General features: G+C 38.4%; 11 protein-coding genes and 1 pseudogene across 24 annotated transcripts; 10 read left to right on the top strand and 2 right to left on the bottom strand.

Moving 5' to 3' along the window:
• LOC127449639 (adhesion G-protein coupled receptor G5-like) overlaps window positions 1-534 on the top strand; it is a 3,915-nt pseudogene extending 3,381 nt beyond the window's left edge.
• Window positions 535-9,383: 8,849 nt separating this feature from the next.
• On the top strand, window positions 9,384-42,737 carry LOC127414005 (adhesion G-protein coupled receptor G5-like). Of its 2 annotated transcripts, none has more exons than XM_051651647.1 (14): window positions 9,384-9,723; window positions 23,808-23,893; window positions 24,104-24,550; window positions 25,740-25,788; window positions 29,005-29,119; window positions 29,269-29,400; window positions 29,587-29,703; window positions 35,527-35,569; window positions 35,646-35,749; window positions 38,417-38,535; window positions 38,683-38,939; window positions 40,721-40,820; window positions 40,900-41,174; window positions 41,691-42,737. In XM_051651647.1, exons 2-14 carry the CDS (start codon window positions 23,827-23,829, stop codon window positions 41,813-41,815), a joined length of 1,950 nt encoding a protein of 649 aa, XP_051507607.1. In that variant the 5' UTR covers window positions 9,384-9,723; window positions 23,808-23,826; the 3' UTR covers window positions 41,816-42,737. The 2 variants fall into 2 exon arrangements, with proteins under 2 accessions (XP_051507607.1, XP_051507615.1); XM_051651655.1 differs by lacking the exon at window positions 9,384-9,723 and adding an exon at window positions 23,252-23,344.
• Window positions 42,738-47,667: 4,930 nt separating this feature from the next.
• LOC127414043 (receptor-interacting serine/threonine-protein kinase 2-like) lies at window positions 47,668-57,425 on the top strand. 2 transcript variants are annotated; one of them, XM_051651715.1, is made up of 11 exons: window positions 47,668-47,945; window positions 48,403-48,556; window positions 50,333-50,482; window positions 50,592-50,722; window positions 52,541-52,590; window positions 52,709-52,870; window positions 52,961-53,046; window positions 53,238-53,300; window positions 53,482-53,644; window positions 53,734-53,895; window positions 56,332-57,425. In XM_051651715.1, the coding sequence occupies exons 1-11, from the start codon at window positions 47,803-47,805 to the stop codon at window positions 56,634-56,636; spliced, it is 1,569 nt and encodes a 522-aa protein (XP_051507675.1). In that variant the 5' UTR covers window positions 47,668-47,802; the 3' UTR covers window positions 56,637-57,425. The 2 variants fall into 2 exon arrangements, with proteins under 2 accessions (XP_051507675.1, XP_051507685.1); XM_051651725.1 differs by lacking the exon at window positions 47,668-47,945 and adding an exon at window positions 49,018-49,768 and having other exon boundaries at window positions 48,420-48,556.
• A 725-nt stretch (window positions 57,426-58,150) lies between these two features.
• Window positions 58,151-80,847, top strand: LOC127414052 (Y+L amino acid transporter 2-like). Of its 2 annotated transcripts, none has more exons than XM_051651747.1 (10): window positions 58,151-58,286; window positions 63,926-64,216; window positions 66,407-66,532; window positions 66,752-66,896; window positions 68,050-68,173; window positions 68,267-68,370; window positions 69,019-69,115; window positions 78,867-79,016; window positions 79,351-79,534; window positions 79,629-80,847. In XM_051651747.1, the coding sequence occupies exons 1-10, from the start codon at window positions 58,274-58,276 to the stop codon at window positions 79,694-79,696; spliced, it is 1,302 nt and encodes a 433-aa protein (XP_051507707.1). In that variant the 5' UTR covers window positions 58,151-58,273; the 3' UTR covers window positions 79,697-80,847. The 2 variants fall into 2 exon arrangements, with proteins under 2 accessions (XP_051507707.1, XP_051507700.1); XM_051651740.1 differs by having other exon boundaries at window positions 63,926-64,414.
• Window positions 80,848-80,992: 145 nt separating this feature from the next.
• LOC127414114 (probable RNA polymerase II nuclear localization protein SLC7A6OS) lies at window positions 80,993-95,951 on the bottom strand. Its single transcript, XM_051651883.1, has 5 exons — window positions 95,618-95,951; window positions 94,355-94,666; window positions 92,782-92,988; window positions 92,564-92,696; window positions 80,993-81,423 (listed from the first exon to the last, which is right to left on the bottom strand). The coding sequence occupies exons 1-5, from the start codon at window positions 95,810-95,812 to the stop codon at window positions 81,299-81,301; spliced, it is 972 nt and encodes a 323-aa protein (XP_051507843.1). The 5' UTR covers window positions 95,813-95,951; the 3' UTR covers window positions 80,993-81,298.
• Window positions 95,952-99,127: 3,176 nt separating this feature from the next.
• LOC127413986 (signal peptide, CUB and EGF-like domain-containing protein 2) lies at window positions 99,128-129,683 on the top strand. Its single transcript, XM_051651616.1, has 23 exons — window positions 99,128-99,280; window positions 99,786-99,908; window positions 100,459-100,584; window positions 101,313-101,447; window positions 102,370-102,495; window positions 102,598-102,714; window positions 104,937-105,026; window positions 106,244-106,360; window positions 108,917-109,039; window positions 109,431-109,547; window positions 110,142-110,264; window positions 110,927-111,043; window positions 111,144-111,233; window positions 112,334-112,438; window positions 114,136-114,297; window positions 116,234-116,440; window positions 121,314-121,484; window positions 125,012-125,179; window positions 125,358-125,519; window positions 126,748-126,945; window positions 127,130-127,282; window positions 127,390-127,469; window positions 127,912-129,683. The coding sequence occupies exons 1-23, from the start codon at window positions 99,193-99,195 to the stop codon at window positions 128,056-128,058; spliced, it is 3,045 nt and encodes a 1,014-aa protein (XP_051507576.1). The 5' UTR covers window positions 99,128-99,192; the 3' UTR covers window positions 128,059-129,683.
• On the bottom strand, window positions 116,317-149,819 carry LOC127414139 (uncharacterized). 3 transcript variants are annotated; one of them, XR_007892745.1, is made up of 2 exons: window positions 149,721-149,801; window positions 116,317-116,421 (listed from the first exon to the last, which is right to left on the bottom strand). XR_007892745.1 is itself a non-coding variant. In XM_051651928.1 (2 exons), the coding sequence occupies exon 2, from the start codon at window positions 130,820-130,822 to the stop codon at window positions 130,211-130,213; it is 612 nt and encodes a 203-aa protein (XP_051507888.1). In that variant the 5' UTR covers window positions 130,823-130,900; window positions 149,721-149,819; the 3' UTR covers window positions 129,679-130,210. The 3 variants fall into 3 exon arrangements, 1 of the variants encoding a protein (XP_051507888.1); XM_051651928.1 differs by lacking the exon at window positions 116,317-116,421 and adding an exon at window positions 129,679-130,900 and having other exon boundaries at window positions 149,721-149,819; XR_007892747.1 differs by lacking the exon at window positions 116,317-116,421 and adding an exon at window positions 136,286-137,097 and having other exon boundaries at window positions 149,721-149,781.
• tmem9b (TMEM9 domain family, member B) lies at window positions 131,266-144,454 on the top strand. Of its 2 annotated transcripts, XR_007892748.1 has the most exons (7): window positions 131,266-131,582; window positions 131,898-131,989; window positions 132,073-132,181; window positions 132,295-132,429; window positions 141,129-141,971; window positions 143,214-143,322; window positions 144,048-144,454. XR_007892748.1 is itself a non-coding variant. In XM_051651943.1 (5 exons), the coding sequence occupies exons 1-5, from the start codon at window positions 131,484-131,486 to the stop codon at window positions 141,282-141,284; spliced, it is 591 nt and encodes a 196-aa protein (XP_051507903.1). In that variant the 5' UTR covers window positions 131,266-131,483; the 3' UTR covers window positions 141,285-142,098. The 2 variants fall into 2 exon arrangements, 1 of the variants encoding a protein (XP_051507903.1); XM_051651943.1 differs by lacking the exons at window positions 143,214-143,322; window positions 144,048-144,454 and having other exon boundaries at window positions 141,129-142,098.
• dennd2b (DENN domain containing 2B) lies at window positions 143,215-213,910 on the top strand. 4 transcript variants are annotated; one of them, XM_051651559.1, is made up of 21 exons: window positions 149,994-150,047; window positions 167,997-168,092; window positions 172,585-172,693; window positions 174,435-175,688; window positions 178,687-178,832; window positions 185,441-185,580; window positions 185,917-186,132; window positions 190,574-190,670; window positions 190,786-190,830; window positions 191,876-192,060; window positions 192,767-192,876; window positions 194,757-194,826; window positions 197,032-197,109; window positions 197,629-197,769; window positions 198,942-199,090; window positions 208,924-209,101; window positions 211,246-211,287; window positions 211,503-211,614; window positions 212,001-212,243; window positions 212,514-212,600; window positions 212,726-213,910. In XM_051651559.1, exons 3-21 carry the CDS (start codon window positions 172,689-172,691, stop codon window positions 212,758-212,760), a joined length of 3,333 nt encoding a protein of 1,110 aa, XP_051507519.1. In that variant the 5' UTR covers window positions 149,994-150,047; window positions 167,997-168,092; window positions 172,585-172,688; the 3' UTR covers window positions 212,761-213,910. The 4 variants fall into 4 exon arrangements, 3 of the variants coding, with proteins under 3 accessions (XP_051507510.1, XP_051507501.1, XP_051507519.1); XM_051651550.1 differs by lacking the exons at window positions 149,994-150,047; window positions 172,585-172,693 and adding an exon at window positions 143,215-143,322; XM_051651541.1 differs by lacking the exon at window positions 172,585-172,693 and having other exon boundaries at window positions 149,906-150,047.
• Window positions 213,911-215,466: 1,556 nt separating this feature from the next.
• LOC127413971 (tripartite motif-containing protein 66-like) lies at window positions 215,467-240,329 on the top strand. Of its 4 annotated transcripts, XM_051651573.1 has the most exons (19): window positions 215,467-215,859; window positions 218,080-218,161; window positions 219,241-219,573; window positions 220,109-220,274; window positions 222,834-222,963; window positions 223,336-223,452; window positions 224,104-224,218; window positions 224,468-224,614; window positions 224,886-225,003; window positions 226,109-226,752; window positions 229,907-230,107; window positions 232,876-232,987; window positions 233,370-233,454; window positions 233,540-233,714; window positions 234,614-235,323; window positions 235,411-235,531; window positions 235,737-235,811; window positions 236,198-236,350; window positions 238,424-240,329. In XM_051651573.1, the coding sequence occupies exons 3-19, from the start codon at window positions 219,565-219,567 to the stop codon at window positions 238,664-238,666; spliced, it is 3,321 nt and encodes a 1,106-aa protein (XP_051507533.1). In that variant the 5' UTR covers window positions 215,467-215,859; window positions 218,080-218,161; window positions 219,241-219,564; the 3' UTR covers window positions 238,667-240,329. The 4 variants fall into 4 exon arrangements, with proteins under 4 accessions (XP_051507533.1, XP_051507542.1, XP_051507551.1 ...); XM_051651582.1 differs by lacking the exon at window positions 218,080-218,161; XM_051651591.1 differs by having other exon boundaries at window positions 218,080-219,573; window positions 232,879-232,987.
• Window positions 240,330-243,261: 2,932 nt separating this feature from the next.
• Window positions 243,262-255,703, top strand: LOC127414127 (ras-related and estrogen-regulated growth inhibitor-like protein). Of its 2 annotated transcripts, none has more exons than XM_051651917.1 (5): window positions 243,262-243,442; window positions 244,432-244,485; window positions 246,055-246,128; window positions 246,886-247,034; window positions 252,628-255,703. In XM_051651917.1, exons 1-5 carry the CDS (start codon window positions 243,391-243,393, stop codon window positions 252,905-252,907), a joined length of 609 nt encoding a protein of 202 aa, XP_051507877.1. In that variant the 5' UTR covers window positions 243,262-243,390; the 3' UTR covers window positions 252,908-255,703. The 2 variants fall into 2 exon arrangements, with proteins under 2 accessions (XP_051507877.1, XP_051507871.1); XM_051651911.1 differs by having other exon boundaries at window positions 244,429-244,485.
• A 1,979-nt stretch (window positions 255,704-257,682) lies between these two features.
• Window positions 257,683-281,352, top strand: LOC127414170 (serine/threonine-protein kinase 33-like). Its single transcript, XM_051651976.1, has 13 exons — window positions 257,683-257,810; window positions 267,097-267,210; window positions 268,482-268,595; window positions 268,711-268,815; window positions 269,227-269,365; window positions 272,264-272,349; window positions 275,054-275,141; window positions 275,409-275,484; window positions 276,049-276,161; window positions 277,869-277,954; window positions 278,094-278,321; window positions 279,454-279,552; window positions 279,825-281,352. Exons 2-13 carry the CDS (start codon window positions 267,097-267,099, stop codon window positions 280,044-280,046), a joined length of 1,470 nt encoding a protein of 489 aa, XP_051507936.1. The 5' UTR covers window positions 257,683-257,810; the 3' UTR covers window positions 280,047-281,352.
• Window positions 281,353-288,358: the final 7,006 nt, after the last annotated feature.

The following is a 288,358-nucleotide window of genomic DNA, read 5'->3' as shown; positions in this document are numbered from 1 at the left end:
TTTGGCACAACATGGGGACTGGGTTTCCTCGACTGTTGCCCTCTATCAAAGGCCACCCTCTTCCTCTTCTTCATTATCAATTCCTTACAAGATGAGATTATTCTTGAATACCCTATTGCTACTCAAAGACAAAAATACTAAAGATCAAATATTGGCCTTGCCACTGCTATTGTGTCATATGTAACTTCATATATCAGAAACAGTCAGTTTCTTTAGAGGTATATAAAAGGAATACAGCCTTAAAATGTCCTTGTATAAGCAGTCTATTACATGCTTGCTTCAGAAAGCTTGCGTTTAACTTATTAGGTTCCTGTTAAATAATACATGCCAAAAATGTATGATACTTTAAGAATGCTTGTGAATCACTGATTATAAACTATTAATAATCATTGCTCCTGTGTCCGAAAAGGATTTTTTCTCAATCTGCGATACTGTGCTCTTGAACGGATGACAAAGAGACATTAATTCAGTTCAGATGGGGGCAGTACAGGATCTGTTATGTTACATACATTACAGGCTCATGAAAAGAGATGAAATTCTAGAGATGTCAAGTATTTTCCTATATTTGTTGTGTATATTTTATGTGATACAAATTGGATTTTTAGCAGAGCTTATAGTAAAGTATACAGTTTTGGATAACTATTGGTTTTATTGGCAATAAAAATGTGTTTTAAAGTGGTTGTGCTTAATGTATGTTCTTAGCTCAGTTTTTATGTCATATGTAAACACATGCCAAAATATGTCTTCAATAAACACTCACTGAGCACTTTATAAGAAACAGTATGGTCCTAATAAAGTGTCCGACGTGGTCTTCTGCTGTTGTCGCCCTCAAGGTTTGATGTGTTGTGCATTCTGAGATGCTGTTTTGCTCACTACAATTGTACAGAGTGGTTATCTGAGTTACTGTAGACTTTCTGTCAGCTCGAACCAGTCTGGCCATTCTCCTTTGACCTCTCTCGTCAAAAAGGCGTTTCCGTCCGCAGAACTGCCGCTCACTGGATGTTTTTGGTTTTTGGCACCATTCTGAGTAAATTCTAGAGACTGTTGTGTGTGAAAATCACAGGAGATCAGCAGTTACAGAAATACTCAAACCAGCCCGTCTGGCACCAACAATCATGCCATGGTTAAAATCACTGAGATCACATTTTTTCCTCATTCTGATAGCTGATGCGAACATTAACTGAAGCTCCTGACCCATATCTGCATGATTTTATGCATTTCACTGCTGCCAAATGATTGGCTGATTAGATAATCGCATGAATAAGTAGGTGTGCAAGTGTTCCTAATAAAGTGCTCAGTAAGTGTATATTTTCAAAGTAAATAAGATATTTGACCTGGTTATTTTGTTCAGTTCTTTAACACCTAATTTGCGAAACAGAGCTAAACACAATATGGACTGAAATTGTAGTTTACCTTTTTGTTTATATCTTTTGCACTATTTGTGACTGTGTTTGTGTATTTCAGTGGATAGATAAATGTCTCTGTCTGATTGAGGGAGGTGGAGTGGAATGATTTCCTTAAAAATGTTCTTTATTAAAGCAGATAAATCAGTCAATGTTATCTCTTTATTTGTGTTTCCTTCCTTCTTGCTCAGTATTTGAACAGCACTCCTAAACACAGTTTAAATACATGGGTGGGAGAACTAGAAATTTGATAGTATAGTAGTTACATAACCTTTTAAAGCTGGCAGACATTTTGGCCAAGCAAAATTTGTAGGCTTCAAAATAGAAGTGTAGCTCTGCTTCAGTTCTGTTTTGTCAAATCCAATATGCTGATATGTATACAAACAATAAGAAATTACAATTAATTTCTTTATTGCAGTGGACTTGAGCTTCTTCAATTTTGTGATTCTTCTCAGATTAAGGCAACCCTGGCAACCATTCTCTCAAAACTATAAATAGACCAGAATGATTCATCATTTACAACGCTGGCAGTCCAAGAAATGACCACAGGTCCCTCGGGACCAGCTTTAAACAGCATGTTACTAGTCAATCAAATAACCATAGTGACAGAAGAAAGACCAATTCCCAGACGCAATCACAAGGCGAGTAAATCTGATTCAGTCTTTGAATGAATTTTAATAATGCAGGGGTGAGTGTGTCCAGCTGTTTGCTGGTCAGTTGAAAACCTGAACCCATTGTCAGCTGGCAGATTAACCAACGGCTGACCATAGACCATTACAGACGTTGCAGACATCATGCAATCATTGCAGCAAAGCAGACACCACAATGACACAAAACAATGATGTCAAAACCTCCTGACTTAACACAGCAGAATTAGGGACAGAGAAAAGAAACAAAGCTAGAGTAGGTAAAAGAGAAGTAGAAATGGAATTACGGTTAAAAAGAGACTTAGTACAGCATGACAAACACAATGAGCTTCAAATGATGAGAAAAAAGATTATATGTGTAAGTGAAGTGAACCAGCTCATTTACATAAGTTATTTTATATAAGAACACATAAAGATAAGAAACTATTTATCTATCTTTCTATCTATCTATCTATCTATCTATCTATCTATCTATCTATCTATCTATCGTGTATATACACTCACCGACCACTGTATTAGGAACACCTGCACCTACTTATTCATGCGATTATCTAATCAGCCAATCATGTGGCAGCAGCGCAATGCATAAAATCCTGCAGGTACAGATCAGGACCTTCAGTTAATGTTCACATCAACCATCAGAATGGGGAAAAAATGTGATCTCAGTGATTTGGACTGTGGCATGATTGTTGGAGCCAGACAGGCTGGTTTGAGTATTTCTGTAACTGCTGATCACCTGGGATTTTCACGCACAACAGTCTCTAGAGTTTACTCAGAAAGGTGTTGTGGCAGCGGGGGCGTGGTCAAGCATCTCTCCGGAGAGAGAGAAAGCGGTAAGGGCGCTTACACCTGAGCTAAATTATGTCTAACACCTGTCTCTAATTTCAGTGAGCACGAGGAGGGCGGGGCCGGGCTGGAATGAGACACACCCAGTCCCCGATCAGCCTGATGGGGCGCGCGAGGGATAAAGGCGGCCGGGGACGACAGTTCGAGAGAGAGAGAGAATTGCAGGCAGCTGTACTGTGTGGTTTTGGTTGTGTGTTTGTTTAAGTTGTTTATTAAATTATTATTTAAGATGTCAAGCCGGTTCTTGCCTCCTCCTTTCCACTGAATCCCCTTACACTGGTGCCGAAACCCGGGAAGGAGGAGGGATTCCCGTCGCAGAGTCCTCGACACTGCCGTCCACCCAGGGGAGCGCCGCTGCCGTCTGACGGGGGACGGAGTAGCCCGACCACCCGGACGCGGGGAACGGCCGCCGTACACGAGGCGAGTGGGGACGGGACTCCCCGACCGCCTGGAGTGAGGGAGCCGCTGCCGGGGGCGGAGGAGTGCCCTGCCATCCCCCGGGAACGCGGAGGGGTCAAGAGAAGACCGCCATCCGCGGGGGGAGGAGGGAAGCGACTCCCCGACCACCTGGAGTGGTAGGGCCGCTGCCAGGGGCGGAGGAGTGTCCCCACGGGACGCCGGGAACGCGGAGGGGCATTCTGTCCGCTGGGGGTCGGAGGTCTGACTCCGGTCCGCCCGGAGAGGAGCGGCTGCAGTCCGCCTGAGAGGGTGGAGTAGTGATCAAGGACCACACGATGGTGCATCAGAGAACCGGCTTGACAACTTAAATAATAATTTAATAAACAACTTAAACAAACATACAACCAAAACCACACAGTACAGCTGCCTGCAATTCTCTCTCTCTCTCGAACTGTCGTCCCCGGCCGCCTTTATCCCTCGCGCGCCCCATCAGGCTGATTGGGGACCGGGTGTGTCTCATTCCAGCCCGGCCCCGCCCTCCTCGGCTCTACAGGTGTCAAAAACAAAAATCATCCAGTGAGCAGCAGTTCTGCGGATAGAAACACCTTGTTGATGAGAGAGGTCAACGGAGAATGACCAGACTGGTTCGAGCTGACAGAAAGGCTACGATAACTCTGATAATCACTCTGTACAATTGTAGTGAGCAGAATAGCATTCAGCAAAATATTTTTTTTTTCGCCAATTGGATTTAAATAAGCAGATACTTATGACTGAATCATTATTGCAGTTTCAGCTGGCATCAATTATTTTAATTCTAACTGATGCAGTGTGTAGCTTCTCATTTCTTAAACAATCATGTTGGAAGATGTATCCTGTGTTCGTGGAAAAGATGTTATTGTGTTTCAGAAGGGGCAAATTATTGGCCTGCATCAAGCAAAGAAAACAACTAAGGAGATTGCTGAAATCACTGGAATTGGGTTAAGAACTGTCCAACGCATTATTAAAACCTGGAAGGATAGTGGTGAACCATCAGCTTCGCAGAAGAAATGTTGTTGGAAAAAAATCTTGAATGATCGTGATCGGAGATCAATAAATGAATGAATGAATGAATGAATGTAACATTTATAAAGCACTTTTTCTGACACTACACTCAAAGTGTTTTACATAGTGAACTGGGGACTCTCCTCAACCACCACCAGTGTGCAGCATCCACCTGGATGATGCGACGGCAGCCATAGTGCGCCAGTACGCTCACCACACACCAGCTATTGGTGGAGAGGAGAGAGTAGAGTGATACAGCCAATTCATGGATGGTGATTATTAGGAGGCCATGATTGATAAGGGCTAATGGGGGTAATTTGGCCAGGACACCAGGGTTACACCCTCACTCTTTTCGAGGAGTGTCCTGGGATTTTTAGTGACCACTGAGACTCAGGACCTAAGTTTAACATCTCATCAGATTGACGGTCCCTTTTTACAGTACAGTGTGCCCGTCACTATACTGGGGCATTAGAACCCACACAGACTGCAGGGTGAGCACCCCTTGCTGGCCTCCCTAATTCTTCTTCCTCTAAAATGTTTGGTGAAGTCACATTGTAAATAATCAACAGTAGAACTCAAGGCTATGTTTAATAGTGAAAGTAAGAGCATTTCCATATGCACAACAGCTGTGTGGCCACAACAAAATGTGAAAGAGTAGTTCAGGGAGCATGAGGAATAATTTTCACACATGAATTGGCAACCACAGAGTCCTGACCTTAACCCCATTGAAAGTCTTTGGGATGTGCTGGAGAAGACTTTACGGAGTGGTTCGACTCTCCCATCATCAATACAAGATCTCGGCCAAAAATTAATGCAACTCTGGATGGAAATAAATGTTGTGACATTGCATAAGGTTGTCGAAACAATGCCACGACGAATGTCCGCCATAACCAAAGCTTAAGGCTGGCCAACGAAATATTAGAGTATGCAGTGTATATATACAGTATACACACACACACACACACACACACACCAACTAGGCTACACAGCCTAAAAACATGATTTTATCAATGGTGAATGGATTGGACTGTGAGTCCAAGTACCAGAATGGAGCCAGACCTGAATGTGAGTTTGCACTCAATTGTGGAGGATAATTGGTTAACATTATCAAATTGGACAATAGGGCTATGTGACATCAGCTGAAAAGGAGCTAAAAAATTAACCGTATACTAGAAATGTTGGTTAAGACAGTTAATAGTGTCATTTTACTGTGTAACAGATGTTCGTATTTGGATCAAAAGGAGGAAACAGGACACGGCAAGCTCCAACTCAAAAGGGCTTTATTTCCCACAGCTTCACAGTCTAGATATATATTCCACTTTTCAGTGGTCACACTCAAATTTATGCTTTTCATGATGATTTTCAGCACAATACAAATCGTACTCAGGAATACTCTGCTCCATGCAGGTCTCTCTCTGTGTCTCTTTCGGTGGACTGGGCCGTCTTTTATCTCCCCGAATAGTTACAATTCATCTCAGGTGAATGTCCTTACCGCTTTCTCTCTCCCCAAACGGGCGTTTGGCCACGCCCTCACCTCCACATAATGCCTTACACAGCCTCACTTTCAGAACAGAAACAGATATTTATCAGATCCCACTCTGAATAAATGGTTGGTGTAGTGAATTGGGTTGTGTCTTGCCCTAACTTATCAAACATATTTGTATTATTCAGTTAAATAAGCATGTTTGGGCTAGGTTTGGACCTGTCTTCATGTCTGTGTCTATGTTAATCTATGAGTGGGTAAGACTCTTTCATGGTGGTACTCTTAATCTCTTTTTGTAATCATCAATTTGGAGTTCCCCTGAGATCACTGTAGATTTACACAGTAGGAGTCAGTGCTACTTCACGAAGGCTGAGAGAAGCAATAAAAGAGCAGAGGCACCTTTGTTGGCTGGTTGCATTTTTACTATATGCCATCTGCACTAGCTGCCATCTGTTTTGTGTTGCTTTGGATTAGGGCAAAATAGAAGTGTATAGATAGATAGATTGGCTTGACTTAACAAAAATATGTGTGTTTGTGAGTGCATGAGTTTTACCTGATACTAAATCTCCCACCTTCTTTGAGGTATAACACAGATGCAGAGACATGGCCAGAAAATGCTATATTGAAAAGAGTTCCCTATATGCTGTCGTAAACCAGTTGTCTGTATTGTTGCACTGGTGATGTTGTGGCCTTTAACTCCTATAAAACGGACAACTTTGCAAACAAGATGAGGCATAGTAAGACGTTTAACGAAAAGACCAAAGGTCTGTGAAATGTCTGTCTCTCACTTTTTTTTTTCATCACACATACAAGTTCAGGCATAAGCGGTGCATTAACAATCTGAAACCTCACTGAAAGGAGTTAATGTCCTGTTGGGGAACAAGTTACACATTGCCTATAGCTTAACCATGCATGTTGACAGGCAATAGGGAAATTCTTAGTTCTTATAAGGAAGTGGTGACCAGTCCAGAGCTTTTGGTAATATAAATGAAATGAAAAAATTTAATTAAACACAGGCTTTCTATTACTTTGTACTGATATGGGGTAGATAGGTGAAAATTGTTTAAGATGAGCCACAAAAAAAAAAAAAGAAAAAAAAAAAAACATGACCCTAACCCTACTATGGTAACAAGACTGCTATACATCATATAATTCAATAAGAATAGGAAAGCAAACTGTTAATGTGGTAAATCCAGATTGCATGCAATCAGCTTCATCACCCAGAATTAGTACTGAGCTTGTGAAAATACTTCATTGTAGCAGAAAAAAAAATTCCCTGTAATGTTCTGAGTTAAAGGAATATTCCGGTTTCAATACAAGTTCATTCGACAATATTTGTGGCATAATGTTGATAAATAAAATGTATTTAGAATTGCCCCACCTTTTCTTTAAAAAAAGCTAAAAATCTTGGATACAGTGAGGCACTTACAATGGAAGTGAATGGGGAAAATTTTTGGAGGGTTTAAAGGCAGAAATGTGAAGCTTATAATTTTATAAAAGCACTTACATTAATTCTTCTCTAAAACGTGTGTATTATTTGAGCTGTAAAGTTGTTTAAATCATTGTTTCACGGTTTTAGGGTTTATGGCATTAGCATCATCATGGTGATGAAGTTGTAAAATTGGATATAACTTTACACAGAAAAGGTTCATAAGTAATTTTATCTCACTAAAACCATGTTAATGTCTTGTGGCTTTTGAAACAGTGAGTATTTTGATGTTTACGGATTGGCCATATTCACTTCTATTGTAAGTGCCTCACTGTAACCCAGATGTTTTATTTTTTTAAAGAAAATCATAGAACGGGGCCTGGGTAGCTCAGCGAGTAAAGACGCTGTCAACCACCCAAGGAGTCATGAGTTCAAATCCAGGGTGTGCTGAGTGAGCCAGGTCTCCTAAGCAACCAAATTGGCCCAGTTGCTAGGGAGGGTAGAGTCACATGGGGTAACCTCCTCATGGTCACAATTAGTGGTTCTCACTCTCAATGGGGTGTGTGGTAAATTGTGCGTGGATCGCAGAGAGTAGCATGAGCCTCCACATGCAGAGTCTCCACGGTGTCATGCAAAATGAGCCATGTGATAAGATGTGCAGTTTGATGGTCTCAGAAGCAGAGGCAAATGAGACTGGTCCTCTGCCACCCGGATTGAGGTGAGTAACCACACCACCACAAGGACCTACTAAGTAGTGGGAATTGGGCATTCCAAATTGGGAGAAAAGGGGATAAAAAAATAAATAAGAACAAAGAAAAGGATGGAACAATCAAAATACATTTTTGTGGTAATCAACATTATACCACAATTTCTGTCGATTTTGTTTGACCTGTATTCAGTAGCGGATTTAGGCATGGGCGACATGTGCCGTTGCCCAGGGCAGCATCTTGCATGGGGCAGCACGAGGCACCCACACAGACCACCCCACCCCACCCCCGGTCAACAATTTTGGGGGTGTGTTGAAGTGGTTTCACCCAGGGCGCCATACAAGCTAGAACTGCCGCTGCCTGTATTGAACCCAGAATATTCCTTTAAGTTTTATCAAGACATCTATGAGCTGTGACCTAGATCAGAGAATAGATTACAGTAATGTTTCTTATCACAACACTTTCTTTCTCTATGTGAATAAGAGTACTCCCTCTTACTTTCTTTTATTTGTCAGAACAAAAGTTCAATGTGTATGCCAAGGTTGGATAAATCTTCCAGAAATACATGTACAACCCTTCAAAAAGCACTTGAGTATCATTTAAAGGTTTTCTCATACATTCTGCTTAATGCTATGTCAAAGTGATACCAGTATAATGAGTCACTTTCAACCAGCATGAAATAATCTTATCAAAACATAAACAAGCATACACTCAGTATAACAGCAAGACTCCTTATTTATGGTCTTTCAACAGAAGTCTTGGAGAATCAGACAAGTCTTTGTCAGATCTTGGCCATCATAAAAGCTGTCGAAATAGCAGCTGAGACGCACAGAAAGCCAGGTGTTCTAACCGATCAACAGACAGCACACACACACACACACACACACACACACATACATGTTGGTGTGGCTATCCTTATGACCTAATGATTTTTATACTGTACGAACTATAGATTCTATCTCACAAAAAACGTTTTTTAAATAAAAAAACAAAAAACAAAACATTGTTTAGTATGTTTTTATGCGTTTTGAATTATGGGGACACTAGAAATGTGCTCATGAACCTTATCAGTTTCCAGTATATACTGCTGCATTGTAGGGTTTAATTTGTTACAAATTTCCAGCCATAAAAGAGGTTGCCCTTGAAAAGAACAGACTGTTAATTCTGAGAAACACTCATTGTTTTGCATTAGTTAGTCCCAGTTTTTTTTTCTGATGCAAAAATAAAGCATGTCTATGAAAACTAATGCTCACTGGAGCACAGCCACCTTAGCACACCATTAAATCTCCTCCCATCTCTCCCCTGTACTGCCCCTGGTAGTTTCCAACCGCTCTGTGACGTTTATTGCATACATTAAATCTATAACATAAATAAAAACGTTTTGACAGTCTAGCAGTTCACTATAATCCTGTCTAGCGCTGACATCGGGTCCTTCTGTAGCAGACAGACTGCTGTGGGAGAAAGCTCGAAGTACCCCCGCTTTCCGCATGACTAGATAATAATGTGACAAGAGTGCTGGAGCAATTATTCACACGTGCAGAGACTGAGTCACTGTAAACCGCGCAGTTTGTCCGAGCGCGAGCAAGTGCCAGTCACTCACATTACATCTGTCGCCTTTCGACTAGATTGTCGTGTGTTGACGTACTGTCTCTCCGGGAAAACTACTGTGAAATAAACAGCGAGTCAGCGACAGTAAACGAGGTCTTACCAAGCGAGTATTTTGTCGACGCGAGAAACACAGCAAGTGTCGTACGTTTGTTCAGGAAAGGTAGGAGATTTTCCCGCAATGTTTCCTAATGTGATACAACAAGAGTGCGAATCTCCGATCATTCGATCTCAAGGGATTAATAATGTGATTTCTATTTATTTCTAAATACTGATGACACAGATGAAACATGATGCATGGATGGAAATACATCTCAATTTAAAGAGGTTTTACAGATCTTATATACTTTTCAAGTTTGAATTATTGGACATGGAGATTCGCTTGTTTTATTTATTTATTTATTTATTTATTTTTATTTGGGCCATTTGACAAGTACCTTCGTTAGTTTTGTTTTTAAAGTGATTTCTTAAATATTAACTGAAACACGCTGCTATTCTTTTTTATTGATTTGCTTACTGAAAACTGGATGAGTTTTTTTTTATTATTATTTTATTTTCCCTTACTGTTCTCAGTGTGTTTGTTTCATCAATAGATTGAACCTGGGGCCGTTTGCACCAGCTATACGTATGTTACAACTTAGCCTAGTTGTGGCGTAAATGGGCACTAAGTCACAATTTACACTCTACTAAATATTTGAGCGTTGCACCATTAAATTTAGGTAGGACGTAACCCTACATATAAACAAAATATATACGGACTGATATTTAATGACATGAATAAGTTCATGTTTTGCGTGACATCAATCATTTCAACATACAGTATGATGTTGACATTTACACTCGTTAATATTTACGAGAGAGAGAGAGAGAGAGAGAGAGAGAGAGAGAGAGAGAGAGAGAGAGAGAGAGAGAGAGAGAGAGAGAAAAGTACTTTTAAGCGGCTCTTCAGCATGAAACCGATCTAACCGTGCAGTTTTCAGGATGCGTCGCCCGGTGTCAAGTTTCAACATATACGAAATATATAAAATATTAAAATGAATAAATGTCTATTTTTCCAGCCTGTTGTATTAATATTTATTTATCACCCCTTATTTATTTTAGATACAGTTATTGAATTTTGTTATTTACATAAGCTAAATTGCCTATATCATTAATTAAATCTTGTTTTATTAGGCTACGTATCGTATTTTAATGAGGATATAATTTATTACAGCTGACAGTTACATGAGCAAACAAGGTTTGAACATCAACTGTAACAAGATCAAACTGAAATTCATGGCTTTTTAACACTTCTGTGTACAAATTTGAAGGCTGCATTTAGGATAAATACAGGTAAAGGTCATATGCTGCGTTCCATTTGTCTTGGAAGTCGGAGCTCGGGACTCGGATCGACGTCATATCCGTTAAAAAAAACAAGAAATCCGAGTTGGATGCCTTCGTTTTACACAGAACAGGACAAGGCGGAAAAAAAGATGGACACCTCCAGGAAAGTAATTGTTGCACTAGCTATTTTGGAGTACAGAGAGCTACAAAATAAGTATGCCCTTCACCTAAGAGACCTCGAGGAAGATGACAGAAAGCGGAAAAGGTATGTTAATGTTTCCGTGCATTTGATTGTATCAAAACATGTTAACCATGTTTTAATCGAACCAGCGGTGTAAACAAAGGGCAATGCCCTATGGAAGTACAAACGTATATTTGCAATATAAATTTGGTTTTACGGTTTGTAACGTTAGGCAGTGTTGTTGTAGCAACACTGACCATTGTTCTTGTAGCAGCAGCGACCATTGTTGTTGTTAGCAGCAGCGACCTAGCCAATTTTAGCTGTACCAGCTTATAAACAACACATTACTCAATTCACGCATAACAGGATCGCAGCAACATGCCTATAGGCAACGGTAATACAGTACTGTGTATACGACTTACTAAATTGGACACAAAAAAGACAAAAGTGCAAAAAAAAAACTTTCAACCCACAGCATACCACAGTCAATGCTCTTCGTAGCCATCTTGCTTTCTGAACTCGGGGTCCTCTGAGTTCGTCCGACTTTCGGAGTAGGAATTCCGACATCGGGGGGCGTTCCATTTGTCAGTTCCGCTCTCGGAACTCAGAAAATAACTCGGAGCTCCGACTTCCGAGACAAATGGAACGCAGCAATATTATGCGACTACGCATTACTTTACAGAGAGCTTATCGTGTGTTCTATTTGTCTCGGAAGTCGGAGCTCCGAGGTATTTCCCTGAGTTCCGAGACTGGAACTGACAAATGGAACGACCCCCCCTTCCCCCTCAGAGGACCCCGAGTTCAGAAAGCAAGATGGCTGCGAAGAGCATCGACTGTAGTATGCTGTGGGTTTAAAGTTTTTTTTAGCAGTTTTGTCTTTTTTGTGTCCAATTTAGTAAGTCGTATAAACAATAATGTATTACCGTTGCCTATAGGCATGTTGCTACGATCCTGTTATGCGTGAATTTAGTAATGTGTTGTTTATAAACTGGTACAGCTAAAATTGGCTAGGTCACTGTTGCTAACAACAACAATGGTCGCTGCTGCTACAAGAACAATGGTCAATGTTGCTACAACAACACTGCCTAACATTACAAACCGTAAAACCGTTTACACATAAACCCCATTAGGCAAATTTATATTGCAAATATATGTTTGTACTTCCATAGGGCATTGCCCTTTGTTTACACCGCTGGTTTGATTAAAAGTGGTTAACATGTTTTGATACAATCAAATACGCGGAAACATTAACATACCTTCTCCGCATTCTGTCATCTTCCTCGAGGTCTCTTAGGTGAAGGGCATACTTATTTTGTAGCTCTCTGTACTCCAAAACAGCTAGTGCAACAATTACTTTCCTGGAGGAGTCCATCTTTTTTCCAACTTGTCGTGTTGTGTGTAATGGAACGCATCCAACTCGGATTTCTTGTTTTTTTTAATGGATATGACTTCGATCTGAGTCCTGAGCTCGAAAGTAATTTATAACCATGCAGACGCCTTTTATAGGTTAGATTTGAACTAAATTCACCAAACCCACCTCAGCCTTTTATAAGATAAACATGCAATATTTCTGCTTTCTTTCTTGTCATGCATTGCTCTCTTTCATTTAAATTTTTCACACTCGGTGTTGTAAGTCTTTGAGATCCTTGGGGAAATTGGAGCACAGTTGGAGGAGCAGCAGGAGCATATTTACTCCGAGGCTATGAACAAATCAAAAAGACACTGGGACTGTATGCTGTAGTGAAACTCTCCACAATCCTGTAACCCCCTCAGTCTCTACACCTCAATAGAAAGGAATGCTCCCTTTATCTACCTTTTGTATAACTGACAAAGATGGTTTAGCTCATGCTTAAGACACTAAAAGCAAATCTTTTTCATTTTAGTTTCTCTCTTCATGTCTAGGTGTCTTGGTTCCCTTACGGCTCAGTACACTTGACAATGTATTTATTAACACATATGGGGAGTGCCTTCTTACATGCCCTAGTTGAAAACTCTCTACAATAATGCCAATATTCTAATATTGGCTATGGTGTTTGAGCCCTGCCTGTTTTGGTGTGAAACTGTCAGCTATAAAAACAGGTGCACAAACACCATTTCCTCAGAATTTCTTCCTTCAAGACAGTGATCACCTCTTGTCTAGAAGTCCTCTACCTTCGGCATTGATATACATGAGTCAGTGGGTGGAATCTTCACGGGAAGACTTTCCGCTGCCCTGCAGTGCTCCGGTGAACATCACACTGCCTCGCCGCTTGGCGCATCGCTGGTGAACAGGCCTCAGCATCCTGATTCCCCGCAGCGCTTCGGCAGGGTTTGTGTATACCTAAAAATCAATTGTATATTGTGTATTGTATTTTGTGTGATATAAATCAATATATATTTATTTATATATCTAAAAGAGTCACTTACATGCTTGCGTCTTTTTAAAGATGTCATTCCGTAAGTGTTCCTTGTGCGAGAGACATATCCCACCATCAGATCAGCATGAGAGCTGCATTCACTATCTGGGCCGCATCCACGGAGAGTCAGCTCTCATGGAGACAGACTGCCCTCACTGTGAGGGCATGAGTCTCAAGACGTTTCACTCGCAAATCGCCCTCGTTCTGAGGGACGATTCAGCCTCAAGTGCCCTCCCACCTGCCTCTTCTGTGATACCAGAGGATTCACACGAGGAGGCATGGCGGGGCCACGAGGTCGAGCAGGATGACTTTGAGGTGGTCCTTGTTGCAGCGAACGCCCCGCGAGCACCTCAATCTCTATAAAGCGCATGTTTTCTGATATGCTATGTGTGAGATGAGCTCCGGCCTTCTGGAGGAGTGGGCGCCCTCGTCTCGTTCAGCGGTTCTGATGCTGGGGATAATAATGGTGATGTCATGTCTCTCGCTGCATCAGGCAAGTGGTCAGTGGATGATGCTGCCACCCCTCCCCCCAGTGAGGGCAAGGAATGTGCACGCACCACTGACAGGGACAGCTTCACCTTGAATGGTCTCCCCCAGGGGAACCTGAACAGCCTCGCCTCGATGAATGGTTCCTGCATTCCAGACGCTGTCAAGTGGCCGCATCCTGCAAAGTTGCCCCATTCTTCCCTGAAGTTCATAACAAACTGTCCTGGCGCGTGCCTTTCTCAGCGTGCTTGCGTAGTGACGCCATCCTATCTAATATGGATCACGGGGAAGAAAACGGTTATGCCCAATTACCACCTGTGGAGGAGGCGGTAGCGGCACACCTCTGCCCAGCAAGTAATAGGCTCTGGAAATCACACCCCATACATCCTTCCAAACCGTGTTGACAAACGTCCACACTGGCGGGAAAAGCTTACTCAGCAGCAGGACAAGCTGGATCAGCACTCCACGCAATGTTGGTGCTCCAGTTATTTCAAGCCAAATGGACGAGCGAGGTTTCGAACTAGAGACATTTAAAGAGCTCCACACCACTACAGATTTAGCGCTGCATGCCATGAAATTCGCTATGCAGGCCATCGGCAAGTCCATGGGCAACCTGGCAGTTCTGGATAAACATATATAGCTGTACCTCACAGAAATTAATGTGTGGCAGCGGGGGCGTGGTCGAGAGAGAGTCTGGCACAAGAAAGCCCACGGTGCTCGAGAAGCAGTTGTGTTTACCCTATTGTGTTTGTGAAGCTGGAGCATACCGGATAACGGTAAGTGTCAAGGGAGTTACTCACCAAGCATTGGTGGACATGGGTTGTATCCAAATGTCACACTTTCATATCCCTGTTTCGCAGTTATAAATGAGTGTTTGTATAGGGTGACGCAGGACGCTCAAACAAAGGAAGATATAACCCAGCTCTTAATACCATGGGGCTGTCGGGAAATGGTGTTCCAGGCAGCTCATTATAATCCCATGGCAGGGCATCTAGGGAAAAAAAAAACTGAACCGACTAATAGTCCATTTCTATTGGTCGGGCGTTGGCGGTGATGTTCGCAGGTGGTATGCGGCTTGCCGTGAATGTCAGCTGATGAATCCACCGGCCACCCCAAAAGCGCATTTGTGCCCCCTTCCACTGATTGAAGTCCCCTTCGAGAGAATTGGCATTGACCTTGTCGGGCCATTAGAGCGGTTAGCACGTTGACATCGCTTTGTATTGGTCCTAGTGGACTATGCAACGCGATATCCAGAAGCAGTGCCACTCAGCACGCAGTGTTGTGGAGGCACTCTTCAAAATAATCTCCCGGGTGGGTATTCCGAAAGAAATCCTCACCGATCAGGGCACAACATTTATGTCACGGACGCAACGTGAGCTTTACGAATTATTGGGCATTAAGTCAATTCACACCAGCATTTACCATCCATAAACAGATGGCCTGGTGGAGCAATTTAATAAAACCCTTAAAAATATGATTCGTAAGTTTGTGCACGAGGATGCTAGAAATTGGGACAAATGGCTCAATCCCCTGTTATTCGCAGAACGAGAGGTCCCGCAAGCCTCCACTGGGTTTTCCCCATTCGAGCTGCTGTATGGGCGGTGCCCGCGTGGCATGCTTGACGTCATATGCGAAGCTTGGGAGGAGGGACCTTCAAAGAGTAAGAATGAAATTCAATACGTTCTTGATCTTGGAGCAAAACTCCACACCTTGGGGCAACTAACACAGGAGAATTTTCTCCAAGCTCAAGAACGACAGAGCCGACTGTATAACAGGGGAACTCGGCTACGGGAATTCGCACCGGAAGATAAGGTACTCGTATTACTCCCGACATCGAGCTCCAAATTACTCGCCAAGTGGCAAGGACCCTTTGAGGTCCACGATGAGTGGGGAATCTCAATTATGTGGTAAAGCGAACTGATAGAGGGGGCGCACGTCAAATTTACCACCTCAACCTTCTGAAATTGTGGAGGGAGGCAGCCCCTGTGAAGTTGGCTACGATAGTTCTGGAGAGGGCCGAGCTCGGGCCGGAGGTAAACACAAAACACAGTCACGTCACCCTGGTCACTTACGGAGACCACTTCTCACCATATCAACTCACAGAGGTTGCCAATCTACAACAAGAATTCGCGGATGTATTTTCCCCTCTACCGGGTCGCACGAACGTCATCCAGCACCACATCGAGACCGAACCGGGGGTGGTGGTACGTACCCATCCCTACCTATTGCTCAAACATTAAAAAAAAATAGCCTGGGAAGAATTGGATGCAATGCTCGATATGGGAGTAATAGAGGAATCCCACAGCGACTGGTCCAGCCCGGTTGTTCTGGTGCCTAAGAGCGACGGGTCTGTCTGGTTCTGTGTGGATTCTATATTATAGGAGATTTGTTCCCAACTATTCGGATGTCACCAGTCACCAGTTTAGTGATCTCACTAAAAAGGGAGCTCCAGACCCGGTCCAGTGGATGGAGCAGTGCCAACAGGCGTTTACGCAGGTTAAAGCTGCACTTTGCGGAGGTCGCTTTTACATGCACCTAATTTCTCTCTCCCTTTTGTGTTGTAGATGGACGCTTCAGATAGGGGGCTGGGAGCTGTACTCTTGCAGGTGGTGGAGGGGGAGGAGCGCCCAGTGCTGTACATCAGCCACATGCACTCTTTGAGGGAAACAAAGTACAGCACTGTGGAAAGGAGTGTCTGGCCATCAAGTGGGCGGTCCTCACTCTCTGCTACTACCTGCTGGGGCGGGCCTTCACCCTTTGCTCAGATCACGCCCCATTCCAATGGCTCCACCACATGAAGGATACCAACCAGCTTGGGCCCTGCGTAGCTCAGTGGTAAAAGACGCTGGCTGTCACCCCTGGAGTTCGCTAGTTCAAATCCCAGGGTGTGCTGAGTGACTCCAGCCAGGTCTCCTAAGCAACCAAATTGGCCCGGTTGCTAGGGTGGTTAGAGTCACATGGGGTAACCTCCTCGTGGTCGCTATAATGTGGTTTGTTCTCGGTGGGACGTGTGGTGAGTTGAGCGCGGATGCCACGGTGGATGGCGTGAAGCCTCCACACATGCTATGTCTCTGTGGCAACGCACTCAACAAGCCACGTGATAAGATGCACAGGTTGATGGTCTCAGACGCGGAGGCAACTGGGTTTTATCCTCCGCCACCGGATTGAGGCAAATCACTATGCCACCACGAGGACTTAAAAGCTCACTGGGAATTGGCATTCCAAATTGGGAGAAAAAAAAGAAAAGAAACAAAAAAAGAAAAAAAGTCTTACCTGAGCCTAGAACCCGCTTCCCTGTGTCCTTCTTCCCTTCTGCTATGAAGTCTTGTTACAGAGTGATAAGGAAAAAGCCACTCTGTTGGATGCTCCAGTGTCTCCAGCCGGCCACTTTAGCGGCTCTGTGAATAAGTTTGCTGAGCGTTATGTCGCGATTCAGCAGCTTTCACAGGCTAAGAGACACTTTATGCCCAAACGGAGTACATCACAGCCAATTTGCCCTCGCTCTGTTTCGAGCCAGCGTCCGTCTAAATGCCCCATACCTGCTGCCTCACCGGCACCTGTGTATCAGCATGTGTAGCAAAAGCGCTCCTGATGGGCACAACCCTTTGAAACGGAAAGCAGAGCCCATGGTTCCCTCCAGGTCTGCTCTAAAAAGGCTCGGTTGGAGACACAAAACATTGTTCCCCATCTCCCCACTATTGTTTGCCGGGAAAGGAATATTGTTGTTCACAATATTGTTCAAATTGTTGTTTCTGTGTCTTGCACTCAAATAAATGCAATTAAAAATGCAATAAGCGCAAAAAAGAATACAGCATTCATTGCAAATACACGAGATGCTCACACATTCTCAACAAAGAGCCCTTTCTCCTCTTCAAAGCACACACATTATGTGCAACCGCTTCCCTATCGTGAGTGATGCATTATATCATATGGTAAACAAACTGAATTGCCCTCTGTCCCATTACGCGGACGCGTGGTGAGCCCTAATGGGTATTTCAGAATGGGTGAAAAAAACAATCGAACATGGTTATACGATCCAGTTTGCACACCGGCCACCCTATTTCAATGGCATTCTGTCCCACGGTTTCACCCGTAGTACAAAAAGGTTTTACAGCCGTTATTTTCTTGTTCCAAAGATAGATGGCAGACTTCGGCCGATCCTGGATCTGAGACATTTAAATCACACACTCACAAAGCGCCCATTAAAAATGAATAATCAGATACGGATCTTATCGCATGTATGCCCACATGATTGGTTTGCATCGATAGATCTGAAGGATGCGTACTTTCATATCCAAATTGTACATCACAGGATGTTTCTGAGATTCATGTTCGAGGGAACAGTGCATCAATTCAAAGTCCTGCCCTTTCACAAAGCTGCGTGCGCATCTTAAACTACCTGACAATTGGCTGTTACTGCCGCAATCAGAGGCTCTGTTATGCCAGTACAGAGACTTACTGCTTCAGCATCTAAACAGCTTGGGCCTCAATGTGAACTGGGCGAAGAGCATATTCTCTTCCCCAGCCAAATAATTTCCTTTTTGGGAGTCCTCCTCGACTCCACTGGGGAGAACTCTTCCACTGAAGCTGTTTCAGAAAGCATTGGGATATATGGGGGCGGCATTCCATTAGGTCTCTTACACATGAGACCTCTTCAGTGCTGGCTAAAGCGCCGTGTGCCATGATATGCTTGGCACCAAGGGCGCATTCGCATTACTATATCCTTCCGCTGTATAGTTACTTTAGCACCATGGACAGCTCCTGCGTTTTACCAGCGAGGTGTCGTGCTAGGGCAAGTTGTCACATGGTGCCTAGAGCTATCGGCTATATTTCTAGCCAGTCAGAAATAGCGAACTGTCATGTCCTGGTTCGCTCAGACAACATGAACCTGCATGTGTGGCCCCTGAACGGAGTGCGCTAGACGTGCTGGAACTACGCGTTCAGTCATGAACACCATTTTACAGGCCAGAGTGCCATTCACGAGACACCTCTACACACTAAAATGGATGGTGTTCACTGATTGGTGTCTCTCACATGGCAAAGACCCAGTAAACTGCCCCATACATTAAATTCTCATATTTCTTCAAGAGCAATTAGACGCAGGACTCACCCCGTCAACACTCAAAGTGTATGTGGCCACTATATCTGCATATCTTGCACATGAAGCTGCCACCTCTATAGGCAAGCATGATTTAATCATAAAGTTCCTTAAAGGAGCAAGACGATTAAACGCATCTTGGCCGGCTACAGTCCCGACTTGGGACTTAACTTTAGTCCTAAAAGCTCTCGCAGGGCCCCCCTTCAAACCTTTGGACTCTGTTGATTTGCGCATGACATTAAGACTGCGCTACTGCTGGCTCTGGCCTCAGTAAAACGAATTGGTGACTTACATGCACTATCAATGGACAATTCATGTCTGGAGTTTGGCCCCGGTCTTTCAAGAACGACGGTCAAACCCGGAAAAGGCTATGTGCCTAAGGTCCTAACCACGCCCTTCAGAGTGCAGGTGGTTCACCTTCAGGCCTTCATCCCTCCTCCATTAATTCGGATGAGGAACAATAATTGCATTTTTTATGCCCTGTGCGGTCACTACACGCATATGTTGAGAGTACACGCCAGTTTAGACTGTCTGATCAGCTCTTTGTGTGCTATGGAGGACGCAAAAAAGGAATGTCCATCTCCAAGCAGAGACTTTTTCACTGGATTGTCGATCCAATTGCCCTGGCTTATGAGTAGCATGGTAAGACTTGCCCAATTGGTATTAAAGCACACTCAACTAGAGGCATGGCCTCCTCATGGTCATGGACGAATGGTGTGTCCTTACAGGACATATGTTTTGCAGCAGGGTGGTCCTCTCAAAACACATTCGCAAGGTTTTACAACCTAGACGTAACGTCTCTCTCTTCACAAGTCTTCTCTGTTTAGAGCGCTTGTTATCCATTGGCCAAATATATATACTTATGCTCCTCCCTTTTAGGACGAGCTCTTCATCTTTTACACAACCGCCTGCATTAGGCCGTTGTAATTTACCGTAAATCATAAGCACTTACATTATAAATAAACTCCTTTCCCGACTGGGTTCGTGAAGGAGTTAATTCATACTATATGACTATAGTTCATATATTCATCCTGAGTGCTCCCCTCCTGTGCCAACACGAGGGTCACACTGCGGCATACTCTTGTCGGTCACCGTCCCACGAGACTGCGGCATCATGCTTCCTTTCTGGGAGGTTATGTCATGTAGCATGGCGTGATGGGATTCTGTTCCCCATATGCATTAATAAACGCAATGTCATAAGGGAATGTCTTGGTTACGTATGTAACCTCGGTTCCCTGAGATGAAGGGAACGAGACATTGCGAACGCTAGCTGCACTACAAGACTCAGAGTTCTTGAGGTATGAACAATGTGCTCCTTGTTCTCAGTCAGAAATTCTGAGGAAATGGTGTTTGTGCAGCTGTTTTTATAGTGGACAGTTTCACGCCAAAACAGGCAGGGCTCAAACACCATAGCCAATATTAGAATATTGGTGTTATTGTAGAGAGGTTTCAACTAGGTCTTATAAGGAAGTACTCCCCATATATGTAAATAAACGCAATGTCTCGTTCCCATTGTCTCAGGGAACTGAGGTTACGTACGTAACTGAGACAGTTTCCTGTCTGCACCACAGTGGTTGGTCTTCTACACAACTAAAAATCTACCAGTCTGTTCGCTCTAAACCACTATAGCTCTAGTGTGGCTGCCACTAAATGGTTGAAAGGCCTTTGCCCTCAACCCCTGCTACTTTTCATTTCAGCTCAGAATGAAAGGGACTGAATGGCCTCTCATTTTTTTTTTTTTTTTTTTTGTCTGGCATTGATGTCACAAAGCAAAAGAACAATAGCTTGACCTTGTTCATCTCAAAGTTCACATTCTTGTTCTGTGCAGGTTGTTAGCTTTGTAGACACAACAGCAGCCATGGAAATGCTGCCGCAACTCTGAGTTAGGTTGCATGGGTTGTGTCTTCTGAGACTGGTTGCACAGTGGATAAAGTTGTAATTCAAAACATGAGATTTTATCAGCGGGGGTAAATTCAGATAGCACAGAGAGTGAATTGCAATGAAGACTCAAAAGTTAATAACATTTGAAGTTGTTACATTCTTTAGTCATGGAGTCAGTATATCTAAAAGTGGAAGTGCTAGGCTATACATCATGTGAAGGTAATGTGAGAACAATTTATGTTTGGTTTTAATGCATGGGGGGAGGGGTACAACAAAACATGGCAAGGGCATGAGAATTTTAAAAATTTGTGTAAAAAAAAAAAAGCCTTTATTTGCACTGTTTAAGACTGGCAACTAGTCCCCCTGTGTAAATGGACTTCACCAGCATCCTTTCAATACTGGTGCTTTGAGAGGAGAAAAGGGACATTCTATTACTGCTGGGAGTCCACATAGCTGAACAATGACAGAGAGAGAGAGGGCCAAAAAGGGCGGAGGCACAGGCGCTCCCTTGTCAAACACTGCAGCACAGAGGAACTGGGCACTCTCAGTGTGGTAGTCAGTAGTGTGCTCTGTTATTGTTCTATTTAGCAGTTTCATCGTATTTTTTTTGTTTTTGAGGTTTAAATGCAGCATTTATGCTTTTTTATTGTTCATATTGGATTAGTTTAACTGTAATAGCACTGAATATATTTCAACAGTTGCCCTTTAAAGGGGTAGTTCACCCAAAATGACCCTAATGCTGCCTGAAACTTGTATGACTTTCTTTCTTCTGCCGAACACAAAGATATTTTGAAGGATGTATGATTTGTTTTTATCCATACAATATAAGTCAATTGGGTCCAAAAATTTCAAGCTACAAAAAGGACATAAAGGCAGCATAAAATTAATCCATGCGACTCGAGTGGTTTAATCCATGTCTTCTGAAGTGATACAATCATGAAGTCATAAAATCAAGAATTATATTTTTCTCCATTGACGGTTAGGCTTAGGGTTGGAGTTTGGGACAGGGAGGTGCCAGGGTGGTTGACTTACACTAATCATCCAACAACTGACTTGTAGATTAGTGGGGTTGACTACTAACATCAGTATTATTAGTGGTGATGGTAATGGGAAAGGCATTTCTCAAATTAATTAAGAGATGCAACTTCTTTGAGAGCATTTTTGCATGATGATAACTCATTGTGATTAACAGTGAATAACAGTCAGCACAGTAAAACTCTGCAAGAAGTGTTGTCTTTGTAATGCTTTAGGTTTAGGGCTCTATATTCATGAGTGCGCAAAGCACCATTTTATCACCTTATTTTGATTGCCTTTCAACTTTTTTCTAGAAGTACAAATAAACCATGTCTCAGTTAATATGAGGTCATGGAAACTGCAAGTATGATAATTACTGGGTAACATTTTACAGTAAGATTTGCTTTAGGTATCATTAACAATGTATAATACAATTTTCCAGCATTTATTACTCTTCGCTAATGTCATTTTATAAAAATACAGTTGTTTATTGTTTGTTCGTATTAGTTCATATTATATTAACTAATGTTAACTTATACAACCCGTTAGCGTTACACATTAAAGTTACACAAAATAAGAAAATGCTGTTGTAAATAGTTTTAGATAGTTTTAATAGTATAGGACACTGCTGACAATGCTTGAAATTCCATTTCAACTACCCACATAACTATACGTAAATGTTTATTTAGAGCAACCAAATCACTGAAAAAAAAGTTGCCCAGAATGTGTGCAAAAGTGAATAAAAGTTAAAAAATTACATATTTTAAATAGGGCCTATTAAAACAACACCTCTAAATATATACATCGGGGCCCTAGGCGGCTGCCTGTATCGCCTGTAGGACAGGCTGGCCCTGCATACATTGACAGCTGAATGCTTAAAGATCCATGCACCAGAATAAATGTTTATAGAACAGCACCGTCTACTGTACAGGGGTGAAATAATTTTTCACTTTATTTGCTTCGGTCTTGGTGTGAATAAACCATTCGTCTGCAGTTTGTCTCCCACAAATTTGATGTGAATAAGCTTTTACCTACATTAAGGTTATATTTGTGAAATTATTCTTGTTCACCTACCATGGTCTCTTTGTTAAACCCTCCATCTGCCTTATGATTTGGGGAAAAAAAAAAAATTCCAGTGCATCTAGATATTTTACATTAGAGGAAGTGGTGACAAGACACTTCATGCATGTTTACCCAAAAGTGTTTTTTTTTTTTTTTGGTTTTTTAACTGAGCTGTCATGACTTTCTGGTGTCTGCATAGTCTCTCACCAAAGAAACATCAGCTTTTCACTCCCACTTCAGTAATTTGCAGGAGCCAACAGTGATCTGTTGTGTGTGTCAATCTTCCAGTGCTGACTCAGGCTAGAACACATGCCATTTAATATCTGAGTCATCCACTGCCACGGTCAGTATTTTTATAGTACATTGAGACTGACAATTTATGATTTATTTAATTTCATGTGTTTTAGGACTCATGTATTACTACAAGTGAACAAAACAAAGCAAAGATTGTGATATAAATGTGGCATCATATACGTATCTGCTGGCTGCACTGAATGTGTGTATGTGTATGATTACAATAGTGTCTTTGTTGGAGAAGAAAGTCTGTTCTCATGAATAAGAGATGGCGTACATTTGTTATTATTGATAAGAGTCCCATTCATGTGTTATTATTGATAAGAGTCCAGGAATAGATGTGTTACTGGATGTGTGACCATGATAGCCTCTTGATCTAAAAAATGTTGAATTTGTGAAGAGTGTTGTTTTTACAGATAAAGCATCATTATTATGAAAACATGATTTCGTACTGATATAGGAATAGAGCAGTTTTTCCATCTCTTTACTGAGTTCTTTATTTTGCTTTTCAGGCACCATCTTTAAGCTACAATGAAGCAGAATCCAAAGACTGAAAGAATGTTGATGATCCTCTGTCTCCTTTTCATTTTGGGTCAAGGTAAGTAAGTGTGTTATCATGTAAGAAGCAAAATAATAAGATAGTTGCTTATTGATGATGGATTAATTGACGTTACGGTCTTGTGTAATGAATTTAGTTTTTTAGTAATTGATAAGTCTGATAAATCTTAAATTGATGAAGTTTGCAGCTTAACATCAAACATGTCTTACCATATTGATTAATTTTTAATTTTTTTGCTTTTCCATGTAGCAGCAACAGAGAATGACATAGACTTTAAGACATGTGGAACATGGCGCCATGGCAATGTATCCCGAAATCTGAAATCTGATTTGACAACAGGCTGTAAGGAACTCGTGATTTCAGCAAACAATAACACGCTCTATATTCAGGGCAGTATCACAGCGAAGTGCACACATTCTGGATCCATTCTTCTAGACTCAAGCCCTCAAAAGAATCAAAGTAATTTCTGTGTATTCTGGGAGCCACTCCTGGACATGCTGATAGTGGAGGTGAATGGAAAGAACCGTACTCTGTGTGGCTCAAGTGGCCTTCAAGAAAACTGCTGCACTGACCTCTCACCAGGGTACCAGAAATATGCTGGTCTGTATGGTATTGTGAATGGCAGCGTCAAAGGTGATATCATCCAGCACAATATCATGGAAGTATATGTATTTAATGGGGCTTCAGCCAACTGCAGTAAGAACTATTTCCTATTATCTTATATCAAATAGGACTAGTTCACCCAAAAATTTAAATTCTGTCATTATTTACTGACCATTTTATCATTCTAAAGTAGAAATTTTTAAGAACGAATGCGCTCGTCTTCTCGAAACAACAACAGTTCTGACCACATCTGTCAAGCTCCAAAATGGACACAAACACCATAAAATTATCATAAAAGTTGTATATTCAAACTTCAGAAGTCCTACAACATTTTTGTGTCAGGAACTGATTTTAGTAATTATTTCGTGAAAATCTTCCCCTTTGTCAGATCTCTCAAAATCTCATTCACACTTGTGCACACTTTTCAAACATGCCATCTTTAGATGTATCACATCAGGTTTGACTTCTCTGAAGCAAGATGCCATTGGTTCTCATGTGTCATAATTAAACTGCAGCAAGAAGGAAAATACTTCAAGTGAATAACTACATACATTTAGGTCTGTTCCTTACTCAAAGATATTATTGTCTGACTTTAGAACACTTAGAATATATACTGAAAAGGTGGTAACCTGCAATTATTTCCTAAAATATCTATTTCTACTTGAACTAACCCATAAAAAATACTTTCATTGGTGTAACCTAAATTGTCAAATTGATTTAATCATATTAAAACCTGTTAATGCTCACTGACCCCACCCATGGGCCTGACTTTACTTTGCTTAAATGAGTTCACATTTACTATATAGTGTGCTGTTTAAAATTGTTCATAATGTTGATAAATTATAACTTTTTATTACAACAAAATTATTAACTTATTTATGACTAGGTTATATAGTAAATGTGAACTAATTTAAGCAAAGTGACATCAGTTCTGCATGCACATCAACAGGTTAAATAACATTTTTGACTTGAATTAAACCATTTCATTTAGACGTTGCCAGATGAAGCACATTTTTTAGGTTATCTGACAAAGTATTTTTACAGTGTAGCACCTGAATCATATGAACTACTTCTCTGATACTTGGCAGATTTGGAATGGCATGTGAGTAAATAATAGCCGCTTTTTCATTTATGGGTGAACGTCCTTTCATTTTTGTCTTATCGTTTTGTTTTGTTTTTTTCAAAAAAGTTTGCATAAGTGTAAGTTCCTTATTGACAGACTGAGCTCGCTTTTACTGATAATTATACTGTGGATATATCAAATCTATTGTTCTACTTGCAGAGAAGAAGTTCTGCGATGAGGCAAGCCAGAAGTCCAAGGGAGAAGACATGTGAGCCAATCATCTTGAATTTTGTTTTAGTGTGGTAGTTTCACTATTACTCTAGACGAGTGTTATGAACTAATGTGGTGTCACACATGTCACATTTGTTTGCAAGAGGTGATTCTAAGCATACTTATCAGAATGTAATCATAACATGCTGTAGTGAAAAAAAGAGGTTGAGCTGCAAACAGGAAGCTGAACCCATTATGTATGTAGTTGCTTTCTAACTTACATGGTCATTTTTAATCCATGTACAGTACAATCAAGTGCGTCATTGGATCTTTGATGTTTTGATTACATAATAAACATTTAATTTATTACGTACACTTGCCATTTATCATGCATGCTCATTTAACATTATGAGCCATCTTATGAAATGTTTGAGAATCCTCTAATGCATGTTTTTGCATTTGATGTAGAATGGGTAGAATGGGTGGATGCATGTTGTGTGGTTACAATAGTTAAATGTTTACAGTGGTTTTTATTGTAACCATAAAATAAACACACCCTCCATATCAAAATACTATATATAACCTTGTGAACCTTAGGGCTTCAACTAATGATTATTTTGATAATAGATTAATATAACGATTATTAGAACGATTATTCGACTATTCGCGATTATTGCAACGATTAATCATTAGCTCTTAACCGATTATTCAGCTTGTGCCCCGACTTAAAAGGTTGTATTAAACGTGCTTACTAACAATAAAGAGGACAAAATCATCTTTTAAAAATACCTTTAAATGACATTCACTAAATTAAAGGGAAAAAAATAATTTTTATTAAGTTTTATTTAGTAAAGAAATTCACTGCAAAAAATCCTATTGTTATCAAGTGTTTTTGTCTTGCTTTCCATTTTAAAATGGTCTAAAAATCCTTAAAACAAGATACATTTACTTGAGAAGCAACATATAAGATAGTATTTAGACTTGCTTTAAGAGAATCTTAAATATAAGTGTATTTTGTATATGTGTATTTTTTTCACTTGGTTATACTTCTGCAAGTGCAGTAAAGACAAAATATACTTCTATTCAAGATCTATTCTCTAAATGCAAGTCTAAATATCTTATATGCTGCTTCTCAGGTGAATGCATCTTTTTTTAAAGGATTTTTAGATATTTAAAAATTTTTGTATTTGTAATATTATATTCAACATTCTCAGGTAACAATTTTTTCTTCTGCAGTATAGCTGCTAAAGAAAATATATGTTGTTTTAAAAGAGTTTTAAATAATATTTTTGGAAAACAAGCCAAAACAAAAACAAATAAAAAAACGTATTTTGCAGTGTATATTGGGGTGAAGACTACCCTCTCTCATCTTTTTGTTCACTTCAATCCATCTTTAACTCACAAAAAAAAACTCTCTCTTATTAATAAAGCTGAGTATTGCCAATTTTCTTCAGGATAACAGACACACAGTGTCATATATTATGATACAATAAGTCACGAGCATTATAATCTAGCTGCATTAAGTGTGCGCTCGAGGGACAAGCGTCCCCACGACAGAGTGTGCAACTCATAGAAGAGGCGCTTACCGCACAGAGGAATGCCAGTTTCAGAGTTTGTAGTTATTTACATGGTCTGCTCCCGTATTACTTGAACTTTAATAAAGCTATAACGCATTAAATATAACTGCATTTAAGATGTAATTCTGGGGTTTTTCTTTTAAAGAGCTCCGGCTCCGCTTATTCCGCAAAGAGAGTGCTTCTGAATTTACTTATTTGGTATTTTTGTATATGTGACGAGGAGGAGGGCGTGGCCAGGCCGTGAGGGTGCACGGCCGGCGCTGAATCAGATGATCAACAAGAGAGCGAGATAAAGGGGGGCTGGAGAAGGCAGTTCAAGAGAGAGAGAAATGCTTGCGGCCACGCTGCATGTGTGTGTGTTTGTCTTATCTTTTATGTTGTGTTTTACATTAAACTTTATGTTGACTGTTCAGCCGGTTCCCGCCTCTTCCTTGCCGATCTTTATCTGTTACAGTGGTGCCGAAACCCGGGAGGGAGGAGGGATGCGCTGTCGTGGAGTCCTCACCGCTGCCAGCCGTCAGAAGGAGCAGCTGCGGCCATCTGCCTGGGGACAGAGGGGTCACTGCCGGCCGCTGAGAGCCGGAGGAACCGCTACCATCCACCGAGAAAGGGAGGAGCGGTTCTGTCCACCAGATGTCGGAGGGCTCGCTGCCATCCGCCAGGGGAGGAGCGAGCTGTCGTTCGCCAGAGGGCGGAGGAGCAGTTGAGGACCAGGCGACAGCGTGTCTGGGAACCTCCGAGCAAGTTTTTCTCTCTCGTCTCTCTCTGTGTGTCTCCCGCTCGCCCTTTCCCTCTCCCCACACCTCCCCTCAGCTCTCCCCCAGGTTCCCAGGAGGCGGGGTGGACCACCGGCTGACAGAACGGCCGGAAGGGCAGCGTCTCCCCTCCAGAGATGGGGGGGGGGGTAAGTCAGTCTGGTGGCACCCCGGCCTGAATCGGGCGGGGGAGGAGTGTGACGAGGAGGAGGGCGTGGCTGGCGCTGAATCAGATGATCAGCAGGAGAGTGAGATAAAGGGGGGCCAGAGATGCCAGTTCGAGAGATAGAGAGATGCACGCGGCCGCACTGCGTGTGTGTGTGTTTGTCTTATGTTTTTTGTTGTGTTTTACATTAAACTTTATGTTGAATGTTCAGCCGGTTCCTGCCTCCTCCTTGCCCGACCTTTATCTGTTACAGTATAATTCCCTCATACTTTGCAATCTACATCACCTGAAGCTGTTTGGAAAGTTTAGAGTGCATCTGGACTGTGAGCGGTGTAATTCTTCCTCTCCTCAGTCAGGCACGAACTACAGTGCTGCTCTCACGCGTCATCATTAGAATTTAATGTGATCTCATGTTACGTTAAATGAGATCAAACGACTATTCAACAACGAAAATTTTTGTCGATAACGTCGACTTAACGTTTCAGCCCTAACCTCCGATTGAAAAAAGGTGGTGGCATTGGTGCAATTTGTGTAGCCTATTTACTGTAGTTTAATTTGGTGAATTTGAAAAGTTCTTAATCATACACAAAAACAATGAACTGGAAAAAACGAAACCTTGTACTGTAATAGTAGTTATTGCTTTTGTTTTTAATCAGTTTTTGCTTCATTCACAAGTAAATCACTATAATACGTGTTGCAACACTGGATGTTACATTTGTTATACATCTGTTATTGTGTGATCCTGTCTAAATGTAAATGTTTGTGTGTGTTTGCAGGATAGAGGAAGTGGTGATGAAATCGAATGCAACAGGTCATGTGGATCTACCTTGTGCCCAGAGCACTGTCATTGAAATGGAAGAGGGCTTCATGGGACAGAGTTTTACTCTGCCTGTAAATCCATTTGTATTTTTTGGAAGCAGAAAGTTAAAATATAGACATGTAACCTTTGAGTCACAAGAATGTCATTGCAACCATTAAACATGTGTCTGCTTAGTATGCTCCATTTAATCATATGATTGAATACATGTGTTACATTTCAGACCCCCCGAAGTGTACCGGCAAACACAATACCATCAGTTTATCTTCCCTCCTGCCTGAAACCAGCATCAAGTAAAAAATCAAAAGTGGTTTGTACATACTACAGGAACAGTACATCACTGAAAAGATTTCAGGTAAAATACTTAAATAAGTGTAAAATAAATTATCAGCATTAATTCATCAACACACACATTCACATACAGTATAATTAAAACATATGCAGTACTGTACACACACACACACACACACACACTTATACATACTTAGAGTACACAAACGAACATGTGTGCACAGTGACAAATAGTATTTGTGTTGTGCAGAGGGAATCGTCTGATTTAATCATTCTGGATGACGTAGTTGGAATCTCTGTGGAGAACAAGATCATCACCAACCTCCCAGAACCTGTCAGAATCAGGTTCCATCACTCTACCTTGCCAGTAAGTCTGTCTGAGCATGTTCCTTTGTGTTATGCATATGCTTAGCATGTGCAGAATCACACAACTGAATCTCACACATAATTTTCTACAAAGCAGTCTAGATACATGCCTCCCATTTTTAAACAGTGAACATCATATCAAAAGGCTGATGTGATGAAGCCTGGTCAATTTGATACTGCTGACATTGTTGTTGCCAACTTTTATATTGCAAGAGCCCGATCTGCTTGTTGGATGAAAGTAGAACTTACTTATTATGATAGTCTCCTATTCTATGCGCAGAGCCACTCTGAGCTACTGTGACTATGAATGCATTTATTCCCTATAAAGCATATGGGTTAGAATAGATGGTTGATGATATTTCTAGGCACCCAGATGGACGCCATGCGAGGATCGGACTTGTGAACAGCGAGCTCTGCGCACTTTGCTAGTTTTAATACTTTTTATGACATAAACTGGTGAGATTCGATACACTCTGTCCCATAACTGTTCTAGGAGGACAATATGTCAAAGAATTCAAAATCCTCAGGCTCTGGAGACATTAAAAGACACTAACATGCTCAAGCTGACACCCCTAAGAAGGCCACGGGCCCGGCAGTCGATTTGGTCAGAGAGATGCGGGAAATGCGGCGAGAGATGTTGAACATGTCGGCAATGCTGACGAAGGTCGTTGCTGACTTGGAGAATCTTGCTGTGATACATTGATCGATCACTGCTATGGAGGCAAAATTCACTGATATGGTTACAAGAGTGGGGGATGTTGAGAAATGGATCGATCTGGAGTCATCGGAGAGGGAGTTATCTGCTAATCTGCTAGCAACCAAGGTGGATTTGGAGCATGTCTGGGAGAAGTTGGAGGACATGGAAAACTGTAGCCGGCGGAATAACGTCCGTACTGTTGGAATTCCTGAGGGTGAAGAAGGACAAGATATGGTGAAATTCCTAGATGGGCTCTTTCCGAGTCTGCTCGACATAGCAGGCCATAAGCTCACAGGGTTCCAGTTCGGCGATCCGCGGAAGGAGACTGGCCCCGATCAATTCTGGCTAAATTTCTGTTATCATCCGATAAAGATCTTGTTACATGAGGTGAGGAGTAAAGAAAGGCTTTCTTGGAAGAACCACAGCATTTTCTTGTTCCCAGACATTGTGAACTCGACCAGAGAGAAATGTGATCGATTCAAGGAATGCAAGAAACTTTTACATCAACGGTAGGTCGCTTTTGCACTGATATTCCCGGCCAAATTGAGAATAGATGCTAAGGATGGCCGTAAAACATTCACATTCCTACAGCAAGCGATGTCCTTCATAAAGTCAATGGAGTGAGTAAGTTACCTTGTGGTACTCATGTTGCAACCAAGTGGACCAGCTCACTGAACATTTGCTTTACTGTTTGAAGATTCTGCGTGCTCTTTTTGTGTTGGTTCCACCTAGTGACTGGAGTTTATTTTGTAGAGTAAGTCATTTGCTTGCACTCATGTTGCAGCCGAATGGACCAGCTCACTGAACATTCGTTTGACTGTCTGAAGAATCTGTGCGTTCTTTTTGTGCTGGTTCCGCCTAGCGGCTGGAGTTTATTTTGTGGAATAATACACCTTTAGGACAGTTTTATGGATGAAGCTACACGCTCTTTGTGTTTATTCTGCCTATTGTCTGAAGTTTGTTTTATAAATTATCTTTTGCTGTGTAATTGTCTCTCACAAAAATTTGTATTGAAACACCGGACCTGAGCAATCCGACAGCAAAGTTGTCACGGGGGTTCTCGTAGGCATGCACGGACTGTTTGAGTTTGGAGGGATGGACGCCAGTTGGCGCTGTCATGCATGGGGTTAATGCGCACATTTTTCTTTTTCTGTTTGTTTGGTTCTGGGGAATGTTCAGGGTTTGACTGTTGCACTTATGTTGGAATGTGGTCTTTATAATCTTGTTTTTGATACACAATCTATTTTTTCTTATATGTCAAAATGTAAAATGTTAATATGAGTGGATTGTCTCTCTCCACGTGGAATGTGAATGGGTTGGGGCACCCCATAAAAAGAAGGAAGGTTATTTCTCTTCTTAAGCGTTAGAAATATTATATAGTGTTTCTTCAAGAAACGCACCTTTCCCCACAGGAAGCTGAAAAATTTGGAAAGATATGGGGTGGGCTTTTTTTTATATAGTGCTGGCTTGAGTAAGAGCAGGGGAGTCATTACACTGATAAGTAAACATCTACAATTCAAATGTCTCAAACAGAGTAAAGAAAAATTAGGAAGAGTCATTATTGTTTTTGCTGAAATTCAGGGACAAAGTCTTATTTTGGGGAATATTTATGCACCTAAAATTGATGATCAGGGCTTTTTTATAGATCTTGAAGGGATGTTGCAAGCCGCTGGCACCCCTCATGATATAATATTGGGAGGAGACTTAAATCTTTTGATGGACTCCTAGCCCCCTAGAGCAACATTGATGCTTCACAGGATGTGTAAAAATCTTGGTCTTACAGATATTTGGAGACTGTTGAACCCATCTGGTAGGGACTATAAATTTTTTTCTTCAGTCCATAAGATTTACTCTAGAATAGATTTTTTTTTTTATATCTAAGTCCCTCATTTCATCTGTTGTTGATTGCTCAATTGGAAACATTTTAGTCTCAGATCACGCCCTGGTGTTCCAACAAATGCTAAAGGCTGAAATCAATGTCTATATGGAGACCAACTGGTCCTCAGTATCCTCTGTGGGTGTGGCTTGGGAGGCACTTAAGGCGGTTCTTAGGGGCTGGATCATACAGTATGCCTCATTCACCAAAAAATCCAAAGCACAAGAACTTGTGGAATTGGAAGGGAATATTAAAAGTGCCGAGGCAGATCTGAAGCACTGAATGTCGTCTAATGGCCTCAGAGAATTGACTCGATTGAAAAACAGATATAATACTATTTTGTCATGGAAGATGGAGTTTTGACTATTAAGGGCACTTTGAGTCAGGGGACAAAGCAGGAAAACTTCTGGCTAGATATATAAAACAGAGAGAGTCTTTTTCTACCATTCCCTCTGTGAAATCTGCTGGTGGTGAAATATTTACCTCGGCCATTGATATTAATAATGCTTTTAAAGAATTCTATCTTGATCTTTATAGTTCAATGTCTTCGTCTACTGATGAAGATATTAGAAACTTTGTGGAACCATTAGAACTTCCTAAACTGATGACTGAGCAAAATAATTATTTTGATACTGAGATAACCTTGGAGGAATTGACGAGGTAATTAAGGCCTTGCCTACAAGCAAGGCTCCAGGGCCAGACAGCTTTGCCGCTGAATTTTTTAGATCTTATGCTACAGAACTGGCTCCAATTTTGCTAGAAGTTTATATGGAATCATTAAAGAATGGAAAGTTTCTGCTAACCATGACACAAGCCCGGATCAGTCTGATTCTTAAAAAGGACAAAGATCCAAGCGAGTGTAAGAGTTACAATCCAATTTTCCTGATCAAGCCAGACGTTAAAATATTGTCAAAAATTTTGGCTAACCGATTAAGTAAAGTTATGACATCTCTTATACATATACATCAGGTGGGGTTTATTCAGGGCTGTAGCTCTTCTGATAACATTAGGCATTTCATCAATATCATGTGGTCAGTGGCGAATGATCAGACTCCGGTCGCTGCCATTTTACTTGATGCCGAAAAGGCATTTGATGTGGTAGAATGGGATTATTTTTTTAATATTTTGGAAATATATGGTTTCGGGAATACTTTTATTGGATGGATTAAGTTACTTTATAGACACCCGGTAGCGGCGGTACAAACAAATGGATTAATTTCAGATTATTTTACTCTGGATAGGGGCACCCGGCAGGGTTGCCCTCTTTCCCCATTATTGTTCTGTGTTGCCCTGGAACCATTAGCAGCTGCGATAAGAAAGGAGGATGATTTTTCAGGGGTGGTGGCGGGAGGTATGGCACATAAATTTTTGCTATACGCAGATTATGTTTTATTATTCGTCTCCGACCCTGCTAGATCTATGCCTTGCCTCCACAGAATTATTCATTCCTTTTCTAAATTATCAGGATACAGAGTTAATTGGTCTAAATTCGAAGCTTTGGCTTTGACAGCATACTGCCCAGTAACGGCTTTTCAGCTGGGCACCTTCTAGTGGCCCAAACAGGGCATTAAGTATTTGGGTATTTTATTCCCAGCAAATTTGTTTGATTTAGTTAGAGTTAATTTTGACCCTTTAATAAAAAGGTTTTTGAGCGACGTGGGCAGGTGTGCTTCGTTACATTTATCTATGATTAGGAAGGTTAATGTTATTAAAATGAATTGTATACCAAAATTCAACTACCTGCTACAATCTCTCCCTGTAGATGTCCTCCTCTCTTATTTCAAGCAATTTGATAGTGTAGCAAAGTCCTTCATTTGGAATGGTAAATGTCCCCGATTACATTTCAGTAAATTGCATAGGCCGATTGACAAAGGTAGGCTAGGCCTATCCAAGATTTTGTTTTATTATTATGCATTTGGTCTCAGACATTTGGCTTATTGGTCGCTTCCACCTGAGAGAGCCTCTCCTTGGTTTTGTATTGAACAGGAAGTTCTTGCCCCTATTTTGCCATTGCAAAGCCTTTCTATCAAACTAACCGGAGAAGTTAAATTATACCCCATTATCTCGCATTTGCATGCGGTATGGACAAAAGTGTCCAGAGTGTTTAATTTAGATATTCATTTAAATGTTGCTTCGAGCATATGGCTGAACCCCAAATTATGTATTAATAAGTCCCCTTTCTGCTGGACAGAGTGAATTGTGAGGGAGGTTAATACGCTCGGTTACTGGGTGTTGAGATCCTTTGAAAATATGGTTCAACATTTTGGGATCCCCAGGTCTCAATTCTTTAGGTATTTTCAGCTATGCCACCTGCTTTGTACTATATTTAGGTGTAGCTTACACCCCCCCTAAAGCGGCAGATACTCTGGAAGTGGTGATTACTGCTTTTGGAAAAGGCCATGAGGCATCAGTGTATTACTCCCTGCTTATTCAGAGTCTGGGGGATGGAGCTTCAACTTCTCTCAAGAGATTATGGGAGAAAGATTTAAGCTTGGTATTGGAGGAGGGAGTGTAGAGATGCAAGGGTGCGCCTTATGCAATTTAAGATTTTACATCGATTCTGTTGGACCCCCTCTAGATTGTATAGGCTTGGTCTTAAAGACACACCCACCTGCTGGCGATGCCAATCAGAAGATGGGGACACAACCCTTTTTTTTTTTGGTGGTGTGTTAAGATCCAACATTTTGGTTGAGGGTTCAGAGTTTTATATGTAACGTATTGGACACTCAAATTTCATTTTGCCCCAGACTCTGTATTTTAGGCGATGGGGCGGTCATTAATATAGGGGATAAATACATAAAAAATTGGGTCCTAGCCAGTGTTATGATTGGCAGGCAGGTCATCCTTAGGGGATGGAAGTCAGCTGGAGTGCCCTCATTTCAGGAGTGGTGCATAGAGATGGGCAGGGTGGCGGCATTCGAAGAAATGTCATATAGAAGGCAGGGAAACTTGGAGTTATTTAATAAAAAATGGGGCAGCTATTTGGCATTTATGGAAGGCTCTCGGGGAGGGAAATATATAACATACATATATATATGTTTTGTTTTGTTTTGTTTTGATTTGTGTGTATTTCTCAAGTTGGACCACAGGAATATTTGTTGAGGATCAGGGTGGGGTTGGGGATTGGGAGGGCGAAAGGGAATAATGGGGAGTTAAAAGTCGATTTGGTGTATATATGTTTGCTTTTCTGTTTCATATGTCTGAATCAATAAAATGTGTTAATCAGATGATGTTTCTATTTCATTTCACAGGCTAACCATTCTACAAGATGTGTTTCATGGGACACAAGAAAAGGTGAGACAAGTTCAAGTATAAAAATTTCCCTGCATCTGCTAATGTGAAACTCAATGTTGTTTTCTTTTTTTTTCAGACAATGAAGTGATGTGGAGGTCAGAGGGTTGTCTAACATTTAACATAAATACAACAGAGACAGAGTGCTGTTGTAATCACCTTACATACTTTGCTATTCTTGTGGTTAGTAGAAAGTTTTTTATTATTATTATTATTATTATTGCATACTTTCAAGTGAATGTCATTGGGATGGCGTTTTTAAAGGGGCCATGAAATGCTATTTTTTATAATTTTATGTCTTAACTGATGTCCACTGATAATTTTATTCAAGTTTCTTTGCACCAAAAGTTGGCCTAAGCGCCTCCTTAAAACTTAAATGTAAATGCCCGTGGTTGTGATTGGCTAACATCATGTAGCCCCTTGAATAAAGCACTATTTGAAACTCAATCAGAATACAATGAACAAGCCCCTCAAAATTATAAAACTAAATTTCAGGGTTTAAACATAACACACATCCAACACATTGCATCTGAATATATTTAACTGTTCATCTCTAGCACAACTGTCATCAGTCAGCACCATAAACTATCAAACAGTCATGACATTTGAAATATTCATGAATGAAACAGTTTACTTATGGTTTTGATCGGTTCTAAGTGTTTTTAACTGCTCCATCCTTCAATTGTTGTTTTTGTATTGTTTTTGTATTGTTGTACACTGGAAGCTCCTGTCACCAAGACAAATTCCTTGTATGTGTAAGCATACTTGGCAATAAAGCTCATTCTGATTCTGATTCATAACAGTTCATTTGCAAAGCTTGAATCGTATTGTGACTGGTTCACAAACAATCCATGCTGACATGAGCCGACAAAAATGCACACACATTGTCCACAGCACGCAAACACATAGGCGCACTGAGGCGCACATTGACGGAAACACATAGAAACGGTCAAAGACATCCATCTAGTGTATGCTAACATAAACCAACAATTAAAAATAGTGCAGATGTGTGAAAGACCGTATCCATGATGCGTTTGTGCTCAAAACAACAAGAGGCAGAGCAGCTAAATGAAAGAGAATGGCTTCTCCTCTTAAGAGTTATAACTTGACTCAATGTCTTTTAAAAGCAGTGAGATACATGGCAGCAGTCAAAGAGTCTGTGTAGTACGTTTATATACAAAATTAATTCAAAATAGTCCAGATGGGTCCCCTTTGGTGTGCAGGAATAGTTAGCCACACAAGGCCTGTCTGTCCTGCTCTCTTGAACTGCGCGTCAGTGGGCGGGGCCAAGGGTGCAATGATGCATGTTGTGGGATGTTTAAATATACAGTAAATGAGCAATGTCTTGTGACTTCACGAACACACAGATTTCTGGGGAGGACGTTTTGAATTCTGAAGCTTACAGTATGTTTTTATAATACAATTACCTCTTATACATTACTGGTCAAAACTTTTGAAACACTTGCCTGAAATGTTTCTCATGATCTTAACGATCTTTTTATCTGAAGGCGTATGCTTAAATGTTTGAAATTAGCATTGTAGACAAAAATATAATTGTTCCACCATATTAATTTATTTCATTACAAAACTAAAATGTAATAAAAAAAAAAATAAAAATAAAAAAACGTTTTTGAAATTGATGACTTGGACCAAATAATAAAGAAAAACAGCCAATAAGTGCCCAACATAGATGGGAACTCCTTTAGTACTGTTTAAAAAGCATCCCAGGGTGATACCTCAAGAAGTTGGTTGTGAAAATGTCAAGAGTACATGTCTGCAAATTCTAGGCAAAGGGTGACTACTTTGTAGATGCTAAAATATAACACAGTTTTGAATTATTTTGGATTTTGTTTAGTCACAATATAATTCCCATATTTCCATTTATGTTATTCCATAGTTTTGATGACTTTACTATTATTCTAAAATGTGAAGAAAAAAAATTATAATAAAGAATAAGTGATTCAAAACTTTTGACAGGTAGTGTATGTCTAAATATAAATATCATTAAAAAATGTAATTCTCAATTTCATGACCCTTTTAAAGGAATAGATCATGCAAAAATAAAAGTTCTCTCATCGTTTATTCGCCTTTATGCCATCCCAGATGTGAATGACTTCTTCTGCAAAACACAAACAAATATTTTTAGAAGAATATCTCAAATCTGTAGGTCCATACAATGCAAGTAAATGGTAAGATGGCTCCTAAAAGCACATAAAGGCAGCATACAGGTAATAAGACTCCAGTGGTTTAATCCATGTCTACTGAAGTGATTCAATCGGTTTTGGGTGAGAACAGACCAAAATGTAACTTCTTTTTCACTATAAACCTTGACTTCAGCGATCTCCTTGACGATCATGATTTTAAGCTCGATTACACTTCCTATAGCACCATCTAGCACTCTGCACATGTGTCAAGCACTAGGAAGTGTGATCGAGTTTGAAATCATTATCGTGCCTAGAGACTGCAATGCCAAGATGTACAGTGAAAAAGGAGTTTCGGTCAGCAGGAGAGCGAGATAAAGCAGGCTGGAGAGGGTCTGTTCTCACCCAAAATTAATTTGATCATTTAAGAAGACATGGATTAGACCACCGGAATCATATGAATTACCTTTATGCTGCCTTTATGTTCTTTTTGGAGCTTCAAAATTTTGGCCACCATTCACCTGCATTGTATGGACCTACAGAGCTGAAATATTCCTCTAAAAAATGTTGTTTGTGTTCTGCAGAAGAAAGAAGTCTTACATATCTGGGATGGCATGAAGGTGAGTAAATGATGAGAGACTTTTCATTTTTGGGTGAACTATCCCTTTAATAAATGAAATATAATTTGTCTCCTTCCCCAACTCTTTAGCAAATGGAACAGAGGGCTACAGTTCGCCATCTAGAGGCTCTGACATACATTACTGCTGTGGGCTGCGCTGTTTCCTTAGTGAGCTGCTTAGTTCTCTTCTACTGGCTCTGTAAACAGAGGTAATCATGACTTCATTGACTGACGTGTTTCATTATAATATCATGAAAAAACAATGCTTATTTCATGAAAAGAAGTGTATTGTGAATCAGTCCCTCATGGGTTGTGTCTTTCTCCTCTCTATTGCGGTTCTTTGCATTCCAAAAAAGGAAGAAAAACCAGTCCTCACTGGTGCATCGTGGTCTGGTGGTGGCAATATTTCTTTTGTGTCTGTTCTTCATCCTTACCGGTACAATAGCAAATGTGGAAAACATCACAGTGTGTAAGATAACGGGGACTCTCCTGCATTATGCTTTACTTTGCACACTGAGCTGGATGGCTATGGAAGTGTTTCACACATTCTTATTAGTCCGCAAGGTGTTCAGCTCAACTCTCCAGCCTTGGGTCTTTTACTTGGGGGGCTTTGGTGAGTACAAACATCTATTGTCCTGTTCCAAGAACTTGTTAGACTCCGATGTTAAAGTTTAAACTACAGGTGCATCTCAATAAATTAGAATGTCGTGGAAAAGTTCATTTATTTCAGTAATTCAACTCAAATTGTGAAACTCATGTATTAAATAAATTCAGTGCACACAGACTGAAGTAGTTTAAGTCTTTGGTTCTTTTAATTGTGATGATTTTGGCTCACATTTAACAAAAACCCACCAATTCACTATCTCAAAAAATTAGAATACATCATAAGACCAATAGAAAAACATTTTTAGTGAATTGTTGGCCTTCTGGAAAGTATGTTCATTTACTGTATATGTACTCAATACTTGGTAGGGGCTCATTTTGCTTTAATTACTGCATCAATTCGGCGTGGCATGGAGGTGATCAGTTTGTGGCACTGCTGAGGTGGTATGGAAGCCCAGGTTTCTTTGACAGTGGCCTTCAGCTCATCTGCATTTTTTGGTCTCTTGTTTCTCATTTTCCTCTTGACAATACCCCATAGATTCTCTATGGGGTTCAGGTCTGGTGGGTTTGCTGGCCAGTCAAGCACACCAACACCATGGTCATTTAACCAACTTTTGGTGCTTTTGGCAGTGTGGGCAGGTGCCAAATCCTGCTGGAAAATGAAATCAGCATCTTTAAAAAGCTGGTCAGCAGAAGGAAGCATGAAGTGCTCCAAAATTTCTTGGTAAACGGGTGCAGTGACTTTGGTTTTCAAAAAACACAATGGACCAACACCAGCAGATGACATTGCACCCCAAATCATCACAGACTGTGGAAACTTAACACTGGACTTCAAGCAACTTGGGCTATGAGCTTCTCCACCCTTCCTCCAGACTCTAGGACCTTGGTTTCCAAATGAAATACAAAACTTGCTCTCATCTGAAAAGAGGACTTTGGACCACTGGGCAACAGTCCAGTTCTTCTTCTCCTTAGCCCAGGTAAGACGCCTCTGACGTTGTCTGTGGTTCAGGAGTGGCTTAACAAGAGGAATACGACAACTGTAGCCAAATTCCTTGACATGTCTGTGTGTGGTGGCTCTTGATGCCTCGACCCCAGCCTCAGTCCATTCCTTGTGAAGATCACCCAGGTTCTTGAATCGATTTTGCTTGACAATCCTCATAAGGCTGCGGTTCTCTCGGCTGGTTGTGCATCTTTTTCTTTCACACTTTTTCGTTCCACTCAACTTTCTGTTAACATGCTTGTATATAGCACTCTGTGAACAGCCAGCTTCTTTGGCAATGAATGTTTGTGGCTTACCCTCCTTGTGAAGGTTGTCAATGATTGTCTTCTGGACAACTGTCAGATCAGCAGTCTTCCCCATGATTGTGTAGTCTAGTGAACCAAACTGAGAGACCATTTTGAAGGCTCAGGAAACCTTTGCAGGTGTTTTGAGTTGATTAGCTGATTGGCATGTCACCATATTTTAATTTGTTGAGATAGTGAATTGGTGGGTTTTTGTTAAATGTGAGCCAAAATCATCACAATTAAAAGAACCAAAGACTTAAACTACTTCAGTCTGTGTGCATTGAATTTATTTAATACACGAGTTTCACAATTTGAGTTGAATTACTGAAATAAATGAACTTTTCCACAACATTCTAATTTATTGAGATGCACCTGTATGTTCTCTTCAAGGGTGTTGAAGTAACAAAAAAATTGTTTTTGTGTGTTATATCTTGTTTGGTAAGATTATTCAAATGAATTCATGTGTAGTAATTCAATTTATTTTTACATTTACATTTCCAATTTCAGGTCTCCCAACTCTGCTAGTCTGTATACTACTCCCTATAGATGATATTTATGGCAAAAGAAAGATTGTGCCAAGTGAAGATGTCACCAAACCTTACCATATGTAAGTAGACCTCCTTAGATGTAACCATGCCAGCAGTATTAAAAATTTTAATGATTTTTTTTTTTTATCTGCTCACCAGGTGCTGGATGTTGGATACATACAATAGCAGATTGGCTCATTACATTATTAATATTGGCTTACTGGCTATTGTGGTGAGCTCTGGTGCAGTCATGCTTTTCCTTGTGGTGAAAGAGATATGGAACCGACCTGAGTGGAGGAAAAATCATGTGGCTTTTCTCAGCATCTGGGGCCTCACCTGTCTATTTGGAACAACATGGGGCCTGGGTTTCCTCAACTTTGGCCCTCTCTCAGAGGCCACCCTCTTCCTCTTCTGTATTATAAACTCCTTACAAGGTGAAGTTTTTTGTGAATATACTACTGCTATTCAAAGACATGAAAAAACACGAGGTCAAACACTGGCTAAGCTATTGTGTCAGTGTAAGCTCTGTCCTTTCCTTTAATAATAATTACATGCTTGCTTTTGAAAGATAGCACTTAACTCATAAGGTTCCAGTTTGTAAAACAAAAAAGTGATGAAACCATACAGTGTGTTAATGAACAGTCAGCCTGTCATTATTGCAAAATAAACTCAACAGTTTGATCTGAACTTTTGAAAGCCTGAAGGGGTTTATTTTTTGTTTATTACATGGCTACTTGATAAATAAATAAAAAATATTTGAACTGAAACTATGCAGAGAGACATGAAACAGTTATTTAGGGAAATACGTTGACTGGAACAATGGTCAGTTATACAGTTTTATTGGTCGTTATACAAAAACATTTGACCGTAGAATATCACAATTGATCACAATCAAGTATTACAGAGAGCCCTGTAGTAAAAACTAATTAAATTCCCATGTATCCCAACAGGATTTTTTCTTTTGCTGCGTTACTATGCTCTTGAATGGATGAAAAAGAAGAAAGAGTCCAGTTCAGAAGGGAGCAGTACAGGATCTTCAAAACAACATATGCTACAGACTTATGAAAAGAGTTAAAAGTCTGGTGATGCTAAAACAGTGTTTTTCTGAAATGGCAAAATTTAATCTCTACTTTGAAAAGAAACTATAAAAGGATTATCCACGAGGGCATTTGTAAAGATCCTTTCTCATCCTGTAGGTCAGGATGGTGATTGGTCCTTAGATGACACTGCACTGATATTTAGTCACAGGACATTTGGTAATTCAGCATGAATGCTTTACCTGTCATAAGCTGTATTTCTGTAAATATATTGTTTTTTATGTGCATATAATAATTTTTCTTTTTCAAGCGAGCCTTGCACTTTAGCTTAATTTTTTAAACTACTGTTGTGAGATTCAAATAGGATTTTTATCAAAGCGCTTTTAGTGATGAATGAAAAACATTTCATTTTGTCTTGGTCATACAAATAGTGGTGTTTGATATGAGATTAAGTGGTTGTGTACATTTTCAGCCCGCATCTTTATTGTGTAATAGCCACAAAGAAAACTGCCAGAAGCACATTCCTCAATTGTATTTTTATACTCAATGTGAATGGCAAACTGTATATTTTGTTCAGTTCTTTCTGACATAATTGGCACTTTTATTCATTCTGAGGAGTTTTGTGACGAAGTAGAGTTTAACACAAAGTGGACTGAAATCATATTGTACTTTTATGTCTATTGTATAAGTATTTGTAAAATACCATGTTGTACTTCTTGAATCAGCCTATGCTCACTTTTATCGGAGGCCGATGTGTTATCCATTGTGAAATAATTTATGAGAAGAAACTGTTACTCTATTTTCAACACATATTAACTTTGGAGACTGCTTGAAATTTAGTTTCTTCCCTTTTATTATAATTTGTTTTATTACAAGGAACAATTAAAATAACTTCACATAAATACTTATCTCCAAAAAAATAAAATAAAACACAGTATCTTCCATATCTCTTCTATCCTGATTTTTAAACAAACAAAAATGATACATAATGGAAAATATGAAAGAAAAAAAATTCACACACACAAACATAGATCATACAAACAACATAGCTAAACTAGAGGCATAAACATTACCCAATATATTAATTGTTTCAATCAATAGAAGTTATATATATATTTAGTCCATTTTGCCCATTATTGTTCAAATTGATTTAAAGAATAAATGTATAATTTTTTTTTTTTTTTTTTTTTTTTTTTTTGCATTATAATGTGGAACCATTAAGATTGAACCAAAAAATAATTAATCACCTACTAGAGTTAATTCATTGTAGTGTAAATATTCAGATGCTGAAACAAGAAATGTATATGCATGGAAGTTTATTCCACAGTAACCAGTAAAACCAACACACAAGCTCAAAATCTGCAATTAGGCAACAAATAAAATGTGAAACCTGAGGGCAGAGAAACAACAGGGTATAGGGCTGGGATTAATAACCACAATAGAAAACCAGAGTAAACTGGACTGTTTAGAATTGTGAGCAGTGAGCAACAAGACATAATAATGAGTGTAATCATTTACTAAGTATTTATATAGTTAAAACAGGAACCATGAACTAAGTGTGAATGAAGACAAAAACCAGATTCAACAGGCTGGGGATGATGACATCTGGTGGCTGGCGTTTGTAACTGCAGCCTGAGATCTTACAGACTGGAGCAATTCCAGCTCCGAGTCTCTAACAGTCTTGCTACTGGAATTTTCTTCTTGTAAAAAATGCTTAAATTCTATTCAGATAGGGACTCTTTGTAAAAAGCATTGTTTCATTCATTTCACAGATACTCAAGGGGATTGCGGTCTGGGCTTTGGCATGGCTCTTGATATCTGTTCCGGAACTTCCAGGTCATTGTCCTTTCGGAAGATGATCCGTCATCCAAGTCTCAGTGGTCTTGTGGATTGCAGCATGTTTAACTTTCCATATTTACCTCCATCCATTCTTCATCTATATAAGTTTCCCAGGCCATCTTCCAGACAGATGTCATCAAAGCACAATGCCACTATCACCATGCTTTGCTTGAAAGATATTTTTTGGTGTGATATGATGTGCTTGGATTGTACCACACCTACTTAGTATTAGAGGCCAAAAGTTACATTTTGGACTTCGACTCCCTCCAAACTCAGTCTCTCGCGTTAATGCAAAGTATCTGCAGTTGATTTCGATGTTTTGAGCTGCTTTCTACTTAAGCTACTGTCATTTAAGCCCAATTTAGGAAGTGTGAGTGCTTTTGTTGTTGTATTCACAGTTGTTTAGATTTGCTGTAAGCCTCCCTATAGGGCTACAGGCTCAGCTATGATTCTTGCTTGGAGTGCATTGGAGGACAGTCAGGGCAGATTGACAGTTGTTCCTCCTCCTTTATCTTCAGTGTGTCTTGATACAGATTACATAACTTTTCCATCATGTTTGACCACCTGCTTGAAATGTTCAGTTGTCTTGTAGTGTTTATTTTGAAATTCACTTATGAATTCATGAAATCAACAGTATTATGTACAGCTTACATAGAAAATTGAATTGAAATTGCAAAACATCATGAACATTCTTTAGAGAGACAGCATTTCAAATTGACTTCTCCCTATTGGGTAGTTACAGATGAATTGGCTTTATTAATACAAAGAGGGATGCCCACAACCTGAATGCCTTAAATGCCTAAAATGCCTCAAATGTGGCACCTCAAAAAAGACTTTGAACCAACTCTCTGTGAGGGATTGTAGGACAAAGTTCTGTTTTCTGATTCTTTGGAAAAACTTGGTAATGCTTTTACATAAAAATTGCATTACGTTGAAGTTCCCCATTTCAAGTTGATTTTCATCATCTGAAAATAAATTCACTTGTTCATTGAGTTGCAGCTCAAATGGAAAGTTACATAGAAGGGTTTTTACTGACTCTAAATGGCTCAAAACCCATTATTGACACACACTTGCTTACTCTTAAGAATTGTAATCCTAAAACTGGACGATTCACAAATAATTTATTATAATTACAAATTATAACATTTAGGATATATAATGTCAGTGCCCTAAATAACACAGTTGTCTGATGTAATTTGCTCATTTTAAATGTGATAAATAAGAGTCAGTGACAAGGCTCAATGGGAACAAGACTGGAAACCAGCATGGAAATATAAACATTAAAGGCAGTTGTCGGGGGAATTAAAAAGATCCTGGATTCTAGTTTTAACATTAATTTAATTATTTTCATCCAAGATGACACAAGACAAAAAATTATATTTCAGATAATTTAATTGTGTTTGCATATACAATTGTACTATAGTCAAGGAGTGTTAATATTGATTAATCAATGTCAATTAACCAGTGTCATCCAATTCACTTGTTACCAATTAATGTTATCTACAATTATTCATGATAATTTATAATTGTTTAAAATTCAAAATACCTCTTTTTAAATATTTATTTAGAGGAGTGTAGGTATTAATAACATTTCAATCAAATAATTCTGTATACAGTAACGTAGTAAATAGGTAATAGAGATGAGTGTGAAAATGCTGAATTTCTCATAAGATTCCACCTTCTATTGTACTATAAGTTCAGTCTCTTTGGGCATCCCCTTTTCTGTAAGATGGAAATATCACTTCTCATTCACTAGTCACACTGCTCAGGGATAAGTAAATAAGCCATTTAAATAAATGTGAAGCTTTGCAAAGAAACCCCCTAAATGCGTGTAGGACACATCTTTTTGCAATATTGGCAGACATCTGCAATAAAGGGGAAGTTGCTTTAACTGAGAAAGATGAGCTCAGTGAGTTTGTTCTGCAAAATACCCCTCAGAGCACAGCATAGGTTAGCCATGCTAGCAGACAATTCAGAAATTAAAAATGAATAATAAAAAATGTCAATAAGTGAGCGCTGAGAAGATAATTAACAGCTGCCTGTATTTTCACTCCTTGCATTATTGTTTTCCATTTCCACCTACATTGTGTTAACTATGGTGTTTTAAGTGGTCGTTAATGTCACGAGGAAAAAATGAGGTAATGCATTGTCATTATTTGTTTTATTCAGTAAGAAATAAAAGTCACCAGAGAAGGTGATTTTATGAAGATGACTTTGTAAAGCAGACCAATGTCTCCTAAGCCTGTAAAAAAATTGTCAGGTAACCTAAAAATGTGCTTCATGTGGTAATACTGAAATGAACTGGTTTTATTCAAATTAAAAAATGTATTTATACTAAATCAGCCTTACAAATTAGGTTACATCAGTGAAAGTAATTTTTATGGGTTAGATCAAATAGAAATAGATCCTTGAGGTAACAATTGCAGGTAGCCACTTGTTTGTGTGCCCATTAGATGAAGGGAATGCTAGGGGTCATTGGAAAATTTAACAGACTTTTTTTTTTTTTTTTTTTTTACTGAAATATTTGGTATTATTACTATTTCATTTTGCTTTTTAAAGACTGGTTGGAAACCATTAGATTAATCATGATTTATTTCATTCTATTGACAGCCTTAGTTTTTATCAGTAAAATATACTTTAGGCCTACACAGCTGCCTTTATATTTAGGAAGTGGGTTCTTTGGAAGGGGATCTTCATTTGGGTGACCATCGCAAGGTTTGAAAATCCCTGAATTAAAGCACAATTATTTTCTTCAGGATTAGCTACTATCCTTTGGTCACTTAAATAGTGTCACGGAATTACAAATAGGCTACATACTTTCAAGATAGGCATATATGGGTCTTTAAACATGGTAATACTGTATAAAGCTGCTTTAATATTTTAGGAAATAGGTCCCTTGGAAGGGGATCATTTGAGGGATCTTGGCTTTAAAAGGTTTGAAAGCCCCTGGGGTTTTCTTCCTTTCTTCAGATTAGGCCTACTTTCCTTTTGTCAATAAAGTAATGTCATGGAATTACATCTACAAGTAAGCAAAATAAAGCAATTAAAGGGATAGTTCACCCAAAAATGTAAATTCTCTCATCATTTACTCACCCTCATGCCATCCCAGATGTGTATGACTTTCTTTCTTCTGCTGAACACAAATGAACATTTTTAGAAAATATTTCAGCTCTATAGGTCCATACAATGCAAGTGAATGGTGACCAAAACTTTGAAGGCTCAAAAAGCACATAAAGGCAGCATATACTGTAAGTAATCCATATGACTCCAGTGGTTAAATCCATGTCTTAGAAGTGATTTGACAGATATGGGTGAGAAACTGATGAATATTTAAGTCCTTTTTTTACTATCAATCTCCACATTTACTTTCACATTCTTCTTACTTTGTTTTTGATGATTCACATTCTTCATGCATATCGCCACCTACTGGGCAGGGAGGAGAATTTATAGTAAAAAAGGACTTAAATATTGATCTGTTTCTCACCCACACCTATCATACTGCTTCTGAAGGTGTGGATTTAACCACTGGAGTCATATGGATTACTTTTATGCTGCCTTTATGTGCTTTTTGGACCTTCAAAGGTCTGGTCACCATTCACTTGCATTGTATGGACCTACAGAGCAGAGATATTTTTCTAAAAATCTTTGTTTGTGTACAACCGAACAAAGTGTCATTCACATCTGGGATGGCATGAGGGTGAGTAAATGATGAGAGAATTCTTATTATTGGGTGAACTGTCCCTTTAACAAACTCAAGACAAAATTGTATACAATGAGATGCTGTCAAGTCATATTGCAAAGCGATAAAATCACACTAAACTCAAAACCATTAACACATCACTGTACTTTTGGTTATTTTTCGCGTATCTTCTCGTACATCGGAGTTTATCGTTCTTTTAGACTTGTGCTCAGCTTCTTGCTGCGTTGCTCTAGCATGCACATGAGAATCAATCGTGTTGATGATGGAAATGTTGATGGAAATTGTTTTGCAAGGATTGCATGACTTTGTTAATAATAGTCACGGGGATTTCTGCGAACTCAACACAACAGCCAATAGGACTCGACATAAACACGCTGCGTGTCATCAGCACTGCTCCTTTCATTCTATAATCACGATAACCAATGCATCTAGTCGTGCAGACTCTTAACATCCCACCAGGGTTCCGAAATTGACGGGATTCAGAGAATGGCTCATCCCAGCCATCTGCAGGATATTGATGAAAAGGACTTGCAAGATGTAGTTTGGGTCAAAACGAATGTTGGTGCTTGTATGCGGAGCCGTTTCAAAAGCACGGGACACAAAGTGGCTGTCAAGTTACTCACGGATGGGTAAAGTAACGCATATTTTAACTTATCAAACCTGTGCATGATGATATTGTACATTCTTGTTGCGCATTTGCAAAAAAGACAATGTTAACGATAGTGCGATAGAAATTTAAACAATCAAATATTGCAATGCCTTGTTTGGAGTTAAACCTGCGTAAAAACGTTGTGCGAATACATTAGGGGACGTTCACACCGAATGCGTACTGTAAAAATACGAGAGGATGAAACAAAGTGCGCGAAACACAAAAACGTGTTCGGTGTGAACGTCCCCTTAATCATGTGGATGTATAGCTAAATAACTTGATACAGTGATTTAAACTGAACTCCTAAAGTCATGCATGACCTTTCAAATGAGAAACTATTACAGGGTAGTTCCAAGAAAAACTAAAGCCCTTGTTTTTGTGTTTGTGCTCTCTCTCTCTCTCTCTCTCTCTCTCTCTTTGTCTTTTCATGGTATCAGTAAATGGATTGATAGATTAAGAAAAGTACGGATATTGGAAAAGGTCTGTTCTGAGCAAGTACTAGTCCCATTGGGTGTGTACAAGACTCATTCTTTAGTTGGGCTAGTGTGGGACTGGATGACTGAGGGATCTCTAGATGCAGCACTGCATGAGGTGAGCATAAACTTGGTTATGCAATAGTAGTTTAGTTTGTTTTGGATATACTTTATTTAAAAAATTAAAAAAAAGGCACGTTAATGACTCACAGACAGGTGTTAATGTGCCTGATGAGTCAGTTATCTAAAGAAGGGAGTGTGATAGGTCAGTGGAAATGCCCTGGGCAAGGAAGTATCTAGTAATAACAGTACTAAAAATAGAAAAACCAAACAGTATTTTCGTAGAGCACAATAGCATTCCATTTGAATAAATCAGCTTTTTAGTACCAATTGCTTGTAATAGGGAAAACCAGTGCTAATTTTCACACATGAAAGGTTGTCACAAGGGCTATATTTCAGTTACTATGGCAAGCCAAATTGACTTTTGATCATTCACAGGATATGAATTGTTGATATCAACAATTCAGTTTTCACTTGTTAAAATTCAAATTCTTTTTTTCTTCCCCTTTTTCTCCCCAGTTCTGGAATGCCCAATTCCCAATGTGCTCTAAATCCTCGTGGTGGCGTAGTGATTCGCCTCAATCTGGGTGGCAGAGGACGAATCTCAGTTGCCTCCGCCTCTGAGACCGTCAATCCGCGCATCTTATCACATGGCTTGTTGAGCGCGTTACCACGGAGACATAGCACGTGTGGAGGCTTCACGCTATTCTCTGTGGCATCCACGCACAACTCACCATGCACCCCACCGAGAGCGAACCACATTATAGCGACCACGAGAAGGTTAACCCATGTGACTCTACCCTCCCTAGCAACCGGGCCAATTTGGTTGTTTAGGAGACCTGGCTGGAGACACTCAGCACACCCTGGATTCGAACTCATGACTCCAGGAGTAGTAGTCAGTGTCTTTACTCGCTGAGCTACCCAGGCCCCCCAAAATGCTAATTCTTGATATCTGGAATGTAATTACTACTAGTGAAAATTCGAATTTTAGTAGAATTTCACAACGATATTAAGAATTAGAATTTTAACTAGTGAAAATGTTCGAACATATACGAAATATTAAAAGTCAATTCGGCCATAAGTAACTATAAGGATTTGAGTCAAAAGTTCAAAACCCTCTTAAATTAAAATATTTTTTGTGAATTCAATCCTCCAAACTAAACTAAAACTTTAATATCATACTATTTTTGTAATAGCTTTAGGGTAAACAAGTGAACACAGCTAAACCACACTGGAATGCATTCAAGCAAGGTTCAACTATATAATGAAGGTACATTTTAACCAAAAGTTTGAACTATATTTTAATGGCAAGGATGTATTTAATAAATGTCAGGTTGAAGCAAGTTGACAAATTTTTATTGGGGTACGTTATCACACGTTTTACATGTCTAAATGTTTACAGTTTATCAATTACAGTATTTGTTGGCCAAAACAATGGTTTGATATTTTTGTCTGACTTTTTCCATTTTGTTTTGGTAGTGATGATGGGGTGAAGGTGGGATGTGTCCCCCCCCCAGTGTTCACATGAAACCTATGCCACTAGTGTAATGGCAGGTTTACCTTATTTTTGCCCAGCTAAGGTCGTTGTGTGTTCAGTGAACTATCTTTTGTCCTGGGGAAATGTTCAGTAGCTTTTTTGGAGAAATACAGATATTGACTTTAATAAATAAACCTACCCTGAGAAATATTCACTGGAGTAAAAGTGAATAAGTCAGAATAAGTTAAAATTCTCTCTGTGTATTCTAGCAGTCTTTTTTAATAGGAATCTAAAATATATAAGTTTGTGGAAGAACAAGGTTGCATTACAGTATATTGTATATTTTTCCTTCATTAGACAGACCTGTTCCCAGAGCTTTCAATGGCTCTTTGTCTTCAAATCCTGTTGGATGTTGCTGAAGGTTTAGCTCATCTCCATGCTATTCCGTTGCCTCATGGAGCCCTGAAAGCCACTAATGTTCTTCTCAACCAACACTACCGTGCCAAGGTACTGCCTGGAATTGCTCAAAAATACCTTAAAAATAGGAACATGGACACGCTTTTGCTGCAGTTGCCATATTTCTTACTTTACAGTGTGAATGTATTTGTCATTGCAGTTGTGTGACTGGGGCCAAAATTTGACGATGACCACCTCGAATGGCAATGGGCCATGTTACAGAGACTTGGCATATATGTCGCCTGAAGTCATACTAGGTGCCATTCCTTCTGTGGAGGCTGACATATACAGGTGATTTTTCAATAGAGGGCAAAAGGAGTTTTAGGGGTTATGCTGCAGCCTTGTGCCTATGACCTAATCACAGCCATGCTAATATAGATCGCAACAGTGTCCACTCACATTTTTTTTTTTTAGCCGTTTTGGTTCCAGAAGTATTTCTTCCATTGGCATTTCTAAGCCATGAACCAAACCAACAAGCTCAGAGATAAATCACTACATTTCAGATTTTTTACAAAGTTCGGTTTGAAGCAAAAAATTATATGAAAATCTGACAAAAAACACAAAGGTGAAAGACTGAGTGCTTAATGTCTTAATGAGCAAATTAACTACAATCTCATGAAGCATTGCGAACTATGTATTATAATTAAAAACAATGGAACAATTTTAAACTATTGATTTAAAGTTATCGGTTATAAGCAGGCCCAGATGGAATTTGTGGACTTTTTTTCACATTTTCTGCACTGATTTTTAGGGGAAATCTACGAAATTCTGCGGAAGGGATTTAAACACAGCAAAATGTATTCAATGGACCAGAAAGTACTACACTCTTACTGGCAGCTAAAAGCATCATGAAATTAGCTAAAATATGTCATAAACAAACATACACGGGATGGGGAATGCGTATAACTTTTATGAATGACAGATGTCACAATTCTGCAGATATCTGCAGATTTCGTCTGGGAATGCTTATAAGTATAGAATCAATATAATCAAAGTATTTTGCTAAATATTCATATAAATAAATAAGTAGCATGAGAGTGTAGGGTAGTGATGCTGCGGTGTGAGTTTTTGGCAGTTAGACAAATATAGAATATTTTTGCCCGGTTTAAATAAAAAATGTCACAGTTTTAAACTGTCTAAATTCTTACAGTTAAATTAATTTTAAAATTTTTAATCACAGTTAATAGTGAATTGTAAAATCACGACATACCTAGTTTAAGGAGACATTTGCAGTGCGTCATGGAAGTGGGTGATCCCTGCTGGGCTCTTTTGCCGCAATGGACCCTTTCACATGTCCGGGTTTGGAATGTGAAATTAAACGATAGCAGGGTAAACTTGTATAGAGGTGAATATGAGAATCCACAAATATAATTTTTGCTTTCCTGTTTGCTCCAACAGAAAAAATAAAACACTATTACACTGTGAAGCTTTCCAAAAACAAAAAACAAAAAAAAAAAATAACAGAGAGCAGTATATTACAGCAGTCAAAAGAGAGTAAGATGCCAAATTGTCTGTCCTTTCCTTAGCAACTGTAGTAGAATCCTCATTGCAGCGGTGGTAACTCGTTTTTTAAAACCCTTTCCAGGGTTATAAATTTACACTAAATAATAAAAAATTATTATAATTTTTTTGCTAGATTTACACTGCTAAATAAGGCGGAAACGCGTCATCACAGTCTGTGAAAAGGGTCCATTCTCAGGATTATGGGTAGTATAGTTCTCCACCAGGAATTCCGCTATTAAATAAGATATATATATATATATATATATATATATATATATATATATATATATATATAATTCTTTTTTTTTTTATAATGTGAATTGATGGCTTCTACAGAAGCATATACCATTGATTAACAACCTTAGTGCTCACGGTAGGTCTGTCTTCACAGGTTATTGTTATTAATCAACTCGCCTATGGAAAAAATTTATGGACTTTTTACTGATGGAACCAGACTGTTGCACCTTATTCAGTGCAACAGTACTCTTGCTCGTGTGATATTGCTTTAGTAGAGATTGTTACGTAATATTTTTTTAAAAACATTATAGAAAAATTAATTATACACTGCTCATGTGCACTCATTATGGTTTTGCCATGCTTTCCTAGTTTTGGGGTTCTACTATGGGAAGTGTTGAACAGAAAGCGTCCATGTGAAGGTATGTTGATGTCTCTTAAATGTGTCAGTATTCACGCTATCCTATTCTGTGAATATGAAATGCTCAGTAATCGATTGGCCTAAGCCTATGCATCTCCCCTACAATTGTTTATATACAGGTATTGATCAACTTCAGACCCAGATGCTCTTTACTCAGGATAAGTTGGAGCTTGGTGTGGCGGTTGACTTACTCCCACCAATGACCCCTCAAAACCATGCCCTAACCCAGCTCATGATTACATGCTTGAACTGTGAACCTAATAAACGCCCGTCAGCTGAGGGTTAGTAATGGAACTTTTTATTCTAACATAAATTAAATTGATGTTATCTAATAAGATCTGCTCATCACAACCTCTTTTCTGCTCATACAGAGTGTGCGGTTGTTCTAAGGACAGCGTTGGCAGCATTTGATCCACAGACTTTCAGTGAGGCTGTTCTTCATGTAAAAGCATGCAAGGTACTTGTCTAGTGATTGATGAACGGAAAAGTAGTTGAAATTACAGTTTGTTTGATTGGTTGATTATTCCGTATTCATATGTTATTCTGAATACAAATTACATTTAATACAGTTATAAAGTATTTGACAATTGCCTGACTGTGTTTTGGGTGGGAATGTTTATTTGTCTGTGTTTTTGTCTTTGTCACCAGGAGAGGAAGCAACTGAGCTATAAAACCAGCTGGGAGTTGCCTATTGAGCTACATAACCTAGAAGTAAGGCAACTGATGTAATCTATTTGAGCAGGTTTTACTTGATTTATTGATGTTCTCCCATATGTTGGAGTTGTTGAGCAGGTCCCCATTGGAATACTATATTGTGCTCTATTATGATTTGTGCATGAATATAACACTTACATTTTGTAAATGCTGAACCTTGACTCTCTTTTATGACCAGCTCAACAGTGGATTGAATGGTCCCAAAAATTGGACCTCCAAGGTGATTCCAAGGAGTGAAAATCAGACCATGTCTCCGTCACAGATTCCCAAAGTGCATGCAAAAAGAAAAGTCTCTCTTCCAACAGCAACAAGGGGCTGTCCTCAGGTTGCATGCTGTAGGGGTCAGTCATCTCTCATTTTATAGTATTTTGGAATCATTTTCTCACTTTGCTAGTATGAAATGTCTTATAATTACTTTGTATTTACATAGATACAGGAAAAGATTCAGTCCAATCCGGAAGCACTGGCAGTGGTCATGGTTTGACTCAGAATGTTGCATGTTGTGGAGTGCCCCAGATACAGAGTCCTACATCTTTAAGGCCCCTGTGTGTTTCTCTTACAACACTATTTCAGAGTTCCACGCAGCACAGTGGTGAGAAATTTGTTCTTTCTCCAGAATATCCTAACAGTATAGTGAGTTTTTTGAATCCCTTTAATTCCCTCCATTCCTTTCCTGCACACTTTCAACTTAAGAGTTTGGACCAGGAGCATAAACATGCCATTAATGCTTATTTTAATTCATCTAGAAAGTAAAATCTCTGCTCTCTGTCAGTCTGAATTGCATGATTTTATTTTGATTGCCTGTATTTTAGCTAAATAAATCTGGTGGACTTTGTGTACATATTCTAACATACTGTAAACTAACTGTACACAGTAATAGTTCTTGTTTGTGTTGTGCCTTCACATGTGCGCAGTAAGCAGTTCTGTGGGACTGTGCTCACTCACTTCCTGAATGATTGTCCTACTAATGCCTTATCTGTATCCAGTGTGTTTCCTCCCGAGAGAGTTTTGTTTTTCTCAGAATTAGTCGTGTTTTGTTCATTTAAATACGGTGTTCTGGGGTTCAGAATCACTAGTTGTTGTTGTTAAATCTTTTGTAGTATACAAGGTTTTATACCAGTGAAAAACTGGTTAAGAGTGAAGGCACAATTTTAAAACATATCTTTACTCAGCTATGTGCAATCTTGCTATCATATGTTTAATTACTTTAAACTGCAATGGCAAATTTAAAGCTGAAGTATCTAAATTCTGCGACACTAGTGCCACAGAATGGAATTGCAAAAATAAACATTGTTTTCAAAACAGCTTTCTGAATAAGCCCCTCTGCCTGCCGTTTGTCGAACAAAGATATAGTCCAAAACAAACAGGAATTTTCATAGTACCACAAAGACACAATGTTTACAGTTTTCAAGAAAATTAACATCTGAATGGCTTACTTATATTTGTCTCTTCATATTAAGCTGGGATAGAAGGGTGAAGGGTGACATCACAGTGTTTTGTTTTTTGAGATTTTTCCCCCAATTTGGAATGCCCAATTCCCAATGTGCTTTTTTTAAGTCCTCATGGTTGCGTAGTGATTCGCCTCAGTTGCCTCCGCGTCTGAGACCATCAACAACATCTTATCACGTGGTTTGTTGAGCGCGTTGCCACGGAGACATAGTGCGTGTGGAGGCTTCACGCCATCCACCGCGGCAACCATGCTCAACTCACCACGTGCCCCACCGAGAACGAACCACATTATAGCGACCGCGAGGAGCTTACCCCATGTGACTCTACCCTCCCTAGCAACCGGGCCAATTTGGTTGCTTAGGAGACCTGGCTGGAGTCACTCAGCCCGCCCTGGGATTTGAACTAGCGAGCTAGCGAACTCCAGGGGTGGTAGCCAGTGTATTTTACCACTGAGCTACCAAGTCCCCCCGATGTCGCAGTGTTTAACGTACTGTTCCAGCCACGGAAGTAATGCCAATAATGGAGGTCTTTTTGTGGATCACCGCTTTTAGTGCTGCATCACTTCTTTGCCTTATTAAACTTGTCATGGAGCCCCTTCCACTTTTGGTGACAAGTTATCTGATCTGATTTCTCTGATCTGTCTCCACGCATTTGTCATGGCTATGCTGTCTTCGTGGAGTTTGGTTGTAAATCATATAAAAAACTGCAGGCACGGAGATCTCTAAATGGTGGAGGAATCTCTAAAAGAGGGCTTACACTAGAAGGGGGGTGTGCCAACTCCAAAAGGGGGCGTCACTTCCACACACAGTTAGGGTTAGGTTAGGGGCTGCCAATATCTTTGCTGGCAATTTGGATCTCCCGCTCCTTTTTGGAGCACTACCTACAGCTATATCCTTCTCGCTGACACGTACGATTGTAAATAAAAAAAACTCCACGTCCAAACCACACCCACGATTTAAATAATCAAGAATGCTCTTCAACCAGCCGGGTTCTCCTAGGTAAAGAATATCATTGATGTATGCGAACAGGAGAAATGTAACAAAACAAATACCTAGGCAGAAAAAACTCACTGCATTTAGTTATCTTTTAAGGCGAACTAAAAGAAGCCTGTTCGCCCAATAAATATTAATTAGCCTTTACTCACCCTCAAATCATTCCAAACCCATATGACTTTCTTATGTAGAACACAAAAGGAGATATTTTATTGAATATCCCAGTCTAACTTTTTAGTACAATGGCAGTTGATAGCGGACCCAAAAATGAACCCAAAAGTGTCATAAAAGTAGTCCACGTGACTCCTGTGTCATATTCCAAGTAATCTGAAGGCACATGATACATTTTAGTTAGAAGCAACCCAAAATCTATGTCATTTTTTAAACTGAATCACAATCTATTTCCATTTCTAGGTAAACTATTCCTTTAAGTAACTGAAAACAGAATGAGGCTCAGTTGCTCAGATTCTCTTGATCTGCGCTAAAAAAGTATCTTTATGTTAGCTGCTTACTCTACAATTACACTGTAAAGATGAAAAGATAACTAATGATTTTAACATATACTATAATTTTTACTCTTTCTCCAGTACCATGTCAAATGTCTGCAGGAATGAGCTGTTGTCGACTCTTGCAGGAGAGACGCGAGACCATTGTGCGCTGCATGACCGAAGGACGACTCAACAAAATACTAGACATGTTGCGGGCTCGGCAGGCTGTGACGCGTGAGACATATGAGATCATCACTGCAGCCCTGACCTTGACCGCACGCACTCGCTGTTTACTTGATATCTGTGCGTGCCTCGGTGAGAATGTTGCCATCTTGGTGGCCACAAATTTGGGTCTAGTATCCACTGAAATTACTCAAAGAGCACAAAAGTGGCAGGCTGGTTAACTTGTGCCAAACAGGCCTGCACTATAACATGTCCTTAGTTTTCTAACATGTTGCAGTTTTCATTGTATTCTTGTTTGAGGTGCTCTGAAGCAGAAATTAAGAGAGGTCAGACTCTCTGGAATGGTATGCTGCCATGCAGTTTCTAAAAAAATCTCATCAAATTAACACCCATTATGCAGGGTGTTGCAGATTTCATTGTTTCCCAGTTCACAGACTGGAGGGATTATTCCAGTGCCTTTGAACATGACGATGTTCTGTTGGAGAGGCAATTACTATTTTGATTACATTCTTTTTGTGTTTAAATGTGGAGAGGAAAAATATAACAAAAAAAAAAAAAAAAAATCATTTTAGGAGGAAATGTAAGACTATTTCCCTTAATCATCCATACGTCCATATACTATTTCTCACATGGGGTGTTCATTGTCAGCATTTACTCTCAGTTGCCGTTAATCTTGAAGCAGTTGTTCGAGATGCTAATAACAGATTATAAAGAGTTTACGCTATTCTCTTTTCTAGCCTACTCTTCTTCACTTAGATATTACATTTATTCTTACTCTCACCACATTCATTAAGTGTGAATGTATTTCTTTGTGTACAATGCATTATGATACAATGTTGAATGTAGTATGATGGTAGACTTTAAAATTGTGCATGTTGCACAACAGGCTCAGTAGTTAGCAGTTTCTGATCATAGTGTATCTTGCAACAAGACATTTTTTTAATTGCAATTAATGGAATATTGTATATCCTATGTAAATAGCACACCATATATAAAACAAAAATTGAATAAAAGATTTATGTTAATACAAATATGGTGTCTTCACATCAAGAAACAGCATCTATTAAATGTTAAGCTATTTTAAAGATTTAGCACAGTTTTACAGTATGTGCCGCTTCAGCATTTGACCTAAACTCTGTGTAAGATCCACTTTGTAAAGAATGGTCATTACTTAGGTGAGGTCAATACCATACTACATACCATCTCACAGTCCCTGTCTAATTGCATGGATGGTCTTTACAGTGGTTCAATTTAGAGATCAATGGAAGCCCCTTGCTATTCGGGCCTTTACACAGCTTAATGTGGGAAGTGAAAATGTCCTTGCATATTGTGACAGAGAATCATGGACAATGAGTGACCAAGAATAAAATGATGATTTAGTGATAAAGACCAGTTTAGAATAAAACATTACAATGTCATTGCTTTAATAATAATAACAGAAATCTTAAAGTGAACTTTTCTAAGATATATCAACATGATATTCTTTAAGCTTTGTCCTTTACTATGAAACAACCACACAACATATTTTTGACTCAGCAGACCTTATTCCTCAATATAAAGCTAAATGACTAAAACATAAATAAAGTGTAAACAACATAAACGCATAGCACACACAAAAGCAAACTTTTAAATGGGTCGATTTCTTGCCTTTAGGGTAGCAGGTATACCTGATGGGTCTTGCAGGCGAACGTATTCAGTCGGTCTGTCTGATTTGCAAAAGACACCCACGTGACAACAATGGTTACCGGTATCACGTGACTCTCTTGGCAGCTTGCCCTCCGTGTTTCAGGATCCTTGTTGTAGTTAAAGATGCTGTCCTGTCTGCTCATGTTACCACTTGGACAAAGACGATAAGCAGATGAAACAACAAGGTAAGGATATTATTCTGTTACGCTTAAAGAAGAAGCATGACTGGCCGGGGTTATCTTAGATCCCCGAGAATTAGACACTGTGCTGTTTTAATTCCAATTACTTGGTTATTTCTCATAAATGCATAGAATTTCTCAAAAGTTTATATTCATTGCAAGGCTGAATAGGGAATAATAGTGCGTTAAATGGACGCAGTGATCGTCTCGGATTTTCTGCTTCTCTCTTCGGTAGAAAAACAGGATGTCGCAACTCATCCCATTGATTAGATCTCTTTTATTTATTCCAGTTATTCGCCATGCTAGCTGTCCGAATAATACAACGATTTATAAGAACTATACTACCTCATAACTCTAAAATCTAACCACTAGTTCAGACTGCAGTGAAACGCGTTTTAAAAAAACTAGTCGATAGGGTTGTTTTGATGAACAGCTGAGATCTCTTTGAAGGGATAACCACAACGTTTAAGTATTTGAATACATCGCAAATAGTTTCAGACATTAGTGTTTTATTTACATTTTGTATCAGACGATGCCATGTCATACAATGTTTAATATGTTGCATAGAGACAAACCTTTCATCAGTTTGACGCGCTACTGTCTCGATGACACAAAAAAAAAAAAAAAAAAGGGGTTGCCAAATATCAACTTGTTTTGACGCGGTTGTAAAAGTTAGAATTTTCTAACTGATTTTTGCTTTGTATTTGGATAAACTGACGCTTTTACGTCTCTAATTGAGCAGTTTATTTAGCAAGAATAGCTTACAGTGAAACGAAATACAGAAACGAGGATTATCTAGGCTATTTGTAGCAATTTGTGCTGTCAAATTCAGTTGAATTCTTGAGAACAGCCCACTGTCAGATGCTGAAAGTATGGTTATGTGTCATTAATATTTTCGCTATGGAAAAACACTTAACAAGAAAAAATAAAAAACAACCCTAAAAGTTTGTGAGTTAAACAAGTCCTGCAGGATAAGCCCTTTATTATTTTACACTTATCTATCTGTATCAAACAGATAAGTGCACATTAAAGGAATATTCCGAGTTCATTACAAGTTAAGCTCAGTCGACAGCATTTGTGGGATAATGTTGATTACCACAAAAAATTATTTTCGTTTCTTAAAAAAAAAAGAGCAAAAAGCTGGGTTATGTTGAAACATTTACAATGGAAGTGAATGGGGCCAATTTAAACGTTGAAATACTCACTGTTTCAAAAGTAAAGGCACAAGACATAAACAATATGCGTGTTAACATGATTTTAGTGCGATAAAATCACTTAATAAACTTTTCTGTGTGAAGTTATGTCTAATTTTACAACTTTGTTGCCATGACGATGTAATGTCAACAAACCCTAAAAGGACTGTAAAAATACCACTTTATTTAAACCACTTTACAATTCAAATATGAGTTTTAACAAAATAATTAATGTTAGTGCTTTTGTAAAATTCGTATTCATATTCATATTTCTGCCTTTATACCCTCCAAAAATCGTCCCCATTCACAAATACACAACTTCTCAAGAGCCAGACAGGTTCTCACAACAGGGGAGTTAACAGCTCATCTAAAGTTCAAAAATTAATTAAAATGATGTCAGTGGGTTTCCCTACCACTGTAAACCGATGTGTCATGAGTGCAGATGTTTTTGTCTGTTCAGTTCTGGGAAACATCATCTAGGATGGGAAACAAGCCTCAGGGAAGGAAAGCTCTCTAGGGAGAATTTGGGAAAAAATGCATCTGTGCTTGTTTAACAGTTGCAGACTATATTAAAGCAATATCACACAAGCAAGAGTGCTATATGTCCATCGGCCTCATGTCGCGACTCGCAAGTAATCACAGCCATGCTGATTGCGAGTGTGATATTGCTTTTATACAACAGTTCAGCAAACAATTATATAAATAAGTAGGGAAAAACTAAGGAATGTCCCCAAAAAAAGCTATTTTTTTGGAACTTTCTTACGCAACAGATCTGCTGTTGCTAGTTCAAAAGATGCGCCCAAGCCTTCATTATTAATTCGAAAACTACACTTTAGAACTAGTAATGACAGCTTGGGTTGTTTCTAACAAGTTACTGGAGAAACAAGGACGTGTGTATGAGACAGAGAGAGAGACTGAGCATGTGATTACCTGTGTCTGTTGCAGTGATGCACATTAATGCTGCAGCTTTAAGTTTAACTCTGTAGTTTGATAGAAATCTGATTTGATCATGGAGTGATGCTGCCATATGGAGAAGAATATAACTTAAGGACGAGCTCCAAAAAGGGGCAGGAGTTCCAAACCACCAGCAAATACATAGTTTGCATCTCTATCAACTTCCTAGTTTAGTAGTCAGCGTACTGGTCAGGAAGTCAGCGATTTCTAGGGCTGTCCCAATTGCAGAATCGTTCCAGTGAAACTGAAATGTTCATTCTCTATAAATTCCCAGAATGCACCAAAAAACCAAGGAGCATCGTTGCTCACTATGTTCCCTTACTGGAAATGTCATTAGAGGACAAACGCAAGTGTAAATATACGATGTCAAAGCCTTATTTTCTCTTTAAAGAAGACTGTTCTTACATCCAAAATGTTTATGAAAGGGAAGCAATAGGTTGTTAGAAAGATTAAAAATACACTCCTTTGTATATTTATTTCTTAATTTCTAATAAATTTATCTTTCATAATAACACTGTACGTTTTAATATCTACACCGAAAATGCACGATAGTGTCATTTATACAGCGATGTTGCTAAATAAATACCAGCTGCATTTAAAAGTGTGAGCTCGTAATCGTGTCGAAGGTAATTGTGTCATTAGTGTCCCAATGCTCAGTGGATCAGTGCATAAAGCACCTTAAGTGTAATTATCCCTTAAGATCAACCTAATATTTCCCTTAAACTTAATTGTATTTCAGGAAATAACCCTTAAGTGTTACGTAAGGGTTTTTATGGGTAAAATGTCACAATCCCTTATGATTTCCTTTAAGTATTTGTTGCATAAAGCCACAATAACTGCCATTTTCCTAAGTATTTCCTAAGGTTAGGAAAACTTCACCTTCACCTCTTATAGGTTAAGAGTTTCAAGGTTTATAAAAATGAATAAATAGCTACGTTTATACAACCAACTAAAGAGTATAGTGTGCCAAGGTGAATTTTTCACGTTAGGGAGAACCCAGTTTAGACCATTTAAGCGATGAAAAACTGTTGCAGGAGTTCAGATTTGATGGTCTTGCAATATGATAAATCGCTAACAAGCTGGAGGGCAATCTAATAGGAACACACACAAACCAGAAGTGTTGCCAGTATTATCTGCTCTCTGTATCTTTATAAACTATACAAATGGATGATTTAAAATCATACCACAAGTTCATTTGCAATATATCACTAATTTTTATATATACTACACCCCTGACCACCACTAATATTCTTAATTTGGGATGGCAATCAGTTCTCTGCACAGTTATACAAGCATCTTAACAACTTGCCTCTAATCCAACACTTACCGGGCAGTCTTTCAAAGGTGTCTTTCTCAAAAGGCTGTAAAAGCAGAATCCTCCATTAATTGGTCTGCATGCAAAACTCAGGAAGTTTACACAGGAAAATGTGTACACAAAGTGTTTAAAATTGATTAAATTCAAGGATTGTACCTCTGCTTCAGAAAAGGTCAGACAATAATTTACACATGAAAAATGATACAGAGAAACTTTAATAGTCATTAATATTAAAATAAAATCATAGTGTAAAGTTAAAGTATTTTCTATGTGGTAAAATTGCCCAAGTGTTGGTCGGACATTTCTGATCTTCTGAAAGTTTGCAGAGACATGCTGTGTCCATGGTAACAGTAGAGTTTTATTACGGTAAAACCTCGCTCACTGTAGTAAATCCCTCGTTAAGAGAAGTGTATAAGAGATTATATGCAACACCTTCAAGTCATTCCCTCAGGTAAGTGGAAATCACACTGTAAGTGTTATACTTAAGGGAAAAACTTATGGTGTTTTATGCAACCGGGCACAGTACTTTAACCAGTGCCTGAATTTGTGTTCACGTTGAACAGATTGATGACATAGGGAGCTGATTAAGACACACCAATACAGAGCCTATTACCCTAACCCCTACCATAAGTGGAAGTGGCACCCCCTTTTGGAGTAGGTCCACTTTGGAGATCTTCGGGCTGCAGCAAATCCTACTTGATCTTGCGTATCATATAGGCACCCTGAGTGTGTTGATTACTCCATTTGTCATGACTCTGAACTGTGATTGACAGTAATGCTGAAGCTATTAGTTTAACTCTATTTCTCAGCTGTAGTGTAGTAGTAATTCTTGCGATCATGGAGTGAGAAACAATTCCGGATGACTTCAAAGAAACTGACTGACAACACAGTTTATCAACACAGTTTGTCTCCCTCATAACATTCATAAGACGATCTTTTATCGCCACCTGCTGGCTCAAATCTTTAATGTCATAGGGATGAATAAAAATCACACATCTAGCTGCTCTTACTCATCTGCACTGCTCTTATACGTTGTGGAACACAAACGGAGTTATACAGACAGTAAAGCCTCCCGGTGCTAATGGTCTGAGCTATCAGCACAATTGGAATGCATTTTGTCCAAACAGATTTGAGGACCGGAACTAACTGTTGCATATAATATGTATTAATTTTAACTGTCTGGCTTCAGAAAGACAGGATCAAAGAGGGACTGATGGTTTGCACTTGGTGTAATGGCCATTTTACAAAGATTGATGTTTAAATGAGTGGTGCAAGTCAAATAAACTGAGGAATGTGGTATCAGCTCTCCACAGTTAAAGTAGGACACATTGTGCTTAATCATTCATAGAGTGTTAACAAACAGCAAGTCCCAGGGCAAAACCTGTGATTTCCCTCATTCAGAAACCCATATCGTCCCTGATAAACTTGTAATTAAACTTTTACTTTAAGGTGTGTATATATGTAACATTTTCAGGTTCTGTTTGGATTATGTTCACAACAAAGGGTTATGAAGTCTTTGACCCAAGATATACTTTATTGACAATATCTCAGTGATGCAATCCTCACACAAGCATTTCGTCAATTAGTTAGAGCACATTTTGCACGTATGTAATACTCTTATGACACTGGCATGTACTGATTTCACAGCATCATGAGACACTGGAGGCCTGTTGTGACTTTAAATGTCGGATGTCTTATTGTGCAGTAATGCACATACACTTATTCTAAATGCAACACTTTTTAACATCTTTGTGTTCTTCTAGTCTTAAATTAATAGTTCACCCCCCAAAAAAACTTGGTTATCAAATTGTACTCACCCACAGGTTGTTCCAAACCTGTATTACTTACTTTTTTCTGTGGTACACAAAAGGAGGAATTATATGTCCCATTTGCTGATTTCAGTACAGTGGCAGTTGAAAGTGAGGCAATTTAAAGCTTAAAAAGGACCCAAAAGAGTCATAAAAGAGGACATTTTTTAAGCTTTAAAGTGTGTCACTATCTATTGCCATTGAGTGAAATCAACAGACGAGATATCCTTTAAAATTCCTCCTTTTGTGTTCCGCAGAAGAAAGTCAGTCCTGCGGATTTGGATGATGTCTGAATTTTCCTTTTTGTGTGAACTATTTTTAAACCAAAGATAAAATTGTTCCTTGAATAACATTCATTCTTCTGGTCACTGACAGGTTGGATGGAAAACAACACAGAATCCACTAAATTGAATGGCAAACTGGAGGATTCTGCAGACCCCTCACCCAAAGAGAGCATGCAGCTCAAAAAAGAAATCTCGCTACTGAATGGCGTCAGCCTCATCGTGGGTAACATGATTGGTTCGGGCATCTTTGTGTCGCCCAAGGGTGTTCTCATCTACAGTGCCTCCTACGGACTGTCTTTAGTCATCTGGGCAATTGGTGGCATCTTTTCAGTGGTGGGAGCTCTCTGTTATGCTGAGCTGGGCACAACCATCACTAAGTCAGGTGCCAGCTATGCTTACATCCTGGAGTCATTCGGAGGCTTCATAGCATTTATACGCCTGTGGACATCGCTGCTCATAATTGAACCTACGAGTCAGGCTGTTATTGCCATCACTTTTGCCAACTACTTGGTTCAGCCACTCTTCCCCACCTGCGAGCCCCCCTATTCTGCTTCTCGCCTCATTGCTGCAGCCTGTATATGTGAGGGACATTTTTTTTATAAGTCCTTCTCTTAAAAGTGGAATGTTAGGTTCATTCTGTTGTGCAATATATGGGTAAAAAAGGAAGTTAGATTTTGCTTAAAGTAAAAGAAGCCTTTTTTTACCATTAAGATTATTTGTTGTATTGTGTTATAATTTGTTATAATTTGTGACATAATTTCTATGACAATTGAGCAAATTCCTTTACAAAATTGTATTTAAAAAATACTGTAATATAATTTGATTTAAAGGGATCATGATATGCCTTTTTTAAAATTATTTTAATATGTTCCTTGAGGTTCACTTATAATATTAGTAAAGTTTTTTTGCACAATTATATTTGTTAAACATGATCATTTCCCACCCTCATTCTGACCCTCTGCCAGAAACACTCGGTTTTGGTGCTGCTTGTCCTTTAAAACATGACAGTAAATGCCCACTGTTATGATTGGCTCTCTGCTCTTGACTGACCTGCTCTCACCTTGCCATATCACTGCTCATTGCTGCTGGGTGGGCTACCGAAGTGATAAGTTAAAGTAGGCATTGATGTGTTGTTGTAGAGGCAGTCGGATGCAAATGTCTACCACAGTGTGACATCACAATGTGGAGGAAGTAGAGAATGAGTCGTTTTGGCAGCTTAGTTTCAACAAATGCTCTTTTTGGGGGCCTGGGTAGCTCAGCGAGTATTGACACTGACTACCACCCCTGGAGTCGTGAGTTCGAGTCCAGGGCATGCTGAGTGATTCCAGCCAGGTCTCCTAAGCAACCAAATTGGCCTGGTTGCTAGGGAGGGTAGAGTCACATGGGGTAACCTCCTCGTGGCTGCAATAATGTGGTTCGCTCTCGGTGGGGTGTTTGGTGAGTTGGATGCCGCGGTGGATGGCGTGAAGCCTCCACACGCGCTATGTCTCCGCGGTAACATCTCACAAAAAAAAGAAAATGTCCTGGTCCTATTTTACTCCAAAATCAAAAGAAACAAATAAGAATTTATATTATGCATATAAAAAATGAAGCCTATTTTTAAGGCCATTGTGACATTATTTTCATGACAGTTATGCTCATTTTACCCTCAATTCTTATTACCGCAATGCAAACAAAGATTATCATGTCATAATGATGTTCTCATTACCGCAATGTAAATATACAGGATAAAGTATTAATACATCATAGTATTACTCCCTTTGTACTGCCTTTCATTTTTGCTGATTTCATTAAAAAAATTGTACAACATCTTTTTTACTGTAATGAGAATCAAAATTGAAAACAATGGGAACAGTAGAAGTAAAACATACGGACATGTTACGGTATTGAGAATTGCGGGATAAAATATGCTTGTGTGCTGAAAATAATTTTACAATGCAAACATTTTTAATGGTCCTAAATGTAGGTTTCTTTTTGCGAAACAAAATGTCATATATTTTTTTTATTTTTTATTTTTCTTCATTTTGTATTGATTTGTAATTAAATATGACCAGGACATTTTCTTGATAGGTTTCACGAAAATGTCACCTTCATGTTGCCGTTCCTTCTTTACGCCTCTCTCTATACTTTCTCACCCTGAGATCTGATCAGCTGCTGAAATGCATTCAGGTCTAACTTTAAAAATGTCATGGGGAAGTTAGTGAATAACTTTGGGTTCAGGGAGCCAGTTCTTCTGGTTCTATGGTGCCTCTCCTCTTGTACCTGTTTCACTTGGATACCTTTAGCAACCTCATTCTCTGCTCTATTAGACATGCCACTCTCACAAACGTTGCCATGACTACCATTATAGTTTCACTAATTCCCCACTTATCCCTTTGACTAATAGCTCTTTAATTACTGTTCAATCAAATATCTTTGGGGTGTAACCGATGTTGTGTTTTTGTCAAAAAACAAAATCACAGTGACCTTTGTGTTGTGATTCATTGTGGATTCAATTACTTGCTGATTGTTCAAGTGATTGTCATCTTGTATTTATTCTTATGTTGACATATTACTACTCATGATATTTCAGGCCTTCTGACCTTTATTAATGCCGCTTATGTTAAGTGGGGAACCAGAGTGCAGGATGTGTTCACTTACGCTAAAGTGCTGGCCCTCATCGTCATTATAATCACTGGGATTGTCAAACTGTGCCAAGGTAAGAGCCATGAACATGACATTACACAGTCAGCAATGCCATATATTTTTTCAAACTTGCCAAATGTTGCTACTGCATTTAGAAATTCATGCTAAAAGAGCATTTATCGGATTGAGATCTGAAGCAGCGTGGCTAAGGCTAACATTAATTTTGTAGACTATATTTGGTGTTAAAGAGCTACTGAACATTTCAGTAATTTTTGCAATGTTTCTCACTCAGGTTCCACAATGAACTTTGAGAATTCTTTCCAAGGCTCATCTCGTGACCCAGGAGATATCGCTTTGGCATTGTACTCTGCTCTTTTCTCGTACTCTGGCTGGGACACTCTTAACTTTGTCACGGAAGAGATTAAGAACCCTGAAAGGTACTTGTCAGCTGCTTCGGCACAGTTTACTCCTGATATTAACATCTTTCTTGGGTGATCCAATGAAAGTGGTCTGCTTAGACAGATATTTGTTTACACCTGATGTTAAATTTCGTCTCAAATGTGTCTTCTGTGACCACATGTGATCAGATTTCGTCGAGGGGAGGATCTATGATTTCATGGCCACAGACAGTACATCACTTAAGTCAGGAGTGTAACTGCATGTTGATAAAGCACAAAAAGTTGGCACAGTGTTGCTGCCAAAAATTGTTACATTTGAATGATTTTAATGCTGTCTAGCACTTATTTTTACTAAACTTCAGATGTGCATGCTTCTTATGATTTGTGTCACTGCATGTTGATATCAGGCATACTAAAGAAGGTCCGTAAAGTCTTATGCATGTTTATGTATGGCCTTTTTTTTATTTATTTTTTTCACCCAATTTGGAATGCCCAATTCCCAATGTGCTTTAAGTCCTCGTGGTCGCGTAGCGATTCGCCTCAATCTGGGTGGCGGAGGACGAATCCCAGCTGCCTCCGCGTCTGAGACTGTCAACTCGCGCATCTTATCACGTGGCTTGTTGAGCGCGTTGCCACGGAGACATAGTGCGTGTGGAGGCTTCACGCCATCCACCGTGGCATCCACGCTCAACTCACCATGCACGCCACCAAGAACGAACCACATTATAGCAACCACAAGGAGGTTACTCAATGTGACTCTACCCTCCCTAGCAACCAGGCCAATTTGGTTGTTTAGGAGACCTGGCTAGAGTCACTCAGCACACCCTGGGATTCAAACTAGCGAACTCCAGGGGTGGTAGCCAGTGTCTTTACCACTGTGCTAACCAGTCCCCCAACTATGTATGGCCTTTTTAAAAATGTTACAGTTGGATGGTTATTTTCTTTTAAAGCTGCTCTTAATTGGCAGATTTAGGTAATCCTTTGATGTTGTCAAGATGCATCAAGACACATTAACGATCACACTTTAATTGCAATGTGGTCACATGCGGCTCTGACTTCTCCAAATCACAATTTAATTTATTTTATTTTTTACCATATTTACACCTGTATTTAAAGGTGCACCCAGTAATTTTTCCCCATTAAAAAAGCTTAACTCTTAAAGAAATAAGAAATCCTTTCATGCATTTACCAGGAACCTTCCTCTATCCATTGCAATCTCCATGCCGATTGTTACGATCATCTATATCCTTACAAATGTGGCCTACTACGCTGTGCTTGACATGAGTGTCATCCTCGCCAGCGATGCTGTTGCTGTGGTGAGTTCATAGACCTCTGTTGTCATACCTCCTGAAATGTTTATACAGTTTGTATTGTGCACTAACAGCTAATGTTTCCAAATCTTTCAACAGACATTTGCAGACCACACACTGGGAGTGATGAGCTGGACCATCCCCATTGCGGTTGCTTTGTCATGTTATGGAGGTCTGAATGCTTCCATCATCGCTGCGTCCAGGTCAGTCTGATACTTGACATTTCTGCATATCATTTTGATACAAATAAATTTACTAAACTTAAGTCTTTTCTATAATTTTCCTGTCCAAAGAGACCAATTTGGACCCGTGTTGAAAATGGCCCTTACAATTCCATTGGCTTTATGGTTTTATTATTCTACTGAATTTCTGCTTTGTTCCTCAAGTTTATTCTTATGACTGGTGTTAACCTCCTAAAGAAGGAACAAAGCTTAGTTCAGCTCCTGTGGTTTTTATAGGGAGCTGCTCAATTGCTCACACCATCTGGAGCTGCTTTCTGGTAATGACCCTGTGGGGGATGCCTGTAACTATTCCATGTGTAAAATAATGGGAACTGGGGAATGCTGAGGATTTTTGGGAGTGTTGGGAAAAAATAATGGAATGCAAATGTGAATTCAGATGCTTTGAGTGTTTAATTCCTATTTATGTTTATGGCACTTGTTTATTATGTTCAGTATTTTATGTGTCTTATGATATATGATCTATTAGTATATTTATGAAACATTAAAATACAATTGATATGTATTTATGTCAGCTATGTGCATATGAGTATAAAGCTCATTTGTCAGTGCTTATGGTAGATCCAGGACTGAGATACATTTAGCTAAACGGACAATCTCTCGATGCTGCAGGTTGTTCTTTGTAGGAGCTCGGGAAGGTCAACTCCCAGATGCTTTATCCATGATTCACGTGGAGAGATTCACACCAGTTCCTGCTCTGCTATTTAATGTAAGTTCCTTTTAATTTCCTTACAGTTAACCAAAAATTTAACTCCCCTAACGAATCAAAAAGTGCCTGACGTTCCTGGCTGGGTACTCAGCCTTAAAGGTGCACTCAGGGATTCCTGAGAAACACTGTTGATATTCGAACTCAACTGCCAAAACAAACACACCCCTCCCTTCAGTGCTCCTGTGGAAGCTCCGCCCCCCAAATTCATGCATGCAAATTCATTCCTTTTACCTCTTGGAGGTCTCTCCACCACTGAAAAGCCTCGCCGATGTTGACGCGGCTCCTAGTCCTTGATTTATCATAATCCTTAATTTTTAGTTTATATACGTCTGACCTTTTTCTCTTGGTCTGTTTCTCAGCCATTTGTCCTCCTTGGAGTTTAGAAAGTTCGCATCAGCCAGATTTGCCGTCACTCTAATGAATTTCCCTCTCGTTCTGCCCCCACCCCCCATCCTGTACACGTGCAAGAACCACCCCCTGTTGCTGATTGGCTGGTTAATACATCATGATGGCGCCGCGGATGGCTGCCTCGGTGTGGAGCGCTTCTATTGTTTTGTTGTTTTTGTTTGTTTGTCCTGTGTTTAGTAATCTTTTTCCAGTCAGTTTTACCAGAGACGAACTGCTGAACATTCGACAGCATATACCAGTCAATCTTTTCCCGGATTTTGAATATTCGGACGTTTTGTTTGAAATTTTAATCGGAGGCATGGCTGTGTTGTTTAAATGCGCTATGAGACGCAGGCGAGGGAGACGAGCAGGCGCGCTGGTCAGACTCCATCGGCGGGGTTTTCGAACAACGCTGCCGAGCATTCATCTTGAGAATCTCCGCTGTCTCCTTAACAAAACGGACGAACTACATCTCCTCACCCGCACAAACAAGGACTTTTCAACCTCTGCTGCCTTGTACTTCACAGAAACCTGGCTGAGTGAAGCCATTCCGGACAGCGCGTTACATCTGCCGGGATTTCAGCTGTTCAGAGCGGATCGCATTGCGGAGTTAACAGGGAAAATGAGAGGCAGTGGAACATGCTTTTACATCAATGAAAGATGGTGTACGGATGTAACAACGTTAAAGAATATGTGCTGTCCTAATTTGGAAGCGCTCTTTATTAACTGTAAGCCTTTCTACTCGCCGTGGGAGTTTTCCTCGTTTATTCTGTTGAGTGTGTATATCACGCCAAACGCGTGTTTGAATGCGCCGCTGCAACAGCTGGCTGATCAAATCACAGACACGGAACAACAATACCCGGACTCAGTTATTATTATTCTTGGGGATTTTAACAAAGCAAATCTCACACGTGAACTGCCCAAATACAAACAGCACATCACATGCCCCACCAGAGACAGGAACATACTGGATCATTGCTACACAACAGTAAAGGATGCATATCGCTCTGTCCCTAGAGCAGCTTTGGGACTCTCTGATCACTGTCTGGTTCATCTTCTTCCAACCTACAGGCAGAAATTAAAATCTGCTAAGCCTGTATTAAGGACTGTAAAGAGATGGACCAACGAAGCAGAGCTGGAACTACAAGCCTGCTTTGACTGCACTGATTGGAGTGTTTTTGAGGCTGCAGCCACAGACCTGGACGAGCTCACAGATACTGTTACATCATATATCAGTTTCTGTGAGGATATGTGCATTTCTACTAGGACTTATTTAACATTTAACAATGACAAACCATGGTTTACAGCGGAACTCAGGCAGCTTCGTCAGGCCAAAGAGGATGCTTACAGAGTTGGGGATAAAGTCTTGTACAATCAGGCCAGGAACACACTGAATAAGGGAATCAGAGTGGCTAAAAGAAGATACTCTGAAAAGCTGAAAAACAAGTTTTCGGCTAACGACTCTGCATCAGTGAGGAGTGGCATGAATCAGCTTATGAATTACAGGACTCCTACCCTCAACCCTGTAGGGAACCAACAACTGGCAGACAACCTGAATGTGTTCTACTGTAGATCTGAAAGGCCCAATCTCACACCCCACACCCACTCTGACCTTCACTTCACACAAACACCAACACCTTCTGCAACCCCCCTCCTGCTACTCAACCTGCACTTAAGATCTGTGAAGATGATGTGAGCCGCGTCTTTCGAAAACAAAGGAACGAACAGGGCCCAGATGGTGTTTCACCTGCATGTCTTAGATCCTATGCTAACCATCTGGCCCCCATCTTCACACAGATCTTCAATAGATCACTGGAGCAGTGTGAGGTCCCATGCTGCAGACCAGGGGCATATGCAAGGATCCTTTTTGTGGACTTCAGTTCGGCTTTCAACACCATCATCCTAGCTATTCTCCAGACTAAATTATACCAACTCTCTGTTCCCACGTCTATCTGTCAGTGGATTACCAGCTTTCTGACAGACAGGCAGCAGCTTGTGAGACAGCGGAAATTCACTTCCAGCACCTGTACAATCAGCACTGGTGCCCCCCAGGGATGTGTGCTCTCCCCACTACTCTTCTCCCTCTACACCAACGACTGCATCACCAAGGACCCCTCTGTCAAGCTCCTGAAGTTTGCAGACGACACCAATGTCATCGGTCTCATCCGAAATGACGATGAGTCTGCATACAGAAGGGAGGTTAAACAGCTGGCTGTCTGGTGCAGTCAAAACAACCTGGAGCTGAATACTAGATTTTTTTCAGCCCATCCACAGAACGGACAGCTAGCAGATTGTGAGGAAATATTTGCAGAATTTGACAAAATGTGTATTGGATTAGAATTACTGAGTGCATCTTTAAGCCCTTTTTACACCACAAACGACATTGTCGCTTGGTGTTGCTAGACTCTGCGATCTGTGTCGCTGGTGGCCGTTCCTACAGCTGTCACTTTAATGTTATTGGTGGACTGCATGTCTAGCCTTAGTAGCTTTGGAAATTCTGATTACAGATTGTACTGCCGGTAAAACTAAGATATTATTCTAATCTGACAAGGAATCAGTTAATTGGAGAATGTTTTTATATAACCTGCACTATTGCTTAATGCATCATATCATGAACAAGATGAACGATCCATCAATGTATGGATCAAACTTACTTGGAATGCCGACATGGTTTTCCACACTTTTTATTAGGCTATATCCATGTATGTGGTTAAAAACAAATGATATAGAACAGTGACATCACTCAGAGACTTTTTTTTTTTGATTAAAAAACACTTTAAACATTAAACCCCCACTATATCCCCTCCCCCTACCAAACTCCCACCCCACCCTGACCCCCCCACGAACACTCCTGTGGTCAATAGAATATAGACACACACAGAAAAAAACACAAAATTAAAACAACAACAAAAAATAAAATAAAATACAATAATCAAGTATAATTAAAAAAACACAAAAACACTAAACTCTGAATTACTCCTGCCACCGCCCCTCCTCGAGATTCCCCCAAAAATGCTAAGTAATTGCCCCATTTCTTATTGTAAGTATCCCTAACCCCCATCCTTATGCTCGATCCCTCCTCGAAGGCAGCCACCCTCCCCATCTCTGCGCACCACTCCGGGAACGAGGGTGCTCCATCCGACTTCCAACTCCTCAAAATAACCTGCCAACCAATCATCACACTGGTCAAAACCCAGTCCTTCATGTACTTATCCTCCAAATCCATGACCTCCCTATCTCCCAAAACACAGAGTCTGGGGCAGAACGAGACCTGAGTGCCCAACACATCACACACAAAACTTTGCACCTTCAGCCAAAATTCTTGAATCTTATGACACCCCCAAAAAAACATGGATGGTGTCTCCATCTTCAGAATGGCATCGCCAGCAGATGGGTGTGTCCTTAAGACCAAGCCTATACAATCTAGATGGGGTCCAATAAAATCTATGTATAATCTTAAATTGCATAAGGCAAACCCTTGCATCTCTAGATGCAGACTTGATGTTTTTTAGAATCCTAGCCCACACTCCCTCCTCCAATAACAACTCCAATAATCTTCCTCACTTAATCTTTTGAGAGAATTTAAAGCTCTGTCTTAGCAGGGAGTAATACACTGATGCCTCATAACCCTTCCCAAAAGCAGTAATCACCACTCCCAGAGTATCTGCCACTCTAGGGGGGTGTATGCTACTCCCAAAAACAGAGCAGAGCAGGTGGCGCAGTTGTAAATACTTATAAAATTGAGATCTGGGAATCCCAAAATGTTTAATCAAATTTTCAAAAGATCTCAATACTCCACTCTCATATAGGTCACCAAGTGTATTAACCCCCCTCACAATCCAATCTGACCAACAGAAAGGGGACTTATTAATACATAGTTTAGGGTTCAGCCATATGCTCGAGGCTACGTTTAAATAAATATCAGAATTAAACACTCTGGACACTTTTGTCCATATCGAGTGCAAATGCAAAATAACGGGGTGCGACTTAACCTCTCTGGCTAGTTTAATCGAAAGGCTTTGCAGTGGCGAGATAGGGGCAAGAACTTCCTTTTCAATACAAAACCAGGGAGGGGCTCTCTCAGGTGGAAGCGACCAATGAGCTAAATGTCTAATACCAAATGCATAATAATAAAACAAAATCTTGGGTAGGCCTAACCCGCCTTTGTCAATCGCCATATGTAACTTATTGAAATTTAACCTGGGACGCTTACCATTCCAAATGAAGGACTTCGCTATGCTATCAAAATATTTGAAATAAGAGAGGGTGACATCTACAGGGAGAGACTGTAGCAGGTAGTTGAATTTTGGAATACAATTCATTTTAATAACATTAACCTTCCCAATCATCGATAAGTGTAATGAAGCCCACCTGTCCACATCATTCGAAAACATTTTTATTAAGGGATCAAAATTATCTCTGACTAAATCAGACAAATTTATTGGAAATAAAATTCCCAAATACTTAATTCCCTTTTTGAGCCACTGGAAGGCACCCGGCTGGAAGGCCGTTACGGGACAGTACGCTGTCAAAGCCAAAGCTTCAGATTTAAACCAAGACTTTGGAGAATTTGGAAAAGGAGTTAATAATTTTGTGGAGGCAAGGCATAGATCTAGTAGGGTCGGAGATGAATAATAAAATATCATCTGCGTAAAGCAGAAACTTATCCGCCACATCTCCCGCCGTCACCCCTGGAAAATCATCCTCCTTTCTTATCGCGGCTGCTAATGGTTCCAGGGCAAGACAGAACAATAATGGGGAAATTAACACGTTTGTTTGTACCACTGCTACAGGGTGTCTGTAAAGTAATATATTCCAACCAATAAATGTACTCCCAAACCCATACATTTCCAAAATCTTAAAAAGATAATCCCATTCTACCATATCAAATGCCTTTTGGGCATCAAGTGAGATGGCAGCGACCGGAGATTGATGATTTGCTACTGACCACGTGATATTGATGAGATGCCTAATATTATCAGAAGAGCTACGGCCTCGAATAAACCCCACCTGATCTATATGTATAAGTGATGTCATAACTTTACTTAATCGATTAGCCAGAATTTTGGACAACATTTTTACATCTAACTGGATCAGAGAAATTGGGTGGTAACTTTTACACTCGCTTGGATCTTTGTCCTTTTTAAGAATCAGACTGATCCTGGATTGCGTCATGGTTGGAGGACGCTTTCCATTCTTTAATGATTCCATATAAACTTCTAACAAAAGTGGAGCCAGTTCTGTAGCATAAGATTTGAAAAACTCAGAGGGAAAGCCATCAGGCCCCAGAGCCTTGCCTGTAGGCAAGGTCTTAATTACCTCATCAAGCTCCTCCAAGTTTATCTCAGAATCAAGATCATTTTTTTTTGCTCAGTTGTCAGTTTAGGGATATCTAATGGTTCCACAAAGTTCCTAATATCTTCTTCAGTAGATGAAGATGTGGAACTATAGAGATCAAAATAGAATTCTTTAAAAGCATTATTAATATCAATGGCCGAGGTAAATATTTCACCACCAGCAGATTTCACAGAGGGAATGGTAGAAAAAGACTCTCTCTGTTTTATATATCTAGCCAAAGGTTTTCCTGCTTTGTCCCCTGACTCAAAGTATGACTGTCTTGCCCTGAATAACCAAAACTCCACTTTCGTGACAAAATAGTATTATATCTATATTTCAATCAGGTCAATTCTCTGAGGCCATCAGATGACATACGGCGCTTCAGCTCTGCCTCGGCACTTTTAATATTTCCTTCCAACTCCACAAGTTCTTGTGCTTTGGCTTTTTTGGTGAATGAGGCATACTGTATGATCCGACCCCTAAGAACCACCTTAAGTGCCTCCCAAGCCACGCCCACAGAGGATACTGAGGACCAGTTGGTCTCCATATAAACATTGATTTCAGTTTTTATCATTTGTTGGAAATCAGGATTCTGCTAAAGGGATACATTAAGGCGCCAACTATATGATTTCTTTTTCTCTATATGTGGCAACACCTCTAAACTCACCAGGGCGTGATCCGAAACTAAAATGTTTCCAATTGAGCAATCAACAACAGATGAAATGAGGGATTTGTATATAAAAAAAAAATCTATTCTGGAATAAATCTTATGAACTGATGAAAAAAATGTATAGTCACTACCAGATGGGTTCAAAAGTCTCCAAATATCCGAAAAACCAAGATTTTTACACATCCTGTGAAGCCTCAGTGTTGCTCTAGGGGGTTTCCACACTTTTGCTTCACTGTGATCAAGGACTGAGTCCATCAGAAGGTTAAAGTCTCCTTCCAATATTATCTCATGAGGTGTGCCAGCGGTTAGCAGCATCCCTTCAAGATCTATACAAAAGCCCTGATCATCAGCGTTAGGTGCGTAAATATTAGCCAACATCAACCTTTGCCCTTTAATTTCAGCTAAAACAATAATGACTCTCCCTAATTTATCTTTAGTCTGTTTGAGACATTTGAATTGTAGATGTTTATTAATCAATATAATGACTCCCTTGCTCTTACTTGAGCCAGCACTAAAAAAAAACACGTCCACCCCATATCTTCCCAATTTTTTCAGCTTCCTGTGGGGAGAGATGTGTTTCTTGAAGAAACACTATATCATATTTCTGACATTTAAGAAAAGTAATAACCTTCCTTCTTTTATGGGGTGCCCCAACCCATTTACATTCCATGTGGAGAGAGATAGTACACTCATATTAACATTTGACATTTTGAAATAGTAGAAAAAATAAATTGTGTGTCAAAAACAAAATTATACAGACCACATTCCCCATTAGTGGAACAATTAAACCCCGAACTTCCCCCCGAACAAAACAAACAGAAAAAAGAAAAGCGTGTGCATTAACCCCACGCACGAAAGCGCCAACCAGCGACAATCCCTCTAAACTCAAAAGGTCCATGAACGCCCACGAGCCACCATGACAACTTTGTCATCGGATTGCTCAATTTTGCCTCACAAATTTGTGAGGCAAAATTACATAACAGAAAGTACTTTGTAAAATAAACCCCAGCAAATAGGAAGAATGAACACACAGAATGTGTAGATTCATTCACAAAATTGTCTCAAAGGTGTGATCTTCCACAAAATTCCAGCTGATATAAAACCGTTCAGATTCCTCTGACAGACAAACGAATGTTCAGTGAGCCAGCAGTTATGAGTTCAGCGGATGATGTAATCATTCCAATGTGCCGTAAAAATACTCAACAAAACAAACTACAGCCAGCAGGAGGAATAAGCACGAAGAACGAACAGATTAATCCACAGCTGTTCCAAAGGAGTGTTATTCAACAGAACAAGCTCCAGCCGCTAGGCGGAACCAATACAAAAAGAAACATAACCGGCATCCCAGTTCCGCGGATGGTCGAGTCAATTCACTCGGAGGCCGCATAAAAGTATATACCATGACAATCTTTCATCAATGCAGACATTTCTTTAAGGAAAAGTGTTATTCACAAAACAGGCTCCAGCCGCTCGACGGAGCCAACGCAAAAAGAAAAAAGAAACCAAAATGACGCCCAGCTTCCTCAAAAGCCAGAATAAGTACAGCGAGTTGACCCATTCACATGAGAAACACCCAATGGTTTACTCATCCATTGATTCAATAAAAGACACTGCCTGATTAGGACATGTAAATACTTTGCGACCGTCCTTCGTTTCTGTTCTCAGTTTGGCTGGAAACATCAGAGCAAAAGTGATCTTTCGCTGATGTAAGAGTTTCTTACATTCCTTGAACCGATTGCGTTTCTCTCTTGTCGAACTCGCAAAGTCCGGGAACAAGAAAATATTATGGTTCTTCCAAGAAAGCTTCCCTTTGCTCCTCACCTGGCACAACACAAGATCTTTATTGGGTGATCTCAGAAATCTGGCCAGAATCGATCGGGGCCTGTCTCCCTCAGCAAATCTGTGAGCTGGGACTCTGTGAGCTCGCTCTGGATCTCCTCTCCTGCCGCGCCATCCAAATCGAGTCCCCGGTCTGTAGTCCTGTCGGGGCTTTCATCCTGAAGACGTAAGTGTCTTTTAATGTCTCCAGAGCCTGAGGATTTGACATCTTTGCCATGTTTTGCCTCAAAGAGCAAATGTGTAACTGGGTGTATCAAATTTCACCAGATTATAACATGAAAATAATTAAACATTTAGCAAAGTGCGCAGAGCTCGTCGCTCACACGTCTGCTTCTTGCATGGCGTCATGTGACCCCCGTTCACAGAGACTTTTAGTTTCTCCATCTTGCCTGTATTTGACTCCAGTATCTCACACTCTCACTGGGACGAATGACGTGAGCTCCACTGTCTTCACTCTCATTAGTAGTTGCTCCAGAATGTCGCTCGTCATTTGGATAAAGTTGAAATTTTCTCAGCTTTGTATTGTCGCTCGCCACGCTGACCTCTGTCGCCAACGGTCACTGCAGCTCATGTCACCGGAAGTTGCTCTTCTCTCATTGAAAATTCCACTATGTTTCCAAATGAGGGCATGCTAGTGCTTGTCAGGGCCTGTTGGATTCCCATTGTCACCTTTCGGGGCTCCATCGCAGATCTCGAGATCGCAATTGTATGCGCCGGTGTATTAGCGTGTCATTGGCACCCTCGACTGCCGGAGTGGGTGTGGGGGACAGCTTGGTGTAGGCTTCTGATTTGGCAACCCCCCTCCCATCTGGCCTAGAAATTGCCCTGCTTCATCTTGCCTCCTCGGGGCCAACGGCAAAGTGCATTTGGCCCGCCAATTACCCTTGGGCCAAAGAAGGCCAGCTGGGGATTGAGGCACTATCAGTTCAAAAGCGGAGTTTCGCTGAGTAAGGTCTTGCTTTTCACAGGTAAAGACCAAAATAAGCAAACAAGCAGATGTTGTGTCTCATTTGTAATTCAATTTGGATAAAAGAATCTGCTAAATGATTAAATGTAAATGTGATATTGGCACCAGGGTGGCGTATTACAGGCAACGCTGCAAGCCTTTTGGCCCGATAGTGGGAATGCAGATCGATTTTGGTCTCGCGACTTGAGGTCCGAGGCTATTGGCCCCGTCTGACCAAATGATAGCCCTGGCTCGCACTGGCCCGATAGTGGAAACACTGCTAATGTTGCTGGGTTGGGCTGGTTGGAATGGTCAAATAAACAGAGGAATGTTTTGATAGTGCCACAGTTTTTACACTTATTTGGAAATAAACCTACAAATGGCTAATAGTTGTCTATGCATATTAAGCTTAGTTAAGAAAAAAGTATTTTAACATAATAATAAAAACAAAATACACGCTTCAGCTTTAAGGTGGCAGTATTGTAATGCAAAGGAGGAGGCTCACAGTCTGGGGGGGGTTCTGTCTCCATCTAGTGGACCAAGTAAACTCAAGTTGTAGTTTCTGCCTGCAGTGTGCTATGGCTCTGATCTACCTTGCTGTGGAGGATGTTTTCCAGCTGATTAACTATTACAGCTTCAGTTACTGGTTTTTTGTCGGCCTGTCCATTGCCGGCCAGATCTACCTTCGCTGGAAGGAGCCAGACAGACCCCGACCACTTAAGGTGAGCCAGGCAGTACAGATTATATATTTACTCCACCAAATTAAAAGGTTAGGGTTTATGCAAAACTTTTAAGAATAGAATCTGTGTCTTTAAGGCACATAAAAACCAGTTATATTATTGTGCTAGAAATAACTGTTCAGTTTAGACTGTTTCAGAAATTTAAACAGAGTAACCATCTTTAAGGAGGGGTGGATAAAAACAAAAATTTAAAGATTAGCTTTATTTTGTCAGTACCTTTCCAAAAAGAGTATTCATCTTAAAACCAGGTGCAATCCTAAATGTGCATTGAGAATAATGATTTTTCTTTCTCTTCTCCATTTGTGTGTGTGCGCAGTTGAGTCTGGTTTATCCCATCATTTTCTGCATGTGTGTTGTGTTCCTGGTGGCCGTGCCACTTTATTATGACACACTCAACTCACTCATTGGAATTGCAATTGCCCTCTCTGGAGTACCTGTTTACTTCTTGGGTATCTATCTTCCAGAATCCAAGCGCCCACCCATCATCACTAAACTACTACGTAAGTGACACAGCCTTTATAACTGATACTTCAATTTTATTAGACTGATTCAGAAACCAAATCACCACAAGCAAAAATGTGATTGTTCACACAGGTGCCATCACTCGTTTCACCCAGTTCACCTGTTTTTGTGTGCTCACTGAGATGGACACAAGTGAATAAAACACTGTTCATCAAAACACTTGCACTCTTCTGACCCACAAAACCAAAAGGACTAGTTGGGGGAGAGGAAATCTGGAGATAAGGAGAAAGATCTTCCACACTTTTGACACATGTGCACTCTCATTGTCGTTAACTGGCAGTCACTGCATTGGATTTCTCTTTATCTCTATTATAATAAGGTCTCCGCTGAGGTCATGGTGTGTTATTAAGAATGTAAACTTATGAACCAGTTGGAATGACATTAAGGGCCCACTTAAAATCTTTGGTTAATAATGTCTGTGAATTATGCAGACCACCTGAGCAGGTTGCAGTGGTTTGCATGTACAATTGTGAAGATGTCCAAGAATTAGACTGAATTAGCTCATTAGATATTTATGTAATGTAACATTTTCCTGTTTTTTTTTTTTTTTAAATCTAGTATTTAAAATTCAGCTGTCAGTTTATTTATCCACTTTTTTAAGTGAAGGCATCTTTATTTTATTTATATGTATCTGCTTCTCTTTGTGGTTTAATTTTCATCACAACTGACAATTCTCACAGTGATTGGAGTGTTTTCTGTCTGTTTTCTGATTTGAGTGTTACTAAAGGTTAATGTGCTGTTTAATTGCCACATGCCTTAACTAGTTTTTAGAGGGAAGGTGATTGCACTCACTTGAATGTTTAAATCTGCTGCTATGCCGTTAGCTTGTCATACATTTGGCTGCTCATGTACATGAATTACACGAAGAGGCTAGATAACAAAAGATGAAGAGTACATCAGATGTGCTGGAAACATTTGTCGATGCAATCGGGGAATGCCCTTTTAGTATCTCAATTCTGGGTTTAGACTTCCATTTATTTGTATTTCTTTTAAATCCCAACAAACTTACAGGTATTCCAAAATTTTCATTGTTAAAATTAGAAGAAAAAAATTGTGCCAATGAATTCGTAAAATCAATTGATCCAAAGATTCAATTCATCATGGTATAAATAATGGGAGGGTTGTACTTGCTTGATTTGATTATTGTGGGATGGGGGATTAACTCAGGATGCAGGTCCAGATGAGATTTGAACAGTTCACTCTGATAAATATTATTTTACCTTGTAGCATGTTGAAACACACTGAACAGCTTTAAAACTATTTTTGTTAATTACATGTACAAAGTTTTTTTTTTTTTTTTAATTTATTTATTTAAAGAATATAAATACAACTTTTCCTACTGAGTATAATAATTATTTTTTTTTGTGTATGAATTAAATAATGCATGATTTTGTCAGATTAATTCTTAAGTATTTTTTTTTTTTTATACACATCTACATATTTACAGGTATTTTATTTTTCACCCCTTGGATTGTTCAAACACTACACACATAAACAACACAAAGCACCCCACGCTTACACAAACATTACACCATTTTCTCGCCATCACATCTAACAATCGCAAAATAACCGCAAATAGTCATCACTCCTCTCACTAACACACAATTCAAAACAACCCGCACAAATATACTCACATGGGGCTACCACATACATTCACTTTTGACAAAAGAACATACAAGCTTCACTCAATACACATCAGTAAAAATGGCCTCTCTCATGCTCATGACCACACACAGAGGCACTCAGTCACAATCAGAATACTCTCTTTCCTCATCATCATCATCGTCATTCTCTAGCTCTTCCATCATGTCCCGCTGGTAGTGTTCCCAGTTCCTCCTGCTGTACAGGTGCTCTTCACTCCAGCAACCTGAAAAAATTGTGAAGTTATACTGTAAACACTGACAGATTACAAATGATTAAAGTCGTAGCACTATGAGATTAAAGTCGGAATATTTTGAGAATGAAGTCACAATGACCAGGAACAGCACGTCATTATCACAATGATATCCAGCAGCTTCATCAATGCAAGAAATGGATGTAGACGATTTAGTTAAATCATACTTTAGTTTAGGATTTAGCAACAAAGAAATCCTTTTTCATCTTTGCCACATCAGCACGAAGTTATTATTGGGATCCGGACACTGCAGTGGTTATGAATTGAATTCATTCTGGAGAAAGAACCAGACAGACATGGCATGGGTGATGCTTGGGCTGGGTTTCCCGAAGCTCTAAACTGAACATTAGTAGCAATTGTACTTAATACGGCATGTTTCCTAAAAGTATCATTATCCAAATAGCACGTAAAAATGCTTGTAAATTAACTAGAGCTATGAACAGATCTTAAACCCATTAAGTGCAACTACACATATTGTTCTCGCATCTTTCAGTTTATCAGATACAAAGGGACATTTAATAAATTATATTAATATATTTTGATCAGTGGAAAGCCATTGCACACGGTTTCAAAGGATAAAAATAGTGTTGAAAAAAAATCGCATTGAAATCAATAGGCAGTCTCCGCAGTCTGCACACCATGTGATAGGTGTAAATTAGGTCTAAAGATAGATCTAAATTTACATGACATAATACAGTACTGTATAATGTTTTATTTGGCTTCTCTGATAAGCATAATTGTATTGGCAACAGAAAGATATGTTCTTATTGAACAGACTTGCTTAGAAGACACGTGAGTAATGTGACCCTGCAGTTTAAAACTTAAATAGGCCAAAGTAAATAATTAAAATATGGTTAACAAAGGAGAGTAGGGTGAGAGTGTGCAATGAGTGATTCATTCTTCCTCCCTCCAATGGATGATTCAAATAGTTCTAGTCTGTTTCCATGGCAGTCACAAAGTGCATGCTGCATAATGGCAGTAAGGCTACAAGTGCACAGTAGGGCTGGGCGACATGAAAGAAATATATTAAAAAATATAGCCATATCCGATTACATCATTCTGTCATCTGCTCTTCAAAATATAATAAAGTGTGTTTCTTCAAGCGTGTGTCTTTGTTTCTATAGTTCAGCCTACTGATGTCCATAATTTTTAATCCTGTTCTTTGTGCATCTGTTCAGGTCTCAGCCAAAGAAACAAAACTTTAGGCTATGTGAGAGCCCCTTATGATGCACTTCGTGTACATTCATGTTACATGCATTTTTTTTAATCTCTATGAAGTTGAGAATACATTTGAAACCCCATCTTACTAAAGCCATCATTATTTCTGTAATTAAATTCTGTAATACTTAATACATTTCAGCACCTCGACAACTTCACTATTTGTCAGTATTTCCACGTTATTTTCATTTTGAGAAGACAAACTCCTGGACATATTTTGACCAAAGTTTCAGCACCTTTGGACCGGACAGCTCCCGTAACGAATCACTTTACCTTCTAATTTATAACAAGGGATCTACATGCTGGTTTGGGAGACAGACGTTACTCCATCTTAAAATAACGAGCAACATTCGATAAGATTAAGTTGCAACGTTATCGGGAAACCCAGCCATTGTCATTCCTTTCTGCACAAAGACGCCTCCTTTCTACAGTGCATCCAGAAAGTATTCACAGCGCTTCACTTTTTCCACATTTTGTTATGTTACAGCCTTAATCCAAAATGGATTAAATTCATTATTTTCCTCAAAATTCTACAAACAATACCCCATAATGAAAACATCCCCACAGCATGATGCTGCCACCACCATGCTTCACTGTAGGGATGGTATTGGCCAGGTGATGAGCAGTGCCTGGTTTCCTCCAGACATGATGCTTGCCATTCAGGCCAAAGTGTTCAATCTTTGTTTCTCATGATCTGAGAGTCCTTCAGGTGCCTTTTGGCAAACTCCAGGCAGGCTGTCATGTGCCTTTTACTGAGGAGTGGCTTCCGTCTGGCCACTCTACCATACAGGCCTGATTGGTGGAGTGCTGCAGAGATGGTTGTTCTTCTGGAAGGTTCTCCTCTCTCCACAGAGAAATGCTGGAGCTCTGTCAGAGTGCCCATCGGGTTCTTGGTCACCTCCCTGACTAAGGCCCTTCTCCCCCGATCGCTCAGTTTGGCCAGGCGGCCAGCTCTAGGAAGAGTCCTGGTGGTTCCAAACTTCTTCCATTTATGGATGATGGAGGCCACTGTGCTCATTGGGACCTTCAATGCTGCAGAAATTTTTCTGTACCCTTCCCCAGATCTGTGCCTCGATACAATCCTGTCTTGGAGGTCTACAGACAATTCCTTGGACTTTATGGCTTGGTTTGTGCTCTGACATGCACTGTTAACTGTGGGACCTTATACAGACAGGTGTGTGCCTTTCCAAATCATGTCCAATCAACTGAATTTACCACAGGTGGACTCCAATCGAGTTGTAGAAACATCTCAAGGATGATCAGTGGAAACAGGATGCACCTGAGCTCAATTTTGAGTGTCATGGCAAAGGCTGAGAATACTTATGTACATGTGATTTTTTTCGTTTTTTATTTTTAATAAATTTGCTAAGATTTCAAACAGACTTCTTTCACATTGTCATTATGGGGTATTGTTTGTAGAATTTTGAGGAAAATAATGAATTTTTTTTTTTTTTTTGTTCAAAGTCTTTTTATTAATATTTAACAGTATAATATAGCAGCAATTTCAAAAACTGATTAAAATGAAATCAATTATCTTGCTCCAACAGAGCTCCCCATCCCCACTGCACTATTAAATATATTCTTACAGATTTTTCTGTACCATATTATCATGGCCTCACAGGGTCAGATATAAGAAAAAATAAGGAGGGAAAGAAAGAGAAATAAAAATAAATAAATAAAATTAATAATTCACACAGGAAAAATTACATTTGGATCCATTTGCTGTATGCAAGTCAGCACTGGCTGCCAAATAATGAAAAAAGTTTGACTACAGCCTTTAGTGGAGTATCGAATCTTCTCTAGTGCAAGATGATGAATAAGATCCCTGATCCAATGACTAAAAGTAGGTGGAGATCTGTCCTTCCACTTAAGCAATATAAGACGTCTAGCTAATAAAGTCGAGAAAGCAATCATATTTTTAGCATTATTATCTAAACTGAGTTCTGTAGTTAAACCGAATATTGCAAGAATGGGGGAAGGATTAATAGATAAATGCAGAACTCCTGAAAGAAAATTAAATATTAATTGCCAATAATTAATAAGCTTAGGACATGACCGAAACGTGTGTATGATTAGCTATCTCAACTCTACACCTATCACACAAGGAGTCTATATTTGGTGAAAATTTTGCTAATTTAGCTTTGGTCCTGTGTAGGCGGTAAACTACTTTGAATTGAATAATTGTATGTCGTAAACAGATTGAGGTTGAATGAATCTTATTTATAATATCTTGCCATGCTTCTTCTGAAAATTGCATATCAAGTTCACTTTCCCATTGTTGCTTTGATTTTGTCAAAGATGTTAAATTCTGTGAGGAAATCAAAGAGTATATCAGACCTATATTATTCTTGGAGAGTGGGTTGATTTTCAAAATAATATCAAGTAGAGATTCAGTAGGTAGAGCTGGAAATTAAATAGTGTTAGATGTTATAAAACTGCGAATCTGCAAATATCTGAAGAAATGTGTATTTGGAATATTATATTTTACTCTTATTTGCTGAAACGACATAAAGCTATTATCATTATATAGATCTTTCAATGTGACAAGTCCTTTCTCTTCCCAACAATTAAAAGCAGTGTCTATAATAGAGGGAATAAACATATGATTTCTCATGATAGGGGCATGAAATGAGAGATCAGTAAGCGAAAAAGCTCTTCTAAACTGATTCCAAATTTTAAAAGATGCTCTAACAATTGGGTTTAAAGAAGGTTTAGACAATGACTCAGAAAGAGGTATCTTTGTACAAAGTAGAGCAGGTAATGATGTGGGCCTACAAGAAGCTTTTTCTAACAACAGCCATGTCGGGTTGTCAGAAGGGTTGATCCAATACAACATAAATTTAATATTAGAAGCCCAATAGTAATGCTGAAGATTAGGGAGGGACAGTCCACCACAAGAGCGATGTCTTTGTAGTATATCTTTACGTATCCGAGGGATTTTCCTATTCCAGATGAAGTCAGATATCAGGGTGTCTATATGCATGAAGAAAGATTTTGTTAAAAAAATAGGAAGACTTTGAAACAAATACAAAAATCTAGGCAACACATTCATTTTGACCATGTTAATTCTACCTCCTAAAGATAATAAGAGCAGGTTCCAACGGTCAAGATCCTCTTTTAAATTGTTTATGAGTGGGCAGAAGTTAGCTTTATAGAGTTTATTATATTTATAAGTAATCCAGATACCCAAGTATTTAAACTTTTCTGTACTTATTTTAAATGGAAAAGAGTTAGATAATGTAGAATGAGATGTTAGATTTATAGGCATGAGTTCACTTTTCTGTAGATTAACTTCATATCCAGATATTTTGCCAAAGACATCTAACAGTCCAATCAGTACTGGTAAGCATGTAAGTGGATGAGATAAGTATACAAGCATATCATCTGCGTAGAGAGAAACTTTATGTTCGATACCTCTTCTGTGAATTCCCCTAATAGCAATCTGCTCACGTAAAGCCACAGCTAGTGGTTCAATTACTAACGCAAATAAAAGGGGTGATAAAGGACAACCCTGTCTCGTGCCACGCTGTAGAGAGAAAAAGGGAGATAAGTTATTATTTGTACGTACAGCCGCCACAGGGGATGTATAAAGAACTTTAATCCATTGAGTAAATTTTGAACCAAACCCGAATTTCTTCAAAACATAAAACAGGTAGTCCCACTCCACCCGGTCAAAAGCTTTCTCAGTATCGAGTGATAGTATTACCTCAGGGACATCAGATGGAGTGGGATCATAAAGAATATTTAAGAGCCGACGTATATTAAAAAACAATTGTCGATTTTTGATAAATCCAGTTTGATCACTGGATATTATAGAAGGTAGAACAGTTTCTAACCTACCAGCCAACATTTTAGCCAGGAATTTACTATCCACATTAAGAAGAGAGATGGGGCGATAAGAGCCGCAGTCAAGAGGACCTTTTTTTTTCTTAAGAATGAGCGATATGACTGCTTGTCGCATAGTTTGAGGTAGGGTACCAGAGGAAAAAGATTCCTCAAATACACTTAATAAAAGTGGAGATAATTCATTTTTACATTTTTTATAAAACTCGCTCGGAAACCCATCTGGGCCAGGCGATTTTCCGTTTTGCATTAACATTACTGAGGCGTTAATTTCTTCAACCGAAAAGGGAGTTTCAAGTTCAACTGCTGTCTCTCTGTCAATTGAAGGAATGGTAATCTTATCAAAAAATGAAGAAAACAGCTTCTTATCCTTATGGGATTCAGAAGTATATAATTCTGAATAGAACTCATAAAAACAATGATTGATCTGTGAGTGTTCTGTATACCTAAGGCCTAATTTATCTTTTATTTGGGATATAGTGTGATCCGCCGTCTTTTGTCTCAGTTGATGAGCCAAAACTCTCCCAGCCTTCTCACCATGTTCATATGTTTTATAGCATGTTTTGTTCATCAGATTTTCAATGTGTTTAGTACTTAAAAGATTGTATTCTGTTTGAAGTAATAATCGTTGTTTATATAAATTAGGTGATGATTTCTGGGTCAGGGTTGCATCTATTTTTAGTATAGCATTTTCTAATTTCTCAAGTCTGGCTGTTTGTGCTTTTCTAATGTGGGAACTGTAAGATATTATTTCTCCTCTCAAATATGCTTTCATTGCTTCCCATATAACTGAAAAAGGCATTCCCGGGGTTTGGTTATGTTCAAGAAATGTTTTTATCTTAGACGATATAAGTTTAACAAATGCTTCATCTGAAAGCAACAAAGTGTTTAAGCGCCAGGGACGATATCTGTCATATGTAACTGGTATGCATAATGTCATTGATAGCAGGGCATGATCTGAGATAACAATAGCATGATACTCACAATAACTAATTAAAGGGAGAAGATTCTTGTCTACGAAAAAATAGTCCATGCGCGAATAAGTTTGATGAACAGGTGAGAAAAAAGAATAACTTCTTGACCCATGATTGCGAAAACGCCAGACATCAGATATCCCATATGTGTCAAGAAATAATTTAATGGTATCGGCTGATTTGGATGGAATGGGAGCTTTGATAGAACTATGATCTAACAATGAAGACATTACGCAATTCATATCTCCTCCTAGTATCAAATAGTGTGTGTCCAGTTTTGGTAGTCTAGAAAAAATGTTTGTGAAAAAAAGACTAGCATCATAATTTGGTGCATATATATTAGCTAGGACAACTGGTATGTTGTAAAGTTTACCAACTACTATGACATAGCGACCTGTAGAGTCTGCTACGACCATAGAAACCTTAAATGGGATATTTTTTTCAATAAGAATTGCTGTGCCTCTAGATTTAGAATTAAAATTAGAGTGATATAACTGACCTACCCACTCACACTTCAATCTAAAATGGTCTTTTTTACATAAATGTGTTTCCTGAAGAAAGGCAATCCCCACTTTAAGTTGTTTTAAATGCAGAAGTACTTTTCTACGCTTGACAGGGTGATTTAAGGACTTAACATTCCAGCTAGCAAAATGTATATTGCAGCCTGCTGATCTACTGGCTGTATTAACCATTTTTTATTTAAAAAAAAAACAAAAAAAAACATAACAAAAACAGAATTCAGCCATGACCGCATAGGATCTGAATAAGTATAACAGTAGTCCCTCTAAATTAACAGAAAAAATGCAGATTGAGTAAAGTGCAAAATAAGAATCTGGTGCAGTAAAAACCCACGCCCATTCACCCAAAAGAACAGAGTGAACCCCAAACCCATTGAAAAGACATCCACACATTTAAGTGCTTGTTATGGAGAAATCACAGTGTAGCAGGCGCTCCTAGTCAAAATAAAAATAAAGAGCGTATAACCTATTATCAATATTAGTCTCAAAGGCAATGTGGTCCTTTTACAAAAATAATTTAAAAAAAATATTAATGAATATTAACATGTCCAAAAAACAAACAAACAAAAAAAAAGTCTTAATGCAAAATGTAGTACCATGCCATATATCTTTAAATATTAAACAATATATTCGCAGCAAAGTCATCTACTCACTAACTGGAGAGAGGGAGAAGAAAAAAAAAAGAGAGAAAAAAGAAAACACACGTTAAGTGTGTGTAAATATGTATGCTGTATCTGTCCTCGACAAGTTTATCTGCTATGCAACATTATCTAACACGATGTTTCTCTTCACATATGCCATGGCCTCGACTGGGTCGCAAAACTCCTCCTCGTTGCCATTGTGAGTGATTCGAAGCTTCGCTGGGTGAAAGATGCCGTAGCGTACTCCGTCTCGGCCTCGTAGCAACTTCTTAACATCATTAAACGCAGATCTTGCGCGAGCCACGCTGGGAGGATAGTCTGGGAATATAAAAATTGTGGATCCTTTGAATCGCAGGGGTCCAGCCTCTCTGGCTCTGCGTAGAATCTCGACACAATCCTGGAAATAATGCAATTTGGCCACAATTACCCGAGGTTTACCCCCAGTTTGCCTCAACTGGAGACCGTGATGTGATCTGTCCACAAGCACTTCCCTGTCCATGCCAAGAACATCTTTTAGCAGCTTTGAGACTGAGGCTGGAGAGCTCGAACCTGGCCCCTCTGCCACGTTCAGTATACGGATATTTGACCTCCTCATCCTCCCCTCCATATCAATGCATTTCTCCTGTAGACCCGCAACTGCTGTTTCAAGTTTACTCACAGATGCTTGTAATGAGGTCACATCATCTGAACACGCCGATAACCCGTGTTCTATATCGGTTACCGTCTTTTTCATAGTTTCTAAATCTGAGCGCAACAGCGCGATATTGCCTACAACCTCCGTTTTAACGGCATGTAATTCTGACCTCAAATTGTTGAATTCGTCCACAAGAACAGTCTTCAATTCAGCCCTGAGCAGCGTAGGGATATCATTTCTCATCAGCGACAGAATTTCTGCTTTCATATCCGCCATTTCTGTTTGTTTCTCCGGTGATTTCTGGTCACTGCACGAGGTGCCAGGCCTACTCGCAATACTTTTCCCCGTGTATGTGTACTGTCGCAGACTTTTTGCCATTTATGTACCGCAGTAATTTAAAAAAAAAGTTGTTCAAAAACAAGAGGCGCTACAACAGAATGTTTTAGTGCCAATTTAAAGCAATAAAACGCCCAAAAATATAATGAATTTAACGAAATTTAACGAAATTTAACGGAGCTCATCAAAAACACTACTTACTCCATGCCTGCTCACCAGCGCCCCCCCCCCGGAAAATAATGAATTTAATCCATTTTGGAATAAGGCTGTAACATAGCAAAATGTGGAAAAAGTGAAGCGCTGTGAATACTTTCCAGATGCACTGTATGTAAATTATGCTCATTGTAGATCACGCTTCATTCACAAAAATTGCCTGCCACTGAGGTGCAGTTTAGATCGCGCTATTGCCGCAAATAAAAGTAGAAAGTAGTAAAAATGTATTTTATTTAAAAGAGACTTTTGTGAACTTTTTGCAGGGGCGTTTGCACTGTTGGCTGATCTGCATAATTCCTTTAGTGAATGGGATGCTAAACCAGTGCAGAGAGCGTGTGCCAGTAAATAGGGCATTTACAAGGCACAATTCATGGAGGTTTTTTTACGATCGTTTATGATCATCTTAACGTTTCCCAAACTAGCACAGTAGATCGCTCATTATAAAGTAGAATGTAAGTGCTTCTTTACAGGAGCTGTCCATTCCAAAGGTGCTGAAATTTTGTCTTCTCAAAATGAAAATAATGTGGACATACTGACAAACATGGAAAATGTTTGTAACTTTGTCAAGGCACTGAAATTAATTAACTATTACATAATTTAATTACAGAAATAATGATGGCTTTAGTAAGACAGGGTTTCAAATGTATTAATTCTCAACTTCATAGAGATGAATGAAAGTGACACAAAAAATGCTTGTCACATGAATGTACGCGACATGCATCATAAGGGGCTCTCACGTTGCCTAAAGTTTTGTTTCTTTGGCTGGGACCTGAACAGATGCACAAAGAACAAGATTAAAATGACAGACATCATTAGGCTGAACTACAGACACAAAGACACACACTTGAAGAAACACACTTTATTATATTTTGAAGAACAGACGACGAAAAGCCATCGATGTGTGTCTCTGATGTGCTGTTTGTTCAGAGGAGTGCAGCTGGAGCGTGTCTTGTGGAACACACGTAAAGCGGCAGGTTCACTTTATATAGCAGATGTGTACACATCCTAAACAAGTTCAGCTTGAACCTAAAATGTATTTATATTTTAATTATTAATATCATTATCATTATTATGTTTACATTTATAATTGTCTTCGGATCTTAATTTGTATTAGTAATTTTTCACAGATTGGAGACGGATACTTGTGTGATGATGGCAAAAGGAAGGGTGCTTATATTCACCACTTCATTATTCTTATAGCTTTTTCATTTTATTTGAAGTGTAATTTGAATTTAGAAATATCTTTGGTTTAAGTTTTTCGTGCTTCAAAACAAATTAAATTATCTCGCCCAGCCCTACTGTGCACTTGTAGCCTTACAGCCATTATGCAGATTGCAATTTGTGACTGCCATGTAAACAGACTAGGACTATTTGAATCATCCACTGGAGGGAAGAAGAGGAGGAGGAATGAACTGCTCATTGCACACTCTCACCCTACTCTCCTTTGTAAACCATATTTTAATTATTTATTTTGGCCTATTTAAGTTTTAAACTGCAGGGTCACATTACTCACGTGTCTTCTAAGCAAGTCTGTTCAATAAGAACATATCTTTCTGTTGCCAATACAATTATGCTTATCAGAGAAGCCAAATAAAACATTATACAGTACTGTATTATGTCATGTAAATTTAGATCTATCTTTAGACTTAATTTACACCCATCACGTGGCGTGCACAGACTGCCTAGTGATTTCAATGCGATTTTTTCAAAACTTTTTTTATCCTCTGAAACCGTGTGCAATGGCTTTCCACTGATCAAAATATATTAATATAATTTATTAAATGTCCCTTTGTATCTGATAAACTGAAAGATGCGAGAACAATATGTGTAGTTGCACTTAATGGGTTTAAGATCTGTTCATAGCTCTAGTTAATTTACAAGCATTTTTACGTACTACTTGGATAATGATACTTTTAGGAAACGTGCTGTAGTAAGTACAATTGCTACTAATGTTCAATTTAGAGCTTTGGGAAACCCAGCCCAAGCATCACCCATGCCGAGCGGGACTGCGCGAACATCTGTCTGGTTCTTTCTCCAGAATACATTAAATTCATAACCGCTCCAGTGTCCGGATCCCAATAATAACTTTGTGATGATGTGCCAAAAGATCTATCGTTCTATCGTTGTGATATTGACACGCCATTTCTGGTCATTTTGACATAATTCTCAAAATATTCCGACTTTAATCCCATTTTGACTTTATTCTCAAAATTTTGACTTTATTCACAAAAAAATTACGACTTTAATCTCGTAACGCTGCGACTTTATTCTCGAAATTTTTACTTTATTCTCAAAATCTTAGATTTTTTTTTTTTTTTTAAGTGGCACCAAAACACTGTCATAACAGATATAAAATGCCATTTTAAAAAAAAAATCTCAACAGAGAAAACACCTGTATTCTTTAATGATAAACCATTTGGTTTATCTACAGACTTTAAGAAAGATTCACAAACAAAGCACCAGGCATTAAAGGGATAGCTCACCCAAAAATAAAAATGGTAGTTTACTCAACCTCATGTTGTTTCAAATGTCACCAGCCTTAAGTCACCATTCACTTTCATTGTACGGAAAAAAGATGCAATGAAAGAGAATGGTGACTGAGGCTGACATTCTGCGCAACATCTCCTTTTGTGTTACACACAAGAAAGAAAGCCATAAAAGTTTGGAATGACATGAGGATGAGTAAATGATCACAGCATGTTCAACTATCTCTAATATAATAATAAGATATCTGACCTCCATAACGCTCCTCAGCTTCACTGTCACCCTCACTGATCTCATCTGGGTAGTCATTTCTCCAGTTGCTTTCAGAGTTTTCAACATCCTCATCTTCATTCACTTCTTCCTCCCAGGCCACCTCATTAGGTACCTGTAAAGGAAAAACCAACACCCAATCAAATGAGTTGGTGCAAGTAGAAATGTGTTTGTAAAAGAGAGAGATATCCTCTACTAACCAGCTCTCCCTCTTGTGTGTAAGGTCTGACAGATAGAATGTCTTGTATCCAGCCCGGTGTGGCAGTCTCCTGGTAGTACAAGTCATACACATAGTCATCCTCTTTCTCTCGATGATTAGTACCCAGCCTATCTCCAGACACACTCAGTTTCTCACGAATCATCTTCACGGAATTACACAGGATCGTCTCGGGGTCAGACAACACAGCCTGTGGAAGAGAACATTTGTGAGCTCCTTTATCATTTGTGAGCAAAACAGACAATTTCCACAAAAGTAGAGAAAATAATTAGTCACCTATATTTTTGAAGGAAACTCAACTATAATTTTAGTGCACATTAAAGATGAAGTGTGCAATTTCTGCACCACTAGCTACACCAAATGGAATTGCAAAAAAATTGGGCAGATGCCATTTACACCCCAGTGCAAATAGTGGCAAATATTAGTTGCACCCCAACCCTGGTACAAATAATGGTAGATGCGGTTTGCAACCCTAATTAAATACTAACAGTATTGCGGCATCACTGCAGCATGCTTATTGTGTTTTTTTAGAGTCCCACAGACACACTACTAGTGTTGATACAATCAAATATCGATATATTGCAATACTTTTCTCATGATATTGTATAGATACTTTAGATCCATGTATCGATATTTATATTCAACTATTTGTGTATTCATATCATGTAAACACACAAAGTTGGCACACTTTTACTATGGTTTTACTACAGTAACCACAGTATCACCATGGTATTTTATAGTAAAAGCATAGTAACCACAAAATTAAACGTTTACTATATAAACACATTATTACTGTAGTAATACCATTGTTAACTGCATCAAATATATTGTTTCTGCCAAAAAACATGGTTACTACAATATTACTACAGTAAAACTACCTTTATACTCATTTTTATATATAAGTTGTATTAAGAAAATATTAAGAGATGAGTCGGGAAACAGAATGGAAAAAGAGAGCGACAAACACGGAATCGAACCCGGGTCTCACTAGCATTACACCCCACACCACCGAAGCAACACTCACAATGCAGTTGGTCGTAAATTTCTACATTTCCAATAGACTATTGGGGTGCAAATAGCTGTGCTGTGTATCAGGTGTTATTTACACCCGAGTGCAAATAGTCACTCCGAAAAAATTATCACAGTTTTCAAACAGATTCTAGAAACTCTCTTCGACTTGCACTGGTGGTACAAACAGATAGTCTCACTCCAAATTCACATTGGTTGAGCCAATATTGCTGTGTCGGGCTGGTTGGGATGCTCAAACAAACAGAACAAATTTTTGATAGTGCCACAGAGATTCACTTTTGGGTGAAATCAAACTAAAAATGGTTTATTTATAGTCCTCTCTGGACTTTAAGCTGGGAAATTAGCATTTTAACAGTGAAAAAAAAAAAAAAAAAAAAAAAATCACACACATCTGTTTTAATGTAAATTCCTAACCAAGGAAGATGCAGATATTACAAAGAAAATTTACAAGTGAGGGCTTTCTTAAGATGCATGTGCTATTTTCTAAATTTGTTCATTCCTGACATTCACATGGAATATGGCTTTACCTTGCCAGGTGTCTTCAAATCATCCTCATGCAAAATATCAAACACTTGCACTTCTCCCAAAGGCAAGCCATCATGGCTCTTTGTTTGGCTGTCATCGGTCTCCGCTCCTCCTCTGGTGGGAGTGGGCTCTGTCGGCAGTCCTGCCCGGTGGCTGGAGAGGATCCGGTATCGTTCCTCTCGCCTGGTGCTCCATTTGACACTGCGCAGATCACCTATGATCCTCTGAGTGCTTCCTTGTGATGGACGAAGGGCGTGATGGGCCAGACGCGGGTATGCGAGAGCCTCACGGACATGTGTCTGTACCGGAGCATCCTGTAAATAAAAATGCCATACAAGACTTTGATAGGCAACTAATCTTATATAGATTAAACTACATCAATCATTATGATTGGGAGGACTTGTCTTAACTTTTAGACATGTATACATTCATTCCCTCACGTTTCGAGAGATAACTAGTGCCTCCCAAAGACACATTTCTCCTACTTTTCAAATAGCCTCTATCATCTACCTCCAGAAATGGTGCATAACTTGTACTCTGCAATTTCCCCTCATGTGATTAATAAAGCATCTTTCAATCTCATGGCTGACCACCACTAAGTACTGGATTTTAAGGTTCTTTAATTGTTTTTAAAGCACTTCATGACATTCTGTAGGCATGTGTTGCAAATCGTGTTTTGTGTTCTTCTGATGCTGATTTTTATACTTTATATTCAAAATATCTAGAACTTTCTACCAAATAGACAGGCCCCAAGTGTTTAGATCATAAGACATGTTTTGCCTAAAGACCTTTTTTAAAATAATTTTCACTTCCCTTTTATTAATTGTATCACCTTTTATTGTTTTCATATTTGTTTTTATTGTTTTAATGCAATGCATTTTATTTTCTGACATGTAAAGCATGCATTAAAACTGAATTTGATGAAAAGCTCTATCTATCTATCTATCTATCTATCTGTCTGTCTCTCTCTCTCTCTCTCTCTCCCTCCCTCCCTGTCACCACATACTTGACCTACAATGGGTCACACGCATAAACACGTGTAATAATTGAACTATCATATTTCAATCAATCTACTTAAAGCCACAGATATTTATCTGTGGATTTACTTATATTTTGACAGGCATGTTGCCATGTTCACCCACTATGTTTCGCACGCTGACGTCATTACGTATCATCAATAACCACAAATCAATACAGCATTACAAACCCCATGAGATTATTTATTCTGAACACTGACAGCACAGCAGATGTCATTAACACGTTACCTGTGATGCCACGGTGGCCACTAGTTTGAACACAGAGTTCTCTATCTTGGGCTCCTGTGGTTCTGGTTCGCTCTCATCGCTGGGCTGAGCCGCTGCGGCCTCCGGACGGATCCGCTTACAGGCCAGAAGCAGCGCGTCCGCCGGATCAGTGCCTCTCTTCCTCTTCACCCGCAGAATGGTCGTGCTCGGATCCATTTCGACAGAGATGATCTGCTGTGTCACCAGAGAGAGATTTCAGATGACAGACAAACAAATGCGCGGGCCAGCCAGTGACAACAACAACCTGCGCTATCGCTTTTCTTTCCTCTTCTTCTTCTTTAATGTTTTATGGCGGTTGGCAAACCAGCTTACGGTAAATTTCCGCCACCTACTGGGATGGAGTGTGAAGCATTGCTGTTTAGGGAGACCAAACAACAACAACAAAAACTAAATTCTTAAATCCTCTTCCTCAAGTCTGTATCCTTCAGATATACTAGCAGAACTCTTGAATCCTTATTTAGTAGACTCTGCAGTGAAAGATGAGAAATTCCTAAAGACTTCAGTGCATCTTTCATCTGTAATCTTTCATTCTCATATTCTATACACTTTATCAGGACATGTTCAACTGTTTCAAGAAGGCCACATCTAACACAGTGACCAGCTTCATGTTTGCCTATGATGTAGAGTGACTGATTAAGTGAGGAGTGCCCAATTTTGAGTCAAAATATTATTGTATCTATTGTCGTAATTGTTTCTCTCAAACCCAGCTAATCTTTGGATATTATATAAATGTCACTCCTTTGTCTCGCTGTCCCATTTTCCTTGCCACATCCCATTTACAGCCCCTTTAATGACTCCTTTTACTTCCATTTTACTCATTGGAAGACTAAACTCTATATCGGAGTGTCTTAGTGCCAGTTTAGCTATATGATCCACCTCCTCATTTCCATCTACCCCTAAATACCCATAAAAAAGGAAATTGCAGTTCTTAATTGGTTTGTCCTGAACAGACTTTGAAGTATGTCTAATAAAATGTCCTGCCTAGATGAAGATTTTCCACTCTTTAAACTTGATAATGCTGAGTAGGAGTCGGAACATATCACCGCTTCAAGTGAATGGACCTCTTCAACCCACTGAAGAGCCAATATGATAGCAAGCATTTCTGTGGTGTACACTGAAAGATGATTTGATGTCTTTTTTGATCATCTGTATAGGAAGTATGGTATGTACATTGCTGCAGCTGTTTGACCTGTATCAGGATCTTTAGATTAATCCGTATATATTTGAATTACTGAAACATATTTCTGATCTAAATACTGGCACACTATGGTATCTTCTGAAACTTGACTTTTTTATGATTTACACTGTCTAATACCTGGAGGTCAATCACAAGCATTGGGAAAAGCCATGGAGGGGTTACTGGCATAACTACAGTAGGGCAAACGTTGATGTTACTTATTCCTATTTTTTTGAGCATCCTTATTTGCATTCCACCCAAAGCTATTCAAATTTGCATACTCATACTCCCAACAATCCTCCAATACTCTTTTGACAGGATGGGATTCTAAATGGCCTCTTATAGAAGTCCAATATGCCCATTTCATCTTGAGTCTGCGAATTTCCAAAGGTATCTAACCCATTTCAACTTGTAGTGCTGACACTGGGGATGTTCTAAATCACCACAGCGTATTCTCAATGCGCCCTTCTTTCTGCCCTTTCACTCGTTTTTTTCTGGAGTGGCGTACAAACGGAAAGGCAGCAGCGCCGCTCTGTGGTATGTATGAGGACGGCGTTCATAAAATAGCCTTGCGCACTTTTACACATGATGTTGCAATTAACTGCCTGCAGAGGCCGCGGTTTAATTGGATGTAATTTAAGGTCAACGGGCCACCTGAAATCCTTCTGTTTCATCTCCGAAGTTTTTGTATCAGAATCATGATCAGAATGAACTTCATTGCCAAGTATGCTTACACATACAAGAAATTTGTCTTGGTGACAGGAGCTTCCAGTGCACAAACAATACAACAACAAGACAGAGATAATAATAATAATAATAATAGAATAAAAATAAAAGAGTGAATAGAAAATAAAGTATATATAGAATACACAATAAGACTCTCTCTCTCTCTCTCTCTCTCTCTCTCTCTCTCTCTCTCTATATATATATATACACACACTACCGTTCAAAAGTTTACGGTCACTTACTCATTCTTTCTTTCTTTTTTTTTCACATTTTAGAATAATAGTAAAGTCATCAAAACTATGGAATAACATAAATGGAACAATGGGAATTATGTTGTGACTAAACAAAATCTAAAATAAATCAAAACTGTGTTATATTTTAGCATCTTCAAAGTAGTCACCCTTCGCCTAGAATTTGCAGACATGTACTCTTGACATTTTCTCAACCAACTTCTTGAGGTATCACCCTGGGATGCTTTTTAAACAGTATTGAAGGAGTTCCCTTCTATGTTGGGCACTTATTGGCTGCTTTTCTTTATTATTCGGTCCAAGTCAACAATTTCAACAAAAAAAAAAAAAAAAAATTTTTAATAACATTTTAGTTTTATAATGAAATAAATTAATATGTTGGTACAATTATATTTTTGTCTACAAAACTAATTTCAAACATTTAAGCATACGCCTTCAGATCAAAAGATTTTTAAGATCATGAGAAACATTTCAAGCAAGTGACCCCAAACTTTTGAAAGGTAGTGTGTGTATATATATATTCATCAATTTCAAAAACTTTTTATTATTATTATTATTATTATTAAATTTTAGTGTTATAATGAAATAAATTAATATGGTGGCAAGTATGTACAATATACAAATACAAATCTCTTATATACAGATGCGAGGGAATGTATGGCAGAAGAGGTTGGATATGTTGGATAAATATAAATAGACTAAGCTGTGTATTGCACATAATTATTGCTCAATGGGGCAGTTTTAACTGTTCATGAGAAGGATAGCCTGAAAAAACTGTTCCTGTGCCTGACGGTTCTGGTGCTCTGTAGCACCATCCAGAAGGCTGGGTGAGTGGGGTCCAGAGTGATTTTTCTAGTTTTTGTATAGTATGAACAGTAGATAAAATAGGACTGAATAGCTAAACATCTTATTGAATTAACATAATATTCTCATGGGACATATTCTGAACATTTGTTGTTTAATTATGTCATTTTTAAAGTAGACTACCACAATGGTTTACATTATAAAGTGATGTTAAAGAAGTGATCTAAAGATTACAAATCTATTATTACATGTCGCTATTTGTTGGTTCTATTTATTTATTTATTTTTTATTTTTTATTTTTTTGTGGCATTCAAACCGATTCTGCCCGAAGTACATGGGCTCTTGGAGATCAATAAAAGGAACACTTCTGTGTGAATGCGCTCACACCACCATCCCCCGACACACACACACACACACACACACACACACGCACACACACTCCCTCTCATGCACACATCTTCTTTTGGAGCGCCCACAAGCGCAAATCGCCTGACAAACTGCGGATGAAAATGAGCGGGTCCCTTGTTTTCGAGTAAACGCGTCTTTTTTTGAGTTCGACTCTCAACTCTGAACCGATCACCATGGGAGCTGTTTGGACTGCACGGCTTCTCTGTTTGTTTTTGCTCTTGTTAAATACTCGCCAAAGCGCCGCACTTCCACACAATACTGGTAAGAGGCTTCACTTTGTTACACGCTATTTCAATTTGCACGCTTTTGTGACCTGTTTACCTTCCCTCGTTCTGATACCCTATTTCTTTACATTTGGGTCACAAATAAAACAGGCATAAATTAGAACATGTTGAAGAGCTTATGTGATTGTATTCTGTAACTTCTATATTTACTTGCTTTTCATCTTCAGTTATGTTGACTTACAGGTACATTTTTACATTTTTGCAGTAGGTCTACATTTGTTATTTTAGAGTAACACTTTACATTACAATGTCCATGTTACATATGTTATTAATATAATGAATAACTGTATTCAATGGAAAAACTAAGTTTATTTACAAGCAACTCATTTATTCAACATGAATAATTTCTGTTTAAATTCCAAAGAACAATTGTGTGCCATTAGTGTTGCTAAGTAGGCTACTTACATGCAATTACACCGTAATATAAACACTAAAAAGCATCTTTGCATTATGTTGCTGTTGCATTGTGTTGTGACCCACAGATTCAGATCAGTGCGAAAAGAGAAGTGATGCCTGTCACATTGACGCTATTTGTCAAAATACCCCAACTTCATTCAAGTGCACGTGTAAAACAGGGTTTAAAGGAGACGGGAAACACTGCGAAGGTCATTTTCACATTTTCCTGTCACATACAATAGACAATATCTGTAATATGCAAGAACTCCTTTTTAATTAATGTCAACTGAAAAGACAAATTGAATGTAAATGCTGATACATACTGCATATTACACTGTAAAATATTTTGTTTAACTGAAAATGTGTTTCATGTGGTAACATTGAAATGAACTCAAAATACTTTGTTTAATACTTAACTTAATTAAGTATTATTTAATATGACTCAAATAACCTGACTACATTAACTTGCATAAACAGAAGTCATTTTTATGGGTCATGTCAAATTTTTATTCGAAAAAGGACATATATGAGTAAGCAAATTGAAAATTGTAATTTTTGCCTTTCTTTTGTTTGTATTTTTGGCATGTGAAATTAAAGCTTTATTCAAAAGGCTTCATTTAAATAAGGATTTTGATGTTTACTTTCGTGCAAATGGCTTTTTAACTTAAGATCCCTTTGTTGTTGTCATGGAAGGGCAATGACTCTATAATGCATAAATTGCAAACATTCATCAGCCTTGATTTCTATTCCATTTCCTAGACATTGATGAATGTGATCTGGAATACAGTGGTGGCTGTGTACACGAATGTAACAACATACCCGGCAATTATCGCTGCACTTGCCTTGATGGGTTTCATTTGGAACATGATGGACACAACTGTCTCGGTAAGAGGAAATTCATGAGGAATTAATTTTGTGGTGAAGTAAATATAGCAGAAAAGATTAAGTGAGTACATTGAATAAGTTAAAGCATGGACTTGAAATATTAAGTTAATTCTACATTCAAAATAAATGTTCTAGCTTATAAATAAATATTATTTATGATTGATTGTTATTTTTTACAATGTGTCATCATGTATTAATTCTAAAGTAGAAAACCTTGTCATATTTAATTGCTAATTTGAGTACATTTCGCTGGTAAATAAATAAGTACATTTTACTAAATCTTTTAGAATCTAGTGTATTCAGCATGCACTGGCCTTGAATAACTATTGAGCTTGCATGGTTTCACCGTTTTTATTGTTAACTTTGTAATTATGTTTGGTAACTTCTTGTTATGTGCAGTCTTAAGTTAATTTTTGTTTTGTGCACCAAGTGGTTAGGTATACGTGCGCAGCTCTATATCTTGTTTCTTTCGCCAGTAATGTAATAAAAATAAACGTGAATTAAAATCTGTCAGAGTGTATGAGTTTTACATATGTTTTACATGTTTTATACAATCTGTCTGAATTACTAAATAATTTGTTTGAGTAACCCACGGTACATTTCCCAAATGATGACTCATGTTTTCTTTGTATGTAGGAGTCAAATGACCTTGACAACGTTTATGTGGTACATGGAAATGTGGGTTTTTGTGGTGACATGGTCACAGGTTTGAAATTCTCTGTCTCCAGATGTGGATGAGTGTGTCGTCAACAATGGTGGCTGTCAGCATATATGCGTCAACACCATGGGAAGCTATGAGTGCCGGTGCAAGGAAGGCTTTTTCCTGAGTGACAATCAACACACATGCATCCATCGCTCCGTGGGTGAGCGACTGACTTAAACATACTCTTAATGGCCTAATCTACCATGCTCATCACATGACCTATAGGAACATAGTATTAAACATTTCAGAGGGATGAATTAATCAGTATGTATCAATCTAGTTTGACCATACGTGACACATTCACAACTAAAACATGGACAGTGACCTTTCGTAAAGGTCCTGACATTTTTCTGGGTTAGTTAGTTATAACTGTAGTTTTAAAAGTGAGTCTTGTTTTGTTTGCTGTAGTGTGTATTCGCCAAGGTGACACTGAGACAAATCAGGGCTAAGGGCAAAGGAAAGCCAAGCTAATTTATAAATGTTCTCACATAAGATCATGATTGACTGCAGGGACAGACTGGGAAGAGAAATCGGCCTGGGATTTTACATAGAAACTGGCCCAAAAGTTGTCACTGTCCTTTTTTGCAAATCGCTGCCCCCTTCGGCATATCGCGGCACCATTTTGTGGGCCGTTCTGCATAAAGCAGCGGCCCATTTCAGCTTATCGTGGCCCATTCGGCCTCGTTCCCACTGGGAAAAGGCCAGTCCATACTTTTTCTTGCCACTGTATGTCACTTACTGTTGTATGTTTCTCAAATGTATAGGAATATTTTATATATATATTTAACAATCTGCTTACAGTTTAAGTTGATCTTTGCTCTCACATATTTGCATTAGGCTTTTTCAGTGCTTGCCATTTGTTTACACTACCTGGCATTACTAGCAATATATAACTTTTTGCACCGATTTGTATTGATATGCCATTAATATATTAATATATTTAAACATATAATACCAAAATAATGAAATATTCATGGATAACAGGTAATTGTTTTCATTTCTTTATGGCATTACAACACATCAGCTTATGTTTCTTTTGAGCTGAGTGTTTCAGATTGTTTGACTGTATCTCTTGCTCACAGAAGGCCTGAGCTGCATGAATAAAGAACACGGTTGTGCTCACATCTGTAAGGAAACACCCAAAGGTGGCGTCGCCTGTGAGTGCCGGCCGGGATTTGAGCTGGCCAAGAACCAGCGATGCTGCATCTGTACGTTTGAATCATATTTCTGACCCACCATTAAGCTTAGAAATACCACAGGACAACTCGCTGGAGCTGTTGATGTGACACTATTTATGTTCTGTTGCATAGTGACCTGTAACCATGGCAACGGGGGCTGCCAGCACATCTGTGAGGATACAGAGCAGGGGCCCATCTGCAGGTGTCATGTCAGGTACACGCTGCACGACGATGGCAGAACCTGTGTAGGTAAGGCCACTCTATTGGTTTTAAGGCTTTCGTTGCATTTGAACCTAAAATACACTTTTTTAATCCTCTGGCTAGTTTATGAAGTTCACCTCTTGGCAAGTATTTGGAACTACTTTAAGCCGATCTGTATTTTATCCCCTTCTGTGCAAAGATGGTGATAGAGATCTCTGACAGAGACAAACACACACATACACACACTTTATCAGATAATGTGGAGCCTGCAGGCTGTGTGTGTGAGGTCTGCATTTTTCATCCTCTCTCTCCATTCTTCCAGACTTGTCCATGATTTTCTTTCTGCTTTTCTTAATTGTCCTAAAGCATAAAATGTGAAGATCTTTATTGATCATTGAACACTACAACACAACACCACAGTGGTTATGAAGAAGCAGGCATTTAGGGAGGTCGCTTTGCCTGGCATTGGTTGCCATCAAAGATATATTTTGTTTATGAAGAGGTGAACTTATTGACTATTTAGGTTTGATCAGACTATGATGGTGTGTTGCCAGAGTGGAAAACATTGCAGCACAATGTGATAAAAAGTGTACTGTTGTAGATTGGATTGATAACTGTTCCTGCATTTATTCAGTGTAATATGCTGTACATGTGAATGGAGAGCTCACTGCTGACAGGGAATCATCATATATTATGACTGATTTTGTAATTTCATAAGAGTTCCTAATTGTATAGAATTTTGTTGTAACGATTCTTTTACTTTTTGGGGGGAAAAATGAGAGTTGCTTGTATGTTAAAATATTAGCATCATAGTGTTATAGATGATTGCCAGGGTGTTTCTTTGTGGTTAGTAAAGGTGTTATGAGTGTATATATATATATATATATATATATATATATATATATATATATATATATATATATATATATAAAATTACTGTGTGGTTGTTAGGGTGTTCTGGGTGGTTCCTAAGTGGTTGCTTACTTGCCCATGTCAAAGGAGCTTCTATGATATTCTTGTGCCTAGATTTGGCTAGGATCCCTCCTTCAATGTAAGTCAAAGGGATTTTTTTGCCTGTTTTAATAATAATCATTAATCTGTTTGCTTAGAAATGTAACAGCATGCCTCTTCAACCAGCTGCACAAAAGGGCGTGCTGAGTGACTCCAGCCTGGTCTCCTAAGCAACCAAATTGGCCCGGTTGCTAGGGAGGGTAGAGTCACATGGGGTAACCTCCACGTGGTCTCCATAATGTGGTTCGCTCTCGGTGGGGCACATGGTGAGTTGTACGTGGATGCCGCGGAGAATAGCGTGAAGCCTCTACACGTGCTATGTCTCTGCGGTAATGCACTCAACAAGCCATGTGATAAGATGCGCTGGATTGACAGTCTCAGACACGGGGGCAACTGAGATTTGTCCTCCGCCATCCGAATTGAGGCGAGTGACTACACCACTACGAGGACTTATAGCTTATTGGGAATTGGGCATTCCAAATTGGGGAAAAAATGGAGAGAGAGGAAAAAACTTTATTTATTAATATATTCACAGTAGATCCAAATAATTCAAGATGCACTGTTGAAGTATGTGACAATTATGGTTTATTTAAACTGTAAAGGTGAAACTTGAATGAAATCTATTATACCAGATGTAAAAGGGGAGGAGAATTTATACGTGCGTCAGGTGATTCGACCAAAAATGCTCCTGTGCTTCTTTACTCAAGCATCCTAGGGAAGCTTCCTGCATCCTCGCCTCCTTGCAGTGCATTAAGAGAATTGATACGTCCTTAATGATGGTGGACTTTGAGCGGTTTCTGGGTCACGGGCTTGAGGACAGAGGAGCATGGAAACAAGGATGCACAATTTAAGAAATGAGAAGCATCCCGTAATTTTTTAATATGTCATCTTGGACTTATACTGACACCTAGGGGCATGGATGCAGCACATTTCAAACACAATAGTTTTCACTTATTGATGCCATTATAGAAATTCACTGAAAGGTCATGATTTAATATTTAAAATTACTATTCATTTGTTTAGGAGTAAAGCTTTTTAAATGAAGAAAAAAATTGCTGAGTGTATCTTTACTGCTCTAGTTAGTCCTATAGTCCTAAATATGAGCAACAGTAAGAATCACTTTAAACATTATGGTTATTAATAAACAAATGCTTGTATGAGATTGTTATTTTATTCTGTAATACTAACCAAATATCTCTCTAGTGTAAGTATGGCGATGGTCTATGTTTTTCTCATGTTTTCATTTCTGTCTCTTTCAGAAAGGGATGAAACAGCCCCCACCACCCCTGACCACAATGCCACGTCCTTGGCCGAGGTAGACAAACGAGTCAAGCGTCGACTGCTCATGGGTAAAGTTCTCCCACTAACAATCAATACATTATCAAAGTATGGATACAAAATATTCAGTTTTATTCGAGACATAGGGTTATATACATTGTTATTTGTTGAGAAAACCAGGAACTATCATGTTAGCCTGTAGTGCATATGTTTATAGGATTCTAGCCAGTACAGGCTGGGCATTCCACAGTCTTTTAGGTAAACTGTGAAATGACTGGGAACCCACACTTCACCACCTCTGATTTCTCTCTTGCAAAATATGCCCTGGTGACGGAGTGGTACTTTTCACATGTTTTACTCATGCAGTGAGAGGCAGGGGCTTTGCAGGTTTTCTATACTGTGCTGAGTGTTGTGTTTGTCTCTGCCATCTCATATTTACATAGTGCACTCTTTGTCCTTGGCCATCTATATCTGCATTATAATATAGTATGTAGGAGTAAATCATGAAGAACATGTCTGCGTCATATTGCAACCCAAAATCAAAAGACAAAAATAGTATTTTGCATAAACAAAATGAAAGCCTATTGTTATGACCACTAAGATTTTTTCCATTGTGACATTTTCATGACAATTAAGCACCCCCCTCTCCCCCTCCCAAATTGCCATATCTGTATTACATTCAGATGTTTTACATTTGAGTTGTTTGTAATTCTCATTTTAAATAATGTTTCTCATTAGATTCTCATTACTGTTATACAGTAAAAGAAACATCTTGTCCAAAATCAATTATATTTTAATGAAAATTTGCATGATCAAATACTACCATAACTACTATATCTTGCACAATAAATACTGTACATTTTAAGTAGAATCCTTTTCTTTTCTTTTTTTTTTTATTATTATTATTTTTTTTTGCATTACGCTAATGAGAATACGATTTTTTCCCACATTAAATTAATGAGAATTGGGATTTTGGGGTGGATGCGCTTGAAAATACTGTAATTTCACAATGCAAAAAATCTTAGTGGTCCTAAAAAAGACCTCAAATTCTTTTTCAAAATATTTATTTCAATATTTTATAATATTTTTGTAAATAATATATTTTCTCTTTTGATTTTGGGGTGAAAAATGATCCAGTCATGTTCTTGACAGGCTTCGTAAGATTGACCCACAGGCTTTTCAGCACAGACTAATAATGAACTGACAGATCGTTCAATGACTGATTTACATTTATTTGCCTGATGCTCTCTCTCACACACAGTCCTGCCCTCTTTTATTCTCCCTTCAGAGACATGTGCGCTGAATAATGGAGGCTGTGACAGCACTTGCAAGGACACATCTACAGGTGTTCGCTGCAGCTGCCCGGTGGGATTTACACTCCAACCGGATGGCAAGTCCTGCAAAGGTCTGCATCAACATTTTTCACATTATATGGACCTTAGTCAGGGTAGACGCCATATTTGATGCAAATGAAAATGAGACTGTGAGGGACATTTAATTTGTTCAATGGGTTGCACTGTTGTGTGCCTTTGTGTCTATCGTTCAGCAAACGGAACATTGAAAATTGATCATAATTTTTTTTTAAAATCCAGTGGACAAAAGCTCCGGAAAACATAGATTGAAAAAAATTATACAAGATTTAAAGATATAGATTACCCAAAAATGAAAAATTCTCTTCATGCCATCCCAGATGTGTATGACTTTCTTTCTTCTGCTGAACACAAATGAAGATTTTTAGAAAATATCTCTGCTCTGATGGTCTATACAATGCAAGTAAATGGCTACCAAAACTTTGAATCTCCAAAAGCGCATAAAGGCATTATAAAAGTAATTCATTCGATTTCAGTGGTTTAATCCTTATCTTCAGAAGATATATGATAAGTGTGGGTAAGAAACAGATCAACATTTAAGTCCTTTTTTACTGTCAATTTCCACTTTCACATTCTTCTTTTATTTTTGATAAATCATGTTCTTTGTGCATATCGCCACCTTCTGGGCAGGGAGGAGAATTTATAGAAAGACTTAACTGTTGCTCTGTTTCTCACTCACACCTATCATTTCACTTCTGAAGATATAGATTTAACCACTGGAGTCTTATGGATTACATTTATGCTTACCCATTCCAATTTATTACAATTTATGGTACCCATTCATTTACATTTAGCCATTTAGCAGACGCTTTTATCCAAAGCAACTTACAAATGAGGAACATAGCAAGCAATTTGTCATACAAAGTTCAACAACATCTACAGTGTTGTACTGCCAAGCTCTCAAGGTGGCTGGAGTAGTATAGGTGCTAGCACAGAAGAAAGAGACAGAAAGAGACATTAGTTTTTGTTGTTGTTATTGTTGTTTTTTGTATACAGTAGGTGCAAGTTAAGTTCAATAGTAAGTGCAATTAGTGTGGATTGGTTAAGTGCTCATGGAACAGATGTGTTTTCAGCTGGTTCTTGAATGTTGAGATGGTATCAGCAGATCGTGTGGATGTTGGAAGCTCATTGCACCACAGTGGAACAGAGAAAATGAAAGATCGTGAAATAGACTTTGAGCCTATTTGTGATGGGACCACCAGGCGCCGCTCGTTCATAGGTCACAGAGAGCGAGTTGAAGCATAGACCTGGAGAAGTGAATTGAAGTAAGAGGGTGTGGTTCCATTGACTGTCCTAAAGGCCAGAGTCAAAGCTTTGAATTTGATGTGGGCAGCTACAGGTAGCCAGTGAAGTGTAATCAGGAGTGGGGTGACATGAGCCCTTTTTTGCCTGATTGAAGACCAGATGCACTGCTGCATTCTGGACCATCTGCAGTGGCTTAATTATGTTAGCTGGGAGGCCAGCCAACAAAGCATTACCATAGTCCAGTCTTGAAATGACCAGAGCTTGGACCAGGAGCTGTGCAGCATATTCAGAAAAAGTCTAATTTTCCTGATGTTGTAGAATGCGAATCTGCAAGACCGGGCAGTTGAAGAGATATGGGCAGTAAAAGTAAGCTGGTCATCTACCACCGCTCCCAGGTTCCGAGCTGTTCTTGTTGGTGTCAGTGTAGTTGAACTAAGATGAATAGTGAGGTTGTGGTCAACAGATGGGTTAGTTGGGATCACAAGGAGTTCTGTCTTGGCAAGGTTGAGCTGAAGGTGTTGTTCCTTCATCCAGGCCGAAATGTCCGAGAGGGTCATCAGGCTGGAACGACAGGTAGAGCTGCGTGTCTTCTGCATAGCAGTGGTAGGAAAAGCCATGTGCCTCAATGATCGGTCTGAGTGATGTCGTGTACATCAAGAAGAGGAGGGGTCCAAGCACTGATCCTTGAGGAACACCAGTTGTCAGCTGGTGTGACTTGGACACCTCTCCTCTCTAAGAGACCTTTAAAGATCTTCCAATGAGGTATGATTCAACTTATCCAAGCACAGTTCCTGTGATGCCCAGGTCAGAGAGGGTGGACAGGAGAATCTTGTGGTTCACTGTGTCGAAAGCAGCAGACAAGTCAAGGAGGATGAGGACGGATGATTTGGAGAATTCCAGAATTCCATTCTTTTCTAAACATCTTCATTTGTGTTCAGCAGAAGAAAGAAAGTCATTCACATCTGGGATGGTGTGAGGGTAAATATATGATGAATTTTAATTTTTGGGTGAACTATCCCTTTAAGATAGGGATCTTCAAACTTCCTTTTATTTTTCATGCTAGGGGTCCCCCACCAGGGGATCATCATATTTTGTTATCTATAATATATTAATATATTATGGGGTGCTTGGCTTCAAAAAGTTTGAAAAACCCCTGACCTAAGACATAAGACTGTATAATTGATTTAACAGACTGTACATCTATCCCTCACAGCTTAGTTTTCATTCATGTCAAATTAAATATAGTGTCTGCCCTGACTACAGTTCAATCCCCAGCTCATATTGTTTAATTGCTGATTAGTCCATATATGTTCTGCAGTCTGTTTTGGTCCTTCTTTGTCTCCCAGACATTGACGAGTGTGAACTCCATAACGGTGGCTGTGAACACTACTGCAGGAACACCATTGGCAGCTTTGAGTGTAGCTGTCGGAAGGGCTTCAAGCTGCTAACAGACGAGCGTTCATGCCAGGGTAGGACATTGAGTTCCTCCGCTATAGATCCAACACAACCCAGAACTGTGTGGGGAATTGGTGTTTGTGTTTATGTGTGTGTAGCTAGGCTTGGAGATAAGACATGGTGGGAGTCTCTTGAAAGGTGCCAGTATCGGCTTGCAAGATTCCTTTGAAGATCCTTAATGCAGACGATGAGTATAATGCTCAGCTTTAAGATTACATTTCGGTTAAGAACATAGAAAAGCCCCTCTCCTTGTTACAAGTCTTCTAAGGAATGCACCTCTCCCTGTTATTAATAAAAAAAGATTTCTTTCATATTCAGTATGGGACCTTTGAACAGAAAATGAGAGCATGCTTGATGAAGTAGCTATGTAATTTGGCATTTATTTTCATTTTGGTTTGAATATAGATATTGACGAGTGCTATTTTGAGAGGATGTGTGACCACAGTTGTGTGAACTCACCTGGTAGCTTCCAGTGTGTGTGCAACAAGGGCTTCACTCTATATGGGCTTGCCCATTGTGGAGGTAAGGATATTACTTCATTACTTTATACAGTCAGATGGTGTTCCTTCTTGGCTATAGGCCTGCCGCACCTCCACTTGATTTTTGTTATATTTGATCTCAGTTTTATAAGGTTCAGTCTGGCATTTTGGGTTGAAAATGAGGTCATGTTCACACTAATAAGTTGCTATGTTTATGCCTCTTATCCACACTGGAACTGCGTTTTCCTCCACCCAAAACTGAGACTTTCAAAAATGCTCTCGAGTACCACACACTTTGGAGAAGGAGTCACATGGAGTTTTCAACCGAAAAGTTATTTGTGTGGACATGGCAGATAGACCTATTCAAAACTTTCAAAATTATGAGTCTAATATTTTAAAAATTCAAAAGTTCTATCTATGTCTTCTAGCCAGAGGGGCGAAACTCTAAAGCCCTGTGTCTCAAAACGAGTCCGGAGGCAGATAGAGCATTATAATTCTAAGATCACAAATGGATAAAAATGTGAAGTGATACACTGAATTATTACAGAGGAAGTACTGCTTTCCATAAACCTGAAATCTGCTTGATAGACATCTGTGCTTGTAAAAACCAGGCATTTGTTGATTCCTCTCTTTTCAGATATAAACGAATGTAGTTTGAACAACGGAGGATGTGAGCACACTTGTGATAACACCATGGGAAGTTTTGAGTGCCACTGTCATGCTGGTTATAAGCTGCACTGGAACAAGAAAGACTGCATCGGTAAGATAAGCCTAAGTGAATTTGAATGCTGGACTTCAGTATCTGATGATGTTGGCTTAGATGAAAATCACCTACCCTCGATGTGCCTCAGTTATTTATCCCTAGGAGTTAAAAACAGGAGATACTTGGGCTTTTTTCCTGTTCTCTTTCAGGCTGTCACTTTTTATGCCAATGAGCAACCAGAAATCAAAAGCCGTCCATCTCAAATCTTTGAGAGAAAATGTTCTCCTGCCTTGTTCAGTCATCTTATGATCTTTCAGTGTGATATTTTTCTCTAACTCAGTCCTTCCACCATTCTCTCAGCATGCATACCATATCTCTACCTTTAAAGGGTTAAATCACCCCAAAATGAAAATTCTGTCATCACTCAAAAGTACTCACCTTATGTTGTTCCAAAATCAGATGACTTTCTTCTTCTGTGGAACACAGAAAAAAGATGTTAAGCAGAATGTTAGCCTTAGTCACCATTCACTTTGATTGCATCTTTTCTTTCATTCAATAAAAGTAAATGGTGACTAAAGCTAATATTCTGCCAAATATCTCCTTTTGTGTTCCATGAGAGAGAAACTCATGGGTTTTGAACAACATAAGAGTGAATAAATGATGATAGACTTAATTTTTGGAGGAACTTTCCATTTAAGTATTGTGATTTTCACATTCAGAAGCAGAGGACTCTCCCCTAGTGCCTCCACTTGCCAGACCCACTCTGAACTGCAGTAAGCAGGGAGGGGGTGAGCATTGCTACCTGATCTGCCAGTCTCAGGTTCATATCAGCAATGGTAAGTCATACAAAACTTTGGTTTGCTGGGATTTCTGTTTTTGTATGTCAATGCTGGAGTTTGCTTGAAGCTTCTCTCACACCTTCACATTTATATATAGGGGCTGAAGATTCATACACAGTGACTTGTGGCATGCACCTACCCTGCTTTGCTGGAGGACAGTGGAACAATAATGGGTCATATTGTTCAGGTAAGTGCATGTTGATGTATGCTGGTTTTAGTCCCCATTGTTTAGAAAATAACAGAAATAACATAATATCATTGGTGCACTATCTTTATATGACATGATTAATAAAGTGATATCACAGTGTGATGTAACACATATTATGTAATAATATTTTATGATATTTGGCATATGTACATACTGTATATTGTAATGCCAAAGGACAATGGGTTCTCTGAGAGTGGGGTTCCTCCTAAGATTTTTTTTTCCCTTCATTACTTAAACATCTTATGGATTTTTTTGCTTGTCACAGTCACCTATCATGCTCATTGGGGGCTTTAAAGGGATAGTTCACCCAAAAATTCTCTCATCATTTACTCACCATTTATGCCATCCCAGATGTGTATAACTTTCTTTTTTTCTGCTGAACACAAACAAAGTTTTTAGAGGAATATTATCTCTCTAGGTCCATACAATGCAAGTGAATGGTGGCCTGAACTTTGAAGGTCCAAAAAGCACTTAAAGGCAGCATAACATTAATACTCACGACTCCAGAGGTTCAATCCATATCTTCAGAAGTGATATGATAGGTGTGGGTGAGAAACAGATCAATATGTAAGTCCTTTTTTACTATAAATCTCCACTTCACATTCTTCTTCTTCTTTCATTTTTGGCAATTCACATTCTTTGTGCATATCGCCACCTACTGGCAGGGAGAAGCATTTATAGTAAAAAGGACTTAAATATTGATCTGTTTTCCACACCTATCATATCACTTCTGAAGAAATGGATTTAACCACTGGAGTCATATGGATTACTTTTATGCTGCCTTTATGTGATTTCTGGACCTACAAACTTCTGGCCACCATTCACACTCATTGTATGGACCTACAGAGCTGAGATATTCTTCTAAAAATCGTACACATCCGGGATGGCATGAGGGTTAGTAAATGATGAGAATTTTCATTTTTGGGTAAATTATCCCTTTAATACATAAAGGTGTGATTTTCTGGAAAGCTGCTTTGAAACAATATGTGTTGTGAAAAGCGCTATACAAATAAAGTTTGTGAAATGAAAGTATGCATGTGCTAAGTGTACAGCTCGTGGTGTTATCCTTCCCTCTACAGGTTCAGGGATTAAAACCATTGCAACCTTTAAATCTGGACAGGGGAAATGTAATCTGAAGCGCAGTCAGGAAAATCTCGCACAGAGCTTCAAAGCAGCACTTTCAGGTACTGACCTCTCAGCATTGTAGTTCATACTCAAAGTGTCTCCAAACTGAATTAACAACCAAAGTGGCAATGTTTTTATTTTCTTTAGAGTAGAGGTTTGCTTGGGCATTAGGTTTCAGGGCATTAAGAACCCGGTTCAAAAACAAGACATGTTTACCCAACTCGAAATCAATCTTTGTATTTTCTCTCTGAGCGAGTAGATTCAAATGCACAGATTCAGCAAGCAGTGCTAACAGTTCGTTAAACCCTGATTTAAAGATGGAGTATGTGCACTTTAAATAGAGAACTCAATAAAATGAGTCAATAAAACTAAATACTAAAAATTTTCAGATGACCAAATATAGTGTAAATGTATTCCTATGGATGTCTAAATCTGAGTGGGGTCAGTGTTATGTGATGAGTATGAGGGGGAAGTACAAAATATCTAGATTTTTTAGAATGTCTTGTTGCTACACATTGTCCGGCAGTGTTAGAAGGTTAGATTAAATTAGCCATGGCATGCTTTTCAAAACAGCGCTACACAGGTCATCAGTCACACTGACCTCTGATTAGGCTCATAGTGTGAAAAGTGTCCCACATCCTTCAGTGTCCTCCTTCCTCTTTGAAAGACCAAAAGAGATTTTTCTTTTCTTTTTCTTTTTCTTTTCTCCACTGCTTGATTATTTCTGCATGGTTATCCACAGTAAGAGTAGGATCCACTTTATGTTTTTAAAGGAATATTCTGTGTTCAATACAAGTTAATCTTAATCGACTGCATTTGTGGCATAATGTTGATTACAACAAAAAATTATTTCAACTCGTCACTCTTTTTCTCTAAAAAAAGAAAAGAAAAAAAAAGAAACAAAAACCGAGGTTACAGTGAGTCACTTACAATGGAATTGAAGGGAGACCATTTTTGGAGGGTTTAAAGGCAGAAATGTGAAGCTTATAATTTTATTAAAGCACTTACATTAATTTTTCTGTTAAAACTAATGTATTATTTGAGCTGTAAAGTTGTTTAAATTGTCATTTTTACAGTCATTTTTGGGTTTTAGGGTTTGTTTACATTACATTGTCGTGTCAACAAAGTTGTAAAATGATCTATAACCACAGAAAAGGTTTGTAAGTGATTTTATCACACTGAAATCATGTTAACATGCATATTGTTTATGTCTTGTGGCTATACTTTTAAAACAGTGAGTATTTTAATGTTTTCGGATTGGCCCCCATTCACTTCATTGTTGGTGCCTCACTGTCACTGTGATTTTTGCTGTTTTTAAAGAAAGGGAGGGGCTAATCAAAATAATTTTGTGGTAATAAATATTATGCCACAAATGCTGTCGATTAAGCTTTACTTGAATTGAACCCGGAATATTCCTTTAATACCGGGGTTTTCGCAGTCATGAAAACCCAGGGAATTTTTCAATTGTGAAAAGTCAGGGAAATTTCTGTATACATTCTAGTTATGCACAGTTTTAAAATATTTCAGCAAGACATTTTTCTTTATTAATTCAATCTTTATTAAATCACAAACAACTGGAAAATTCATTGGTCAAAAGGTGTGGGAATCCTGTAATACTAAAAGATAATGATAATAACGTAACATTTGGGTAATTAGAATCCTTTAGTCTTGTAGAGTTCATAGAGACCAGAACTGAGTCTCTGTATTCCATGAAATTCTTCCGTAGATTTAAAGTCTTCAATATGTATTTACTCAGATAAAAGAGCCACCGAGAATGTCCAGTTCAGCTTTGTTAGCCTGCACTGTACCTCTTCAAGCAGACAGCCGCGCAGTCGTCAAGGGCGGAAAGCTGGCGAGGAGGAGGGGTCCTCCATCACTGCCCAGTTTGAGTTGGATTTGAACCTGGAGGAGGTAACAGGTTGGTTTCACTGTACTGCATGTGTATATTTCAGCCCACTGGCTCTCACTGCTTACATGCATCTCACCCCTTTTCTTGCTTCTGCTGCTGTATTACTAAAACAAGCCAACAGGTGAAAGTATCTCCTAGTTAAAAATGGGTGTGAAAGAAAAAATATTTGTCTTGCACATTATTTTTGTGTTGTTTTCCAGTAAAATATCAAAACATCCTTAAAAGAAGACATTTACTTGAGAGGATAATTGCATAAAATATTAAGTCTTATTTTCAGAGAACTCTATCAAAATGTATACATAAAACAAGAAAAATATTAAATCTAATTATCTGACAAAAATATTTTTATTTTAATGATTACTGTATAGTGGCAGGGTTAGGGTTAACCCTAACCCTTCATCTAAGTTACAATAATGAACAAACACAATCTGTTTTAACTAATGAAACAAATTATTCTACATATTGAATACATAATTCACAGTGTAGATTGGAAAAAGTATGTGAACCTTAAGCTAATGACGTCAACAAAAGCTAATTAGAGTCAGGAGTTGGCAAACCTGGCATCCAATTATTGAAACGAGATTAGAGGTGTGGATTAGAGTTTATTTGCTGCACACTCAAATATTTTGAGTTTGTGATTCACAAGAAGCATCTGCTGACGTTGACCACGCCTCGCGAAAAAGAGATTTCCGAAGATCTAAGATCAAGAATTGTTGCTTTGCATAAAACTGGAAAGGATTACAAAGTTATCTCGAAGAGTTTTGATATTCATCTGTCCACAGTTGGCCGTCCAGCCAAGATGACTTAAAGGGCAAACTGCAGAATGTTTAATGAGGTAAAAAAGAACCCTAGAGTGATAGCTAAAGATTTGTAAGAAATCATTGGAACTGGTTAACATCTCTGTTCATGAGTCTACTATACGGAAAAGATTAAACAGGCATGGTGTCAATGGCAGGACACCACGAAGGAAGCCGCTGCTTTCCAAAAAAAAAAAAAGCCAAAGACCACCTTGACACTCCACAATGCTACTGGAAAAATATTTTGTGGACTGACGAAACTAAGGTTAAATTGTTTGGAAAGAACACGTAGCACCAGCTGAAGCTCATTAGATGTTGGGTGATTCAGCAGGACAATGACCCTAAACATCGAAGTAAATCCACTACAGAATGTCTTCAAAAAAAGAAAGTTCACCTTTTGGAGTTTTCCAGTCAGAGCCCCAATAGAGATGCTGTGGAATGATCTCAAGAGAGTCGTTCACACCAGACATCCAAAGAATATGGCTGAGCTGAAGTTGTTCTTTAAGGAAGAATGGTCCAAAATTCCTTCTGAACATTGTGTAGGTCTAATCTGCAGCTACCGGAAACGCTTGGTTGAGGTTATTGCTGTCAAAAGAGGATCGACCAGTTATTAAATCCAAGGGTTCACTTACTTTTTCCACAGCACTATGAATGTTTAATGGGATGTGTTCAATAAAAACATGAAAACTTAAAATTGTTTGTGTGTTGTAGCTTAAGCACATTGTGTTTGTCTATACTTGGGATTTTGATGAAGATGAGATCACATTTTATGACCAATTAATGCAGAAAACCAGCTAATTCCAAAGGGTTCACATATTTTTATTGCCACTGTACTTAAGAAAAACAACTGATTACCAATGGGGTAAGAAAAATAACATTGTTTTCCTTTTGAATTAAGGTTATTTTTCTTATCCCATTAGCAAATCATTTTTTCCTAAACATAAAAATATAATTTTGCTTTTCTTTTAAATGTGTCTTGTTTTAAGGATGTTTAGAAATTTTTACAGAAAAACTAAACAAAATTCAGAGCTATACAATAATTTTTTAATAGTGAAATGTTTGCACATTATGGGAGTTTGTCACATCAGGATCTTTGTGTGTTTATCATGTTGTTGTGGACAAGATATGGTATCCAGTGTTTCTCTTAGCAGAGGGCTGTGACCTGGCATGTGTTCGGCGACGCTATGAAAAGCGACTGAGGAAGACTATCCGCATTCTTCGAAAGTCCATTAACCGGGAGCAGTTCCATCTTCACTTTGCTGGATCGGAGTATGAGCTAGCCAAGAAACTTGTCCGACCCGCTGACCCACCTGAGTACTGCGGCACCGGACAGGTTCTGCTGGACAAGAAATGTGGTTAGTACACTGTTAAAAATATCTGTAAAATTTAAAGTAAAATACTGGCAGCTGTGGTAGCTGAAATTAAAAGTAAGAAGAACTTATCTATTCCCATTAAAAGTAACGAAAATTTAACTAAATGTTATGGGTCAAGCAGAGACTTCTGGGAACGCCTGTTTATTGTTTTTCACCATAATTTTAACAATAGTTTACCATAAAAAGTACATGTATTACCTTAATATACATTTTTACTGTTAATTATATGGTAAAATGATACTTTTTACATATAAAAAGATATATTTTTTAACAAATAAAAAAATATAAAATATTATACATTTTTACCATATACTGTATGTTGGGGTAACTACCCGTTAATCAATTAAAAAAAATTTTGTGTCGCATTTTTTCATTCTTTTACCGTTAAAATTACAGACATTTTTTACAGTGAGTCAGTGATGCTCAGAAGTTGAAAATGCTTTTTACATCAGGGTTTCCACAATTTTAAAATTGTTATTTGCAGGCCTGAAAAATCCATGGGGAAGTCATGGAAATTTCTATAGTACAATATAAATCCTTAAAATATTTCATCACCTAGAATTTGCTCGTTTTGAGTGAAATCTCTGTGAAATTATTTTAAAAATCCATATCCAGTAATCACAAATGAGTGGAAAAGTCATGGAAATTCATTGGTCAAACAGAGTGGGAACACTGTAACATGCTGATTTACACTACATGCTCGTTAGTAACTTGCAATTGCATGAGAGAATTTTTTTTTTTACGTTTCTCATATGCATGACATAATTTACTTTGCATCGCCAAATGTCATTGCCAAATGTTGTGCTCCAGGTTAGTGATTATGTCGAGTTCAAGATTGAAGTTCACATTGTGAAAGTTTAGACAGACAAGACTTCAGATCAACTAAGTACAGTATATTTTCCACATTGAATCCATCTTCTTTCGTTTTTCTCTTGAATAAACAACTCAAAAGGTATGTGAGGCACAACCAAACTCTTTGTCTGGGGTCTCATTGTCTTCAACAGTATCTCATTTACTTTATTGTCTTCAACAGTATCTCATTTACTTTATTGTCTTCAACAAAAGGCATTGGAAACCTCTCATCGATGTCTTTTTAAGGTGACAGGGTTGCAAAGATTGTTTGTTCTCTATAACGGTGGAAAAGTCCATTATCTTTAGAGGCTCAGTATCAGCAGTATTGAAGACCAATCAGACCTTTTATAAGAAAGGGTTTTCAGCTTTTTCAGGGCTTTCAGTCCCTAAAGGCTTCTTTTTCTGCTCACAAGACAGCTAAGACCAGTATGACTATCCATCTTGGTCCAGGCTGGTTTATGTTAGTAAGCACTGGTTTGGCACTGGTGGAAAACATATAACCTGTAAGCTGGTTGACTAAGGATATCTTGCTGGATAAGCTACTTAAAAGAAGCCTGGTGAGGACGCCTACATCCCTTCATCTAACCATCATGCAAAACACAACAAATGCTGGCCTTTTGAGGTTATATCAGGTATCTGAATCTCTGACCAGTTAAAAACAATGAGAGATTAAGTCACTGAAGTTCTTCCTTGTCAGTAAAGCCTAATTTATACAATGGAAGAAGCCAAAGTTTTTTCTCCTGAACGAACTTAAGCACCCTTGGCGAACAAAGCCTGTGTTTATACAACGCGTGATGTCATTTTAAAATTGGTTCATTGAGGAAAATAAGAACATCATGTCCAAACCATACCCACAATACCTTTTAACCAATCATCAATGCTCTTCGTCTAGCCGAGTTCTCGTAGTGCTTTCAGGGATGTGCTCGAACAAAAGAAATATCACCAAATGATCAAACACCATAGCAGAACAAAAACATCAGTGTGTTTCGTCATCATTTTCAGGCAAACCAAAAGAAGTATAAGTATAAATTAACCTTGATGGTGTGTATTGCTGATAGATCTGTCTGGATAATTTGCTTTTTGTCTCTACCTGTCTCTAGTTTGAAGTAGTATAGGGAGTTTGTAGTGGTTCTCTGTCTCTCCTGTTTGCCTTAGGGGGTTGGGTTTTAAGTGTTTGATCCATTATAACTGGAGTTGGTTAATTCTCCACTGAGGAATGAGAATTGAGGGGAATGAAGTGAGAAAACTGGTGACTGGTGACCAGCTCTCTCCTCATTGTTTTACAAATAGCAAGTCCCATGAGTCCAACCAACTAAAAGTAATAAAGCCCCTAACATAAGTTTGGTTGCATAATTTAACGCGTGCAAGCTGTGTTTCTACCGTGTTTTGCAAGGAATGCCAAGTTAAATGTATAGTGTATGCTTGCCAAAAAGTAATTATTTGAAGGTAAACTATGATCCCTGAAGCAGGCATGTGTACGATTGAAGTACACAGACATGCAGTGTCCAAGTGCCATTTTGATTCGAGCATTAACTCCTGCTCTGAAAAGAGCTATATTTTTTCCTCCTTGTTCTGGCCTCCCCCACTGGCTTGCTTCACTAAGTGCAGTTTAGCCTTTTCAGTTTGCCCACTCCATTGTAAATCCCAGTGGGGCTTGTTCTAGCCACTGGAGTGAGTGAGGAAAAATCCCCACTTCAACACTTCCTCACAGATGGAGGAAACCTATGCTTTCTTTTTAACTAAAAGGATTCATCAGAATCCTTATCATGAAACATATTCTACCTAATTAAAGCTGGTCTTTCAAATATATTTAAAAGTTTAATGTCAAAATATACACAGTACTGTTCAAAAGTTTTTGGCACATTAGATATTTCACGAAACAAATTGTCTTAAGATTGTTATTTTATATCGTCTGCCTTAGTGTGTCAATAGGAAATATAAATTTTAGATTTCCGGTAACACTTTACAATAAGGTTCTATTTGTCAATATTAGTTAACAACATTAGTTCACATGAACTAACAATGAACAATACTTTTATAGCATTTATTAATCTTGTTTAATGTTAATGTCAACATATCCTAATACATTTTTAAAATCAAAAGTTGTATATGTTTACATTAGTTAATGTACTATGAACTAACAATGAACATTTGTATTTTTATTAACTAACATTAACAAAGATGAATAAATGCTGTTAAAAATATATTGTTTATTGTTAGTTCATGATACCTAATGCATTAACTAATGTTAACAAATAGAACCTTATTGTAAAGTGTTACTAGATTTCTAAACATTCCTTTTGCAAATAGAAATTAACACAAGTAGAGCAAGGAGTCCAACATCATTGAGTCAGTCAAAAAAAAAAAACAAAAGCTTTAAATACAACAAACAAATCAACAGAAAATATACATCTGGAACACCTGCTTTGATTTTCTCACCTTTTTCACCTCTCATGAGTTTGCATCCCTGTTAATTAAACACACAAACAAATTAACTCCAAATGAACAGCAAAGCAAAACAGTCTCAAAAGGAGTAGTTTGTGTGAGTTTGCCCTCTTGGCTGCCGTTTTCCATTCCTGTCCATAAATGTGCTAAGTTATTGTTTGCTTGTTTGTTTTGTAGGGGGGTATGTTTTAGAGGGCTGTTTATTCAAGCAAACAGTTTAAGTGCCAAATTCCTCCTTAGGCAGGGCCACTCTGTGTGACCCCTGCCAGTAAGCATCTCGAGAGAATTGACTTCAGCAACACCATGGGAATCAATTAGCATCAGCTGTTTGGTCCATGCCCGATAGGCGCAAGGAGCGATTGGGCTCCAATGAATGGGGGGATTCACAATCCTGACCCCTTTTATTGGGTTCAGCTCCTTACCACTGTGATACCATAGTGTTTGCTTATGTCATCAAATAGGCAAAAGCTGGGAGACTTGAATAGAGGTGAAAGGTCCTTTAAACCTCTTTGGGGCCATCAATTGGAGGACTGAATAGAATTGTCACTTTGCATTTGAAAGGCTTCAAGGTTTTCTCTCACTCCATCTCTTACTGTTTTCCTCTCCTCTCTTACTCCGTTGCTCTGTCAAATGACTGGGACAATGTGACGGTGGCTCCTCATGGTCTTTCAGGATTAACAAAAGAGTTAATCTGCTCTTGAGAGAATTACATTTTTTTTTCTTCTCTTGGAAAATCAGGCAATTTGCTGAGGCACACATAATTGCCATGCTGTTTAAGCCTTTGTGGCAATAGCCATCATTGCCATAAATTCTCTGGAGTAGGAGTTTTGTCTAAATTCTCATGAGCATTGTCGGTTGGATGTTTGCACAGAGACACTGAGATGAAAGGAACATTTCTAAATTACCATGCTTACTTGGTTAAAGGACTGAACCATAGAAGTGAGCGGCTTGTTTTAAGCAAAGTGTGTGCTAAACATCACTATAAATCAGAGCAGTTTCACATTTAGCAAGTAAACATTAAAAAGACTTTGTTCTGCTCCCTTTAATCATATGTTTATGTGAGGTAAGAGGCGAATATTCCCTTTGAGCGTGTTCGGTATCTGCTTCAGTAAGGTGAGGGTGCTTATAATAGGATTGTATATGCTTGTGAGGGCTTTTTGATGTTGGGGACCGGGCAGCTGTGCAAAGGCTCCGAGCTCTTATTTGTTTGAATATTTGGCATAGCTGCATCAGTTCGACTTGCAGTGCTCATTTAGCAGCTTAAAGGTTTAGTTTTACTCAATTTCATGTTGTTCCAAACCCATATGACTTTCTATCTTCTGTGGAACACAAAATGAGATTTTAGGCAGAAAATTAGCCTCAGTCACCATTCACTTTCAATGTATGGAAAGGCTAACATTCTGTTAAACATCTCCTTCTGTGTTCCAAAGAAGATAGAAAGTTATACAGCTTTGGAACAACATGAGGTTGAGTAATTGATGAGTACATTTATGAGTGAACTATCAAGTTCCAGATTTAGTTTATGTTTTATCTAATTTCAACATTTTCTCTGTGTTAGTGAAATGCAGCGTTGGCACATACTATGATGGAGAACAGGGAAGATGTTTTCTTTGCCCCCCTGGGACGTACCAAGATGAAGAAGGGCAGGTGTCATGCGATGTTTGCCCAGGTCCGGAAGGCAGGGGAATCCCAAGAACCGCGGGAGCACAAAACATTTCAGAGTGTGGAGGTAAGACTTCACAGAGAGGCTCTCATGAACAAACAAGTCTGTGTAACCTTTTTACCATCACACACATCCTTTGAGGTTGTTGTTTGGCAGACATTTTCAAAAGGATAGTTCACCCAAAAATGAAAATTCTGTATGATTTGTTCTCATATCCTGCATATGGCGCATTGCCATATAATGAAAGTATATGGGGACTGGAGCTCTCAAGCTTTAAAATGACCAAAAGCATATAATATAAAAGTTATATAAAAGCAGTCCTTATGACTTGTGCGCTCTACTAAAGCCATAAAATAGCTATGTGTGGGGGGCCTGGGTAGCTCAGTGGTAAAATACGCTGGCTACCACCCCTGGAGTTCGCTAGTTCGCTAGTTCGAATCCCAGGGCGTGCTGAGTGACTCCAGCCAGGTCTCCTAAGCAACCAAATTGGCCCGGTTGCTAGGGAGGGTAGAGTCACATGGGGTAACCTCCTCGTGGTCGCTATAATGTGGTTTGTTCTCGGTGGGGCGCATGGTGAATTGAGCGTGGTTGCCGAGGTGGATGGTGTGAAGCCTCCACACGCGCTATGTCTCCTTGGCAACGCGCTCAACAAGCCACGTGATAAGATGCTTGACTGTCTCAGACACGGAGGCAACTGGGATTCATCCTCCGCCACTCGGACTGAGGCGAATCACTATGTGACCACAAGGACTTACAGCGCATTGGGAATTGGGCATTCCAAATTAGGAGAAAAAGGGGAAAAATCCCCCCCCAAAAAAAAAAAAAAATAGCTATGTGTGAGGAACAGACTAGGATTGCAAATTGTAAGAAATGTTCTTAATCTACAATTTTTTGAAGAATATATCTCAGCTCTGTAGTGAATGGTGACCAAAATTTTGAAGCTCCAAAAAGCACATAAAGACAGCATAAATGTAATCCACAAAACTCTAGTGGTTTAATCCATGTCTTCTAATCCAGTGGTACCCAACCTTGTTCATGGAGGCCCCCCAACACTTCACATTTTGTACATCTCCCTTTTCTGACACACCCAATTCAGGTCTTGAGAGCTCCACTAACGAGCTGATGAGTTGAATCAGATGTGTTTGATTCGGAAGATATCCAAAATGTGTAGTGCTCTAATCCATGTCGATCTAATAGATTTTGGGTGAGAACAGTTCCTAGTGCTTGACACATGCACAGAGTGCTAGATGGCACTAGGAAGTGTAATCGAGCTTGAAATCATGACCGCCAAGGAGACTGCTGATGTCAAGATTGATCGTAAAAAAGGAGTTACGTAGCTTCTGAAGACATGGATTTAACCTCTGGATTGTATGGATTACTTTTATGCTGCCTTTATGTGCTTTTTGGAACTTCAAAGTTCTGGTCACCATTCACTTGCATTGTATGGACCTACAGACCTGAGATATTCTTCTAAAAATCTTTGTTTGTGTTCAGCAGAAAAAGAAAGTCATACACATTTGGGACAGCATGAGGGTGAGTAAATGATGAGAGAATTTTCATTTTGGGTGAACTTTCTCTTTAACGTTAATGAATGAAAATCAATTACTTATTAACTATAAAAATAATAAAATGTAAGTGGTGAACAGCTTGAAACAAAAAATTACAAGATGCAAATTTTCCTTCAATCAAAGCTTTATTTATACAAAAATTGATTCCTCTGAGAAAAAGTCCTTACTGTAGAAAGAAATGTGAAAACATGAAACAGCCACCGAAGTATGTGCATGTAGCCTACTGTATGAATATCACTGAAATAAATACACTTAAGAAATGCAAGTATTGGTATTTTCCTCTTAGTAAATTTTCAGTTCAGTGTATTTTTTTCAATACATTCAGGCAGTTTTAATTAATTTACATTAATTTACTGTTAATGTATTACTGTTAGCAATAACTTGTATAGAAAATACACATTCGAGTTCATTAAAACTTCACGTTATATATCATGGACCTTACCTTTTTTTTTTGTAATGCCCATTTCCCAGTGCACTCTAAAACCTCGTGGTGGCGTAGTGACTCGCCTCAATCCGGGTGGTTGAGGACGAATCTCAGTTGCCTCCGCATCTGAGACCATCAATCCGCACATCTTATTATGTGGCTTGTTGAGCGCGTTACCGCGGAGACATAGCACATGTGGAGGCCTCACGCCATCCATCGCGGCATCCATGCACATACTCACCACGCGCTCCACTGAGATCGAACCACATTATAGTGACCACGAGGAGGTTACTCCATGTGACTCTACCCTCCCTAGCAGCTGGGCCAATTTGCTTGCTTAGGACACCTGGCTGGAGTCACTCAGCACACCCTGGATCGAATCCAGGGGTGGTAGTCAGCGCCAATACTCACTGAGCTACCCAGGCCCCCTTACCTTTTTTTTTTTTTTTCATTTAGTCAAATAAAACATGCTGTGTGAATACAGTTAATAACATACATCTACACTGGTATCAGTGAGATTTCAGGTGAATGTGCCTCATGCTCTCTCGGCAAGAACTGACATGATTGTCGGTGTGGATGATACTGTACAGGGAGAATGGCGGATCAACACTGCTCGTTAACATGTTGTACTTTTACATTTGTGCAGTAAACGTAATGTTCATCTATAGAGAAATGCTCCATAAATATTTTACCCCCACTTCATCTTTACAAGCTGTTTTTTAATCTGTATTGATGACAGGATGTGCTATTCAGCACACAAGTGGCAGTGCACCCTCTAGCGGCGGATAACTGTATAGTTAAAAAGTACTGGCATGACTACTGAATGCATTTGTGCTGAAAATGATTAATCGATGATCGATACGCTTAATGGATCAAATTATTTACAACAAATAATCTATTATTCATTAGCATTCCTAGAACAGGGCGAAATTAAAGTCATTATTCACTGAAAATCTTGCCCTTCACAGTAGCTATCTAATTAAATATGGCACTGTTACACATCAGATTTAACATCAGTGACGTTTGATCTAGAGATACACGTGTCATTGAATGTGTCTAAAAGTACCATATTTTTCCTTTTAATTTTTGGGTGAGCTATTTCTTTAAGAAATCTCTTTTAATAAAAGATATAATATGAATCACATTCTGTTTTTGTTTACGCAGCCTGCAGGAAGCTTACCTGTATTGATACTAATCTCACAGGCAAATGGCTAGTTGAGCATGAGTGATTGTGTGTTTGTGTGTGTATGTTGGGAGGGGTGATTTCATGCAGTACTGCAAATTTTCAGATGTCTGATTCATTCACATCAACAAAGAATTCCAGATCCAGCAAACAATGTCATCAAAGGCAGCTTGCCATTAAGGCACTGATGCTGTCTTCTGCTTGCTGCTGACAGACACAACAGAAAGGGCTATTAGGGTCTGTCTCAGTGGCAGTTAATTTATTGTGGTCACTCGAGGGAGAAGGGAAGGCCTGCACTGTCTTAGATAATGAACTTGCATGACATCATTGCAGTTTACTTTCTTTTGAAGGCAATAAAGTGCTCTGTGAGAACTCCACCGGTTTGTCTGGCATTGCCTTTACATTTTTCTGATCCTAGGTCAGTGCCGACCTGGTCAGTTCTCCCATGATGGCTTTGTCCCGTGTCTGTCCTGCCCACAAGGCACCTATCAGCCTGAGGTTGGTCGCACATCCTGTTTCCCATGTGGAGGAAACCTCAAAACCAAATATGATAGTGCTGTGTCATTCCAGGATTGTGAGACTAAAGGTATCTTTTGAGCTTTAAAGACAACAAAAGTTCTGTATTTAGATTCACACTTCACAGTAATGAAGACGATTGTTTTTAAAACCTTCAATATATATCTTTGTAAGCATTATTTCTCAATCTTATCAGTGGTGTAGATACAATTCTCATTACAGGACAGTAATACATGTTGTTTCCACAGTCCAGTGCTCCCCAGGACATTACTACAACACTAACACCCATCGCTGTATCCGTTGCCCCATTGGAACATATCAGATGGAATTTGGCCAAAACTACTGCATTGCCTGCCCTGGAAACACTAGCACCGATTTTGATGGATCCACAAACATTATGCAGTGCAAAAGTAAGCAAAGATTAAAAGCTTTTTGTGTTTAACACTTCACAATAAGGTTGTATTTGTTAGGTAAGGGATAATGTACAGCCAGCTGCTTGTTATCGCAAAATAAACCTAGACACTGAAGGGGCTTATTTTGCGATAAAAAATGGTTGACTGTGCATTATCCCACTTATTACACGGCTACAAACCAAATAAATAAATAAATGGACTTAAATTACTGACTTGCATTGAAATTATGTAATTATGTGAGAAGGAAATCGCTGAGCAGCTGAATTCCACCTCTGGTTTGAGTTCTGGTGGTGTTTATTTTGTGAAAATGACCCTCTGACTTCTCATTATCCAGCTTATTACAAGACATCTTGCCAAATAAATAATAAATGGATATGAAACTTTGATTTAAGTTGAAATAATTTTATTAGCTTACTTGTAGAGATCGCACAGTGATCCAAGAAGTAGGAAAGATGACTCGAAATACCCGGATGACTGGTTTGCTATGTCTTAATTCCCGGATGTGCGGTTGTTACTCAGACATATCAGACCACTAGATGGTGCCATTGACCAATCAGAATCGAGTATTCCAGAGAGCTGTGTGATAACATTAGTAAATGCATTAGGTATCATCAACTAACATAGAACAGTGTATTTTTTACAGCATTTATTAATCCTGGTTCATGCTAATTTATAAAAATACAATTGTTCATTGTTAATTCATGTAAGTTCATAATGCTTTAACTACTGTTAATATACAAATCTTCATTAAAAAATAAATAAATGGGTAACACTATTTTACAGTGTCTGTGTTACATGTTATGTATATATCATGTTTCGAAAATCAATTACTTGAAAATTAATCAATGAAAAAAATGTAATAGTTATAGTAATAGCTATAACAAAGTGTATTTACATGCAGATGCATAAAAACAGTATGAACATGTAGTTAATCAATATTACTTGGAACTTATATAGTAACACAGACACTGTCAAATAAAGTGTGACTGTTCAGGGTAACCTATTTAGTAAACTAATCTTAACGAATACAACTTTATTGCAAAGTGTAACCTTTTTGTGAACCTCAAGGGAATGTCTTAAGTAAAATAATTTAAATTTGCTTCATTTTAAAAAAGATGAAAAGAAAAACTTTTATTTCCTGTGAGTCAGTATGCAACATGATCAATTCTCTCTATAAAGTCAAATAATTTTTTATTATTATTATTTGTTTTACACCACCTCACAGACAGGCACTGTGGAGGAGAGCTGGGAGAATTCACTGGTTATATTGAATCCCCCAACTACCCCGGCAACTACCCAGCCAATGTCGAGTGCACCTGGATAATCAACCCTCCTCCCAAGCGCAGAATCCTTGTTGTGGTACCTGAAATCTACCTTCCCATCGAAGACGAGTGTGGGGATTACTTGGTCATGCGGAAGAGTTGTAAGTGTTACAGGGTTGTGATTTAGTGTTAAATCTGTTAGTTTCTGAATGCTTAGCAGGGTGATAATGAATATACATATGAGGAAGTGGGGGAGGAGCTGCATGATGGGCTCATTAGGGCTCTCCTTCATCTCCTGGTGCTCAAATAAACCACTGAATAACGCTTTCTCTACTGTTCTCACAGCTCTGCCTAACTCAGTGACGACCTATGAGACATGCCAGACATATGAGCGGCCTATTGCTTTCACCTCCCGTTCCAAGAAACTTTGGATCCAGTTCCGGTCCAGCGAAGGAAACAGTGGAAAGGGCTTCCAAGTTCCTTATGTCACCTATGATGGTGAGAGTTGAATTGATGATGTTTGTTACCATGCATGTTTGTATTGTGTATGATAAGCATTGTGAGTATGCTGAGCTCTTATATACTGTGTCAAATCTTTCTTTTAGAGGACTACCAGGAGCTAATTGAAGACATTGTTAGGGATGGAAGATTATATGCTTCTGAGAATCATCAAGAAATTTTGAAGGTATGGTGAACAATTTTCAATGTGTGAAAACATTTTTGACTATCTTTCTTTCATGGAACGCAAGTAGGATGCTAGGCAAAATGTTAGGAAATTACAGTTACAGTGTCAGTCACCATTTACTTTCATTGTATGGAAAAAAGTTGAAAGTGGATGGTGACTGAGGCTGTCAATCCTTTACATTTGGCTAAACATCTCCTTTTGTGTTCCATAGAAAAGTGAAAGTAATATGGGTTTGGAACAACATGAGAGTGAGTAAATGATGACAAATTTGTCATTTGTTTTGGGGTGAACTCTGATAAGTAAATAAAAAAGAAATAAGAAAGAAATAGGTCCCAGTGTGAAAAATGAGACAATAGTGCCTCCATGTGGATGATGTATGAAATATATTGTTATGGTGTTTTGTAATTTCCTTAACATGTCATTTTTCAAATTTATTTGACAGGACAAGAAGCTCATGAAGGCTTTATTTGATGTCCTTGCCCATCCACAAAACTTCTTCAACTACACTGCTCAAGAGTCCAGAGAAATGTTTCCCAAATCATTTATCAGATTCCTCCGCTCCAAAGTTTTGAGATTTCTGCGCCCCTAAATTTTGGGAAAGAATCTTTATGGAATTAATATTTGGTGCTTCATTTAAACTTTACCAACCTGGGACAAATATTCCTGAATGTTCTTGGTGGCCTGGCTACATACTCTGTCTGGATTAAAGAATTTCTCTTGGTCCTGATTGAGATAAGAGCTCATGAGAAATGAGAGCACAGACTTTCCTTTCTACTTCATTGGGATGTTTTTCTTCTGAAGAAAATGAACTGTACTTCCAGTGAATAGATAGCTAGCTGCTCTTACAGTTCCAGCATGGAACACCCTTCTTAATTACCTCAGAAGACAAAGGCCCAGCCTTATTTATTCTTATATAGACCAGAAGTCTCTGTGTTGGCCAAACATGTTAATTACTTCCTGGATTATGTCTTCAAAATTAAGAGGCATTTAATAAGAAGAGCAACTGAATTACTGGGTATACAGTATAATGGCGGTTCTAAGATATCTGTCATCTTTTGTGAAAATATGTTGATTAACACATTTTTAAAACTTTAAAGCACTACTAAGGATGTAGTGGAAGTTAAAGCAGTTAAAGTTATTTTTGCGAGTTTTAATGTGTTGTAATTTATGTAAAAAAAAAAAAAAATAGGATCAGCTCACATGTTACTGTATATAAATATTTTTATTTTTATTTTTTTCATTTTTTGCATTGTAGCCTTCTTCATACAAGACATACTGTACATGGCCTTGTATTCTTCATTTGTCCGCAGTATGAATCTTAGACAGTATTTTCAGTGGTACTGGTTAGGTACAATGATAATTTTTGCTTTATCAGTTATTTCTCTTCATTAATTTCTTCAACACATATGTTCAAATTTATCATAAAGTCAGATGTTTGTTTACTTTTAAGATGTAGTAATGTTAATAATTATGTGACTTAAGAATTACATTGGTTTTCAGGCAAAGACACCTCCATCACCCAGACTGTTGTTTTTTTTATTATTAAAAGGCTCTTGATGTAGGATTGAATACCCATTGTTGATGACATGCAGAGTAAATTAAATGTTATATTTTTATGTTTGTACATCTAACTTGTAAATAAACTCAAAACAAATTTGTTGTATCAGTTCAACATGGAAGAAGTGGTCTAAAACGTGACACATGCATCTTGCTGCTTATTGTAGCAAAATGATCAGAAGAAAATATGGTAAAAAGGCATATCCAAAGTACATTTAATTTCCAACTAAATTTTAGATTATGTTTTTTTTTTTTTAGCTTTGATATTTTATTATAAACAGAGGAATCATGGAACAGCTGATTGAATTATGTTATGAGGTGTCCTTTTTGTATTACTGCCAAAGTCATAAAGAAATAAAAACATACACTGAATAACATACATTATGAAAAAAGGAAGAAGGTATAAAAACCAGGTAAAAAATATTAGGCCAGCATGTTACCAAAAATAATTTGATAAGGAGGCATAGGCACTGTCTTGATAGGAGCATTTTGAAGTTACCTGTAAATGGCTTGTACATAGTGCTTGGTTTGATTTTGAAAATAAATAAATAAAGGTTTTTGACTACTGAATTTGCATTCACTGACTATGTAATTTAGCAAGTAACTGCAAAAGAGTAATAATAAAAATGCATTCTCTTTTGATTGACTAAAATTTAAAAAAAGAAAAGAAAAAAGAAACTCACACAGAGCATCCTTGAATGTTTATAAAAATATCCACATGCACATTTTTTATCAAATCAAATCAAATCAAATCACTTTTATTGTCACACAACCATATACACAAGTGCAATAGTGTGTGAAATTCTTGGGTGCAGTTCCGAGCAACATAGCAGTTGTGACAGTGATGAGACAGTACCAATTTACAATAAACATCAGATTTACAACACAGTTTAAAATCTAATATACACATAATTACACACAACAATATACAAATAATAACATACACTGTACAGTACACAATACACACAATATAGAATACACATTATACAATAAAAAAAGTATATATAGTATATATAAAATGTACAGTAGGTTGTATTGTACTGTATTGACATTCAGGCTGTCGGTTGAAAGTAAGTTGTTAAAAGAGAATATAATATAATAATAATATAATTTATGACAGTCCGGTGTGAGATATAAGAGTAAGAGTAATAAAGTGCAGTGCTGATGTATTTGATCGTGGGAGATCAAGAGTTCAAAAGTCTGATTGCTTGGGGGAAGAAGCTATCATAAAGTCGGCTGGTGCGGGTCCTGATGCTGCGATACCGCCTGCCTGATGGTAGCAGTGAGAACAGCCCATGGCTCGGGTGGCTGGAGTCTCTGATGATCCTCCGAGCTTTTTTCACACACCGCCTGGTATATATTTCCTGCAGGGAGGGAAGCTCACCTCCGATGATGTGTCTGGCAGTTCGCACCACCCTTTGCAGGGCTTTGCGGTTGAGGGCGAAGCTGTTGTCATACCAGGCGGTGATGCAGCCAGTCAGGATGCTCTCTACAGTGCAGGTGTAGAACCGTGTGAGGATGTGGCGGTTCATTCCAAACTTCCTCAGCCGTCTCAGGAAGAAGAGGCGCTGATGAGCCTTCTTCACAACAGCTTCAGTGTGGATGGACCATGTGAGTTCCTCAGTGATGTGGACACCCAGGAACTTGAAGCTGCTGACTCTCTCCACTGGTGCTCCATTGATGGTGATGGGACTGTGTTCTCTATGTCTTCTCCTGAAGTCCACCACAAGCTCCTTTGTCTTACTGACGTTGAGGGAGAGGTTGTGCTCCTGACACCAGTGTGGCTGTTTCATCATTGTCAGTGATCAGACCTACCACCGTCGTATCATCAGCAAACTTAATAATGGCATTGGAGCTATGTGATGCCACACAGTCTAATAATAGAACATATAAATAAATAGCACATATGAAATTATGACAAGCCATTGTTCCCCTCTCAAACAAATTATTAAAAAAATAAAGGCCCATATATATATATATATATATATATATATATATATATATATATATATATATATATATATATATATATATATATACACACACACACACACAGTTGCAGTACCACTGAAGGGAGAAATGGATCTTGCAAGGGATCTTAATATTAGAACAATAAAAGAACAGGCCACCTGTTATAAGGTGTCTTGTGTGGAATGACGTTAGTAAGGTATAATGACGTTGTGAGTTCTGCTACTTAGCGTCTTTCATTGGGCGCATTCTAATAGAAGAATGGTTCCAATTCACGTGTTTCTGGTGGGAAGCGGTTATGCGCGGACCGGCTGCTGATGGTCAGCTGATGTGTCAGACAGACCGCAGCCCTTAACCATTATTTTGTTTACGTTCATTTGTACCAAAGGAGTTCTAGCAATTGCATGCGCGCTCGTATTAATACATACTCATTATTCAGACACATCTATCTTCAGTATTTGCCAACATTGCGTAGAGAGTGACCGAAAAATGTCTCCATTGATCTCAACAGCTGCTGTCAATCTGTTGACGTTTTCATCGCTAGTTTGTTTTCTTCTGACATTATCAGCACAAACCTCCGAAGCTAAGGTAAATTATGCTATCTGGCACTGTTTTATAAGACGTCAACGAACTGCTATTATGTAAGATTGGGGTGTTTTCAGCGCACTGTTTTGTTGTTTTAGCTAGCAAAGCTAACTAGCCGTTAGCATGTTTTAGTAATTCTACGAAATAACGGAATAAATACATGAATCAATGAACATATAAACACTCTTCACATCGTACACTAATGTGCAATTGTTATCTAAACAGTATCATGAACTGTGCCAGCTGTCTTCATTTGTATAATATTGTTCATTGGTCATCAAGTTAAGTGTCTAAATATTGTAGTTTTTGCAATTGCAGAATTCAGAAGACATCCGCTGTAAATGTATCTGTCCACCCTACAAGGACATAGATGGACAGATCTACAATCAGAACGTTTCCCTGAAGGACTGGTAAATGATTTACTATACTTTAAATGAGCCTTAGTGACTCAATTCACTGATCCATAACTCATCAAATGTCCTCATTTGCACAGTAATTGCCTCCATGTGGTGGAACCAATGCCAGTTGAAGGCAAGGACGTGGAGGCGTACTGTTTACGCTGTGAATGCAAGTATGAAGAAAGGAGCTCTGGAACTATTAAAGTGAGTGCAGTGTCTTCTGGAGACACTTTATTTCATGGTTTATGGTATGGCCTGATATGCCAACTTCAAATATATTTAAATTAGACCAATAATAGCCTTTCCCTGTTTCACAGGTCACCATTATAATTTATCTGTCTATTCTGGGCCTTTTGCTGTTGTATATGGTCTATCTGACACTGTTGGAGCCTATGCTGAAGAGAAGACTGTTTGGCCATTCACAGCTGATTCAGAGTGATGATGATGTTGGGGTAAGTGGATGATAATTTGCCTTAGTCAGATCTTTGACCAAATAGCAAACAGTGTGGTCCTTATTGTAGCTTATTCTGACCAAGAACCACGCACTTTGGCATGTAAAGCATTAAATCACAGTTAATTTTGTTATAATGTGCCGTTTAGTGGTGGGTTTATCTGAGATAGATTGCTGTGAATTTTTTTTTAAGTAATGCTGCAGAAGATAGGAAAATGTGCAGAGGCTCTTAAAACAGTTAGGGGTGGTCGATATGACCAAAATCTAATATCACGATATTAATAATTTTATATCACGATGTTAATAATTTTATATCACAATATCGATATATATATATATATATATATATATATATATATATATATATATATATATATATATATATCACAATAAAGTATTTTTTCTGGAAACAAAAAAAAAATTGGTATATAGATGAAATAAACATTGTAATGTCTGTTTTTGTAGAATCCAGTCAGTGAATTAATTACTTAAGTTTCTTCCTCTTGTATAATTTTCTCTTTATTTGGAACTTGACAAACATAATCAAATTAAACAAAAAACAAACATTCCATAATGCTACATATTACATTATGCCACATATTAGTCTGATGTGTTGTTGACCAATATTATTATTATTATACATTTTCCTCAAGAAACTGGACATCTTCTAAAAGTAGGGATGGGCGGATCGTTCCTAAAGTATCGATACTTCAGATACTGATGTTGTATCAAAAATATCGATCCTCACACAAAAATATTGATTCTAAATAATGTACTTATTTTTTAAGTAGGGACATTATTATTTGGTTACCACGAACAATAATCATAAGCTTCAAAGTGAAACAAAGCACCCCTGCTAGCTTTTGATGCTCTTTTTTTTTTCTTCTTTTTTTTTTTTTGCCTTTTACTGCTGTTGGTGGTGTCTTTTTCTCGTGATATCAAATAAGTTAAATTTATATTTCTAAGTAGGAAAACAATTTCACTCTACACAGAAAAGCACATTATAGTACACATATAAAACAAATAACCATTAATTCTTATGTAGGCTATATATGGTAATACAAGATAACTTGTTAACGTGAACATTATTACACTCATATGAGCTATACAATGCTTAATAGTTTATTGCGTATTATGAATTAGTTTATTAGTTAGAAATTAGAATAATAATTAAGTATTAACAATTTTCATAGTAGCCTAATAAAAGGAACATTAATGACACCGACTAATTTAAATACATACTTAACATGGTTACCATACCATTGTTCTTAGCAGTGTACTCTACACCATGCCAGCAAGAAACTTACCCTGATATACATATTGTAAGTTTATGTGGGACTATAATTACAGCAGTCCCAATTTTAATTGGAAAAAAAATTCTTACACATTTTACATGAACTGTATATAAATGTAAATTAATTTTAGAGATCGGGTGCATGTGTTTTTCATAAATTCATAGTATGCTCACCTCTTCAGACACTACTACACCACTGCTTCTTGAGTAAATTCATGCTAAAATAACAACATATCTAAAGGTGACATTTCTTATTTCTTATAATTGTGTGTAATTGTTGTTAATATGTAATTAAAAAAATTGTTAACCATGGTTTTACTAAAGTAATATTGTAGTAACCAAAAACCAGTTTTTTTGTTTTTTTTTGGGCTGAACCCATTGTTTTACTACAGTAATATTGTAGTAGTAACTATGGTTAATTGTGTGGTAACTATGGTTTAACTAAATACCATGGTTAAACTATAGTTACTGTAGTGAAATGGTTAATTTTTGTAAGGGTAAACAAAATAGAAGTCTAATAATTTTCTATTTAGGCAAAAAAATTGATGATTTGAATTATGACTAAAATATTATTTTAAATTACCCATTTTATCCCAAGTAATCATAATAAAATAAATTTAATAGAAGTATCGGTATTGGTATTGACGATATTGGACTTTAAATTATTGGTATCGGATCGAAAAGAAAATAAGTGGTATAGCCCATCCCTATCTAAAAGCAATGCAATGAACAAGACAAGAACCATTTTTTCCCTCAGGCTACCCTTGTCATGATGAATTAAAACTGCCCCACTGAGCAATACTTATGTGCAATACACAGCTTAGTCTATTTATTTTTATCCAACATATCCTACCTCTTCTAACATTACATTCCCTCGCATCTGTATATAACAGATTTGGATTTGTACATACAGTTGAAGTCAGACGTTTACATACACCTTAGCCAAATACATTAACATTTTTAAGAATGTGAAATGTCAGAATAATAGTAGAGAGAATGATTTATTTCAGCTTTTATTTCTTTCATCACATTCCCAGTGGGTCAGAAGTTTACATACACTTTGTTAGTATTTGGTAGCATTGCCTTAAATTGTTTAACTTGGGTCAAACGTTTTGGGTAGCCTTCCACAAGCTTCTCACAATAAGTTGCTGGAATTTTGTCCCATTTCTCCAGACAGAACTGGTGTAACTGAGTCAGGTTTGTAGGCCTCCTTGCTCGCACACACTTTTTCAGTTCTGCCCACAAGTTTTCTATTGGATTGAGGTCAGGGCTTTGTGATGGCCACTCCAATACCTTGACTTGGTTGTCCTTAAGCCATTTTGCATCAATTTTGGAGGTATGCCATTTGGAAGACTCATTTGCGACCGAGCTTCATCTTCCTGGCTGATGTCTTGAGATGTGTCTTCAATATATCCAAATAATTTTCCTTCCTCATGATGCCATCTATTTTGTGAAGTGCACCAGTCCCTCCTGCAGTAAAGCACCCCCACAACATGATGCTGCCACCCCCATGCTTCACGGTTGGGATGGTGTTCTTCGGCTTGCAAGCCTCACCCTTTTTCCTCCAAACATAATGATGGTCATTATGACCAAACAGTTCAATTTTTGTTTCATCAGACCTGAGGACATTTCTCCAAAAAGTAAGATCTTTGTCCCCATGTGCACTTGCAAACTGTTGTCTGGCTTTTTTATGGCGGTTTTGGAGCAGTGGCTTCTTCCTTGCTGAGCAGCTTTTCAGGTTATGTCGATATAGGACTCGTTTTACTGTGGATTTAGATACTTGTCTACCTGTTTCCTCCAGCATCTTCACAAGGTCCTTTGCTGTTGTTCTGGGATTGATTTGCACTTTTCGCACCAAACTACGTTCATCTCTAGGAGACAGAATGCATCTCCTTCCTGAACGGTATGATGGCTGCGTGGTCCCATGGTGTTTAAACTTGCGTACTATTGTTTGTACAGATGAACATTGTACCTTCAGGCGTTTGGAAATTGCTCCCAAGGATGAACCAGATTTGTGGAGGTCCACAATTTTTTTTTCTGAGGTTATGGCTGATTTCTTTTGATTTTCCCATGATGTCAAGCAAAGAGGCACTGAGTTTGAAGGTAGGCCTTAAAATATATCCACAGATTCACCTCCAATTCAGTACACCTCCTATCAGATGCTAAAGGCTTGACATCACTTTCTGGAATTTTCCAAGCTGCTTAAAGGCACAGTTAACTTAGTGAATGCAAAATTCTGACCCACTGGAATTGTGATGTAGTCAATTAAAAGTGAAACAATCTGACTGTAAACAATTGTTGGAAAAATTACTCGTGTCATGCACAAAGTAGATGTCCTAAACGACTTGCCAAAACTATAGTTTGCTAATATGAAATCTGTGGAGTGGTTAAAAAAATGAGTTTTAATGACTTCAACCTAAGTGTATGTAAACTTCTGACTTCAACTGTATGTGTGTGTGTGTGTGTGTGTGTGTGATATATATATATATATATATATATATATATATATATATATATATATATATATGAAATATAATATAATATTATTTTTATAAAATTTTTTGTGTTATTGTGTATTTCTATATATACTTATATTTTCTATTCACTTTTTATTTTTATTCTATTTTTTTTTATATATATCTTGTTGTAGTATTGTTTGTGCATTGGAAGCTTCTGTCACCAAGACAAATTCCTTGTATGTGTAAGCATATGTTGGGCCTCATGTATTCAGATCGAAGACAAAGGCAGGCCTAACACAGTCGTAAAACCTAACTCAGGCCCCCACATACCAAGTCATAAATTGTACTGATAAAAATCGCGCCAAAATCAAACAAAGGGAGTCCAAAACAGACTACAAATCCCATGAAGCCTTCCTCACTAAAGGATCGAACTCTCAGTTCCTATTGGATGAGGCACACGACAGAGCGCACCTCAACCATGACATCACCAGGAGTAGAAATACCTCTTAAGTGCTTCCGGGATTTGCTTCCAGCATCTTTGCTTGCCGTGCGTAGACACAGCTCATCGCTGCTCTCAGGTGCAGCCTTGTGGTCCAAGGAAGTAATGTCTGACTTGAAACTGTGGCCATACAATCTCCATCTCGCTGGACGAGTTGAGATTACTCTGTGTTCCACCGAACACTCTAATGGATCTGAAGGAGACTGCCGAGCAATCCGCATCTTCATCCGTTTGCCTGCAGAAGTGAAGAGATAAAAGATTTCTCTTCCATCTTCAATCAAGTCGCCGTACCGCCTGCCGACAGAGCGAGGAAACGGCCTCCCGTCATCACCCGAGCCTCGAGGAACCGAGTCAGAGTTAAAGGATGGATGAACACACATTCTGCATCCTCATGCGATTCAAGTAAGAGGTTTACGTCTGGGCAGAGATAGAATATTATAGTGTGTTATTCTTGTGTATCAAGGTTATTGCTTGTACAGTTTATGGACCGCCATGTCCGCTCATTATTAATACTCAGGGTATTAATTATCACGAATTTGATTTGCTCTATTGTAGTCCAACCACATTGGGCTGTTGTGCATTTCCGCCATTGCGGGTGAGACCGGCAAACTGAGTTTATCCATTAAAGAATTAAAGACCGCGGGACGGTTTACGAGCCGTCCATCGCGTCTCTGAGTGATAAACTAACAGCTGCTTTCTCTCCCACGATCGTGAAATCGGCTTTGTGGCCGTCACTTAATTCTCTCTCTCTCTCTCTCGTACTACACACACACACACACACACACACACACACACACACACACACACACACACACACACACACACACACGACCCCTCACAAACATTCTGGCACACATTATTGGCTAGTAGATAGCTTCGTGATAAAGCTCAGCTTTGTCCCTAAGCTACCATTGACTGGTTTCTCTCCGCCCACATTCGCGGCCATATTCCTTGGCCGGAAGTCTCGCGTGACATACTCTCCACAAGAGTCACGTCCGCCATTTTGTGCGCGTCCCTCCTTACACACACACACACACACACACACACACACACACTCTCACACACACCTTATGTGTTATAGGATTATTTTAGTTTCCATATCTAATCATATCACTGTTTAGTTTGTAGTTGTAAGTCGGAAGTTTATTGACTGCATTGTATTAATTATTAATTGATATTACTGCATAAATAAACTTTGTTATATTACAAAGAGAAGTGTTTTGGTTTGTTTTGCATACACCTGTGTCATGCTGACGGGATGTCAGTGCTCGGATTCAAGCCTTCATTCGTTGTTTTTTTTTTTTTTTTCGGAAATCGATATTCTTCGGATGTCGATTTTCCTAAGAAAACAATCTAATATTGAGACAGTTACACTATCTGGTTATTAGCCCCTGATTCCAGGGTGGTGCCCCGTCAATGTTAATCCTTATTAATATTCTATTGATTTTTGATAATTATTATTATTGTTGATTTTGAAGGATCAATAAGCTAGTGTTAATTTTAATTAATGTAGCACAGATGTTAATGATTGGTGATTATCTTTGATAATTGTTGATTTAAAGGATTAAAAAAGCTAACATTGATTCTCATCAATGTTCTATTGATTTTAATAATTAATAATTATCTTTGATTATCTTTGATAATTATTAATTATTGCTAATAACCAAACCCGCTCCTAAACGAACAATACCCCATAATGACAACGTGAAAGAAGTTTGAAATCTTTGCAAATTTATTAAAAATAAAAAAACGGAAAACAAATCACATGTACATAAGTATTCACAGCCTTTGCTCAATACTTTGTTGAAGCACCAATGGCACCAGTTACAGCCTCAAGTCTTTTTGAGTATGATGCTACAAGCTTGGCACACCTATTTTTGGGCAGTTTCTCCCATTCTTCTTTGCAGGACCTCTCAAGCTCCATCAGGTTAGATGGGGAGCGTCGGTGCACAGCCATTTTCAGATCTCTCCAGAGATGTTCAATCGGGTTCAAGTCTGGGCTCTGTCTGGGCCACTCAAGGACATTCACAGAGTTGTCCCGTAGCCACTCCTTTGTTATCTTGGCTGTGTGCTTAGGGTTGTTGTCCTGTAGGAAGATGAACCTTCGCCCCAGTCTGAGGTCCAGAGCGCTCTGGAGCAGTTTTCATCAAGGATGTCTCTGTACATTGCTGCATTCATCTTTCCCTTGATCCTGACTAGTCTCCCAGTCCTGCCGCTGAAAAACATCCCCACAGCATGATGCTGCCACCACCATGCTTCACTGTAGGGATGGTATTGGCCAGGTGATGAGCGGTGCCTGGTTTCCTCCAGACATGACGCTTGCCATTCAGGCCAAAGAGTTCAATCTTTGTTTCATCAGACCAGAGAATTTTGTTTCTCATGGTCTGAGAGTCCTTCAGATGCCTTTTGGCAAACTCCAGGCAGGCTGTCATGTGCCTTTTGCTTCTGTCTGGCCACTCTACCATACAGGCCTGATTTGTGGAGTGCTGCAGAGATGGTTGTTCTTCTGGAAGGTTCTCCTCTCTCCACAGAGAAACTGGAGCTCTGTCAGAGTGACCATCGGGTTCTTGGTCACCTCCCTGACTAAGGCCCTTCTCCCCAATCGCTCAGTTTGGCTGGGCGGCCAGCTCTAGGAAGAGTCCTGGTGGTTCCAAACTTCTTCCATTTACGGATGATGGAGGCCACTGTGCTCATTGGGACCTTCAATGCTGCAGAAATGTTTCTGTACCCTTCCCCAGATCTGTGCCTCGATACAATCCTGTCTCGGAGGTCTACAGACAATTCCTTGGACTTCATGGCTTGGTTTGTGCTCTGACATGCACTGTTAACTGTGGGACCTTATATAGACAGGTGTGTGCCTTTCCAAATCATGTCCAATCAACTGAATTTACCACAGGTGGACTCCAATCAAGTTGTAGAAACATCTCAAGGACGATCAGTGGAAACAGGATGCACCTGAGCTCAATTTTGAGTGTCATGGCAAAGGCTGTGAATACTTATGTACATGTGATTTTTTTCTTATTATTTATTTATTTATTTATTTTTAATAAATTTGCAAAGATTTCAAACAAACTTCTTTCATGTTGTCATTATGGGGTATTGTTTGTAGAATTTTTAGGAAAATAATGAATTTAATCCATTTTGGATTAAGGCTGTAACATAACAAAATGTGGAAAAAGTGAAGCGCTGTGAATACTTTGCGGATGCACTGTAAGTTAAAAAAAAAATTAAATGAAAATAAACACCAACGCCCTTGATTATTTAAGTCATCTCTATAGAGAATAGATAAAAAATCTTAAGGCAAACATGGCTGGTTTGTTTCCTAATATCTAACATCATTCGAACAGAAATGTAGTAAGGATGATGTTTAGTTTAAAAACCCTTTATTTTGGTTGTGGCTGTTTTCCTTGTCAGTGGTGGATAGAATGTTGGACTGTAGCCGTTTGAGATGTTTCACTTCCTCCATAGCGCCTAAGGTGAAAAAAAAAAAAATAAAAAAAAAAATAAAAAAAATTTGAATGGGTCACGCAAGTTTTGTGGTCGTTGCTGTAATTTTGAGTAGCACGAGTGATCGGCACTGTATGCGTTGTACTGTTTCTGGAGCACAAATATCGGGAAGCCTGCTGGACTCGCGCGCCATTGCATGCTCAACTTATGTGAAACAGATGCGCATGTCAGATGAGAAGCATATTTGGCATTTATGAATTGCTGAATGCAAGATGAATGTCATTGAATTAGCTGATTTTCATTGAAATTTTCAGTGCTGGAAAAAAACTATTCATGTCTCTTATGTGAAGCCCTGCCCACTGATAGATACGCACATGGATATTTACATATTGAGACACACACACACACACACACACACAAAACTCAATCGATTGACACTTTATATCATTGCCTCTATATATATATATATATATATTGTCATATCGCCAGCCCTAAATACAGTACAGTACAGAAAATATCAGACTATTTCACAGACATATACCAAGAAAACAAAGAAGAATATTCAGCTGCCCAGCCAAATGTGGATTATAAAATAATCTCACTCTGTTTTCTATGAATCTGAGCATAGTTGAACCAAACCCACCTGTCACAGGATAGATTTCACTCATAACTCAATATTGACAAAATGCGTAGTTGCTGCTTTTTGCCTTTTGTAGTTCAGTGAGGCTGAGTCTCTTGTCGCCCTATAACTAATCCACCTATCATCCGTTCTATTCTGAGTAGCGATGGTATTATGTGTCCTCAGGTTGATTGTCTTCCTTATATATACATGATTAAATATAAGATTGTAATGTAGGTAGTTTAGATGCATTGTTTTGACTAAATGTATGTAGTCCAAATGTATTGGTTAAGTGTAAATAAATAGATCTGAATATTTTGGCTCGTTGTGTCTTCAAACTACTCCCATGCCCTTACAAAAACATTGAACTCTATTGTTACAGGACCAGCAGCCCTTTGCCAATGCCCATGATGTGCTCTCTCGCTCTCGCTCTCGTTCCAATATGCTTAACAAAGTGGAGCACGCTCAGCAACGCTGGAGGAGGCAGGTCCAAGAACAGCGCAAGTCTGTCTTCGACCGCCATGTGGTGCTCAGCTAAAAGCTCTCTCAGTCTGAAGTGAACTGTTATATATGGGTTCTGGTACTATGCTAAAGGCTGGGTCTTTTCCATGATGTCCAACACACATCAATGGTCTGCCGGTGCCAATGTTTAATATCATTTGTGTGTATGTCTGTTTTTGGTGTGTGTAAATTTCTTGTCTTGATCAATGAGTGAGATGAAACCTTGTTTATTATTCTGATAAAGGCAGTTTGCATTAATTAACTTTTCTTACATTTTGAAATCATGCACTCTAAAATTAGCAAAACAAAGAGAGAAAAAGTTTATTCCTAATGCAGTCCAGTCACACCGAATTTGATGTGGGGATAGAAGTGCCAATTGCCTCCTAAAATTAGGTGATTAATTTAATCTATAACTGTTTTTATATAAATTTCAGAATTGTTTCTCACCCCAAAATATACATTTTCTGTCTTGTAACTAAGTGTAAGTACAGTGTAAAATTTCCTTTTACCACTCTTCTCTTGCTTGCTTTCTTTCTTACCTCGTGGTTTAAGTTATACAGTATGTAAATAGTAATTTGTGGATGCGTTTTTGTCATGATCTCCCATAATATGCTGTTTGATGACTCACTTCTTCTCTAGCTTTTTGTAGATTCAGGTTGAAGCTTCATGATGATTTCATGATGTTCATTTGGTCTTTGAAATCTTGAAGACAGTATTTTCCAAGGTAGATTCATTGAAGATGTCTGAATTATACTCTTTGTCATTAAATACGCTGTGTATATATAATAATTTAAATGTTCAGGTACATGATTTAATGGAGCCTACTTTACAATACAGTTCTGTGAAGTATGTGCACTTTGTTTTGACTTATTCATATTGCTCTTGCCATAACATGATTCACAACTGACACAGAAAGAGTTTTCAAGTAGTAGTAACCTAATAATAGTAATTTTAAAGGTAAAATTTACTCAAAAATGAAAATTCTCTCATCATTTACTCACCCTCATGCCATCGCAGATGTGTATGACTTTCTTTCTTCAGCAGAAAAAACTTTGAAGCTCCAAATGCACATAAAGGCAGCATATAAGTAATCCATATGACTCCAGTGGTTAAATCCATATCTTCAGAAGTGATATGATTGGTGTGGGTAAGAAACAGATCTTATAAATCTCCACTTTCACATCTGAAAGTGGAGATTTATAGTATAATAGGACTTAAATATTGATTTGTTTTTCACCTACACTTATATCGCCTCTGAAGATATGGATTTAACCAATGGAGTCATATGGGTTACTTTTATATGCTTTATGGACCTTCATATTTCTGGTCACCATTCACTTGCATTGAAATGACCAACAGAGCTGAAATATTCTTCTGAAAATCTTCTTTTTGTTCTGCAGAAGAAAGAAAGTCATACACATCTAGAATGGCATGAGGGTGAGTAAATGATGAGAGAATTTTCATTTTTGGGTTGAACTGTTCCTTTAAATCTCTAGGAGGCGCTGTTTCAAACTTTTTATTTATTTATTTATTATATATATATATAGTTTTTTTTTTTTTTGTCATCAGCGTCAAAACACATTAACGCCGACTGTGGGTAAACAGATTAATGCATAATTGTTTAATTGAATTATTTGAAAAAAAAAAAAAATGTTTCGACTGAATTAGGCCTGCAATTAATAGAGGAATTCTCTCTTGTAATAACAACAGGACAACGGTGCATCCTTAACCTATTTGTAAATCTTACACTAACCTACTTTAAACCTAGTAAATACTGTAAACATTTAAAGTATTTTCACTGAGATGTTCAGCGGATTGGTCATTCAGAAAGAGTTCACTCCGATAAACGAACTAAAACAACGTGAAATTCTTTTATACAGACGCATATCACATTTCTCAAATAACGGTTCTCATCATTTCCTGCGCTCTCTCCTCCCTCCTCTTATCTATCCAAAAACACTGACAGAACGAGCAGCGCGCAACCAGAACGCACTCCACTGAACACGCAAACTCACAGAATGGATATGTGAAAAAAAAGTTACCTAAGCAACGGAAGCGTCAATTACCCAGACAAGGTAGGAATGTCATTTTCCGAGTATTCTCAGTGTTCGTTGCTCATGAGACTTGAGCATAACTGTTCTGATTTGTTTGATTTTTAAAATGGATAAAACTCCCTTCAGTTTAAGACATTGGTGGTTAAGAGGATTCATAATTACCTAAATTGCCTGTAGCGAAAGGTATCTTTAGAAATTATACTATTAATAAAAAGTAAAAATACAATTATAAATAATAGAAAGGTTTGTGCGTGTGGATGTTATACAGTCAAAGAGTTGACCGAGCATCAAATGTGTTTTGAAGTGAAAGAAATATATTTCAGCATCAGATATATAACCCAATGCACACATTAATGTGTAGCAGTAGCGACTGTCTGCATTAGGATGTATTGTTTATGTGCTTTGGAGGGTCACGTACTGTAGCAGCTCTTCTCATGTGTTTTACTATGAAGCAGAAACAAGGAGGCGCTCTTAAACCTTCTAAAGTGCCACTGTGAGAAAAAAAAAAATATTTTCCATAATAACTGTTCTCACATTTCTCATTATGACAGTATGAAAATGAAAAAGGTGTAGTTATAAAAATTGTAATAATCAGAATTTAAATAATTATTTTTCTCTACAATGAAGTCTTCCTATTGCTATTAAAATTAAAATTTGAAATTAGGATTCAGTTTTGGAATCAGTCTGACCTTAAGCTAAAAACAGTAATTCACTGTCTCTACACTTTTCCTTATCTCTTCAACCAGGGCTGTCTGTCCCCCAGGGCCACAGAGTAAGGAATGATTAGGCTTTGAGATTGAGACCACAGCTTTTTTTCTGTCTGTGCCTCTGCCTCCCTCCCTCAAGTCTGTTCGTCCTTTCCTCGTGGCTTATCATACCTCCCCAATAGATCTATATTGAATGTTTCTCTTTACCATGTCCTTGTACTTGTTTAAACTGTAATTCTTTCCATTGCAAAGAGTGCTAGAAACTCACTGGTTCATACACTGTAGTTGATACCTGTCACCATTTATCATATCCAAATTGTGCATTAAAATCTAATACAAATTGAGCCATAAAATTATGTATTTTCCATCCAATTATTTCCTGATATGTACACTTTGCCCATGCAAGGCAAACATAAACAGAGGAGAATAAAGAATACATTTCCTCAGCTCATACTCTTAAGCATTGTATCTTTAGATGCCTGAACAGAATGACTGTGACAGGAATAATCTGTGGTGAGTTGTGTGTTGTATAGGATACTGTTGTATTTTAGAGATTTTGTAGGTTTTGCTGAACATGACTGATGGAGCACTTACAAATGTTTTCAAGGAAGGGGAAACCATTTAACAACTCTGGAATAATGTTTAACCTGTGCCTAAACTACTTTAACAGGTGTAAAATGTATGTTTTACACCTGTTATGTAACTTTTACCTTAACAGTGTAATTCATTATAGAGGTATATAAGGAACTATCTTAGCCTAAATAGTTACTGTTCTAATGGCAACATACACTCACTGAGCACTTTATTAGGACCACTACATTCCTAATAAAGTACCCGACATGGCCTTCTGCTGTTGTAGCCCATCTGCCTAAAGGTTCGACATGTTTTGCATTCTGAGATGCTATTCTGCTCACTACAATTGTACAGAGTGGTTATCTGAGTTGCTGTAGTCTTTCTGTCAGCTCTAACCAGTCTGGCCATTCTCCGCTGACCTCTCTCATCAACAAGGCGTTTCTGTCCGCAGAACTGCATGTTTTTGGCACCATTCTGAGTAAACTCTAGAGCAGTGGTTCCCAACCCTGTTCCTGGAGGTCCCCCAACACTGCACATTTTGTATGTCTCCCTTATCTGACACACCCAATTAAGGTTGCAGAGTCTCTACTAATGAGCTAATGTGTTGAATCAGTTGTGTTTGATTAGGGAGATATCCAAAATGTGTAGTGTTGGGGGGCCTCCAGGACCACGGTTGGGAACCACTGCTCTATGTTGTGCGTGAAAATCCCAGGAGATCAGCAGCTACAGAAATACTCAAACCAGCCTGTCTGGCAAAAACAATCATGCCACGGTCGAAATCACTGAGATCACATTTTTTCCCCATTCTGATGGTTGATGTGACCGGTATCTGCATGATTTTATGCGTTGCACTGCTGCCACACAATTGGCTGATTAAATAATCCCATGAATACGTAGGTGTACAGGTGTTGCTCCTAATAAAGTGCTCAGTGTATATTAAATTATTTGTACAGTATATTGGTTAAAAGGCACAAGTGCCCTGTAATTGCTTTGTACGATTAATCCATGTAGTCATTTTTATTTGCAATGTGACCTGCATGAGTCACTTGGTACCAACTGGACTTAGTTGATAGTATTAAAGGAATATTCTGTGTTTAATACAAGTTAATCTCAATCAACAGCATTTGTGGCATAATACTGATTACCTCAAATTATTTTGACTCGTCACTTCTTTTCATAAAAAAATGCAAAAATCGCGGTTAATTGTGGCACTTACAATGGAAGTGAATGGGGCCAGTTTTTTAGATGGTTTAATGGCAGAAATGTGAAGCTTATAATTTTATAAAAGTACATTGATTCTTCTGATAAAACTTGTGTATTATTTGAGCTGTAAAGTTTAAATCATCGTTTTTACAGTCGTTTTAGGGTTGTAGGGTTTACAGCGTTACATTGTCATAGCAACACAGCTGTAAAATTGGATATAACTTTACACAGAAAAGGTTAGTAAGTGATTTTATCACATTAAAGTCATGGTAACGTGCACACTGTTTATGTCTTGTGGCTATACTTTTTATCCCATGAGTATTTTAATGTTTAGGAAGTAGCCCCATTCTCTTCCATTGTAAGTGTCTTTGTAAGTCCGATTTTTGTCTTTTTTTTTTTTTAATAAACAAGAGACAAGTCTATATATACATGTATATACTATAGTAATCATTAGGCCACAAATGCTGTTAATTGAGCTTAACTTGTATTGAACCCGGAAAATTCATTTAACAGTCAAGTACTACTGATGAAGAATATTTGGAAGAACTGATGGATTATGTTTATGTGTTGGACACTGGCATATATACTGGAATTATATATATGGAAATGTACGGAATTCATGTGTTTGTTCTTAGTACTCTTTTTAATGTGGTGCTAAAAGACAAAAACAAAGATCCTGTGAACATGTAGGGGAATTTTGTGATATTAACTTGCACAAACCAACATAAACAAGGTATCTGCTCCACTTTGTGGTTCCCACTGCTGAGCTTTGTTATAGAGACCATATTGAGAATGCATTATGTTTTGATTGGTCAACACTCTGACTGCTTGATTAGAAAAAGGGCTGTTTGGCTTTGAGTTAGTCCATTTCTAGAAAACATATCCAGCCACATATTTTGGTGTCATGATTACCGTAACAGGCATCTTCTGACATGTTTAGTCTGGGCCTTGGTGTCTGCAGTGCTCTTGACAGGGTCTGCTCAAGATCAGGATACAAGGTTAAATAGCGAGTAACATGACAAGCTGGGATTTTACCTCAGCGAAGATGAATCAAATCTCTTTGTTCACCTATCTGCTTCATACAAAATAGTTCTGAAGTGGAGGTTCAGCAAGTTTATTGTACATTTATAAAATTACTAACATGGAAATAGTTATTTTATCAATTATAAGTCTCTCAAGGGTTTACAAGTAAAAAATAAATAAATATATAATAATAAAAATGAACACATTTAATACTGTTCTTACAGTGTCCTGTTACAATTCTGATGATATTCAGACTGATCCAACATTAGTTTCGCTTTTCCTCTTGTGTGCCTTGCATTATTTCTCTCTCAATAAAACCTGGGGTAAATGATGTTTTTGGGAAACTGATGGAGGGATGATCTGAGCCCCAACTATCCCCAAGCTATTATATAAGCAATTTAACACAGATTCCCACGTCATGTTCCAACACCAGAAACCGCACCTCTGCTGAGCTTTTGCTACAATTTGTAAGGGTTCCAGCAAAAGTTATAAGCATCTTGTCATTATTCAGCTTGACCTGGAAATGTATCAGCCTGTTTCCTTAAGTTCTGAAGGCTGCTTGTACAGTATTTACGAACATTTTGATCTAAAAGAGACTGCATTGTTTTTTTGTTTGTTTATTTGGTTACATTTTCTGACTGACTCAGACATCTTGGTCATGATTTAATAGTTTGGTTTTAAACATAGACTATGTATAAATAACTCAACATTTTTTGGTTACAAACATAATTTTTTTTAGTTAGCCTGTAATGTATATAAAAAGTCATTCTAAACCAGATAATTTTATAAAGTGATACATTTGTTTCAACATAGAGAGTTTTGTTTGACAGCTTTTCCCCTTCATGTCTGCTTAACATGCACTCAACAACTGTTGTTATAAAATGTCACAAACCTCTCATACAAAGTCAATGCAATTTTGAGTGTGAAAGTACCCTTGTTTATTCTTTTGCAGCTATATAAACACCCATCAGCGTCTGTTGCTTACAACTCTGTGTTGAATTAGAATGAGTGCAGACTGAGAGTCAAGTGGAAGGTTCTTGTTCAGCCTTCACTCCAATCTGGTCCACACTTTCAAATGATCTTTGTCAGTTTATTCTTGAACTTATGCTTCACATACATGTGATTGCATACCACAGTTTAGACAGCTGTTTGCAATGTGTTATGCTTGTTCTCTGCTCCTGAGAAACTGAAGATGTCTGGAGCATATGTCTTCTGGTAAATCACAGATAGCTCCACACAGTGGACGAGTATGGCAAGCCAAATTGACTTTTAATCATGTGCAGAATATGAATTATTCATAGCTGTAATTCAAATTTCACTAGTTAAAATGGCAAATTATTGATTTCAGCAATGGAATTACTACTAGTAAAAAAATGCTCATTTTTAAGGTCATTATGTTTGCACTAGTAAAAATTTTCATTCTTGATATAAAAAATGATGGCATCACTCACAGAAATACACATTCTTGATCAAAATGAAAAGAAAAAAACTATTAAAAACACAATTATTGATATCGGTAACTGCATTTTCACTAGTAGAATTTAACATTGTTCTGTCATTGACTTCTTTTCAAAACACGATTTCAGATATCTATAATTAATTTCTTACTAGTTGAAATTCCAATTTCACATATCAGCAATGCACTTCATCTTATTAAAAATTACACTTTTTATATCAATAATTACATTGTTACTAGTGCAAATGCCCATTCTTGATATTAATTATTGAACTGCAACTAATGAAAATGTTAATTTCAGATATCTGTAATATGATTGTAACTAGAAGGAAAGCCTTTTATGAAATCTTTAATTACTCTTCAATTTACTGATATATGAAATCCTTTATCTGAAATACCAAATCTAACATGTTGAAATACACTAGCAGGTATCAAAATTGAGCATTTTCACTAGTTGTAACTCAATTGTGATATCAGGGATGAATATTTGCAATAATAACAATGTAATTACTAATATAAAAACTATAATTTTTAGTACACTCAAAAAATATATATTTTAGCCTATTTTTAAGATTTACGCATTTCAATTTCATAAAAAAAATTCCATCAAATTGAATAGTGTAATTTTTAACAAATTTAAATGACTAAAACATAGAATATTAGTTTTATTAATAGTTAAAAAAATATTATTTGATGAAAGATTACTCAATTCAGTTTAACGGAATTTTGTTATGAAATTAAAATGCTTAAATCTTAACATTTGTTGTTTTGAGTGTAAGAAGCACATAGCTTAAATGTGTATTTGAAATTTAAACTAGTAAGAATGAATTATAGATATCTGTCATTGTGTTTTGAACAAGAGTGAATGAAAGATCATTGTGAAATTCTACTATTGAAAGTGCCGTTACAGAGTTCAAGAATTATTTTTTAAATAGTTTTCTTTCCATTTTTGGTGTATTTCTGTGAGTGATGATGACGTCATTTTTAATAAACAAGAATAAACTTTTTTACTAGTGTAAACCTAATGACTGATATAAAAAATGAGCCTTTTTACTACTAGCAGTTATTCCATTGCTGATATCAAGAAAATGCATTTTAACTAGTGAAAATTAAATTACAGATATCTGTAATTCATATCCTGCACATAATTAAAAAATAAATTGCAAGGACTATACAAGGACATCCATTGAACTCTGAACAAGAGATTTTAGTGCAGCCCTGTAATCATATGTTCACTTCCCCAAATAAAACAGAATTAATGAGTATTTTTATATAAAGTTTGTGATGCAAAAAGGCTCGCTCTTAAGAAAGTAGCAGACATCAACTGCATTAGCTGAAATTGCTCTAAATAAGTAATCCGTTACATTTTAGATCCCATTAAAACATTGCAACAAGAACGCAAATAAGTCTCCCAGTTAACAAATATGGTTCACTACGACAAGCATGCTGCACGTTACCTTTAATTTGACATCGCAGAATAGCGTACAGAGTTCAGATCCATGTGGCACTCCTTGTGAGAAGTCAATTCGGCAGGTTTCATGTGGGAGCGCGAGAACGTGGAGGGGCGAGTGGCGGCAAAACAATCCCTCACCATGGAAACTAGCTCAGCCTTCTGCCAGAGAGAGTTCTCAAGGAGGGAGGGATTTACCCCGCTTGAACGAACATGCTTGGAAGTGTAGGGAAAAGTTCCAGGTATTACCGGCAAATCGATGAATTTTACCATCGCTACGTGTGTTTGTGAGCAAATAAACAAAATGGCACGGACAACGGGATGTTTCGCTCAGGTAAAACTATTATTTCTGTTCTAGCGAAGAGTTGCATTTGAGCAAAAGCAGCAGAGTCAATTGCAAACAAAGGCTCTGTGTCAAAACCTTGCGAGCGTTCTACCTAGACAACATTTTAAGGTATCATAGGCGCGAAAATGCTGGGAACTCTGAACGCGCGTGATACCCAAACATGGGTAAAAATATGATGCCCAAATATGCTGTCTATGTAGGCAAATTTCTCAGTAGGTTTCGAGACAAAGCCAAACTTATAGGAGATTTTTGAAAATACATGTCATACGGTAAACATAAGCTATTACCTTATTTGGTGATTTCACAACGCCTATGAATGCATGTTCGTTGTTTATTCAAACATTCAATAACCTAACATTTAAAATAATAATAATAATAATAATAATAATAATGAAAACGTAATCTTATTTGGAGAATAGTTTGGTGCCTCAATGTGAAGTAGTTTACATGTCTCTCTGTTTTTTGGCTTGGAATAGTGACCAAAATATTCAAATTGTTGTTTGCCGTTGAATGAGAAACGATTGATAGAACAGTGAACAGTTGGGTTCTTCCTTAATGGCATGTTAGTTCAGTCCAGCACACTTTCACAAAAAATAATTCAGTATTTGAACACATACATACCAACTGGCATGTACACATGAAGATTGCATGATCACTGCTCAAGTATAAAGTTGCCCCCTGCTTTCAGTTTTGGCAGCTACTGAAGCTGCAAGCCTTTTTTCCTGAACTTTCTGAACAGACTGTCTATTGTGCTTTTGGAACAATAACCCTTCCTTCTCATTGGTTTGGACTGTCAGCTCAATCATGGGAGCTGCTCTGTTCCCTGTCCAGTGCTTGCGCAATATAGATCATGGTGGGATGTCACCAAACCTTGAACAAAACAGATAGTCTTGCCACCACAGTATGTAAAAAACCTTTTCATAGGGTCAGACTTAGTCGATCCGTATCTTGTCATTCCACTGTGAATGTGATTTTGTACACACACTGTGTCAGCTGTAATAACAGTGATGCAAGGACCCTTAGTTCCAAATTCCACCCTCTCTCCCCTGCATCTCATGTGTCAAACAATGTAATACACATCACTCCTATTACAAGAAACATTCATGCATTCATCCTTTTTTCTTCCCAGGCTCTGTCAATATTGATTTATGGTGTAGAGATATTAAGCCATTTTCCTTATGTACTTGTGTTTTGATTTAGCAACTTGATAATAGTGAGTGCTATAATTTGTGGTTACATATCTTTTTTTAATCAAGAAAGAGAGACAAGAGCAAACATGGTATACCAAAAAAAAAAAAAAAAAAAAAAAATATATATATATATATATATATATATATATATATATATATATATATATATATATATATTTAAACTTGTAAAATCATCTTGAATGGGGTACTGTGAATGAACATCAGTGCTCTTCAAATTTTGGCATGTGGTATTCATTGACGCACCTCTAATTTCCAGAAACTATGAAAAGAAAACTAGCTGTGACTTGCTTTAATAGTAAGTCGACTGAACTTCAGATCATTTCATCAGAACAGTTAAAAGTCCCAATGAATTGGCTTGACGAGTGCAGATGCCTTTGCTGTGTTGTAAAGTTGGACCAGGACATACTGCCTTTTAAAAAAAATAGCCAGCAGCCTTTGGCAGGGCTCCAGACTAAAAAAATGACTTAGCTCCTAAACTGAAACATTAAGGAGCCAAATCACAGAATTGCTCGATTTAGTTTGCTGTTCAGAAACAAGATAGAAAGCAGAAGAAAAGGAACTCCGCTGATAACCCATTCATTGGAGGTGAATAAACTGTATATATGGTTGAGAAGATAAGTTTGCATTCCCTTTTGTCTCATAAATGTTCACACCCCTTTTGTAATTTATACAAATATAAGAAATAAAAGATTATTTTTTATTTAGTACTGCTCTTCAGAATCTACTATACAGACATATACATAAAATATAGTATGCATATAGTAGTGTTGCCTTCTTGAGCATCAATGAATGTTTGCACCTTGTGTAATAGTTGTGAACAAGTCCCTCAATTGTCAAAAGCTTGATATATATATAATTTTAATTGTTTTAAAATATTGCCTTAGTCTTTCTTTACTGTTACTGGATGGCATGACACAGAGACTACAAGAATTCCAGATGCAGTTTATTGTGCTACTCCAACCCAATCAATAATTACCAGAAGAAAAAAACCAATACGGAACTTTTAATTATAAAGAAGACTGTAATACACATGGAACTCTTATTTTGAAATGTCTGCACTCCCAGTTGTGAGCTCACTGACGGCTGATTCGCTGAAAAAGTGAATCTGATTCAAACTGGTAACCTGAGCTCCTGAGTTCAAATCCGCAGTTCTTTACGGGTGATTCATGAAAAAGATCCGGTTCAAAAGAGTCATTTGTTCAAACGTTCTTGCGCTGGGTTTGTTGTTGCGTGCGGTGCAGCGATCTCTTCAAAACAGAACGGTGGCATGCGCTCTAAAGATGTATTCAGTAACTCACAAGATATCTGACAAAACCGCATATGAACGCGCACAACCCAACTGTCGCCAGTGGTGGCTAGATTTTAAATTATTGTCGCAATCAGTTATTTTTGGTTGCATTTGTGACCATTTTAGCCACAGTCTGGAGCCCTGTTTGGGTTATTCTCACCTTTCAAGGCAAGTCAGTCCTCTTGGCAGCCATCTTTGGAATGCTCCCGGGCAGCTATTTTCTATGGATACAAGCGGCATAAAAGTACAGCACCTATTTACTTGAATGGGGAAAGACCGAAATCTCCAAATGGTTGGTCAAGATTACGATCAAAGAACATATTTCAAATCAGCAGTAAAATCGGACAATAATAGCCTAGTTTCCATCCACTTTTCGGGCTATTTTGTTATCGACAAATTTTTTTTTGCGAAATTTGCCGTCTTCTGCCTGTTTCCATTCAAATGGCCTTTTATCGATAAAAATTTTGTGTGTGATGACATCATGCCTAAAAAAAACACTTTGTCGCATAAGTTTTGGTTCATCGCAAAAGAAATCTGCCCTTAAGCCGTTTCCATACAGAAATGTGTGTTTATCGCTAATTCACCTCCCAGATGTCCCTAATTTTTTTCCTCCTAAGTTTTGGTAAAATGGGGAGAGTATTGAGAAAATTCATTGAAATTAACCAGCTTACTGTCATTTTAATTTCACAAATAAAAGCAATCAGAAGAGGATGAATTGCAATCAAAAGCGAACAGTTGCCCTTCTGATAGGACTTTAATATTGGTCCTCCTGATGTTGCGCCTACCGGTTCCGACCCGAAAGCGAGTCATCATGGCCCTGTTCAAGCTGGCAACCTGCACCAACTAGTGAGGGAACTTTCGGTCTTAGTATAAGGACCATCCATCGATGTGTATATGCTGTGTGCACAGCTATAAAAGAAAAACTGATGCTGTGTAATTTCAGGGTTTACATATGATACATTCCTGATATTCAATAGGCTATTTTAAACAGTCATCTAATCTAAAGCATTGCTATCACAACTGCATTATGTCCCACAACTTTTAACGACCAACTGAACTTGATTGTCATCTATAATTAATTTTAGCATCATAATTCAATTGACATTTTCTGAAGAAGCTCAGCAAATGCGATCCGAGGTAAAGAGGGTTATATTTAAAATATTTAAATGTTTTAAAATGTTCAAAAGCTGGTTTTCTGAAAGTGAACTCATTGGACAAATAGTTCTGATAGTTTATAGTCTTGAAAAAAGTGTAGAACATTCTGAGAATGTCATTCAGCCGACTTTTTTCGCCTACAGAACAGGATAAGGCTAATTTAAGTTTGTGTAAAGAAAAGGCATATATAGGTCTAAAAATATAATGTTTTTCGTTTCGTAATTTATTTTTTTAATTTAATGCGTTTTCCGTTTGGTAATTTGTTTAATTTAATACAGGGAATTTTGCCAGCATTTTTTCAAAAGTAAGCTAAACAATAATTAAATAGAATTGGGCTATATGTTAGTGTTCCAAAAAAGCACACTGAAGCTTTTCTCATAGTATTGTGTATTTATTTTTAATTTAAAACATCTTTGTGCATAGAAATTATATGTTTTTTGTATTGTGGCCTAATTCCATGACTGCCGTCTATTATTTTAAATGGTGTGGAAAAGCAGCTTTAATAAATAAACGGATGTCTACCGTGATTAATTTAATCACAAACAGTGGCCATTCATTTGTTCTCCGTGCACTTGTCGATGTGCATGATATGAGATATTTGTGTTGGGACTCCTGGAAGTGTCATGACGTGTTTGCAGCATCGGATATTTATGCCGTTAAGATCAATCCATAATCACGTACAATAAATTGGCTTTCAAGGCTGTATACCGTCGTCATGATTAACACAGGCTAATGATTGGGGCAAATTCTGTCATGTGAGACATGTGAGTGTTTCCAAACCAGTTTTTCACGACATTTGAAGTATCGACAGAGTTTATGCGCTAGAGTTAAACGGAAAAATATTATGTCGACACTTGTGAAATTTTTGTGATAATTTGCGTTTCCATCAGCTTTATTTTGATGCGCTAAAACTTTTTTCACAAAAAATCCTTGGATGGAAACGTAGTTAATGGTATCATGAATTTTGCTTCTTTAGCTCAGATCACTCTAAAAACGCTATTTTTCAGGCTGGCCCAGCTAAAGCGCATGCGCGTTTTCGAGTTGACTGACGATGTCTGTGTCTAAAAGGTGATTGGCTCTTTTACCTTTAAGGCGGGACTTCATTTTCTACATCCGCCATATTTGGGCGTTCCAATTTCTCCCATTCATTTTAAAACCAGTGCTCCATCTCTGGCTAAATAGTCTCTGTTCTCCGATACCTGGATCGGTATCGGCTCTGATACTGAAGCTTTAAGACAGATTGGGTATCGGTCCGACGAGCCCGATCCAAATTTGATACTGTGTGTTAGTCATGTTCATTACTGTCAAGCTCCAAAAATGACATAAAAGATCCATAAAAACACCATTAAAGCATTATGACTCATGCATTTTATTCAAAGCCACTTGAAGACGTGCGATAGCTCTGTGAATCACAAAAGGCTGTTTAATAAGTAAATATATAGTATGTGCAGCGCCAGCACGTTAGTGAATGGTGCTGCTCTGTTGACACAAACTCACGCACACGCTGGTGATGCACTTGCCGCTATTTTTAGCCTTTACAGCGGTGCGCAATATTTGAGCGCTACTCAAGAACAGCATCTCAGATGTAGATGCTCAATAGTTCAGTTCACTTATAATATGCATTTAGAACAGCACCGGAGGAGCATTTTACCAGAATTTGAATAAGAAGCGAATTAAACTACTGTGAACTTGCCTACAAACAGACACATAAAGGACTTCCTGGAGAATTTAGAATGTCAAAATAAAAGCGTGAGGGTTTAAAAAGGGCACGATTTAAATATATTACTGTTGTATTTAAAATTAAAATAAAGTCAATAATAATAATAATATTAATAACATGTATTATTATTATTATTATTATTATTATTGTCATCATTAGTATTTGTTTACATTTATAACAATATTTAAGCTGAATGGGTTCCAAAAAATAACTGTGTGAATGAAAAGTGGACTGATGTCTTACAACTAAATTGAACAAAAAAGAGATCTGGATCCTTTAAAGTCCAGATGCAAGTTGAAACATAAAAAAAAAAGAAAGAAAAAAGAAAAAAGGCCAAAATAAAACACTGGTTTCTTTTCTACTGATGACTTATACTGGAAGTACTGTTAATTTTGCTGCTACATTATCCAGTATACTAGTTAACAATAAAGTTTTTCTTAATAAGCTATACATTTATATTGAAATAATGTGTAGTGAGAGGTTTGTGTTTCTTTACATATTAAAGAGTATTCCCAATTAGTTCCACACAATAATGTAAAGATATTCTAAACTGATTATGCAAAAAAACAACACTGGTATCGGCTTGGGATCGGTATCGGCCGATAATGAGATTTCCAATATCGGAATCGGATCGGAAGAGAAAAAGTGGTATCGGTGCATCCCTAGTTAACACCGCTACTGATTTTACCTCCCAACTCTCATTTCCGCATAAAAAAGATGGTCATTATGATATTCTCATTATTGTAATGTGAATTTTTTTTATTTTTATTTAAAATGTAAAGTATCATTATAGTAGTTCTCCCTTGGTACTGCCTTTAATTTTTGCTGATTTCATTTATAAAATCATTGCACAGCTGGATCTTTTTTTACTGTAATGCAGTAAAAAATGACTTATGGTAATGATAATCATCATTAAAAACAGTGGGAATAGTAAAAGTAAAACGTCTGGATGTGTTATGGTAATGAGAATTGGGGGTAAAATGTGTCCTAAAAATAATGTCACAATGCGAGATGTTTCTAAATATAGGCTTCATTTTCATTATAACATAATTTCATAGAGAATCACCACTTTATGTCACAGCCATGAACATGATTTGATAATCAGAGGCAGGTGGTATTAGGGGGAGGGACATTCTTGTTCTAGAAAGCATTTGATTGCACAAAATGAGTGAATGCAGTGTGAGCCATTAATATTTTTGGTCTGTATTCCAGAAGAGAGGGACTTAAGTGTAATGTGTATATCTGTTAAAAGTGAATTTTGTTAACGTTTAGGAGTACACTAGCATAAAGTTTACTTTAAAGCTAAGCTAACAGACATGAACCAAAAGCAACAAAACTTTTTTTGCTCAATGTGTCATTTTTAGGCCATTAAGAAACTACTATCATATAACTACTAATTACCACTATGAGTCTGTTGATCCAGATGTTTCTTTCTACATATGTTTCTGTTTTAAAGTTATTAAACTACAAATCACAGTCCGTAAACTATTTGAAGTTACCTGTTACTGCTATGCTAGCTAGGCAGAATCAACTGTTTATAATTGAACACTGACATTAAAGGGGACCTATTATGCAAAATTCACTTTTACATGGTGTTTGAACATAAATGTGAGTCGGCAGTGTGTGTGCACAACCACCCTACAATGTTAAAAGTCCACCCACTCCTCTTTCTTATAATTCTTAATAAAAAACAGTGTCTCAAAATGACTGGTTTTCGTATCCGCTCTATAGTGACGTCACTTTAGAGCAGGCCACGCCCACGACTGCTGACGGACTCCACCCTATTATCATAGATCATCCCCTGAGTGATCGACACACAGTCTGCCATTTTTTTCCACGCTGGAGCAGCTACAGTGAGAAGAATAATGTCTCAACTTCGTAAGCATCATATTCATGTATTCCCGGCATCAGAGCCACTGAAGACGCAGTCGACAAGTTTTGTTTTTGAAGAAAATGTGCTCCAAAACATACCAAAATTCGTGTATCATTTTACACCGGACTGCTTTGTGAATGAGGGTCAATATAAAGCAGGATTTTCAAAAAAATGGGACTCTCAAGCATGGATCAGTACCAACTGTTCGTGTTCTAGCTTTATATCCTGAAGATGTAAGTATCGCACTTTATATTTTGTGAATGTTTGCAAATCGCCTTTCCGAATGTGCTTGTTAGCTGATTCCACGGCTAATGCAGCTAAAGTTACCATTGTCTCTGATTGTATTCACGGAGTCCAGAGCTATGTCTTTATAGCTTGTTTGCACATGACGTCTCAACACTGCGTTGCTGTGGCGTGAAATGCAGATGGAGGGCAGGAAGTGATTTTCTACATAAGAAGCACTACCATAAACTCAAAATGCCTATGTTTTGCATAGTTTACAGTTGCTCATACATATATGGCTGAACTCCGGTATTTACGGTGTCAGTCATATTGGTTCTGATTTGTTGTTGCTATAGTATCCGAAGCACGAGCTGTAAAGGCACAGCCCTCTTCCGGAAAGGGGGCGGGGAGCAGCAGCTCATTTGCATTTAAAGAGACACACACGAAAACAGTGTGTTTTTGATTCCACCCAAAAAGAGGCATTTACAACATGGTATAATAAATGATCCGTGGGGTATTTTGAGCTTAAACTTCACAGACACATTCTGGGGACATCTGAGACTTATATTACATCTTGTAATAAGGGGCATAATAGGTCTCCTATAAATCAGATCCATTTGATACTTCTTCCCACATTCTAACCATGTCACATCGCAAGCAGCATTCTGAATTTCCTCAATGTGCATACTTTCCTTTCGCTTGTGACTTGGAATAAAGAAAGAACTGTAAACAGCTGAAAGTCAAGGAAGACAGAGACTGAAAAGGGCTTAAAAATTGGTTCCATTTGGCCAGTCCAGTCAGCACTACTGGAGCAAGGAATCGTGGGTATTTTGTGGAGAGTGTGCAGCTGCTGATGAGCTGCAGCTGGCCAAGTTCCACAGTTCATGAAAGACTCAGAAGGAAAGACATTTAGGCAGCTCGACAGGGTACAACAATCCCTCCACTCCACAGCCCCCAACCTAAAGACGGACCCTATGTCATTATTCAAGGGGCACTGCAGACTTGGGATAGAAACCAAGTCGAAAGGAAACAAAGACACCCCTTCGTATGCTCTGCGTTGGATCTGCCTCTTTCTTTTTTACTTCAGGGAGAATTTAATTAGCAGTACCAGAGGGATTCGTCCAGGTGGAAATGTGTTTAAAAACTTCTTATAATACTACAGACACATTGATCATCTTTTCTTGCCTCAATTTAAACAGAACGTACTCTGATGATAACAGCAGCATTAACATGTACCTCATGCAGTATATAAATCTACACTGTAAAAAATGTCTGTAATTTTAATGGTAAAAGAATGTAAAAATGCAAAAGATAATTGATTAACAAGTATTAACTGTAAAATATACAGTAAAATGTTTTAATATATTTTAAAAGACAATACAGTAGTTTTTACAATAAAATGTTGTAAAAATAAAAATTTTTGATGTAAAAAGTATGATTTTCCTGGATAATTAATGGTAAATATTTACATTATGTTTTACGAGAGTACATGTACTTTTTACGGTAAATTATTGTTAAAATTACAGTAAAAAAACAGTAATCGGGCATTCCCACAATTCCCTGCATGACCCATTACATTTCATTATATTTTATGGGAATAGTTATGTTTCTTCTTATTTTTAATATCAGTTATGTACATTGGGGTGTTCTGTGTTATATTTGATGTAGTTTAGTTAATGTTTATTGCATTATTTTAATTTCACATGTGTTTGTGTGAGTGACACTGAGCACTGTCTCTACATGTTTATTGGCCATTGCTCTTGGAAAGCCCACTACTGATGAACTTCATGTTATCATGTGCTCTTCTGTAATTTTTACGGTGATTAACAATACATTATAAAGTAAAAAGCAGATTTTTACAGTTTCAGAAGGTAAATATAAAGTTTATGACGTTTTACTGTAAATGTAACTTTTTTTTAATGTAAATTACAACAATTTTAAACTGTAAAATTAACAGTTTGTTCTGTAAAGTTGTTTACATTTTTACTGTATTTTTTACATAATTATTCTGGCAACCACAGCTGCCATTTTTTTAATTTTTTTAAAAAACAACAGGATTTTTTTACAGTGTAGGCGAGAGCCCAGATGAGGACCATATGATTGCGCGAGCTAAGAGCCTGGAAGGGGGTCCGTCTCTCCAGTGGTATTTATGCTATAATCTAACCCCCATTCTCACACAGTTATGTCTGATTTGGTAATAACAACACAGACTTAGAGTTTACAGGCTACAAGGAAAGAGATGAGGTAGAGAAATTGTCTCTAGTGCAAAATGGTCTCTAGTGAATGCATAAGCCAATTCATTATCTCTCAGAGGTTATGAAGTCCAGGAGGAGTTGAGAATGTGCAGTGGTTTGTGTTCTACCACTTTACCTCTTGTTTTAAAGAGACTGTAGAAGTTTATATGGATAATTTTGGTTGAAATAAGGCCGAATTATTCTTCTGCATCGAAACTTCATTGCCTCTGTGCGGTTGTTTGCGTTTATAGCTCTGCGTTGGTGTGTCTGTGTTCTGCAAGTACAACGGCAAAATGATTGTGAATTTAAAGAAATGCCTTAATTTCTAAAATAATTATACATTTGATAAATTAACAAAAGCAATGTAATTGATGGATTCAAAAGTATTTATTAAATTTAGAGACAAGTTAATCTTAAGTATGTTGAGATTTAGGTACGTTATTAATTTTACATGTTGCCTGCCATGCAGAGAGAAAATAAATCATGCCTATACTGTATGCTTGCTCTTGAGTCTCTTATATAAAAATAAATCAATATTTTACCATATTTTGACCCTCCATGCTGAAAAAAAAAAAAAAATGATTTATTTATAACTACTTGCTTGACCAATACAAAATGAAGCATGACTTAATGTTTCATTACAACAAATTGCACACAGTGCATAATAACAGTTCAAATTAATGCACAGACAAATAGAAAATTATATTCATTGCATACTCTAAAATATTTATCTTTCAGAAAATAGTTTTTTTACTTGCTCATTTGAAATGACTGTCTGCTTTCCTCACCGTGAAAAAAACAACTGATCATTTATATGGATACCTTTAACATCTTCACTGACTCCATATGACTCATGTGATATATTTCATGTTTTCTAAATTCATATGGAAGTTTTGTGTGGGTAACAGACATACAGACTGAAATTGCACATGTTGTCAGCCACTGACTGTGTCTTGTGAGACACAAAGTTTTGTTCCTGCAGGGGGCGCTTGACACTCTGAAAACCGAATCCTCCATGCATCCGCATTTAAATCTTAGAACGTTTTATATCCCTTTGGAGACATTTTACCCTGGATAGCTATTTTTATTAAAAACCAATAATTGCAAAGATTCATACCTGTGAATGGAAATCCACCTTATTTATAAAAGCACTTAAAAAAAATCCTCATCCAGTATAAAAAAAAAGACTGTGATTGGCCCAACCTGGCCAACACTGAGAAAAGTAACAGGTACCACGTGACACTGCCATCTACGCTAGAGGGGGATTGCACGGCAATAGTTGGCTAATACCAACTCGTACAGTGGAGGGGTAACTTCATTTTTTTGTCAGATTATGACAGACATGCAATTGCAAGGAACCTCTTACTAAATTATTTTCAGCGTTGATAAATATATAGACAGATGTATGATTATTGGGGGGGGGGGGGGGGGGGGGGGGTGCACAAATCACCACCTTCACAGTATTGGGGGTTGTATGAGAGAGAATGTATGAGAGACTTGAAGCAAATCAACTTCTGCAATTCAAGTCTAGTCATTGTTTTCATTTTCTGACAGAACTAAATAACTTGTTAAGGTCAATAATCAGCATAATGTGGACAGGTTCAAACCCAATGTTATGTACTCTACACACCTGAGTAACTGAAAAATCTGCTGTCCATCGTGTCATGTTTATTGACATTAAATTAATCTATCCCTTTCAGCTGAAGAATTCCTCCTCTTTCAAAAACTCCAATGTGTAGAATGTGCGGTTTGACGGACGGGACAAATATTAGTGCATTCCTTTAAAAAGAGCACTGCTCCGCTAGCCAATTGACCTGTCGTCACTGACAAGGCCATGGCCCAGTGGTCTCGTCTTGAACCCAGAACATTCCACACTGTGTCACTCACCCGAGGAAGCTGATCAGATAGCATTTGTTTGAACCACCGATAAAGGAGCTTACTTTTTAACTACTCTCTGTTCATGAACATATCAAACAAAGATGCTCTCATTTCTCTGTTGCTGAAATGTGAACTACATTTGGAGTGGTGAGAATAGTTGGAGCTTTTCTAAAAAATCTTTTGGAAAGCAATGGCATTTTAGGAAGCTTAATCAGAATAAAGAGTAACTGACAGGCAAATAAAAATGCCTTCCCAATGTTGGTGTATCACTCAAGGTTGTGTTATATTCCCAATGAAGTGACTGAGAAAATGTTATGTGGATGACTTGTTAAAGTACACATTATAATACAAGAAACGTGATTCAAACTATTTAAGCTTCAGTTTAAATAAACTCAAAGCATTTATTGTCTTTTAATAACCTCTGAACCTATCACAGCATATTCAGTATACATTATTAAGGTTATGTGGTTCCTGTCAGGTTCTCAGAGAGTTGGGTGCAGCTCTTGCTCTTCCTGTTGTAGATCAATATCTGAGTGAAAGAGATGATTGTTCCTCACTGCTCTGAAATGGTACCACTGTGCAGATGAGCAGGCCACATGGACTCTGAGCACGTTAAACATGGAAATTGAAGTAATGAATCATAATGATGAATGTTAATGATGCCAATTTTTAGTAAGAAGGCTAAAACGAACATGACCATTTTTTCATTTGAAAGCAGTGTGTGGAATTTCTTATATTTATGCCTATTTTATGAGTTTATTGCTACGGTAATTATATTTTAATGTTGATACACTTTTGGAACAAATCCTGCTTCTTTGTACTAATTCATGTAGAACTTACTGATGTAGAATGGCATCTTGAATAAGCAGATTGTCAATCACACTCAGCAGGTTAATATTTCCATAAAAATATTCCTTGATATAAGCAGGTTGTACTTGTTCTCATTTGCAAGTCATAGTGTGTACTTACTTTTCTTAACTGTATCAACAATTCTGTATCCAAAACCTTTATTGCTTTAATTGTATTTCCTAATACTGTGTTTTGTCTTTTGATTTTTGGAAAAATATTGATATTGTTTACTTTTTTGGAACAGTCATTTAATTTGGGTTTATAAAGTTAAGCTCAATTTGCTCTGCAGTCTGAATGATAGTGATGCTTCAGTAGTCTAATACATTTCCATGTTCAGCGGACTATTTTTACAGCTGTTCATTTTTCAACAGCTCAGTGAAAATAATCAATCTGATTGGGAGAAAAAAGGTTCTGCAAAACCTTACCCTCCTCACACGTCATAGAAAATTGAGTATTTACATTATATGTTATGTTTAGCCACTGTTTTATCTTTCCTTGCAGCTACAGCATTTTCCATAATAACAACAAGAATTGGGACACTTTCAGCTGGCAATACACTGTGTTTATCACTGCATAGGAAGTTGTCTTAACCTTAGGGCAGCTGCTCTTACTGCAAACAAAGCATGAAAAAATTAAATTGAACTAACCTCTGAAAACATTCTTTATTGCAGTGCCTAAATACAATTTCATTAGTGTTAAAGTATTATTCTGGGTTCAATACAAGTTAAGATCAATCGACAGCATTTGTGGCATTATGTTGATTACCACAAAAATTTATTTAGACTCGTACCTCCTTTTTAAAAAAAAAGCCAAAATCAAGGTTACAGTGCGGCACATACAATGGAAGTGAATGGGACCAATTTTTGGAGGGTAAAGTTGTTTAAATCGTCATTTTTACAGTCGTTTTAGGGATTAAGGGTTTGTTGACATTACATCGTCATGGCAACAAATTTGTAAAATTAGATATCATTTTAAACAGAAAATGCCCCCATTTACTTCCATTGTAAGTGCCTCACTGTAACCCAGATTTTAGCTTTTTGTAAAGAAAAGGAGGGACAAGTCAAAATTAATTTTTGTGGTAATCAGTTTTATTACACAAATGCTGTTGATTGAGCTTAACTTGTATTGAACACAGCATATTCCGTTAAAGGGATAGTTCACCCAAAAATGAAAATTCAGTAATTGTTTACTCACCACTGTGTTGTTATAACCCTATATGACTTTCTCTCTTTTTCTTAACACAAAGGGAGAAATTGTGAAAAAAAATTGGGCTCAGCGATGTCATACAATGGCAGTTTATGTGACTACCTCTTTAAGCTTCAAATGAGTGCTAAAGTATAATTCACAAGTCTAATAAAGTATTGTATGTGACTAATTTCTTGTTCTGAAGGAATACAATAAGGTTTGGTGAGAAACAAACCGAAATCGAATGTATTATTTAGTGAAAATGTTCACTGACCGTTGATCTCCTGAACAGAGAACAGAACTTGCTAAACATGTCTGAAGAGTTTGTAGTTGAAGAATTGATGCATTTCTATGCTCAGCCTCATTTAAAAAAAACGTTTTTGGACTGGTGCCCATTCACAGTGGACGGAGTTACCCGTGCGATGCCGAAAATAGAAAACAAGCGATCGATAGAATGTACCGTCGCTCGTCACTGCTGGGTAGGACAAAAACTCTGATTACCATAGAAAATATACCTTTTATCACATGTTGTTTGCCGTCAGGTTAGGACACGGTGTGTCTGCCTCTAGCCTCCTCTGTGTTTCTGTTTGATTTCAGAGTACTCCATTCAAAAAAAATAAGGCTGGGCATAGAAAACTAAACATTTTTAGTAAGTTCTGTTATCTGTTTTGTGTGCAAATTTGTTGTGTTCTGGTGTCACTATCACTGTGGCAGACCTGTTTTTAGATAAACAAAACAAGTTTTAGCTTAAATGGCCCATATCACGAGGAGGCTGCATGAACTGTTGCTCTTGTGCCCTATTGTGAATGTGCAACGGTCAGTGAACACTTTAACTAAATAATATATTCGATTTCTGTTTGTTTTTCACCAAACCTTATCATATGCATAAAAATGATGAGTTCCATGGAATTATTTATTAGACTTGTGAATTATACTTTTGCGTTCTTTTGAACCTTGAAGAGGCGGTCACTATAAACTGCCATTGTATGACATCACTGAGCACAATATTTTTTCATAATATGTTTGTGTTAAGACTGAAAGTCATATAGGGTTATAACAACACAGGGGTGAGTAAACAATGACTGAATCTCCATTTAATCACTCTAAATACATGCCACATTGCCTCTAATGCCAGTTAGGTAAGTAAAAGTGGTAGTTTAGTACAGCAGAAGGCACCACAAGATACAATAAATAATTCATCAGGAGCAAAAACAAATAATAAATGTAGTAGTCTGAGTAAGAGCTAATAAAAAGTCCTCATAATAGATTGAAAATTAAGATGCATGATCTTTGCAGTCCTCTGAAACAGGAAATGGCTGACAGAAGGAATGCTGTCTCTCCCCTCATCTGTCTCTGTTGGGCTTTGAGCTCTCTTGCTGGTTGGGTGACTACTGCATACAACAGCTTCCTGTAAACAATCCCCCGGTGTACCAACACCCAGCCCTTCTGTATTTGAGTGCATGTAATATTGACCTCCTTATAAACTATACACAAGCATATGAGTGAACCCATGCCAAGACAGGAGGTCTTCCTTTTGAATGTGGAAGACTAATTTTCCCACTTGTGCTCTCTGATGAGGCCCTCTGGTTTGATGGGACGAAGTTGCAAGTGGTGTGCACATGGCACTGTGGTCGTGAGGGTTGGCTGATTAAGATGTCTCTGAGTGTGAAGACAGTTTTTAGTGGTTGTGGTGGTGTGAAGATCTTGTGCTTGAGGTGAAAAGGCAACATCTGAGATCATAGTTATATTCAAAGATTTACGTATATACACTCACTGAGCACTTTATTAGGAACACTATGGTCCTAATAAAGTGCCCGACGTGGTCTTCTGCTGTTGTAGCCCATCCACCTCCAGGTTTGACGTGTTGTGCATTCTGAGATGCTATTCTGTTCACTACAATTTTACAGAGTGGTTATCTGAGTTACTGTAGACTTTCTGTCAGCTTGAACCAGTCTGGCCATTCTCCGTTGATTTCTCTCATCAACAAGGCGTTTTAGTCAGCAGAACTGCCGCTCACTGGATGGTTTTTTTTTTGTTTTTTTTTTGGCACCATTCTGAGTAAACTCTAAAGACAGTTGTTTGTGAAAATCTCAGGAGATCAGCAGCTACAGAAATACTCAAACCAGCCTGTCTGGCACTAACAATCATGCCACGGTCAAAATTACTGAGATCACATTTTTACCCCATTCTGATGGTTGATGTGAACATTAACTAAAGCTCCTGACTCATATTTGCATGATTTTATGTATTGCACTGCTGAAACCATGACTGGCTGATTAGATAATCACACAAATAAGTAGGTGTACCTAATAAAGTGCTCAGTGAGTGTTTATTCATGCTACAGAACTGGTCCAGGGGGAAAATCAAAAATTGTTACTTCAAAGAACTATTTTTTGCATGATCTTACCTTTAAAATTTGTTTTGTTGGTGTAACCTAATGTATTCAGTTTGATTCAGTGATGTTAATATTTTTTAACTGAATCAAAGCAATACATTTAGATGTTACCACATGAAGCACATTTTTCACAACAATAATTTTAGGGACTTGTGCAAAGCATGGCCTTTTAAAGGAATATTCCGGATTCATTACAAGTTAAGCTCAATCGACAGCACTTTTGGCATGACAATGTAATGTCAACAAACCATAAAACCCTAAAATGACTGAAAAAATTCAGATTTAAACAAATGGATAGTTCAAATAATACATGAGTTTTAACAGAAGAATTAATGAAAGTGCTTTAATAAAATTATAAACTTCACATTTCTGCCTTTAAACCCTCCAAAAATTGGCCCCATTCACTTCCATTGTAAGTGCCTCGATTTATTCATTTTTTTTAAAGAAAAGGAGGGAAGAGTCAAAATGTATTTTTGTGGTAATCAACATTAAGCCACAAATGCTGTCGATTGAGCTTAACTTGCATTGAACCCAGAATGTTCCTTTAAATATAATTTACTGCTTATCAAATATTTTCAAGGCTTGTTATGGCTTAGACTGACTAAATGAAAAAGCAGCCAACCTGAGCCCCTGTGTGCTCAAAGCTCCCAAACCACAACTCCCTGACCCAGCTTGTAAAACTAATATCTGCCATTAAACTGGGTTTTTTTAGTCCTTAGGTGCAAATGTTCATGGGAAAAAGCATTCACTCTTTAATGAGCCAAGAGACTACCTTAGCACTGTTAATCTTGGCTCCTCTATTCAAACAAGCAATAATACAATCATACACTCCAAACATTGCTCCATAGTCTTTGGCATGGTTCTCTTATTCTACAAACATATTTTTTAGAACTTCTGTTATACTAAAAGGCCATTTGTGCTGCTGTTCTTCCGACTGCATATTCTGTGATTGTAGAAATCAATTCATAATGTAATTTTGCTATTATTAGTGGTGCTTGCTAATGCAAACATTACTATATTTATTGCTCATACTTAGAGATTTAAACAAACTCCTAAGAGTAAGTATTAAAAGTTGGCGCATAACTTATTCTGTATTGTTTGTGCTATACCCATGAATGATATCTCAAATCTTTTACTTTTCTAAGTGAACTGACATGGGTGAAAACAAATCCTATAGACTTAGACTGAAGAAGGGACCCAAGCCATGTCTATACACCAGAGTATCATAGAGACTTGGGTCAGTAAGCATACACCCTAGCAACCACATAGCAACACCTTGGCTACCATCCGCAATACACTAGACTTCCCTCACATTTTCTTCAAAAAATATAAAAATCAAGTTTTTTTTTTTTAGTTTTTTTTTTTACCGAATGTGGACATCTGTTTTCAAGCTGGCATGTATTTTCTTTTTCTCAATGGGAACTGGTATGATATGTTACTCTTTCATAGCTGAAACTGATTTATTACCTGGATCTAGAACACAAACACACCCCTCTCTCGGAACTTGCTGGGACTGTCTGGGTTTCTCTGAAGGTCAGGAATTTGTTGTTTGCATGACAAGGACGATATGGCTCTTCTTTTGTAGAGATCATGGTCCATATTTGTTTGACTAATATTTGCCAGGCAGGGTTAACCCATTTAGTCCCATGGGCCAAGTATCTATTGCAAATGTTGAGTGCCATGTCTGACCTTTTTGTAGCTTAATCACTAATTAGAACTGATGACTACTATGAGCAGGCTGGAATATATTTCCAAATCAGTTCAAAGTACTAAGTCTTGTTCATGGAGAGATCGTCAACATAAAGGCTGCAGCACAGCAGTGTTCAGTATTTGTATAGTTATCACAGTACATATACATTAATAGTACAAATAAATAAATTTACATAAATGACAGACACTTTCTTAGCAAAGCAACTTTTCTACGCAGGTGAGGGGGTCATCAGAGGGAGATGACTGCCAACAAGAGCTCCAAGGCTGCACCGAGAGCAGGAGGGGCTAAAGGCCCTCAGGAAAACTCAGACAGGTGAGAGACATGATGATGAGTCACCATAATATAGTCTTCATCCATTTGTTTCCTCTGTCTGCTGTTTCTTTCAGCAGTGGTTCCCAAACTTTTCAAAACCATATCACCCATTTATAGTGATTAAGGTGATATAATGTTAACAGCATCCCAACCACTGAAGGCTAAATATATATGCCACTGAACACACTCCTTTATTTAAAAAAACATAATACTATAATATACATATTAACAATTAAAAGTAAATGATTGCATGTTGCCTTTTCAAGGGTTTCTTAAAGGAATAGTTCACCAAAATGTTCATACATAGATACCTCGGCTGGTTTGGATACATCAACTGCAGTACCATCTTAGAACGCTCAACAAGGAGAGCTGTTTTAATCGGTTTGAATGCAAATGAATGGAAGTGATGCCTCAGACCGAATCTATGTATGAATATCTATGCATAGGAGGCTTACGCGCTTACGTCACGTGAGAGGCAGTTTGAACTCCACCCTCGTCAACGAGCTGACCGGAAACTAACATTTTTAGTAAAACAAATAACTAAATATTGATCTATTTCTTACACACACACATAGCGTTTCACATCAGAAGACATTATTTAATCCACTGGAGTGGTATGGATTACTTTTATTATGGCTATATGTGCTTTTTGGAGCTACAAAAATTTGGCACCCATTCACTTGCATTTTAAGTACATACAGAGCTTAGATATTCTTCTAAAAATCTTTGGGTTCTGTTGAAGAAAGACAGTCATACACATCTGGGATGACATGAGAGTGAGTAAATAATGAGAGAATTTTCATTTTTGGGTGAACTGTTCCTTTAAGTAATCTTTGCTTCAAGTTTTTAAAGTAATTATTCAATTTCAAGACAAGTAAACAGTGGTCTTTTATCAGAAACAGCAGTATTCAGTTTACATCCAGAAATACAAAGTTAAAAAGTAATCTAATGCAAAATAAAACAACTCAAATTATTTGCATAGTATTTACTGTATGATTATTAGATATAACACTAAACATTGATACTGAGTCAATGCTGTTAGAGTTTGACTGGCATTTTGAATGGGTATTTTGACCAAGAAGCACAATTGACCTTTCACGCAGCCGTATGGATGGACCAAGTACAGCTGACATTCTGCACAGTGGTGTTCAATTTAGAATGATGGTAAATAATCTAGCTAAATTAGCAATATTATTCCTAATTGAGGAATAGATTAAATAGATAATTTAGTTCAACTGTGCTTCTTAGGCCAAATTGTTGTATACAAAGCTTGATTAGAAAGGAGGCTTTGTTCTATTTGTGGCCATCGCTTAACTACAAAGCTTTACGGTAAGTATCAGATAGTTATTGGATCTGGAACAAGTGAAGAAAGAACATTCCTTGAAGAGTGAGAGGAGTTAATTTTAGAATTACCATGCGCACTCTCTGATGCCAGAGATATTTACCAAAGCAAACTGTGATTCATGTGAATAAGTGCAGGAAAAATGAGTGCATAGTTTCTTCTACCCTCTGAAGAGCCTCTTTTCCCAGACAGGAATATTAAGAATTCAACAGTAAATCACATGCAAAGGAGAATGCTGAAGAAGCAGATTTACGTCAGATGGGGGTGGTGGTAGGTAGGCTTTACACTGAGAGTATGTGCTTTTTATAGCAAAGATAATAGCTGAAAAAATAACTCCATCATATATGAAATATCCACATTTTTGTGGGGGAGAACCCACTGGTTTGGGCTTGACATGTTCCTTTTGATGTGTGTTCCTGGAGCCTCATAGTTTCTCCATCCTGGCATGGCTCTCAAACAGGAAATGGCCTGTGGTTGACATTGCCCTCAAGACTCAGGAAGAGCCAGACCAGCACTGACATCCCACTCTGTCCATGTGTGGTCAGACCAGCTGGCTTCCCCAGAGCTGGGCTTGTTTTTACTGGCCCTGTCCGGGCTCTCAGAGAACCTCCTTAGACCACAGACACAAACTCATGGTGGACTCAATGAAAGAATTCTGAAACTGATGTTTTTCTTTGTGTTAAATGACTTCACATGAGCCTAATATGGCAGTTATAGAAACAATCATTTATAGTTGGTTGAGGGGTGGTCTAGGCAGGCAGGGAGGTAATTTTAGATATACAGTATTATTCCATAGCTTAACAAATGTTCATACAGAGTAAAGGGCTGCGACTCTGATTCAGTGAAATTTCAACATTAACTTTTGGACAGGGTGTGAAAATTCTGAACAGTTCTATGATCCTGTGATTGTAGAAATCTAATTGCGATATAGCAATATCCTCCATCTCCTTTTGACAGCTTTGGCATTGGCCCATCCCCTCCCTTTGTTCCTAATCCAGGGGCCTATTGTAAAAGTTAAGCCTCAAGAATCTGCTTAAACACAGGATATATTTGTCAAACTCAACTGACTTTCATTAAAGCAGTGAGTATTTACTGTACTCACTGTTCTGCTTTAATGCTCCTCTTAATCCGTTCCTTTCTGTATATATTTTTTTTAAGTTTTAGGTTTTAGTTAAAGGCCCCATGAAATCTAAATTAAAGTTTAATGTCTATAAGCTTTAAGTTCATCTTATGATAGTGTACTTCAAAACATTGATAAAATTAGCTTTCAGCAGATATACGCATTTCAAGTTTACTGTCTCTCTCTTCCGGCCCTTGAAAAGACCTTGAAAAATTAATGACGTCACAACACTGCTGAGAAATTGTCCAAACAAATTCTTTCTACAACAAGAACACACTCTCCCCCTACATCTGGCAACTCGCCTGTTTGTGTTCTAACTGGCACTGATGATGCCTTCGCAGGGCACTTTGAAAGGAGAACAATCCATGCTCTAGGGTCGTTCCAAACAGAATTTCCAATAAATATGGCTTAAAAAGTGAGTTGTAAATGACCAGTATCACCTTTCATCCCTCCGAAGCTCTCAAAGTAGAGGATAATTGTCTTCCAAGGGAATAGGGCATAGGGATGATCACTTCTGAAAGGGACTCGGGAATGCAAAGTAAATGACTAGAGTTTAGTCATTTTTAATGCATGCATTTTTCAGAGGTTTCTTGGGATGTACAGCACAAGTAAGTGTTCTTTATCCTTTATATTTAGTGTATTTTGATTAAAAACATGGATATATTGTGATCTTTTACATTCATCTGCATTGGACTTGCACAACGGCTTCTGCCTCGTCATAAGTAAAGGTTGTGATGTGCTGTGTTTGTTTGTGGGCAGGTTATGTAGTAACCTGGTCAGTAAGATCATCATTCGGATCTCAAGTCAGTGGAAAAGTGGTCGGCCTCTGTATTGAGAATGGTTCACAGTTTTCCCGGCTGAACACCGGTTCTGGCATGAGAAGCAGTGTGGTGGTAAAGTGTGTGTATGTGTGGCTTTGCCGGGCTGCAATGTAAACTAAAGCCTATTGGATATTTATAAGAAAAAGGACAAGCCGTTCGACATGTCCCGCCCCTACTTCCTGTTTCAGTTGGAAATGTGTCAACAAGCCAAAGAATACTGCACTCGTCAAGGCAGTTTATGTGGACTTTAAAAAAGTTTATATTTATTCATTAAGAAAACTGCCAATTATGATTGAAGATTTAACACAATTGGGGATACCATAATATAATTTTCAAACCTTATCAGCTTGGCTCATATATATTAATTATGTTATGTAATAATTGCCCAGTAGTTCTACCTGATTTGTTGAAAGGCAGGTAAGTGGATGTTAGCCATTCAGTTGTGTACATGGGTGTCAAATAGTGATGGGAAATCAGATTATTTTCTGCGAACCAGTTCTTTTGGATTGTTCTTTTCAATGGACTGGTTCTAAAGGCCGATTCACCAGTTCTTCTTCGTTATTGCGGAATGACGTCACTGTACATAATGCCAATATGCTGGTGTCATGACATAAATGCTCAAACACATTTAACAAAGCCATATGTAAGCACATATTGCTGATTATTATATTTTATTCAATTAAGTTATAATAATAAGGATGTTTATTGTCATCAGTGTTTCATTCAGTGATCTTACATCTTGGATAAGATTCCTATATTAAAGTTTTGCACCTAAAGCACCCAATATTTACACTCATATACAAATGCAGATGTTCTACATGTCTAAAGCACTAGTCTTAATCAACTCACCCTTTTTACAGAAACCATGATCCAGCTCTTAACAACTTCAAATATAATCTGCATCCACAATACTCAATAGTAAAATTCATTTACATCTCTCGACTGAAACGTTTCGCCTCCTTATTCCAGTCCTTGGTTCACGCATGCTCATCAGCCAATCACTCATCAGTTCTCATTATTTTGAACATGTCTGAAAGAGGCGATTCTCAGTTCAGTGTACTGGTGACTTGAGAAATGTAAGCGTAGTTCTAGCAGGAAGACCTCAGGCATCTCATACAATCACAATGCAGCTCCGCTTTAAAAGCCGGCCAGCTGTCTCTCATTGTTCGCATACTTTCGTGTTTTTATCCCCCATCTCCACCAGTTTAGGTGCTGTCCTGGGTGGGGGTTAGCGCTGCTGTCATCACCTCCGGCAGGATCTGATGTTTCAAGGAGCATCTGAGATCTGAACCGCAGGACAGAGCTTACGCCAAATGATTTAAGTATCTTTATGTTTGTATTAATTCCAATAATCTCGAGTCTTTCTAATAGAACTGCTGTGATCGACTCAATGTACTGTTGACTTGAGAGCTCCTGTCCCTGGATCAATGTACTGAGAGACAGCTGGCCGGCTTGAGAACTGTTGCGATCGGTTCATTATCATAAACTGATAAAACAGTAATACATTCAAGTCATAATCCATTAATTGGCTCTATCACTCCACTCTCTCCTCTCCACCAATAGCTGGTGTGTGGTGAGCGTACTGGCGCACTATGGCTGCCCTCGCATCATCCAGGTGGATGCTGCACACTGGTGGTGGTTGAGGAGAGTCACCTGTTCACTGTATAAAGCGCTTTGAGTGTAGTGTCAGAAAACCGCTATATAAATGTAACGTTCATTCATTCATTCATAATCATATGTCCAATATCTTTTATTTTTTATACTTTCTGCTGTTCAGCAAAATAAATCAGAAACATACATTTCCCTTCCCCCTTAATCACACTCGAAACGTGGACTGTTTCAAACGATTCAGTCCGATTTGGCGAACTGGATCAACTCCTTCACTGAAAAGAACCAGTTCAAAAGAATGATTTGTTCATGAACTGGACATCACTAGTGTCAAACTCATTATAGGACTAGGGGTAATTTGCATTTATTAAGCATTGACTTGCAGTGCATTTGACTTGTAAGTGAAAAGTATAACTGAAACAATTATCATTAAAAGTGTGTACAGACAACCAATATGATGTTTCTATTGTTAATACATGGTGATGATGTATTTTGTGAATACATTACACAAGGGGATGACTGTACAGTAATTTAAACGCAAGAAAGACCTGCAAGGTTTCAGGTGACGTGGTGTGTCCCTCCCCCCTTTCCCGCGTCATGGTGAGATTTTTAGTTGATCTGTCCCAACCTGCACCCTGGATCATACTCCTGGCCTCCTCCCAGCTTGCACTTGTTATTCTAACCACTGCTGTGACATCAGAGCTGCCTGCCTCAATTTCACTGAGGTGTGGGCCAAGTCAAGTTCTAGTTCCTGGAAGCTTATGATTTTAGCTAGATTTTGAGGTGGATGAGAAAGTGTTTGTGTGTCTTAGGAGACTGAAATGAGGTCAGCGTAGTCTTAAATCTTATTGCTCAACAGGGAGCAGTGTCTGTTTGCAGAGTGAACAATGGGCCTGGGAATGATGAGGAGGCGGAGGTTGTCATGTAGGCAAAGAGAACAGTTGGTACAGAGGGCGTACAGCTAAGAAAAACACTGAAGGGTAATGAGGGTAAGTTAGTTTTTCTACTGGATGTCTAATGGTTTCAAATGGCTTTTGTTTGGGAGGTCTGTATACATTTTCTGATCACGTGGAAGAATTCATAAAATGAATTTCTATGACTCTTCTGTGTTTGCGTTGGCTTTATGTAGGGGATTCTGCTCTGCCAAAATCAATGCAGATTTTTGTTGTTCTTTCCCATATTAGACATAACTGGCTGTCCCTTTCATCTGAAATTCGTATCCATGTTTTTAAAGTTTCACCGTTGTGTTTCATGAAGTATTATGATGTGTGCTGTTCATGTTCTTATTAGAACACATTTTGTAACCAGTTTTTCTTAGTGTTTATTCATTTAGCTTGAGAGAATTATAGTCTTTCAGGTTATCTTTTTAGTGAAGACATAAAACCATCCTGTGCCAAACACACTTTATTTCATTTTTTCTTACTCTGTCTTGTCACTTACTCTTGTTTCAGGTGTCAATCTGCTGCCCAACTTCCAATTCTTTCTACTGGAAAAGAGTCATGTTCTTCTCACCACAGTGGGAGTGAGGACGCCAGTCAGCAGGGTAGGTACGCTAAAGCTGACCCTAAAATCTGGACCCAAAAGAACTGGAGCTGTAAGACCGCAAGTCTGCGAAGTGGCTCTTCGCTATACACTGACTTTGAATCCCAAAGCAGGCTCACCAAATCTAGGAGCATTGCCTGTCTGGACAAGAGGCTCACCATCTATAAACCATCAAGTGGAGATAACCAGGAGCAGAAGGAGAACCTGCCAGAGCCGACCCCCCCTGTGGGGGATGGACTAAACACTGAGCCCCTTGGTGTGAGTACCTTTTCCATTGGACCTACTACTAACCTTGGGCACAAGCGGACACTTTCACTCAGCTGTTCTGGGACCTACATTTCATCTGTCACAATACGCAAAAAGATCTCAGAATGGGAGGGTCGGAAGGTGGCTCTGCCTAGGATGAGCCTTTGCCTAGAGAAGAGGGCTGGAGGTGGGAGCGAGGGTTGTCCAAGCCTGCTGTCCTCACCTTGCAGCGAAAAGACCTTTGACTTTAAGGGTGTAAGGAGAATGAGCACAGCATTTTCAGAGTGCTCCTACCCAAAGACTGAGGAAGACGATTGTGTATCGGACAAAGAAACTCCTGTAAGATTCCAGAAGAGGCCTTCAAAGGCTGAGTCCTCAGGGATTTTCCTGCACACTTTCTCTGCACGCAAGGAGACCTCAGCCGTGCTTAGCCGGATACAAAAGATTGAACAGGCCTTGAAGGAAAGTCCCTCTCAGTCCCCACCACAGTATCTTAGCAATTGCTATGGCCTTGATAAGTCCAGACAGAAGTCTTTCACTATAGGTGGGACTGAGGACTTGGACAGCACTTGTGGCAGCAAGCGGAGCAGCATCTGCTCTGTTGCCACTGAGCCTGAAGCTTCTCCAGGGCCTGACAGACTCTCTAAGCTCATGCAGAGGTTCAGTATCAGCTCTACCAGATCTGAGAGCCCAGAGCTCCCTTCTGCACAGGACTCTCCTGGAATCACAGTGAACCCTTTGCCCAAGCCCAAACGAACATTTGAGTATGATGCCAACCGGAACCACAGGGGCTTGTTGACCAACAATGGACTATCTTCCACCACTGAATCTCCCCCTCCACTTCCCTTCACCCCAGCACCAGCTATAATGAGAAATTCCAAAACAGATGATAGCTTGCCTAAGAAGACACAAGAAAGGTGAGAAACATGAGTCTTTTCCACATTATACAAATGGCATGTATTTCAATGTAGTAGTAAGCAGTTGTTTAACAGATGCTTTTGTCCAAAGTGAACAATCTGGAGATAGGTCAAGGGTGCAATTATGATGGCCCACTGGTGATGAGAAATAAACCGGCAACCTTCCAATTACTACCCTTGATCTTTAAAGTGTTAATTCACCCAAAAATTAAAATTCTGTCATCATTTACTCATCTTAATGTGGTTTCAAACCTCAAAATGTTTTAGCCGAATGATGTTGCTACTCTTTTTTTGATAAAATAAAAGTGACCACCAAAAACTATGAAAAAGCTCCATAAATTTAACATAAAATTAGTTATGATATATTCGTTAGTTTTCTGAAGCCATATGATTGCTTTGAATTTTTGGGTGAAATAATCATGTACACACTAGTTAAATTAAATTAAACTCTAAAACATGCAGTTCTGGAAAATAATAATAATAAATAACAAAAAGGAAAACATGATTTGATAAAGAATAAAACAGATTTGAGTAGTGCGCTACTTAAAAACACATAAGCATTGCATCCTTGATTGAGAACACTTGAAGGAAACATGCATTTCTTTTAATTTATTATTTACATTGAAATGTAACTTTTTAAATAGGCTAAACGGGTGTGTTTAATAGCATATTGTCATATTAGTATATTTATGCTGTGGTAGTGAAATTGGTATAGAGAACCGTGAAATTTCACTGGTATCGGTACTGACTACTGAAATTTTGGTACCATGACAACACTAGTACACACTACACCCCACCACCAGTCAGTAATGAGTAATGTTTGTTGTCTACATGTGCTTCATATTGTTGTAGTGCTAACTCTACTATTTGTATTTTGCATATTTCAAAATGTCAGACCCAATTTATTTGAGATTAAAGCTTCCTTTAAAGGAATATTCCGGGTTCAATACAAGCTCAATCGACAGCATTTGTGGCATAATGTTGATTACCACAAAAATACATTTTGACTTGCCCCTCCTTTTTTCTTTTTCTTTTTTTTTCAAATAAGCAAAAATCTAAGTTACAGTGAGGCACTTGCAATTTTTGGAGGGTTTAAAGGCAGAAATGTGAAGCTTATAATTTTATAAAAGCACTTTCATTAATTATTTTGTGAAAACTCATGTATTATTTGAGCTGTACAGTTGGTTAAATCGTTGTTTTTACAGTCGTTTTAGGGTTTCGGGTTTGTTGACATTAAATTGTCATGACTACAAAGTTGTAAAATTGGCTATAACTTTACACAGAAAAGGTTAGTAAGCAATTTTATCACACTAAAATCTTGATAACATATATATTGTTTATGTCTTGTGACTATACTTTTGAAATAGTATTTTAACGTTTACAGATTGGCCCCATTCACTTCCATAAAGAAAAGTTGGGGTAGGTCAAAATAAATTTTTGTGGTAATCAACATTATGCCACAAATGCTGTCGATTGAGGTTAACTTGTACATAAATCTATACTTAAGACTAGACTAATAGATTTGCGTTGTAGAGAGAAGAAACTTGTCATCTGTGGCAAAAATGACTGAGAGGCAATGGATTTGTATACTTCAACTTTGTGAATTCCCCCACAAACAAGAGATCATTTATTTTTATTGGATAATGAGGTATATAAAACTTGTCCCAAGAATGTCGAAAAGGATAAAGACCACAGGCCAAGCATTTGTTTTGTTTATATAGCTCTAGACTTTGAATTATTGTCTTTTGTTTCTGGATACATAGTCTTACACCATGAATTATAGCCTCTACACTATTACAGAATCTTATGTTACAAATCAAGAAGCAAAATACAATTTCCAGTCAGACATTTGATGGCAAGCAGTATCAACTTAGAGATGCTCGTTTTCTCAGGGTTTTGTAATTTTACCATATTTGGTGAATTTGTTGTTTTTATGTCTTAAGCTAGTGTTGTTTCAAATGTTACATAACACTGTCTTGTTCTTTGGAACTTATGTATAGCATTTTCTTCACACTCCCTTCTTTACATTGAGATAGATTCAAGCAGACGTTAACAGCCCGAATAGCCTGAGGCAGTGTTTCATTAATATTAACTCCTCCAAATTTAGTTCTGCGTCCAAAAATAGCACCAGCAATCGCTTCAACAAGACCATAAAACACTTTTGATTCCATTTCAGAGTCCTCACTTCAAAACTGTTTTACTGATTGTTAATCATCAGAATGAGACAGAACAATACAGAAAAAATAAAATTTTTTGGAGGTTTAACAAGCCTAAAGACTTTTCTTCATCGTCTCTCATTAAATTTATATAACACTGCTTCATAGTACTGCTTCTTTAGCTTTTTTTGAGGGCTCTCGTTGTATATAACTTACATTCCTTCTGGCCTTTTGAATGATCTTTGGCACATGAATTGTTTAGCCCAGTTACTGGGTATGGAGAACTGCCAGGTTCTCATGATAGAGAACCTCATGGGCAGGAGAGTTTCAACTTCTTGGCATTTCAGCTCATGTTTGACATTCCTGTGGCTGGTGCAGAGTTGAATGTTTAGAGACTATCGGCAGGCAGTGAGGTTGTGTCATTTTACAGCACTAATTTGGGGTTCTATCCTTCTAGTGGGTTTACAGACATGTTATTGAATGCATGCTTTAATGTCTTGTATTCCTACAAAGACATACAAATATGTAACATTTTGACTTGTTTTTAATAAAAAAGAAATTACGATCCAGTCAAATGCTTTGTTACCTTCACCAAATAAGTATGTTTTTCAGTCAAACATATCGAAGTTTCTCTTTTGCTCTAAAAGAACTGTTGAGGGGTTGTATGTATTTAAGCTCCTGGTATGTAAAAAGCTCCTTTCATCTTCTCAGGTGGTCTTGCCTGATTGTTTTCTTCCAAATGAAAGATGTTTGCCTTGAGCCAAACCAACAGAACTACTCATCACTTGTTTAGCTAGAGTCAGGTCCATAGCTTTGGTTTCTTAATCTCTGTCTCTCTCTAGAGAATCTTGTAAGTCAGAGGATGCTATGAGCCTGCCATCTTCATACCCATCATCACCCACAGAGAATGGCACAGCCTCCACAGAGAACCACAGTCGGCCCAGCTCTAAGAGTACACTTGAGGAGAACGCCTATGAGGACATAGTAGGTAAGAATGGCCAGCATCAATGATAGAGGCTACGTGCACACCTTTAATTGTACACTGTAAAAAGTGGTAACCTGCAATTGTTATATTAAGGAGCTATTTCTACCTGGTCTAACCCTTTTTTGTTGGTATAACCTAATGTAGTCAGGTTGATTCATTAATGTTAAATAATCTTTTTTATTATTTTTGATGTTACCAGATGAAGCACATTTTTTAGCTGTAAATAATTCAATTATTATTCAATTATAACATTGATTTTTATACTAAAATATACATTTTCATTTGACATTTTCATTTGAAATATTTTATTTTCATTCATATTTCATTTAGTATAAATCAATAATCACTTAATATTGTTATTCTAATCTACTTATTGTTACTGCATGTCTACTAATGGTAGTTATTTGAAAATTGTTTTTCCATGTATTTTCACAAGCGTTACACTGAAGTTATTGGATTATTACACCTGAAGCACTAAACAGACATTCCCTGCTGTTGAAAAAAACTGTTAGTGTGAATTCAGCCTTCCCAAGCAAGTTTTTATATTGCCTGCCGATTGCACACTCCTTTCACAAGCACTGGTTAAAGGTGATGAAGTACTGGCATGTGGTGCTGGCCGGTTTTATGTGCTAAATTCCTTACTGGGAGGAAATAGCCTGTGTGCATTAATGTCTGGACTCTGAGGGGCTTGACATGGTTACAGTGTTCATGGGTCTTGCCCTGTAGCCACACTGTAAATCTCTCCGTCTTGCTATTGCTAAAGAAGCTAGGGCGCCAGATGCAGTAAAAAAAGCTTGGCTGAATGAGTGCCCGCTGAAAACAGACATTTTGCTGTATTCCCCTTAAAACAGTGATGAGTCAGCCTTCGTCTCTCTCAGTGCAATTGCACCTGTTACAGAAAATGTGAATACATTTTGGGATTTTGCTCCTCATTTTTTCATTTTGATGGTTTAAAGCTTACTTACTCCTATCCCAGCTTAATATACAGAGACAACTATAAGTAAACCATTAGTTGGTTGATTTCCCCGAAAAGTATAAACACTGTACCTCTGTGGAGTGTTTGTTAAGTAGCCTGGCCAGCCCGACACAGCAACATTAGCCATTTTTCCACTAGCCTCTTTTCCACTATCGGCCAGTGTTAGCCAGGGCTATCAACTGGTCATTTAAATTTACATTTATAGTTATGCATTGGCAGACGCTTTTATCCAAAGCGACTTACAGTGCACTTATTACAGGGACAATCCCCCTGGAGTAACCTGGAGTTAAGTGCCTTGCTCAAGGACACAATGGTGGTGGCTGTGGGGATTGAACCAGCAACCTTACCAGTTATGTGCTGTAGCCCACTACGCCAATAGCCTCGGACCTCGACCTCGATCTGCATCCCCCCATCAGGCCGATAGCCCCGCAGCGTTGCTCTAAAGCCAACTTCACACACCCTGCCCATTTCACAAGCAAGAGGGAAGCTCAAGCTTAGGTATCATACCTTTTATGAGTTTATATAGTTTGTAAACATTAGCTAGCTAGCAAGATAGTTTAGCTTTGACAACTCACCGACTGAATCTGCCAAGGTGTCCCGAGTGGTCTCTTCACTAACAGCGGGACGATGTCCCAGAACACCATCCATGATCTTGAACCATGGAAAGTTCTTTCTTTGGGCACCTCTTTGTCTACTGTGCATTTTTTTTTTTCCTCCCCTTTTCTCCCTAATTTGGAATGTCCAATTCCCAATGTGCTCTAAGTCCTCGTGATGGCGTAGTGACTCGCCTCAATCCGGGTGGCAGAGGATGAATCTCAGTTGCCTCCGCATCTGAGACCGTCAATCGGCGGAGTGGTAGTCAGCGTCAATACTCACTGAGCTACCCAGGACCCCACTGTCCATTGTGCATAACAAATTTGTACTGTGCCTGCAATTCTTTTATTTTTCTCGAACCTGTACTGTTGTGCACTGGATACACAACCTGGCAAGTTCGGCAAAACTCTGCCTTTGATATTGACCCCGCCTCAATCCCCAATTGGCCTTGTTTGGTAATCCAAAAGTAATCCGCTGGCCAAAGGCCATTGGCCCCGAGAAAGCCCAGAGGAAGCATGATGAAGCCCAGGAAATGACAGTGGGAACGCTACTGGCCTCGGCATGGACTAGCATGCCCTTATTTGGCCCAACAGTGAAAACGCAGCTATTGGCTCAGCCAATGGCATGAGTTTGGTCTGGAACCTGTGAATCTGTTTGTTCGACCAATGGCAGATGGAGGGTGTATTCAGAAATCTGTTTGAAAACAATGTTTTGTTTTGGGGGGATTTTTAGTTCCGTTTGGTGACATTAGTATAACAGAAATTATACGTCAGCTTAAATGCAAGGAATATTCCCCATATTTGATGTTCTTAGAAAAAGATAACTAGGCATCTTAGATAAACTCAAGATGGTACATTTTCCACTGAGAAGTTGTTAGAATAGACGTTTTGTATTTGTAGAAGGTTGAATCGCTCACATCCCTAACATCAGCGTAGGTCAGAATGCTGTTTTTACAGTTTCACTTAAAACCATGTAAAGTTGCAGTTCCTATTAAAATTACTGTCCAACTGGTGATTAACTTACTTTATTTACTCACCAAAGACAATTTGTACTAGCATTTGGAGCTTGGTGTGTTAATTTTGGCCCTGTGTATGCATTTTTATGCAACTTTAGTTTTAATCATGTCATGTATGCAAATATTGAACTGTCTCTATGCATAACATACAAATCCACTATTCACTGTGGACAAGCACCCCTTGCTCAGCACCCCTACTTTCTGCGGCCTTAAATGAACTAAAGGAGTTTGTGGATCTTTTCTTGTATGCTTAAAGTTTGTATGTCATTGTATCAGTTCTACATTCAAGAATACACAAGTTCATGCCAGAGAGCCTTTACTGAGTGTTGGTTTAGAGATGATGATGAAAAATGGGTCCAGGTGGTGCATGAGCATCTAGCAGTTGGGAAGCGGGTGACTCTCAGCCTTTTCCCCTGACAAAGGCCCCATTGTTCAAGCGAACACCTCGGGTGTGGGATCAAGCGTTGCGGTTGCACATTTTTAAGAATGCTGATTAGTTCCAGTGAAATATATGGTCTCTGTGTGCCGTCATCAGTGCTCCAGCCGTTGAGCTCGGGATTGGTGTAGCAGGGTCTGTCAACGGGTATATAAGGGGGGTCTCCAGAAGCACCGGGCTGTGATTAGGAGATCAGATGGTCTATTCTATCAGTCGGTCACGGAAATGGAGGATATGCCAACGTTTTGGTCAAAACCTGGTCGCTACTTAAGTGTCACTTAAAGTAAAAAAAAAAAAAAAAAAAAAAAAGGTTATTTATGGTGTGCATATGTTGGCCAAAAACCGTCTCTGTTTAATCTTGTCGTTTCAAGTTGCATTTAGGCACAGATCTAGTCTGGGGTTATAGCAGTTATGACATATCCCCCATATGCTCTGCACATTAGTATAGTGATAAAGGATTGGACAAACATCTCCAGATGGCAGGGTCATATTACATTTACCATGAGTTAATTCACTTGAAGGAAAACCTATACATGTCATGATGATATACAAGCTCTAACAGAGGCCACTTCCCTCCTCCAGTCTTTACTTATAATGTATGTGGCCATCTTAAACAGATTGTTGTGTGTGATTGTCTGCAGACTTTTTGAAAATACTGTCCTATTATTTGTGTGTTCTGGCTTTCATTTATGGCAAAAATGCTTCCACTGCTTGTTCACACTTCTCAGATCTATTTAATCAGAGAGACATTCCTCATCTCACATGGCTTCATGGTGCTGTTGGGAAAAATGCAAACTGGCCATAAAATGGGTTTGTCTGCTTGTTGCTTTTTTAGGTACTTGTTCTGCTCAGTCACTCATCAAGCACTCACTGTCCTTTGTCCCTTTGAAATCCTGCTGTGTAAACAGAGGCACAATCACATTGCATGTGTGTGTTTTGTGGAGGTCCTTTAAGTAGAGAAGTTGATTAGTACCCTCCTGTATGTGAGTGGTCAGGAAGACATATTATTTCTCCAGCATGCTTTCATTACATTGTTTCATTTGGGAGACTCACAGAGCACTCTAGGTAATTGCTGGCCTGCCGTTATGACTCTCAGCCTTAATGGTACTGGAGAAAATCACAGCAGTACACCTCATATGGTCAGGCTCTTGTGTAGTTGGTTACCACTTTGTTTGGTAACTTGTCTTTTGTGAAGCTTTTCATAACAATCCTTGGTTTTCAAAGTTAGGGTATGATTATTATGGTCAACATTTTTTGACAATTCTGTCATGTTTTTCTGTCTTGCCAAAGTGTTCATTTGCACAGCAAATAAAAAACGATTGCACAGAAGGTAATTTTATCATCTACAAAATGCAGCAGAAGATCAACAGATCTTATTGCATTCTGTTGTAAGACACCTGTTGTGTATCTAGTGGAGAGAAACAAAACTGAGAGATATGATATGCCAATGTGTTGTATGGAAACAAACAATAAGGCAATGGTAGAAAACTACAGAGAAGTATGGTTTTGTTTTTGTATGGGTATGGGATTTATACAACGGCTATTACTATATTACTGACACTGGCAGCTTTCAGACCATTAGTTGCATTACAGTGTCTCCACAGCCAAGAATTGGTAACATGGAAGAATTAATTTAATTAGAGGATTTAATAACATTCACCTAACAAAACATGGTGCCAGTAACCAGATGTTTTATGTGCAACACAGGTGCTTACTTCATTTTTTAAGAGTGATGTTGTCACATTGCTTAATTTCACACAGATTGTGGCCTGATTTTAATGTCTTTAGCCTATTGCATTATGTTTTTAAAAATAAATAATATTATCAGATTTTGTAAATTATTTTAGCTTGCTAGAATGATATTTGTTCATGTTGAATATATTCATCATGGAATCACATTTTAACACAGATTAGTGTAATAAAAATTATTTAAACCAAAGTTACGAGCTCAACTCAGTGAAATCAAAAAATGCAAATTAGTGCATAATTCAAATCCTCATTATGTTATATTTGTTTTTCTATTCCAACATTGTATATACTTTTCCAATCTGTGCTCAGATCCATTGAACTATTGATACATCCTATATTCGTCAATATTTTAGGTTTTATAATATTAATGATACACAATTATTAGCCAAAGAATAAACATTGTTAGATTCCTTGAACACCAGCTTGATCTGTTAATGGCTTCAATGAAACCTCTTGCGGCCACAATTCAGGCTCTCTCACACAATCCTCCCTGACTCACAGACATGTTTTCACTCTTGCAGCCCATCAATTGTCTGGTAATTTCATCAGGATCCTTACAAGGAAAAGCCATAACTCCATTTATATCCTCAGGTGTTTAATAAACAAGTGATCCACCATTGTAGATGAGTATGCATGTTAGCATAAAAAAACCCAAGTAAGATGCACTCAAATGAATTGGTGTTTCCTGCCTGTAAAGACTGTTAAGTCCAGCAAAATAATACACTTAATCTAGAAGGATGTTTAATGTGATTCTTACTGCCTTAACATGCTTTCTAGTTAGAGGCGTAGCCTTCGACAGTTTGTAATGCTATACACAATCTTATACAGAGTCTTGACTCCATTCTGGACTGTCTGCATTTTCTTATATTGACTCGTCACTGGCCCTTATTTCTGGAGACAAATGGGGCTTTTCCACTGCACGGTACGGCTCTACTTGACTCGACTCTGCTCGCTTTTTGGGGGTTTTCCACTGTGGATAGTACCTGGTACCTGGTACTTTTTTTAATACCACCTCGGTCGAAGTTCCAAGCGAGCCGAGCCGATACTAAATGTGATGTCAAAACCTTGCAGATCACTGATTGTTCAGAGAAAATCGTCACTACCAGCGTCATTGCTAGATGGCAGGTTAGCTTACCCTTATGCGTCGTGAGCTAACACGGTGATGTCCTCGTCTGCGCTTTGATGTATGATTTCCCAAACTCTCCTTTTTTTTTTTGCAGTATTTTGTCTTGCTGCCGTCAACCTCTTTTGAAACAAAGTTTGTCGTCTTGCTGTGAAAAACAGCCACATGCCGAGAATCAAGAATCCTTTGATATCCTCCATTGCTTCTTTGTTGTGTGTTTGTGTCGCATTTAAGATTATGTCACGACAGTAGAGGTGGTGCAACTATGACGATCAGCCTATAATCCCACCCACGTTGAGGCTGCACTAACCTGCAATGGAAAAGCAAGCTCGGAAAAGTAAAGTGAGCAGAGTCGAGTCAAGTCGAACCGTAACGTGCAGTGGAAAAATGCCAAAAGTGCTGTCCAACAGCTTATGTCTAACAGAAACTGTTTTTGGAGACTTTGCACTTATGTTTCAAGCAGGCCAGCAGTAAACCTCAATGAATAATCCACTCCCAGCACTCAATAGCTGCCCCATTGGGTGCCTCTGGCTCCTTTTCATTATGTTCTTTCACCCCCTCCCATAGCCTTTGCCCAACCTTTCCCTATCTGTCTCTCTCTCCCACTCACTCCTTAAGAAGGCATTTTACCTTGCTACCTTTTAAGTCTGCTCCAAGGCAGCTGGTGTTTGGTTTTAGTCTGAGTCTTGCTTTCTCTCCCCTGCCTCTTTGCAAACAGAGAAAGAGAATCCATATGAAGATGTAGATCCAGTGAGGAGATGTCTGGCCAGAAATTCCCGGCTGTTACCCAAAGGGTCTCGGGACTCACTCAACAGGATATGGACCTCCCAGGACAGGAAGTCCATTACACCTCCCCAGGTAGTTTCCTTTGCTATGCAAGATAGTAATGATAGCATCTGCTTTTCGAAATGACATATATTGAATGCTTCATATCGATGGATAAATTACCATATTGCAGTGGAATCTAGTTATATTGCTGTATGAAGAAGCAGACAATTGTCTGTTGAAGTTGTGAAGTTTGAATTCAGTTAACACTTGTTTGCTAAATACTTTGCAACACATTGAACAGCTTATTTCTGTGCAGACACAACTTCTTAAGTGTACAAATATTGAATATACTCTATGTTAAGTGTCTGCCCTTTTTTTTTAACTTGTGCAAAAAGTTTAATCTCTTATCAACTTTTCTCTCACAAGCTGCCATCTAAACCGAGCAGTCAGTCTCTGAAGCTGCCAGGTCCTGCTGACAGGAAGAGCCAGCGCCCATCCCGCCTCTCTAAGAGGCACAGCCATGATGACATGCTGCTGCTGCCCCAGCTGGGCATGCCTTCCTCCTCTTGTGGCCTATTAGATAACAGCCTGACCTCCGCCACTGATACCTTGGCCTCCCACATGCAGAAACGAGTCCCTAAGGTATACTGGAACAACAAACTCAATGAGGGTAGAATTGAGAGGAGTGGATTGACCATATACTAGTTGAAGATTTCTCTTTAATAAATACTTTTGTAATTTTTATTATTTTTTTTAATTCGTTTTCATTTATTTCTAACATGATGCAACAGAATCTAAAAGTTTTATTTAAATTGAAATATGTCCTCTATGTAACACATTTTCACGTCCACAGAATAAGTAAGAAATACACTTAGACAGTAGTAACCACTGAAGAAATGGATTAATGTTATAACTACTTTATTAACAAATAAAAAACAAATAGACAGCATTCTAATATAATTTTTAAAGAGTTTTGCAGACATTAAGAGTTAATAGTTAGCTCTTCATAACTAGGTGTAGCACACCAGTTTGCCTTCCAGTTTCTTTTTTTAGGCTCCCGGATGTTTTTATAGGGAAAACTCCTCTTATTAAACACCATTTAAATGGCCACAACTAAAAAAAAAAAAAAAAAAACATGGAATACATAGCTTAAGTTCATATAACACTCTCAAAGACTGCCCTGAAGGACTGGAAGTTTTTCCCAAACATTTTACAAGTTGCTATAGAGTGGCCTCAATGGGTTGTAGGGGTTCATTATATACTAAGTTCACTGATAAAATCCATCAATTTCCCATCTGGACACAGCAGCCCCTTTAAATGTTATGTGTGAAACTTAACTCTATAAAGCCTGAGGTATTATATTTGATACATGATTTTCTAAAGCCTCTACATAATCAACATGATCAATACTTTTCTAAAAAAACTAGTTGTATGCAATATTCTACATGTCTACTTTTTATTGGTGAAAGTTTTAATTTACTGAATTGAAGCAACGTATGCTTACATAATATTTCAAACATTATCCATCCATCCATCTTCTGTAGCCGCTTGTTCTATGTAGGGTTGTGGGTAGTGCTGGAGCCCACCTCAGCCATCATTTTATAAAATTGTGTTGATAGTTCATGTCAAATATGATACAATAGGATTCGCTCCTCCCGCAAACTTGTGCATTAATGCACCCCTGCATTGCCACTACAATAAAGAACACAGAGCTTTGAAAAACTGAATTTTATAAGATATATTTAAATTGGGATCTGATAATTATATGTAGGTTTCTAAATGCTGCCTGTCTCATTTATTTACATTACAAGCTATATAATGTCATCTTACTATAACCTCCTGAGACCCTGCAAAGAAAAAAAAGGTTACAATTTCACTTTTCTAACATCAGTATAGTGTTTGGTGCATAAGAAACATATGAAAGTATTTATTTTTGAACAATATATATATATATATATATATATATATATATATATATACAGTTGTGCTCAAAAGTTTACATACCCTGGCAGAAATTGTGAAATTTTGGCATTGATTTTGAAAATATGACTGACCATGCAAAAAAACTGTCTTTTATTTAAGGATAGTGATCATATGAAGCCATTTATTATCACATAGTTGTTTGGCTCCTTTTTAAATCATAATGGTAACAGAAATCACCCAAATGGCCCTGATCAAAAGTTTACATACCCTTGAATGTTTGGCCTTGTTACAGACACACAAGGTGACACCCACAGATTTAAATGGCAATTAAAGTTTAATTTCCCACACCTGTGGCTTTTTAAAAGAACTGCCAGTTATTTTCTGCTCCCCATGGCTCAGTATCTAGCCTGCTCAGTGCATCAACGTGAGAGCTAACAAACTCATTGCCACAGGTGTGGGAAATTAACCTTTAATTGCCATTTAAACCTGTGTGTGTCACCTTGTGTGTCTGTAACAAGGCCAAACATTTAAGGGTATGTAAACTTTTGATCAGGGCCATTTGGGTGATTTCTGTTATCATTATGATTTAAAAAGGAGCCAAACAACTATGTGATAATAAATTGCTTCATATGATCACTATCCTTAAATAAAAGACAGTTCTTTTGCATGATCAGTCATATTTTCAAAATAAATGCCAAAATTTCACAATTTCTGCCAGGGTATGCAAACTTTTGAGCACAACTATATATACAGTACTGTGCAAAAGTCTTGGGCACATAACATATTTCACAAAAGCATTTGTCTTAAGATGTTTATTTATATCTTCAGCTTTAGGGTCACTAGGAAATATAAATGTGAGACTCCCAAACATTAATTTAGCAAATAGAAAATATTAGAATAGAAGAACAGGGAGCCCTGCAACAGATGTCATGGCCCCCACAAAGCCCCCCACTGAACATCGTATCAGTCTGAGATTACATAAAGAGACAGAAGCAATTGAGACAGCCTAAATAGATTGAAGAACTGTGGTGAATTCTCCGAATAAGAAGCTTGGAACATCCTATCTGCTAACAACGAAGAAAAACTGTGTCCAGGTGTACCGAATACTGATTTAGCTTTTTTATGTTTACTGGACTTTGTAAGACATTAAGTGATAAATGAAAACTATTTATGTCATTATTTTTGAAGACATCCTCACTATGCATTATTTTTCACAAGTGCCTAAAACTTTTGCACAGTACTATACATACTGTATATAAAAACATAAACTCACTTAGCACTATGGTCCTAATAAAGTGCCCAACGTGATCTTCTACTGTTGTAGCCCACCCACCTCAAAGGTTCGACATGTTGTGCATTCTGAGATGCTATTCTGCTCACTACAATTGTACAGAGTGGTTATCTGAGTTACAGTAGCCTTTCTATCTGCTAGAACCAGTCTGGACATTCTCCATTGACCACTCTCATCAGCAAGGCGTTTCACCACCTTACATATGGGGGGCATTGCATAACGTCCATTGTTACTAAAACAAATTTTTTTTTTTCTCATTCACATATTTCCAAATATTTTGGCTATTAAATTAATAGCCCACAAAACAAATGCACAGACAAAGTAGATATAGATGACAGCATTTCTCTGGATTTGGAATGAGGAGCTTATAAAAAAATAAAAAACTTAGCAACTCCTTCAAGTCAATTTAATAAAACAATGAACATTAGTCAGAGATATCAAGTGGTTAATGTTCTGTAAAATTATTATTGTATCATTAATAACATTTTATTTAACATCAAGGCTATTTAACACATCCAGATATTAGTTTTGTTAATATTATTATTAACTACATTGTAGCATTTGATCATTTTAGCACATGAGCATGACACCGAACTGATGCGGAGCGTGAGCAACGGAGTGCCTGTCTGTGCGCATTTATGGTGCGAGCATCCGCCACTGACTCGGCACCATCTGCGCAACGGACGGCACGAAACAAATAATGTTCAGCGAAAATTCAAATGAAGATCATGATGGATATATTAATTTGGAAGTATATCAGATCGCAGGGGGATTTTTTTTATTTGCCCAGAGCCCCCGTTAATTTCTGACCCTGGATGGAACTAGAGATGGAGATGAGAGATGTAACAGGTGTTTAAGTGTCTCTCTTCATCATGCAGCTGGTACATTTCACAAAGTATTTTTGCTATTTCTGCCTTTCTTGCAAATGTTCTGCATTATGAAAAATTAGGGACCTCCAAGATATGAAAGGCACATGCACTTGTAATGTTAACAGCTTTGTTGATTATAAACAGGAACAATATTGTTTTATCGCATTGCTCGCTTACGGAGACGTGGTATAACACCATTTGCATGTCGAATTAACAGGTTTAGAAAGATTTATACATCTGTAACATCTTAAGTTCAGTATCTATGCGACAAAGCACTTTCTCACTGACACTGCTGACAGCTGCACGAGAGAGAAAGAGACAGAGCAGATTTACTCGCACAGCTTCTGGAATTACAGTTTGATACAAAAACAAGTTTATTGATTTGATTTGTTCATCTGTATCTATTGGTTTACTAATATAGAGACTAATTTGCAATTGCACTGTAAAGTGAATAAAAGTGTGCAGAAATGTCCCATGTTATGAACGTGGAAATTGCGGGAATTATTAAAATTGTGCGCAATAGCCGCAATCCTGTGCCGAATTTCAGGCTCTGCAAACTGTTTTATATTAAAATATTAAAGTTGCCCTGGTTCCCCTCCTTTATAATTTCATTATACAAAAAACAAAAAAAAAACAAAAAAAAAAAACAGTACTCTGCAATCTGCTAAATTAATGCAATGAAAAGCTGCATCAATAGCATTTTTTTTTTTCTCTCTTGTCATATACTTCAAGATGGGCCAAATCTATGGGATGTATAAGCTAAGACAAATGTCTCAGGAGGATAATGACCTTTAAAACCTGATGTTTCTTTTTTTTTTTTTTTTTTTGTCTGTTGTCTATTTGGTTCAATAAACAGTCCCATTTAAAAAATAAATCAGACTGTTATGTCAGATGTTTGGTGTTAAAGGGTTAATAACAAATCCAGGGTGAGTTTATGGGGCAAATTGAAAATAATTTTCAATTATTTGTTGTAATACATTTTTACCCCTTTTCCTATCAGGTGGTGCAAAGAATAAACTCAATCTATTGTACAAAAAGAGGCAAGAAGAGACTAAAGAAGCTTTCACTTTTAAATATCGAAACAGCATCTCTAAGAGGTAAAGGTTTTAAGCTTGTAAGCCCCTTAGAATGTTCCCCAGGTGTCAATGTTCGGTTCAAACATTTTTGTCAGTTGACCCTTTGATATCAAACAAACCTTTTCTTTGTTTATAGATGACAACAGCGAGAGCGAAAGTGACTCTGATGACAGGTTCAAAGGTGAGGGATCAGCACATATGGCTGGGTAACAGTCCCTGGTGGTCAGTGTGTTTGAGTGGAGTGTTTTTCATAGTGCTGCTTAAAGTCTCTGTTCTTTGAGCAAACAAGCCCACATGACCTTGTGATTTGTCACAAGTAAATGTCAGGCCTGTGCATTTGGAGAGAATGAGCTTCACACAGTTTCTGTTACATCAAAAATTCATCTTATGAATGATGCTAAAACCATACATGTTTTACATGAATATCATATGATACATATGATTTAGAATGACAATATACACACAATATACAAACGCACTGCACCATAGCTTACAATCAACAAGGGAGGAAATTCTCATATGAATACTTTGGTGATAGACCTTTGTTACAGGGATAGTTTACTCAAAAATGAAAATTTGGTCATCATTTATTCATCCTCTTGATGTTCCAAACTGGTATGACTTTCTTTCTTCAGCATAACACAAATAGAGATGTGTGACAAGTCTCTTGCTCTGTTGTGAAGGAGGAAGCGGAAGCCGGTCAAATATTTCAAAGTAAATCTTTATTTTTAATACTTTTCAGTATCCTCACACACTGTTTGCGTTTCATTATAATGCAACTGAATTCACACATCAAAACTGCTGCGTGCATCTCGCTCTCTCCCCTCTGGAGGTTTGGACTGCCCTTTTATCCCCCTCCAGCACTCACTGCAAAACAAAACAGCTGTTAGAGGTGATTTTCCCACTAGCTGTTCACAGACGTCGCTCGGCCACGCCCACATCACCACAAGATGTAAGGCAGAATGTTAGCCTCAGTCACTACTCACTTTCATAGTATGGAAAAAAGATGCAATTAAATTGAATGGTAACTGAGGCAAACATTCTGTGTAACATCTCCTTTTGTGTAACACTGGAAAAACATATGCGTCAACAACATGAGGGTGTGTAAATGATGACAGAATTTTCCTTTTTGGGTGAACTAGATCTGACTAGTTTTTGCATTTTATTGAAGTGTTGTTGAACACATGTATGTTGATGATATTATAATAAACTGTATTTTTTTGCAGCCCACACTCAGAGGCTACTGAAGCTGCAATCCATGCTGCGAAGTGCACCCAGTTACAGGACACTGGAGCTGCAGTTGATCGAGTGGCAGGAAAGGGAGCTTTTCGAGTACTTTGTGGTGGTCTCACTGAAGAAAAAACCCACCAAAAACTCTTATACTCCAGAAGTCACCTACCAGTTCCCCAAGGTGACTATTCTCTGTAAATTAGGGTAGATACTGTTTTTGAGTTACATTTAAGATGCTGCACAACATCTGATGTCTACAGCTTTACAGCAGAAACCCTGTCACTTTTGGCCTCACTAAAGGTCATTATCCGCAGGGCTGCTGTCAAAGAAACAATTTTCTTAATGTTTGACTGTTAATAATCCTTTCTGCTATCTGAATGTCATTTTAATTGCGTGACTTCTTTTCAGATAGTGTGCTATACAGTTATTTGGATACTGAGGAACAGATTTGTTTCAGTCCATTAAATATGCCATTTTGTGCATTAGGAAAGCCTGCAAATACAGATGCTTTTAGAGCTTTTATTGTTTGGATTTATTGACAGTAAGTGGCGTAAGCAGGAAACCGTTGCCATAGCAATCACATGTTTAGTTACAGAGAGATAGTTCTTTAATTAGCTTAGATCTGCTTCAGTGATTGTGTCCCCACGAGAGGCTGAAATATGTTGGCACTGTGCCCAACAGAGGGTCAAGCCCTGTGACATTGTACTTCTAAAATGGAACACAGAGCCGTTGGTGACATGGGGGGTGGGGGATTGACCCCTTATGGGGAGGGGGGATATTCTGGACATACTTCACATAGTAATAAAAGTCTAAAGGGACACTGTAAAGAGGTTGTGCAAATATATTAGAAGGGTTTCATACCAGGTCTTCTTGTCAAACCCTCACAGTTGGAAAGACTCACCAAGCAGATGAGAGAAGCTGAGCAGAGACTCAAAGCTATCCCACAGTTCTGCTTTCCAGATGCCAAAGACTGGAGCCCTGTTTCTGAATACAACAGGTAACATTGTGTCCCTGTATTACCAGCATCTTTAAAAAAATACATAGACTGAGCTTGTAACAAATAATATTATACTCAAAATTTTAAAATATACATCTACTCACTGTCCTCCAACAATACAAGCATGCAGCTTTAAATGACGTTGTGAGGTTTCGATCTTCTATTAGTCACGCATCTTCTCTTCATCTGAATTAGCAGGAGAGAGTTCATCAAGCTTGAACTTTGGTATTCAGCGGAATGCAAAATTTCTTTGCAGCTTATGTTTTCGGTCTCCCGCGTTTGGAAGCGTATGAATGGGAAATGTAGTGCGACCGCCGGTACAACAGTCATCTCACAATACATGAAACTAAACTGAATTTGTATTTTATTTTACAATTTACATTTTAAACCTACAGAAGTTTTCATTCCAAAACAAAAATCAAACACTCCATTTAATACACTCTCAGTAATTTGTGCTAAGGAAAGCATTACTTTTATTATTGTTAATACTGCAATTGTGGTTAGGGATTTGAAAAAAAAAAAACTTACCCTATCTTTTTAAATGCGCATAACTCCTCAAATTGCACAGCTTGTTGTGGAAAATAGTGCTGATGTTATGATTTTCTAGAGACATACGTTTACTTGGTCACCAGAAAGTGGCTTATTGCGAGAAAGCGGCGTACTGTGAGAAGGTAGCTTTCCCGTTTACATACATGTGTAAGCGGCATACTTTTCCGTATACCTGCGGCTCAGTCAGTAAGCAGCTTTCTCCACAGTAACGTAATTTCCCTGCGACACCCATTTAAATAACAAACCTGGTATCTGAGGAAGATTTCACAATTTTTATTCTCCGTTGCTACGCTTTATTTCCAGATATTCCAGAGTTGTTGCTGTGTTTGTTTCCTTAACTTTGCATCGCGGCCTGCAGCGAAATTGTGTTGAAATAGTAGGGTTTCCCTCTTATGTAAAACTCTGGGATTCCCCCAAAGTATGAGGGCATATACGTGAACATGAGGGACCATCTAAATTTTACATTGGTGTGAATAAATGGTTAGTTTTAGTGTACTGACTTTACTCACCGTACTCCCAGAGATGTTTAATTCTTTCCGCTGTGTTAACTTGTTGTTGGGATCCATCGAGAAGGAAATAGCTGCAGGGAGAGCTCCAAAAACCACCAGCAAAGATATAGGGAGCCCCTAACCTAACCATTTCCCTAACCCTAACCGTGAGTGAAAGTGACGCCCCCTTTTGAAGTTGGCGCAACCACCTTGTGGAGTAACCCCGCCCTCTTTTGTAGATTCCGTTCCCATTTGGAGATCTCTGGCCTGCAGCTATACCTACTTGTATCCTATGACATTTGTTATCCGGTCTGTTCACGCACATATACACTCTTCAGAAACCTGTAACAATGCCGCTTATGTGTTGACATGTCATATTTCATTTACATTATGTGTTACATAAGCCTCGTTTTTCTGGAGAAACCTGGGTGTATTAAACCGCTTTCTCTCAATCCCGTTCTTGGAAAATCGGCGTTCTTGTTTACATGACTTTTCAGAACGCTGCCTACTGAAAAAACCCTGGAATAAACCGTTTTCTTAAGTTCATGTAAACGTGGTCATTAATATAATGACGTTCTCTTTTGACTGAGACTCGTAAGCAACCATTTGAGCAACACTCTCACATTTATTTCAAAAAATATTATTTCAGTTAGTTTTTCTCGGGTTTAATTGCATACATATTGGCTGCCTGATAAAATCTCACCGCAGTGATTATGCCTCTGGGCCAAGTTATCAGTCTCAAGAGCATTACATCTCAAGTAGTTTTGACCACTTTTTCATCTTATCACCTTATCTGCATGGGGGTTTGAGGACTAATGGTGGCTTGTCTGTGATTTGCTGTAGTGAGACCTTCTCTTTCATGCTCACTGGAGAAGATGGCAGTAGACGCTTTGGGTATTGCAGGCGGCTTCTGGTGAGTCTCATTTGTTTTTGTTAGTATAACCCTACATATACTGTATATTGCATCATACATTGTAATTGAAGAGCAAGCATATGGATGGCGTTTTAATGACGATTGATCAGCCACTTGAGTAAGTGTTTGGTTTGCTCTTTTTTTTTCTCAAAGAGAAGCAGATTTTCATAAACATGTCTCCTCTGGTTTAATGAGAGTTTCTCAGGAGAAGAATGGTAATGCGGACCATCAAAAGCTTGTCATTGTTGAGTAAGATTTGGTCGTATGTTTGTGTGCTTTGGAGTTGTTGTGATGTTGTGAATAAACTGCATGTTTCTAATGACCAGAATTTTTTTCCCCGTGCTTCGTGTATTGTGTTGAACGCTTTGCATTAAAGTGCATGTTACTGATCAGTGGTTTGAGAATAACAATGTTAAAGCATTCCATACATTTAAAATGTTTCTTTTGGATATAAAAAAACAAGTATGTAGTTGTATTTGATACACTCTAATAGTTGTAAATATCCCTGCAGTTGCTTGTGCAGAACTTGCTTTTATAGTTATGGCCCTGTGTGGTGTTTAGTTTTAGATTTGGAGTGATTCTTTATTGACTTATGGGATTTCTTTAGTTTCTATTCTTTCTCAGCTCCTGTATTTTTGAGTGTCTGAATGGCCCAGTGGAGAGAAGTTTTGACTGTCTTTCCTGCAGGGAGGAAGTCCAGGGGCTGGCATGAAGGCAGCATTCCTGAGGAATTTAACCCAGCTCCACATGCTTGAATTAATCATCCATTTGTAAAAAGGCAGCAGAGGAGAATTGCATACCTAATATGGACAAGAGGAATGGGAATTCTTTGTGTCAATGTTTTGAGAGACACCAAACCTAGTTGGTTTCTTAGAAAATGGGCTTTTGATTGTTTAGTGGATTGTGTGTGACAGCTCAGTCATTTTGTGGGACTGCACCTGTGATATTTACATTTGATCTTGCATCTATTTTAACTTTTCGTTTAGCCTGATAACATATACTTATGCTTATATTTAATGGGATGACAGTGTTTAAAAGAGGTAATTATTTTAATGATTCTGTCCCCACATTTAAAAACCCATTTAAACAGCATGAAACTATGACTCTCATTCTAACTCACCTAAATCCCTTTGATGTGGTCTTCAAGCTGCAATTTAGAGAGCAACAGGAGATTAGAGTTTCTCTCTCTCTCTCTCTCTCTCTCTCTCTCTTTCTGTCTATTACTTTTTCTTATACTTAACTCCTGTAAAACTTTGCTATGTTACTTATCCTTCAACGTTTGTGCAACAGCAGCATATTGAGGAGAGGTACTTTTCTAAGCAATCAGACTTATGATTTTCACCTGGTGGACAATAAAAACAGGTGGAAAATCCCTAAGATTTACATTGAAGGAGGGACCAGAAAAGTCCCTGGGGTGGGCTCTTTTGACTTCAGCTAGTAAGCAACCAACTCAGAACACCCTAGCAACCACATAGCAACACACTGACAACCACTAGGAACACAATAGTGCCAATATGGCATTAACCATATAGTAACCATATAGCAACTGGCAACCACCCAAAACATCCTAGCATCATGTTGGTGACTTTTGCCAGAGACTGTTTAGACCAAGACAGAGCACTTGTGTTAAAATGACTGGGAGAAATTGGAGCATCCAATATGGCGAATGTAAAAAAGGAAGTTCCGCCTTACAGGTAAAAGAGCCAATCACCTTTCAGATACAGACAGTAACCTCATGCATGTGCATTAGCTTAACCAGCCTGAAAAATAGCATGTTTTTTAGTGGGATCAGAGCTAAAGAAGCACCATTTATGATACCATTGTTGTCAGATTTTCCTGTTGATTTGAAATATGTTCTTTGATCATAATCTTGACCAGCCATTTTGGATATTTCGGTCTTTCCCCATTGAAGAAGATAGGAGCTGTGCTTTTATACTGCTTGTATCCATAGAAAACTAGATTGGACTGACTTGCCTTGAAAGAGACTTTGCTTTTAAACAGCCAAGCACCTCTGTGCTCAAGCTTTCTTCAGAGAATGTAAAAATTTGGTCTCTTCTCCATTTTGACCTGTCCCAGATGTAGTACAATAACATCTATAGACTATGTTTTGAAACCTAATGAATGCTTTCATCTTTTGTTACGTACCCCCCAGTTAATTCATGTTTGTGATTTAATTGCTTGTGCAATCTTTCTCTGAACCTGCAGCCAAGTGGGAAAGGGCCTCGCCTTCCTGAAGTGTATTGTGTCATCAGCCGACTGGGCTGTTTCAACCTGTTCTCCAAGGTGAGCTCAGGCTTGCTCATACACACACCTCCACCAGGCATCCACACAGTTACTCACAGTCTCTCTGGCTGTCAGATATGGGCACAGCTGGAGCAAGTCTTGTGTTGGCATTTAGGAACATCCGGCTTAGTATAAACATTTCTTTCTCTCTTTTTGCCCTGTTAAACCACTTATTCCCTCACATCCACTTTCCACCCATGTGAAAGTGAGGAGAAAGTGTAAAACCATACTGCATCCAACCTCAGTTGTCATAATATTCAATGGAAACATAAGCTACTTTGAGAGAATGTTTTTGTCACTTTTGTCTAATCTTTTTCAAAGCCTCATAAAGCAGATGAAAACCATGGCTTGGTAGTGACAGGTTGATTTCCAGAGACGTCCACCCTCATATCTGAGACAAAACAGCCCATATGAAATTGATCACAATCTGAAGCGTATAAAGCCAGTAGCAGTGCCGCATTCTCCACGTTCCTGTTAGTGCTGGTTTGTTCTCCATCAGCTCATTTATCTTTCTTTCAGATTCTTGATGAAGTGGAGAGGAGGAGAGGGATCTCAGCTGCTCTGGTGTATCCTTTCATGAGGAGTGTGATGGAATCTCCTTTTCCAGCACCAGGCAAAACCATAAAAGTCAAAACCTTCCTGCCTGGAGCAGGAAATGAGGTTTGATCCTTCCCTCATATAAATAGACTGCTGTGTTATCCTTTATATATTAGTACAAGTTTACTCAACATTTACTGAAACAAATGCATAAAACCTCTAGATCTGAGGCGAAAACACTTAAAAAACAACATTTGACATATTTACTTTCTTTTAAAGTGTCCATGGTCTAATTGTGCACAATTTATCAGTGCATGTTATTTTACAACATTTTTGTTGTCATCAAAATGCGTTTATGTGGAATATGTGGTTGCTTGGAAAGGGAAAAATAATGTTAAAGCCTTACTTTTCAAAATCCAATTAAATCCTGATGGTTAAACCGCGTCCCATCCTACATTGTTTCCCACTGGATATTCTGTATGTCACATTACAGAAGTTAAATGTGTAACTGATGCCATTTCATGTTGTCTTTAACATTTAACTTAAAGGGATAGTTCACCTAAAAATTCTGTCATCATTTACATCCTCATGTTGTTCCAAACACGAATGACTTTCATTCCTCCATGGAACGCAAAGAAGTTGTTATGCAGAATGTTAGCCTCACACCCTGTCTGCACCGGGCTTGAGGCTGTCTGCAATGGAGGCGTTGACACGAAGGTTCTAAACTAGGGATGGGCTTTTTGAGTAATTTTGTAATCAGGTACTGTAAGCCACTAAAAACAAGTACCCGATTACTCGTAAATTAAAATGCACATTAAAAATAACAAGTACGACACGTATGTGAAATTTATCATTTGTTTTATTCACAAACATTATCAAGAACAGTTTCAAAATAAGATAACTTCAACAAACTATGCTTTTCTTTTGGGGAAAAAAATTAAATGAACAATATGCATGAATAAAAATGGAAAACAAAAGAGATTCAGAGGGAAACTGCTTCCGTCCGGTGTAGACAGGGGGTATCAGTCACCATTCATTTACATTGTGTGAAAAATAGATGCAATGAAAGTAAGAAAGTGAATGATGACTGGGGCTAACATTCTGCCTAACATCTCATTTTGTGTTCCACAAAAAATAAAATAAAATAAATAAATACAGGTTTGAAACAACACCCTCCTTAGGATTTAGAGGGTGAGAGTGAATGATGACTAAACTATTCTTTTAATGCAAAAAAGAATGATCTGTTTTCACACTAATTATTACATCTTGGTTAAATATTATTATATTTTCCTCAGGTGATTGAGTTAAGGAGACCAATGGACTCCAGACTAGAGCACGTGGACTTTGAAAGTCTGTTTAAGTGTCTGAGCGTACGACAGGTGGTACGTGTCTTTGCCTCCCTGTTGCTGGAACGTAGGGTCATCTTTGTGGCTGACAAGCTCAGGTGAGTCACCCATGAGTGTTAGCTCGTTTTACTCATTAGCTTGTCAGTTGAAGTGTCTTGAGTGTTGTCATCGTGTGAGTACAGCTTTTGAACAGAGGAAAATAAACCGTGAAGGCAGCATATCATCTCATATATAACACACTCTTTATTCCCATGAGAAAGTTCTTGCTTTTTCAGACCAAACATGGTCAAGCAGTCCTCCCAAACTGTGCATGCTCACCACTGTGACAACAGCAGTCTTGAGTGTGGGCTTACAGCAGATGTTCTCAATAACTTTTTTCTTCACTGATGTGCAATGTCACTTTAATTTTTCCATCTGCTCATTCAGAGCCCGTAGAATAACATCTGCTCCAAATAAAAAAAGATTTTTATCTCGTTGGGTCATGTCTTTCTCATCCTAATGGTGTTTTTGTTTTTGTAGTCTTTGTTTTTTAGATGTATTCCTTTCTTGTCATGAAGTAAAATTCTCAAGCTATAAACTCAAGCTCAGTGATCATCAAAGTATAGGATCACAAAGTATAGGAGTATTTGTCAGTGACCATTGGGAGTCTGAATGGAATACCAATCATAGTATCAGTCCAAATACTCCAGCCAAGCTGTTTTGGCAAAGCTAGGTAGAAAATAGCCATTTTCAGACCCAGTCCAGTTTTGTCTGTGTGTTCAACCAGCGCATCTGTTAAATAGCAGCCTTCCACTGTGGTTTTAGGCAACGGTCACCCAATGGCTGCTCCATGGAGGCCACTGGCAAATTAATCAGGGGAGGCATATTTGACCACACCCTCTAACACTGGGCTGAACTCACAGGAGTCCCTGCTGTTCTAAATTCAGAAGTGGGTCAGGCCAGAGACAGGGCTTTGGTAGGCCTCTGGATGTTGTTTAGGGGCAGATGAGATAGACGTTATGGTCCCCTGAGGCTTTTCCACCCCCCATCTAAGCATTCGTGCTTGGTCACGGAATCTTGTGGCCTGGCATTGGGGGGTAATTAGGGAGTAGGTTATTTGTGAAAGCATAATCTCTACAAATCATCAGCCAGTTTAACAAACAGCAGCGGGGTATGTGGGGTGGGCAGTTACTAAGGGGAAGGAATGCATTTCCTGTGTGAATGACTGTGTATATTTCTCTGCTCTTATTGGTGGCCGTATTGTCACTGGGTGACAGATGAAGTCATTTGCAATTGCTCTGGATCAGAACATGCTTATTTGTAGATGAGAAAATACAGAGCGGAGTCTTACAACACACAACCCTACTAAAAAAGACCAGGATAGGGTCACCAGCAAATTTGTTTTTGGTCACTGGCCCTCATCATGGGATGCTGGTGTCCATCCCATGTAGGCTTAGGAACCGAACAAATGACTCTTATGAATCAAAACACTTCTACATCAGTCAGAGCAGTTACTGAATTAATCTCAAACTGATGCGCAAGTTATTAATCTCCAAATCTAAATGAAATAAGAACTGTTGAAGTCTTAAAAGCCTGAAGAACAACATTAGGCTACATAACAATGTCCCTGCGTCTGTATTTGGCGTACTGTCACAGTATGCACTGTATTTGATAAAGGACGCACTTCTTGGCCGGTAAAACAGTACGTTCTTTAGGTATGTATGTGATTAGTTTGAATAGATTCAAGACAAACTTCATGCGGAAACGTGGGTATTGACCTGTGTCCCGAATATATAACGTAATCACAACCACGAAAATAGTTTAAACGGTTTTGTTAAACAAACACAATTTAAGCACAAGGAACAACTTTCTTTGTATATTTATATTACTTACAGTTGAAAAGAGGCGTCCGACTTGCAGTTCACCGCTGTTCTTCAAAATCCAGCATTTTTCCTCAGCTACCGAGGGATTATGGGATTGTAAAGTGTCCAGTACAGTCGATCCGCACTTCAGAATCTTGCCAGAAATTGTACAATAGGTCTCCGGGAATTTCTATCAGAAAGACTCGCTGACTTTAAGGTGCTGTAAGCAATTTTAACCATTCTAACTTTCACTAGACTGAGCTGTTGATTTTGCCATGCCCCCTCTTTCCAAAACACAGCACCGATACCATTGAAACCAACACAAAGCATGTTCCCACGGTTATCAAACACAACAGTAGCGAAACAGCACCCTCAACTGACAAATTATAAATCAGACTATGGAATTAAGCTTCAATAATTCGCTGCTACGACAAGATTAGAAAGCGTCAGAGACCACGGCCCGCTGACACATTTTTGTTTGCTGTTTACAGAGTCTTGAGCGGTCACAGAGACAGGTGACATATCTCATGACACTTATTTCAGTGATATCTTTTAGAGAGTAGGACATTTTGTTGCAATCCTTTCCATGAAAAAATAGCTTACAGCACCTTTCAGTAAAGTTGGTATGGCATTTATTTGATGAATAATAATGAAACACAACAATGTAATGTCTCTTTTTGGCATAAGCCCCATCTGGCATCCGATGAAATTGCTGGTCGATCCATCAGATCCTGCCAGAGATAGGAGGCAGGGGGCGAGGAGCCTACTCTCATGCAGGACTGGACTCAACTGGTGGCAGTGGGGAGGTGAAGGTTGCCGTGTCGGCACGCTGAAACAGCAAGGTGATAGATTGTAAGCAGACTTTAAAAGCAAGGGCTGATATATGATTGGCTAGGAGCTACCTAGATAATGGCGTGATGATGATGTACAGCTGCGAGGCTTTCCCGCTAGAACTACACTTACGCTTACTTTTCTTGTTTACTGTTTATGAATACTACTACTCTGTTGGAATCCTGTTTTGGCACACTACATAGAAGGGAATTATGGATATTCAGACACATCATGTCTGTCTCTGGAACTGTTACTGTTATGTTATGTTGTATTTCAGACCTGTGAGATTTCAACCAGGCAGTGCAGTTACTGACTGGTTGTTTATATGATAATGTGTAGTTATAGATACCCATGTGTTTTGATGTAATCTGTGGAATTTGATAAAATAATAAGTGAATGAATAAACTATGTTTTACACATCTCGTTTGTTTAGATTTTTTTAATTAATATATAGTTAGGATCAATTATTGGATTCCATCTATGCCTTTAAAAATGTATGAAATCATGCCTTTTACAAGAAATGCATTACATTTATTTCTGATTTGTTATCTGTATAAATCTGAAATGAGCTCATAATTTGGCTGAGGGCAGTAAATGCCATAAGAATTGCATTTCTTATTTCCAAATAATTCTTCCTCAAAAGTACTGAAAGAATTGTCAGGAGAAATCGGAATTGGAACCAGAATCGTTAAATTCCTAGTACCAGGCTTCTTAATTAGTTTAACCAGCAAGATTTCCTTGGTCAACCAGCCTCACCAGAAATATCTCACTTGTCAGCCAGCTTCACCAACCAAAGCTTTGTCTGAAATGGCACTACACTACTTTGCACTCTGTCATCTACTGTAGTGAATACATTTTCAAAGTGTAGTTCCATCCCTAATGGAATACTAACCATTGTTTACTACAATGAAGCATTCGCTGTTTTTCAGCTGATGGAAGTGACATTTCGGCGTGTGTTGTGGCAAGCCACGAATGAATGCGTAAAGTGTCCATCATTCTACACTCCATTTATTAGTTTGAAGTACATTATCTGGGGAACTTATAGTACTCTTCTTCTTGTTGCATTTTTCAGTGTGAACACACTACTCAAACTACTTAAACTGCAAAATGGTGTAGAATAGTGCAGAATTATGTGATTTGGGACACAGCTTAAGTTTTGCTGGTTAACAGAAATGCTATTCTGTTCTTTACAGCAGGGGTCTTTCTTAGGACAACTCTGTGATTAGTACAGACAGTCTTGTCTGATTTCATCAGTGCAATAAGAGTGTTTGTAAATCAATAATAGCTTAATGTTTGAAATATTTCCTTAGATCTGTGGTTCTTTAAGCTTGGTGCACCAATGGTTTGATTCGCTCAAGAATATTTGGCTCAAAATGACAAAACAACATTTTCCTATTATTAAAAGGAACAAAAGTAGTATGTTCTCTTTTGTTGCTGAAAGTACCCTTTTCAAAGCCCGCTCTTTGCGAATGGGATTGAATAGACTTGCTGTATTGCAAGAACTCACACCCATTATCATAATAGACAGATCTCTAGTTACAATATATTATCCTTATTAAGCTAAGTATTGTCATTCTATGGGTTGGCTCAGTTAAAAACAGGATAGGTGGATTTATGGGATTTGGTCCAGGCCTAAGTATGTTGCTCAGTAACCTGGATTATGGACAGTGCTAGACAAAGCTAGAAAACTCTCCTTTCTTCCACATCAAGGACATAGCTGCAGCTCTCTTCCACATCAAGGACATAGCTGCAGCTCTCTTGGGAAAGGACACTGCAAACAATTTCCAAACGTCACTGCCAACAGTGCATGATGTATGCTTCTATTGCCTGTAATGTATAACTACTGCTTAGGATCTGACAGAAAGAAAACTCACTCCATGATTTTTTTAACCCTTTCCACGCTCCATAGGGTTCCCCATTATGCGAACTTCAAGTATGCCGTTTTTTGTGGTATAGAAAGGTTTTTTGGTAGTTGTTCTCGAGTCACAAACTTTTCATTAGCCGTATAATCCTCTAGTAAGTGAACGTTTGTTGTTGAATCAGTACAGAGAGCGACAGGTGGACAAATGTTTTATGTTTCAGAAATGATAAAAAGAAAAAAACAGAATGCCTTTAGGCAAATGTAAGATAATATTCCCAAATTGGAAATAAGACTTTTTGTGTATAGTTTCTGTAATAAACAAGCCAAAATCCATAAGATTGATAAGCAAAAAGATTGACTACAAAGTTTTGTTTAGATGAATTGTGCATTATGCAACATACAGTATATGCTGTAAGTCTTATGTCCTAACTGAATGTTTCAGCTGGTTTTACCTTTATTTATTTTCTACCCCTCATTCTAATTCATATGCCTGTTATTTTATTTTCTCACAAATATGTAGAGACACATGTAGGAGCTCTCTTTAAAAATCAAAACTAACTTTTAAGTCTCTTTAGCCAAAAGCTAGTCAGCCAACATTCCCATTAAAGTAATGAAAGGTGCAATACTACCCATGAGAATGTACCCTGTTCATTATGGGAGTTAAATGAGGGAATATGTTTTTAGGCACAGAGCTGATTCCTGTATTTCACCTTGAGCTGCTTCTGTTACAAAATTCTTTTTTTTTTCTTTTTTTTTTTTCTCATCAAATCACCAAATCAAGTCTTAGACTTGAATCTGAATAGGGTTAGATCTACCACTGACTTATTCTTGTGGATAAGATGAGAGTCCATTTGAGCAATACAGGGCTTGACATTAGTGCTTTCCCAGAACAAGCACAACAGTATTTGGACAACTGATATGTCAACTGAGGTAAAGCCGTCTTTACACTGCAAAAGTGGCACAGAAGCCACATGTGGGCTTTCTGCACATTGGTTGTATCTCCTTACATTGCTTTGGTGAGCAGAAGGATTTCAGAAATTAATAATATTTAAAACAAAAATACTGCTGTACTATCATTTTTTACCCAAAGAAATAATAATAACATTATTATGTGTCACCTTTAATTTTTGAATTTTAATTCAGAAATTCATTACATGTATTAATTGTATTTATAATTTTTTTTTTTTTTTTAAAGATTGGGACAAAAAATTAGCATTGTGTCATTGACCTATACACATAAAAAATGTATAGTACTTTTGGTAAATATGTAATAAAATGAGTACACTCACAAGATGAAGACTCCAGTCGTACAGTTTCAGAAGTCTGATAAAAGCTGTTTTATTTACATGAAATGGGTTGCCATATGGGGGCCAACATATTGAAATCATACGAACAGCTAAATACTACTCGCTTTATTTTGGTAAACCCCCTGTTATGGGTCACGGAATATCATTCATGGAATAAATTAATCATGGCCAAGCCCAGGTGGAATCTGCTGACATTTTCTGTGTTAATTCCTGTGGAATTTTGCAGTTGGAATTTAAAAATAGTAAAATGTATTAAATGGAGCTGAGAGTACTACACTCTTATTCGTGTCAGAAAGCACAGTGAGCTTTGTCAAAATATTTAATACACAAACATGCAAGGGGTGGGGAACTTTAATGAATGGCAGATGTGAGGAAATCGGCTGAGTTTTCTCCAAAGTTCTGCACCCACAAGTTCCATCTTGGCCCGATCATGGCTGACTGCAAATAGGGTATTTCGGTAATTGGACTATAACTGAAAACTTTTGCAAGACATCTGCCTTTTCGGCCAGTGCAACATTTATTTATTTTTTATTAATTATTTAATTTATTTATTTAGATTTTCTTCCCAATTTGGAATGCCCAATTCCCAATGCGCTCTAAGTCCTCGTGGTGGCGTAGTGACTCGCCTCAATCTGGGTGGCGGAGGACGAATCTCAGCTGCCTCCGCGTCTGGGACCATCAATCCGCACATCTTATCACGTGGCTTGTTGAGCGCGTTACCGCGGAGACATAGTGCGTGTGGAGGCCCATGCTATTCTCTGCGGCATCCACGCACAACTCACCACGCGCCCCACCGAGAGCGAGAACCACACATTATAGCGACCACAAGGAGGTTACCCCATGTGACTCTACCCTCCCTAGCAACTGGGCCAATTTTGTTGCTTAGGAAACCTGGCTGGAGTCATCAGCACACCCTGGATTCGAACACACGACTCCAGGGGTGGTAGTCAACATCAATACTCGCTGATCTACCCAGGCCCCCCGGCCAGTGCAACATTAACAAATAAATAATGTGTGCTCCTTTGACTTTCTGCTAAATTACTAAATTCAGGCAAGAAAATCTACATGATGCAAGCTTATACTGTATGTTCTTTGAACTTGTTATCTGTTAGCCAATTAGCTCGCTCACATGTGAAATGTCAAGCCAGTCAGCTCACATGGTGTAAGATGATGGGTCCTTTGACATGTAATCGGGTAGCCAATCAACTTGCATACTTTCTCTTTGCCTAACATTTAAATTTGCTCAGTTTGGAAATAAGCTGGTTTCACTGCAGCACACTGCAAGTGCTTTCTCTGAAACCCTCCACTTCCCCAGCCCCACATGTCTATATCTGCTAAATGGGTATTGCATTTATGTCTAATTGTGCAGCAGTATGTCATACATGCTTGTACATCATGTCTTGTACATTTCTAACTGTGCAGCAGCATGTCCATATGTTTAACTCAGCATTTCTGTTAGGTTTCTAGTAGTAGCAAGTCTCTGTACATGCTCTGCAACAGCAGAAGCAGCGTAGTGGATCTAGTCCACCAAGACCTCTATCCTATCAATATGTCACACCCACATTAGCATGCTAAAGCCTTCGGAGAGTTGTCATGACTGAACTTACTATTTTATGTAGACTCTTTTTCACACACATTAAAAGCTGCATACCAAGTCTGCATGATGGTCCAGGCTAGAGTCAGTCACAGTAGCTAGCAGCAGTTTTTAACCCAACCCTCCATCCACGTTATTTGGTTTTTGGAGGATGCAGGCCGTGTCAAGCGGTGTTTGGACTGGTCTAATATTCCATCTTCATATTTTCCCATTAGTACAGGCCCCTGAGGCCTCAGTTATGCTGACATTCCAGGTATCAGCTATCAGAATCTGCCTGACTCGCCTGTGGCTAGGTTTTTCAAATCTATTCTGCTCCATTCCCAGTATGAACATGCCAGAAAGCAGGATGCAGGCTCACACTCACATTAATTCAGACACCCACCTAGAGTTTAAGTACAGGCAATAAAAATTGAATGTTTTGATTTGAGAAATATGTTTTGCTAGCCGCTAATCGCATATGCTAAATTAGCACAAAAACAGGATTTTAAAAGAATTGCCAAACTTGATTTCAACTTGCGCTTTAGTTGGTCCCTTAGTTGGTCTCTTAGAAATAGCTAAAAGTAGTACTTTTGAACATATCATTTGTCTCTCTCCTCAAAACACAAATGAGATATACCCTCCCTTTTATGCTCAACAGAAGTATTTGAGCTGCATTTGTCTTTTGTTTACTGTCAGCATACCACATTTTATCACTGGCCTCAGTCCTGATCTTCTGTAATTCATAGCTGGAGTCAGTGCATTTTAGTGCATTTCTGATGGTTTATTTTTACTTCTCTGCATACGTGGTCTTGTGTAGTGGATGAGAAAGAGGAGAAAGGAGGGTCAGCCACTGTCAACAAGCTTGGGACCGTGAGAAGGGCAGTGTGCTATTTGTTACTATATGCACTCAGTCCTAGCTGTAAGATTTCACGGCTAATCTAACGTCAGAGTAATTTAAAGCTCTAAGAAATGTGATCTGCATGGGGGCCTGGGTAGCTCAGCGAGTATTGACGCTGACTACCAACCCTGGAGTCGCGAGTTCGAATCCAGGGTGTGCTGAGTGACTCCAGCCAGGCCTCCTAAGCACCCAAATTGGCCCGGTTACTAGGGAGGGTAGAGTCACATGGGTTAACCTCCTCGTGGTCGCGATTAGTGGTTCTCGCTCTCAGTGGGGCGCGTGGTAAGTTGTGCATGGATCGCGGAGAATAGCATGAGCCTCCACATGCGGAGTCTCTGCATTGTCATGCACAGCGAGCCACGTGATAAGATACATGGATTGACTGTCTCAGAAGCGGAGGCAACTGAGACTTGTCCTTCGCCACCTGGATTGAGGTGAGTAACCGCGACACCATGAAGACCTAATAAGTAGTGGGAATTGGGCATTCCAAATTGGGAGAAAAAAGGGGATCAAAATAAAAAAATTAAAAAAATAAACGTGATCTGCAAGCGAGTTAAGTGAGAACGGTTATGTGTGGTTTGATGTGGTAGCCACACGTGATATAATCTGTACCATATTTGCTTGAAGATACAGTATGAAGACTTGAAAACAGGCTGTTCAACTTACATTGGGCAAAGTGGTAGTGTGGAGGAACCATTTGACTACAAGCCACACAAAAAAAAACTAATTAACTGGCTGATTGTCATGTGGGAACATTTTTCCATTTGTGTTGAACTGTCAGCTAGTGATTTACTATGTTTTTTTTATTTTTATTTGCTTTATAAGAGAAAGTACATCATATAACAAATAAATTACCCATTCTAAATATAGGAATATTCTGAAGGTTAAATGCAAGTTAGTATCAACAGAACCGGTGACATGCTGTTGATGACAAGAGAAATAAAATCTCAGTTTGTAAAAACAATCAAGAAAATTGTTAGAATGCAAGTCTTGGGGGGAAAACATACAGTGGTCCATTGCAAGATAATTTCTACATAGTTTTGTTTTGGCTTGTTTTGTTTTGTTTTGGGTTTGGTTTGGTCTACAAACTGACATTAGATAAATTATTTTCTGTGGTAAATTGTTTTCATTCCACACATGCTATCGATACAGCTTCAATTGTATTTCAGTCGAAATATTCCTTGAAGGTGAACTTGAAAAGAACATATTGTATTGATTTAGAGAGCATTTCTCTATTTCATAACCATTCAGATATGAAAATGATCGTACAGATGGTCCTTGTGACCTTTCATCGTGTTGTGTTTTACCGCTCCAAGCTGTAATTATCTGCACAAGGTTTTATGTACTTTATGTGCATGTCCTGAATGCCACTTTCACTATGTAAATAATATCATAGTAGATATCATTTGAGTAGCACTGTTCTGTGGATTCTAATGAATGCCACTGGCTATTTTCTTGAGTGCTCTCATAATCACAAATTCCATTGTCCCCTCAGTAATGCCAGAATAAACTGGAAAATCTGGGCTCAATATATTTTTTTGCTAAAAAGGTGTTCATGACTTGGTGTAAATTTGTATTAAAGGCAGGTGATTGATTATGTGTTTTTCTCTTTCTCTGCAGTACTCTTTCCAGCTGTGTTCATGCAGTGGTGGCTTTGCTCTACCCGTTCTCCTGGCAGCATACCTTCATTCCTGTACTTCCCACGTCCATGGTGGACATTGTCTGCTGCCCCACGCCTTTCCTAGTGGGTATTCTGTCCAGTTCACTGCCCAAACTGAAGGAGCTACCAGTGGAAGAGGTAAGCACATCAACTCTCGCTCTGGATGTCTCCCAGCATCTCTCCCTCACAAACATTGCAACTTCCAGCTATGGTGAAGTCACCCTTCTTGTTTACTGTAATAGGACACTTTGTCAAGTATGTACAGTGTCTCCTTGGCTGTGTACTAGCCTTAATGACACTAGTTGTCTGATAAACTGTCATTTGATTCAGGAAGTGAAGACAGTTTCAACACCTCTGGAGCTCTCTTCACACTATATAAATAGCATATGTGCTCAAATACTGTACTTATAAATGCATATACAGCAATTTTTTATTTATTTTTATTAAATGAAAAGATCCAAGCTTTTTCATGTATGACAAGGTATTTGAAGGTGTTATTAATGGGGCTTTTAAAGGCAAGCATCACTATTATTATTACTCATAATTAGGGTAATTGTTTTGAACAAACCCCTTAACCTAATATTAAATGAATATTCTGGGTTCAATGCAAGTTAAGCTCTATCGACAGCATTTGTGGCATTATATTGATTACCACAAACATTCATGTTGGCTTATCCCTCCTTTCCTTTAAAAAAGGGAAAATCTGGGTTCCAGTTAGAAAGTAAATGGGGCCATTTCTTAAATGTTAAAATACTCAATGTTTCAAAAGTGTAGCCACAAGACATAAATAATATGCATGTTAACATGAGTTTAGTGTGATAAAATAGCTTACTAAACTTTTCTGTGTAAAGTTATATCCAGTTTTACAACATGACAATGTAATGTCAACAAACCCTAAAAGGACTGTAAAAATGACGATTAAAACAACTTTACAGCTCAAATAACATGAGTTTAACAGCAGAATTAATGAAAGTGCTTTTATAAAATTATAAGCTTCACATTCCTGCCTACAAAAATTGGCCCCATTCACTTCCAGTATAAGTGCCTCAATGTAACCTCGTTTTTGCTTTTTTTAAAGAAAAGGAGGATTATTTTATGTGGTAATCAACATTATGCCACAAATGCTGTCGATTGAGCTTAACTTGTATTGAACCCACAATATTCCTTTAAACTTTGGCACATGACTTGTCCCGCACAATTTATTATAAGGACATGAATGATACCTCAAATCATGTAGCTTGTTGAGGATAGATGTGCTATTACTTTTCCAAGTGATTAAACTTTAGATTTTTGCCCAGCGGCGATAAAATGTGCAAAAATAAAATAAAATTTGAAATTGAAATTGAAGGAGGGTCAAGCCATGTCTAGGGACCAGAATATCATAGATTATGGGGTGACATTTTTTACGTGAGCCATAAGCAACCACCCAGAACACCCTAGGAACTGCATAGCAACACTGTAAAAGCCACTCAGAGCACCTTAGCAACCACATAGCAATGCCCAAGCAACCATCTAGAACACCCTAGCATCATGGCTGTGGGTTTTGCACAGGCAAGTACCATTCACATTTTCACCAGAAAGTGTAAAATTCTAGTTTTGTGTAGTTCTCCTGATCATGACATTGAATTCCATCGAATATGGTCATGTCTCTTTAACTGTTCAATTACTGTATGTAACCCTTTTGTTGTTCCCTCATCAAATAAAATGGGGAGTCATTTTCTTAGGTTTAAGAAGTTGCTGGAATGAGCAAAAAATTGTGCAATAACACGCCTGGAGCATGGGCCAAACGCCTGTGTACTGTCTTTAACGTGGCGTCAGCTTCATAAGCCCAGCTCAGCATTCCTGGCCAGGCTGTTACCTTCTCCCCTCTAAAATTTCCCCCTCCGTCTTGGGAGAGAGTTGCTCCCAGCTGCCCATAGGACAGGGCCAGCTTGGCCAGAGGGTTTATGTTTGGTCCCTACTGAATCTTTGGCATTCAGTGCATTTGGCTGAAGGAGTCATCACTACTTTTTTCAATTTGCTCTTTGGACATAGGTGCGCTTATAATGGCAATAAGGGTGACCCTCTGCAGTAAATAAAACTAATTTGTGATGCTTGTCATTTTTAACACTGCAGTTTTAATTGGTTGTCAGCCTCCCACTATTGTGGATCAACTTCTGGAAATGTAGTGACATACAAAGCCCCCACAACAACTGAGAAGTGTGATTTAAGGACTCAATGCTTATAAACTGCAGTAATCAAGGCAAATAGTGGAAATATAATATTCCTCTTTATGTGTTTAGGCTTTGATGGTGGATCTAGGCACAGACCGCTTCATCCGACAGGTTTGTCCATACATAGATCTCTCCACACAAATTTTTGACAAACTATCCCATAGCTTTTGTGCCAACTATAACAGAATTGTGCTATCTGAATGTGTGTGGTCAGTAAAATCTGAGAGCCACCACAGTACAAACAAGTGGGCTTGTCATGTTCAGAGTCACAACAAAAATGTTGTTACAACATTGTGAGTTTATCTCAATGCTATGCCTGTATACAGATGGATGACGAGGCCTCTTTATTACCACGCAAGCTGCAAGCTGCTCTGGAGCAAGCTCTCGAACAGAGGAATGACATCATCGATCAAGACTCTGACAGCGAATCGGATGAAGGTGAAAAGACTGACATGGTGTTGCATAGGTTTACAGTGGGCTCACTAGCTATTTGCATGCATGTACACCATGAAACATGTGTGGCCTGATTGTAGCCTGCACACTCAAAGCAGTTAACATAAAGCAGTGCGGTCTGCTGTGACATGAATAACAACAGCTGGCTTCTGTGTATTTCATTTCCCATTGAAAGTCTTTGATTTGTAATCCACCATGAGTACGAACCAAATCTAATCTTATTCTATGCAGATAAATACTCTGTGTTATGATGAACTTTATATGTTTAGTGTTTATACTGAAACAGATTCTGGTTTTGATCTAGCATTCCATTATTCCAAGGATATTGAATAATGAAACCTTTTTGATATCATCTTGTCCCCATTTCACAGAGTGCACTACCACTTTAAACAGTGTGGTATCAGAGGCATTCATCCGCTTCTTCCTGGAGACCATTGGCCACTATTCGTTGTTCCTTACCCAGGGCGATAGGGGAGAGCGCATCTTCCAGCGCGAAGCCTTCCGTAAGTCGGTGGCTTCTAAAAGCATCCGTCGCTTCCTGGGTGTCTTCATGGAGTCCCAAATGTTTGCTGGATTCATCCAGGACAGAGAGATGAGGAAATGCAGGGCCAAAGGTAAATATTGCTTGCTCAAAAGCAAATTTCCATACAGCTTCCCCTCACACATGATGTCCGATTAGCCTTAGGCCATTATAACTGTAAACTGAGACCCATAACCAGTATAATCATAAAAACTGCTTGTGCGGGTCTTTCTGAAGGGGTGTGGGGGCAACTAGTCTGTTAAAAGTCAGATCTTTACTGCCACCTCCTGGTCAACAGAAATAATTATTTTGACTGGAGATGATAATAATGGATCATTCTTTTTCTAATGGGTCATCTGAACAGGTCTGTTTGAGCAGAGGGTGGAGCAGTATCTGGAAGAGTTGCCGGACACTGAGCAGAGTGGAGTCAACAAATTCCTGAAGGGTTTAGGTGAGTACAGCACAGCAGATATGAAAAGAACATGTGTACCAACTATCACATTTGTTTCATAAAACAGTCATATCATACATACATACATATCATCTGATGCATAACCAATTCTTTATCTTTTCCAGGAAATAAAATGAAGTTCCTTCATAAAAAGAACTAAAATTGTGAAACCAAAAACTGCGGACATTTTCTACAATTGCTATATCTTAAAACCTACAGTAACACAGTCATGTATGTTAAAGGGATAGTCCACCAAAAAATTACAGTTCTCTCATGATTTGCTCACCCTCATGCCATCCCAGATGTTTATGATTATCTTCTGCAGAACACAAAATAAAGATTTTTAGAAAAATATCTCCGCTCTGTCGGTCCATACAGTGCAAGTGAATGGTGGCCAGAACTTTGAAGCTCCAAAAAGCATATAAAGGCAGTATTCCAAACAACTCCAGTGTTTAAATACATATATTTAAAGTAATTTGATAGGTGTGGGTCAGAAACAGATCAATATTTAAGTCCTTTTTTACTAAAAATCTCCACTTTCACATTCTTTTTCTTTTGTTTTTGGCAATTCGCATTCTTTGTGCAGATCGCCACCTACTAGACAGGGAGGAGAATGTATAGTAAAAAAACAGGAAAAAAAACTTAAATATTGATCTGTTTCTCACCCACACCTATCATATAGCTTTTGAAGACATAGATTTAACCTTTGGAGTTGTTTGGATTACTTTTATGCTGCCTTTATGTGCATTTGGACCTTCAAAGTTCTGGCCACCATTCACTTACATTGTATGGACCTACAGAGCTGAGATATTCTTCTAAAAATCTTAGTTTGTGTTCAGCAGAAGAAAGCCATCTGGGATGGCATGAGTGTGAGTAAATGATGAGAGAATTTTCATTTTTGGGTGAACTATCCTTTAAAGAAGTGCCGGTTATGTTGTCTCTGACGTTCACATTTTTTGTACATATTTATGAAAGCTGTGCCATTAATTTCACATGTAGCTCTGTTTTTAGCTTCCCTGGTACCTTCTGTATGACACTAGAGTAATAATAGGATGGTACTGAGAGTGTGAATGGTTATGTTGCAGTATAACCTCCACCATAGAAATAACTGTGTTGAGCTGGATGAGATGTACTGTATGAATGGGTACTTACTGCATGAGAGGAGGTGGATGTACAGTGGCTGTGTAGTATTTAATGCAAGAATTTCTCTATGAATTCTATTTTGTACATTTATTAACACATGAAGAGTATAATTACCTTATTTACAGTGTTTTATAAAAAAAAATCAATAAAGCTTTTCTGTTAATTTCTCAAGTTTGTTGATATCCTTAAATATTAAAATTGTATTCATGGACCAAAATGGAGGAAGGGAGTGTAGGGGAGTTACCGTAGAAGCAGCCCCTTGCTTGCTGTGGCTACTTATTCAATAGAGGTATTACTTTCCTTTAAGTCTGGCCTTTTGGTGTTTAAAATAGTAAGCCACAATTAATCATACACTGGGTATGTTCTGATACTTGACACATTTTTGGTCAAATGTGTATTTCAGTTGCAAACTGGAGAAATATTAGTATTGTCTGGAAAAGACAGTCAATGAGAAGAATAAAGAGTTTTATGATATTTGTTAGAATAACATGAACTTAAACTGTTTTTATTTTAGAGAAAGCTATACTGTACATGACAACATATGGACAGGTCATTTCCTTTTTCACTATATGAAATTATTTATGCTATTAATGCACACACATTCAATATCCAGCTTTGTTGGATGTAATAAAATTTGAATTCAGTTTGAAGACTTAAGTCCTTGGAAACAACATTTGCTGCGCAGAAAGTCCTCAAGCTGCCATTAGGTTTCCCTCTGTCATGGAAAACCCGGAAACACCAGGGAATTAAAAATTGGTATTTCTAGGCCTGAAGACTTCTTGGAAATATCTATAGTCAATATCTTTTTTTTCTTCAGAAAGGATGACAAAAGCACTGCAGAAGTAGTTCAGATGACGTGTTATATACACACATACACACACACACAAGTCATCTATAGCCATATGATAGCTTTGTGTGACGAACAGTCCTAAATGTAAGTTGTTATTCACTGAAAATCGTAACATTTAGAGAGCCTAGCTCTCCTTTGTGAACAAATAATTTTTTGAGTCAGAACCTTTTCAATGAATCAGTTGTTCAGCTTCACAAAGGCAATCTGAATGATTCGTTCACAAATCAGACTGATGTGGTTCTGACTCAGTGATCCGGTCTCAGCTGTTAAAAGTTTATTAGTGAATAACTACTTAAATTCGGTTCGTTACACAAATGACTTACAAATGGCCCATTGCAAACACAGAATTTGTCTGTAATGGGTTCTGTAACATCATGAATGTGAGTAAATGATGACACAGTTAAAAAAAAATAAATTGGGGTGAACTATCCCTTTAAGTCACAGTCTCAAACATTTCCATCAAAGCCACTGAGAGCAAGCGCAGAATGGACTTTACCACTAGAATCAATGACCATATCTTGCTCCACAAATGACACAGGGTGCCACAATGTTTCCTATTAAAAAACTTTTTATTTTCTTATTACAGTCCATTTAAATAAACTTATTAACCAAGTTTTTTTTTTATTGCGTGCTGTGCAACTTTCTTCCTTCCTTTCTTTCTTTTCCTATATATCTTTTATAGTTTCTTTTAACCCTATATATGTGAACATTTCGTTTAAACCTAGTGCTTGTAGCTCAAATGATACCGAGAGAGAGAGACTGCGATGGCAGATTGGGAAGTCTCGCGTTTTTCCTCGGTATTTCCTCACCTGTAATAAAAGAAAACTGAGGCAAAGGCGACATCTGCTGGACTGGATGTTGGTGATATTTTAAGGTAAAGAACTTTAGTGCGCCACGCAGGGTGCGCATCACCAAAAATACTGGTGGCGGAGGACAAGATCGATAATGCGAATTGTTCCGTTATAACTTTGATTACGTGTAGTATTCCGTTATTTTCCACATATGTGCTGGAGACTGCACTCTGAAAGTTGTGCATTTTGGCTATAGATGTTACTCGGCTATGCACGAATTTGCGTTTGACAGTTGCAGTGCAAGAAGGGAATAAAATCATATGAATACCGTTTCTTTGGATGGACGGACTTTTTCATTAAGGATGTGATCATATTAGGCCGTTTAGACGCCGTAGCATTCCTTAAATCGCAATAATCTTCCATTCGCCGAGGAGGAGGAGGATTTTTGGATTTGTGCCTCTTCAAGAGAAGCAAGGTGCGGTTCAAACTATCATAACAGTATGTGTGTGCATGTGTTCATTAAAATTTCCCTTTTACATCGTTAGTGTGATTATGCATAGTTACGCTTTATATTGCAGTATTAATCGCAGATGTTGCCACGTATATGAGCAATTGCGCAGGATTTTGTCCCATCTCCCCTGTGGGGTGGGCGAAATGATTCTCCCAAAAACGGTCTAGTGCGTATTTCTGTCATTGGCATATTACAACTTACAGTATGCTTGTTAATGTATTTCATATCATGACGTTAAAGCTTATGAGCACAGTATTAAAATGAAAAGTACTTCGGGTGAGTACTACAAAGTAAAGAATAAGACATAAGATGAAAATTAATTAAATAAAATTAGTTCGTAAATAGAAAAATAGCTGTGTGTTAAAAAGTCTATAGAATCTCTTGACATGTCTGAAGAGTTTTGACATTTGAAACAGAATTATTTGACTCCCACTTTATAATTTAGGAGGACAATTTAGGCTACAAGTTGGAATGGGACATTGATATGGGACATTCTATATAAAGTTCCTTATTTAATGCAAATATATAATGAAAAGGCTGCTAAAACGCAAAAAAAAAAAAAAAAAAAAAAAAAAAATATATATATATATATATATATATATATATATATATATATATATATATATATATATATATAATAATACATACATGCTCTTTTTTGGGGGGTGCTTTCAGTCTTTCTTGTCAATTAAAAGGGTTCATTTTTTAGTATACCAGCAACTGTTTTGGCCTTCCAATTGTGCAGAAGAAAACCTCTAAAGTGTGTGCTTGCAGAACTTCTTGCATTTTTAATTGGATATTACATCATTGTGATAAACCACAATTAAATGTTTTGTGTCTCATTTACATTACATTTATTCATTTAGCTGAGGCTTTTATTCAAAGCGACTTACAAAATGAGAAAGGATACAACATAAGCGGTTCATCTTAAGAAGACAGTAACAAGAAAAGTGCTGCATTTTCAAAGTTTCAGTTGCATTAGAAAAATACTGATGCTGACTACCACCCCTGGAGTAGCGAGTTTGAATTCAGGGTGTGCTGAGTGACTCCAGCCAGGTCTCCTAAGCAATCAAATTGGCCCAGTTGCTAGGGAGGGTAGAATCACATGGGGTAAGCTCCCTGTGGTCGTGATTAGTGGTTCTCGCTCTCAACGTGGCACGTGGTAAGTTGTGCGTGGATCGCGGAGAATAGCATGAGCCTCCACATGCTGTGAGTCTCCGTGGTGTCATGCACAGCGAGCCATGTGATAAGATGCGCGGATTGATGGTCTCATAAGTAGAGGCAACTGAGACATCCTCCGCCACCCAGATTGAGGTGAGTAACCGCGCCACCATGAGGACCTACTAAGTAGTGGGAATTGGGCATTCCAAATTGGGAGAAAAGAGGATAATAATAATAATAAAAAAATATTAGCCAAGACAGAGGTAAGAGTGCAACAAATATTATTATTATTTTCTATATTTGTTAATTTTTTTCTCTCATTTTCTCCCCAATTTGGAGTGCCAATCCCCAATGCGCTCTAAGTCCTCGTGGTGGTGTAGTGACTCGCCTCAATCCGGGTGGCAGAGGACGAATCTCAGTTGCCTTCGCATCTGAGACCGTCAATCCACCCATCTTATCACGTGGCTTGTTGAGCGTGTTACCGCAGAGAAATAGCACGTGTGGAGGCTTCACGCTATCCTCCGCGGCATCCACGCACAACTCCCTACGTGCCCCACCAAGAGTGAGAACCACATTATAGCGACCACGAGGAGGTTACCCCATGTGTCTTAACCCTCCCTAGCAACCAGGCCAATTTGGTTGCTTAGGAGACCTGGCTGTAGTCACTCAGCACACCCTAGATTCAAACTCGTGACTCCAGGGCTGGTAGTCAGCGTCTTTACTCGCTGAGCTTCCCAAGCTATATATATATATATATATATATATATATATATATATATATATATAATTATTATTATTATTATTTATTTTTATTTTTTTACTAATTTTTTATTTGAGTGTATGGTCAAGTGCTCATCAGACAAATTGCCTTTTTGTATTTACACATCAAAAGAAATGAACAATCTCAGTGGCAAAACTGCAATTTGGGCATTCGATTAAGTTTGCTCATATAAAAGTTATGACTGACAGTATTTATTCTTGCCATTTTGATAGTATTTATTCTTTCATTTCAAATTTGTACAGGTGTCATACCAGCAAGGACACTTACCAAACAGCAAATACATCAATCTACAAGATAATTGGCTGATACAAATATTCACTTAGAGTAAGTGGAGACATAATGAATTGAACAATCTGTGGTGAGACATTACCATCTGCTATGAGCCAATCTGCCATTCCCTTGTCATGATCTCATAACCATGATGTTAATGGATGTTATTAAGGTATTCTTCTATGGGAGGAACCTCCTCTCAAGTTTCTATTAATGTACTTTCTCTGGAGATGGCTATGCTTGCTCAGGCAGAAAGATACTCATGCTAAATTCACTTAGCAGGGAAGAGGAGCCATCCCTGGCAGTGGGAAGAAAGAGAGAGAGAGAGAGAAAGAGAGAAAGAGCATGTGCGTTTTGTTTTAAAAGCTAAATGGAATGGCATGGAAGGCAAGGCAAGGCAGCAAGAAGCGTGGAGATGCAGGCATGCCTGTCTGCCCAGAGAACAAGAGCTAGACTAATTGTGTTTTAAAGTGGGTCTGTGGGTACACAATGGGGAATCAGAGGGTTTTAAGATCCCCTGAGCAGCTCTAGAGGAAGAGAGATTTGTCAGATTTGTAGGTCAGGCTGCAGGGGTTGTTGTCAGGCAGACTCACAGCGGTAGAGGTGCTTTCATAATGGGGCTTTTGCACGACACTGATGAGTGATATTTCAGTTTGGGTTACATACAGTTTAATTCATTTGCATCCATCCCTTTGCATCCATCTCCTACCTGGAGAAAAAAGATTTTGAAGAGCCCCTGGCTCAATATTCTTTCTCGAAGAGCAAGTGTGATAAGACCGTAATTGATTTCACGCTTTACAGGGCATTGTGCGAGCACATCTTCATTCCCATCTGGCCTTTGGAGAAGGCTGACCCGGTTTCAGTGTGTTATGTGCGAGAGGTCCAGTCCGGAGGGACCTGTCCCTTACTGGTGCTGATCTAAGGATGTGAGGAATGAGGGAACAAACGTGTTCCCTCGTCCCCAATCCATCTTACACCCTTCACATGTGCTCTTCCAGTGCAATTCTCTTAAATATTGTAGGTCATCTGGCACCTCTTCCATTTTTGGAAAAAAGGGCTGCCGGGGATATTTTGTCCCAGAAAAAAATAATAATAATTATCATCCCTCCCTAATGCCCAATTATTACGAACAGGATTTATTTAAGACGAAAGATCATGGTGGCTGTCAGAGGGGAGGACTTTTGATCGAAGAAGCTACAGGAAGCCAATAAGGAGAACTACACACTGGCCACGGCTGAGGGCATACAAGGAGGAGCGCACAGGAGTCTGCTCTGCTGGTGTTAAAGTGTGCAGTGTGCACTACTTCCTGCCTTAGGTAGATCTGTCACAGTGTGGTGTGGAGCTGTAGCTTTGTCAGAGGCTTTCTGTGTCCTTGCCTCACTGCTACGAGAGCTGCTCGGCTGGATATCGCAATCTATTTCTCACTCGCATTGAGGAATCTGCATCCTGCCACCACCATGGAGAAGGTGAGACGATCCTGCACTGATTTTTCCCTGCTCTGTTGGGGATTTGTCACATAATTGATTCTATTTTCTGCATGTTTAAAGTTTATTAATTGCCTTTGGACTGAGAGTTAGGTATGTAGCAAAACTGTGGCTTCTTATGATGCACGATGTGTTATTGTTATGCTCTTTTGCCATTTTTGTGTAGTTTTGGAATGTAAATGAGAATATTTTTGGCATCCTTTGAACGTGCAGCACACTGCACTAATTAAGCCGCAGCTATAGCAGCATGCAGAATAAATACTTTATTTTGTTTTTTAATGTTAGTTGTGCTTTGACAACACTGCTTGAGCTTGAAAATATTAAATCCTGGCTCAAGTGGTATAAAAACATGAAAGATGCATCTTCACTCGCGACTGTTAAAATATGCTCGATCAGATGTTGTGGCAAACTCGTATGACACCCACTCATGTGTGACTGACAGATATGTCAACAAATCCAGTTCTATCTGAATGCAAAATATATTCATGTATTTGAAATGCATCTGCTTGTGCTTTAGTGCTGTTCGGAGTGTTCAGAGCCAAGGATGGCGCAAAGCCTGTGCACCTTCTGCAACAAGTGGCTGTGTTTCCAGTGCACAGACCTGCACCAGCACGAAAGAGACTCCACTCAACCCTCTGACCTGCAGGACCAGCAGAGAGACCTTCCATCACCGTCTGAAATAGGCAAGACTCTTTGTAATTACTTTCCTCTTTTAGTTCCAGCTTTGCTGTTTGCTTGCACAATCTTTGCTCTTAGCCACTGGACATTATCAGTCGTGAACCATATTTCTCTAACTTCCTCTTTTCCTCTCCTTTAACACAATGAATAATGCATTTTATAATAAGTGTGAATAATTATCCTGTGATGTATTGTAGTGTTGTATTTTTCATGTGACCCAGTTTCTAGAACTGATTCTCTCTTGGCAAACGCAACACAGATTTGGCCAGTTGGTTCAAGCCTACCTTCCTTTTATTGAGACTCCTGGGCTTTCAGTCAAGACAATCTGAAATCCACTGAACGTATGATAATGACACCACAGGTCCTCACGGAAAACAAGACAGGCAGTGATAAAAGTGACAGAGAGATAGAAAGAAGAGAAGAGAAGAGAAGAGAAGAGAGAGAGAGAGAGAGAGAGAGGACGAATGGTAGAGTGTGAGAGAAACAGGAGTGTGGGTGTGAAGCAGGATGTGGTCGGTCACCAGTATGCATTGAGGCTGCTCTTCAGTGTTGGAGCCTGTGGACTCATACTTTAACACCCTCTCTCTCTTCCAGTGCAATGTGTCAGTGTACCTCTGTCTAGCCTACACTGTCAAAGCATCAGTCAAGGCAAGCCCCACTGATGGACAGACTATATATCCAGTGTGACAGGTGTTGTCGGTTGAAGTCCTTCATTTCTAATGGAGTTCTGCATTCTGCCTGACTAACTCGCTCTCATTGCTTGCTTATGCACAGAGACAATCAAAGTAATAATGTATTATTAAGACTAGGATTGTTGGTACAATGGAATGGAAATGAAAATATATTATTTATTTGTTTAATCATTTAAATTCAAGCCAAAGTTCACGTAGCTATTAGTATTCAAATAAATTTGCGGATTTAAATTTTGAAGCTGAAGCAAGCAGGTGCATCCAAAACAAAACAGAGGGTTACGTTTTAAGCCTGGCCTATAATAACATGCGTATAGTACGATTAAAATAAATCCATTACAATAATCATTATTGAAGTATAGATTCATCAGTGCTGGGTAGTAGCAGATTACATGTAATATGGATTACAAATCAGATGACAAAAATCAAGTACTTGTAATCAGATTCAATTACATTTTAAAATACTCATAATCAGATTACAGTTACTTTTTTAAGGATTACGTGATTACACATTAACCAACAAATGGCATTAAATTGTTCATAATTTATGGATTCCCCTATTTCTCCATTTTTAAAAAATATTTTTAATTTTTATGCTGATACACGTTAGACCATGCCTTCTCATGACGAATAATTCTTAATAACTAAAAACTGCTGATGAATAGCTGTGAAATACTATGTCTGCATCATATCCAGTGACCTTCACTTGTTGTTGATTCTGGAAGTATAGAAAAAAAATTCAAACCTGACAAACAATAGTTTACAAAAAAATCCTCTTCTAAATAAGAAGAATTCACATCTTTCAGTAGTGAATAAAACACAAATAATCAGAAAAATTTTCACATTTTAATTCATTATGTAAGTTTTCTTAAATGCATACAAGCAATATGATGTCAAAATAGTATAGATTATCCTGCTCAAATGCATCAAGTCAGGTCAGAGGTAATCTAAAAGTAATCCAAAAATAATTAGATTAGATTACCTAAAAAATATAATTCAAGAGACTGCCTTACTGATTGCAATTTTAGTCATGTAATTTGTAATCAGTATCAGAATGGAATCCTGAAGTAATCTTCCCAGCGTCATATACTTGAACTTAAAACATTTTCATTTGGGTGGGACAATGAAACATTTAGGTGAAGTTTTGCTTCTTAACTCTAGCTTTGTAGTTGAAGTTAATATTGTATTTTTGTTTAACATAATTTTCCAAAAATTGGTTTGAGATCAAATAATAATTGGCTGAACTTGGATCCTCTAGGGGTCACAGACCCCAGCTGAAGACCCTTGAAATAAAATAAGAGAGTTGAACATCATTTTAAACCCTGTCTGTATAGGTTGCACAGTCATTAAACTTGATAGAATGCGAACCTTATGGTTTTTGAACACCCAGTGCTGGTTTTGTTTCAGAAATGTGGGCCATGTACATGTAAAACAGTATCTGTTACTTTGTTTGGCTCTTCAAATGCCTAGTTTTATTCCTCATATTGGCAGGGCTTTTAAGACATTAACTGATTGATCAAAGTTCTGCTGTGCTCCATTTTTGCCTGTTTTTCTTTTTCTGGAAAAATTATGCATTTATTAGTCCAGAAATATTTATAGCTTTTGATGTGCTGCATTTTCCCACAAAAAATAAATGATGATCGCATAGAGAGTGACTCATGGAGGCCAACAAGGTCAAATTGAGTTTAACACACTTAAATCCTCATTAAACCCCCTGACTTCACAGATTCCATATTAACACATTTGTTTTGACTGTATGTTCGTAATATTTTTATTTTTTTAGATTTGTGATTCTTGATTACGGATGATGTGTTCTTAATGGCCGTCAGCTAATTATCCCTAATTTCCTCTCCTCTGTTGTGTTGCATGCCTCAGGAGCCGGTTTCTGTGGGCATGCTGTTGTCATGTGTCCTCTTCATAAACAGGAGCCTCTGGAGCTGCTCTGTGAAACGTGTGACCTCATGGCCTGCAGCATCTGTCACCTATCCACCCACAAAGACCATCGGTATGTGTGGAGGACACATACCCACTGACATGCATGCATTCACAAACGCACTTACACGTACACGCAAGCATATGCAGACACTCTCTCACGTTAACAACCAAAGCACTCTTTTTAAACTCATGCAACACAAAAGTCAAAGGTATTTGCCTTGTTGTTGGTTGCCCTGCTGGACAGATCAACGTAGACCAGTATGAATTTCCAAGCTGACCCAGCATTGTTTTTCTGGTTCGTGCTGGTCTGGTCCCAGTCTTTCTCATGATAGTGGTTGAACAAGGAAGTCTGGTTAACCTAGTTAAGAGGCCTGCTGGGAACACCAGCATCCAAAACACAACATATTGTATGTAGGGATGACTTTGAGTTCTTTGTCTTTAGGCTGGTGCATGTTGGGAAAGCTCTGCAAGACCAGCGCTGGCTCCTGCAGAACCTCATGGCTCGAGTTGAGGAGAAGAGGTCAGCTGTGGAGAGTACTGCTAAACAGGTCCAGGGCAGGTAGGATTTCCTCCGTCCTCCTTATCTAGTACAGTACTATTGACATCCCACCCATGCGTCTCTTTCCTTGTCAGAAAATGAAAATTCTGTCATTATTTACTCACCCTCATGTCATTCCAAACCCCTATGAATATGACTTTTGTTCTTCCTTAGATCTCAAAAGAATATGCTAGGCAGAATGTTAGTCTCAGTCACCATTACCTTTCATTGCATCCTTTTTTTTCATGCAATGAAAGTGAATGGTGACCAAGGCTGTCATTGTGTCCATCTCCTTTTGTGTTCCACAGAAGAATGAAAGTCATACAATGGTGTGTAAATGATGACAGAATTTTAATTTTTTGGGTGAACTATCCCTTAAATGGTACATCCTCTCCGTGATGCTGCTAATGTGAACGGTAAAAATAGTTAAGCGAAGAGTGTCCATTACATATTGCAAATGTGAACAGCTGGGGTTCTTAAATCAATAAACATAGCTTATATGAAGCATAATGACATGAACAAGATCCATCACTTCCTTTGAATGATTTCAACAGATGTTCAAGCATCCAGATGAACCACAGTCTATCCATGTCCTGTCGGTATGTTTATACTCCCTCAGACATCTCCATCAATAATCAACATACTTCTTAATTTTTCTTCCCATTTGTCCAGGCTCCATGGTATTAAGATCACACAGAGGAAGGCAGAGAACCAGATAAAAATGGCAAAGATGATTATAATGAACGAGCTTAACAAACGGGCCATCCTATTAATAGAACAACTGGAGGTAATAATTTTTTCCCCTCCTTTCCCTCTCTGTCTCTTTGTGCCATTCCAAATGTATTCATCTCCAAACATCCAGCTGACTGTGGCTGTGCTGTTGATGGAGCGTGCAGAACAGAATGTCTTCAGACTGAATCGTGCAAAATTGCCAAGAGACTGCCAAGTAGCAACATATCCAAACAGATGGGGATCTAAGGAAAAGTGGTGAGGAGTGGATTGATATCAGTGTTGTTGTTGTCGTTTTCCTGTGCAGAGTATCTCCAGTGATTTCAAGCAGCGTCTGGAGGACCAGCTGCAGGGGGCCATAGAGGTGTGCAGCCAGCTGGAGCACGTGCAGAACTTCATTACCTGGGCTACAGCCCACCACAGGCTCAATCCACTACTTTTCAGCAAAGAGCTGGTAGGTTTTTTTCGAAGTCCAAGTGGGCCATAGAAGATTCCTGGCAGCTTTTAAGTTTCTGGCAGGTTTCAAAACATGTCAGCACATTTTAAAAGAGCATCACCTATTATTGGGACAGCATTTAGGTATTTTACTGTTGACGTTAATCATTTCCTTGCAAACTTCTAAATAGAGACAGAAACAGTTTCAGTTTCACTGACATAATTGCATGCAATATTTATAACCCAGTGTCTGTGTATTCATGAGGTTTGATCTATAATTCATTTGTCAGATTGCTCTTCAGATGCAGCAATTACTGGAGCCACTGATGCTCTCAGATTCCTGGGCCCCTTTGAAAATCAAGTTTAACTGGGATGCCAGCTTCTGGACCAAGCAGATGTCCACTTTAGGTACACAGAACTATTAGAGCTTGACTCAGACCTTAGTCGAGTCTGAGTCAAGACAAACTGCTTAAAGGGATAGTTCACCCAAAAATGAAAATTCTCTCATCATTTACTTATCCTCATGCCATCCCAGATGTGAATGACTTTCTTTCTTCTGCAGAACACAATCAAAGATTTTTAGAAGAATATTTCAGCTCTGTAGGTCCATGTTAATGGTGATCAAACCTTTCAAGCTCCAAAAAGCACATAAAGGCAGCATAAAAGTAATCCATATGACTCCAGTGGTTGAATCCATGTCTTCAGAAGCGATATAATAGGTGTGGGTGAGACACAGATAAATATTTACTATAAATATTTACTATAAATCTCCACTTTCACATTCTTTCACATTCTGAAAGTGAAAATGGAGATTTATAGTAAAAAAGGATTGAACTATTGATTTGTTTCTCAGCCAAAGTGATTCCATCACTTCAGAAGACATAGATTCAACCACTGGAGTCTTATGGATTATTTTTATGCTGCCTTTATGTGATTTTTGAAGCTTCAAAGGTCTGGCCACCATTCACTTGCATTGAAAGGACCAACAGAGCTGAGATAAAAAAAAAAAATAAAAAAAAATTGTGTTCAGCAGAAGAAAGTCATACACATCTGGGATGGCATGAAAGTGAGTAAATGATGAGAAAATTTTAATTTTTGGGTGAACTATCCCTTTAAGAAAACCCTTAGTGACAATACACTTACAATAATAATTAAGGATTTTCTTTACGTAAGGGGTTTCTTGCAACAGTGCCTTGGTTGTTAACCATTTAAGTTCGAGTCAAATTAGAGTCCATAATGGCACAGTACGTAGTTGAGACCGGAAAGTAAATCTGTTAATGAATCTGTGAATCTAATGAAACTTTTAACTTAACACTAAGCCATTACATCAGTATTTTTAGCTTATTTTTAACTTAAGTTTAACTTTAACTTATGGATATAGTTGGGCTTGAGACCATTCTCAAGTCCGACTCTAACTTTGAGTCAGGGTCTGGACACTAACACTTGGTGGTTAGTTAGCTTTAAAGCACTCTGCCATTTAAGGACACACTCTAATGATTTCTCTGTGCTGTAGGTCAGCTGGTTGTTGAGGGTGGAAGTCGTCCGTACTCTGAGGTTGTCAGTCACCCCAGTATCCTGCGACCCCAGCCTGTCCCTTGTATGGCCATGCCCCCTCTGTGCCATGCATTGCGGGAACCTGGCTGCACCTACCAGACTTTCTGCCAGTCCCAGCTCTGCTGTCTTCACTGCAGACCTACCCAGTCCATCACTTTGGACAAGTATTCAGTACCCCTGGACAAATACCTTGCCCAGTGTCCTCAGGCCACCAGCCGGAGCTCCCCTCCGTCCCTTCACAGCTGCTGGGAGGCTGATGCTACACAGCAGTCCACCTCTAACCCCGGGTCTGATCTTGTCCAGCATGGAACCAGGGCTGCTCTTCCTAGGCAGCCTGCCGGATCCAACAACCACCCGTTGCCCGAGCCACCCCCTGCTAATCCCAACCAGACCGCTGTGGATGGGAGAAAAACCGTATCAAGCCAGCACCCCCATGGGAGAGGACAAACATCTTCACCCGAGGCAGCAACAGGACCAGAGCATTCACCAGACGGAGAGCTGCCACAGACCCAAAATCAGGCTCAAGTGCATCGGGCCACAGACGTCAGCAACCAACCCATGGTTGAGCTGCAGCCTATCATTGCTCGTATCGGTGATGGCAGGGTGAGTTTCATTAATTTATTTTGCAAAGTAAGGCCTTTGCTCTCAAAACTGACCACAGCCCTCAGGGCTGGTTTTCCACAGTGCTTACAAAGGTTGCAACTCTGCCACACTGTTAACTGATTCACACCACAAGTCCTAGTGTGCTGAGACAAAAAGGAAGGAGTGTGGGGTCCTTACCATATTTGACCTTCTCAAACATTTTGAGTCACCAGTTAATAACCGGTTAATTTTGTTTCGATAATATTTTTAATGAAACCAAAGTCTAAATGGTTTATTACAGTAAATGTTCAGAATCACACCACTTCCTGTTGCCCAAAAAATGAGGCTTCTCTTTTTTTTAGTTGAACATGATAACATTTACATTTATTCCTTTAGCTTACAAAATGAGATTTTGAAGGAAACCACTGCATCACACATTTCTTTGCCTTAATGCACGTTGTGGATGTAACCTTCTGTGGCATTCTGAAGATTTTTTGACAGCTATATATAATTACGTATAAATGCATGATTAATCCAGATTCAAGGAAAAATATTGAGGTAAAAGGTACATTTCACAGTTGTTTCCAAGTCTTCTCTGAATTATTGTTAGAAATAATGCTTTAATACAGATTTGATGCTGCCAGGTTTGGAGTGGGAAGCAGATATGTAATTAAAAAAATAAAATAAATAATGATTACATGCTTAAAATAAAATCATTTGGCCCGTGTAAGATGATGTTTAGTCCAAACATACCCAGTCGTGTGTACATGCCTGCAGGAGAGAGATATTTTGGCTATTCATTGATTTTAGATGTATTGGCCAGATGTGTTTTTAAAATATTGGAAATATTTTTGGGGATATATTTAATATTAAGAATACATTTATTAAAAATACGTTATTTAATATAGGCTACTGTATACTTTGTTTTTTATGATCGCTATGCTGATAATTCCCTCACATTTTTCCAGACCAGGTCGCTTTTTTTTCTTGAGAGTTTTGGTAACACTGCAACTGGTACATCACCCACCCTTAGCACAGAGTACTGTCATTTAAAAAAAAAAAAAAGATTGTTATTAACCATTCTTTAATTTCGTTCTAACCGGTTACCAATAGGAAAGAAGGCAGCGGAACAGTGTTACCAGAACGAAAAATAGTTTCTGCTCAGAACGAAATGAAAAACATTAAATTTTTAGTCCCTGGTGGAAACATAATACTTATATAGTACGAAAGCATAGACTTTCCTTCTTACTGTAGTGCATAAAACTAAACATTTATTTCTGGGTCAAAGTGACTCAAAATGATGGAGCAGGTACTGAATTTCAGTTGGGCAGTTACAAATAGAATGGGCATGGATTGTTTTTTTTTATTTTGTTTTTTCAAAATCAATATTTTATATTAAAAGTTATATGAATGTACAAGGAAAAGTGTCTGTTTTTGGTGCTGTAACGTTATTTCTTTTACGTTTTTCACCATTTTGAATTACCTTGAAGCTTTTTGCAGTTCACTTCGATAGTTTTTCAAATTGAATTTTTAAAAGTACAAATATTCCATGTTGTCTCTTATTCCACATTCAATGCAAGTTAAGCTCAATTGACAGCATTTGTGGCATAATGTTGATTATCACAAAAATAAATCTTGACTCATCCCTCCTTTTCTCTAAAAAAAAGCACAAATTTAGGTTAAAGTGAGGCACTTATAATGGCCAATTTTTAGAGGGTTTAAAGGCAGAAATGTGAAGCTTATCATTTTATAAAAGCACTTACACTAAAGCACTAAGTTGCAAGGTATTGTGCTGCTCATCTTCTGGTTGTGCTTTTTAGTGTATTTGGAGTGGAAGGACAGGGTGGAGCTGTGAACTCTGCATCACAATAGGCTCCCACCACTCTTAATATTAATTTAGAAAGAGGAAATCGAATCATTCTAGGCAGCATCTCTATTTATGCGGGTGTAATGTATTTTGATCTTGACAGCTGCTGACAGCATCTCTGCAAGCAGATGGTGAGACATAAGTGAGGACAACTGTGGTGTTAGCTCAGAAACAATTAAGACCACACAATAACACACACACACACACACACACACATCTATTTACAGCCACACACGCACATACACATTCACTCTGCTCAGCAACCGCCCAGTCCTCAAGCTGTAAAATTGGATGAAAACAAAATTAGGCAATTGAAGTTATTATTAGATCTCTTGATGTCAGTATTTTGATACATTTCCTAGGACAAACACCAATCAAAATCAGCTTCCCTGTAAGACTCAAGAGGCAAATTAGTGTAATTTTCTTTTTGTGTGTGTGTATCATCTTCAGCACATAACTGTGACATGATTAAAGGGAGGGAAAAAAGCACTTGGGTGCAACCACATATTTACTTAACCTGGTATTAATGAGAAGCTATGGGAATTGATGGAGCTGGCTGTTGGATTTTTCTTCGTCTTTCTGTAGAGCCCACACAATTACCTCTAAAGTCTATGAGACCTCCTACCTTCTCTCTGCACCCACACACGCTCACAACACACATACTGTATACTCTCCACCGCTTGATTCATTCCACCCTCTCCTCCAGGGCTTCAATCAGGTGAGTGTTTTTAATCCAGAGGTAATTATGAGCGAAAGGAGAAAAGGAGAGATAGCGAGATGGAAAAAAAAAAAAAACTGAGAGAGAGGGGTAAAACGACAGAGAGAGGATGGGCTATATGGAGCACATGGGCTACTGCCTCCAACTCTGACATTTGTCGTGTTAGTGAAGGATGCAGTCGCTTGGGCTTTTCGACAAACTTCTCGCATTAGTGAATTTATGACAAGAGAAGAAGAGGGCCATGGAGGAGAGAAAGTTTAATCTCTGATGTCTTAATGCTGCTTATTCAAAGAAGCCTTCCGTGCCCCAGTTGTGGGATTTACATAGGATAATTGGTCCTGTTACTAAGTCAAATATTATCAGGAGAATTATTTTAGTGTTCTGAGTTGCAGCAGTTGTCTCGTTTTCTCTCACTCTGGGCTAGATGTGGGCTTGTCCTTCGTTTTCTCCAAACTGTGTCAGACTAGCTCTAGCGCATGGTCACTCTCAAGGTTGTTGTTCTTCACCTCCATGTCTTCTGTTGTCACTGTTGCTATGGTTCCAACATGGTGTATACGCTTTCATGTTCACTTTTTGGTTCTCTCCCAAAGAGATCCTCAGCATTGGATATGTATGCAGTGGCTCAAGGCCGGGAAGGTAATAGCCAGAGCCGTTCAAAGAGAAGGACCAGGTCTCAGGACACCCCAGCAGGACCCGGAGGAGCTCATAAGAGGCCCTCTAAAGACAGGCTGAACAGGGCTGCCCACAGCCTGGCAACAGAGGCTGGGGACCAGGGATGCACAATGCCGCAGGTAAACCTTCTATATACTGTATGTGGAGTGGAAGACAACGACATGTAATGGAGATCTAATCAGATGGTTATGGATTGTCCCAGAACTCAACGTTTCAATGGGATCTCAAATGACTGATATTTGTCAAACATTTCCAGAAAGGTTTTATGGTCATGGTTATTGTCAATACAGGGTAAAAACACAAAAAATGTATAATGATAATTATTAGTGGTGGTATTATTAGTGATGAAATCATCACCATTTAAAAATCCCTAGCAGAGTTTTTGCAAGAAACCCATTAGTTAAACCTGCTGTTATGTTTTGGTTATATTTGACCTGCTTAAGAGTTAAAAACAGTGAAAAACTAATCGTAATGTTGTATTTGGTAAAAATGCCTTTAGATTCTCTACAACAATGAATAAATTAATAAGTAAAAAATGTATTACATTTTTATGGTACTTGTTGTTTATATTTATGCAATGTCAGGGTGTTTTGGGTGTGTACTAGTGCGTTGCTAGGGGGTTGCTAGGTGGTTGTTAGGACATTTTTAAATGGTTGCTAGATGGTTGCTCACTGACCTAAGTCAAATAAGACCATCCCCAAGTCTCTGTGTTAACCTAATCCCTATATAATTGTGGGGACCTTTTTACTGGAAGTCTATGGGAGTTTTTCCCACCTCTTTGTTTTAAAGAGGTTTAAATGTGTAAGTATTCCAATTATCTGCCATTTGTTTTACTCAAAATAAAGGATTTACTGTACATAAAGGTGGCACACTTTCCAGATGAAATGCTACTATAAAAGCTTGTGTTCAGTGTGAAAAAACAATGTCAATGTTCCTGTTTATATTAAAAGGGAGATGTGCTGAATATCTACTGTACTGTACTCTACCAGGTCCTTTTTGACCCGAACAGAAAAGTTGTTAGGAATTTCTTCACAAAACAGAAGGTTTAAGAATTTACGAAAGCCCTTAGTGACAATAGCCTTACAATTATGAGGGTTACAATTAATAAGGGTTTTCTTAAATTAAAGGTGCACTCAGTAATTTTTTTAATATGTCATCTTAGACTGACAGTGACACCTAGCGGAGTGGATGCAGCATCTTTCAGAGACCATAGTTTTCAGTTATCGATGTCATTGTAGAAATTCGCAATTCACAGTCAGCCAGGATTAATTTAATCCCTGAGTGAAAGTGTCTAATAACAGGGCAGTTACTGAGATTATGCGAGTCGTATTCAGCTGGTCATGTGATTGTAAAAGGGCAGCCACCATAAGGGGACCCTCTTCATGTAAAAATAAAACAGCTTTTATAAGGTTACTGATGACACTGGAGTCTTCATCTTATGTGAGTGCTTATGATTTTATACATGTTTTTCAAAATTACAATTGATTTCTTTGGAAGTAAATCTTTTAAAATTAGGTAAAAATTACTGAGTGCACATTTAAGGGGTTTCTTGCGACTGGGCCCTAAATAGTAAACTAAAACTAATTCGGCAACATTTGTGCTACGGACATGAATGATGCCTCAAATCCTTCAGCTTGTTCAGAAGAGGTGTGCTATTACTTTTTTAAGCGATCCGATTTTCAACTGTTTTACTTAAATTGAAGGAGGGACCTGAGCCACATCTAGGTACCAGAACATTGAGACTTGTGTGTTGGCTGTTTGGTCATGGATCAGTAGCCAAAAACTCAGAATACCCTAGCAACCACCCAGCACACCCTAGCAATCACCTAGCAATGCCCTTGCAACCACCCAGAACACCCAACAACCACGTAGCAACACCCTATCAACCACCCAGAACACCCTAACAACTTCATAGCAATGTGCAAAAAGCTTTGAGTAACACTTTAGCAACTGCATAGCGATACCCTGACTAGTGATGGGTAAACTACTTTAAAATAGTAATCCACTACAAATGACTAATTATTTATCTAAAATTTTAATCAGATTACTTTACTAAATACTATATTGGAAAAGTAATCACATTACTAATTACTTTTAAGTTTCTTTATAAAACACTTTTCCGCTCAAATTTAAAATGTCTATATTTCTTCCTTGTTCATTGTTACAAACAAGTCATACACTGAGCATTCACCTCACATTTCTCTTTCATAATGACTCATTACAGGGCTATAATTCATGTATTCTACATAAATAATAGATTAGAAATAAGCATAACCCTATAATGTATTTAAAAGTAAAAAAATTATTTGAAAGTCAATAACTGTAATCTAATTACAAGAATTGCATTACACTTACATTACATTTTTAGATTACAGTAACTAATTACTTTGTAATTGGATTACACCCAACACTGGCCCTGACAACCACGCACAACATCCTTGCATTGTGGCGGTGAATTTGGCATGCATCACTCACATTGTCTCCAGAAAATCATCTAGCTCGCTACGTATATTAATATTAATAATAATTGATAAAATGCTCTTTCCCTGAGGTTGTTCTCATTACGATTCCTTTTTAGATCCATTTCAAACATCCAGCCTCTGTCACACCAAAACACCTTTGTTCTAATGCACTCCCCTGTATTACTTGCCTTTTAAGGATAAACCAAGTAATTAACATCAAAAGAGATAACTGTTGTCTTGGAAACAGATCCTCTTTCTGTTTCGAGAACAAATAAGATGCAGCAGCCCACATAACTGATTGTATTCAGTTTAACAAGTTTACTGTTCACTCTTATTCATATTCACTGATTCAGTCTGCATTTCAAACCTGTCAGCACTGTAATATTTCATAACCTTGACTTTATCGTTTGGTTTCTGTATCCCAGCAGGTCTGTCCACGGCTCAGAGAGACAGAGGAGGCTTCTGAGGTCAACCCTGGACCTCAATGGACAAGCAGTCATAATGTGTCTTCTCTGGCCACCTACAAATCTGAGCCAGGTACAGAGGCCAATCATTTTACCCAACAAACTTCTGGGTAACACTTTTCAATAAGGTTCTATTCGTTAGCATTAGTCAATGCATTACTGTAGGTATCATGAACTAACAAACGTAATATTTCTATCAGCATTTATTAATCCTGGTTAATGTATAATGCATTTACTAATGTTAACGTATACAACGTTTAATTTTAAAATGTTTTAGTATATGTTAAAATTAACATTAAACAAGATTAAGTGCTGTAAAAGGATTGCTCATTCTTAGTTCATGTTAAAAAATTTAGTAAACTAATGTAAACTTATTAAGTGTTACCAACTTCTGTCTTGTTGAGCATGTAACGTGAGATGACTGATCAATATTAATCGCATTTTACTATTTTCAGATAATGTTTATGCGTATGCCTATGAAAACAGAAAACTGAAAACAAGAAAGAAAAAGAGACCATCAAGACTTGATGTGGACACCAGGTAAAATGGTTTGACTTATGTAAATATTAAAATAATATTATTAATGTATCTTAGAAACTGTGAAATACTTGTTTGTTTTCCTTAGTGACAAAGAAGCCGCTGATGGTTCTAAGGTTCCAGTTGTGTGTCTTGAGCGACTCAAAATCCTGGTATCACGGCATCCACCGCAGAACCATCAGAGCACAGATCTCACCTGTGAGACTCGAATGAAACCTGAAAGAACTGTCTTAAGGGTGTTAGAGAGAGAAGCAACTTCTCAGGTATAATTTTTATACTAGCAGCCTTTCAAGACTACTGATATGTTTAATGCTAAATAATCTATTGATCAAAAGCTCACCTTTAAAGGTGAAGTGTGTGATTTTTTTTTTCCTGTTTTTTCTCTATCCCAGATTAAAAAGCTGGGACAACTAAAAGCAAGACATTCATAGGTTGATTTCCCCCAAAAAGTGTAAACACTGTGGCTCTGCGGGGCTTTCAACATTGCTCTGCTTGTTTGATCATCCCAAGCAGCAGTTTTGAGTGTAATCTGATTACAAAGTAATTAGTTACTTTAATCTAATTTCTTTAAAGTCAAAAGTGTAACCCATTACATTTTAAATTCTTATACAGTTATTAACTTTTAATAAGTTAATATTTATAATATATAATTATAATATAATAATTGTTAACTGTTATTAACAATTAAATTAATTACTTTTAAGTACATTACTTGAGTTATGCATATTCCTTAAATAATGTTTTATTGAATACATTTAAAGCATGAATAATGTTCATATGCACTCCCTAACAAGTCGCTGTGAGGGAGACATGTGGGACTGAGTGTATGACTTACAAACTACATTAAACAAGGAGGAAATCTACACATTATTTTGAATTCATTAAGTGTTAAAAGGGTTTTAAAAAATGTTACTTAAATGTTCTGTAATTAGTAATATGATTACTTTTTTTATTAAGTAATAAGTAAAGTAGTCTGATTACAATTTTTAGATAAGTGTTAAGTAATTTGTAGTGGACCAGCCCGATACAGAAACATTAGCACAACCAATTTGATGGGGATATTTTTGCAATTCTATTTGGGGTCACTGGTGGTGCAGAAATTACACACTTCTCCTTTAAGCCTTTATAGCTTACATTTCTGAATGTATTTATGTTTTTAAAGGGAACATTGAGTGAGGAGTCAGTTCAAACAGGGGACAGTTTGCCGCCTACTGAGCAGCCATCATCAGAACACCTGCATAGCAGTGGATCTCCTGGCTTCCTTGAGGTTTCTCAGCCTCCTATTCAAGAAGTATCTAACATGAACCAAGAGTCCAGTGTGCTAGCCAGTTCCAGTGATCCAGATCCTCTCTTACAACCGGACACAGAAGAAATACACTCTGAACACGATTGCCCATCTGAACCTAGATCTGTGCCAGGTTCTGATTTTCAAACTGAATTCACAAGAGAGGCTGATCTGGGCTCAGATGCAGATGTAGAATCAGAGCTGCGGACGGAATCAGATCCAAGTGCTGAATCTGAACTGCAAATTGAATCAGAATCAGACGTGGCTTCAGAGCAACCTCTTGAATCGGCACTCCTTGCATCTGTACAGGAATTCGAATCAGATCCAGGTTCCACAGCTGAAGTGACTCTGAATCTTGATCCAGAATCTGAATGGGAGGCGGAACAGCCAGCGCTCCCTCCTGACACCAGCCTTGAGATAGTATCAGACCCTGCTGCTGAGCACCAGCCTACAGAGGAAAGACCTGAGTTCGAGAATGAGGACTTCTGTGCAGTTTGTCTCATTGGAGGAGACCTGCTGTGCTGTGACCGTTGCCCCAAGGTCTTTCACCTGTCTTGCCATGTACCTCCTCTCCATAGTTTCCCCACGTAAGCCATTCTCCATCCCTCTTGCCAAATTTGCCTGTGTATTTACTCACTGCTGAAACTAACCTTTATTATCATGGACTTCTACAGAGGCGACTGGATTTGTACCCTGTGCAGGGATGTGGAGCAGCCAGAGGTGGAATATGACTGTGAGAATGTCCAGATGTGCACAGGCACAGTGCCATATGGACTGTTGGCATGTGACCAGAGAGTAAGTGAAGGGGATGCTGAGTCTCATCTGGTCCAGCTCTGATTAATTCTCTGACCTCAGAGATCTTGGAGTTAAAATCCAAAAAGTAGAAAGTGCCTACCTTAAGAGATTTACAGATAAACTGTCTAACAAAAGTGAAATATCTGCTATCAACAATACATGTAAGAATGATTTTTAATGATATTACTTATTTGTTTGTGGGCAGAAATGTGAGAAGTTGACCCTGCTGATCCTCAGTAACATTCTCAGCACTCCGTTCCATGAGCCTGTCAGCCCTCTGGTAATTTCAACATTAAACTTTTAAAGGGATAGTTCACCCAAAAAGGAAATTCTGTCATCGTTTACTCATCCTCATATTATTCCACATCCATATGACTTACTTTTTTCCATGGAACATAAAAGTTTGATAAATTGTTAGGGAGTAAAAGCCTCAGTCACCATTTATTATTTTCATTGTATATTTTTCCATGCAATGAAAGTGAATGGTGACTGAGGCTGTCATTCTGCCTAACATCTCATTTGGAAGTCATACAGATTTGGAACAAGAGGGTGAGCAAATAAATAATGTCATTTTTTATTTTCAACTATCTCTTTAAAAATTAGTTGGAGATCAGTGTTGAGTGCATAAATGTACAGTTTTTTTTATCTGTTTTTATCTCTTTTCAGGCCCGTCACTATTATCAGATCATCAAGAAACCCATGGACTTGTCTGTCATTCGGAACAGGCTCATCAGAAACAGCAACACACACTACCAGTCCCCTCATGAGTTTGTGGCCGATGTTCTGCTTATGTTCAAAAACTGTGCCAAGTTCAACTACGTGAGTAAAATGCATTATCTTGTTCACTTACCTCATTCTAGTAATTAGTGGTGAATATTTAATTTCATAATTGATTCACATTCAAAACATGTGCTGATGCGATGATTATGTATTACTTTTTTCTATCTATCTATCTATCTATCTATCTATCTATCTATCTGTCGTCTGTCCGTCCGTCTGTCTGTCCATCTATCTACAGTTGAAGTCAAAAGTTTACATACACCTTAGCCAAATACATTTAAACTCAGTTTTTCACAATTCCTGACATTTAACTGTAGAAAACATCTTGGTTACTTTCGTAACCTCTGTTCCCTGATGGAGGGAATGAGACGTTGTGTTGATGTAGTGACACTAGGGGTCACTCTTGGGAGCCCCAAACACTTCTGATCTTTGAGAAAAGGCCAATGGGAATTGGCGAGTGGAATTTGCATGCCACTCCCCCGGACATACGGATATAAAAGGAGCTGGCTCGCAACCACTCATTCAGGTTTTGTGCTGAGAAGCTGAGACAGGGTCCCGGCCATTTCAGCAAGTAGTACAGCGTTGTGGCAAGAGGGACACGACGTCTCGTTCCCAACATCTCATTCCCTCACGAAAGTAACCAAGACGTTCCCTATCTGTCACTCACTCGACATTGTGTCGATGTAGTGACACTAGGGGTCCCTATACAAAATGCCACAATAAGTTGAACTGTGTTACGTGGACTGCTGGTGCGAGACGGGCAGACTGCTGTGTGCCTCGTAGTCAGCGCACCTGGCCATCACGTAACCTCCCCCAGCGCTCCTACAAGAGCCGAACGGTCCCCTGCACCTCGGGGACAATTCGACTGCCCAAAAAAATGGGGACAGGCTAGCCCAACCATGGCCTCTTCTCCTCTTTTTTTCTCCCCAAAAAGAGTGGAAATCGTTTACCAACTAGGGGCCATAAGTGTCCACATCGGGGGGGTGTCACTCTCAAGGGGAAGACACCGCAGAGACCACACCCTGCCCGAAGGGAGGGTAGTGAGTGGAAATATGTCACATGGTCTTACCGAGTCATTCTGGCAGTGTCACATGCAAAGAGGTCCCCGTGGTAGGTCCTAACCAGGGGGGGAGGAGCTCTACAAACACGGCGACCGGGGGGCAGAGGGGCCTCTGCCCAAGGAAGACGTGGGTTCACCAACGGGGGAACCGTCTCGCGGAAGATACATCACACAGGGTTACATATGGGCAACCAGCGCATGTGGAGCACCTACCTCATTATAGGGCCAAGTTAGCACATTTACTGGGCTGGCAACGAGTTTCTTCGCAAACTCACCTGCCGCAGGGCTAAGGAGGAAGGACATCCAGGGTTCACGACTTCGTGAACATGACTGGTAAAAAGCGCACGTCTTTGCCTCCAGGAGGGGAAAGGCGCTATACACCCGGTCAGCTGTCCCACAACTTACCTGCTCGTACCTGACAACACACGGGATGAGACTGGCTCAACCCAGAGATTGTAAAACCTTGCGAAGGCCCAGCCCGCTGCTCTGCAGATGTCTGCTAAAGAGGCACCATTGGTCAGAGCCCAGGAGGCCGCTACACTCCTAGTAGAGTGTGCTTGTAGCCCCGGGTGGGGGGCACGTCCTGGGCATGATATGCCAAAGCAATTGCGTCAATGACCCAGGCTATACATTTTGTTAGTTTGTGTGTTCCCTGGGAATCGATCCCATGATCTTGGCATTGCCAGCACCATGCTCTACCAGTTGAGCTACAGAAAACCTAAGCATAGTTGAGCCAAACCCACCTGTCACAGGACAGTTCATAGTCTAAGAGACCTGAATCTTTCATAATTCTTTTTGACAAAATGTGTAGTTACTGTGTTTTGTCTTTGCAGAGCAGAATGCATCTTGTCAATTATTTTGTATCATGAAGGTCTGAGAACATTTTTGGCTTGCAGAAGTTCATGCATCAGCTGAAATATATTCATATCAATTAAATACAATGAAATATATATAGTAAAAGACTAAGATTCTGTATATGATTGTCTTTAGATCTTACAAGTAAACAGGGCAGATAGATTTTGAAGAACTGATTTTGTAAATCCTCTCACCAGTCAGACTCAGAAGTGGCTCAGGCAGGCCGCAGTCTGCAATCTTTCTTCACCACGAAGCTGAGGGAGGTGTTCCCAGATCTGAGCTGCCCTGTCCAGGAGGAGGAGGAGGACACAGACAGTGAGGATTACGAGGAGTTGGAGAGAGCTGCTGTGACTGGATTCCCCTGGCCAGAGAAAAAGGAGCAGAGCCAAAGGAAGAGGAAGAGGAGGCACTCCCTCAACTGGAGGAGAAATCACTATTAGTTGTGCCTCTTATTTACATGTACAGAGACATTAAAGGCAATTTGATCCACTTTTCTTTTTTTTTTTTAAAGATTCATGTTGAAATGCAGTATATGCTTTATTCTGAGGACTTCACATAATAACCAGTTCTGATTCATGTGTTATGCTTTTATCTATCTTATCTAGCTGTGGGTAGGTGTTGGCATTAATCCTATACTGTATCTCCAGATTTTGCCTTAGGTCTTGCACTAGTATGTCTGTATTCTATTGCTTAAATTGTACATTCAGTTTGATAGCTGACTGGTTGCTGGCAACTGCTACTTAGTAAATATAGATAAGCAATGTTAATTGGTAATATTATATATTATAATAAATTTGTTTTAGATATCTGTTTAGATATCTGTATCTGTTTAGATATCTTTTTTATCCAAATTTCCCATGTACGGAGGGACTTACAGTATTCCAGCTCCATTTGAACTGTGATGATGTTAACGACCTGTAGAGGGAGTACTTCATATAGCCTATGGCAGCACATTAGTTCATATTGGACTTTTTAGTGGCAGAGAGGGGTATGTAATGTGACTAAAACCCCCTCCTAGAAAATAAGGGGGTAATATTAGGCTGTTGCTATATTTCCATAAAGCTTTAGATTGATCTGTTAAATTTTCATTGACTAATGATAAAGAAATATCCAGTCTTTTCACATGTGTACCTAATGGATGAAGTCCAGTTTGTTCCTCCATGTGATTCATTAACAGGTTTGATATAAATATGTCTTCTGACTTTTGTAAAACTGGTCTTAATTGCTGAAATTGCTGTGCAGAATATGTTAAGTCCTCCTCTAATGCTATGTGCTATCTTTAGCTGAATTGTATTTAGCCTGAAATATATTGGTGTAAATATGGAATCCAAACCAATCACAGATTTATGTTATCTTTAAGACAAAAGTAAGGTAAATTGAGGAAATTTGGCATTAGCTCAGGTAGACAAACTTGTGACAAGATGAAGTATAAATATACAGTATATACTAATCAATAATACAAAAAAAAATTTGGTTTTTAATATATATATATATATATATATATATATATATATATATATATATATATATATATATATATATATAGGCCATAAATATTATATATATTGCAAAACAAAAAAAGTGTATTATTGATTTTTATATGTTAGATGGGTTAACAGACTAAAACCTGCCTGAGACCCTAGATAGAACCCATACCCATTTATGACTAATTTTGCTTTAAGACCATCATGTCAACTTTAAAAGTGTTACTTATCGAAAAATTGTTCTAGAGGTATGAGAAGAACAGAACTGCAGTGTTTGTGTTGGCAAAAGTGGCACATGTGACTCATTGGCTTCCTTTGTGAGCATGAATGCTGTAATAAATATTGTGAGGGCTTTTTCTGAAGAGCTGAGACTCAGTAGATCTCCCTGAGATTCTTGCGGCAGTATTGTGCATGTGGAGTTCTGACAGATTAATAAAGTCTGGCCATCCACCAGCACAGAGGCCATGAGCCAAGAAGAGGGCCCTGGATAATTTCATTACAAGTGATAAACATTCGGTTGACATCTCAGCCGGCTACGCTAAATCACTTTTTCCACTTTCTGTTTGATATTTGAAAACAAAACCCTTTCCTCTGCCTCTATGTCTTCTGTACTTGGGTGTGCATACTATATATATATATATATATATATATATATATATATATATATATATATATGTATATGTATATATATATATATATATGTATATTTGCATGATAAAGTTTCACCTATAGCTGCAATCAAGGCTGTTGCTTAGTGTGATATTAAAAATCAGACTGATTTATGACTACTTTATTGCTTTCTCAAGAGATAAACAATACTTTGCAAACCAAGAAAGAAACATCAGTAATCCGATTTCTTAAAATTTTGTTTAGTGGATAGAGGAAACTTCAAATAACACTAAGTAACAAAATAAATTTCCAATGATATGACACTGAAAAAGGTTATGTCTAAATTTGTTTTTTTTATTTTTTATTTTATTTTTTTTTGTAATTCAAAGCCATAAATGCAAGTAAAGCATCTAATAATTCAGGGAACTGCATATATAATAAGACAGTTTACAATGTGCCATATTAAGCAAAAATTCCCAGAGTGAGGATGAATAATTATTCCTCCTAAAATCTCACAGGCCCTTATATTGGCCATTCTTCCACCAACCATTTCTTAAGTTAAAAAGATATTAAGTGAGCTTTGATGCCATCTAAAAGGGTGATAATCTTTCTTCTGAGATATCTTGACCTTGACAAATTGAGTTTGCTTGAAAAGGTACTGTAAATCTTAACCCCACCAGACACTTCCTGGCTCATCTTAACTGACAGCTTCCTGATCACATAAATCAGATCAGTGCCTTGTCTGGGTCTCTGAGAATTCCCCCTATACCTGCAGGATTACACCCCTGATTGCCTTCTTAAAGATGGGGATAAGAGCAGAGCCCCCACAAGACTGCAAAACTCGACATGATGCAATCACTCAACTGCCAGCTGTTAAATCCCCTTTTCCTCTTCTTATCATGGGATACAGCTGGCCTAATTTTTACCCCCTTCAGCTTTGAGTAGTCATTTATAAAGATTCTTAAAGGAGGTCATGTATTCTTGCAATTTAATGGGCAAATTTTGCCCATTCTTTTGTGTATGTGTGTGTGCCTATGTAAATACCTTGAGCACTTGATGCTGATTATACATGCAACTACATTTGAAATATGTAGATAATTACCCCAATCCATACAGAAAGTGAAAACATGGCATAATTAATAACATTGGGCAGTCTATTAAGGGTTCATAAATAAAGCCAATCGTGTGGCAGCAATTCATTGCATAAAATCATGCAGGTATGGGTCAGGAGCTTCAGTTAATTACATCAGTCATAAGAATGGGGAAAAAATGTGATCTCAGTGATTTCAACCGAGGCATTATTGTTGGTGCCAGATGGGCTGGTTTGAGTATTTCTGTAACTGCTGATCTCCTGGGATTTTTATGCAAAACAGTCTCTTGAGTTTACTCAGAATGGTGCCAAAAACAAAAAACATCCAGTTATTGGCAGTTCTGTGGATGGAATCACCTTGTTGATGAAAGAGGTCAACGGAGAATGGCCAGACTGATTCGAGCTGACAGAGAGGCTATGGTAACTCAGATAACCGCTCTGTACAATTGTAGTGAGCAGAATAGCATCTCAGAATACATAACACATCAAACCTTGACACGTATGGGCTACAACAGCAGAAGACCAGAAGTCTGGTACTTTATTAGGACCATAGTGTTCCTAATAAAGTGCTTAATGAGTATAGCCCTAACAAATGCATCTCAAAGACCTTTTAGAGCAGATAACAGAAAATATTGTGTTTGAGATGGAGCCGTATCATGTCAGATCTTCTCTGCCCTTCATCAACCTGCCTTGTCTCTGCTGGCTTCACATCTGCATGCTGTTTTGCCAGTGCAGTGCATCTCTTCGATATGCAATATCAGACAATGCAGTTTTGTATTTGGATGAAGATACACTGACACTACATTCATCAGTTTTTTTGTTGTTTTTCTCTTTTGAGTTATTGCTTGTTGATGAGTTCTTTGTAAATAAATTAAGTAACATGATATTTTATGTTTTCAAGGCCCTCCGAATCCACAGCATTTGTTTATAGCTGTAATTTAATAAAATTCCACCCTGTCCAAAGCTATATACTCAGTAGCAGACCAGTCTAAGCCTGATATGTGCCACATATTTTTGGTGCCGGGCACATTTTGAGCCTTTGTATTTCAAAAGTGTCTGCGAGTCCTCAGCTGACAAAAATCAAATGAAACATAACAGAATAATAATGGGACACCGCGGTGAACTCAGCTGAAGAATGAAAAGAGTGAGAAAGAAAAAAAGTCTGTGGAAAAAAAGACTCCCTGACCAGTTTAGCAGCCCATGAAATTAAAGTTTGGATGGCTGAACGTCTTTCATTTTTTAGAACTGTTCTGGAAAAGAGGGAAAACTGATTGCTGCTCTCCACTTTAAAAAGAATTTATCCTGGCAATCAAAATACTGGACATTTTTGGCCCGAATAGTATGTTGGCACAGAGAACTTTGCTGTTGGGGCTAACATTTTAGACCTGATAACTACAGCATCAACTGTACTTGATGCTAGACAGCCTTGCCAAACACTCCAAACAGTATCCAAATCTAAATACCTGACCCAAAACTTCAATTCCAGTATAAGGTTGGAGATGTATCGATGCACAGAGTATTGTTCTGGAATCTAAAAGAAATGCTCAGAAAAAGAATTCTGGTTATATTTAACTTTTGTGCCATTAAAAATAAGCTAAAATGATTCTAAATTGAGATGATTTAATCTTTAAGATAAATTCGAATCTAAAGAAGAGGTGACAATAACACATAATTTACAAGATCACAGAGCACTGGTTTAATTCACTCTCCACTTAGCTGCACAACATGAACTATCAAAGGGAATCCCATCTGTGTTCAATGGTGAAATGACCTTATGGCAGCTCAACACTCTTTGTAGTGGGAGGGAAGACAGAGGAGAGGAATGTTTGTGAGTGTAACAGAAAGAAAGAAAGTTAGAGACAGAGATAGAGGGAGAGCGTGGCACACATTTTCTGAGCAGAGTAAATAGTATAGTAGTGGCTGGAACTGTCTAACCATTTGGACACAGAGAAACAGCAAACAAAGGACTAAATCTACAACCATGAATTACATCAAATTGGCCCTGCTGGGCAGTGAGGGAGCAGGCAAATCTGGTGAGTGTTCAGACCTTTAAGTCGATCACTTACATGTACTGTACATGTGAATTTGTGTTTTTCAAACTAACAGTGATTTTCAGGCTTTACAACATGTTTCCAATTGTACAATAGAAGTGTTTTTACTCATGTGGCTGCTGCATGGTCCTCACAATGAGTTGGAAATCATCCATGTTTGAATTGTTACAGTGTGGTTGTACAGTGATGTGTGTGAGTGTTTTTACATTGCACTGAGGCATTATGTCTGAGCTCTACAAACACTGTGAAAGCACTTTGTATATTGGAACAGATCACAGGAGTGAGGTCATTGTTAAACAAATCATCCAAGTGGGAAATTAAAATGGATGCTTGTGGAATGCAAGTAATTGCTGAAACTGGTGAGAGATTATTTTTTGTTCCACTACAGGGACATTTAGCCCTTCAGGCTGCACACCTGTACTAATGACTATTAAGTAGTCGGGAAATGATGATGCTATGTCCCCTGAGATCGAAACACTAGAGGTAGTGGGGGAATCCTCGGTCAGGGTTCTGATCCAAGCGACCAGGGTGAAGGCAGAACAGAACGTCAAGGAAGGTCTATTGTTGCAGATTTGATTGGGTATGTGAGGAAAATGGATAAGATCCTAACAGCTTTATGGGTCTTATTTGGTGGGATTGAAAGCAACTTTCACGAGGCTGCCACAATGTGTATTTATGCATGGAAACTCAAGCCCTGACTTCAATGACTCAATGAGCCAGCATAGCTTCATGGCTCAAATATTTAATATAGACCAGGTAGTGTGCTCATGGAGGAACAAAAATCCATAAATGTAACTGTTTTTCCTGAGCTAAATATGTACCAGCACTCACTATAGAGTGGCCAAGTCTTTGATGAGGAGCTGGACTTTGACCTCTTGCCCTCTTTTACTATTTCAAGCAACCAGTCATCTCAGGATCATCACCCTCAATAACTAGATACTCAATCATCTCTCCTTTCTTGTCCTCAGCAGTTTTGGTGAGATTCTTGACCAAGCGATTCATTGGCGAATATGCATCAAATGCTAGTAAGTATAGTCTCACATGCCAAAGCTTTTCGTTACACAGATGATTGTGTTTTATCTGCCTCATCATAAAACCTGGCTTAATGTTATACACTAGTTGGCAGCACAAAGCTATATTTTTCTTTCAATACATGAAGAACATTACTACAAGCTTATGTAAGAGGACTTTCATTTTGTACAATAAGAAAAAATGAAGATGCAGATTTATTGAAAATTGAAAGCAAAAAATGAATCAAGGCACTAAAGTAAACATTATTTTCAAAGAAGAGAGAGAAGGCCCTATGAGTATTTCTTTAAAACAAAGAAGTCTACAAGACAACTTAAAGAAGTTCAACAAACATAAATAAATTATAATAAATGATCATTCATAGATAAAATTGAATAATTTACATTTCAGACAAAAATTGGACAGTTAGTTTGTGCACTTCTCCACCAGCCAAAATAGTTCCAAAGAAGCCAAAGCATCAAGCACATCACTCTCTGCACTTTTCTCATACGTGGTTTCAAAGTAGCGGTGTTTAGTTCAAAAATGAATCAGTGTTTTTGAATGAATCTATTAAGTGAATCATTTTCATTCGCTTCCATTGTTTTGGTCGTGAATGACTCAGTGTTGTTTAATGAATCACCTCAATGATTCAATGAGTCAATGATTCAATGACTTACTCACTACACAAAATATGCTTGTTTGTTGCCACCTGCTTTCAGAAAGACGTAATCTATATAAATGGTCACTGAACGAATCAGTGAATGAAATCAGAAATAAATATGAATCAAAATCCTTACTAATATTTGGAAAGCTGCAAAAAAAGACAAGCGGAGTGATACAAATAGTGAATGCCACTGAGTGGCGCCATAATGATTCTGATAGCCACTGGACTGTTTTCTATAAGAAGGTCTCTATACGATGCAATGTAAAAACTACCAATCCAGCCAGAGAACAACAACCATTTTAAGTGTTAGTTGGAGTAAAAATGAGTTCAGACTCAACTTATGCAGTTGTTCGCTGACATAACAACTCAAAGTAGTTAATATATATCAACTTATCTAACCTCGGGCCATCACTTAATGCCATTTACCCACTCCTTAAACTTTGAAAAGTGAGACTGTAATGTATTGGCACTATGGAGCCACAATATTTTTTTATAAGGCAGTTTTTATTATCACATTATCCGCTAAAAACAAATGCCGTGAAAACACTGGAGACCAGAAAACATAAACAGACACTTGGCCAATCAGATTAGAGGACCAGAACTAACTGTTAATATACTTGAAAAGGCCTGTCTCTATGCACAATCTTGGCTGCTGTATAATTTCCTATCGTCTAATTCCTTAAAATGTAACCTCTTCGCACTAGTCGTGCAATCATAACAAAGGATTTCTGAGGCTTTCAGTATTCACTGCACCTCCGATACAATTACATGTGTATCAAGTCACATGGCCTCAGTCTTTGCTTTGATGCCATTGAATTTTATATAAACATCTAACAATCCCGCTTCAGTTCAGGGGTCAGATTTTTATTATGCGCACATTTGTTGTAATCACAAGGATTTTATCCAACATTGTTTGTTGCAGACTCCTTATACCATAAAAGGCTCTCCATTGATGGAAGACAGTTGAACTTGGAAGTCTTTGATCCATGCTCGCAGGTATGTGTTTATTCTTTCATAACAGCTACTCTGAGCTCATGGCTAGCATTCATACAAACATTGCCATGGGGCAGCATGCTCTGATATACTTGGCTCATATGGAAAAATGTATGTTGTGTTCTGATGGGATTTATGACCCTTCCCCAAAGCACAGTATACAGTGAGCTGCCTGAGCCTCACAGCTTACAACTGCTGCATCTGGGACATTTTATTTCAGCAGTTGTTGTTGTACTTTGATTTCCAAAACCCAAGTCATGACATGGGCACCCTTCTGCCCTGTAACTAAGAGTTCATGTACACAGTCGGCATTGGCAGTCAGTCACTGTGTTCAAAACAAAGACTTCTGGTAGAACAAAAAAAAATACATTAACAGGTTTCAGATCCAGGAGTACTGAGCCTTAGACAATGCCAGAGATTATTGCTGCATACTTCTCCCTTTGCTCTCCGATACTACACTCAGGGCCATAGCTAGTGGGGTGAAAGGTGGTAATGATTCTAGAGGCCCAAAGGTCCAGGGGGCCCCACAACAAATTTGAAACTGTATTTTTAATAGGAAAGGGTCCCAGAGCAAGATACAGCCAGGGGGCCCTGATTACCTTGCTACGGCCCTGACTACACTTTCCCTTGAGGGGTTCAACTGTAATTATCTCAGAACCAGGTCTCTGTCCTTATGTCCGGTTTTCCATTTGGTTAAACAGGATTTTAGATGAGCTTGTTGTTTTTGACTGGACCCCTTTGCGCCCCCTTTCCCTGGCAGAGTGGAGAAAGCAGATGTATCCTGGAGGAACCGGTGGACTGGGCTGATGGCTTTGTGGTGGTGTACACCATCAGCGATCGTGCGTCCTTTCTTAATGCCAAAAACATCCTGGCGCAGATCAAAGAGAGCCGTCGAGAGACTTGTAAAGGGTAAGTCAGATTCTCTCCTGGAACCTTTTGTCCTCTTTCCTGATGCTGGTTGGGACAGAAGGATGGAGTTTTAATGAATTAATGAGGGCCATTTGCAGAACAGGGGAGTGGAGGTTTCCTGCTTGGATCGGTGCACATCTGTAAAGGACAGACTGGCTAATATCGAATTTTGTAGATGATTAGAACATGAAGATAGTACAAAGAGTACATAGTTCATTAAAAGGCTGTCTTTGTTGATTACATTTCCAATGGTTTTGAAAATTGTGCCATGACTCAGCTGCGCACAATGCTTTCCATTTTAGTCCACGACATTTACTTAAAAAAGTCTGAATGGTTTAGACTTTCACTGGTTTTAAAGTCTTTTAAAACAATAGTAATTGAGAGCATGAAACTGGGCATCTGGAGCCCATTAGGTCTCTGAACCAAAGCAATGAAATCAATCATGGGTGGTCAGAATCCAACATGTTCCTCAAAAATTGGCTTAAAAGCTTTGACACTTCACAAAAATGGCAACAAGCTGTTATAGACGTTGTAGTAGAGTTTAAGCTTGGTCTCCCAACACAAGCCTTTTGTACATTTTCCAACCATTAGTTTCTAAATTGAAGTGATCCTTTATGTTTGAGCTCACACTTTTTAATGACCCTTTGGCACCTTCTCGTGCATAACAGTTCCACTTGCTCTGGTGTTCATGACCATAGCCATTGTTCCAATTAGGAATCAGACCGTTAAAAATAAACTCAATGTCTGAACATATTTAGAATCAATATAGATATCATTGTTTAAAGCCACGCTGTTGTTGTAGCATTTTTAGTCTGAAAGTAGAGGCAATTACTAACAAATATTTTGCATCCAGTCATAATACAATTCACTTACAGTAATAGACCATTTCAAGGGCTATTTGTCGGTGTAAGGAAGTGACACCTTTGTTCCTTGAACATTTCTGTCTATTTGTCAAACTCATTCAAAACAACAGCGGGAGGCGCTTCATTCATGAACTACGTTTCCATCCAAGGATTTTTTGCGGAAAATGTATTAGCGCATCAAAATAAAGCTGATGGAAACGCAAATTATCGCTAAAATTTCACAAGTGTCGACATAATATTTTTCCGTTTAACTCTAGCGCATAAACTCTGTCAATACTTCAAATATCGCGAAAAACTGGTTTGGAAACACTTTTTGTAGAGAAAATCGGCATTAACGCAAAAATGTAGTCTCACATGACAGAATTTGCCCCAATCATTAGCCTGTGTTAATCATGACGACGGTATACAGCCTTGAAAGCCAATTTATTGTACGTGATTATGGATTGATCTTAACGGCATAAAGATCCGATGCTGCAAACACGTCATGACACTTCCAGGAGTCCCAACACAAATATCTCATATCATGCACATCGACAAGTGCACGGAGAACAAATGAAATATTCACATTTAAAATAATAGACGGCAGTCACGGAATTATCCCACAATACAAAAAACATATCATTTCTATGCACAAAGATGTTTTAAATTAAAAATAAATACACAATACTATGAGAAAAGCTTCAGTGTGCTTTTTTGGAACACTAACATATAGCCCAATTCTATTTAATTATTGTTTAGCTTACTTTTGAAAAAATGCCGGCAAAATTCCCTGTATTAAATTAAACAAATTACCAAACGGAAAACGCATTAAATTAAAAAAAATAAATTACGAAACGAAAAACATTATATTTTTAGACCTATATATGCCTTTTTCTTAACACGAACTTAAATTAGCCTTATCCTGTTCTGTAGGCGAAAAAAGTCGGTTGAATGACATTTTCTACACTTCAAGACTATAAACTATCAGAACTATTTGTCCAGTGAGTTCACTTTCAGAAAACCAGTTTTTTAACCTTTTAAAACTTTTAAATATTTTAAATCTAACCCTCTTTACATTTCGCATTTGCTGAGCTTCTTCAGATATGCGGGACATAATGCAGTTGTGATAGCAATGCTTTAGATTAGATGACTGTTTAAAATAGCCTATTGAATATCAGGAATGTATCATATGTAAACCCTGAAATTACACAGCATCAGTTTTTCTTTTATAGCTGTGCACACAGCATATACACATCGATGGATGGTCCTTATACTAAGACCGAAAGTTCCCTCACTAGTTGGTGCAGGTTGCCAGCTTGAACAGGGCCATGATGACTCGCTTTCGGGTCGGAACCGGTAGGCGCAACATCAGGACCAATATTATCATCACCATCAGAAGGGCAACTGTTCGCTTTTGATTGCAATTCATCCTCTTCTGATTGCTTTTATTTGTGAAATTAAAATGACAAGCTGGTTAATTTCATGAATTGTCTCAATACTCTCCCCATTTTATCAAAATTTCGGAGGAAAAAAATTAGGGACATCTGGGAGGTGAATTGGCGATAAACACACATTTCTGTATGGAAACGGCTTAAGGGCAGATTTATTTTGCGATGAACCAAAACTTATGCGATAAAGTGTTTTTTTTTAGGCATGACGTCATCACGCACACTATTATTTATTTGTTTTATTATCATAAAGGCCATTTGAATGGAAACAGGCAGAAGACGCCTAATTTCGCAAAAAATTGTTTTACGTATTTTCAATTTGTCGATAACAAAATAGCGCGAAAAGTGGATGGAAACTAGGCTATAGTGACTTTAACACGATTAACGCTAATAACGCTGATATGATTGTAAAATAATGTCATTATTAAAATGTGAACCATGTTGTTCGGTGGCTGGATGCTCCCTAGATGCCTGGAACTAAAGGAAATTAAAGTGTTTAGATTTCTGAAAAGCAACCACAAATGGACGCATAAACCGCTGTTGTGAAGCGAAACGTCTGGATGCAGTCCTAACAACTGTAACACACATTTTATCTCTGGTAGGTGAACTATATTTTTTTCCAACTAATAATAAGTTTGTTAGGTAGAGTTTAGCTAGCTGACAAAAGATCACTCATCGCTCCCATAATGATGAACGAAGCTGCGCAAGTCATTTACGTTTGCAGTCATTTAGCAGACGCTTTTATCAAATGCGACTTACAAATGACTTAAAAACAAGCAATTTGCCTTACAAAAGTCAACAATATCTGCAGTATTGCACTGCCAAGTTCTTAGTAGCTGGAGTAGCTCTGGCAGAACAAAGAGACACACAAGGAAAGTGTTGGGGATTGCCCCACTGAATGCCAGTTTTAAGGTGTTAACCACTTTAGTCGTCAGATATCTTCCCCACAGGTATTTGTCGTCAATAACTTTAACCTGCACTTAAGGATGCTGCACATGAGTGGAAATACTACCAGTGGCGTATCCAGGACATTTTTAGTGGGGTGGCCAAGATGGGGCACAGACCTAGTGTGGGGTGGCGTTACCGGGAGAACCTTTATGAATGGCACATGATCAAAATGTGTAAATATCGCATTGCTTTGCTTCAACATCTACACATGTAGAATAAATGAATTCTTAAACTCATGTTAGCATTCACTGAATTGTTTGTATTCAATATCAGACTGTTGTTTTGACATTTGACAGTTTTCTATTCCTGTTCTATTTCAACCTATTACAGTTTCTGGGAATCTCTGGTTATTTTAACATAACATCCATTTTTAAATCAGTAATTGTTTAGGAAAATTCAGTTACACATTTTTAAGAGCTATTCTCACTGTAGAGAATTAATCTGCGTATAACATCAGGTATAGTGTATAATCATAAAAAGATACAAGTACAGGTGATAATTGATTGAGGCGCAATTCAATCAATCATTCAATCAATTATTCATTCATTTATTAGCTATAACTGCACTGTCCAGCAGAAATATTGTTAAATTGGGTTATAGGTGTCTGTCTGGAAACCCCAAAATTGCAGATTGAGCTCTGAATACAGTAAAAAACAAAACTCTATTTACAGTGTCTACTCAGGTTTATTTTCCACATGTTCTGATAGCTTCAATTACTTTGAATATTACCAAATAAAATAGTTAGTCAAATCATTTGCGGCATTTAAGTGCAATTTGCCCTGCCTCTGCATATTTAAAATGTCAAATAAGGTATAAAAACCTTGAAGATTTTATTGGTCTGACTGACCAATAATACACATAAAGAGCTCATAAACAACTCATGTAAAGATTTAAAGTACAGTCACAGCACAAACCCTTCCATTTCACACACAGGTTAGCCATATATATAACTTTAGCTATTGAACATATACATCTGTAAAACGCTTTACACACCTCCGTCATTAAATCAGAAAACATGGCATTTCATATTTCATGTCAATATAAAGATAACATGCTGAATGTGGTGTAGGGTCTAGCTTACTCTTTAACCTAGCTACTGTAACAATAAAAAAATGTTTTCACATTCACATGGAAATTCGGGATAAATTAAACGTTAGATTAAATGAACATACCTCTCAAATAACAGCTTTCTTTTTGGCCACAAATCGACGTCGTCAACTCATTGGAAGTTGGAGGTAGACACTAGCTCGTGTCAGCTTCGTTCTTCTGACCGACCATTATACTCCAGACCTGGTGCCCACTGCCCGCGACCTGCGGCACCTGCCTGGCCACCTGCGGCCTGCCCCTCCCCCCACTGATCAAAGATCAGCTCACACAGCTTCAGTTCCACCACTACTATAATGGTCAGAAATATAAAACTGACCCTGGGTCAGTGTGGCTCTAAATCAACAAATGATCTGAGATGTCATCTTTGATTGACAGGTGTTTCTATTGGTTCTTCGTTCTTGTGTTGATGAACATGATGAACTACCAATCAGTTCTGGGGTGGCTACAGGGTGGCCAATGAGATTTCAGGGGTGGCCCAGGCCACCACAGGCCACCCCCTAAAATCGCCACTGAATACTACAAACTCCAGTTGCGCCTCTTGCGTAATAGAGAATACGTCACTTACGCTAGAATCATATCTGCGTCAAACTGTATAATGCGTGTTTTCCGGAACCCAAGACATTAACGAGAAGTTACGGACAATAAGACATAAAGCATAAATAATTTATAACAGAAAGTTGTTTTTATAATTATAAAGAAACCCTTACATTGCAATTCACTGGATTACAGCATTAACAACTTCACTGATTATAACAAGAGTGATCCAATATTCCTGACCTTGCCACTGAGGAAATAATTGTGAGCATATAAAGTAATCTTGTTAGGTTCCTCATACACTTTCAACTCCTCTCTCGTGTAGACTTGCTCAGTATCAACAACACGTCTGAATAAGTCACTTCAGGTAAACATATGATGTTCTTTGAGAAAATTTGTTGACTCAGAGTCTTATTTAAAGGATCCAGTAATGACACCTCATTGTTTATTTTCAGTTTTCACAAATATCTCGATTGTTCTGCTTTAGCTAGACTCTAGAAGTACGCACTAGTCATTTTATTTGGATAGTTCTAGGTTATAAAAATGCTGCTACCGGAAATGCTTCAAGGCCAGACATATGCAGTAGCGTTCTAATTCCTTTGTTATTGTTTACATCCTTGAAATAGTCTATTCATTGTTTTATGTGGCTATGTTCTCGTCATAAAGCAATTTTCCCTTGAAGATAAACAGTCTGATTTGATTTTGTATAAATAGGGAGGTGCCGATCTGCCTTGTGGGTAACAAGCAAGACCTATGCCACAGTCGTCAAGTGAGTGAGGAGGAGGGCTGCTCTCTGGCCCAGGAAAACAACTGCCTCTTCCAGGAGGTGTCAGCAGCTGAGAACTACTTGGAGATTGGCAACCTCTTCACAAAGCTTATTCGCCATGTGATGGAACAGCTTAAGCACAGAGGTGACCGGAGGAGATACAGTGGCTCAAAGTCCATGGCCAAGCTCATTAATAATGTCTTCGGCAAGAGGAGAAAGTCTGTTTGACTGCAGAATATCAACAGAGTCAATCTCCGTTGAATCTGTTATGGAGACACAGTATGTCCTTGTTTATCCTAATGTTCTTGGAATATTTTGTGTGAATGAATAGAATTATGCTAGGATACATAGTGCAAAATCACACAGGTACCTCTATGAGAAACCCACTTTACCCAAGAACATCTTATAGAGTGTCATTTGTCAAGGCAAAGATTTGATAATGATACAAAAGTTATACAGTTCAGTGCTGGTTCCAGACAAATAAAAACTCAATCAACTCAACAAATCAATTGGGGTTACTGTATTAGCCTGTTACCCATCACGTTCACGTCACAAATATTTGACACCACCATCCTGTGCAGTTATTTGCTTATTGTTCAAGAGATACACATTTTTTGTGGAGACAGTGAACTATAAAAATGTAAACTATAAGTTAGTTTTTCTTTGGTAGTGAGAAAAAGCTTTGCCTTTTATGTTTCTTTGAGATTATTTTTATACTTTTTTGTCATCATCTGAAGTGTCTGTAAAGTAGAAAACCCAAAGCAACTAAAGCTTTAAAATTCGGAATTTTGCTTTAATACATGTAGGCTTACATGTGCTATTTTGAATATTGTTGAGAAGGATGGAGAATGTTTGCAAACCCTTGAAGCTTTTGATTTTCAAAGAGCAGCACACATTCTTTATCTCCCTCTCTGAAATGTTTTAATGCCACGAAGCTGAGTTTGCATCATGGAATGCACAACAATGACTGATTTAATTTAATCTACAGTACCTAGGCGCTGTGATGAGGTGCAAATTGCAGGTGAATTACTATTTTAACAAAACACCATGGCAGTGGGCCTCAAATAAATGGCTGCATTCTTTCCACTACATTCTTATGCTCTCATTTTGTTTAAAATTACATTTGAGAGAACAAAAAGAAACAACTGGACTGCAGCCTTTCCTTATGTACAGTTCCAAGAAAAGATTGTCAGACCCTTTGGAAATACCTGGATTTCTGCATCAATTACTCATTCAGTGTGGGCTGCTCTTAGGCCAAGTAACAATAGCAGAATCTGTTTAAGTTAATAACACAAACAACTGCACCTCTTTTTGCCAATAGTACTGATGAGTTAGTAAATGTATCAGCTTCTCCAATGACTTCTCCAAAGGCTAATTAAAGGTGTTCCAATCAATTAGAAATGATTGGTGGCATAATGTGTTGCCAACAATTTTGTTATTTTCATATCAACCAAGAAAGACCACGGCTTGGTAACAAGAAATGTTTAAAGAGGAATTATAGACATGCATGAAAATGGACAAGGCTGCCAAAGCATTTCTAAATGCACGAGAATTTGTAAATCTAAAGTTTTAAATCTTCAGTCAAATTGTTTACAAACAGAGGAATTCAGTACTGTTGCTACTCTCCCTAGGAGTGGCCAAATAAGTGTCCTGAATAGTGATAGATGATATATCGTCTGATATCTGGCCATTTTGTGAATATTGACATTGGCCGATAACGGTGTTCGCTTGACAGATTAACAGAAGTGTAATCTTCCCTTGTGTCCGTTCCAGAATCTACCAATAAATTTGTCAATGGATAGTTAACACTTGTTTTCAATGTTTTTTCTTGTACAATTTATGCAAATTTCAGTAAATATTGCATACAAATAAGTGTTTCACTTGAGAAATTTTGTGTACACCTGATTTGCTGTTGTTAAATTGTATTATGTTTATCGGCATTTATATCAGCCACTGAAAAACCCAAATCGGTTGACCATTAGTCCTGAACACATAACCCCCTCCCAGCTATGGAGCATTTTGTGTGTTGAAGCATTTTACAGGAGAAAGTCAGGAGTAGCATTCCATAACCAGAAAATAGAATCTGGTTGATGACCCAGAGCACAACAACAGAATGGCTTTAACAGTTTAATTATAAAAAAAAAATAAAATAAAAAAAGCAGCTCTGGAATGGCCAGATTAGAGTCTAGACTTAATGAAACTCAACTGAGAATTGACCAATTGAGATACCTGTAAGTAACTGTTAATGCAAAGAACAGAGGATTCAACCAGTGACTAATACAATATTCCTGTCACAAGTTGTGGTAGTGAAGAGGTGATGGATCTATTTGCAGGCTTTAGTGAAAAAGATGTATAACAGTGTAGCGTGCCATAAACTAGATAAACAAACTATCTAGAGCTTTACACAGACAAGAACTGACAAACAATGAACAAAACTGTAAGGTATTTATACACAAAGGAACTAATGAGGGGATGAAAGACAGGTGAGGATGATGAGGAACAGCTGGTAGTGATGAGGGTAGTGCACTATGGGAAATGGTGTCCAGGGGGAAACTTCAAAATAAGAGTCCATGGAAACAGGATGGAGACAGAACGTGACAATTCCACTTTTGAAGCCTGCATTATTTTATGTTTATTTTTCAGCATGGCCGGGTCTAGATTTTCCTTGTAAGTATTTAATGGAGAAATCCTCATAACTAATTTTCATATATAAATGTTCTTACAACTGCATAGCTGAAGTTGAATGTGTATATTGATTTTTTTTCCTCCAATTTACAAAGCAATATAATGTTCAGTATCCTTCTAATAAAATGTTCCTTTGTGCATTTTTTACTATAATTCCAAACTTCTATTAACTGTTAATTAATTATTTAGCTTAACACTGTTTAATAACCTGATATGTTTATTAAACATCAATGAAATTGTCTCAAAATGTTGATTACAAGTTTTACGATTTCAATCAAATCTCATTTCTGTTTTCATATTTGTGGAACTCTTGTTTACATTGCTTGTGACAAAGCAATGAAGAAACTGACAACATTTATTTATTTATTTATTTTTTTTACTCTTGGTTTAAAATCCATAGCTTTTGTTCCTCAAGCAAATAAAACTAACTGGCAGCTAAGTCCAATGGTCATTGTCATGAGTCTGCCTAAAGTAAAAGACTATCATGCAACTCTGTGTGTCATGGCTATCTATCTATCTATCTATCTATCTATCTATCTATCTATCTATCTATCTATCTATCTATCTGTCTATCTATATATATACAGTACTGTGCAAAAGCCTTATGCACATAAGATGTTTCACAAAAACATTTGTCTTAAGATAGTTATATATATATATCTTCAGCTTTAGTGTCAATAGGAAATATACATTTTAAACTCCCAATCATTCCTTTTGCAAATAGAATAGAATAGAATAGAAGAACAGGGAGCCCTGCAACAGATGTCTTGGCCCCCACAGAGCCCCCCACTGAACATAGATTCATTCTGAGATTACATAAAGAGACAGAAGCAATTGAGACAGCCTAAACAGATAGAAGAACTGTGGCGAATTCTCCGAATAAGAAGCTTGGAACATCCTATCTGCCAACAACCAAGAAAAACTGTGTCTAGGAGAATTGGTGCTGTTTTAAAGGCAAAGGAGGTCACACCAAATATTGATTTAGCTTTTTTTATGTTTACTGGACTTTGTATGATGTTAATTGATAAATGAAAACTTTTTATGCCATTATTTTTGAAGACATCCTCACTATGCAACATTTTTCACAAGTGCCTAAAACTTTTGCACAGTACTGTATATATATATATATATATATATATATATATATATATATATATATATATATGTATATATATATATATATACTACCATTCAAAAGTTTAGGGTCACTTTTTTTTCCCCCCACATTTTAGAATAATAGTAAAATCATCACAACTATAGAAATGGAAATATGGGATTTATGTTGTGATAAAAAAGAAATAAAAAAATAATAAATAAAAACTATGTTATATTTTAGCATCTTCAAAGTGGCCACACTTTGCCTAGATTTTGCAGAAATGTACTCTTGGCATTTTCTCAACCAACTTCTTGAGGTATCACCCTGGGATGCTTTTTAAACAGTATTGAAGGAGTTCCCATCTATATGCTGGGCACTTAGTGGCTACTTTTCTTAATTATTCGGTCCAAGTCATCCATTTCAAAAACGTTTTTTTTTTTTTTACATTTTAGTTTCGTAATTAAATTAATATGTTGGTACAATTATATTTTTGTCTACAAAACTAATTTCAAATATTTAAGCATACGCCTTCAGATCAAAAGATTTTTAAGATCATGAGAAACATTTCAGGCAAGTGACCCCAAACTTCTGAACGGCAGTGTATATTCAGTATTAAAAAAAAATTATATCACATAATAAAAATATGTGTGCCACTGTAAAGGAAACAAAATGCATGAACCTTATAGTATCACATGATCCAGTAGATGGAGACAAACACCTACTCAAATGCATACAAACTCTTCTAATATATGTGATATGATACACGACTATACCAAAAACGAAAAGCACAAGAGGAAGTGAAACACTTTGTGACTAATTAATATCTAGCCACTAGACCTTTACTGTCTAATTCAGGTATAGCAACAGGGTTTATATGCAATAATATTGGTACATCATTTTAAAAAGATCAAATTAATCCAAAAGCATATTTAAGAGTGTTGCAAGGAACTAATTTGTCCAACTGTCTAGTCGTGTCAATAATAAACTTAGGACATGTACAAACGCCATTTCGGTGCTACGTAGTGCTGGATATTTCCAATGGAGTTGAGTTTGCTCCTCACATACTGCGATCTGCAATTGTCTCTCGCATAGACGCGCATATATATATATATATATATATATATATATATATATATATATATATATATATATATATATATATGTCTATGGGCTCTCGTACTGTGATGTCCCTCACACCACACCGTACTTCACCCACCCCCCGCCCCCCTTGAAAGTTTGGAGAATTCGCAAGTGTCACAGCTGAAATGATTTTGCATTAGGGATTTCAATGACCGGTAAGAGCTATTACAGAGGAAAACGCCTTCTCAAACACAATAGCTACGCGGAAAGGTAAGTGAGCTTTACTTTAAAGCGCATTCTATTAGTGTCCCGTAAGCTTTCGTTGAGGAGGAAGCGCGAGCTGTTGTCATGGCAACGCGGTCTGGAGCGGTACATCAAAAAAAAAAAAAACAAAAAAAAAAAACAGCTCGACTATTTCCCGCTGAAAATAAAATAAAACTGTCGCTATAATGTGCAAAGACGCATGATATGAGCAGAAGGTGTGACGGTTTTTGTTATGTTACTTTAATGGGATGAGCCGTTTGCAACACGACCAACAAGTTCCGAGGAATTTTACTTGGCTGCTCATATTAGGTGAGAAATAAGAACATTAATAAGAAAAAGAAAAGAAAGAAAGAAAGAAAGAAAGAAAGAACAGCTCCACTTCTGCTATCTATTATATGAGTATTTCATTCTATGAATAAAAAAATTTGCTCAAACAAAATTACATTGATTTTACATCAAAATTACAGCACACCTAGCCACTTCATGCCTAACCATAGTGGGTGTTTTGAAACACAAGGGAGCAATAAAACTTCTGTTATTATTATGCAGGTTCTACGCCAGATAATTATATTTAGCTGGAACAGGTCACAGGTTAATTGCTACGTGCACGATATTTAAATAATTATGTGCTTTAAGCTACTGAATATTGGTTGCCATTGCTGTGCCAGATTTCATGTTGCCCTGCAAAGTAGCTTTAATTGTTGTAAGTCTATATTTTAGATGAACACAAAATAGAGTAGATTATCTGAACCAAAATTCGACAGTATGATTGATTATATGAAAAAAAAAAAAAAAAAAAAACTTGGCAAAATGTACTAGATAGAAAAGAAGCCTGGTTTTTTTTTTTTGTTTTTTTTTTGTTTTTTTAAACTTGATGACTTTTGGTTGGCATTATAAACTGATCTGGCCAGACCAGGGTCAGAAATTAAAAAGACAGTTCACTCAGAAATGAAAATTCTCTCATCATTTACTCACCCTCATGCCATCCCAGAGACTTTCTTCTTCTGCTGAATGCAAGCGAAGATTTTTAGAAGAATATCTCAGCTCTGTAGGTCCTCACAATGCAAGTGAATGGCGACAAAATGTTAGCTCCAACAATGGACATGATAGGTGTGGGTGAAAAAAAGAGCAATATATATGTCCTTTTTTTCTAAATATCTCCAGTTTCACTTTCACATTCTTCTTTTATTTTTGGTGATTTGCATTCTTCATGCATATTGTCACCTACTGGACAGGGATGACAATTTATAGTAAAAAAGGACTTAAATATTGATCTGTTTCTCACCCACACCTATCGTATCGCTTTTTAAAACTTGGATTTAAACACTGGAGTCTTATGGATTACTTTTACGCTCCATTTATGTGCTTTTTGGAGCTAACAAATTTTAGTCACTATTTACTTGCATTGTCAGGACCAACAGAACTGAAATATTTTTCTAAAAATCTTCATTTGTGTTCAGCAGAAGAAAGAAATTCAATCTGGAATGGCATGAGGGTGAGTATATGATGAGAAAGTTCAACCGAAAAATTAAATTATCCATTAACTTCTGATTTTTAGGGGCATTTTTTACCTTAATGTTGACATTTTAAGAAAAAAAAAACTGTCATCTTTTATGTAGCCTAAAATATTTGAATTTCATCAGTTTATTAATATAAGTTCAAAATTCTTTCAGTAAGGCTGTTACCTATAAATTTAAATCAGCATCAACTCATATTCGGTGATATTATGTATCAGTCTTAGCATTAAATATTAGAAAACATATCAGATGTAAAAAAAAAATTAAGAGGTTATTCATTACAGCCATGGGCATTTTTTGCCCCTACATTCTGTCATTTTCGGGGGCATTTTGTCCCAAGCCCTCTATAATTTCTGACCCTGGGTCAGACACATTTATGTCTAGTCTTACGACTGTTTTCTATTCTTACTGCTCAGCCTTCTTCTGTAATTCAAGCATATATAGAATATTACTATTATAAAGACATGTACACCCCGTTCTACATTTGGGAGATTAAAGGTGCTGTAAGTGATTTTAGCCATTCTGGAACTGCCAAGAGACTGAGCTGTTGAATTAGACACGCCCCCCTTTCCAAAACCCAGCTCTACAAAGATAGCATTGAGACCGTCACCTTCTCATGGTTGTCAAACACAAGCAAAATAGCATCCTCAGCTGACAACTGTTTTGAATCTGAATATGACATTAAACCTAAATGATCCTCTTCAACTACTACACTATGAGAACACGCAAAATGATTGACAGGCAGAAAGCACATCAAAATCTTCTGACTGGCTGACAATATAATGTGTCCTTGGCTCGCAGTCACCTTTTTGTTTGCTGTATACAGAGTCTAGAGCTGTCACAGAGACCGGTGTGATATGTCAGGACACTTATTTCAATGATATCTTTCAGGAAGAACGAGCATTTTCTGCATACCATTCCGTTAAAAAATAGCTTACAGCACCTTTAAACAGTAATTCATACTAAGTATCACATAGCCTAAAGCATTTCCCTCAAGTCCCTTCAGTTTTTCCACTTCTCTGCCTGCTGTTGTTCTCACAATGCAATGCCAAGCGTAACCTGAGTGCCCGGTGGTAGACACTGCTTGAGTCTGGCCTGTAAGCGGAGAGGTCTTTCTCAGACGGTTTTAGTTGCTGAGGCCCTCACTGATCTTCCTCCTCAGCAGGCAATTGCACTAGGCCTATGTGATGAGGAGGAGGGCGTGGCCGGGCCGTGATGGTGCACGGCTGGCGCTGAAGCAGCTGATTAGTGGGAGAGCGATATAAATGGGAGACAGAGACGCCAGTTAGAGAGAGAGAGGGAGACGCACGCGGCTGCGTTGCATGTGTGTCTGTTTTAAGTTAAATTTGACATTAAGACTTTATGTTTACTGTTCAGCCGGTTCCCGCCTCCTCCTTGCCCATCCTTGAACTGTTACAGTGGTGCCGAAACCCGGGAGGGAGGAGGGATGCGCTGTCGCGGAGTCCTCACGACTGTCATCCGCCAGGGGAGCAGCCGGGGTCGTCTGCCTGGGGACGGAGGGGTCGCTGCTGGCCGCCGAGAGCCGGAGGACTCGCTGCCATCCGCCAGGGGAGGAGTGAGCTGGCATCCGCCAGGGGGCGGAGGAGCGGTTGAGGACAGGGCGACAGTGCGTTCGGCTCTCTCTCTCTCTCTCTCTCTCTCTCTCTCTCTCTCTCTCTCTGTGTCTCTGCTCACCCAGTGGTGTAGCCCTGGCCTGAATCGGGCAGGGTAGGACTGTGACGAGGAGGAGGGCATGTCTGGGCCGTGATGGTGCACGGCCGGAGCTGAATCAGCTGATCAGCGGGAGAGCAAGATAAAGGGGAGCCGGAGGCGCCAGTTCAAGAGAGAGAGACGCCCGCGGCCATGTTGCATGTGTGTCTGTGTTTTGTTTATGTTTGATTTAAGTTAAGTTTGGCATAAAAACTTTGTTTACTGTTCAGCCGGTTCCCGCCTGCTCCTTGCCCATCCTTGAACTGTTACAGCCTATAAGATGGAGGTTTCTCCTGAGTGTGCCCTGCTGTCACATACTGATAAAGTAAGATCAAATAGGGATTTTCTGTCTGAAGGAAACACTGCACCCTGTACCTTGGTGTCAGTGATCCACACACATTATACTCTGGCACCAATCTGGTGAGGTCTCCAGCCAAATGTCTCCAAATCAAGCTGCTTCCTGTCCATCCACCTCTACTAATTTTTCTTGTGCTTGACAGTCCTCACTCCTCTGCTCTGTAATGCTGGATCCAGTGCAGCTGGAAAGGTAGGTAGAATGGTGCAGAGGTGATGCCTTATCAACGATTATGTAGGACTGTATCTGTTACTCTAGAGTTATTTTTTCAGCAAGTAACACTTTATACAGATCAGCTGCTTTTTATTGGTTTAGACTGCTCAGTCTGAATATCTTGTCAACTGAGAACAGACACCATTTTCTTTCAACTTCCATCAATTCCTTGAAATACCTGTCACTTGTTGGCAGGTTGTCAGTCACCGTATCCACAATCTGTATATGCTTATATCCCCTTATTCAGACATCGTCATCCTAGCTTTTTTCAGTCTTCACAGTTATCCAAGCTATGAGTTCTTGAGATCATAATCCACATTGTTAATCTTTAAATTCTTGGTGGTTGCAGACAGTACCTGAAAGTTGTCCACCAATAAACTTGCAATTGATTTGTACTTTCCAGGACTGCATGGGCCCAAGAGATTTTCTTAAGATCTTTCCAATACGAGAACATTTTTCGAGATTGCAGATGACTCCATCCAGACAATCTGACACTTCTATAACCATCCAGTTTAGAAGGTGTTTCATGAATCTTTGCAGAAGGAAGGAACAAAACTTTTAAAAGCTCTTGAAATGTTCTACCAGACCAGGATAGTGAAAACTTTAAAGTTGGGGTGATATTGTTCTGACTACCTTCAAATTATTTTTCCCTATGAGACAATGATGCATGCCACCCATCAGCGCACTTTCCACAATGTCACAGTAGAAAGTTTCACAAAGGTGTGTTTGCACATTTTTCAAGCACTGCAAATAATTTAAGTGTTTGTTGTCCAGGTGAGGTCTTCAGATATTTGCAGTCCAAAGAAGCATTGTTAATGATTGCAACAGGTGAGTCATTAATGCAGATTGATGTGTGAGTTGACATTTGTTTTCTTAAGTTCATAAGTTCATTTGTTTCACTGGCACTCAAGACTACATGGCTGTTATACGTACATTAACGCCATTTGTCTAGGTTTCTCTCCCGCAGAGGGTACTCCATGTATGTGCATTTGTCATCATCACTGATTAACCCAATAATGGTGTTGTCGTCAGGAAATTTGATGATGCTGCTGTACTGATGGAGTGAACAGTTGAATAGAGAGTATAATTAGTGCTGAGGCAAAAGCTCTGTGAAGTGCTGCTGTTAATTATTTTCATGGATGAGGGGATGTTTCCCATCTTAACCACCTTCGTTCTGCTGGTTAAAAAGTCTAGTTCTCAACAACCGAATATTTTAATTCTTGGAAGAAAGAATTTGTCTGCATTCTAATCAAACACGAAGTGATCACCTTCTCTCGCACTGTAGTATAGGCAACATATTATCCACAATTAATTTCTTAGTTCAGAAATTTATTTTGAGAGGGGAACTTGAGATTCTCTCCAGACAGGTGATGAGTATGACATCTTAGATTACATTTTCAAGGAAAAATGTATTTATATGCAATCAATCATTTATAATAGCTTTACATATGTGCTTCTGTAGCATTTTCCTAAATGGTTAGACCACATCAAGTGGCAGTCCATTACAGACCTATACTTCGTGTTAAACGGGAAAATATGTTGTAAGGCGAGGTGAAGCACTCAGGTAAATTATGATTATGAGGTTAAATGACTCCAATATTTTAAGCAGTCTAGACAAGCAAAAGCACTTTATCACTTGGTAATGTAATTCCAAGCTTCATTAAGACTTTGAAGTTTATAATTTTTCAAAGGCATCTGTCAATGAATAATAAAGCCACAGGTGAAAAGAGTAAAATCTTTAGAGTAGGGGGTCACTGCATCATGCAACATTTGATTTCAGTTTGGTTTTGGGTAGTTTAGATTTGTCCATTTAAACTAACAATCACTAACGGCCAACATGTGCGATGAAACTATGGCATCCTTCTAGCATAGCATTAAGGAATAGTTCACCTCAAAACGAAATTCTGTCATCATGTACTCATCCACAAGTTGTTCCAAACCCATATGACTATTACAATGGCAGTGGATAGTGACTTGGAAAATGACGCATGTGTACAACTTTTACAGGGCTCCTGACTGCGAACCTGCTCTGTGTTTGCGCCACGCTGCCCAGTAGTAAACAGCACGAGCCTCAACATATTTGACACAGATTTACCAGTTTTACACCAGTATGAAAAGGGAACCCCAAAGGCTCCGTGCTGAAGCTAGCTGAAACCATGTTAAACAAACCCAACATTGTAAAAAGCAGTGACGAGGTAACGGAAACATCGTGCCATGCACAACGTTAATTACAAGGCTTTTTAATCCACACATCTCTTCATTTATAGAAATATACGTTGCAGTTACAGTAGTAACACCAACTTTAGAAATTATGGTGTTTTTGCAGACATGTATTTAAAATAGGCCTTAATGTTACTTTTATTATTGTATAGTTAAATATTGTATATTAGGGGAATATATTGTAAGTCACTTTTATGGCAGTTGATTTTATAGTTTCTACAAGTGTTTAGGATACTGATTTTTCTATACCAATTCCATAGATTTTAGACAGATTTTAGAAACAATATAGTGATTACATATTTTTAATGAGAAGCCTGTTTTACCTGTGATTACCATAATCTTACTAATACTACAGTTAAACTCCAGATACTATGCAAGATCTATGGTCAATTTTCATAAGGGCAAGTACAAAGGAGAATTTAAAAAAGGGCTTTAAAGCCAGGACCCCCTATTAATTAAGGATGAAGCTATGACTTTTTGCTCTGTAAATATGTACAGTTATAATGAACTTTAATTGAAGAAAAAAGTTAATTCAATAATTAAGAACCTGATACAATATCATTTATTAGGTCCTACTAACAAAATATTTGAACAAAGCCCTACATAAATACATAAAGATTTTATTGTTGTTAATATCAGTAAATTCACATCTGCATCCCAACTCAAAATCAGTGCTTTACTGTCAGATGTGCATTTCTAAGTGACAAAATATATGCAATATTAATATTGTTAACTACATTTGTGATACAAAAATAACATCACTCTTATTATCTGTCCTTTTATTTTTTTTTAAACCCACCGGTGCTACCAAATTGGGTGCTGGTGCCACCATCTTTGGTGCTCTCAAATGTTAGTGGAGCCCTGTTTTATAATACTTCCTTTTTGAAACTTGAAAGCGGAGTCACTATCCACTGCCATAGATTTAAAAAGAGGGACCAGGACATTCTTCAAAAGTTATCCTTTTGTTTTCCCCAGAAGAAAGAAAGGGGTTTGACACAATTCAGACAAGAAGTAAGAAAGAGTGGAGGAACAATTACATGGGTAGTGTGAAGGAGGGAAGTAAGAAGAGAAGGAGAGAGAAACTGCATGTAAGGCAGAGTGATGGAGAGAAAAGTGGAGGAGAGAACTCTATCCAGGCCCCGAATTATCTTTGTGTGTTCAGGCATCATACCGTTGTCACATTTAATTTGGGCTCAAGCCAGAGACATAGCATCTCCCTCAGTCAGTAAAAAACAATGCACATTTTAATCCATAAACAATCAGTAAACAAGCACTAATGGGGCTTTTACAGTTATAGCCAAGAAATAAAAATGCAAGGGAACAGACATTCTGTCTGCCATAATTACTTTGCTGAGTGCTTCCAGAAGTCTTAGGGGCATGTGGATTGGTTCTTGGCTAGTGGTCTATTCCTTGAAGCAGCTAAAAAATGACTGTGTGTCTTATTACCCTCTTGCTTGTATGTTTGCTAGGGTACTTTGTGCTTGCTTCTGATATTATCATAAGATTTACTTTATTTTAGTATATCATTGAAAATCTGTGCTCATATGAAGATGTTTTGGTCCTGTCTTTGCTAGCATATATGCTGAATTCTGTTAGTATAGCTTAAAGATTAGAAACTTCCATTGGAGACATGGCCTGGCAGGTAGTACATGTTCATTGACACGTTGCACGGTAGAACTTAAAGTACAGTATGTGCGGCCGCCCTTCTCCCTATCATTTCACCTCTCCACTGTCATATTCATTTAAAAGCAAAAACCCATAAAGTAATAATAATAATATAAAGGTGGTCTAAAAGTGCAGGATGAGAAGTTAATGTATGTTATCTATTCAGAAATCAGCAACTTGGTAAGCACATATCCTTTCATTCCATTCAGCCTAATGGCACCTTCCGATACGAGCACAAGCAAATCTTAGTGTGTAATGTTGACCCACGAGAGTTGAGAGCCCTCTAATCTAAGGGCTTTGTAGATGTGGCTGTTATGCCATTTATGGCTCAATCTTGGGGTTGGCCCACTCAGCTATTGTTATTCAGTTTATCTGTTTTAAGTTTCACAGTTGTTTCACCTGATTTAAATCAGTGAAATTCTGATGAGCCTTTTCATCATTGCCACTGTGTGGTCACACTAGACACGTTGTGCACACAAAATTATTCCGGACAGTACAACAGATAGGATATGATGTCACGTGAGGGCTTCTTGTTTTGATAATACTGTACTCACTTTCCTGGAACAAAAAAAACCTTGCAGCTTTGAAAGGTTTGAATTCAGCAAGAGGTCAGCGTGTGATGTTTTGATCTTCTATTGGTCGCCAGCCTTCTTGTCATCCAGATTCACATGTGAGAGTTCACTAAACTTGAACTTTCCTCCACAGAGTGGACTACGATTTTCCTTGCTTGAGCTTGCAAGTGATGTGTTTGAATGGGAGTAAATTAAGCCAAAGTGTAGTGGGAGTTTTGTGGAGTTTGCAGTTTCTCTGTACTAACAAAACACAGGTTAAGTCTCATGACCACAGCCTCTTCAAACCACTCTTTGACACGTAACATTTTTATGGAAAATAAATCTTTCTCTTGACTTTGCAAAAGCAAATAAGTGACAGCAACCTTTTATGAGATCAAACATGACCCTAACCCTGACCACTTTTTCCCCATTTCCTAGACCTGTTTAGAGTATTGCCCAGTGTGATAGACCCAGATGTCTATCACGCAACTCTGACTGAGCTGATATGGGTTACCAGAACGTCACAATTTTCTTTAGCAGTTAGATGGTCAGTAATAGGAAAGACAGAGCTGTTATGAGAGGACCTGTCAGCAGGACTTGATAATGCAGCTGAGAGAGGAGAGGTTAAAGACACTGTTTCCTCATTAATATTTAATTGTCTGTGTGGCAGATCCACTTCGCTGCTCCCACTCATCACGCCATAATTGCTTTACATTTAATTTGGCTCTGGAGAACGTTTTTAAGCTGAGTAAATTGTGCTTAATGTTAGTGTGGAGACTTTAGACACTTGGTTTCATTTAAAGTGAGAAGTGAATTGGAGAGGAACAGGTGAAGCCTAGCTAATAAGGGGTTACAGTTGAGACTTAAGAATCAAGGATAGGTGTATGTGATGAGAATCTTGCGCCTTCCTGAATAGTTAATGAGATTTTATTTCAAAATTTACAATTCAATGTTTAATATATAAATGAAAGAATGTGTCAGAATTTATGTTTCCATATTTAAGATTATGTTGTTGTTCTATATGTGCAAATTACAAAAAAATGTACTGATCTCACCCTCAGATGACACATACAAATATTTCTGGAGCAGACAAGATAATGGCTTCCCAGTGGACTCGGGCAAACAGTGCAGAGAAGGTGCCCCACACTCGAATAGAGGATGAATCCAGCATACAGGTATAACTCTTTCCAATCAAGATGCAGTGCATGCAGTATAGATCCCTGCACTAACTACTTTATTGGCACACAAATGCTTCTGACCAAAATTTTCTCTAATTCTTTCTGAGCAAAGCCTACTTCTGTTGGGAAAACCCTTGGACCAATTCAGCAGAAACAACCATGTATTGACCCATGCATGGTGCCATTCTTTTCTAAGAAATACTAAAGTTATCTAATTTAAAACCATCTAATGTAGAACAGTTAATTTCTTATTTAGTTGGTAAGTTAGGCCATCTAAAGGCCAGGCATTACTGTTATTTTTTTATTTTGTTTTCTTGAGATAACTAAAGAAAAACATAAGATAACTTCTGTTACAATAACTTTTTTTTTTATGAAGAAATCTAAAACAAATAGTGATCTCAAGAAAATGAAGGAAAAATGGCCTCTGTGGCTTTCATTATGTTATGTTTGGAAACTGTTTGGTGTAACTATGAACTTGAAATCTCTCTACTTTTCTACGATACAGTCCATGTCTCGTGCAAGAGTTCTCACAGCATCAAGTCCATACTATAAACCAGTGGATATGTGGATGGGCTCCAGTTGAAACATTGTCCGTTAATTTAGCTCTGATTAAAGAAATCTCTAGCTTTCCCCCCACATATTCTGCTGCAAAAACATCTGAAGTGCGCAGCCATGCAAGCATGCAGCTTAGCAGGGGGAACATTGCTCTCAACCATAATCATCATATTATAAGAAAGACTGCTAAAAAGATTTCAGATCAGTTATAAGAGGCAACTTCTCATTTACACTAGTCATGACTCATGGCCTTGCTCTCCAATTTCTGACTTCCCTCTGATTTGGTTGCACCCACATCAGGCCTGGGTGGAAATTACACCTCTTTATGCTGTTGATTGACCTCCCACTCTCTGGAGGTTTCTGACTGCTGTCTTTGCCAAATCCGCAGCAGGCAGTGCTCAGCCTTGCATGCGCAGTGATAATGATCAAGTTAATTAGACCTGAGATTGAATGAACTGCGGCAGCAACTTAATCATTTGTAACTTGATTAGAAATACTATATTCTCCCAAACTCCAGAGACTGGCAAACTTGAAAATTAAGTTCCACTTTAAGGATTCAGGTCTCAACTTAATGGAGTATGGAGGAGCTGAAAAACAAACCCACCCTCATTCTGTCCCCATTAGTCAGAGCTGGAGCATTGTTTACTGTCACTGTAGGAGAAGGAGGGGTGTAATACTTCACCTAATGTTACCTGCTTTATGTGGATCCCCAGAAAATCTATTCCTTTGGGAGGATATTAGGTCAAGGCAACTTTGGGGTCGTCTGCGAAGCCACTCACATCGAGACGCAGAGGAAGTGGGCAATTAAGAAAGTGAACAAAGAGAAGGTAAGTGTTTGGTCATCATGTTTCACCTGTTGACTGAGGTGATGGATGGAGAGCCATTGTTGTGGTTGCCAAGGATTGGTTTATTTCCCTTATTCAGTACTATGTATCCATGCAGGCTGGCACTTCTGGTGTGAAACGTCTGGAAAGAGAAGTGAGCATATTGAAACAAGTGAAACATGAACATATTATACATCTGGAGGAAGTCTTTGAGACACCGAAGGTGAGAATAAAAAACATGAAACATTACTGGTGGGGAACTCGGGAAGGTGTAAACAATCAGTAATGTTTCTATTCTCTTTTACTCAAGTTCATTCAGGTATTGGTGTGCTGTTAACTGAATCATGTCAGTTGTGTAGTAGGTGCTTTGTTTTCTAAAGTGTATGCTGCTGCACTGTTTTACAACAGTAGCCAGTGTGTGGGTGATTTTGATGTGAGAAATTAAGAGCAGTTCACCCAAAAATGAAAATGATGTTGTTCCAAACCTTTATGACTTTCATTCTTACAAAAGGGAAAAATTGTAATGGATATCCCGGTCTGTCTATTCAACACAATGGCAGTTGATAGTCTTTCACTTCCTTTAATAATTTTCAATTTCAAAATTTTCATTTTATGTGTATTTGTTATTCTTCAGAGGATGTACCTTGTGACTGAGCTTTGTGAGGGAGGTGATCTGAAGGATCTCCTGCAGAAGAACAAGCGTTTCACTGAGGAGGAGACCAGACATATCATCAGAAGCTTATCTGAAGCAATTGTTTATCTGCACAAAATAGGTGAAGCTCATAAAAGCCACCACACTCCCCTTGATATTCATCTGTGTATATTTCTCATGAGTTGATTTTAACCCTTGAATTAAAGCTGTTAAAAACTTTAAAAGAGATTAGCTGTTTGGGAAATTTTCCTGACAAATTATACAGTACATTAAAATTTGTTGATGGTTCCTTTCCCAGCAGACAAATCATTTGGTTATTATTGTGGAATTATTTCAGTAGCATTACCTTGAGAGAAATGTGTAATCTTAGTTAAGTCATATACAGCGGCCTGGATTGCTTTGTTCCCACCGATATGCAATCATCACTGGGATGATTGCATCCACATTAAGTTCCTCTGTCATCACGGAGGATTGGCCTTATTTTAATAATGGGATAATAATGAACAACTGTCAGAGAAAATATCAGCCCATTTTAATTGAGTCTGAGGGGTTTATTTAAAGATTTGTGTTTTTTCTCTTTTTCTCGCTGCCTTGTGAAATCTGCAGTTAGAGGTAATTTAGGACGTTGCTTGGCAATGAGACACCATTACATGGGGCTAATGAGTCATTAACAACGAGCAGGGGAGGAATACTGATTAATAGGTGTATTTTTCAACAGTCCCTGAGTGGTTGTGTGTCTCACATCTAGAGGAGCTAATGATGCCACTCGCAATGTGTATACAGGACTAGAGAGTGTTTTACGAGATTGCAGTGTATTGGCCACACACGCTGGTTATAATTTCATTATTTTCACTATCATATTTAAGTACATGCAGTAAATGTGTAAAACAATAATGAAGAATCATAAGTGATACATAGATTGGAAGTGGTAAAAAAATGTTGGCCCTGTGGGCCTGATTCATATACATTTTACCAGTCACTTGGTAAGTGCAAAGAAATTAAAGGAGCTTTTGAACAGACTGTAGCTATGTGTTTCTGCCTTATTTAGCAGTATAAATCTAGCAGACTTAAAAAAAAAAAAAAAAAAAAAAAGTGTAAATTTATAACAATTTTCTTTGTGTTATATTACCCTGGCATTAATTAAAACAAACTGCCGACATAGCTGCTGTTGGGTGTCAGATATAGTTGCTGAGAGAGTGGCAGTAAATTGGGTATCTTTTTCTTTTCTGCCTACTGCTATAATCCACTGCCCTCTGATTTTCTCCTCTTTTGGAAAGTCGTGGAAAGGTAATGCATGGGAATTTCACCAAACACTCTTATATATTCAGGTCTTTAGAGACCCGGCACTTATTTCTATCACAAACGGATCTACAAAATGCCCAGATAGTGTCAAATTTTCACAATATTTTCAAGACAATTAGAAAATAATAGAATAAAATATATTTTGATATATTTGGATGTTTTATTTTTCATATATCAAAGAGAAAATGCAACAAATCAGGACAAATCTATAACAGGATTCATTACTTTCACACTGAAATATCCTGAGACGCAACTGGCTGTCAAACACATAATGAGCTACACATAACACATTAGATACACATGAGATACTCATAAGTATTTTCTCAGGCACTTTTTGAGTCTAAATAGAGGCACAACATACATAATTTCAGTAGTACACCCAAATGACAATAGTCATATCATACTGGCCACATACACACTACGCATTTAAATGCGGGAGTGAATTCTCAAAATGTTCTTTCCATGTGTGTACGGTACAGGACTGACTCCCGCAGTTGAGATGATTGACGTGATAACCATAGCAATGCTGCAGCATCTCTCATCTGTGAAACATTAATGCCACCATTTTAACCCATTTTGTGTTAGCTATTTTTGAACAAAGATATTATCCCCCACAGATATATGATCATCCAACAATGTTTCGTTTGCTGCTGTAGACAGAATCGCCGTGTTTTGTTTATGCACGTCTAAGCGGCTGTTGTTAAACAGCGTGCTAATCTGGACTGTAATGTGCCGGTTACCCAGAGACCGCGGGGCTGATGAGAGAAACTATAGTGAATAGAGAGAGACTGAAATATATGAATGAATGAAGACACATACCTCTGTAAGTGTTATTTGCACCAAGAGAAGATGGACACATCTTGCACACACCATTAATCACGTCATTAACAACTAGTTGTTCAGTTTGGTTCCATGCACACTGCGTGGAATTCACTACCTGAATTTTTCTAGAGTTAATTTGGTTGTAGAATGCGGTTGTCACTCCTGTATTTTATTGAACTGTGTGTACAGAACAGAATTAAACACTAAAAGGTGAACTGACAACCGAATTTAGTTGCAGTGTGTACATGGCCATTGTTCATGTGTTGTACTTGCTAAAGTTTACTTTACAGTGTCACTTTGAGTTAGAAATAACAAGTATAATATGTATGTGTACATGCATATGGAATACTGATAAATCACCATTGTTGATAATTCATTGTTGCACAGAAAATCAACATGATATAGTGTTTATTTGTATGAATATAGTACTCATCCCTCTCGTAATAAAAAAAAATAGATATCCTGTGATAGTAAACTTACAGTATATAGATATGAAATAATCATAAAAATATAATTTATGTACGTTAGTGCAAAAAACAAACAAACAAACAAAAAAAACACCCAGGATCCCTAATGACCCTCTACACTTTTGTTACTTAAACCATTAAAATATTTTTGTGTTATACTATTTATAAAAGAGAGATTGAGGAATGCTAAATACTGTGTGGGCACAACTCCAAAAATAGATGAGGTACAGGATGTGGAATGAGGTCCCGTGTCACTAAAGACACGAGATATGCATTTAAGGGTTAATCCCTATAGAAGTTTACCCTGGTCATCAACCTGGCATATTCTAACAACATTACCTTTCCAATGCAATGCACTCTTCTCATTTCTTTTAGTGATGATAACCCATCTCTCCCCTGCTCTCCATCTCTTTCCCTCTCTTTTTCAGACATTGTTCATCGTGACCTCAAACTGGAAAACATTCTTGTGAAGAGTTGTCACCAAGGCAACGATAACGATATGGTCAATATCAAGGTGAGAGAGACTGTAAAATTGCCAGCGGAGGCATGTGGTGCGTCATTCAAACACGGCAGGACCTCTGGACTTTCTCCTCTGTTGTTTAGTTCTCCCGTCGTCCTCTTTGCCCGAATCTTTTAACTGCTTTTTAAATACTGTCTCATTACACCAGACCTCCTGCCTGACTCCTTTCATATCACATTCTCAAAGAAAATGAATCACAAGTGCCTTTTCGGAGACAAATTACCAACTGGGCCTCAGCATGCAGCAGAAAAGAGCATTGACGGGAGCTGACTGAAACCGCTACCTGGAGTGGAGTGTTGAATCAGGGCAGGGGTATAAATCAGAGTAGGGCCCAAAGACAGCGCTGTCCTGGCACTGTATTAAAAGCTTTTATCTGGCAGAAGGTGGTCATCTCTCCTGGATATTAATCTTGCCTGCCCCTGATGCATCAATGAAACTATATACTCTCCTCATATATATTATTCATATGGCCCAAGAGCACATAGGCAAGTCTTTGTGTTATTCTGTGGGTACTGCCAGCTCCTTTGAAGTGTGTTTTGGCTGTACATATATTAGAGGGAATCAAATATTTCTTGATCTTTTGACACAGATAAGTTCAGTGTACTATAAAACATACTATACATTTCAAAGCCCAAAACTTCATCCCTCATCCAAAAAGAGCATTTATTGAACCAAGCTGCAAAAATTCTACTCCTTCTCATTCCCTACTTTTGCAATTTTGTTATGTCAAAGGATGAATGTATCGATGCATGACTGCCTCTACAGCAAAACATCAATGCCTACTTTAAAGGGAGAGTTCACTCAAAAATGGAAATTCAATCTTCATTTACTCACCCTCATGTGTTTCCAAACCTATATGAGCTTTGTTCCTTCTGTGCTCCAATTTGGAACAAGGAAGTACTGTAACATGTTAACATTTAGTTAAACAAGCACCATTTAAGCACAAGGAACAATTATCTTGGTATATATTGCACTTAAAGTTGAGAAGAGCTGTCCGATTCTGGGTTCACTGCCGTTCTGTAAATACAGCATACTGAATGTGACATCACCTCAGCTCCCGAGGGATTATGAGAAGGTGAAGTCTCCAGTTGATCCGCTCTTAAAAATCTGTCCGGAAATAGTAGGTCATCCGGGTATTTCTCACTTACTGCTTCATGAGTACTGTGGATTCGGACATACTACTCCAGAGGCATACTGTTTTTGACAAAATATAAACTCAGCAAAAAAGAAACGTCCTCTCACTTTCAACTGCTTTTATTTTCAGCAAACTTAATGTGTAAATATTTGTATGAACATAAAAAGATTCAACAACTAAGACATAAACTGAACAAGTTTCACAGACATGTGACTAACAGAAATGGAATGATGTGTTCCTGAACAAAGGGGGGTCAAAATCAAAAGTAACTGTCAGTATCTGGTGTGGTCACCAGCTGCATTAAGGACTGCAGTGCATCTCCTCCTCATGGACTGCACCAGATTTGCCAGTTCTTGCTGTGAGATGTTACCCCACTCTTCCACCAAGGCACTTGCAAGTTCCCGGACATTTCTGGGGGGAATGGCCTTAGCCCTCACCCTCCGATCCAACAGGTCCCAGACGTGCTCAATGGGATTGAGATCCGGGCTCTTCACTGGCCATGGCAGAACATTGACATTCCTGTCTTGCAGGAAATCACATACAGAACGAGCAGTATGGCTGGTGGCATTGTCATGCTGGAGGGTCATGTCAGGATGAGCCTGCAGGAAGGGTACCACATGAGGTAGGAGGATGTCTTCCCTGTAACACACAGCGTTGAGATTGCCTGCAATGACAACAAGCTCAGTCCGATGATGCTGTGACACACCGCCCCAGACCATGACGGACCCTCCAAATCGATCCCGCTCCAGAGTACAGGCCTCGGTGTAATGCTCATTCCTTCGACGATAAACGCGAGTCCGACCATCACCCCTGGTGAGACAAAACCGCGACTTGTCAGTGAAGAGCACATTTTGCCAGTCCTGTCTGGTCCAGTGAAGGTGCTGATGGAGGGATTGTGCTTTCTTAGTGTAACTCGGGCAGTTGTTGTTGCCATCCTGTACCTGTCCCGCAGGTGTAATATTCAGATGTACCGATCCTGTGCAGGTGTTACACGTGGTCTGCCACTGCGAGGACGATCGGCTGTCCTTCCTGTAGCGCTGTCTTAGGCGTCTCACTGTACGGACATTGCAATTTATTGCCCTTGCCACATCTGCAGTCCTCATGCCTCCATGCAGCAAGCCTAAGGCACGTTCACACAGATGAGCAGGGACCCTGGACATCTTTCTTTTGGTGTTTTTTAGAGTCAGTAGAAAGGTCTCTTTAGTGTCCTAAGTTTTTATAACTGTGACCTTAATTGCCTACCGTCTGTAATCTGTTAGTGTCTTAACGACCGTTCCACAGGTGCATGTTCATTAATTGTTTATGGTTCATCGAACAAGCAAGGAAAACATTGTTTAAACCCTTTACAATAAAGATCTGTAAAGTTATATGGATTTTTACAAAATTCTTTCAAATACAGTGTCCTGAAAAAGGGACTTTTCTTTTTTTGCTGAGTTTAGTAGGGAAGTATGGATATTTGGACGCAGCGTTTAAGCGTGGATGTGTGTAGGTTAAGTTTTGTTTGATTTTCGACTGGCTCAGATTGTGTCTCATGTTATGGAGGCCTGTCCTCTCTTACCTCAGGTCACAGATTTCGGACTCTCTGTGCAGAAAGGTGGTGTGGGCATTGAGAACATGCTGCAGGCCACCTGCGGGACGCCCATCTACATGGGTAAACCACATGCAGACTCGCACAATATACATTTTAAGGATGTTCCATTTGCTTGTAATTTGATGAATTACTGGTAGGGGGGTGTTAATAAATCGAATGAAGGGCTGATTAAAATAAGAAGTAGAGAAGAGATGACCTAGTTTAAGTGATGTGAAGCAGATAACATTTGAGACGGAGTAGAGGCTGAAAGCTGTCAGATATCAGATATCAGACATTACACAAGCTTCAAACATCTTTCATTATTGACACGTGGACTTGCCCTTTCAGCACCTGAGGTGATTAATGGTCACCAGTATAGCCAACAGTGTGATGTGTGGAGCATCGGCGTCATCATGTACATGCTGTAAGAAGATCTCTCCTGTCTTTTTTCTTCTCATGACACTCATAGCCATTCCATTGTGATTCCACTGTCTCACACATGAATGTCATTGCACTAGATGGAAAATATCAAAACAAATGGCATCTGCAGACAAATTATGCTAGAGCTTTTCTCTGAACTAATTTGACTTCTCAGCCATTTTTCCAATGACATTTAACCAATTGGTGTCAAGGTGATTTTTAGTGGATATATGAAGTCAGTTTCCCCTCAAGTTCACACAGCAAAGTGTCCCAGCAAAGTAAGTACATGTGTAGGTGTAGTACTAACGTTTGACAACCAGAAAGTGTCCAAATACTTATGTAATTTGAAACATAAACTTATTTTTTTTAATGTTTTGCTTAAAGTGTTTTTGTGCATTATTTCTTTAAAGTAAATGCCACGTGGTTTGATATTTTGCTATACTGTATATGCAAAGACATTCATACATTTTTAGATTTGGCTTAAGTGTACAAATACTTTTTGGGGCCTCTGTTTAATTGTTCTGTTGTTTGTAATTTGGTTAGTAGTGTCACTGTTACTTTTTTGTAGGCTGTGTGGAGAGCCTCCTTTCAAATCCAGTTCTGAGGAGAGACTTTCTGAGATGATCAAGAAAGGGGAGCTCATTTTCTCTGGGCCCGTGTGGTGCACAGTTAGTGACGCAGGTTAGAACTGTCTCTGATATCCATACAGTTACCTTACAGTGCATCCGGAAAGTATTCACAGCGCTTCACTTTTTCCACATTTTGTTATGTTACAACCTTATTCCAAAATGGATTAAATTCATTATTTTCCTCAAAATTCTACAAACAATACCCCATAATGACAATGTGAAAGAAGTTTGTTTGAAATCTTTGCAAATTTATTAAAAATAAAAAACAGAAAAATCACATGTACATAAGTATTCACAGCCTTTGCCATGACACTCAAAATTGAGCTCGGGTGCATCCTGTTTCCACTGATCATCCTTGAGATGTTTCTACAACTTGATTGGAGTCCACCTGTGGTAAATTCAGTTGATTGGACATGATTTGGAAAGGCACACACCTGTCTGTATAAGGTCCCACAATTAACAGTGCATGTCAGAGCACAAACCAAGCCATGAAGTCCAAGGAATTGTTTGTAGACTTCCGAGACAGGATTGTATCGAGGCACAGATCTGGGGAAGGGTACAGAAACTTTTCTGCAGCATTGAAGGTCCCAATGAGCACAGTGGCCTCCGTCATCTGTAAATGGAAGAGGCTTGGAACCACCAGGACTCTTCCTAGAGCTGGCCGCCTGGCCAAACTGTGCGATTGGTGGAGAAGGGCCTTAGTCGGGGAGGTGACCAAGACCCCGATGGTCACTCTGACAGAGCTTCAGCATTTCTCTGTGGAGAGAGGAGAACCTTCCAGAAGAACAACCATCTCTGCAGCACTCCACCAATCAGGCCTTTATGGTAGAGTGGCCAGACGGAAGGCACTCCTCAGTAAAAGGCACATGACAGCCCGCCTGGAGTTTGCCAAAAGGCACCTGAAGGACTCTCAGACCATGAGAAACAAAGATTGAACTCTTTGGCCTGAATGGCAAGTGTCATGCCTGGAGGAAACCAGGCACCGCTCATCACCTGGCCAATACCATCCCTACAGTGAAGCATGGTGGTGGCAGCATCATGCTGTGTGGATGTTTTTCGGCGGCAGGAACTGGGAGACTAGTCAGAATCGAGGGAAAGATGAATGCAGGAATGTACAGAGACATCCTTGATGAAAACCTGCTCCAGAGCGCTCTGGACTTCAGACTGGGGTGAAGGTTCATCTTCCAACAGGACAAAGACCCTAAGCACACAGCCAAGATATCAAAGGAGTGGCTACGGGACAACTCTGTGAATGTCCTTGAGTGGCCCAGCCAGAGCGCAGACTTGAACCCGATTGAACATCTCTGGAGAGATCTGAAAATGGCTGTGCACCGACGCTCCCCATCCAACCTGATGGAGCTTGAGAGGTTCTGCAAAGAAGAATGGGAGAAACTGCCCAAAAATAGGTGTGCCAAGCTTGTAGCATCATACTCAAAAAGACTTGAGGCTGTAATTGGTGCCAAAGGTGCTTCAACAAAGTATTGAGCAAAGGCTGTGAATACTTATGTACATGTTTTTTTTTTTGTTTTTTTTTTTTAAATAAATTTGCAAAGATTTCAAACAAACTTCTTTCACGTTGTCATTATGGGGAATTGTTTGTAGAATTTTGAGGAAAATAATGAATTTAATCCATTTTGGAATAAGGCTGTAACATAACAAAATGTGGAAAAAGTGAAGCGCTGTGAATACTTTCCGGATGCACTGTATGTCTGGTGATCAGTCATTGTGGTAACTTTTTTTTTTGTGTTCTCTCTTTTAGCAAAAAATGTATTGCAATCTTTGTTGAAAGTTGACCCAGCTCACCGCATCACAGCCAGTGAGTTGCTAGATAACCCTTGGATCGCGGTAAGAGCCCTCAAATATTCCCTCTCCCTGTTTAAAAAAAAAAAAAAAAAAAAAAAAAGTGTTCAATTTGATGAATGACTACATGTGTAACTTGTCAAAGAAGCAGAAAGAAAGAAACCATTGCATCTTTGTTGTAAAGGGGGACACCTCCACCTCCGCCACACAAACAAATGTCTTGGAGATGATGCGTCAGTTTCGGAACGCTCCAGAGGATAAAGAGTGTGTGGAGTTGAGTGAGGGGCTGCACAACCTCTCTGTCATTCCCTCTCAGGACAGAGGACCTCCAGAACTTTTAGAAACCCCAGCACCTCATCTGGAGGAAGACACAGACAACAACTGCAGCAAACCCTCCACTCCCAACAAGAAGGTAAAGAACCAACGGTCCTCCACATCAAGAACATTACTTTTAATGTCATGCGGTAAAAAGTGTTTAACACAGATTTTGTAATGCAATATACTTCATAGGTAGTCACATACAGCTCTCAAACTTGAAATATTCCTGCATACTTATGCATTAAAAATAGTTCACATTAGTATCTCTGTTGACTCTCATCAATTATTTGAATCTTTGTTTTTGTCTTTTACTTTAAAACCTGACGCATAGTTTTCCGGTCTTTTGGTAGCATGTTTGCATAAGAATATCACAGACAGAGGGCAGCCCTCAACATAGCAGTTTCAGGATGAGGTCCGAATTTTCAAATACAAGATCCAGTCACCTTAGTTTGACCACAATCCTTAATCTTGATAGCACACTTGCAATGCTGGACCAACCTGTTTTTTAGCCTGATTGAGCTAAAGAAGCTACATTTATGATAAATATTTTGTCAGATTTTATTGATGAGCTGACACATACACTCAATGAGCACTTTATTAGGAACACCTTTACACCTACTTATTCATGTGATTATCTAATCAGCCAATAATGTGGCAGAAGTGCAATGTATAAAATCACGCAGATATGGGTTAGGAGCTTCAGTTAATGTTCACATCAACCATCAGAATGGGGAAAACATTTGATCTCAGTGATTTTGACCGTGGCATGTTTGTAGGTGTCAGACAGGCTGGTTTGAGTATTTCTGTAGCTGCTGATCTTCTGGGATTTTCACACACAACAGTCTCTAGAGTTTACTCAGAATGGTGCCAAAAAACATCCAGTGAGTGGCAGTTCTGCATATGGAAACGCCTTGTTGGTGAGAGAGGTCAACGGAGAATGGCCAGACTGGTTCGAGCTGACAGAAAGGCTACGGTGACTCAGATAACCACTCTGTACAATTATAGTGAGCAGAATAGCATCTCAGAATGCACAACACGTCGAACCATGAGACGGATGGGCTATAACAGCAGAAGACCACGACGGGCACTTTATTAGGACCATAGTGTTCCTAATAAAGTGCTCAGTGAGTGTATGCTATTGAAACAAAAGCTTGGTAAAAAAAGTTTTGGACAGTTTCTTCCCCAGTCAAGTTGACCCATCATGTTTTTCATGTGTATTCCTATAGCCTCTGAAAAAGAAATTATCACACCCATCCTCTAACGGTGTAAAGAAGAGTGGATCTGGTGCAAAGGCCTGCAGCACCCTCAACACATCCACTGCACAGGTTAGTCATTCACTCCTAGTTTCATTGAGCTTTCAGACTTCTAACTTAGAATTTTGCTTTGGATATGATTTTCTAAAATATTTGTGCTCATTTTGACTCTACAAAGCTGTATAAATGAAATCCTGGCTATATGGTCAGAATTTTTATCTATCTGTTCTTTAAAGTACCACTAGATGGCGCCACAATAATCCTTCTCCAACAGCTGTCATACAGCATGCAGCTCTGGTGTGTTGTGCTTTTGTGAGATGAATGCAAGTGTCTTATCTCTGCAGTCCCACACAGGTAACAAACCCCCTGCTCAGCCAAGCACAAAGAGCTACAGCAAGGCCTCTTCCATCTCAGGATCCTGCCTCAAAACATCATCACCAGCAGAAGCAGTCACTGCATCATCAAACTCAAGCAGGCGTGAAAGCTCGTCCCCACGGCCCTCCATCACTTCCATCCACCGTTCCACCAATCCAGCCTCTGGCTTCCGGGTTAAAAAACACAGCTAGACCTAAGTGTTGAGACTGGTTGGGTGGTCGTATCAAGTGCCAAAGGTTAGGAATGCTTTTCCAGGTGTCAACTGGTGTGTGGTGGGCCTGCTGGAAATAGTAAAGAAGTAAAACTGTATTTTATCCACTCATGTAAAAATGTGTATTTGGCAAAGAGGTGAGATGACATTTTGAGCATTTTTAGTCTCCTTATGCCAACTGCAAACTACAAGACTACAAGCTCGTCACCCTGCACACATTTAAAGACTCACAGTTTCATGTGTTCTGTCATGTTGGTGCATACTTTACACAACTAATCAGAGATTAGGTGCGTCAATTACAAGGTTATTCTCCCTGACTGTGGTTATTATTCTGAAATTTGTTATCACAAAACTCATGCACATTGCGACACAGATGTGATGGTATCACAATGTGTCAACAAATAACTTGAAGGAAGGGCTTGTGGATGTTTGCACAGATCAAAAATTATATAAATAAAGAACCAAAAATATAGATGAAACAGTGCTTAGTGAGATGTGGGGAACAGTTTGATGAGTTTCTTTTTTCCACTTCCTAATGCCTAGTCCTTCTCTTATGCCCTTTCACTCTCTCATAGTTTCTTTGGCTGTTGTTAATTGGTGCGTTCTCATTAGTCAGTGCATCTGAAAACTGGTCAGACAAATTTCAAACCAGAAATTGTTTGTGTCTGTAATTTGTTGCAGCATGTCTCACAACAAGTGTGCACACTTTGAGCAATAGTGACGTGCTGTGAGTTGGCTACAGTCTGTTTTTTGTTTTGTTTTTTTTGTCACCTACTTAATTTAAAGGGCAATAAACTTCAGTCTAATAGTGTGCACTTGGCTTTATTAGGGTGCTTCTTAATAGGTATGTTGCCCTTTGTATGATTTGGACACAGGTATTCTCTTTTGAGGATGAGCTACAAGGTTTTTCTCTACTGCCCTCAGTCATTTTAGCCAAAAAAAAAAAAAAAACCAAACAAAAAAAACCCTACATGCTGCTATAGTTTTTTGGACCTAGAACATATCACTGCGATATTGCCCTATATGACGTGATAATATAGATTTTTCTGTTCATGACTTGTGTGAAAAGTCACCTTAAAGCACATTGACATGCAATTAGAGAATAAAAGTAGTACACGTTTTTTAAATTTTTATGAAGGACTATGAAGAATGTATTGATTGTAACAGCGTTTAATAGCTTTACTTCTGTGTTTTGTAACTGTTAATACTGCACGTAATAAGTCATTCAATGCAATCTACAAACAGAACGCAGTATTCACCACTTTCAATTAAAGCAAATGTCACAACAGTACATCCAACAGCTATCTTGATGCACCTCAGGTTTATGTAGAACCTGTCTATTCTTTTTAAGAAAAAAATCTGTTGTTTCCTCTCTACAGTATAAATCCCCTTTAACTGATCACAGTGGTCGTCTTTTGACAAATCTTGACTGGTAGCTATTGTACATGAATAGTTCTTTTTTTATTATTTATTTATTTATTTTTTTATCCATTACCAGGGTTGGGAGGGTTATTTTTGAAATGTATTCCACTACAGATTACAGAATACATGCTGAAAAATGTAATTTGTAACGTATTCCATTAGATTACTCAAGGTCAGTAACGTAATCTAAATACTTTGGATTACTTCTTCAGCATTGGTAGATTTTTTCACTTGTTTTGACTATAAAAACTCTGTCAGTACAGTAAGATTAAATACACATGTTAAAAATACATTCTCTGAAAAACCTAAATATCTTATGCAGTGTGTTGTTTCTAAAACAAGATAAATCAAACTGATCTTGTTTTAAAAATTTCTAGATATTTTTACAGGAAAACAATACAAAAATTATCAAGAATACGATTTTTGCCCTAATATCAAAGGTCTTACTAGAAAAAAATAAATTATGATCCAACATGAATTTTCTTGATTAAAAAAAAATATGATCGTGCCTGGTAACATGCATGTAAAATGGATAGAAATAGCATTTTAGCTTAGTGTAAAGCTGACAATTTACACAAGGTATATTTCTATATCTTCTGCTCCAAACTTACTTCAAACTTACTTCTCTGTCTGCTCATATGAATGCAACACATCATAAGAAAGTGTTTCACCGCTGTTCAAATGCACTTTGGATCACATCATTTATATGTGTAAATGTTTTCCATCTGAAAGGACTAAATATTAAATGAAACAAATGACAATAAAATGCAAAGTAATCTCTTCAGTAATCAAAATACTTTTTTAATGTAACTGTATTCTAATTACCAAGTATTTAAATTGTAACTGTAGTGGAATACAGTTACTTATATTTTGTATTTTAAATACGTAATCCCATTACATGTATTCCGTTACTCCCCATCCCTGTCCATTACAAATGAACTATTCAACAATAGCTATTGTTGCATTTAATAGTTTAATCTTTACTTTCTGTGACTCAGCCTACAGTTTTTGAGACCCATAAATTCCCTACACAAGTTAGATATGCAGGAAGCTTGCTCCACAAATAAATAAAAGTCATGGGGACTTTAATGTTAGCCGTATGCTATGACTGTGAGCAGTGGGGCGCTGAATGGTTAGACACCATGAAGAGAGCAGGATTGGGAGTCAAAGTGCAGGGTCTCTAATCTTGTTGAGAGCAGCAGGGGATACAGTGAGTACTGCACCATTTAAGCACTGGTCTCTTCTGAAGAGAGAATAAGCTCCAAGATGGATACAGTATTCAAACAGTCAAGCAGAACTCACAGAGACTGTATTATAATCCTCCTATTTGCATGTGGAAGTGTGAGTGTGTGTTTTTGTACATGCCATGGGAATTTTAGGAGGCCCCATCCATTAAACTCTTATAAATGCAAGAGGATATTATGTTCTTAAACCTGTGCTCTCATTTATATTTTAATTTGTCCTTTACAGTAAAAGAAGATTAGCCTTATTGCTTTTATGAAACAGATAGTATGTAAATATAATCCCTGACATAAAGTTGTTGAACATTATGAAGTAAAAATAAAAATCTACTCTTCATGTTGTGAACACGTGTAACGCATCATAGCTGTTAATATATGGTGGCTTTTTGCATGGCTGGAACGTAATATTGACCAATCAGCATCCAGGTCCAGAACTATCTATCTGTTTTATAATCAAGTTTTGTCATTAGTTAAAGGGATAGTTCACCCAAAAATGAAAACTCACCCTCATGCCATCCCAGATGTGGATGACTTTCTTTTATCTGCTGAACACAAAGATTTTTTAAGAATATTTCAGCTCTGTAGGTCCTCAAAAATCAAGTGAATGGGTACCAAAATTTTAAAGGTCAAAAAAGCATATAAAGATAGCGTATATGTTATCCATAAGACTCCAGTGGTTAAATCCATGTCTTCAGGAGTGATATGATAGGTGTGGGTGATAAACAGATAAATATAAGTAAGATAAGTCCTTTTTAACTATACATTCCGACTTTCACATTTTTCTTCTTTTGTTTTTGGCAATTCACATTCTTTGTGCATATCGGCAACTACTGGGCAGGGAGGAGAATTTATAGTAAAAAAAGGACTTAAGTATTGATCTGTTTATCACCCATACCTATCATATCACTTATGAAGACATGGATTTAACCACTGAAGTATTATGGATTACTTTTACGCTGCCTCTATGTGCTTTTTGGAGCTTCAAAGTTCTGGCCACCATTCACTTTGTATGGACCTACAGAGCTGAGATACCCCTCTAAAAATCTTTTGTTTGTGTTCAGCAGAAAAAGGAAAGTCATACACATCTGGGATGGCATGAGGGTGTCAATAAGTGAATTTTCATTTTAGGGGGAACTATCAATATTGTATATGTTATTGTTTATAAATAAATGCTAAACTCTTTAAAAAAAAAAAAAATGTTTTACTCATAACAGAAAAATCAAGATAATCTTAAGATAAATATATAATGTCAGGGGTGAGATATTATCCGAATAACAAATTTAGTATAACACGAAGTGAATAATTATTTTGATGTATACATTTACTGTATTCAAAACGGTGCTGTTGTACTTGATATCAGGACAACTTTAGCTGCATATGCAATTGCTGTGGTGTGGTGTGATGTTGCTTTTATACAACAGGGCTATAAACAAGAAGTTATAGTATATAACAGGGATGCAAACTACTCACCTTTCAGCTAGTCACCTTTCTGAAGCTAATTTGCCCTTAAGTTTTCCTTATTAAAATCACTTGAAACTGCTACTTTGTGCTTAAACACTTTATAAAAAAAAAAGTAAAAAAAAAGCTTTACATTCAACAAACAAAGCAACTGAAAATATACGTCTGGAACACCTGCTATGACTTTTTCACCTTTTCACCTCTTAAGAGTTTGCATTCCTGATATAACATCATATATAATATCAAGTAAATGACACTTAAGTCACAATATATCCAGGTATTGTGTTTATTTTTGCTTTGCCAGCCAAAACAGGATAAGAACTGGAATTCTCTGTTGTGAACACAAACAGGCAGAGTGATACAAATGTTGAAATGTTTCAGTGCTGTTTTATGAAATATCAGTGCTTTTGGAATTGCAAGTGTCCAATTAGCGAAATAATTTTGTATAATAATGATCAAAACTCAGTGATCGTTCAGCACAGACTTGCGTAACTCTGAAAGTTTTAAGTGGGGAGATACCATTGGATGGAGCTGTAGAAAACACAAACACTTTCTTGTTTGGAACAGAGAAATAGTTAGATCACAATAGCCCCCCGGATTGAGTTGTTCCTGTACGGCCATGGCCATGGTCACTTTTGATGGATTGAGCCATTAAATAATTATAATGTATGACAGTGTTTATTACCCGAACATTATGAATCATATCTACAACCTGATCTGAGAGAGAGTGTCTAACAACAAGATGGACTTTCAACTACCACAGGTCCAACTGATCCGTTGTCGGCAAAAGAAGACTCGGAAGATAACAATGATTTATTTGCTTTTAGAAAATCTCAACCCCCTCAATGCTGTGGTGTAAATTTGCATAAGGTCTGTTTAGAGAACCTTCTGTATGGCTTACGTCTTGTCAGTAGCAGGGATGGGATTTCAACATATGGCCCTTATTTTCTTGTGCAAGACTTTTAATTAATTATATCAGTGAAGGAGAGAGCGAGACAGAGATAAAAATCTACAAATTGAATTGTTCTGGTGGAATGTGACCTGCAGTAAATTACAGAAGTGCATCTGTAGGCCTCGGGGAAGTGAAAGAGAGCAGAAATTTAGCAGATAAAAGAAAGAGAGCAAAAACTTCCTTGCCTTCACATTCACTCTTAAGTTTGTCGTAATTTTTTTCTTTTTCTTTTTGAGATCTTTATCTGGCAAACTTTCCTTCTGAAATGAAAGTGTGCCCACAACAAGCAGGGTAAAATGGTCCTTGAGAAAGGGGTGTTTGTTTGGGACAAGCTTTAGAGTCACAGGAAATTAGAAATGCGGCCATTTGGAACAAGGTTCTTGCCTTCCTCCTCCTCTGCAGAAGTGCAACTTGACAGATGGGCACAGGGGAGTAGGAGTAGGAGAGGGGGAATTAAAAATTGGTAGCCTCTTTTAGATCCTGGAGTTAGAGGCACGGAGGGATGCGGAGATGTGGCCTGCTGTGTGACTCCAGGAGTTTGCAGGTGTGCAGGAGACGCTAATGTCACTTGAGGTAGAGAAATAGAGAAAGAGGGATCATAAGTGCCCCCCTCTGGTCTCCCACCCATGCCAGACCCAGCACCTCTTCATCCAGGGCTTAGGGAGCTGCATCTCAATAACCTTAATGGAGCTCCTATTAATTAATCAGCTCATATGCGGAGACCTGATACCTGCAGTTGAGTCACCCCCCCCCCCCCCCACCTAATGCTCAGCATCCTCACCATGCTGTCCATGACATTGTAGTAATGAGCTAATGCGGCAACAATGTCACACCAACGTTGCAGGGACATTATCTGTGGGAGCTCATCTCACATGCTGATGTCCCTGATCCCCTTCAATGTGAAGCAGAGCCAGTAAGGTGGGGTAGGTGCTAGCACACAGCCACAGACACATTTCTTAAGAGGAGAAATGCAGACAAAAAAACTCTGCCTCAAGTAAACATTCGAAACAGATGGCATTTTCAAAGCAAGCTTCATCAATCTTTGTTGACACTATTCCTGTTTTTTTTCTTCCAAAGTACTCTTATTTGGGATATTTGCAATTATAATACAAAGCTCATTTGAATATCAAATTAATTAGCGAACACACTCGAGTAAATGTTTTTTTTATAAGTCCTTGTTAAAAGTGAAAAGTTCTCAACTACGGTCGGATGGCGTGTTAATTTACAGTGATATCTAATCCCACGTTGCCAGACATAAAAGGCATTACTATACATATTTTAATGGGGAGGTGGTTGTTTTCCAAGCAATTTTTCTGCTACAGTACATTCTTAATTTATTCATATTTAATTTATTGGTCTCTGCCTACCCACTCAGCAAAACTAATCAACAGCATGTAACAGGCCTCTTAAAGATACAGCACTCTCTGGCAGGCAGCATAAAGAGAGTGGCCTTCGTCTTTGAGAAAACCACTACGAACACTGAAGACAGTGCTGAGACATACGCATGAACTCCCCCAAGGACAATGTTTGATTCACACAGACAACCTTTTGATAATTGAAAGAGAGGAGAGAGAGAGAAAAAAGGAGTGAGAAATGTGGCCAGCCTTGAATCACCTGAAATATTTCAATTTTGCGGGTGCTGACCATCAGCCACTGCTGCCAGAATGTCATCCACAGAGGACTGCTCGTCTCCCCCTCCTCCTCTCTCCCTCGTTCACTCTCCACAAACTCCTCTGCCCTTGAATCTGATTCTTTTTTTTTTCTCTCTCAGTTGCTGCTTTGGCAATCATTTAACACAGTGTGACTGGAGTTCTTATCACTTGTGTGCACTGTATGCTCCAAATACCTATCGACCCATTGACACAGGGCGAGAAGGGACTTGGGCAACCTTACACATGGAAATGATTTCAATTAATTACCATTTCCCCAGAGAATTCGAGAGTGGCGAGAAGAAAAGAGTGAGACAAAAGGTCCGAACAACAGGAACATTCTTCCCGCGTGATGTGCACAATGTGTAATGAGCACTGTAAAGGTCATTTGACACATTTCTGTTGCTATGAATCATTTTATTTTCAAGCATTTAATTCTTGTTGTGCCAGTATTGTCTGAAGAGGGTGCACTGACCAAAGTGGCAGGTCAGTTTCAGCACAATAGCTGAGGTCACCTGCAGGGTCTCTGGAGAGGATGGAGAGTGACGCTCTAATGAAATGGAGTGGGTGAGACCCAGTCAGACCTATCATAGGAAAATCATGGCTGTCCCCTTTATAGTAATTGGGGCATTAAATAGAGGCCTGTGATAAACCCAGCCCCACTACGATGACTACTTCAAAGAAAATTCCAGCAGAAAAGTGTCCTCAGAGGCCATAACTAAACCATATCCTTCCGGGTAATGGAACAGCCTCTATTTGAACATGAAACTCTAAAAGAAAGGACACAATAAAACTTTCTAACTGAAAGATGAAAGAGACTAAAAATGTCACATGTCCTGTACAAGCTTACACATACTACATATAAATGAACACACATACTGTACACATTTAGCTCAATACTTAGGTAACCTGGCTCTGCTGAACTGTGTATCAGGTGGTCATTGGACAATAGCCCTTTTTCCACCATCAGGCCAGTACGAGCCAGGGCTATTAACTGGTCACTCTGGGCGAATAGTATTGGACCTCAGGCCACGAGACCAAAATCGATCTGCATTCCCACCATCGGGCCAATAGCCCCACAATGTTGCCCTAAAACCCTCTTTTAATATGCTGCCCTGTTGCTTATGTCACACACACTGCCAATTTCACAAGCAAGAGGGAATCTCAAGCTGAGTTATCATATTATCTAGAATATCGAGTTTATATTGTATGTAAAAATTTGCTAGCTAGCAAGATAAGTTAAAGTTGACAACTCAGTGACTGTAACTGCCATGGAGTCCCTAGTGGTCTCTCCACGAACAGCAGGATGATGTCCCAGCACACCGTCCATGATCTCGAACCATGGAAAGCTCTTCCTTTGGGCACCACTTTTGTCCATTGTGCGTAATTTTTTTTTCTTTTTCCCAAACCTGTACCATTGTTTGCTAGATACACAATTTGTCAAGTTTGGTGACAACATACTTTTATAATAACCAAATTATACAGTATATCATGGCTTTGTTTCGTATCTTGGTGCTGACTCTCTGACTTAACTCAGCTTAGCTCTGCCTTTGACATTGACCCCGCCTAA

The sequence above is a fragment of the Myxocyprinus asiaticus genome, chromosome 2 (genome assembly GCF_019703515.2).
Source record: "Myxocyprinus asiaticus isolate MX2 ecotype Aquarium Trade chromosome 2, UBuf_Myxa_2, whole genome shotgun sequence".
NCBI classification, from domain to species: domain Eukaryota; kingdom Metazoa; phylum Chordata; class Actinopteri; order Cypriniformes; family Catostomidae; genus Myxocyprinus; species Myxocyprinus asiaticus.
Note: the sequence above shows the minus strand (reverse complement) of the source record. Positions and strands in the feature narration are given on the sequence as shown.

Bases quoted from the DNA above. Each gene is read 5' to 3' on its own strand.
- LOC127414114 (XM_051651883.1), bottom strand. From the start codon at position 95,812: ATGGATCCGAGCACGACCATTCTGCGGGTGAAGAGGAAGAGAGGCACT. The intron at 94,667-95,617 runs GTAACGTGTTAA...TTTTATTTACAG, and splicing joins TGGCCACCGTGGCATCACAG to GATGCTCCGGTACAGACACA. The intron at 92,697-92,781 runs GTTAGTAGAGGA...TTTCCTTTACAG, and splicing joins ACACACAAGAGGGAGAGCTG to GTACCTAATGAGGTGGCCTG.
- LOC127414170 (XM_051651976.1), top strand. From the start codon at position 267,097: ATGACACATACAAATATTTCTGGAGCAGACAAGATAATGGCTTCCCAG. The intron at 275,485-276,048 runs GTAAGAAGATCT...ACTTTTTTGTAG, and splicing joins GGCGTCATCATGTACATGCT to GCTGTGTGGAGAGCCTCCTT. The intron at 278,322-279,453 runs GTAAAGAACCAA...GTATTCCTATAG, and splicing joins CCTCCACTCCCAACAAGAAG to CCTCTGAAAAAGAAATTATC.
- LOC127414043 (XM_051651715.1), top strand. From the start codon at position 47,803: ATGGCTCATCCCAGCCATCTGCAGGATATTGATGAAAAGGACTTGCAA. The intron at 50,723-52,540 runs GTGATTTTTCAA...ATGCTTTCCTAG, and splicing joins GTGGAGGCTGACATATACAG to TTTTGGGGTTCTACTATGGG. The intron at 52,591-52,708 runs GTATGTTGATGT...GTTTATATACAG, and splicing joins CAGAAAGCGTCCATGTGAAG to GTATTGATCAACTTCAGACC.
- LOC127414052 (XM_051651740.1), top strand. The intron at 64,415-66,406 runs GTGAGGGACATT...ATGATATTTCAG, and splicing joins CATTGCTGCAGCCTGTATAT to GCCTTCTGACCTTTATTAAT. The intron at 69,116-78,866 runs GTAAGTTCCTTT...TTCTGCCTGCAG, and splicing joins TTCCTGCTCTGCTATTTAAT to TGTGCTATGGCTCTGATCTA.
- LOC127414005 (XM_051651647.1), top strand. From the start codon at position 23,827: ATGAAGCAGAATCCAAAGACTGAAAGAATGTTGATGATCCTCTGTCTC. The intron at 29,120-29,268 runs GTAAATCCATTT...GTTACATTTCAG, and splicing joins GACAGAGTTTTACTCTGCCT to ACCCCCCGAAGTGTACCGGC. The intron at 38,536-38,682 runs GTAATCATGACT...ATTCCAAAAAAG, and splicing joins TACTGGCTCTGTAAACAGAG to GAAGAAAAACCAGTCCTCAC.
- LOC127414127 (XM_051651911.1), top strand. From the start codon at position 243,391: ATGAATTACATCAAATTGGCCCTGCTGGGCAGTGAGGGAGCAGGCAAA. The intron at 246,129-246,885 runs GTATGTGTTTAT...TTTCCCTGGCAG, and splicing joins TCTTTGATCCATGCTCGCAG to AGTGGAGAAAGCAGATGTAT. The intron at 247,035-252,627 runs GTAAGTCAGATT...TTGTATAAATAG, and splicing joins CGTCGAGAGACTTGTAAAGG to GGAGGTGCCGATCTGCCTTG.
- tmem9b (XM_051651943.1), top strand. From the start codon at position 131,484: ATGTCTCCATTGATCTCAACAGCTGCTGTCAATCTGTTGACGTTTTCA. The intron at 131,583-131,897 runs GTAAATTATGCT...TTGCAATTGCAG, and splicing joins CACAAACCTCCGAAGCTAAG to AATTCAGAAGACATCCGCTG. The intron at 132,182-132,294 runs GTGAGTGCAGTG...CCTGTTTCACAG, and splicing joins GGAGCTCTGGAACTATTAAA to GTCACCATTATAATTTATCT.
- LOC127414139 (XM_051651928.1), bottom strand. From the start codon at position 130,822: ATGATGAAACAGCCACACTGGTGTCAGGAGCACAACCTCTCCCTCAAC.
- dennd2b (XM_051651550.1), top strand. From the start codon at position 168,019: ATGACTGCCAACAAGAGCTCCAAGGCTGCACCGAGAGCAGGAGGGGCT. The intron at 190,831-191,875 runs GTGAGGGATCAG...ATTTTTTTGCAG, and splicing joins CTCTGATGACAGGTTCAAAG to CCCACACTCAGAGGCTACTG. The intron at 197,110-197,628 runs GTGAGCTCAGGC...TCTTTCTTTCAG, and splicing joins GTTTCAACCTGTTCTCCAAG to ATTCTTGATGAAGTGGAGAG.
- LOC127413971 (XM_051651582.1), top strand. The intron at 222,964-223,335 runs GTATGTGTGGAG...CTTTGTCTTTAG, and splicing joins TCCACCCACAAAGACCATCG to GCTGGTGCATGTTGGGAAAG. The intron at 232,988-233,369 runs GTACAGAGGCCA...TACTATTTTCAG, and splicing joins CACCTACAAATCTGAGCCAG to ATAATGTTTATGCGTATGCC.
- LOC127413986 (XM_051651616.1), top strand. From the start codon at position 99,193: ATGGGAGCTGTTTGGACTGCACGGCTTCTCTGTTTGTTTTTGCTCTTG. The intron at 101,448-102,369 runs GTGAGCGACTGA...TCTTGCTCACAG, and splicing joins ATGCATCCATCGCTCCGTGG to AAGGCCTGAGCTGCATGAAT. The intron at 125,180-125,357 runs GTATCTTTTGAG...TTGTTTCCACAG, and splicing joins CCAGGATTGTGAGACTAAAG to TCCAGTGCTCCCCAGGACAT.